Source organism: Elgaria multicarinata, chromosome 5, assembly GCF_023053635.1.
Source record: "Elgaria multicarinata webbii isolate HBS135686 ecotype San Diego chromosome 5, rElgMul1.1.pri, whole genome shotgun sequence".
NCBI lineage: Eukaryota > Metazoa > Chordata > Lepidosauria > Squamata > Anguidae > Elgaria > Elgaria multicarinata.
In genome coordinates, this window is record NC_086175.1 from 58,752,969 (window position 1) to 59,041,326 (window position 288,358).

At 40.2% G+C, this 288,358-nt stretch overlaps 4 protein-coding genes and 1 non-coding gene across 11 annotated transcripts; 2 read left to right on the forward strand and 3 right to left on the reverse strand.

Annotated features, from left to right (window-relative positions):
• The first annotated feature begins 4,049 nt into the window (after positions 1-4,049).
• On the forward strand, positions 4,050-187,637 carry CNKSR2 (connector enhancer of kinase suppressor of Ras 2). 4 transcript variants are annotated; one of them, XM_063126460.1, is made up of 22 exons: positions 4,050-4,158; positions 40,560-40,723; positions 56,125-56,327; positions 57,981-58,068; positions 69,497-69,538; positions 76,742-76,861; positions 87,067-87,126; positions 92,506-92,574; positions 109,875-110,021; positions 124,003-124,136; positions 129,172-129,383; positions 133,665-133,754; positions 134,371-134,585; positions 141,475-141,523; positions 142,115-142,287; positions 144,241-144,314; positions 145,356-145,427; positions 149,772-149,839; positions 152,943-153,043; positions 157,025-157,556; positions 186,176-186,372; positions 187,236-187,637. In XM_063126460.1, the coding sequence occupies exons 1-22, from the start codon at positions 4,095-4,097 to the stop codon at positions 187,449-187,451; spliced, it is 3,090 nt and encodes a 1,029-aa protein (XP_062982530.1). In that variant the 5' UTR covers positions 4,050-4,094; the 3' UTR covers positions 187,452-187,637. The 4 variants fall into 4 exon arrangements, with proteins under 4 accessions (XP_062982530.1, XP_062982532.1, XP_062982534.1 ...); XM_063126462.1 differs by lacking the exon at positions 109,875-110,021; XM_063126464.1 differs by lacking the exons at positions 186,176-186,372; positions 187,236-187,637 and adding an exon at positions 176,401-177,266.
• A 4,909-nt stretch (positions 187,638-192,546) lies between these two features.
• On the reverse strand, positions 192,547-195,173 carry KLHL34 (kelch like family member 34). The gene has a single exon (XM_063127535.1). The coding sequence runs from the start codon at positions 194,576-194,578 to the stop codon at positions 192,788-192,790; it is 1,791 nt and encodes a 596-aa protein (XP_062983605.1). The 5' UTR covers positions 194,579-195,173; the 3' UTR covers positions 192,547-192,787.
• A 2,182-nt stretch (positions 195,174-197,355) lies between these two features.
• On the reverse strand, positions 197,356-197,462 carry LOC134399838 (U6 spliceosomal RNA). The gene has a single exon (XR_010025534.1). It is a non-coding gene; the product is annotated as a U6 spliceosomal RNA (small nuclear RNA).
• Positions 197,463-208,604: 11,142 nt separating this feature from the next.
• SMPX (small muscle protein X-linked) lies at positions 208,605-248,135 on the reverse strand. Of its 3 annotated transcripts, none has more exons than XM_063126466.1 (5): positions 247,976-248,135; positions 244,813-244,872; positions 237,916-237,999; positions 233,104-233,265; positions 208,605-208,723 (listed from the first exon to the last, which is right to left on the reverse strand). In XM_063126466.1, the coding sequence occupies exons 2-4, from the start codon at positions 244,849-244,851 to the stop codon at positions 233,128-233,130; spliced, it is 261 nt and encodes an 86-aa protein (XP_062982536.1). In that variant the 5' UTR covers positions 244,852-244,872; positions 247,976-248,135; the 3' UTR covers positions 208,605-208,723; positions 233,104-233,127. The 3 variants fall into 3 exon arrangements, with proteins under 3 accessions (XP_062982536.1, XP_062982535.1, XP_062982537.1); XM_063126465.1 differs by having other exon boundaries at positions 247,924-248,135; XM_063126467.1 differs by lacking the exon at positions 247,976-248,135 and adding an exon at positions 245,627-245,713.
• A 5,281-nt stretch (positions 248,136-253,416) lies between these two features.
• On the forward strand, positions 253,417-278,723 carry MBTPS2 (membrane bound transcription factor peptidase, site 2). Of its 2 annotated transcripts, XM_063126468.1 has the most exons (12): positions 253,417-253,474; positions 254,709-255,009; positions 258,642-258,790; positions 259,203-259,341; positions 261,105-261,208; positions 262,459-262,586; positions 265,632-265,750; positions 268,761-268,941; positions 270,384-270,478; positions 273,440-273,635; positions 274,985-275,060; positions 276,383-278,723. In XM_063126468.1, the coding sequence occupies exons 2-12, from the start codon at positions 254,935-254,937 to the stop codon at positions 276,603-276,605; spliced, it is 1,485 nt and encodes a 494-aa protein (XP_062982538.1). In that variant the 5' UTR covers positions 253,417-253,474; positions 254,709-254,934; the 3' UTR covers positions 276,606-278,723. The 2 variants fall into 2 exon arrangements, with proteins under 2 accessions (XP_062982538.1, XP_062982539.1); XM_063126469.1 differs by lacking the exons at positions 253,417-253,474; positions 254,709-255,009 and adding an exon at positions 254,235-254,283.
• Positions 278,724-288,358: the final 9,635 nt, after the last annotated feature.

Below are 288,358 nucleotides of genomic sequence, written 5' to 3' on the forward strand. Positions count from 1 at the left end.
TAGCAAGACCCTGTCACTATATTGGAGAACTGTATGTCTGAAAGCTTCTCAGTGTAAAAAAAAAAAAGGTCATGTAGAAAGCTAGCAAATATGTCTAACAGACTAGCAGCATAATCTTATACAACTGCTTTTAAATTATATATTGTTTTAACTTGGTTCATGGTTTAATTTTTTAACTGTGCATATTTGTTTTATACTGTATGCTTTTATCTGTACGCCGCTCTGAGATCTTAATGATATAGGGTGGGATATAAATGTTTTAAATAAATAAATATCTACTCAGAAGTAAGTCCCAGTGAGTTCAGTGATGCTTACTATCAAGTGTTCAAGATTGCAGCCTATTTGTTGCTCTTGTTATTTGCATGGGAGATCATTTGCAGGGAAATCTTCACATTTGAACGATCCTCTACTTGCATTACAAAGTGGTACCATCCAGGCAGGATATATGGTATGCTTTTCAGAATACTTGAATTGTTTTCAACTTTTACATTTATTCCAGAGATACAGAAAGCATTCTTATATCTTGAGTCTAAAAGTGCACCCAGTGAAGGGTTTTTGTTGTGTGATATGCAAGTATTGTGTAATCTACATCAATGCAGGGTGGGCAGAGAGGGGGAGACTACATCACTGTTTGTATACTTCTGAAGCTGCTTTTTTAATACAAAAAGTGATTGAAGGGGTGCAAACATTTACATATTTACTTTGGATGAAATCTCTCACCATCCATTTTTTAAGATTGGTGAATTTGCACTCAGGCATCATATCCTTCAGTTGCCTTGGTAATTTCATCTGCTAATTTAATTCAGCAGAAATGAAATTTGGTTACTTCCCAATTCTGTCTCAAGGTTATTTCCACTTTTCCAATAAGCATATACACATTATTTATTTATTTTATATATATATCACCTTTCCTCCAAGGAGCTCAAGATATTGAACATGTTCCTTCCTAGGTTATCCCCTCAGCAAACCTATGAGGTACATTAGACTGAGAGAAAGTGATCAGGTTTGGACAACACACCATGGCTCATCCTGTCATGAGAACCTGGCGAGCATGGGTTATGTGAGTGTTGTTTAACCTTTGTATAACCCAGGCTTGCCAGGTTTGCAGAGCATGACAATCCCTAAGTGAGGGTTGCATATTTAAAATGGCAGGCGCACATGCTGCAGCCACACCATGGATTAAATAAATCAGTCAGCTGCTGTGTTGTGTGAACAGCCCCAATGACTGACCCACAGTCACCCTGTGAGTTTCATAGTTTTACGAGGATTTGAACCTAGGTCTCCCCAGTCCTAGTCCAACAGTCTAATCTATTCACCACACTGGCTAAATAACAGAACAGAAGGAAATGTTCCAGTTATTTCCTTGGGCCTATATTAAGGATTAACATGCTGGTAGAACAGTGCTAATTCTTTTACAGATGCTGGTCCTAATCCAGCTTATTTTATAAGCCATTTTATTTATTTATTTAGATACTTATTATGAGCCTGGTTTCTATTCTCAAGAAATACAGAAGAGTTAAAATACATAAAACAAAAGCATATATTAACAATGCAGCCATAAGTCCGATGGAAATGCAATGTGACAACTTCACTGCTACTAATTAAAGGTTTATTGCTTCCAATGGGGTGTGCAGCACAATCCCCTGCATGTTCACTGAGAAGTTCCACTGAATCGCAGCCTGAACCCACAGAATCGCAGCCTTAGTCATATGAACTTTCTGGTGTATTTACATTCTGGTGCTTATGAAACTCTGATTCTGAATGATGGTAACAAAATGTAATTCGTAATCCCAGGAGATATGCTCTTTTTGGCTTTGACTGTAAAGGTCATCTTGAGCTTCTTAATATATGGAGCTCAAAGTAGCTGTTTTCTGATGCCCTTTCTAAACATGCCTCTGTGCCACATGTGAGTAAACAGGAATATTAATCACCATGCTAAATTGGGAGGTTAGAGAAATATCAGATATAAATCTCACTCTAATCATCCTTACATTTATACATGGTCTTTCATGGAGCCTAAGTTTATCAATGGCAAACAGTCATGATGGCTGTTTATTATATCCAGTATCGGAGACCAGTTGCTGGGGAATATAAGGAGGAGGGTGTGACCTACGGGTGGGCTTCCCTTAGGCATCTGGTTGGCCAAAGTGTGAACAGAATGCTGGACTAGTCTGATGCAGCAAGGCTCTTCTTATGTTCTTAAGGCCCTCCACCGCTCTGTTCTAATACTTATTTCACCCTTTTTGCTTCTGTTCTTTATCTAAGCTATTGGGCCTTATTTACTCTCCCAGCGGTCATACTCTTGCGTCTCATTGTCGCATCTCCCTCTTGTTCTTGCCACGGCCTTGCAACTTACTTCTGCAAATCTTTCTTCAACTTACATAACCTTCTTGCTACCCCAAGCTACCTTTAGCTACTACCAGTTCACTCTTCAGTACCTTATCCTTGTTTGTGCTTGAACAAACCCCGTATATTCTCCCATCACCTTTGATCCTATGTGACCACTAATGGTAGTTAATTTCACTTAAGTCAATGAGCCTTAACTTCCACTGAAATGCATTCATGACCAGGAGCTTCGCTTCTCATGAAACCTGTAGGGTTCTCCAGCAGCAATGTAATGCAGTGATCTACACAGCACCTTGGAACTAAGGATAGCAGTAGGCGACCCTGTCCAGAAAGATGACCTGCCCAAAAGGAAGCTCTCAGTAATAGAGGCAAAAAGATGAGACTCCTTGCAGTTTTAAAGGCAACATGCATTTGGCCATCCATCACATCCTGAACACGCAGCAGGCAAAGAAGAAAACAGCCTTTCCTTTGAAGACCCATTTGCTCCTGCAGTCTCTCTGAAGGATGATCTAAAGGACTTGAAATAGAATATATATATATATATATATATATATATATATATATATATATATATATATTTCCTGAATGAGGGCATTTCTCAGAAATTCCCTCCCCGGCCCACATAGAAAAGCATAAAAGGAACACAGCCCAGCGGCCCCCCCCCCATTAATACATGCATCATCACTGCCTGGTAATTCCCTCCTCCTTTCTTTTCCCCAGAGAAGAGCTTTAAAGTCGTTGGAAAACTGGGATAAGTAGGCGCCCGGCTCTGTCCAATGCAACCAAGCAGGTGCTGTACCTACCGCCCCTGCCTTTCCACCAGAAACCTTCACTCTCCGCCCCCTCCGATAACAGGGAGGGAAGAAGGGGGGCCTTCCCTTTCTCTCCCTCTGACTGACTCCATGGCAGCCCGGGCAAAGCATTTCTGGACGTTTGCGCCTCGCTCTGCCCTTTGAATCCCCTGCTTGCAAATCCCACAGGCGACCCCCTCCCCAGGGCGCCCAGGGGGCTGCTCGGCTCCAGATATTTTCGGCTCTAATCCTCGTCATTTCCGCCAGGGCGAGAAAGGTGGGGGTTTGCGTGTGAGTGGTGGTGGTAAAGAGGAGGACGAGACGAGCGTGGGGGTGGGGGGCTCGAGAGAAAACGCGCGACAAGCGTGGAGCAGCTCCGGGAGGGAAAGCTGGTGGAGGAAGAAGAGTTTGGGGAACAGGCAGTGAAAGAAGGACGAGAACGAGGAGAGGCGACGACTTGGGCGCGAGACTGCAGCTCCGCCGCCGCCCGGTGAAGCCCGCGCGACCCTTCGGCGCCCTCAGCAGCGTCGGGGAGCGTCGCGAGCATCCTGGGGCAGCAAGAGCCGCCGCTGGTTCTTGCCCGCAGCTCAGAGGGGGAGGCCGACCGGCAGGAGAGGCGTCGGAGCGTGCGGCAGGCAGCCCTGCTCTCCCGCTCCCAGTGAGGCGGCGACACGAACTGAAAGCCCCCCGGGGACACGCGCGCCCGCGCACGCACGGGGACACGCGCGCAGGCGGGGCGAGGAGAGGAGAGGAGAGCAGCCGCGAGAGGAAGGCGAGGAGGCTTTGGGAGAGCGGCGCTCCCTCCTCTCGCCGCCGCTTCAGCCTTTAACCGGCAGAAGCGGCATTCAAAACCCCGCCGCGGCTCCCAGAGGCCAGCCGGAGGACTCCCGTTCTTTCTTTCTTTCTCCCCCCCCCCCTTCGCTCTTTCCGGCTTTCCTGCCGCGCAAAGTTTCTCCCATGGCGCTTATTATGGAACCTGTCAGTAAGTGGACCCCGAGCCAAGTGGTGGACTGGATGAAAGGTAAAGAGCGAGCCCAGAAACGAGGGAGGAGGCGTGGGGGGCTGTGTGTGTGTGTGTGTGCCTATTGCTTAAGGAACGGTGATGATGATGATGATGATGATTCCCCCTCGCGGCTCCCCTCACATGTTCCGTGTTTGGTCTCGTTTCATTCGGCCGTGGGATAGAGATGCCTGTTGGTATTCGAGACAGTATGCCTATGTACACCAGTTGCTGCGGAATATTGGCGGGTGTGTGTGTGTGCTGCTGTTGTACTCCTGTCCTGCTTGTGGGTCAACAGCTGGTGCTGAACTAGATGGACGCTGGGGCCATAGCTAGACCTAAGGTTTATCCCTGGATCGTCCAGGGGTCAAACCTGTTCACCTAGGTTCCACACAGGGGATCCAGTGCTCAGGCAGGGGCGAACCCTGGATGATCCCAGGATAAACCTCAGGTCTAGCTGTGGCCTGGGTCTGATCCAGCATGGCCCTTTTTATGTTCTTACGTACAAGCAGCTCGGACGGGGGCACCACGACTCCCTCCAGCGGACTGGCTTGGATCGGGCACTGCCTCGATATTCTCCCTCTCCGTATCTCCTCAAGTGTCCCTGGGCGCCGCTGGCAGGTGCTCGTGCTGCTCCCGTCGCCATGGGAAAGGCACACGGAGGCAGGCAAGGCGAGCCGAGCCTCTCCTCCACCTCCTCCCCACCCCCGTGCGGAGGGGCTTCTCCGGCTGCTGCAGACTACCGAGGAAGGGGGCCTCCAACGCAGCGCTGTGTGTGGACGCCCAGTCCTGGTTGCCTCGTAGGCAATGCAGTTGTCCGGGCAGGCGCTGCCCCTCTTCTTCCTGCTGTTCGTTTATCTCATTCGTGCAGAGTCAGAACTACTGATTCCTCCGCCGCTGCCGCCCTACTTAGTCAGTGATCTCTTGGTCTTTATCAACTTTTAGCCAGGACAGAGGAAAATGATTGAAAGCAATGGGGTTCAATCGTGTAGTGATTGAAAGCAATGGGGTTGAAAGGGATGATGATGATGATGATGATGATGATTCATTATTATTTTATCAAAAGAAAAGCAATAATCCTGTGAACCTTTGCATGATGCCTTGAAGCTGTAGCAGGAGGAAGGTGGGTGGGTGGGTCGGAACCCAGAAGGCCAAGAGGCCAAAGAGAGTTGTGTAGAGGAATGCTCAAGCAATCCTTGCCATGGGGGTGAGGCTGAAGTGGGCAGAATGACAAGGGAGATAATGGAGACCAGGTGCCAAGATGCAGCAGTGCCTCTGGAGGAGAGGGACTGAAATGGCAGTATGTCACTCTATTTGGGGAGCAGCGGATCTGGTGTCAGCTTGACCTGGCAAGGGAAAGAGCAGCTGGAACAAGAGCCCTGCATGGGTGTGAGAACCTGGGAAGCTATTCTGGTGGGCTGGAGGAGATATGGGGCTGAAAGGGAAACCCCCTCACATGTCTTGAGAATCTGCCATCCTGGAGGGAGAGAGTGAAATGATGTCATATTTCTGGTGGGGGGAGGGAGACTATGGAGAAAGTGAACATAGGGAGTGACAGTCTGGTGCCCGATGGGATCGTGCACACTGTGACTTGTACTCTCTTGAATCTTCCGCTTGTTACCCTTGAAGCCAGGCTGTCATCTTGGTGCACCTGTACTCCCAAGGGGTGCCAGGCTGTCATTTCATCCTACTTCACAGCAGCAGCTGAGCTGCTAGGGCACCCACTCTCAGCAGCTGTCTTTTTGTCGTTCCTTTGTAGCTCTTTCAGCCCCACTGGCATGCCTTCTACTTCTCTTCTGGCTGGCATGCAATTTCTTTTAATGTCTGTTTTGGTCTACTTGCTTTTATCTTTCACTTCTAGCACTTGCCATGTCACTCCATTTCCCCCTGGTTTTATTACGTCCATCAGAAACAGAGTTTCTCTGAGGAAATGGGCTTTGGTTATTAGAACTGCTAATGTGGGTTGTAACCATACGGAAAATAGATGTTTTGTTAAAGACATTCATGACAGAATTAGGAAACTGTGCTTCTGCCCCTGCTCTGCATCCAGTTGCTGCTTCACTGAAACAGCTGAAGCGCATCTGTGGAAACACACCAATGAGCACAGACAACCCGCTACTGCGCAACATGCTTAGGCTTGCACTGTAAGCCTTACAAAGGTACTTCATCCTCTACCCCTTGTAATTTTTTGAAGGGTAGTGGTGGAATAGATTGTCAGTATGGTGCGCTGGGTAGCCAGGGAGAGCAACCTGTTTTCTCCCCTGTCCCCCACCCCTTTCTGATGCTTGCTTTGGTCAGCAATGGCATTTGAAAAATCTTTCAGTAGTGTTTATTTGCCTGTTTTGGTCAGCACCCCTGTAACAAGCAGTATCTTGCTTTATTGTATTTTGCTTTTTCACTATTAGTAGCATAGAGTCTGGGGTATGCTTCAGAAAAAAAAATAGGCATATTTAAGTTGTATTGTCTTCAGTGGGAGATTTACAGAGTGATTTGGTACAAGTTGACTCCCAAGAAAATGTGGTTAGGATTACATCCCTAAGTATGTGTTTAATTCTGGCCCATTGAGAATAGTGCAGTTTAAAAGTGATTAACTTTGGGTGAACGGACATTGGAGAGATCTCATTAGACATGATAATATAATTTATATAGCTTTTTGTTGGTGTGTTGTGATAACAGATGAAATTGCAACATTTCTGTGAGAGTGGTAATTAGTATAACTGTTTAAATTAGAGTTGCATGCTATAGGAAATGCTGCAATATTTTTAAATTAGTTGCCCTTTTTATCATTTAAGTTAAATGTATACATTTAACTTTTGGTCTTTAAAAACATAATTACCAGGACTGCAATTTTACAAGCTATTGCAATCTTTGATTTCTATGAGATTTACTTATGGGTAATTCTGAGCATGATTTCAGCCCAAGAAAGGCAACTTCATTTCTCTTTCTCAAATGGAAATTTTAGGTGGTTTACATAAGAAAAATAGCCATCTGTAAAAATAAATAAATCATCAGCATCCTAAACAATTGTCTCGTTAGATATAGTATTGGTTTAACTACATGCTTTCGTTTTTTAAAAATGTTTTCTGAAGGCTCCAAGATTGGATAGCTATTATAAGAGGACAACTGTGTGTGTATGTTTAGTCAGGAGCATTTTCATCCCGTGTGAGTTTCATAACAAGGCACGTCTATTTTGTGGCTGGATGAAGCATTGGTAATCAATAGTTCATTGTGAAATGTGTTACACAAATATGAAATGATGCCTGCCGAGTACCCTAGGTGCTAGCATGAGGCTTTAAACATAAATTCCTCTGATTTTAAGATGCGTTGTTCACATTGGCATTGCTCTAGACTATATTTATCTTTCTTCCATCTGTTTGCCTCCCCAGTGTTAAAAATATCTTTCAATAACATTGTGAACATATGAAGGCAGGTTGTAGGAAAGGCTTCCATTTATTAGAGATAACTCCAGCTTTGGTATTTATTTTGTAGAAGCCCAATAATAAAAGCTAGAATTCTCTGATCCTAGCAGTAATTGAAGCTTGAATAAATCCAGCTAGTATCATGTATATATAAAGCCAGGACAATTGGATGACTGTGATTTATTAACAACTGCTACATTGTGGGAGTTATTCTCAGACTTCTTTACCCTGCTAATGCACGACAATTTCATCATCCTTAACATTTGAGACACATACTCTTAGTTTATTTATTTATTTTATTTATTTATTACGTTTCTATACCACCTAATAGCTGAAGCTCTCTGGGTGGTTCACAAAAATTAAAACTATTCTTATTTCACTCTTGTATGCTCATCTATAAATACTTATGTAAGCCTGTTTAATAATGCATGTTTATTAGCCAAGTGCAAGGTTCTTTGTTTTCACAGACATAAAAATATTAAACCAGCGCAATCATTTAACAAACAGCTACAACAAGAGTTATTGAACTAGACAGAATGTGTTAATATTATTGTAATACTTATAAACATGGAGGCTGCAGTACAGCATTTGTTGAGCTTGTCTTATTGAAATCAATGAAATTTTAGTTTGTTACAACTAACATGTCCCATTGACTGCAGTACAATTTAAGCATCATCAATTTATTCTGGATAGAGGCCTGAATATTTGACTAATAAAGCACAGATTATAAGCATTTCTGACTAGTTCCCACAATTTCTGTTTGCTATGTTTCCAAAATAAAATCAATCAGTTTTTTTCTTTGCATGCCTTACACATTTTGATAGATATGAGGAGAGAAGATAATACTGGTCTCAGCGATTAACTCATGTGCATGAATGAGCTTTCAATAGTATTGACTTCACTGTCTTTTATCATCAGATCCTGTTTCTATAAATACTGTTGTAAATAGTACTTGCTCATTAGGAGACACATTCAGCCAAAACTAAATGAGCATTATTCTTGCATAGAACATGTAACCATTTTAAATAGTAAATAATGTGGTTTGTTTGTTATTTATTTCATTACATTTCCATACCACCCAACAGCCAAAGCTCTCTGGGCAGTTCACAACAGTTAAAACTACAAAATACAGCAACATGATAAAACATAATCTAAAATGTTTAAAAGTTAGGGCTACAGTATAAAACCAGAGTAAAAACCACCAGAACTGTAAAGATCTAAAAATACAACAATAGATATAAAACAATAAAACTGGAAGAACTTTAAATACCAGGGAGAATAAAAAGGTCTTCACCTGGCACCGAAAAGATCACAATGTAGGTGCTAGGCAAGCCTCTATGGGAAGCTCATTCCACAACTAGGGTGCCACAACTGAAAAGGCCCTCTTCTTAGCAGCCATCCACCTTATTTCATTTGGTGGAGGCACTTGGAGGAGGATCTCTGAGATGATCTTAAGGTTTGGGAAGGTATATATGGGAGGAGACAGTATTTAGGTAATCTGGCCCCAAGATGTTTAGGGCTGTGAAAGTTAATGACAGCACTTTGTATTGGGCCTAGAAGCCAGTGCGGAACACAAAAGTACTGGTGTAATATGTTCATATCACCCAGTCCCTGTTAATTACAGTAATCCAGGTGAGAGTTACCAGAGCATGGATAACTGTGGGTAGGCTAACTCTGTCCAGATAAGGACATAGTTGGTATATTGGCTTAAGCTGTTAAAAGGGTGCTCTGTGCCAATGAATTAATCTGTGCATCCAGTGACGATGCTGGATCCAAGAGCAACCTGAAAATATAAACTTCATTGTTTAGGGGGAGTGAAACCCACTCCAGAACAGATTAAACATCACTTATCTGGGTAGATGAACCACCCACCAACATTACCTCCATCTTGTCTGGATTGAGTCTCAGTTTATGGGCCCTCATCCAGTCCTTTACTTCATCCACACACTGATCAGAGCATCCATTTCTGAAGGAGCTGCTTGGAATGTTTAAAAACATAATGCAACCAGAAGGGGGATTTCAGTTCTTGTAGGGTGAAGAACAAATATAAAGAGGAAAGAGGAAATGAAGTGGATGCTCCATATATTTTAGGAATTGATCTCTCCCCATTATGTGCTTTCTTATAAAGCACAACCTTTCTAAGATTTTCAGTCTTTTGTTTTACTTTCTTCTCCACTGGCAGTTATTATTCTCTCCTATGTAGTGAAGAGCAATGCTCTCCTTTTTGTATGCACTTCTGTAATGTTTCCTTCCACTCTAAGGTAGCATAAGGCTTTGTCTGCCAGTATATCTAATTCTGTGTAACTACTCAGCCTTCCTCAACCTGGTACCCCCCAAGTTCCAGCATTTCTAACCATTGGCTATGCTTGATTGGGCTGGTGGTAATTGAAGTCCAAAACATCTGGAGTGCACCAAGTAGGGGAAGGCTGAGGTAGTTAAATTTGGTTGAGAGAGGCTCACACCTGTGAGCGCCACTCATCAGTGAGTTTACATTGGGCTTCAAAATATAACATAATTCTGGGCAAACCATCGATGCTGTACAGCTTTCCAATCATGAAGTTGTTATAAAATGGACTATTAAAATCTCAAAAGCTTACTTATATCTATTCTGATTAAATTTATTATTCAGCAATGTACAATCATTTGAATTCTTACAGGATAATGTGCTGTGAAACACTTTAGTATTTTAAAATGTCACATATAGATACCTAAGAACAAAATATTATTTTGTGGCATTGTCTGCTGTGACATCTCCTGAGTGTGTCTTACAGGCCTTACCAGATAAAGGCTGCGTTCGGACAACACAATAGTCAAATATGGGTTAATAGTAAACTCCATAGTTGATTATCGAGGGGGTACTTCCCCACATGACATGGTTATAATCAACTGTGGTGTGTTTAAGGCCAGCATCGAGTTGACTATTAGTCAATGGTGTGTTTGATTGACACATCCCCCACCCTCTCTCACCCTCAGTCCTCCTGCTGGTATCCCATCAGCCATTGCAAGTTCTGCCAGCTGGAACTAGAGCAGCCGCCACCACTTTGGTTGCTCTTGCCAGGGGGACTCTGTAGTCGCCAAAGATAACCCAACTGAGTGCACCAAAATAGTCAACGGTGTCCGACACACAACATGATGACCAACGGTTGTTCAGATAATCAACTGCACAGCGTTGGTTATTTACATTGGTTATTTTGGCCAAATAACCAACCATGGTGTGAAAAAGTCCCGACAGATGACACAATTACCAACTGTTGTCTATTTAACCCACTATTGTCTATTTAACCCACCGTTGGTTATCATGTCACCCGAACCCAGTCAAAGAGGACTATCTAGGCTGTGGCCAAGAACTTTCTGGAGCCTGAGAAAGTGTTGGGAGAACTAGAGCCCAGGGCCCCCGTGGCTCTAGCAAGCAGAGGAAGTTCCAGGAAAACATTTAATCTTCCCAGGTTCCCAAGGCTTCCAGATTTCAGCTGGGTGAATCTGTGTTGTTAAAGATGGGTAAAGTTCAAGATTATGTGGGATTTACTCTGGGGTTTTTACTAGAACCCTGAAGTTCACCAGCTAGAGCCACATTCAAAATAGTCACTGGGATGGAGCCAGATGCAGAATGGTGGTTAAGAAGGAAGACCTAATTACCTAAGGTACCCTGTGAACTTTACAATAGGATGATTTGCATACACAAGTAAAAAAAATCTGTATCTAATTTAGTACAGATCAGAGATTCTAACAGCTTAACCACCCAGAGATCTACTTGGAGTTCCCAATCGAGTTTATGCCCAACCCTCTTCCTCCAATCTATCAGGAAGAACCTCACCCTACTCCATCACTAACTGGAACTGGCTATGTGGAAGAATACACCTGCATTTCCTAGCCTGTGTGTGTAAGGGCTCAAGCACCTATATCTCAATAAGTACATCTAGCCAGCTATTTAGAATTGTATCCAGTTGGTGTCATTCCGTGGACAGAATGCTGTTTGATCCAGCAGAGGCTTCAATCAATGCATGGGAGGCAATTTTCAACAATTCCCCCTCCCTCTGTAATTTCTTCCACACTCTGATTCCATGCCCCATCAAAAACTGCTCTGGAGGGTTGGGAGAATCTTGGGAGCAGCATGGGAGCTAGAATGGAGGTGGGCATGCACCATGTCCCACATCATTTGTGAGGAGCTCCATAGTAGGCTATCAGTCGTGGCTTGAAGCTGGTTTGCAAACATATTTTGTGATTTGCTGTTATGTCTGAATTCACAAACCACTGACAAGCTGTAGTCAAGAGCCTTTGACTCAAGTGGCTATTGAATCATGTTGTTTAGTGCTGAGCGCTAAGCGCATAGAAAATTAAAGTGGAGAAGCAGCTCTAAGCCACTGTTTTCCTGCTTTATATCTAGTGATCAAACAATAACGTGGGTCCTTAGTTAAGGGTTAGCGCAAGTCATGGTTTGGTATTATATCTGAATTGAACCACAATACATACAATTGTTAACATTTATTATATAACATAAACAAGACATAAACAAATACAATTCTTTAGGGTGCAATCCTGTTCATGTTTCATCTGAAAAAAGTCCTACGACTCCCAGTATCTCCAGCCAGCATGGGGAATGCTAAGAGTTGCAGGACTTTTTACAGCTGTTTAATTGCTTAATTACTATGGCTGATTATGTTATAGTACAGTATAATGTAGTTTTGGGCACAGTTTTCAATCATCCATATAGCATAATGGGTGGGTGGGTGGGAATCAAGTAAAGTTCCTGCTGAACTGGACTGAAATCATGTTGTACCCTACCAAGTATTTATTACTACTTTTGATTTGTAGGAAGCAATGACCCTAGACCACAGCTTTGTGGCAACTCATCTGTAGGTTGATAGTTCTAGGGAGAAAGGGGAGTGAAAGCATTTCTAGGAGAGAGTCGTTAATTGATTACTTGCACCCCTGGAACATAGATTGCCTACTTTTAAGAATGGAATTATTCTCCCCAGAATCAAGTAAACCAAGTAGTCTTAACTCCACAAATCATTGTGAATTCATCAGCCTAGTGTTCCTGTTTTTGCGTTAGCTTTCAGATCAGTCCAATTTCTTTTGTTATGCTTTGATCTTTCGTTTATTATAATTCTGGCTGAGCGTTTTCTGCTGGAAAAGTGGAACTGTTACTAATGGAACCGAAGGAACATACAACTTGCTTCTGTCAGCAGTAAGCTAAGAATCTATTGCAAAACAACCATGTTTTGAAATTGAAAGCCTTTAGTTACACATAGAGTTAAAATATGGAATTTCTGCCGCTTTACTTCCTGTAGATGAATTATACAAATAGCTTTTATTGTTATTGTACATGAACATTAAAATACTGATACATTGGGTTCCTGATACTCTCTGTATCTGTGCCCCAGATTTCCTTACATCATTTACAATGTAAATATAGTTTATGAGTAAACTTAACATGTTTCTAGTACATTCTTGTGACTTTAATACTACCATGTAATTTCTAATAGCTTCTGTTGCGGTTGTTAAGTCACAAGAGCCTTTTTGGGGGGGGAGCTAAAAATCTCCAGGTATGGGAGTTGGGGAGGTTGCCTGTTCTGGATAGGGTTGCACTCCCCCAGATAGAACAGGTATGCAGTTTTGAAGTGTTCCTGGATTCCTCACTGCCATTAGAAGCCCAAGTGATTTCTGTAGCGAGGAACGCCTATTACCAGCTTCAATTGGCATGTAACTGTGCTCTTTCCTGGACAGGTAAAGCCTGGCTACTTTAGTCCATGCACTGGTAACCTTGATTTAGATTACTGTAATGCACTTTATGTAGGGCTACTCTTGTGCTTTGTCTAGAAGCTTCAGCAAGTGCAGTATGTGGCAGCCAGGATGCTAAATGGGGCGCCTGACCATACACATATTACACTAGTGATGAAGCAACTGCACAAGCTACCCACTGTATTATCTACCAAGCCAAGTTCAAGGCATTGCTGCTGCTGGATGGTGGCCAATAAACTGCAACTGAATTCTGGCAAGGCAAGCTGGAAGCCCTGTGGGTGAGTGGTTCCCGAGTCCAGAGATAGGCTCAATGTTCGTTCTGAATAGGGTTGCACTCCCTCTGAAAGATCAGGTTCGTAGTTCGGGGGATACTTTTAGATCCTTCACTGTCTCTGGAGGCCCAAGTGGCCCCAGTGGCTTGGAGTGCCTTTTACCAGCTTTGCCTGGTTCACCAGCTATGGCCTCTCCTGGCCATAGCATGGCCACAGTGGTACAGGTATTAGTAACCTCAAGGCTGGATTACTGCGATGTGTTGTATGTGGGGCTGCTCTTAAAGCTGCTCTGGAAACTGGAGCTAGTGCAGAATGCAACAGCTCTGCTGTTATCAGGAGTTCCCTCTTTTCAGCATGCAGCTTCTTTGCTGAAGGAACTGCATTGGATGTTTATTTGCTAGTGGGCGAGGTTTACAGTTCTAGTACTAGTGTACAAAGCCTTAAAAAGCTTGGGACCAGGATACCTGAGAAAGTACCTTCTCCCTTACCAACCTGCCTGGTCAGTGACATCATCTAAGGGCATGTTCCTGGTGGTTCCACATGGACCTTTGGTCTGATTGGAGTCCACCAGGAGTAGTACCTTCAGTGTGGTGCCCCCCTTCCTATGGAATTCCCTGCCTTTGGAGGGCAGGCAGGCGCCAACATTGTATTGTTTCGAGCTCCTGCTGAAAACATTGTTGTGTCAGGAAGCTTTCTCTGAAAGACCAGCTGCGGTTTTATCAGAATTTTGTTCTTTCAAAATGTAATTTTTAATATGGTGTTTTTATTCAGTTTTTATTTTTAATAATTTTTATTTGTTGTTCACCGCTCTGAAATCTTTGGATACAGAGCAGTATATAAATACTGCAAATAAAATAAATAAATATTAAAATAAATATAAAGCCCTGAACTACTTGGGACCAGATTACTAGGCAGATTGCCTAAGATCATCAGAGGAGACCTTGATGGCTGTCCTGTGATCTGTAGATCACATGGACATTCTCCATGGTGGTGCCCACCATATGGTATTCGGGAGGCACCAACTGTGATCTGTTTTAGACTCTCTGTTTACCCAGGTCTCCTTTTATTTATTGTGCTGCCCAGCTTGAGTGTTACTTGTTGTGTTTTTAGTTTTGGTTTAAAATATTTTAACTGATGAGTATTTAAATTTAATATGATGTATTCTAATGGCTGATTTTGGAAACTCTTTTGAGTTTTTTGGGGGGCATTATGGTAAGTGGTATATAAATCTATGAGATAAATAAATACAACAAAAAGTTACAGACTATGCTTAAGAGGTAGTAGGGCTGTGCTCAGCCCCCTGCGACTCGCCTCGAAGGCTGTTTCAAATGGCCCTGATTTGACTTGGAGTGCTTTGGGGCTTGGCCGTCTCACTTCGGCACTGAATCCAAAGTGACATTCATCTCCCTGAAACAGGTTAGCTTTCCGGCTTCCTAGGAAAACTGGGTGCAAGGCTGACAAGGGTCCATTGGACTCCCCACTCCCCGTTCCCTTCTCCCCCTCCCCCTTCTCTCCAAACCCAGAGCTGCTGCCAGGACCTATCTTGCCATGCATTCTCCTCCCTGAAAGCCAATCTGTGATTTCAAGGTAAGATTATAGGATCTCCCTTTTTAATAGATCTGTGGTTGAAAACTAGGGGAAACAGTCCTTTATGGCCACTTTAGCTTGCAGCCATAGATCTATTTAAAAAAGAGAGCTGCCGTGATCTTACCTTTAAATTGTGGCTCGGCTCTCAGGAAGAAGGATGCATGGCAAGGTAAGTCGCAGCGGTGGCTCTGGGTTTGGAGAGGGAGGAGGGAGTGGGGCATGGGGAGTCCAATGGATCCTGTTTGGAGGAGGAAACATGGCAAGGTAAGGCCCTGGGTTGATGGCAGGAGGTGACCAGGAAGGAAGAAGAGGGCAGGAAGGGGGAGGAATGTGAGTGCACGGGTTTTCTTGTGCGGGTAGGGGGAGCGGCCCACCACTGCTCTGAATCAGTCCGAGGCATCCCATGGGGTCTCAGGTGCTTCGGGCCAAATGCAGTGTGACTTACTTTCAGGCTGCTCTGGGAGGGTGTTTTGGCAGAAGAAAGGGGTTAAATGCTGCAAACAAACATAGATAGGATTAGGCTGCTGGTGATTTTCATTTTCAGGATTATAGCTTTATTATTTGGCCAGGGCTTTACTGTTAACAGGGGAAATTATTGTGGTTGTAATACATTTGTTGAAGTTTTTTTTTTGTTCAGCCATGTTGTATTGTTTCTAAAACATTTGTTGGCATAACTATGATCTAGGAACATGTTTTGTCAAGAGACAATCCGAACAGTTCAGTGCAGTTCTAATTTCGATTCTGAAAGTCTGTCGGTGTAATCCAAGATAACAATTCTGTAATTACTTTCTATCTCACATTTCTGTGACAGACTCCTTGGATGATCAAGGTTTAATTGGAAGCGATACTATATGGAACAGACCCCTTGAGTGAGCTGATGAAAAGAGAAAGTAAGCAGCACAGGGAGCTTGTGATCATTATGCAGAAGTAGGTAGAGTTCTGATTTCAGTCCGTTCACCAACCAAAGCGTGAAGGATGACAGTGAGTGAAGTAAGAGTGCCAAAATACCCTGATATTATTTCCCTAGAAGAGAAACTAATCTGTGGTAACTACTTTGCACTAGTAACCTCTGTAACAGTATTATTCATAATAATAGTAGTAAATAAATGCCTTAGCTGCCTTTCAAGTCCATTGTCTTCCCCATGTGGTATTTATATGGCACTGGGACTTGCTTACCCTTTCCAAATAATGTGTCATAGAAAGTGTCCTTGTTAACATGTTCCAGAGGCTTAGCCGTGTTAGTCTGTTGCAGAAAAAAACTACAAAAAGTCTTGTGGCACTTTAATAACTAAGAAATATATTCTAGCATAAGCTTTTGTATACACTGTCCACTTCTCCAGTTGCATTATCATAAACTATTTTTTTATTTCCTTGTATAATGGTCAGGTAGTGTTCTGCTGGAATGCCAACAGATGTTGGGGGCCTGGTAAACTTTATGGGGAATTGGGCCCTCTTGTCCCGGCCTCACCCATAGTGTATTGGCAAGATCCCAAGTTTCCAGCCATGTGTGAAACAAGATGAGCCAAATGTACAAACTGCAATCCCTATGCATTTACCTGGAAGTAAGCCCCACTGAACACTAAGGCCTTAGCTAGACCTAAGGTTTATCCTGGGATCATCCTGGGGTCATCCCTGTTCATGTAAATGACACACAGGTTATTCCGGGAGCAGGCAGGGATGACCCCAGGATAAACGTTAGGTTTAGCTAAGGCCTAAGTAAACATGCATAGGGTTCATGCTACTATATTCTCATCTACTCCCCCTCCCTATTTGTAAGATTCTTTCCAATTTGCCTTGTTGCAGTGGTTTCAATACACTCTCTTTCCCCCAAGATAGGGCAGTATTGTCCCACATTTTGAAAGGGCAGATACTTTAAAAGCATTTGTTGGATATTTATTTTCCTCCCTGTCTCCCATCCACAATTACATGCTTTACAACTGCTACTACATAACATTCCTGATATGTTAGAATAAAACAATAATAACAAAATGTGTCCAAATGTGATAAATAGGACATCTGTAACCAAAATCAAGAACTCTTTTCAAAGGCACTTATACATGACCCAAAAAGTGAGTTTGCATGACCAAAAGAGAGGATATAAATGTGCACATGCCAGTTTATATTTATAGATGCAAGATTAGAAATAATTGCTAGAATTTAAATGTATAAAAATGTAATAAAATAAAATAAAATAAATAAATAATAAATGTCAGAGAAGGCTGAAATTTACTGTAGTTGCAAAAGCAGCCATTTCTGCTTCCATTCAGCATCCCTGGAAAGGAAATAGAAATTTCCTTTCAATTAGTGCAGCCGGCAGCTGCAACAGCAGAGCTTAGCTGTGGGCTTGGGGTTCAGATTTTCTGGGGATGGGGTTATGGGTTGTGGTGGACTAGGGGCCCTGGCAAGCAGCAGCAGCTTATGGCTAGGGGCTAGTGGGTGAGAAAAAATAGCAAACAGTTAAAGAATGCTCACATTATTGAGTGTGAGACTACTGCTGCAAATAGGGAAAGGGGAGCAGGGTGCTATGGAATCTTCGCTAATCTTCAGGGATGGGATGAGAGAGAGAGAGAGAGAGAGAGAGAGAGAGAGAAGCTGTAGCTGAAGCCCTGTGGGCTGGATGGGTTGGCCTGGTGGGCCAAATTTGGCCCACTTGCCAAGGGTTCCCCTGCCTTACAAGCAGCATTAGCTGTAATGCGAATTATAGCTAACTCTTAACAAGCAGCAATAGCTATAATTTTTTTAAAAGTACATTTATGGAACTTTCCCACATAAAATATTATTATAGGATGTGGAGAAACTAAATACTTTCCTTTTTTTCTTTTTTAAGGAAAAGTATAATTCCTACCTTATGTGTACCAGAGGTGCAACATGGTTGTGGCAAGAACATATTATTAGCCAAAGAGAAGAATGTCTGCAGTTTCTTTTCTTGCCATACCTTACAACTGCTTCTATTAGCATTCTTTTTCTAGACTTAAGCGCTGTTGATGATCTTACTTGTTAAACTGAACTTAATAATAAAAAAGTGAGTGTGGAGGCTTTATAGGGGGTGGGGAACCTCCCATCAGTCCCAGTCAGCATGGCCAATGGTCTAGGATAATGGGAGTTGTAGTCCAAGAGCATCTCGATAGCGACAGGCTTTGCACCCATGCTTTAAGGGATGGTTACAGAAGTTTCAGTGAAGGGTATGTGGGCAGCATTAGTGACAGAGAGTGCTAAGCAGTGGGACAGATGGATGAGAAGCCTATAATAATCTGGGTTGAAACTTTTGTTTGTTTTTAAAATGTGTATTTATATTCATAATATAATAAGAGATTGTAATATTGGTCCATTCATACTTCGAACACCGTCGGTTTTACATATGACATAATTTCAACGTGATACAGAACAGCATCAGAGAACTAACCTAGCTTTCTCACTAGTCAAATTCCATGGTGTGATCAGAAGTCATTCCAGAAGTCATCACATCCTGTCTGAGTTCTCCCTACTGGTATATACAATAAAGTCTTTTTCATATGGCTTAAAACTTTCTGGTTTGGTTTGTCCTTTTGAGAGATGAAGTTAGTGGGTTAACTTTTCCATTATCACTACCCTCTGCGTTAAATCTGAACAGGGTATGTTAATGCATAGGAAGGGGGAAACAGTTACATATGTCCCATTGTGTGGTATCGCCATCCCCTCTGTTTCTGACCTTGCCACATTGAATGGCAAGGTTTGAAGTGTTCTGCTTGTGTTAGCTTGATCATGAGTTGAATTCTTTGCTTGACTGGAGACAAGATTGAGAACTGAAGTGTAGCCATACACGTACTCTGGATTTTAGGAAAGCTGATTTTAATAAACTCAGAACTATGCTAAGTAAGGTCCCATGGCAAGTGAGCCTAATGAGAAAAGGAGTGCAAGATGGGTGGGAGTATTTTAAAAAGGAAATTTTAAAGGCACAATTACAAACAATTCCAACAAGGAAAAAAAATAGAAGACAACAGAAGAAACCAATATGGCTCCACAAAAAGCTTAGAGATGACCTGAAAACAAAAAAGGATACATATAGGAAGTGGAAGGAAGGCCAGGCTACAAAAGAAGAGTACAGACAGGAGGCACAGAAGTGACGAAACGGCGTCAGGAAGGCTAAAGCTGAGAATGAGCTGAGATTAGCGAGGGATGCTAAAAGCAATAAAAAGGCCTTCTTCAGATATGTGAGTAGTAAAAGAGGAAAGAAATGGTGGTTCAACTGCTTAGTGAGGATGGCAAATTGATAACAGATGACAAAGAAAAGGCTGAAGTGCTCAGTTCCTACTTTGGCTCAGTCTTCTCCCAAAAGCGGGTTTATGACCCCCTGGAAAAAGTGAAGCAGAAGTTGAGGGGGCAGGATTGAAGTTTGAGATTGATAAACAAATGGTCAAGGAACACCTACTTTCTTTGAATGAGTTCAGTTCTCCAGGGCCCGATGAACTGCATCCTAGAGTAATGAAGGAGCTAGCGGAAGAACTCTCAAAACCTTTGTCTATTATCTTTGCAAAATCATGGAAGACGGGTGAGGTGCCGGACAACTGGAGGAGGGCTAACGTTGTCCCTATCTTCAAAAAGGGCAAAAAGGAGGAAACTGGGAACTACAGACCAGTCAGTCTGACATCCATCCCTGGGAAAATTCTGGAGCAGATTATAAAGAAGTCAATCTGTAAACACCTTGAAAACAATGCAGTGGTTACTAGAAGCCAACATGGATTTGTCAGGAACAAATCCTGTCAGACTAATTTGATCTCATTTTTTGATAAGGTAACCTCCCTTGTGGACTGTGGGAATGCTGTGGACGTCATATATCTTGACTTCAGCAAAACGTTTGACAAAGTGCCCCATGATATTCTGATTAACAAACTAGCTAAAAGTGGGCTAGATGGAACAACTATTAGGTGGATTCACAGTTGGCTACAGAATCGGACTCAAAGAGTGCTTATCAACGGTACCTTCTCAAACTGGGGGGAGGTAACGAGTGGGGTACCGCAGGGCTCAGTCCTGGGCCCAGTGCTCTTCAACATTTTTATTAATGATTTGGACGAGGAGGTGCAGGGAACGCTTATCAAATTTGCAGATGACACAAAATTGGGTGGGATAGCTAATATCCTGGGAGACAGAAATAAACTTCAAAGTGATCTTGATAGGCTGGAGTGCTGGGCTGAAAACAACAGAATGAAATTTAATAGGGTTAATTACCAAGTTCTACATCTAGGAAATAAGAAACCAAATGCACAATTACAAGATGGGGGCTACTTGGCTCAGCAATACTACAAACGAGAAGGATCTTGGAATTGTTGTAGATCGCAAGCCAACAGTGCGATATGGCTGCAAGAAAGGCAAATGCTATTTTGGGCTGCATTAATAGAAGAATAGTTTTCAAATCGCATGAGGTACTGGTTCCTCTCTATTCAGCCCTGGTTAGGCCTCATCTAGAGTATTGCGTCCAGTTCTGGGCATCACAATTCAAGAAGGACGCAGACAAGCTGGAGCGTGTTCAGAGGAGGGCAACCAGGATGATCAGGGGTCTGGAAACAAAGCCCTATGAAGAGAGACTGAAAGAACTGGGCATGTTTAGCCTGGAGAAGGGAAGATTGAGGGGAGACATGATAGCACTCTTCAAATACTTAAAAGGTTGTCACACAGAGGAGGGCCAGGATCTCTTCTCGATCCTCTCAGAGTGCAGGACACGGAATAATGGGCTCAAGTTACAGGAAGTCAGATTCCGGCTGGACATCAGGAAAAACTTCCTTACTGTTAGTGCAGTACGACAATGGAACCAATTACCTAGGGAGGTTGTGGGCTCTCCCACACTAGAGGCATTCAAGAGGCAGCTGGACAACCATCTGTCAAGTATGCTGTAGGGTGGATTCCTGCATTGAGCAGGGGGTTGGACTCGATGGCCTTGTAGGCCCCTTCCAACTCTGCTATTCTATGATTCTATGAAGGGTGGGCCAGCCTGCACTGGAATGTAGGGGTGGGACCAGCATGTGTAGCCCCATTGTGCCCTCCTCATGCATTTATGTAGCTTTGTAAACTGCCCAAAGAGCTTCAGCTATGGGGTGGTATATAAATGTATTAAATAAATAAAATAATAATAATAATAATAATAATAATAATAATAATAATAATAATAATAATAATAATAATTTATGTTCCTTTTTTGGGTGAAACACCTGAACAAAACTCCTATGGCAGCAAATTCTGTGAGTTAATTCAATATTGTGTGCAGAAGTACTTACTTTTGTCTGTTCTCAATCAACTGCTGATCCATTTTGTTGGATGACCTATATTCTAGCATTATGTGAGAAAGAGAAAAGTGTCTCTTTCTACTTTCTGCACCTCACGGGCAAATGTATAACCTCTATCCTGTTCCCCGTTAGGGTTCTTCTTCTTAATTAAAAAGCTCCAAATGCTTTAGCCTTTCTTCATAGGGAAAGAACTTCAAGCCATTTTGTACATCCTTTCCTGAAGCTTTTACAACAAAGTATTCCAAATATAGTTGCTCTATAGATTTATATAAAAGGCATTATGATACTGCCAGTTGTATTTTCAATCTATTTCCTAATAAATCTTAGCATGTTATTTCTTTTTTTCACCACTGATACACAGTGAACTGATATTATCACTGAGTTATCTAGCACAAATCCAAGTTTTTTTTCTTTTTCTGCAGTCATAGCTGGTTCAAATCCTATAAGCATTCATATGAAGCTTGGATTTTTTGCTCCAATACGCATCACTTTACACTTACTTGCACTGAGTCCTTTTGGAACTCTTCACAGCACACTTGGGTTTTCATGGTCCTGAATAATTTGGTGCCATTGGCAAACTGCATGTTTTTATTTATTCAGTTTCTTCCTCTGCCCACCCCCCCCCCGGTTTTTAAAATATCTACTTTAACCATATTGTTTTCTCAAGGTTCAGGATGAGCTGTATATCTTTTTTTAAGCAGATATGGGCTTTGAATAGACAATTTAATGTTTTGTTTTGCTTATGCCTATGCCTTAAGGATACTTTATTTCAATGTATAGACTGTCCTTCTCAAAGGGTTGATGTTTAGGGAATATTTAGAGGTGGGGGAATCACCCGTGTAACGGCCAGTTAAAAACAAACTAAGGTTGCAATGGTATGCATATTTAGATAGGGTGACCATATTTTGGAAACCAAAAAGGAGGACAACATGATCGGCCCCCAGGGGGCGTGTCCAGCACTAAGAGGCGTGCCCACCCGAACATAGCCTTGGTCACATGTCTGATTTTACAGCACACATTTAAGACAAATCTGTTCTACATAACATCTTAATGTTAAAATCACTGAAATAAAGAACAAGTGAGAGATTCAATGTATCTGAAATTAACTTCACTCACTCCTACTTTTGTAGGTTTTGCTGTACTTTGAAGCTTTTGCTATACTCTGTGTGTTACATCCTCCCCTTCCCTCAAATATATTTTCTGACTGTATCTTCACTCATTGCAAGCTGCTGTTGTTGTTAACAGGGTTTGTTACTGGCCGGCCGGATGGCTGGCTTTTTTTAATTTCAATTTTTTTTAAAAAAGCTTGTGTATAATTGCCACAAGTTTCTCTACTCTAACATTAGGGTGGGTGTTGTGGCAGTGAACACGACTTTGGCCATTCACACTTCTCACTTATATACATTAGCTTTTCAAGGCTTGTGTGTTGGCACCATTTCACACATCCAGACTTTGAACTCCTGTCTACTTCCTGCACAAACATGCAACTCTGAGACCCTCTTCCTAATGCCCTGCGTTTCATGCAAGCACCATGGGGCCAAGTTACATATGTGTCTGGGTTGTCTGTGCAGCCTCTGTTGTCTCTCACTCTAAGTCATTGCAGACAAACCAAAGCCTCCAGCCTCCAACAATCTCTCTCTCTCTCTCTCTCCCCACCCCCCAAAGTCTCCCACTGGTCCAGCTAGGCTGTACACTTGTGGCTTGGGATATTGCTTCTTGCAGGTTATTGCTTGGTCATGTCTGGTGACTCTTACTACTACATCATCATCATCATCATCATCATCATCATCATTATTATTATTATTATTATTATATCCCGTCTTTTGCCCAATACTTTAAAAACCTCTGTCACCAGCCGCCTCCACCTCCTCTCTTCCTGCACAATTTTGATGCACTTTTAAAACATTCTGCGTGGCAAGCCAGCCTCAGGGCCAAGCTACAGGTGCATCTGGGTTGCCTTCAGCCTCTCTCTGCCTTATGTCAGCCTGCCAACATTTCCAGCCTCAAATAATCCCCCCCCCCCGGCTCTCTCTGCCAATGGTCCAGCCAGGCTGTGCACTTGTACCCTGTGGCTGGGGGTAGGGCAACAGCTTATAGCTTGGTTGCATCTGGTGACTTGTTTTTTTAAAAAAAACTCCACCGCCAGCCGCCTCTGCCTGCACCAAAATTGGACTCTGAGACACTCTTAAAAAGGTTCTGTGTGGTACAGCAGCCTCTCAGGGCTCAGTTACAGCCATCTTTGAGAGCCTCTCTCTCGACTGGCACCTTACTGTTGTCATGAGAGTTTTTCTCTAAAGATGACCCTTCATCGCCCATGATGTGGAAATTTGAGAAAAAGGCCTCTGGCCCATTCTGTTTTGCTCTGTGGGCGGCTTTGACTGACCTCTCCTTTCCCACATTTTGATTTGTGGATGCTTTGCCCCTGCTGAGCTCCAGGTACCCGACTGCACACCAAATCTGCAACAGGAAAGGTGCCCTGCTTGCCCAGGACTTCTTACCTAAAGACTGGAGATCCCCTTAATGCCAAGGGCTGAAACTGCTCAATGTGCAACACCCCAAAGAGGAGGTTTGACAACCTGAGTTTGAAGGATATGGTTCCAGCATTTTACAAAAACAATAATTTTAAAACTTTGAACTTTTAAAAAAATCCTAAAAAAAATTGGATTAACAGAGCTGATTCAAACTTGGCATGGCTAAATCTCTCCTTAAGAGCTATCATGGGGCCAACTTTTAGCCCTTTATCTTTAAAAATTTCATTTTAATTTTTTTTTAAAAAAACCTCAAACTTCAAAGAAGTCCCAGAACTCAATGGATGAACAGATCTGTTTCAAACTTGGCATAAATAAATTCCTTGTTAAGAGCAATCATGGTGCCAAGTTTCATCTCTTTATCTTTTAAAATAACATTTTTTTAAAAAAGATTAAATCCTCAAATTTTAAAAAATCCCTAAAAATTAATGGATGAACGGATCTGTTTCAAATTTGGTATGGCAAAAGCTCTACCTAAAAGCTGTCATGGTACCAAGTTTCATCTCTTTATCTTTAAAAATGACGATTTTAAAAATAATTTTAAAACCTCAATTTAAAAAAAATTCTTAAAAAATCAATGGATGAATGCGTCTGTTTCAAATTCGGTATGACTAAAGCCCTACCTACGAGCTACCATTGTGCCAAGTTTCATGTATTTATCTTTAAAAATGACAGAGTTATAAGCATTTTTGTTAATTCCCATTAGAGCTGCTCATTGGCTGGGGAAGATTGGAAAAATCCAGATTTCCTCTCCCCCTCCTGGATTTGTCATGAAAAACCCGGACAAATCCGTGCAAATCCGGTCATATGGTCAACCTAATTTAGACAGAAAAAGGTCCTACACTTCTTAATTCTCCTCAGCCAGGATTGTTCCGAGAGCAGCTTAATAAAATGTGTTTAAACTCTGTTGTATAACCTCTTCCTGCCCCAAGGTGGCCAAAATGTAAGGTTTCTACATGATGCTTGGGCCTTCCATGAGCCTTGAGAAGTAGAGAGTTCCATAGCTATGGGACAGTTCTCACTATAACCTTTTTATGTAAGCCTAAAAGTTTGGTAATGTTTTCAGTTTTAACAGTAAACAATAGTAGTTAATAGCTCTTACTTGGCAATCTGATAAGGGAGCAAAAGGTAGTGTGTTATTCATACTGTTGTTTAATGTGTGTATTTGTATGGGTGAGAGAAACACTTATGGATAAACAAACAATTATCCTGGTTGTGCTTTTTGTACTGTATTTTGTATTTGTGCTTTTAACCTGTTGGTTGTTTTATTATGGTTTTAATTTTTGTGAACCGCCCAGAGAGCTTCGGCTATTGGGCGGTATAAAAATGTAATAAATAAATAAAATAAAATAAATAAATTATATAGACTAATAACAACCCCATTTTTCTGAATTCTCATCTTTATCCCCCCCCCATTTTTTATTGTGAATATTAACAAAACAGAGCCAAAAATAAACAACGAAAAAGAAAAACAAAGATCCTTATGTAGCCGAAATGGCTTAGGGGAACGTCAAGTTTTGCAGAAGTACAAAACATCTTTAGAAAAAAAATAACTTAAGTCCAGTGAGGACTGAGCAGGCTCAATGGGCATGGGGTACTAAGGGACCCTTGTGCTGGGAGAAGACAGAAAATTGGGGGCGGGGGGCAGGAGGAAGAATAGAATAGAGTCCTTAAAACACCTTTTTATTACCCCATGCATATTCCTGCTTTTTGATCTTTGCAGTGTTTTCTCTCTAGTGCTGGTTTTACTTTTGATTTTATTATGTGCTATATTATTTTTCCCCACTGCTAGTTTTATCTTGTGCTGTTTCATTGTCATTGTTTTACTGCTTATGTTTTGAATTTATCTGTACATTGCCCAGTGTTATTGGGTGGGTGATCTAAAATGTAAGAAATAAAATAAAAAATAGTAAATCCTGAATAGGACTCCATGCTGCTGCAACTTTGTTTGCAGGTCCTACTTGTAATATAATACTTATTCAAAAATTGGAATTTGCTGAAAGATTTTGGACACAAATTTTCAGAAAAGAGTCTCCAGGTCAACCTTTCCTAACCTGGTGCCTTCCATGATGGCTGGGGATGCTAGGAGTTGTAGTCCAACATGTCTGGTAGGTACCAGTTTGGGGAAAGCTTCTCTAGGCCAAGACAATACAGGCTGCATTACTGCTAACTGTGCTAGTAAAACCATTAATTATTACACATGGCTAGTTCATGGCTTGATACAGACATTACATTTCCAGTCTCCTAACTGTTTCTAATGTACAGAAAGTAAAGGCTTAGATTCTCCTCTTATATCTGGCACTCTCTCTCTTTAATTCTAAGGCCTAATCTACACCTGCCATTTATTCCGGGGTGGTCACGAGGTCATCCCTGAGTGTCCAAATGACACACAGCAGATCCCATGGTGAACCGGGGACGAGCACTCAGTTTTCCCGGGATAGCTGGGACTGCTTTTCCCCCATTTTTTTCCACTGTCTTGGGACCATCCTGAGCTCCGCAGGTGGTGCGGCTCTCCCTCCCTCTCGGGGTCCTTCCTCCCTGCAAATAGCAAGGCTCAGAAAAAGGGGTGGGGGGGAGTCCATGGGCATCGGGGGGTGAGGGGGAGAGCTTTTTCACCATCTTTGGGATGGTGCTTGGCATCTTCCAGTTTTTTTTAAAAAAATCTCACCTTTGCATAGGATCATGCCTGCACAATTGCCTCCTATTTTTTAAAAAACAACAACATGTCACCCTGGACCGTCCCTCTTTACTTCTGGGACAACTTGCTGGCGTGTGGCCCCTGAGGAACGATCCTGGAAGTGCAAAACTCTGTGATCGTCCCTTCCCACTCTCCAAAAGGCTGCATGTGTAGATGAGACCTAAATCTGACAATAGTATATATGCTGCATATAAATCATTATTGACATTCAGTAAATAATACCTTTTGAATAAAAAAGTGAGGAAGTCTAAAAGAATCCATCAGTTCCACAAGCAGTGGGCCTGAAATGTTGGCCTTCCACTCGAAGAATAACCGTATAACCATTATTATTATTATTTATTTATTTATTTATTTATATAGCACCATCAATGTACATGGTGCTGTACAGATTACACAGTAAATAGCAAGACCCTGCCGCATAGGCTTACAATCTAATAAAGTTGTAGTAAACAATAAGGAGGGAAAGAGAATGCAAACAGTCACAGGGAAGTGTAAACAGGCACTAGGTAGGGTGAAGCTAAACAGTATAGAGTCAGAACAAACTCAATATTTCAGGAGCACTTATATTGCATCCTTTAATAGGCTTAGCTGGCCTCCAGTGGGAAAAGACATGAGTGGGTGCCATGCCATATATACTTTGCATGCCCAAGATCCTAGGTTCAACCTGATTGCTGCTTGAGATGCTGAAGAACTGGTGTTGAATAAGTGAGTTCAGATCATATGCAAGTATGGGTTTGTTTTTAAAGTATCTTTGAATTCTCCACACCATTCACAGCACCTTTCTTTGTGATAAGATCTGTTGTATCTTCAAAACAATTCTGTGACATGTGTCACTATTTCCAACTAGCTGAAGGATCTATGTATTTGGCATCTGATTCATACATTATTTTTTATTTACTTTTTTACAACAACAAAAAAGATATTTGCAACAGCTATGTTTAAAGAGCAATCCTACGGCCTCAGACAGTGTGAGTAAAGGGGGCATAAGATACTATGGAGTTCCGTTTGAGGCTGTAGAGAGCTATGTCCTTGGAGGGGGAAACCCATGTTCAGAAAGCTCTGTGGTGGCATCTCTCCTGAGATTGGTCTCACTACCTTGAATAAGATTGGGAAGGGAGGAAAGGGGGCATGCCGGTGGCTTGGGTGTGGAGGGCACAAGAGAGCACATGGATCCAACAGGTTGGTGTGCTCAGAGGGTCATTTAGCTCAAAATACAACCAAGGAAGACAGAGAGGCTGTATAAGCCCTGGTGCTTCTCCTGCCATGCCTGACCCTTACTTCTGAGAAGACACTGATGATTCCACTAAGGAAATATCTGTGCTAGAGAAAGCAGGCCACCATTTTATTTTCAACATTCTAATCTATCTGATGCAGGAGGGAGGGGGAGAGCGACGCTACTGAGCATGTGTTGTGCTATCCCTGAAGAAGTCCTCTGAATTCATTCTAATAGGATGAATAAATATTAATTAAAAATCAACTGAAGGGAATTTTTAAAAAAGCCATTCCACCAACTACAATAAAAGAGAATGAAGAGACCACAATTGGATTAATAGGTAAGGGGCTGAATACTCCAAATTTCTTGGATAAAAAAAATCACCAGCCTAAATTATCAGAACCATTTTGATTCAGAAAGGTGTTTTTTTCTTTTGTACTTTAAACTACCCTCCATCGTTTACCAATCCCCTTGAAAATTTCAGGGTATGTAAAACCAGCATTTCTTTCTGCCACATGTAAATTTCAGGAAGATTGGTGAAACATTTTTGATTTTATGAATGTTAGAATGACCACCCCCCATTTAATCCTTTATAACGGTAGAATGCTTTATCTATTCTCTGACCTTAACTACAGGGACACTGCTGTGTCCCTGTAAATAATAATTGGCATTAAAGCTTAGGAGAAAAGGAAAGGGGAAGGTTCACACATCATAATAACCCAGGGTTCCTTCCTTATGCACAACATGCTCCTAAGCACTGCCTAATTGCACCTGCTGCAAATGGGAGTGGCTAAACAAACCACAAACCTTCTGTCCGTGGTCTATTTAGTATGACATCTGGCTTTCTCTCCTCTGAGAGAGGATCAACCCAACAACAAACCATGAGTTATTTTTCTGGCCTGTTGTGGAGAGACAAGCCAGAGGTCTGGGATTGCACATCATGCTAAACAAAACACAGACCAGAGGTGATTGGGCAGCATTAAAAGCACACTGCCCTGGATTATTGTAACATGCAAACCAGGACAAGGAGTCCTGATTTGACGCAAAGAAGTGCTTTATATAATGGGTATGGTTTTGTTATTGTTTCCATTATTAAAATCTTGCAAACCTTATACAACCATTCATACTCCAAATGCTAACTACTAGATTTCCAGCGCATGATCATAATAAATCTTGCTGCTGTTAATACATTTAATTCTAATTCTACATCTTTATATAGAAGAATGGAACTTTTCTGTAGCTAGATTGGTTTTTGGAATGTGCCAATATCTCATAGCCTTATATAGGAGATATTTTTCTACTGGGTATTATTACATTTCTTACTGCCGCATAGCCAAAGCTCTCTGGGGTGGTTTACGTAAGATTAAAACAATTAAAAACAATACACAAAATTTAAAACCATAAAAACATACAGTATACACAAAAACACACATCTAAAACTGTCAACAGTACCTAAAAACAGATCCGAAATTTGTTAAGATCATCACATATTACTAAATACCTGGCAAAAGAGAAAGGTCTTGACCTTGCACCAAAAAGATAGCAATGTTGGCACCAGGTGGGCCAGGAAGACCATTTCACGATTGAGGAGCCACCACAGAGAAGGCCCTCTCCCTTGTTGCTGTCTTCCAAGCCTCCCTTGGAGTTGGTATCCAGAGGAGGACCTTAGATGCTCAAGCATAGTATACAGGTAGGTTCATGTTGGGAAAGGCATTCCTTCAGGTATTGTGGTCCTGAGCCGTGTAAGACTTTGTAGGTTAGAACCAGCACCTTATACAAGTACAAATGTTCTTCATTTTCCCTATTTAGTTCTTTACTGATTTCCCTAGAATTTTGTGTAGTCTATAGAAGGGATGTTATCATAGATTTGCACACATTGTGCAAATAGTATAATAACTTTTTCACCTACCCCTTCTTAGGGTAGCTTTCAATGTGTTAACAATATGTTCGAGAAGAATCTTTTGTGCTGTAGAAGAAGTCTTAAATACGATTTCCTGCTGTTAAGGCTCATTGTGATAAGTGAATTACTGATTTGCTGAAGGAAGCAATTATAACACTTGGTACATCTTTATGAATTAAAATTCCAACATTGTTCACAAACATGAATTTCTTCCTGGGAGTTTTAAAATGTTCACTTCATTTGAAATCAATCTTGCCATATTACAAACACTTTAAAATAAGATTCATGTATACGCACCAATTAATATGTTCCAAATAATTCTTGGTTATTTAGAAAGAATCAGTACTAAGTTACTTATTCACTGAAATCTAGGAAATTAACATAACTAGTGGCTTGAACTGTTTGAAGCATGTTTTTTAGCCTCTGAAATGCTACAGTCTAATAGTTTCATTTAACATTTGGTGTTTGTACAGTGATTCTAAATGAAAATGGAATGATCAAACTAAATGCTTTTAGAATGTTTCCAACATAATAGTATGTGTAAAATTCTTGATTTTTCTCATAAACTTTCACCCCCTTATTAAGTGAGAGAGGGATGGGCAGATTAAGGACTGAGATCCATTGATAAGTAGCTAGACGTGAAAGATTGTTTGCACAGCTGCATCTTGGAAATTACCAAGCCATTAAACAACTTAGTGGAGAAAAATGAATAGAGACTTTTGTTAGTTTTAACCCTGCATTTGCTAGACAGTGCTTGGCCTGTTACAAAGTCATCGCACATGCTGCTGGTTCAAAGCCCTTAACCTTATTTTCCCATTACATTCAGAAATAATTTATTGTCTGTGCCCTCATTACAAAGCAACTGCTTCATGGAACAAAGCGAAATTCTCTACCAGTGATACACTGCAACTATGACATGGTACTATAAATCTATCATATTAAAGTCATACTAGTTTTAACGTAAAGCCAAGAACTATTTGCCCTACATAGATGTACATTACAATAGATGAAATTGGACTTCAGGGCAGCAGTTAAAACCTGAGCATCAAAAGAACTTTAAGGTTTAGTAAAAACATTGAATTGTTAGAGTGGTATTCATTTATGGCACTAACTTAGAAACATTCTTCGAAAAGACAGTTACTACTTTTGTAGCAGGCATTTAACACTTGCTTGTAGAACAGATGTCTGAGAATTTAATACATGTCTCAAGTATCAAGTTCTGATGAATGAAAATGGGCTCTGAACTAAAAATATAGGTAGGTTGCTTTATTCAGCACATATGCAAAATGGAATCTCATAAACTATGGTCACAGTTTACTGTCTTCTTAAGCTGGTGTATCCCTGCTTTTTTTACTTCCATTCTTCTAAAGTGTCTCTACAGTACACATTATTTAGAAAGGTCTCTGTGAGAAACCTCTGCATGTTGTCACCACCCTAATTTATTTTATTTTATTTTATTTATTTATTACATTTTTATACCGCCCAATAGCTGAAGCTGTCTGGGCGGTTCACAAAAATTAAAAACATAATAAAACAACCAACAGTCTAAAAACACAAATACAAAATACAGTATAAAAAGTACAACCAGGATAAAACCATGCAGCAGAAATTGATATAAGATTAAAATACAGAATTAGAACAGTAAAATTTAAATTTAAGTTAAAATTAAGTGTTAAAATATTGAGAGAATAAAAAGGTCTTCAGCTAGTGACGAAAGGAGTGCAGTGTAGGTGCCAGGCAGACCTCTCTGGGGAGCTCATTCCACAGCCAGGGTGCCACAACAGAGAAAGCCCTCCTCCTAGTAGCCACCTGCCTCCCTTCCTTTGACAGGGGCTCACAGAGAAGGGCCTCTGTGGATGATCTTAAGGTTCGGGCAGGTACATATGAGAGGAGGCGTTCCTTCAAATAACCTGGACCCAAACCATTTAGAGCTTTGAATGTTAATACCAGCACTTTGAAGCGGACCTGGAACTGGACTGGCAGCCAATAAAGTTGTAAAAGGACTATTTATTATTATTATTATTTATTTATTTATATAGCACCATCAATGTACATGGTGCTGTACAGATTACACAGTAAATAGCAAGACCCTCGCCGGCCAGTCCCTATTAGTAAACGGGCTGCCCTGTTTTGTACCAGCTGAAGCTTCCGGACCGTTTTCAAAGGCAGCCCCACGTATAACGCATTGCAGTAATCCAAACGAGAGGTTATCAGAGCATGGATAACTGTAGCTAGGCTATCTCTGTCCAGATAAGGGCGCAGTTGGTATATCAACCTAAGCTGATAAAAGGTGCTCTTTGCCACTGAGTTCACCTGTGCCTCAAGTGACAGTTCTGGATCCAAGAGCACCTCCAGACTACAGACCTGATCCTATAGGGAGAGTGAAACCCTGTCCAGGACAGGGCAAACATCACCTCGCCGGACAGATGAACCATCCACTAACAGTACCTCTGTCTTGTCTGGATTGAGTCTCAGTTTATTAGCCCTCATCCAGTCCATTACTGTGCCCAGGCACTGGTTCAGAACAGCCACTGCCTCACCTGGGTTTGATGAAAAGGAAATGTAGAGCTGGGTATCATCCGCATATTGATGACACCTCAGCCCACATCTCCGGATAACCTCCCCCAGCGGCTTCATGTATATGTTAAACAGCATAGGGGATAAGATAGAGCCCTGTGGAACCCCATGTCTTAGGAGCCACAGCAAAGAGCAATAATCCCCCAGCACCACCTTCTGGAATCAGCCATCCAAGAAGGAGCGGAACCACTGCAACGCAGTACCTCCAACTCCCAGCTCAGACAACCTATCCAGAAGGATACCATGGTCGATGGTATCGAAAACCGCTGAGAGGTCCAGGAGAACCAACAGGGTCGCACTCCCCCTGTCTCTCTCCCGGCAAAGGTCATCCTACAGGGCGACCAAGGCAGTTTCCGTTCCAAAACCATTCTATTTCCATTTCCTAACATAAAACACTGGTAGATATGCCTCACTTTCTAATCACATGGGGCATTTCCATAGCCACATCACACTCCATAGAGAGGTCTGATCCTGGTGTGGAAATCCTACCTGCTTGACTGCTCATGCCTTCAGGACAGTAACCCTCACAATAGCTGGATTGTAGTGTACGTACTTTGCAAGAATAAGTCCCTGGAATATTTAGTTCAGTGGACTTCATTTTGGGAAAGTTAGCCTTTTATATCTTAGAGTGCGCCTGCCAGGCAAAGTAGACAATATCTGGCTAGATGGGCCAATAGTTTGACTGTTATCAGGAATGGCATCAGCATTCATCATCCTCAGACATTGCAGGGCTCCAGTTTCCTAGCTGCTCCCACCTCTGATGTTTGCCCTTGGCCCTGCTTTTCTGTATCCATTTGGATCCACCATTTAAATTTCCTACAGAGTCTTGGAGCACCACTATGGCCCACTGGGGTCTATCATTTAATTTTTCCTAAATGCTTCGAGTGATGCTATCTAAGAGGCACCCCGGATAATTGAATAGAAATTTAAATGGCAGCTACTGCTAAATTTAAAGGACTTTTGCACACCTTTGCACACTGCCAGGTAAACTTACCCAAAAGGGTGTTATGCTGTAGGTCCCTTCGAGCCTTGAATCAGTACTGCTCAATGTAAATGACATTTTATTTGTACTATGCCCATTTTGTTGCACGGGGGAATTTTCGGTTTGCATTGAAAAATATTCTGATGACCTAGAACAGGAGTGGCAATTTGTGGCCCTCCAGCTGTTTTGGCCTACAAACCCATCATCTCTCACTACTGACTATGCTGGCTAAAGTTGATAAGGAGCTATAGGCCAAAACATCTGGAGGGTCACAAATTGCCCACATCTGTCATAGATCTAATTTAGCATCTTTATTTTACTTATATTTAGTAGATAACAAAGCTTTAAAAATACCCCTGTTAATTATTTGTCCAAATGCACCTCAAGTATTTGACCTGAAATTTTTTTGAGGGGGGAATTAAAAATTAAATAACTTAATGTGATTGAAAAGTTGTATTATATAGAAATTTTTATTGGAAGGCTTGTAAACATTTAAAGACAACACTTTCCTTACACTGTTTAAATTTAATAAGAAAACCAAAGATATTGAAAACTGTTAATACACTAAATTGATTTTAGCAACTCAGAGAAGTCTGCATGATTATGCTGAGAAGCACTCTTCTATTTCAACAGCATTCAACTCATTTGTTGTTGGGGCACCTTCAGTTTTGCTGTCACTATTTATTAGTTCCATTTACTCTGACTATGCATTTCAATGATATATATGTCTCCCAGGGATAATTGCCTAAAAAATATTAATTAGAACTTTGAAACTGCCAAGTAGTTTCAATATTTCAAATACAATACAATATTGTACTTGCAATTGGCATACATTTAATTTGTATTAATGAACTTATAAAATGGAAAATTTCCCATGGAAAAATAAAGCACTGGAAATTGTTATGTTTTGGAAATTGTCCACTCCACATCACTGAATTCATTCCAAGGCTATGATACCGTCTAATACGGTAAGAACACAGAACTGGACAAAAGTATGCAGGATATATTTGTGATTTTTCTCACTTTGGTTAGGAAAGCATTTTTACCATTTCACCTTGAGCATCTGTGACCAACTGAATAAATGGATTCCCCCCACCCCCTGGCTCAAAGTCTGTCTGCAGATTGGGTTTGGGAAGGAATTACCTACTTTGGTTAGATGGACATTGTGGGTTTTTCTGCTTTCCTCTGATGGATTTAATTTTAATTTTTTTTTTGGGGGGGGCATTTTGTGGTCTTTTTGTTGCATATCCCTGTCTATTTGCAGCACATAAACTGTATTTGCAGTAGTGCTGAGCTGAAATGGAGGAAGCGTCATTCCACAAAGCCATAAAAGCCCCACCTTCCCAATTCTGTGGAACTTCTGATAATGTGTGAACGGGGTAAAAGTGTTCACTTCCTTTAAAGTGGCAGTTGACATTAAAGGAAGCAACCTCCACATTTTGCACAATCTTGTCTCCTCTTGACAAAGTGTACTTCCAAAATTTAAGAGAATATGTTCACCTAAGTAGAGTGTTTAATGAATATTTTCAAATTACTTGTAAAGCAACATTTAAGAAGCTTCTTTGCATAGTATGCCAGAAAGGCTTATGGTATCAAATGACATGCCACTTAGAATCATACGGCATGTCTACACCTGCCAGATATCCCAGGGTTGTCTCTAGGTCATCCCTGTGCATTCATATAATGCACAGGGTATCCCGGGGGCAACCCAGGATGACCAGGGACTTTCCCCGGGATATCTGAGACTGCAGATTTCCTGATATTTCCACGGTCCTGGGACCATCCCAAGGAGCATGGGTGGTGTGGCTGCCACTCCCAGGTCATCCCTTCCCCATGAGTAGCAGGGCTGGGCACAGAGCTGCAAGGAGAGGCTCTGCGCCCATGCCCCCCCTTTCACTTTTTTTGCTGTGCGACTGGCTCCTCTTAATAAATAAATAAATGGCAGCCACGACATCCCTCTTCCCTTCTGGGATGTTGCATGACCATCTAGACTCTGGAGGAGGATTGCGGAATCAGGTAAGTCTGCGATCCTCCCCCCTCCCTCCTGCTATACCCTTAGGTGTAGAGATACCCATAGATTTTTAGAATTGTGGAGTTGGAAGGGACCACAAGGATCAGCTAGTCCAACCCTCTGCAATGTGCAGGAAAACCAATTAAACCATCCATGAGAGGTGGCTGCCCCCAGCCTCTTCTTAAAAACCTCCAGAGATAGAAAACCCACAATCTCTGTAGGTAGACTTGTACAGATCTTACTGTCAGGAAGTTCTTCTTTTTATTTAATTGAAATCTAGATAGCTATAATTTATTTCAAGTCCTAATTTCTGTGGCAATGGAAAATAGTTCTTAATCTTCTGTGTGGCACCCTTTTATGAACCTAAACGCTGCTAACATGTCTTCCCTCAGTCTTCTTTTCTTCAGACTGAACATCCCAAGTTTCTTCAGCCTGTCCTCATTGGGCATGTCCTCAAGTCTCTGTATCAGCTTTGTTGTCCTCCTCTGAACCTGTTCTAACCTGCCAATGTCCTACTGGAAATGCAGTGCCCAGAACTGTGCACAATACTCTAGGTGCTGTCTCACTGGTGTCGAGTAGAGAGGAATAAGGACTTCACAGGATACAATGCTTCTTCTAATGCAGGACTGTGTTAGCCCTTCTATCTTGCACTGCTGACTTGTTTTAGCTTGCTGTCGATGACCACACCCAAATTCTTCTCTGATGTAGTGCTTCCAAGCCATGAATCCCCTATCTTGTAAGTGTACCCTACATTTTTCTTCTCTAAGCGTAATGCCTTACATTTCTCCTTGTTAAAGGACATCTTGTTCCTCTCAGCCAAATCTTCCAATCTGTCCAAATCAGATTGCTGACTCATTCTGTCATAATGAGTGTTGGCAAGACCTCTCAGTTTTGTGTCATCTGCAAATTTGATATGAAGCTCATCAATCCCATTATCCTGATCATTAATAAAAATGTTAAATAATACTGGCCCCGAGACAGAACCTGTGGTACTCCACTGGTTACTGATGTCCAACTCAATTTAGAGTCATTAATGCTGATTCTTTGAGTGCAGTTAGCCAGCCAGTTGTGGACTCACCTTTCTGTAGTGCCATCAAAGCCCAACTTCAACAGCTTGTCAATTGGTCTATTCAGATAACATGCTAAGCCATGGCTAGTCTGCTAACTCTTTTGCAGCAAATGGTTAGTGAGCATGTTTAAGCTATATGGTTATGTAGCTACCATGGCTAGGAATGGTTCACCTGACACATTAAGTCATGGTTCACATGACACTCTAAGCAATAATGTTTAGCTCAAAATTCTTAACAACCTTGGCTTAGCGTGTTGTCTGAACAGGGTCAATGAGAATGACATGTGGAACTGTGTCAAAAGCTTTGCTGAAATTGAAGTAGATTATGTCCACAGTATTCTCCTGTCAAAGAAGGAGACAAGATTTGTCTCACATGATCTATGTTTTTACAAAGCCATGCTCACACTTAGCAATCACAGCATTGTTTTCCAGATGCTTACAAATGGCCTGCTTTATTTCCTGCTCTAACATCTTTCCAGGGATTGATGTTAGGCTCACTGGTTGATAATTAATGGAATCCTCTTTTTTCCTTTCTTGAAGAGGGGACTACATTTGCTCTTCAGTGCTCTGGCACTTCCCCAGTTCTTCAGGACTCCTCAAAGATAATTGACAGAGGTCCTGCCAGCATTTCAGCCAGTTCCTTCAGTATTCTAGGGTGTATTTCATCAGAGCCCGGGGACTTGAAGGCATTAAAATTGGCCAGATGTTCCTGGACCACATTCTTAGTGATCTGCACCCTCCCCTGTTGTGTTCGCTCACAGTGTATTCCACTCAACCCATCATTTCCTTTGGATGTAACGAGAGAGGCAAAATATGAGTTGAGTTCCTCTGCTTTCTCTTGGTCGTCTGCTCAGATTTCTCCATTTGGTGTAAGCAGTGAGCTTACCACCTCTGTTGTTTTCCTTGCTGTTGATGTATTTTTTCCTTCTTGTTTTTATTCATTATATGCCTATTTTGATTATATTATTTTACTTCCTTGCACTTCATTCTTTAAAAGTTACTTTCATTCTAAGGGTTCTAAAAGCTTGATACTGTGGGACACAGGTATGAAACTTGGAACCCTTCAAATGTTTTGGGCTACAAATCCAATCAGCGCCAGCTAGCATGGCCAATAGTCAGGAATTATAGGAGGTTACCAGGTTGCCTATCCCTGCTTTCCATATTTGATTATGTAACAGTTTGCCATTAAGACTCATTTGCTTCTTTTTGAGCACATCAGCATTCTAATATACACAGCTCACAGCTTTAGGAGAAAAAACAGAACACTTATTATTGTAGTAAACTTAGATTTGTGAGGTTCACCTGAAAAGCTGCATTTAAATATCTTAAATAAAATAAATAAGTAAATAAATAGTATTATACCTGAGCCTCAATTTTAACATATTTGTTTTCTACTAAGAAAAAAGTATAGTAAAATAAAATCTTTCATACATATAAATGGATTTGAATCCATTAATTTTAGAACATTTTCAGCAATTTAATTCCTATTACTAGATGCACATATACTAAAACATTTGAAATGTCTGTGGTGGCAAAGCATAATTTATCTTTTTAATTCTATTTCTTTGACTATTTTTTTAGACTAAATGAAAACGTAACAAAGAATAATAAATTGACAAATTACACATTGCCTCAAAATCGCATAGATCTTTCCTTGATCCCAGCTACATCTTGAATGTTAGAAGTTAATAAAACCACAAAAATGCACATTTGTCCTTAACTGTACTGTTAGAGGGCCCCATTAATATAGGCAATGAATTGGTTCCATTTTAAAAATGTCAGGTATAGCACCGTCTTTATGATGTTTTATCTGATTCACTGATGCAAGTTTAATATTCGTCCAGAGCTGGAACTCTAAAGAGCAGTGAGAAGTATAGAGCATATTAAGACTTCATGTAAACTGTAGAAGAAAATGTCTTGGGAAAAATGAAAAAAAAAAGGAAGCTTTTTTTTTTTTTGGCAATGTAGACTACATCAGATCAGGACTTTATACTGATCAGGACTGTAGCAGGGGACAAAGGGTTAAGCCTTCAACCACACCTTGTCAGTGTCCCAATCCTGACTCACACACACACACACGTATTCTATTTCTTGACCTGCTTGTAGGCTTCCCACAGACATCTGGTTGGCCGCTGTGAAAACAGAACGCTGGTGGACAAGATAGAACTTTGATCTGATCCAGCAGGGCTCATGTTTTTATTTCATTTTTTAGAAAGTCATTCATATGATTGTGTATAATATATAGTAGAGTCCTTGATCATATGTGATTTAGTCAGAGGTAGATGCCACTGATACAGGATGTTTTCTTACTAGCTTTGATCTAGTTTAATTTATGTGGGCATTTACTTTGTCCAAATACTGTTCTAGTGCTCCAGGTTAGTGAGTAGTATCAGCTTCTTATCTGGATCTCTCTTCCTTTCTGTATTACAACATGAAGATTTAGTTAAGGTTTGTGATGCCATTATTTAGTTTGTGATGCCATTATTTTAGAGTAGTTTGAATTGTTTTTAAGTAATTGTTCAAAATTCTCTACCCTTCCTTATTGATAATGTATGAGCACACTGAAATATGGTACTCATCTTTTATTGATGAATACCAATAAAATAACAATACTTCATCTATCCTGGCCAAAATACCATGATACAAATTTGAAGAATAAAAAGATTTAATATGCTCCATTGTGTCCCACGTCTCTACACACATCTGAACCCTGTTTTTGAGGAGGTAGCTGTTCTGGAACATGAATGATGGGGGGAATTTCAATCTGGTGTGAGGGGGACACCTCTTTTGCCCTATCACTATTCTACTTGAGAACAGGCTGCAATTATCTGGTAGAGCTAGTCTACAAACTAGCACATTTTACCAAATCTACAGGTGCATTCATGAGTACATAGAAATATAGGAAGCTATCTTATACTGAAGGCCAATTCGCGCAACATAACCTGGGCCGTTGTCGGTTATTTAACCCATGATGACCTATGGCGTATATCGTGTGTGTGGCCACTATTTTGAATATGCAATCCCTGGTCATGTGAACCCAGCTACCATAGGTTAAACAATTAGTTTACTAACTGAAGGTTATATGAAGGCTGTTTAACTGTCAAATAACCCACAGTGGCTTTCACATATTCAAAACATCAGCCACATGTGCCCAGCACACACTGCTGCTTAGTGTGGGTTAGCTAGGTCATGATAACCTGCTGTGTTATGCAAATTGGGTCAGAGTCAGACCATTGGTCCATCTAGCCAGTATAGACAAACACTGACTGACAGAGGCTCTCTGGGATCTCAGGAAGGATTCTTTCCTAGCCGTACCTGGAGATGCAATGATTGAACCTGGGACCTACTGTAATTAAAGCATGTGCTATACCACTTAGCTACTTTGTTCAAACTAGAGAAATGTCCTTGCAAGCTACCCAGGAATGAGGGAGAAACAACTTTTCCATAAAGAGGGCTTTTGCGAAATAAAAGGTAAATTGCCTGGCAAATTACTGAAGGATACTCCAAACGGTAGAGAGACTGGAGAGAGAAAGGGGGGAGATTAAAAGTGGGAAAGTGGGTGTTTTGATCAATCCCAGTTTGCTGAGAAGCATGTCAGAATGAGATGAGATGGAAATTCTCAGTGGCAGTGTGAATTGAAGGGGAACTGGCATTCCAAGGCTATGGCAAGGCTTTACCAGTAGAATAGTGGTGTGCAAGTGTGTAAAAACAGGCACCAAACCAGGCCCCTTAGGAACAAATTAGGCAGAATATCTACCTGCTGGGCTATTCTCAGAGTGCTCAAATGTCCAGAAAAATGTGTGTAGCGAGTGCCTAACATAGATTTTCTGGAAAAGAGACTGTTGCTTTGGGGTTATTCTAGGGTTATGCAAGGACCTGGATTTTCTGGAGAAGATATGGTTGCATTAGCGTTATGTGAGGGTTGTTTAACTCTCGCATAACCCACGACACCCAGGTTCACATGACACGGCATGCATCTGCCACGACTTCCATATTCAAAATGGTGGCCAGCGCATGGTGTGAAGCCCCATGGTTAATTAACCCTTGGTGGCTTAGTGTTACGGGCAAATCAGGTCAGCGTCTAATTTAGGTTATAAGTGTCTTACTTTGCACACAACATATCAGATTTTCTTCCCTTCACAACTGTTCTTTTTGTTTTTGTTCTAGGTCTTGATGACTGCCTGCAGCAGTATATCAAGAATTTTGAGAGAGAGAAGATTGGTGGTGACCAACTACTGCGTATCACGCACCAAGAACTGGAGGATCTTGGAGTTACTCGAATTGGTCATCAAGAACTTATCTTGGAAGCTGTTGACTTACTCTGTGCATTGGTAAACTTCTTTGGGATAGATGGGAGGGACCGGGAATTTTTCTGAAATAAAAGGTTTCATTATCAAGGTAAAAATGAATTGCAACACAAACAGTTGGAAAGCCAGGAATTTTAAACCTGGTCGGTCACATATAATTACTGTTACCGCTCTTGAAACAACGTCTGTCATCAAGCTGGAAACAAGTGCTTATTTGGTACAAACAGCTGGAAATGATTGCTTGCTTCATAGGTCCTCTGTATGCCCTTTTCTTGCTGCAAACAAGATGCCTTTGTCTCAAATTATATTGTAGGGCACGTTTTCTCATCCAGGAAGGAGCAACCTATTTTCTACTGGCAACTAGGGGCTGCCTATATGGCGGTGGGTTGCTGCCACAATAAGCAAAACACTGCACTTTTGCTGTGTTGGGGTGGCAGTGGCTAATCCAGATGCAGCAGCAAAAGTGTGGGTTTCTGGTCACCAGGCCCACCCCCTGCCCTTTGCCCAAGCAGATGGCAATCAATCAAGGGTCGCCATCCACCCTGCCACACCTCTGCTGTGACTCTGAAGCAAGAATAGATGGCAGGTGCACCGTACTCACCTCGCTTCGGAGAAAAAAGTCAGGGTAACTCTGACTTTTTTGCTTTGCAGCTCTGTGGGAAAGCCCCGTGATGGCTGCAGGGTAGCTGCTGCATTGTATAATCGATGCAGCGTCACCACGCAGCCACCCTGGGTCTTTCAGTGTATATAGATAGTCCCCCACATTCCCTTGGAAGTACTCCCTTGTGGGCTGCATATCAGCAGTGTGCATGGCCAGAGCTGGCAGTGTGCAGGACCAGAACCATCCCCACACTCTTCCTTCCTTCCTTCCTTCTTCCCCCTGTCCTCTTAAGATCATCACTACTTCACATTGTTTCTATCTTAAGAATTCTCTTAATTCTCTTAATACATTCTTAAGAATATAAGAAAGAAAGAGAGAGTGGGGTTGGGGGTCGAGATGATGTTAAGAACATCACTATCCCACACTGTTTCTCTCTCACACACGTAGGTGCACACAGATACACACACGTTCTCAGTCACGCTGTGTTCCTTTCTACACCTGTCTTTTCCCCTGGGATCATCCCTGAGTCCAAATGGGATCCTGGGAGCAGGCAGGGATGATCCCTCCATTTTCCCAGGATAACCAAGATCTAGGTTACCCCGGTTCTACTCGCAGTCCTGGGATGATCCCAAGGAATGTGGGCGGTGTGGGCACCTGTCCCGGCTTCTTCCCTCCTCCCCCTGAGTAGTGGGAGTCAGCAGAGGGAAGGAGTCAGGCCAGGGGGAGTCTAGGGACATCGGAGCGGGGGGGGGGAGCAGGGTTGGGGCTTTTTGTTTGTTTGTTTGTTTGTTTGTTTTACTTACTTTTCACTGGAGCGCAAGTGTGCTCGAGCTCCTGGTTTTTGTTTTTTAAAAGGGCGGGCGCTACGGGCACGGCATCCTTCTTCCCTTCCAGGATGTTATGCTTCTGTTTAAATGCCCAGGGACGATCCTGGAAGCAGGAAACTCCAGAATCATCCCCCCTCTCCCTCCGAAGGCCCTTAGGTGTAGAAAGGGCGTGTTTGTGAGTGGATGGATAGTGGTGGCGCAGTCTGTTACAATCAGCCCCATTCATCCATTCTTTTTCTCTTTCATTCACATACATCCACTTGCCATACATTCACACACATTCCTCATTCCCCATGCACCCATTCACAACCAGATACACATACACCATCTCCACCACCTGCATCCATCGATCTGCACTCTCTCTCTCTCTCTCTCTCTCCTGATTGACCCTCCCCCCCCCAAGAAAAGGGAGATGTTTGAAAGCATAATTCTAGCTGGATTAGTGAATTTAAAGCGTTGTTACCCCCACTTGGGCAGGGATGCCTTTTGAAAATGTGGATCTAGCTGGATCCACAGTTTCAAAGTCCTCAGCTCTCCTTGTTCAGGCAGGACTCTCTTCCCATCCTGGCAAGAGTGCCTTTTGAAACAACAGATCTGATGGTATCTGCACTTGCACAGTGCTCAGCACTCCCTGCCTTTTTAGGGAGAGGGCTGCCCCTTCCCAGCTGGGCAGAGATTGAAGGGGCGGAGCCACCAGAGATGCTATTAGCGCTGAGTCACTGCTTCTGGTTTAATCCATGATAGCCCTTTGAACTCATGATCTGCTTCCTTCCATATGCTTTATCATATGATTAAGAGTTTTACCATGTTAAAACATTCAGAAACACAAACTTTACCCAAAAAATTGACCAAAGGAGTGGTACAATGTTGATAATAATGTAGGTGCATTGGAAATCTGCAAATAAGGCATTGTTCTGTCATTATTCCGAAATCTTCATCCTTAGTTTCCTGTGTTAGGTGTTATGTTATTTTTAGTGGTTTGAATGCCATGAATGTTATCTAAATTAGATATCTGCTGTTTATCATGTCCCTTTAATTTTGTTTGTAGTGTTACCAGGGTACATGTTAATCGAAGAGACTGGTTCAGCACCATGACCATTGATCCGCCTTATCGCCCAAAGCTTGGTATCAGTGCCAACATGGCTTAATCTCTATTTCAGGGAAGCAGAAGTGACATAATCTGGCCAGTGGAGGGCCTGATGAATTGCCCCCCACCAGGCCTTCTGCTGGCCAGATGATGTCTGTTAGCTATAGCCACATGCACTAAAGTCATAGCTTCCCTGCCCAGTTTGCCTTTCTCCATGCTGAGAAAGGCTGGGAGCAGCTGGCCGTGTTGCGCACCTCCCTTGTTGAGCGCCTCTTGCAATTCCCATTTCTCCATCCCATTGCCATGTGAGTCCCTGGCTTCCTGTGGTGCTTGTCATTCTGATGGTGTGTGAGCAGACATGGTCAGCAATGGGAGGAGTTGCTCCTCCCAGTACTGCTTGAGTTTGGCATCTCCTCTGTGTGCATTTCACCACGCCATTGAGGTCAGCTGGTGGAATGCGCCACTTACATCTGCCACTTGCATCCCCAAACCCCGAACCCTGGAGGAACCCAAGGAGGCTCCATGGGTCGGATGCAACTGGAGGTTCTGCATCCTTGCTCTTTATGAAGCCACTGCCAGTTGTAATCTAGTGTCATGAATCTGCTGATGGCACTGAGCTCTATTTCTCTAAATGCCAAGAAATACCTATCTAAACCAGTGTCTTAAAGGTATTAACAAATGGATGTTAAGAACACTGAATCCATACAACATGCTCTTTGGGGAGTGGTTGTACTGCTTTTCTTGTAGAGTTACTAAGTCTGAGCAAATTTAGAAACTTGGGTTTTTCCTAGACCCCAAGATTCTAAGTTCTTGCTTTTGTTGTTGTTGTTGAAAAACAAATAATGCCACTGGCCAGGAGTGCCTTTTTATCTCACACTTGTCATGAACAGTAAGCCTGGTAAATATTGGTGTCTGTAAATTGTACCCCAGTAACCTGGAAATTACTTCCAAGTGGTTTGTAGCACATTCCACCATAGCATGAATCTAGCCCTTAAAATAAGAATGACTTTTAAAAAACCCACTGAACATAGCTGTCAGTTGTTTAATAATACTTTCTGGCCAGAAGCTTCCTGCAGATCTTTTTGCAAAGAACATTGCTGCTTTCTGCACTGAATTAAAACTCAATAAATTAAGATAAGGAGGATGCATTGGTGTGTGTGTCTGTGTGTGAGTGCTCTGTAAGGGGTTTTCTCTTTATTTATATTTATACGTTTCTTGTCCCATTGCTGAGTCATAGAGAAAAGTGTGAATTGCAGCAGAACATACAAGTGCCACATGTTTTCCAAGTCTGGTATTTTGTTTTGTTTTAAAGTGTTTTTTTTAATGAATGTCTGGCAGGCTGGTAAATTCTTTGAAGGCTACTAAATTTTGTAAAAAAAATTGCAAGGTTGATCAGCCTTTATCATGTTAAATGGCTAAGCACAGCTATGTTGTGGTCACACTTTTTGTAGACTTGCAGGGTGTTTTCATCAGCTGTTGTACAGGCACCAACCTTTTTTTTATAGCAGGGGGATTTTGCTACGTTTATCCACATTGTAACTGCAATACTTAGTTCTAGGGATGGGGTGAGTATTTGAAAAGGAAGTGCTTGAAAATGCAAGCCCCGCTCCCATTCAATTCTAGAAGTGAAAATCCCGTACCTTAGTTTGTGAAGGGACAAGGGTAATCTGTATCAGAAGGGAGCTCATCTCACTAGTAGCTGGGCTTGGCTACTAATATCCTGGCCACTTGGCTGCTAAACTTGAACTAATGCTTCTGAGCATAGTCAGAAACATTTCCTATGAAGATCATAATTGCTATTGCAAGAACCACCTTCCACTGGTAGACAGGCAGAACATAATAATAGGTCTGCCTGGGTAGTGAGATGACCTCCCTTCTGTTGATGGTTATCCTCCCACATCTTTGCAACCAAAGGAAAGGGTTTGGGCTCCTCCTTTTATTTTGCTTGTGATGTAGTTGGAGGGGGGGTGGGGAAACCATTGGGTCTTGCCAGCATCCCTTTTGAGAATTTGCAAATGGCCCCAGATTTTTATAAATGCATAATAAAGACATTAATATTTTTGGGACAGTTTTCGCTAGTGTGAAATTGCGCTGTTATAACCCATTTCATTCATGTATATACATGACTGAATAATATACCAATCGTTTGATGAGCATTGCTGAATGGTTGGACAGAGATTCGCTGAATAAATAAGAATGTGCAACTGAAATATGTTTCAGCCTCCACTTAAACATATCGGCTTGAAATCATGGCTGATGATACAGAAGTTATTTCTGTGGCATTTGATCTATGGGGATTGAATCATATATGCAAGCCATCACTTGAAACGTGCCTATGTGAACTTACCTTAAGGAGAGTATCGGTTACAGGTGGGCCCTGGCTTGTCAGTGCTCAAGTTTTGGATTTATGCCAGCATGTAGAGATTCTTAATGTTATAATCCTGAAACTCACAAGGAATGCAGTATGGAAAGGTGCAAAATGTAGTAAAAGACCAAGTCACTTGGAGAGGGCTTCTTGCCTTGTAATGTGGTGACATTATTAAATACATAATTTAAAATAAGTCTGAGTGTCTTGGATTCCATTATAACTTCCCATTCCTTTTGTGGGAACAAAGTATTTCTGTTGGACAATAGGATTAATCCCTAAAGGTTTAAATTGTTAGTTTACAGATCAGTGGTCTTCAACTGGTCGGTCGTGACCCAAAAGTGGGTCAAAAAGTGGGTCATGAGATCAGTCCAGATAGGTTGTGTCAAAGCTGTTGCTGCCATGTTGGGCAATTGTGAAAATGGGTCCCCTGTTGCATGTTGGGAGTTTGAGGTGGGTCTCGGGTCTGTTCCAGTTGAAGGACCATTGTTTTAGACTGTAATATAAAAATTCAAATGCTGCCCAGAAATATATATTATATTTCCATCCGTTTTCTACTGATACTATTTACTAAATCAAAATAAAACTTGTATATTAAAAATCTAACACTCCTCACAAGTTAGGTTCAAAGAATTTGGATTTTTAACTTCTCTTCCTTCTAGAGCAGAACCAATAGCAGCAGCACTCAGCTAATTGCCTGTGTGGGTTTTATGTATTATCAAGGCTGCCTGAGCCTTATTACCTGCTGTTGCTTCACTTCATAGATGTTTATAACTAGAACCTTGTGCTTTGAAAAAAATATTCTCATCCTTTGTACATTTAGTAAAGCAATGTGAATATTATATTTTTATATTGTCACGTTGCTTATGGCTTTCAGGTTAGCCTCTTAACATTATAACTGCAAGAGAGTAAAATAATTATTCTGCAGTTAATAATAGTGCTGTGGTTGCCTGAAAATTCAGTAAAATAATATGCTAACATCATATTAGAAGAAATATACAGAAGTTGGATAAATGGATATCTCAGCTCATTCCACAGATACCTATGTTGAAATTATAGAAGCTATGGTGGCAAGAATTAAGTAACGTAGCCATATGGTCACCTATTTTAATTCTTTAAAAGCATCAGTGACCTTGAACTCACATTTGCTTGCTGGGGAGACACCTATATATATTTAGGAACCTGACAGTACAATGTACACCAACCTCATAAATTTGAGTTTTCAATACAGAGAAAGCAGAAGCAGTGTTGATTTCTAGTCAATACTACATTTAGGTTGATCTTTGTATCCTTAGCAGGATGCAGTCAATCACTTCAATTATAGATTAAAAAACAAATGACACAACAGATACAAGTTTAAATTGTTTAGTTAGATGTTTTGGCTTCTACTTTCATCAATATTGGTTATTAATAGAGAGTTGTTGAGATTTCAAAACGGGCACTGTAAACAAAAATAATAGTACTAAGAGGAAAAGGATGGAGGAAATTCTCAGGAAGATTACGTGTTTGATAAGACATATGCTGCAAGGAAGATTGTAAAAAGAATTAAAAGCACAGATAAAAGTGTTTGTATTATTCTCTCCACGTTAAGGATATGCAGACTGATCACTCTTTAGATTCCATGTCCTTACTTTGGAGGATAATACATAACCTTTTACATGCTCTTGTTATTTTTAAACTTCTATTTTGATTTTTAAAATTTACATTATATTAAAATTAACTTTAAATTCTTACATCAAATTATCACCTTGGTCCACAACGTTCATTTTGAAATGCAACAGATCATGGATTAAAACTCTGGATTATTTCTCCCACAACAACCCAGAGTTCCAGGTTCATACGTCATGCTGAACAACCCAGGAATGGGGCTGTTGTTTAACAAAGTTGAATGCAAAGCTGAAGTAGCAAGCAGGCCAGAAGCAGCATATTCACTTATTCTTGGGCAGCCCAAATTAACTATGGATTGTTTAACCCATAGTTAATCATTACTTGCAAACTCGGTCAATATGTGTGCATATATCAGGAAACGACTTGAGACACTGACTAGAGCAGGGGTTAGCAATGTGGCACCCACTCCATTGACTTAAATAGAGCTGGAAAAATTGGTACCCTGTCAAACAAATAGCTTGGGGGTGTGGGTGGAGTGGAAATCCAGAGAAAGGGGTGCTCTCAACATTTTATCTACCATGGCAATTTGTGTTGTGCTTGGGACACTGTTTCAAAATATCAAATGTGCCTGCATGCCGAAAAGGTTGCCTACCTCTTGTCTAGTGGATACTATGGGACTTTTATACTAGGTAAGATTAAAAGATTTAAAAAAATCTGAAACCAGAGATAGCATATATAAATCAGTCATTAAATTAATTGAGGCTATGATCAACATATTCAGGGACATATAACCTGACAGACTGATCTGCAGGACACCAAATGTAAGGTAATTATAGTTTAGCCAATTCAATCCTGGTTAAAGGCAGAAGATACAGCTTCACTTGTGTTAAAATTGCGTTAAATTTTCTAACTTAGAATTTTTACTTTAACCAGCTCTAATCTTCAAACTATTGGATAGGATCCAACAGGGACCTGCTGGTGGTGGTGAGCACCACCAGTTCCTGGTGTGCGTACAGACCCTAATGTCGGTGGCGGTGATGTAGTGCTTCTGAGAGCAACCTCCCAATGACCAGAAACACAAGTTTCTCAGAGGGTCACCTCGCTGCCAGTGGGTAGATCTCTGTTGGTTCCTATCCATGCTGACCTTGAGGTTAGAAGTCAAATTTCTGGAGATTAAAATATTCACCCACTGATATTGTGATGCCATTTTTAATTTCCAGTTCATGACCATTCTTTTATGCAGAGACTGTATTTGTTCCATGTTAAACCAGGGGTAGACAATGTGGCCTTCCAGATATTTTGGCCTGCAACTCCAATGATCCATCACCATTGGCTTTGCTGGCTAGGGATGGTGGGAACTGTAAAACAAAGTATCTGGAGGACCACAAGTTGCCTATCCCTGTTGTGTATTGTAGAAAGTCACTGTTGGCAAGTGACAGCACAAGGGAAAATGTGCAAACATATGAACTGTTGACAGTGTTCCTGGTATTTGGACCTATAGTAGTGTGTAGATACTATTAAAATATATACATATTATTATAATAGAATTTTAATTGATTGTGTGACAGTTGATGGGGCTTGTGACAACTGGATAGTTATGATTTAGCTCCAGTTAATTTTCTGTTTTAAAAGCATAGTTACCTTGGTACACATACACACAACATAACAGCACATTGTATCAGGAGTGACATGTGTATGGATTGTGGCATAAAGTGAGCAGCAAAGTGACACTTTATATTTAAGGCTTCTTATTCTTTAACATCAATCCAGAAATATACTCATTAGCTTTCCAAGGATGAGTTCCCCTCACACCCTTTATGAAAAAGAAGGCACAGTAGCACACATTACGTGACCTGAGCTCTCGCTTGTGCTGAGGTTCAGAGCTGATAAGAAACAGCAGGAGGCTATCTTAGCACTTCCATTCCCTAGCAAAAATGAGGAAAATCCCTGCCTCTCCCATCAAGTCCTCTGCACATGCTAGAAACCAATTTGTGTACCCCTGCAAGTCTGCTGAAGACTGTGAAGGATTTAAGCAAGGAATACAGACATTCCATCAAGCTGAGAGGGCAGATCTGCCCAAGATAGTATTCCCCCTCCCCCTAAAGTTACAGGATCTGAGGTAGTAAGTATTTGCAATTTTTCTGAGCTGTCTGCATTTGTGACATGTGGTGAGTATTACTCCCAGTGAGTAATGAAAGCAGCAGAAAAGTGACTTTTTCTGTCTTAATGTCAGAACAGGGAGAGGAGAGCTAAAGCATAACATTGTCACAGCCCCAGAGCTGTCAATTGCCATACACCACAACTGTCTTGCAGCCCACCAACATCTCAGTAATCTCACAGATATGGCAGGCAGAAATGACATATAATAAACAAGGTTTGTTGTATGACTTAAGAAATAGGTACACATAGGGAACTTCTGCCAAGCTAATGAATTGTGAACAAGTATAATGAAGACAGACTCACAGAGAAGAATCTAGTTTAGTTATTTATTTATTACATTTCTATACTGCCCAATAGCCGGAGCTCTCTGGGTGGTTCACAAAACCGGTTACGGTTATACGTTCTTTGTTTCCAGTCACTATCGCAGAGGTGGGCTAAAACATCTGGAGGGCCACAAGTTGCCCACCCTGGCACTACAGCTTGATGGAGATTTGTTTTTGGTTTTTTGGGCACAGATGTATGTGTCTTTCACTGTTACAGGAGAAGCAAAATTCAATATACTTGCTATCATGCAACCAATACATTTATTCTTTAAAAATCTTCAATGTTTATTTTAAACACAATGCAATCCAGTGCAATGCAAGGATCTACTTTCCTTCTCTTCATTCAGAAATGAGCTCTGTACATTTTAGTGGGGAAGAGACTTGTGTAAAAGAGTTCATAGTTCAGAGCTTTGTTGTACACTTGTACCCCAATATAGCAATCTGTTGCAGACATGAAATTTTCTTTAATTATTTTTTTAAAGGGGCACAAGCCTCTTTAGTTCAGGTGAAAAACAGGCTTTGCCATTATAAGAATCAAAATTTTACTGTTTATAAAAATTACCCCGGTTGAGGCAATAACTTGAAGCCTATTATTATTATCATCATCATCATCATCATCATCATCATCATCATCGTCATCATCATCATCCCACCTTTTCCCCAGTACTTGGACTCAAGGCAGTTTGCAAGATTAAAACATGTACTAGTATTCATGATCTTCCTGATGAGTTCCACAATTGTGCAGTTTCAAACCAACCTTATAAATATTGCCACACGTGCAGCAAGTTAAAAAGTGCTGAAAATTGACACATTTGTACTCCAAGCTGTGGTTTGGCATATCACATCTGTGTTTTTTCATGTGCTGGTAAACCCTACTTATGTATGTTACTAAGGCTTGTCGAGGTGGTGTGCCTTCCATTGGCGAAATTCTGAGCTGCAGTTCAAATGTACTATGGTTTTATGGAAGTGAGGCAGGTGGCTACTAGGAGGAGGGCTTTCTCCGCTGTGGCACCCCGGCTGTGGAATGAGCCCCCCAGAGAGGTCCGTCTGGCACCTACACTGTACTCCTTTCATCGCCAGCTGAAGATTTTTTTATTCTCTCAGTATTTTAACACTTAATTTTAACTTAAATTTAAATTTTACTGTTATAACTCTGTATTTTAATCTTATATCAATTTTTGCTGCGTGGTTTTATCCTGGTTGTGCTTTTTATACTGTATTTTGTATTTGTGTTTTTAAACTGTTGGTTGTTTTATTATGGTTTTAATTTTTGTGAACCGCCTAGAGAGCTTCGGCTATTGGGCGGTATAAAAATGTAATAAATAAATAAAAATAAATAAATAAATTTCTGCCCCATCAGTGTCTGTGGCAGCAATTACTGCCAAAGCTATGTTGGGTATGTTCAGTTTCAGTCTGAAGCTAGAATACTAACAGTACTCCAACGTTTTCTATTGGAATTCTGTTATGTCTATGTGCCATGACTATTCCTTTAGTTATGAAATTTGACTTCAAAAGGGAAGACTACATATTGCTACACAGATTGGGACCCTAACATGAGGTGGTAGGAAGACTTTAAGCCTTTGCCCTCACTGCTGTGGTCCCAATCCAAATCAGGCCCCCTGTGCCACCAATTTACATTGCCAAAATGGCATCCAGTGATAAGGGAAATTGCAGGCATAGGCAAAGAGCAAGCATAGGCCGCTCCCCACAGCTCTAGGATCCTGATCCATATGAGCTTATTTTTGAGTTAAAACAACAACAACATCCTAGCTACATCTTTAAAGTAACATGCACTTTGATTTTCTGAGAATTTGGGCTGGGGATAGAATGCACAGGTGTGGGGAGAAGGACCCAGGGCCTTACACCACCTTTCTGAAAGCAGAAACTAAATGCAACACAGATCCCTATTCTAACTTTCTGTGTGGTTGTCAGATTCGGCTTCCCACTAGGGGTGTGCACGGACCCCCCGATCCTCTTCGCGCCCGATCCGCCCCGCCTCAATCCACTTGGGGGCCACTCCGCTCCGCTGCGGAGCTCTGGCTCCGAATCGGAGCTCTGCAGTGGCGGGGAGTGGCATCAGGTAAGGCCTCCTCCCCCTTACCTGTGTCCCGGTTGAGCCGCGGGCTCTAGTGAAGCTGGGATGGGCCGCGACGGACACAGGTAAGACCCCCCTCCCCCTTGCCCCCTTACCTGGCTCTGCTGCCGTCGCTACACGGGCGGCGGCGGCAGGGCTGGGTAAACCCCCCTCCCTCCTCTCCCTTACCTGCGTCCGTCCGCGGTCCCGCGGCTGCTTCAACTGAGCCCGAGGACTCAACCAGGAAGACTAGGCTGCAGTTGCGGCCTAGTCTTCCTGTTTGAGTCCTTGGGCTCAGTTGAAGCAGCTGCGGAACCGCGGACGGACGCAGGTAAGACCCCCCTCCCCCTTGCTCCCTTACCTGGCTCTGCCGCCGTCGCCACATGGGCAGCAGCGACAGTGGCCAGGCCAAGTAAACCCCACTTACCTTTTTTGCGGAGCTCTGGATCGAGGCGAAGGATCCGCCTTCACCTCGATATGCTCCGCAACGCTCCGTGGCTCCCCCAATCCTCTTCGCCTCCACCTTAAGGGGAAGCGAAGCCCCCCCGATCCGCTCCTGCTTCTCCGGTCCGAGGAGAAGTGGAGCACATCCCTACTTCCCACAACAATAACAACTACATGCACGTTCAGTAGGGGTGTGCAAAGTGAGTCTTCTCTGCCTTGAAATCACAGCTCCATTGAGATGATTCTCTGCCCCGATTTCAGAGTAGTTCCCTTTACTCTGCCCCATTGAATTACCTGTCGGAGAACTGCCCGTTTTCAGATAACCGCTCTAGTCCATGGAAATTAATCAAATGCTTATAGCTCCCTCATTTTTAAAGATAAAGAGATGAAACATGGCACGGTAATAGCTCTTAAGAAGGTCTTTAGACATGCCAAATTTGGAACAAACCCCTTCAAGCTTTGATTTTTTAGGATTTTTTTAAAAGTTTGTGGTTTTAAAAGTATTTTTTTAAAAACAAACAAACAAACCAGTCATTTTTAAAGATAAAGAGTTGAAACTTAGCGTGATGTTAGCTCTTAAGTAGGCATGCCACGTTTGTAGCAGATCCATTCATGCCTTCATTTTTTAGGATTTTTTAAATTTCCCCCCTCAAACCATTATTCCCCTTAACCCCCCCCCCCTTTAATCCACCCCTGCATATTTATGGAGGGAGCTTTTATCCTTTACTTTGCGGATGCAGAGCTTGACTGCTGGTGGTGGAAGTTTCTACTACAGCCTTCTCCAACCTGGTGTCCTCCAGATCTATTGGACAGAGCCCCTCCCCGCCCCCCGCTGCTCTGGAAGCCCAGCCAGGCATAGCAGTAATAGTTTAACTGAAATAAAGAGCCTGTATGACTCAGGTTTAGAAGGTTACTCACTCATGTTGCCAGCCAGCCCAGCAGTACTTTCCCTGTGGATGATTGACTTCTATGAATCTGAGCAGAAACGCGCTCCCTTCCCCCCCGCCCCCCAGCCAGAACCAGCAGCCAGTTAGTGTTTCCAACTCCGCTGAACACTGCGATTGGAGGAGACCATGGTCACGGACAGTGCTGTGGCAATTCCTAATTGGTTAGCCACAGATATCAATATCAAAGCTACTCCTCACTCCACTCAGCATCTTCCAAATATGGAGATATTCAATTCAGACACACCCACACAGCATTGATGCCTGAAAAGCAGTTGGATAATTTTGGAGATGTTAGAAGCGCCGATTGGGCATGTCTCCTTTCTGAAATTAATCGATGGGTTTTGAAGAGGTCAATCTCTGCTCTGGAAGATTGAATGCTCCGCGGATGTTCACGGTTACCAGATAATTCCAGGGCAGAGAGCACACCCCTAATGTTTAGAGTAACAGAAATTGCTTTCTTACATCAGATTTCTAACAGAGGCACTTCACCTGAGTCCCAGGATCAGAGTTCTTTGTGAGCCCAAACTCAAATAAACTCAGATAATCCAAATGACTCAGAAACAGGGTCTTAAACTCCTGTGGTATATTTCAAGAGAGGGTCCCAAGACACAGGATTCAAGGCATGTAATAGTTCATGTTTCAAGAATAGTCCATCAAAGTGAGTGTCCAGGATCAGTGTCATAGTACCTTCAAACCTCTTTTGCCTGCACACCAGCTTTTGTGCAGGGACTCTGTGACTAGATTCCTCACTTGTCAATCCTGGCCTAGAAGAAAAAATAGCCTGGAGTTGAAAATTCTGCCTGACTGGTTGTTTTTCCTCTCATCTTTTCAGTCTTGGGCACACCCCTTCTTTGGCCGAGTCTGCCTCCTGACCTCTTATCAAAGAATGTTCCAGGGGCTGAGGTGACTTGGGGGTTTCTCCCCAGGCTAGCTTTGGCTGATGAGGAGGAAGAGTTGTCTCCTGACTCTCACTGCAGTCTACTGTGAAACCAAGCAGAGATGAATTCCCAACACCCTGACGATCCAAAACTTGACAAGACCCTAAATCTGATTCTTCTATCTCTGAATCAGACTCTTTCTCTGAGACTGCAGCTTTAGGGAAAGACATGACAGTGGTGGGAAAAGGACCTGCAAGTATGCTAGTTAAGATGGTTGTGAGGATCTAGCTCTAATATCATTCTCATCATTTGTAAGCTCTACATGTGAGGAAGGGAAGCAAGGATGAGCTTGCTAGCCCCACTCCCCCCTCATGATTCTCATTGCTTTCTACTAGTTGAGGCTGACTGTCTGCAGAGGACAGCTTCCTTATCTGTGGAAGTTCTCCCTGAGATTTTAGAATCCTGGTTCTTGAAATGAAATCATCATTAACATTAGTTAAGTGTTTATAACCCAATTTATTATAAAGGTAAATCAATTTACTTTTATTTCATTTGTTTTCAAAGAAACAATATAAGTAAATCAATTCAAATAAAAACATTTTTTTAAAAGACCACAAAACATAAAACACACATTTCTTGTCTGCATGTAGAGTTCTTTAGCCAGCAAGGATTGTCCTTCTTACCTGAGGAATCTTAGTTCTGGATTGTGCACCGTAGGTGTGCACAGAGCTGACTTATCTATTGAAGTGAATGAGGCCTTTGCTAGACCTACCGCATATTCCAGGACGGAGGAGGGGTGATCTCGCATTGTGAATAATGCGAGATCCTGCCCTCGTTTACACGTCAGGCGAGATGACCTCAACAAGAGAGCCGTTTCACCCGCCATTATTATTTTTTTACTTTTAAAGGGCTGGCTGTGCACGAGTGCATGAGCCAGTAAAGGTAGGGTTTTTTTTTTTAAAAAAATGATTTCCCCAGTGCTGCGCCCCATGCACGGTTCCCGGCTCCGCGTGAGTAATCGCGTGGAGCCGGGAAAAGCTGCGGAAACGGGCCACATGCTTGCGGTCTCGGGCTCAGCTTGAGACCGCGGGAAAAAGCAGTGCCAAAAGGTAGGCCTATATCCGGGGGCCAGGGAGAGTTGATCCCTGCCTGAGCCCAGGATCCCATGTGCGTCATCTGGGCCGGATCTACACTACTGCTTTAAAGCGCTTTATAACAGTTATAAAGCACTTTAACTGCTTTAAAGCGCTATAAAACTGTTATAAAGCGCTTTAAAGCAATAGTGTAGATCTGGCCCTGGATGCACAGGAGCGATCCCGGGTATCAGCCCGGGATAACCGCTGGTCTAGAAAAGGCCTGAGCTAGCTCTGAATGTACTATGCAGTCCACATCAGCATCTAGATTAAGGTGATTTAATGTAGATAGATGTTCTGTAACAACATTAACATTAGTGTCCCTGTTTTTTTTAACTATATGCATAATAAGAATAATTCAAACTGAAAATATTTCCTTGGAATATTCAGAAACTGATACTCAGGGAAGATATGAATCAGACAAAACAGCATCAGCCCCACTCCATGTAACACAAAATGATTTTGTGGTTATAAATAGGCATGGTTTTACCTGTTACTGTAACTATGTCACGTGACTATACTCAGGTGCTAAAGGACAGGCTTTATCACCTGAGTATAAGAGAGACATTTTTTTTCCCTTCACAGTTAATAGTTACATTTTAGATTACATGAGACACAAGATCCACTTTCTTGTATTGAATGAGTGCCTCACATGTTAAGTCACACAGATGAAATGAAAGTGGTTCAATAGAGAGCTTAAACAATGGCATACAGCTGCACTACAGAAGAGAAATACATTTGTTCTTCCCTACCTTCCCCCCCCCCCTCCTTTCGGGCACTTATATCTTTTATAGTGTTCTTCTTTTGCTTAGTCCATAGATCTTTTTTGGAAACAAAATGTACAAGTAAATTTTAAAGTGAGAAATAGATGCATTGCTAATTGCCATGCGTGGTTAGGTTTTAAAGCATTCTTTTCTCCCAGTGCTTTCTATAAAGATGAAGAACTAACGTTCCTCCCCCGTTTTCTTTTAAATGCAGAACTATGGATTGGAAACTGAAAACTTAAAAACACTTTCTCACAAGCTAAATGCATCTGCCAAAAATCTCCAGAACTTTATCGCGGGAAGGAGGAGAAGTGGTCACTATGACGGGAGGACCAGCAGAAAATTACCAAACGATTTTCTTACCTCAGTGGTGGATCTGATTGGAGCAGCGAAAAGTCTCCTGGCTTGGCTGGACAGGTAAATCCTTTTAGGAGTTTTGTGGATGACTATTGCAGACGTCTGCATTAACACACACAGTCACATGCAAATGTTAGAATTTTATATTTAAATTCTAGCTGCAATTTAAATTAATCTGCTTTTAAAAAAAGAAAGAAAAAACTATCACTATATTAGTCTAGATCTCAATATTGGGACACGATAGAGCACACTGTAAATATGGTTGAAGTTTGAACACAAGTTCTCTGTCCTGAAAAGAAATGCCTCAGACTGTAGACAAAGGTCAGGATTAATTTAAGTCCCTATGGGTCTACTTTAAATAGAACAAATACTGAATACTACGCAATTGTTTGTTCAATCAACCCATCACATTTTAGAACAGCATTCCCCAACATGGTGCCCTCCAGATGTGTTGCACTGCACACACCCAATCAGCATGGCTGGCTAAGGGATTCTGGGAATTAGTCGAACACATCTGCAGGGCACCAGATTCGAGAGGCTGCTTTAGAATATATTTATTTAATTTATTAATTTCCCTCTATTTATTTATATGCAGCCTTTCAAGATACAAATCCCGCTAATGCAGCTTACAAATAACAAAAAGAACAAAATCACAATAAACAATATTAATCTTTTTTTTAAAGAAATATCAGGAACCTTCCTTCAGGGCAGTTGGCCCTTTGATGGTAGTGGTGGAGGAGAGAATATGAGGTTGTGCACACAGCATGACAACCCAGACTATGGGCTGAGTATGGTTTGTCATTGAATTGTGGGTTGTTGTTGTATTGTGTGAAACCAGCTGCACTAACAAACCATGGTTTGTTAACCCACAACCAACCAACAAAGAGAACCAATGTTTTGTTTGCTGTTAACTCTGGATTGTTCATGGTTAACAAACCATGGTTTGTTAGTGAAGCTGAGTTCATACAACTCAATAATCTACAATTCAGAAACAACCCATGCTCTGGGTTGCCATGTTGTCTGAAACAGGTCGATATGTCTTCATCTGTTATGAAGGAGCAAAATAATGATAGTAAACGGTATTTTGTTTGTTTCTTTATTATTTATTCCTTTAAAATGTTTCTATCCTACTTTTCAGTTTATAAATCCACAGGGCAGTTAACAATCACCAAACTCCTCCCCCATCAAAACAATAAAAATAAGCCAAATAAGCTTGAATCAGAAAGTACAGGGCAGAAGAAAAGGGAAGCATGCTTAGATTTTATGTTAGCAAAACTGCAGATGAATTCTAGGTGCTGCACTAGATACAGAGTTAACAGAAGGCAATTTCTTAATTCCGAGAGTTGGAGGCGAAGTCCCATTTTCAGGTGGTAGAAGTTAATTTTCCCCCAGTTTTAAAATCCTTCTCTTGCAGTATTCTTCAGAACACACAAAAATTGTAAGAAGCTGAGTTGTCCATTTGGAAAATTCAAAGGCCACAATAAGATCATACTGCTGTTAGGCCTAACCAGAATGTCAAAAAACACTATGAATAATACTATTAAGGAATAAGTTTCAGCAAAGACTGAGCATCGTAATCTGGTGTTGCAATTAAATTGTAATTAAATGCACATTATTAATTGTAATTAAATACACAATATTGTTGGTTTGTGTGTACTGAGTACTATAATAAAAAGATGGTTTTTATTTAAATATTCACCTCCTTTTTTCTAGATCACCTTTTGCTGCTGTGACAGATTATTCTGTAACAAGAAATAATGTCATACAACTCTGTCTAGAACTAACAACAATCGTACAGCAGGTATGAGACCTCTTACATCTCCTTTTTTATATATAAATTCCATGTGTAAAGATTTCAAAGACAGTTCTCCTTTATGGTCAAAACATTTATCTTCACCTAATGATGATGAAGAGGTCCACACTGCAACTTCCTACTTAGTAATTTTATTATACTTCATTTTATGTACTTTTCCTGCAGTGGAAAAAAAAATGATATTCACGATTACTCTCGACTGTTAGTGTACACCACCAGGCAGTTTTAACACTGGCATACTTGCATATAAGATGGCTTTGATCTATTAAAAGTGAGTGGGACTAAAATGGAGAAAAATCAGCTATACTGAAAGAAAATATAATTGCTTTGTCTTAATCTGTCTTTTGTTGGATCTCATTTTTACTAATATCCTTTTGGCAAGTATGAAAGATTGCTTTTGCACCTGTAAAGTTGGCACCTACTAAATTGGGATACATTTCCTACAGGAAATGTAGATTTATTTGAGCATGCATTTCTCTATATCTTTGTGGCCAAACGTAATTTTCCTTGTTTGGGGTTGTAATGTTTAAGTTAAATGCTGACTTTTTATTGTTTACATTTAGGAGTGAAGTGAGCTTAATTAGGAAGTTATTATACTGCATCGAAATTTGAACCTTGTTTTGAAGGTGTCAAGGGAGCAAACCTACTTTTTACCTTATAGCATTTGATATTTATTTATTTATTTTATTTAAAACATTTGTATCCTGCCCTATATTACTAGGATCTCAGGGTGGCATACAAACTTCGCCTGAAGCACTGCTTGTTGGATGAATACAGTGCTTCTTTGGAGAATGAAATAAAATGGTTCTTGCATTCGTATGTTTGAAAACATACATAAAGTGGTGATTGGGTTTGTTGTATGGATTGCTTTCATAATTAGGTCACTGTGTACATGAATAATATGGTGTTTCTGGACATTGGCTATATTTATTTGTAGTTGCATATTGACAAAATGAAACCCTTATTCAGGATTTGGATCTATCATACTTGCTGCAAATAATAGTTCAATAATAATACAATTTTTAGTAAGACATTATTCACATCTCCACTATTCTAAGTTTGGTATATCCACACGTGCAAGTTCTTACTAGTGTCTGTAGCTATTACTTTGTATTGCTTTTGTCTTAAGGATTTAATAAACCTTGTGTGCATCCTTCTTTAAACACATTTGGGGTGCAATCCTATACATATTTAGATAGAAATAAGTCCTACAGCTCCTAGCATCTCCAACCAGTGTGGCTGGCTGGGGCATGTATATCAAATCACAGAAACTTTTGTGAGAATGATGGGCAATTTGTTTTTATAGCCATACTTTGAGATTGGTTGTGAGTGAAGGAAGTGAAACAATATGGATTGAAAATCGGGTACATTTATTAAATCTGATCTGCAAAGGGGGATCTGGTCAATGTAATCGGGTGAAACATTCTTTACCTGCTGGATGTTGATTATAGAATCGGAACTGCCAGGTTTTCCCCATGTATTATTTATATGGATCATGTGGTTTTGTAGCCGCATTCTGAAGTACCAGATTGGTTGAATGTGAAAGTGTCAGTGAACCTTGAGCCATGCCGTTTCAGTCTGCTTCTTAAGATAGACACTTTGCAAAACATGATTCCCCCCCCCCGTCAAGTTCACCTGAGAAAAGTGTGGTGTAACTTCCTAACATAGCTTAAGATTATTATTATTTATTATTATTATTATTTATTTATATAGCACCATCAATGTACATGGTGCTGTACAGATTACACAGTAAATAGCAAGACCCTGCCGCATAGGCTTACAATCTAAGGATGAAGTATGAAGGATAGGGTTTGTGTGTGGGAGGCAGTAGATAGAGAAGGAGCCATTTCTGGATTTAATCTGTTGATTTTTCTAAACATCAAAAAAGCTTCCAGATTTTGTTTTTGTGAAGCAGAGCTCATCTTGACTTCACAATCTTGCTGATCGATTTACGCCAATCTGTTGATCAGGGCTTTGGGAACTTTAGAGTAGGGGAATTTCCTTTGAAATCCCTGCTGCTAGCCCAGCCCCCTTGCACATGCTGCTTTGGGTGAAGAGAAAAGGCTTTGGGTTTGCAATTTCTATACGTATTATTTGCAAAACAGCATGTACCAAAATCTGATTGGTTTCCACTTTTCTTTAAGCACTATGCATAGAACTGTTTGTCCTAAGTCTGTCTCCTTGGCAACAAGAGTTTTTTTCACAGGTTATATAATGAATTATGTGTACAGTCAAAATCTTTTCATAACGTTAGAGTTTGGATTTTTTTAAAAATTCCATTCCTACCAAAGTTAAGGCTTCCAGTAGGTGATTTGGCTCACAGTGCTTATTAGCGTGTTCTCATATTTCAGGTGAAAGAAGAATATTGCCCCAGGGGACAGCTGTGTGGGCATCTTTCACCTTCTTTCTAGAAGTTTCACCTGTCATTTTTGTAGCTCAGGCATTAGGCCTCCATCTTTAAATTTAGTGTAGGTGTGAGTGCTTTCAGTTCTTCTCCAGATATTTCTCTCATGTTTATTAGATAAAAGATATATTACAATTATTGTAGTGCATTTCTGTAGTTTCTCACTAATTTATTCCAATTTAAAGATGACTGGTGATAGCAGAGCATGGAGGAAGCTGGAAACAAGTGGTGACTAAGCACTGAAACAGCTAGCTGAGCAGGGTGTCAGAAAAGATACTCAGAAAGATACTCAGCCATATGACAAAATGACTTGGCTACAGTGGGATTTTTCTCTGAGTCAATGCTGAATTGGCGTTGACTTAGCCTGCAGGGTTCTACACTAAAAGTAGTATGGTAATGGGTAGAACAAAGAATTATATATGCCATTGGTCTTTCCCCTCTTCTTGCTGTAGATCGTATACTGCTTCTGAGGATTGTGAAATGATCCTTACCATACAGGTTTATATTTGCCTGTAACTGATGCTCATCAAGTGGCTCTCTGTGCAGTCACACATCCTTCCCGCTCTCCTGCTGTGATGCTCTCCTGTTACTGATCCATGGATGTCTTCATGGTTGTTTAGGAAGGAAAACAAGCTTCCCTTCTTCCTCAATATGAAGAGTGGGAGGTAAAACCTATAGGCAGCACCATGGTGGGGTGGGGTGGGCAGGGAACAAGGTACTTTATTTGCCCACCTCCTTTCTGTCATGCCGCTACTTGAGGAGTCCTCTTCAGAGGGAAGCCCAGGATGCCCTAGAAGTCAACGCCCCAGACAGGGACTGCCATTAGCCTCACAGAAGCTTGAGCCCTTGTGGGAGGTGGTTGCAGGGCCATCCCTGCCAGGAGAAAGAGACTCTGCCTCTGAGGCAGAAGTTGAGCAACCCACTGACTCCAGGGAGCGTTGTCACCTCAAGCGGCAGGATAATAGGGCTCTTGTGCGATGAAGTGCTCTCCTGAAGAGAAGGACTCCTCAGGAGAAAATTACTCCTCAGGAGTAAGGTTCTTCAGAAGGAGGCTTGATCGCACATGCTGAGCTCTGGGTAGGGTCCAGCAGGCTGTGGACTCAAAAGCCTGCATTAGCAAGCAGCCAGCTTGGAACAACTTTGGTCCACCCACCTTGCATCGTGTTTCCTGAACCGTGATTCTGCCTGATACCCTGTTTCTTGAGCGTTGGACTGCCTAAGGTCTCTGCTCTTGTACTATGTAATGTACTGACTGTTTACCTGTTTACCTGTGTTTTGACCTCTGTTCTTTGTGGCCACTCTTGTTGATGCCTGCTCCTCTTGTCTGCCTGCCCTCCTGTGCTCTGACCTCAGATTGGAATTTGACCACTGCTATTATAATCTGAACTGCAGTGAGAGTCTGTTACTGCCAGAATAGGACACTTTTTCCCAGTATCTTTTTGTCTGAAAAAAATTAATATGTGTGATAGCTCAACTCTTCCAGAATACACTTTGCCCCTTCAACTCATATTATTTCCTGGTGAAATCACTATTTGAGCAGAAGGGGAGAAAACCTTAACCTCAGCAGAGAGCTCTAGAAGTTTCTGCAGTTGGTCTGTGCATGCCTTTGATGGCACGGAGAGCCACTTAATCCATGACAAATACAATGAATGTCTCAATGAATACCAGTTTGTGGGGGTGAACGTCAAGAGTAAGAAGACACGACAATAAATAAGAGACGAGACAACTTTACAGCTGGATTTAAACAGGGCCACATTTATTATATGATTTGCAAGAGGGAATGAATCCTTACGGGCATCCAGTATGACTTGTTGCCAGGCCCCTGAAGTTGGGCGAGCCATTCGCGGCCCAAGGGTAGGTGCTGCATCTTTCACCTTCCCCCGGGCCTGCCCCTTGTGGGGTTGGGGAACCTTCCTTTGTCACGCCCTAACTCATGCCATCCAGCTCTGAGTGGGTGAGTAGAGTCGGCCCCAAAGGTAAGTCATATCTCCCAGGTAGGCCGTGGGGCTCGAAGCTGGGAGCCTCGGACTTACCAGTCACTGTGAACAGTGCCAAGTGAATGCTCACCATTCCCCCACCACTCTGGATGCCCGTACCTAGCGCCACAGAGAACATCAAGCAACTTGGTTAGATGCTCTCCCCCCAAACCTAGCTAAAATTATTTGGGTGAGTTCCCTCTGCAAATCTCTCAACAAAAGGTCATTACCTGCATCAGACAAATGCACACCGTCTTGCCTATATAGCTCCCTCCTACTTAACTGAATTTCAGGATGCCGAATGCTGAAATCCCCATGTTTGGCCAGTTCTCTGAAGATTGCCGTGTTTACCTTCTTCGGAGAGCCACTTAATGCATGTCAAATACAATGAATGTCTCAATGAATACCAGTTAAGTACCACACTGTTTATCTCCTTAGGTTGTCTGTTGATAAATATGTATCTAGAAGAGAAAGTCATACAGTAGTGTTGTAGTAACACAGTTGACAATGAAAATAAATTAGAGCAACATTGTGTACCTGCTGTGAAGTGGGGTATGGTAATTTTTGTAAGATCTCTATTAGCATATTTGTATTTGAAAAATAATGACATGGGCTTTTATGTTTTAGGCTTTTATGTCTTTGTGTAAAATTAATGTGGAGCGAGGGGAAACCCGATCATGTCCTTGCATGGGGGATACACTGAAAAATATAGGGCTCAACCTTTCTTTTTGTATACAGGACATATTGCTCTTGGGAGTCTTCTGCCTAGCCACCTTTGGCAATTGCTTGTGCTGGTTGCTGAGGTTTTCACAAATCAGCATTCCTGCTCCTACTGTCAAGCATAGAATCATAGAATAGCAGAGTTGGAAGGGGCCCACAAGGCCATCGAGTCCAACCCCATGCTCAATGCAGGAATCCACCCTAAAGCATCCCTGACAGATGGTTGTCCAGCTGCCTCTTGAAGTCCTCTAGTGTGGGAGAGCCCACAACCTCCCTAGGTAACAGATTCCATTGTTGTACTGCTCTAACAGTCAGGAAGTTTTTCCTGATGTCCAGCTGGAATCTGGCTTCCTTTATCTTAAGCCTGTGATTCCGTGTCCTGCACTCTGGTAGGATTGAGAAGAGATCCTGGCCCTCCTCTGTGTGACAACCTTTTAAGTTTTGAAGAGTGCTATCATGTCTCCCCTCAATCTTCTCTTCTCCAGGCTAAACATGCCCAGTTCTTTCAGTCTCTCTTCATAGGGCTTTGTTTCCAGACCCCTGATCATCCTGGTTGCCCTCCTCTGAACACGCTCCAGCTTGTCTGCGTCCTTCTTGAATTGTGGAGCCCAGAACTGGACGCAATACTCTAGATGAGGCCTAACCAGGGCCGAATAGAGAGGAACCAGTACCTCACGTGATTTGGAAGCTATACTTCTATTAATGCAGCCCCAAACAGCATTTGCCTTTCTTGCAGCCATATCACACTGTTGGCTCATATTCAGCTTGCGATCTACAACAATTCCAAGATCCTTCTCGTTTGTCGTATTGCTGAGCCAAGTATCCCCATCTTGTAACTGTATATTTGGTTTCTATTTCCCAAATGTAGAACTTGGCATTTATCTCTATTAAATTTCATTTTGTTGTTTTCAGCCCAGCACTCCAGTCTATCAAGATCACTTTGAAGTTTGTTTCTGTCTTTCGGGGTATTAGCTATCCCACCCAATTTTGTGTCATCTGCAAATTTGATAAGCGTTCCCTGCACCTCCTCGTCCAAATCATTAATAAAAATGTTGAAGAGCACTGGGCCCAGGACTGAGCCCTGTGGTACCCCACTCGTTGCCTCTCCCCAGTTTGAGAAGGTTCCATTGAGAAGTACTCTTTGAGTCCGATTCTGTAGCCAACTGAATCCACCTAATAGTTGTTCCATCTAGCCCACTTTTAGCTAGTTTGTTAATCAGAATATCATGGGGCACTTTGTCGAAAGCTTTGCTGAAGTGAAGATATATGACGTCCACAGCATTCCCACAGTCCACAAGGGAGGTTACCCTATCAAAAAATGAGATCAAATTAGTCTGACAGGACTTGTCCTTGACAAATCCATGTTGGCTTCTAGTAATCACCGCATTGATTTCAAGGTGTTTACAGATTGACTTCTTTATAATCTGCTCCAGAATTTTCCCAGGGATGGATGTCAGACTGACTGGTCTGTAGTTCCCAGGTTCCTCCTTTTTGCCCTTTTTGAAGATAGGGACAACGTTAGCATGTTCTTTGATAAGTGATCAAGGCTTTACTGGTTGGACCCAGTGACATCTTTACCAGGCATTAATAGAGTGCCCAGTGTTATACTTTTTTTAAAAAAACCTTTAAAACAGACACAGGGAATCTGAATTTCCTCAGAGCAGGAGCACTGGAAGAGAAGGCATGTTTAACACCTCCCCCCTGCTGTTTCCCCAATTGAATCACAGTCTTAAAGCTGTAGTTTGCTTTTTTATAATTAAAAATACAGATACAGCCATTACATTTGTATGCAGGTGCTTTCCCAATGACACACACACACAGAGAGACACGCTCACTACAAAGTCAAGTGTCAACTTTCCCCAGTGGAGGATACCCACATTACCTTCTAGCAGCTAGAGTAGCCTTCCCAATTTGATCCTCCCCCCCCCCCCCAAGATGTGTTGCACTACAACTGGTTTAGGAAGGCTGAGCTAGTCTCTAGTTGGATATACTAAGGAAGCAATGTAGCCTGTCATGGTTTCCTTGCATAATCTGGAATGTGACTCAACTGGTGAAGGAGGAGCTAGTGGGTTGGGTCTGGACCCTTTGGGCAGTATCCAGGGGGGCGCTGTGCTCCTGCTGATTGTGTTGCACCAGCGGGACTGACCACTTACACAAAGGGGGGTTAGCGGTTCTAAAAATAAACCCAGAAATTTTTGTTTCCAGATTGGGGCAGGTCAGTGAAACATCCAGACTGGGGCAGGTCAACGAGACTGAGAGCTCCACTGATCTGCCCCGTTCTGGGAATGAGCATTTCCACCAATTTCGGGTTGCTTTTAGAACTATCTCCTCCATTGAGCTAGCAGTTGGTCCTGCTGGCATAAAGGCATAATAGCCCTTTAGCTAGAATGAGTGTATAGCCGTGCCTGTCGGTTGCTGCTGTTGTGAGTAGAGCATACTTGGCTGTATACTCACACAGTTAGAAAAATGGTACACCTGTAGGAGCATTTTCTACAATGGTTGCATGTATACGAATATGCTAAAGGAGAAAGATTGGATATGCCTCCTGTATTTCTCTTATGTGTCTTATATTTGATTCTATATTGGGAATGATTTTTACCTTAAAACTTAAAAAAAAGCAGAAGAACATACATTTCCTAGTGCTATGGATATGTCACAAGACAGGCTTGAGAACTTGAGGCTAAAAGATGTTGAACTGGTTTGTTCAGATTTCTGGAGTCATATAGGAACTAATAGTGTTAAGATTACATTTCATAATTTATTTTTGTTTGGCACTGAGGAATGTACTTCAGTGTTTTGGCATCACGTATTCAAACTTAGCTATGTAACAATGATGTTTAGAAATGTTTTCTTTTGTTGAACGTAAAGCTTGGATTTTTTTTTTAATTCTTAAAATAGGCAGAGGTGGCAAACTAGTCTTAGCAGTTGCAAGTTCCTTAGAATTGCTTGTAAATAGAAACTATTAAGTCATTATTTGTGAACTGCCAAGAGACCCTTTGCTGTTGGGCAGTATCAAAATGAAATAAATAAATAAATAATCAGAAAACGTGATTAATAACATTATCAATGATCGTGTGTAAGCTTATTTAAGAAAGGGGTAAAATTACATTTAACTTGGCAACGATTTGCATTAAAAAAAGTTAATAAACATTTACAAAAATATGAAATGTGAGTGACAGAAAGACTGCCTGTTCCCTCTTTGCCCCCCCCCCCCCCGCGGTAGTGTCTGATTGGTTCAGATTGCTGCTACTCAAAACGTTAGTTTAAAACCTTTTCTTTTAAAATGCTGTGCCACAGGGCTTTCAGGCTGCCTTCACCAGCTTAAAAAAAGGAGGAGCGAGGGCTGGCCCCATAGCGTGGTGGTGGCAGGCATTGGGGTAATGTGCAAGTGGTGGCTGGGTGGTAGGCAACTGGCAATATGCAGAGGCCTACTGGAGTCTGATGTTGGCCCTGTGCACTTTCCTCCCCCATTCCACGTGACCCACCATTGTGTTAAGTATAATCTGAGAATTCAGTTCATTGTTTACTAAACAAAATTTCATTTGCAGACAAAATCCCAGGATGATGATAATCATCGTCATCATCATCATCATCATCATCATCATCATCATCATCTTACCCACCTCTCCACTTGGATCGAGGTGGGGAACAACAGTGAATATAAAAAACATTAAAAACTGATTAAAAACATAGCATACATGATTAAAACATCCTTAAAACTTCCTAAACACAGGTTTAAACATAAAAGTTATCATCAAGTGGCAATATCATAGCATACCACATTTCTCACAAGCGCTGGGAGTGTGACGATTCCACCCTAGATTTAAGGCACTACCTGTGGACACTTGTATTGGTTTTGAAGCTTCGTCGAAGCATCCATTCTGAATTATTTATGCTAGCAAAACGTGTAATTTTCTTCGAAGGTATGTAGTTCCCATGGTTACAAGCATCACAGTTTCTTAAACTGGCGAAAGTGAAACTGAAGCAGTTGTATTTAAATTGCTAAGATTTAATTCCCTTCAGTTGCATTATACTGCTTTTAAGAGTAGAAGAATTTGGAAATAAAAGGATTTTAACAATCTTTTTATATAATAAAACAATGAAGTTTAAATAATAAAGGTGAAAGTCCAAAAGAATTGTGAAGTGCTGACTGAGTTGAGGGCTGGAAGAATCTAGATATTTAGATCACAATCAAAAGGGGTGCCTTTCATAACATCTATTTCAAAGCAAGTACTGACCCAGTGCTTATCTTTGAGTATATATAATAAAGACCGGGGGAGAATAAAGGAAAGAGGTAACATATGTATGACAAGAATAGCTTAATCCTATGACTTGCTTTACTAGCATTTTTTTTAAAAAACACCTTAGGTATACTGCTAATGTTGCAAAGATATTAATTCATTGTTACAGGCAGATGTAACAGGCAGCTTTTCCATGTAGTGACAACCCAGGGTTTTTGCCATTCCTATGGCTTTGTGATAGGTCTCTATTAGCTGCATTCTTCCAGAAAGCTCTTTGTCCAGAAAACCCTAACAAATGATTCAACAGTACCTCTGAACTTTAGAGCTTGTGGCACTCTTCAGCAAAGGTGAAGAAATTATTTATTCACTTATTTATTGCATTTCCTTACTGTCTTTCTGGAACTAACCAGAAATTCAGAAAACAGAAATCATAAACAAATAAAGACATAGTAAAGTTAAAAACAACCTTAAAAACCATAAAAATAACAAGAAAGGAAAATTAAAAAGATCCATCTTGACCCCCTTCCTGAATGCAGAGAGAGTTCCTTCCAGTTATAAACATGTGTGGCTTCTTTCCCCATAGCATAAAGGAGTGAACTTGCTTAACCATCCTTTGTGAAGCTTTGTGGCCAGGTTAAAATGAGCAAATATTTCTTATCCTATGTGGGAAGTCACAATGCCTTCTAACAACAAAAACAGAATAGCAGTAGTTTGTAGTAAATATAAGGTTTTTCAAATAAAGTACAATTATTTGGGCTAATCTCATATTAAGTACCTAGATTAAGTTAAATTTTGTGCACTTGAAATATTTGGAGTGAAAATGAGTTGAAACAAAATATTCTGCGGTAATGGAGTTCTGGTTAGGGGAATAATCATGTCTTTGTTGCACATAGTTATGATGATGTGTGGGAGCAGTACAGCTTGGCGGTGGGTGATTTCATGTTCTTTTCTTTCCTTGTTCAGCTTGTTCATGGAAACATTAAGCAATGAATTTTGATTAACACAAAATGTGTGAGAGGGAGAGGAAATTTGGTAATTGTAGTGTTGAACTGTTCTCAAGAACTTTAACTGCTTAGACTGAAGTATTTAAAAGTGAAAAAGAAGTAACTATAAACACTACCACTTGCAGTAGTATGTTAGTTGAATATTTGCAGGACCATTTTAATGGAAACATGAAAAAGCTCAAAATAATGCTAGGTTGCATCCAGAGCTGCATGAGTGAAAGAAACCCCTCCCACCTAGCAAGCCACTCTTGAGGTGTGAAGACCCTCCTATTGAATCAATATTGTGTTGCATGTAAATCCATGCTTACAGTTCTTAGTGGATAACAAATATGGTTGTGAATACAGCTTTGGCAGCTGGTTTAGTTCTATTTCTTCTGCCAGAAAAAGTCAGACTAGACATGCTTTTATATAGCATACAAGTTTCCAGGACCAAATGGTCCTGAAATCCAGTGTCATGCATTCCAAGGAAATGGGAAAAATCTTGTTTCCATTTTATATTCTTTTCTGTTTAATTTGTCACTTGTTCCAGTTATTTAGAAAAGTTATTTCTTTTACATGAATAAATCAGTATGTAGGTGATGTGATTTGCACGACATGCCACTCTAAACCACAAGAAATGACCAGCAATCCCCGGTTGACGAACAATAAGGACATTGACAGCTTCGCCATAAATATTCAGAGATTAAACAATTTCAGAACAATCTACTCAAATGTTATGCCATTTTGTCAGAATTCAGAGGAAATGTTTTTATAAGACTGTGAATATAGAACTCACTGACTCAATTCGCATGATCAAAACAAGCCAGTCTGTGACTTCAACAAGCCATGGTGGGTTGTTATAAACTCTGGTGCAGTGCTGGGTATGATTTGCATAATCTGTGGCTTATCATGTCATCCGAACCTGGGTGGCATGGCATGTTCTAGGGTTATTTGAGGATTGTTTACACCATGGTGGCTTGTTTTGATCATGCTTATAAATTTAGCTATGTCCCTAAGACACTAAAAAGCAAACAGTTTTTCTAAAGTTATTTAATTTACTTAAATTAATCTCTGTTGATTTTGTATTTTTAGGACTGCACAGTATATGAAACAGAGAACAAAATACTTCACGTGGTGAGTAGTATTTGTATAATCATCATCATATATACTAGTAGCAAACTCAGTTCTCCAAGTAATAGTACTCCTTTGACAGAGCCTTGGTAAACTATTTACATTTTGTTACAGCTCTCTTCTTGGAGAACTGTTGAAAAAACAATTTTGGACAGCATACAGCAACATAATTTTTGACAGTTCTTACACATTGTGTCCTAAGCTAGACATGCTTTGCATGGGGTGACAAGCAACACCATGGGCTTTCTGGTGTGTGTGTGTGTGTGTGTGTGTGTGTGTGTGTGTGTGTTTCTAGGACCTTCACCAACTAATGTTCAAGAGCTTGCTTATTGGGGTCTAGTTTTGTAATTTGTATGGAGTACTCAAGGCATACACCTACCACTCTCTCTGGTTTTGATTGTGATATCCTATTTAAAGTTGTTCCAGAGGAGGACCTGTTGTTTCTTTATACTGGAGGTCTGAGGATCTTGGCCTTGGATTAGCATGATAATTTTTGTAGTGTCTCAGAAAGGTGGTTGTCTGAAGCCCTACTACTAGCCTATCCTGGGTGAGTTCCTTACTAAGTTCACTATATCCACAGTGCTAGATTAGGACATATAGGGCCATGATAAAGTTAGATGCTGAATCTTCTTGCTCTTGCTTGTGCTTTTGAAATCAGGCCCATTGAAAAATGATATTGCTGGTAAGAACTGTTTATCTAATTCTCCTTTTACTAATTTGAATTATTTCATCTGAGCTTCTGTGAGTCCCCTAGATAGGTTTATGTTTTTTGCTGCTGGGCTCATAGCATAAAAGGGTACTCTGGTTTGTCTTCTGGTTGTTTATCCAAGCCTAGGTCTGAGGAAATCTCTGAGATCTACTTATCCATAGAGGCCAGTGTTCATTATGCTGAAAATCCAATTCTGCAGGTGCTATTTGGAAGCATGATGAGGACAGGGTAGCCATGACTGCAGTTCAGAGTACTATAAGGTGGCTTGAACTCACCCTTAAGTTACTTGTAGGCCAGACTTCAGTTGCAGGCCTCTGTTGTATTAGATGGCTGGAGCTGTGCTATTTATTTATTCATTCATTTATTTATAATATTTATCTACCTTTCCTTATCCAAAGATTTTGGAGCGTTGAACAAATAGAATAAAAACAGAATAAAATGAGAATAAAATCATCACATAAAAATTACACTTTAACAGAACAAAGTACACATTGAATCACGGTTGGTCATTCCAGGAAAGCTTCTTGGAACAATGTTTTCAGGAGTCACTGAAAAGAATACAAAGTTGGTGCCTACCTGACCTCCAAAGGCAGGGAGTTCCATAGGGAGCGGTTCACCACACTGAAGGGTGTCCTCTTGGTGGATTCCATTCGGACCATAGGTCTGTGTGGAATCACAGGGAACATGCCCTCAGATGACCTTAGTGGCTGGGTAGATAGAAGGCGCTCCCATAGGTATCCTGGTCCCAAGTTGTTTAGAATTCTGTACACTAGTACCAAAATCTTAAACCTGTCCCGATAGTGAATAAGCAGCCATTGCAATTCTCTCAGCAAAGGAGTTACATGCTGAAAAGGGGAAATTCCCAACAGCAGCCGACCTGCTGCATTCTGTACTAGCTTCAGCTTCTGGATCAGCTATAAGGGCAACCTCACATAGAGCACACTGCAGCAATCCAGTCTTGAGGTTAATAATGCCTATACCACCATTGCCAAGCTATCCCTGTCTGGGAGAGGCTGTAGCTGGCAAGCAAGTCAAAGCTGATAAAAGGCACTCCGAGCTGCCATGGCCACTTGGGCCTCCAGTGACAATGATGGATCTAGGCGTACCCCCAAACTACGAACCTGATCTTTCTCCCAGACTCATGAACCACTCACCCACAGGGCTTCAGTTTCAGTTTATTGACCATCATCCAGCTATGAATAAACAATATCAGCAGGCTTACCAACAGGTCCTTCAGACTTGAATTTGGGTTTCCTTGTTTCTTTTTAGAAAGCTTGTTTTGTTTGCACAACAGTTAATCCTGGTCCAGTTAATCCTCACTTTGATACCCTGAGACACTTGACACTGTGGCTTAATCTACACCAAGCAGGATATTGGACCGTGAAAGCAGTATATAAAAGGCAGGAGCCACACCAAGCAGGATATAGTGTTATGAAAGCAGTGTATGGTATGTGTCAATGGACCCCAACAGTTGACACTGTTGGGGCCCACAGTTGGGGCCCATGTCTCCATATTACAAATCCCTGGAATAGCATTAAATCATTGTTTGTTCTCTTCAGATTCCATATGTAAGGAGAGAGTTATTCTGCACAAAAATGAATTAATTTTGTAAAATATCCAGCATTTCTGTAATACTTCCAAAGTTATCATAACTATGCTATGTGCTATCAGATGCTTGTTATACAAAATATTGAAACAGCCAGAGCAGAGTCAGTATACTGAAACAACTAGTTAAAGACGGAGGAAATTCATTCTGGCAGAGATGAAGAACAATTCTCCCTTGTAGGAGAGAAGTCAAGCAGTATAGAAAGAACATTTTATACACAGTTTTCTGTTTACTTGAGTTAAAGCTGGTTATCAAAAGTCTGCTGCATCTACTAGTACCTCATAACACTTGTCAGCCTTGAGTGGATTAAGAATTCACTGGACTTGGTGCTCAAATCAGCTTATTGTCAAAGCTGTAAAAGCAAAGTACTTATTACTAAGTAAATATCTGTTCTTGGGTCTTCATGAGCTTAAATCATGGATTTTTGCATGGAAGCAGGCGATCGCGTCTTAGGTTTCACATAATATTTACAACATATATAAAAGTTGTGCAGGAATTTAGCTGTAGGGATGTGGCCAATAAAGAGGAGGACCGTAGTTGTTACATGCAGTTCTTAACAATCTACATTTAAAAACAGTGCTGTCCAAATAGGAATGCAGATATATGAAAGAACAAGAGGTAAAATGTAGCATAAGGTAGGCTAACTGCTCACAGAATGGACAAAACTAAAATAAACCACCCAAGTAATCAGAACACCCAACCAATAGTAGTTCCAGAATTAGATTTCTGGTTGTTTCCCCCCACCCCCACTGACACGGGTTCAAAATCTCTGTGCCTCACCAGAATAAGAGGGCAGAAACAAGAAAGAGAGTGGAGTGTCATCGGCTAATGACACTTCAGCCCAGACCTCCAAATGACCTCAAACAGTGGCTTCATGAATTGTTGAAAAGCAGTACCTTGTGGTCATGGAGAGGAATAGTTCCCAGCCCCACTATCTGGGACCAACTTTTCCACCGCAAAAAAATCTCTCCCAGGGCCTTGCTAGACGAGGCCTTAGCGCGCTTTGAGGGCCGGTTTCCCTGCTGTGCGTGCACTTGATGCACAGGGGAATCCGGCCCCAGGCCGCACTAAAGCTTCCCTTAACGCGCCATAAGCAAAGTCGCTTATGGCGCACCTTTTCCGCAGCTCTGGCCTGAGGCCGGGGCTCCGGAACGTCTAGCGACTTCCGTGGCTTTTTGCGGCTACTCACTCGCGAGTATCCGCAAAAAGCCACGGACTGGGCACAGCGCTGAGTGCTGTGCCCATCGGGCCGGGGGGGGTCCCGGGGGGCGAAACGGGAGAGGGGGAGGGAGGGCTGGCACAGGGCAACAAGGGGGAGGGAGGGCTGGCACAAGGCGACGAGGGGGAGGGAGGGCTGGCACAGGGCGACAAGGGGGAGGGAGGGCTGGCATAGGGCGACGAGGGGGAGGGAGGGCTGGCACAGGGCGACGAGGGGGAGGGAGGGCTGGCACAAGGCGACGAGGGGGAGGGAGGGCTGGCACAAGGCGACGAGGGGGAGGGAGGGCTGGCACAGGGTGACGAGGGGAGGGAGGGCTGGCACAAGGCAACATGGGAGAGGGGAGGGAGGGCTGGCACAGGGCGACGAGGGGGAGGGAGGGCTGGCACAAGGCGACGAGGGGGAGGGAGGGCTGGCACAAGGCGACGAGGGGGAGGGAGGGCTGGCACAGGGTGACGAGGGGAGGGAGGGCTGGCACAAGGCAACATGGGAGAGGGGAGGGAGGGCTGGCACAGGGCGACGAGGGGGAGGGAGGGCTGGCACAAGGCAACATGGGAGAGGGGAGGGAGGGCTGGCACAGGGCGACACGGGAGAGGGAGGAGGAGGGAGGGCGGGGAAAGAGGGGGCAGGGGGCTTAATTTTTTTAAAAAACCTTGTCCGCAGTCTTCGGGGCGCACACGGCCCCTTTAACAAAACAAAAAAATGGCCGACGCAGGGCTTCCGTCGTCACTGCGCATCGGCCGTCTAGGAGGCGGGGCGGGGCGCGCTAAAGTTAACGCGCCGTCGCCCCGCCTCCCTGCCGGCTTATCCGGCAGGGTTTAGCAAGGCCCTCAGTCTTTATCCCAGCAAACTGGCCTAGAAGTATACCATGGTCAGTAGTATCAAATATTGCTGAGCTATCCAGGAGAATCGATGGAATCACATTTTCTCTGTACAACTCCAAGAGCAGGTCTAGGGTGGAAATCTTCAGTAAAGGGATTTTTTCCTTACTGTAAGAAACTTACATAGCGCTATTATGCAGTGGTACTTGGTTCTTGCTGCTGTGTGAACAGTTGGTAATAAGGGTGCGTGTCAGGTTATTTTGTACTGAATATAAGATAAAGGCAAAAGCCTGTAGAATTAGAACAGAACAGTTTTATATCCTTGAATAAAAGGAGAAACTCCTGCAGAAGTGCTGTGCAACAACATAAGAGATACTTTTTTTGGATGAAGTTTTCAGTCCCAATTAAGGAAAGTTGAGTTATCCCAGAACTTTTTTTTTTTTTTAAGGTGGGTGGGAAAGTTGCCTATATGTACATGCTTTGGGGTCTCTGTGATAAAACAGAAATTAGAACATCTGTTGATAAGAAATTCCAGCTATTCAGTCTTGTAGGAGACTGAAAAGACAAGAGATATTTGAGTTTACATATTAGCAGTCTTAAGTACATTAGCATTATGTACTTGGAGTGGTTGTTTCATCTTACTTTACTTATTTCACGTGAGACCCTACTTAAAAGCTCCCAACAAACAACCTTTGACAAAATAACATAAATCAATAAGCTGAGATGGACGTAACAGCCTTCTGTATTTGAGTTCTGAGATTGTATGGTGAACAATTTCTTGATAAAGCAAAGGCTTTAGGAAATAATATTCCGTATGCTCTACATTTGGCTTTGGATCCAATGTTCTGTGTTGTTGAATTAGAATCCATTGAACTATTGCCTCACCAGTTATGCAACAGTTTGTGTATGTTACAATGCAGTCTTAGCTAAAATCAGTATCTTATCTGCTAATATGGCTGCAAGAAATGAGAAAATATGTTTAAAGTTCAACAAAAGGGTCATACTTCCTTATTTACTCATCCTGCAATCCATTTGTCTAAATTAACTAAAAGTAAATGGGAATCCACCCACTCCTATTTGTCACCTTTGCATAGAGAATTAAGAATATTGGTCCTAATGGTAGGAAGTGTATTGTCATTAGCATTGACATTTAAAAATTTCCAGTTATCTGGTTTTCATGGGCAGAAACCAACTACTTTTCTGGGAGAAAATAAGGACCAGCCTAAAACTAGACTGAGACATCTCCTTGAAGGAGGAAGAGGAGGAATATCCCACTATTGGCCCATAGAACATAAGGAAAAGCAACTACCCTAAAAAGTGTCTAACCCTGGATACAAATTTCTTTACGTTTCTACTGATTCTGTTGATGGTCATAGTTCTGCAGAAGTAAAACAGCACAGATCTCACTATATTCTAGCATCTCTAGTGTAGTTGTTATTCCCAGAACTGTTTTCCTTCATGCAACCACAAACAGAACACTTTGATTCCTATTGTCATTACATTCTGCACACTGTGATAAGTAGGGTGCTGCAATATTTATATTTTATGAAGATGAGAAAAAAGTTTCAGTATTTGACTATCCTAGTTGCTACATGTTAAGAGTTGTGCAGAAAACATTCATGAGAGGGTTAAATGATACTCCTAAGTATGTCCTGGCTTACCTCATATTTAAATATATTCTATTTCTGTTATAATTTGTGAGCAATCTGGCTTGGTTTCAAATTAAGAGGTCTTTGGGATATATAGCATTTGCATGATTATGTTCTGTTTGGGCCATCATGAAAATGGGCTTCAAGTTAATTTTTCATACTTAAGCTATTCCTGTAAATGGATGGAACAGTGAAAGGAAGACATCTCTGCATCATTTTCATTTGAGAAGGGATGTTTTCCTTTGCAACATCTGTTCCTTGCAATATAGATTGGTTGTGAAAATTTGCTATTTAAGAACTTTGTAATGGGGCTTCTGCTTGCTAACCTAGGGGGGATCTACACTACTGCTTTAAAGCGCTTTAAAGCGCTTTATAACAGTTTGACAACTGTTGGGGCCCAGGACACACTGCATATACAGGTTTCAAAACGTTTTCAAAGTGCTTTAAAGCGCTTTAAAAGCAATAGTGTAGATCCCCCCCTACTATCTCAAAATCTCTGTAATAGATAGTAACCTTCTGCAATCTGTATGTTTATTTGTTTTTACATGTGCAGTTATATTGTATATATTCTGTTAGGAGTGGCATTTTAATGAAAGGAACCACTATTACTAGTTCATTGATTTCCCATCTTTACACAGTCAGTATTTACTATTAACAGTGTTTGTGATTCCCTAAACCAAAAGCCGCTACCGCTCCCCTCAGTATAAATAATGAGATTTCCTTACTTTGGTGACCATTTTGTTTTTAACAGTTACATGTGTTTTATGTCTAAGAGTACTGAGAAAGGCAATTAAATTTTTAGAAGCTCATAATATACACTCATACTGTGATATGAATTTTTGAATACTTTTCATCACGAGGATTATGAGATAGTGAGATATGAAAGATAGTGAGATATGAAAATGAAAATGTAAGTATTTGTGGATAGTACATTGCTATAGTAGCTCGTACCTGTTCTGTTCAAATTGACTGCACAGGAAAACCTGAAGGAAAATATAAGTTAGGATCAGTCTTTCTGAAGAAATGGAGGGGCCCTTAAGCCTTCTTTCCTTCTTACATGCTACCACTGTGAAAACAAGAACTAGTACAGACATGTTGGAGGTGTTGTATTTTTTAAGGTTATGCCTGATAACTATTCTCTATGTTATTACTTTTCAAGTTTCTTGGTTATTAATGGAAAATGTGCTTGCTTTTTTCTCCCCTAGTGTAAGACTCTATCCAGCGTCTGTGACCATATAATCTCACTCTCATCTGATCCTCTTGTGTCTCAATCTGCTCACCTGGAAGTGATCCAGCTAGCAAACATCAAACCAAGCGAAGGGCTGGTAAGATGTACGGAGTTAATCAAAACTGTCATCCAGGATAAAAGCAATGAATTCTCTGAATAAGACCTTTATTTGGCATCTTTTCTTATTTGGTCCTTTTCTTCATAGCTATGTTTTCCAGGCAGCTAGCTACAACACAATATTTCAGTAACCATCATATAAAATTCTTACTGAAATGTTGTAAATGTACCAGTTAAAAACTACCTCTTAGGCTGTAGCTAGACCTAAGGTTTATCCCAGGATCATCCCGGGTTCGTCCCTGCCTGAACGCTGGATGCCCTGTGTGGCACTTAGATGAACAGGTTTGACCCCAGGACAATCCTGGGATAAACCTTAGGTCTAGCTATGGCCTTAGTGTTCTTGTTTTTTGTATCCAAGAGTTGGTTCTCAGGTTTAAATTCTAGAATCAGGTTTGTGGTATTCTTGACTTATAATAGTTTTATGATTTATGGAAGACATTTTCTGTAAAGCTTGGAGAAGAGGTTAGTTCACTTGACCATGATCTTGAACACATTTGGAAGTAAGCTTAAAAACCTGTGTCCCGTTTTGTTTCCATAGTGGAATAAATTCAGGTGTTTACTCATGGAACAGAATCATCATATTCACTAAAGTTAGTGGGACTTGCTTCAGTGTTAATGTGTTCAGGATCTGGTTGTTAATTTTCATTGCATCTGATAACTAGCTACAAAGGAAGAGCTTACAGCTGGCCTAAATAGAAACCTTCCATATAGATTACATAATGTAGGACAGAATCCTGGTTAACTTATGTGAATTGTTTTTCTTATAAACAATGGTGCCAAATAGAAATAAATTTGTTTATCTGTTCTGGGTATATTGATAATGTTGTTGTTGTTGTTACTTTCCTCCAAAGGTTGGTGGTATAAATCCAATCAACTTGTTTGCAATGAATTATGCCTGTTTCCTGGATTCCTTACATATAACATATAACTTGATGCAACACTAAACATTTTATTTTAATGGATATTTTTCTGTGTCATTTAAAAGGTTTCTTTTAAGACTTGATACATTTAAATATTTTTCTAAATGTGTCTAGACTTGGTGCACTCAGCCCCGCCCTGCCCTGCCCTCCTACTGTACTGCTCTACAGTCCTTCATTCTTAATCTTGTATTTGCCAACATTGCATTTTCAAGGCCACTGTCTGATGTTTCTTCCATCTCATCTGTCATAACATCATCTAGCTGCAGTTGTTGTTCCTAACATGATTTCACTGGGTAGCCATAAACCTTTCCTAATTCAATTTTCCTTTAATAGTTTTCTTCTTCCAGAAGTGTCCTTTGAGAGGTGACCAAAACCATTTTCTTTAATTGTAAATTTATCTGTTTCAAGCCTCTGTTGTTTTCCTGCTGTTTGCCTGTTTAGATGGTGAGATTCTCAGTGCATGGAACTGGTTATTCGTTATTTGGTTGTACTGTGTATGGTTCAGTAATGCTATGTCTCTTAATTGGACTTTATGAACTATTACAGATCCAAGATGTGTTTACCCTTGTATTTTCAGATTTTTAATTAACTCCTTTGAATAAGCCATTTTTAACTCTATTTTGTAGACTGTTCCCTCTTTAGAGCAGGGTCTAGTGTTACTTATTTCCTGCTGAAACACATTATTTTGTGATTCTGTGAAGTAGTGAGTTGAATAATTATAAACTGTTTTCTAAACATATCATTGAAAAATGTTTCTTGAGTTTTGTTTATATAAACTGCTTGGTGTTTGCAATAAGCATTACTATAAAAGTGTGTTCTTCAAATCCTGCATGCTATTATGGATATTTCATGATTTTGAAATGGTATTCCAGAATTTCTTACAAAGGAAATGTAAGCAAAGGCTCTGTGTTATCAAAATTCCTATACAGTTTTGATTTATCTGAAAATTGTATGTATCATTTATAAGCTTACTGTTGCCAAAATGGAAATCATGGCAACAATAGGGAAATAAATTACAAAGAAGATAAAATAAAAAGAAGATACAGGCAACAAAGACAGATAAGCCAAGGTGAGAGTCATAACTGTTGGCAGTATGGGAACAAGAATAGAAATGAGAAATGAAGGAAAATAAAGGTTTCTTACAAATGTTTTTTTTTTTTAAGGAATGGTTGAATTATAGGTGGTAAAAATTATAGGTGGGAAAAGAAGGAAGAAGGCAGGAAATGAGTGAAATACTCATTTTTTTAATGGATGCATCTTAGATTTTTATCTTTTTATATCTGAAGTGCTCTATATATTTTTAATTCCTACAAACATTTTTGGGATGGTAGTCTTTATTAATTTAGTGTGCCATTTGCATTTTTTAAAATGTCACTGGATAATTTTGTACAATATGCATGCTACTGGGGATATGCTATGATAGTTGGCTAATGTATGAGGGATTCATAGGCTGTGTGCAAAGCCTGAGGTAAGATAGCCTGCAGAATTTTAAGAAGGAGGCAAGAAAAGTATTTAAAGTGCTAAAAAGCTTCCAGATTCATTAAACGTGATTAATTTGCAGAGGTTTTCCAGCTGGACAGAGATCTAAGAATTGGTTGGTGGGCCAGTAGGGCAGATTTTTCATTGACTGATTCAATTATAATTTGGTGTGTGTTTCTGCCATTTAGATTCTAGAAATATGAATTTAGCTGGCATGTTGTTATTGATTGAATTTGTTGCTTGCTGAGTTTCATGCGTGGGAAGAAACAAGGTTTTATTTTTTAAAAATTCCTATCTGCTTCATCAGAGCCTCTCTGTAGCAGGATCCAGGAGGTCCAAATGCCTGCAGGGGCCTAAATGAAGAGGCAGGCTGAATAGCCTTAATTACTATGTCCTTACTCCCATTAGGTCATGGAACCTGCCAAGAATCATTACATTACTTTTGTCTGAATTCAGTACTTACCAGCAACCCTATTTAGTTTTCAGTGTCATCCAGAGGGCTGGAATGTAGATGGAAAAGGCAGAAGTGGTTTCTGTCATGTTGATAAAACCTCGATTGGACTCTGAACACTCAAATCCAGGCAGGAATCTAAGTTAAATATTCTGAACAGAAAGAGAAAGATGGAATCAGTTCTGGGTTGGGTTCAGAAAAGGCTCTAAGGAAATACCAAGCAACCAAACTTCACTATTCTTTTGGACTTCCTGCTCAGAAGCACCATGACTAGATGGGCAAAATTGCCCGTCTACCGAAAATAAAGAGCGGCTGGGGCACAGAAGCAAGGATCGCCTTTGTGCTCTGCCTGCTGTGCATTGGATGCTCAGCAGTCTCCAATCTCCAAAGCTGCTGACTCTCTTCATAGGATTGTGCCCTTTATTCTATGTAAATAGCCTTGTCAGATTTATCAGCTTTTCTGTTTTTTGGTTTTTTTTAGTTAGTTAGTTGGTTTGTTTGTTTTACAATACACTTAACTTGGCTTGACAGATCTGGAGGTTTCTGTATGCGCTATTCGAAGTTTTGCTGCTGTTATTAAATTAGAAACCATTTCTACATTTCATTCTATTGCATTGTTTTATAGGCACCACACAACAATCTAAAGCATGACACATTCTTTCCAATTTCTTAAGTGTCAACTACCACCAAACCAGAAATTTAAAATGCTTCTGCTTTAAATTAGAGAGTATTAAAAACTTTGGACTAATTTGGATAGACCTGCATCCATAGGATTCTTAGAAGTTGAAGCCCCAAACCTTGGTTCCAGACATTTTAAATCTTTCATCATGTAAAGTGTAAAATTCCAAAAAAAAAAAAAGTTAGAAACTTTTTGATGAGCAGAATCCTTTAACAAAGTTCCAAACTTATTGTAATATCTTTTGGTCATTAACTACCTTCCCACTTTTTTTGGAAGGGGGTGGGGAACCTATTTGAAGAATCTGGAAATGATGGGTAGGTATTTACTAGCTTCTCAGCTAGTAAATCATATCCTATCCTGAGATATGATATAGAATTATTTTAACTAGTAAAATTGTGATGGGTTAGCTGTTTTAGTCTGTTTCCGGAAAAGTATCAACAAAGGCTGGTTTTGTCAATTTAAAAACTAACACTGTTATTCCAGGTGAAAGGAGGGGGGAATAAAGAGATGAGACAAATAAGTACGGTATCAAATTTGGGCCACATTTATTGAAGATCTGCAAAGGAAAACTGGGCGGGCCCTAATCTACGCCAGCAACTAGCTAGGTGTTTTGTACTGGATGAAGCATTCTATGCTTGGAGTGTGGTGTCTGGGTGATCACCACCCCCAGGCCTACCCCTTTTGGGGAGGGGAGGCCTTCCCGTTTCACTCCCTCCCCCGGGCCGTGAAACACCAGGTGGAGTGAGGTGAGTCGGCCTCACAGGTAACTCTTATCCCGGAAAAATAACAAAGACTGTTTTTGACACTTTAAAAACTAACACTGTTATTGTGACATAAACTTATTGTGACATGGACTAGAGCCCACTTCATTAGATGAAGTGTTATTTTCAGTTAGCAGTTATATAGGTATAGGTATAAAAAATATATACAGTCAAAGAGAAAATATATAGGGGGAAAAGGACTGTAACAGTTATGTTAAAGCTTAAAATAGCAGTCTTACTTTCCAGATCTACTTAGTGGAAGTGGCTATAATGGGAAAGAATTATTCCTCCTTGGGCAGAAGGGTCATATTTGCCCTGATTTGCCTGAAATAAACTTCATGCGTGTAGTTCTACTTCCTGCAGTACGTCTGCCAGTGGTAAAACCCAAAATAAAGCATGCCAGGAATGGGATAGAGAAAGCTTTCATTCCCTTGAAGATCAGAATCCTGAATTACTCCAGCATAGGTATCAATATGGCATAGGTATTTTCCTTCCTGTTTAAACCAACAGGAGGGAATTTTTTTAAAAAAAACTTCTGGAGGAGAAAAAAGGCAAGAGACAATGCCCCCACCCCCAAATCTCCTGCCCTGGCTAATATGGACCAGAAGGGCTTTAGGATGAGTGGACAACTTGTCACACACCCTGCTCACTTAGGATTGCTCTTAAATGTATATCAAATAAGCACAGTGACCATTCACAATGCAGTTTTGTCGTTAACACAAGCATCCTTTCTAAGCAAATGTCTGCTAATTTAATTAACATGTTTTTGACTGATTGTGTTCTCTATATAAAAATCTTCTAGCGGTGTTATCCTGTGCCTGTCTACTCAGATGTATCGATTCTGATTATTTATTTTATAGAATAGAAAGTTTAAAGTGGGATATCTGGCTCAATTTACTTTTCTACTTAACATTTATTTTGGAATGGAAAAAAATCTGAATATGAGAGAAACAAGACTGATATATTTGTCCATCTCTACTCCATATATTTTGAGAAAACTGATAAGCGTGAATTTAGATGTTCTCTATCCTGCAATAAGTATATACATTCTACTAATATGTAACAAAGTTTTTTCTTGAAGTATTTTATGTTGTGCATTTTGAAATATTTATTAAAAATGTCAAAATAGTGTATCTTTGGAATAAATGATTATCCTGTTCAGTTTTTTTAATTTACTGCTCTCACTTCAAATATGTTTCCCACGATTCCCTGCTCCCTCCCCAGTTAGCATTTGGGAAGCAAGATTTTATTTCACAATTTTTTCTTTTGCCTTTGTAGGCAAAGATCCAATACCATGCTTTAAAACATTCTACATACCAAATCACGTTTTATTGTGATATGAGAATGTTTGGTGATTGTAGAATGTTATTTAGACCAAAGATATTTCATAAAGTTGTTATTATACTTGTAAACAGTGGCTGAATTTGTGAATATCTGTTATTAAATCATGCAGTACCTATTCAAAATGCTTCTCAAACTAAATCACACCAGTTGCACATTCTCATTGTTATTTAAAGTTTGTTACGGCCAGCTGAAATGGATTATATTTTACTCTTTACATTGCATAACTTGATATTTGCTTCAAAATACTGAAAAATTATATTAAAGAAAGATGCACATGCATGCTTAGGAGGTAGCTAGGAAAATTGATTTAATTTTTTTCATAAATTCAAAATAAACCCCCAATTGTATACTATAAGATACTCTTTAGTTAGAAGGTCATCACAACACAATTACATGTAATATATCCTACACCATTCATAAGACCTTGACACATTTTGTGGAATAACTAGAATGAAGATTTTGTAACACAGACTGCTAAAAGGCAATCCTAGCAGCTTTTCATTGAGTCTACTTAAAATTGAATAACTTTTAACATGAAAATGATGATTATTCATACTTGTACTAGTAGCCCCTTGTGCAACCCTCCTCTCTCTCTCTCTCTCTCTCTCTCTCTCTCTCACACACACACACACACACACACACACACACACACACACACACACACAAAAACCATCCAGATTCAAAATCTCTTATTTAGCTGCAGTGTAACAATGGATTGTTTTTCAACTCAGGCCACCAGGGGTCAGACCACGTTCAGTGATTAGTAAGTAGAATGGAACAAAAAGCACACAAGTGAAAGAATGGTATTATTGGAGTATGGCTGGAACAAGACTGCTTTTTCTGGAGTGTAGTATTTGGCACAAGGCTGCCTCAAAACTGATACTTACATCTTCAAATAAAACAACTGACAGTTAGTTGCCTGGCAATAGCATCTACCATCTACAGCCTGAGCTGGCCACCTTACTTTCCATTTTAAGTCTAGCCCTACTTTAACACGGTAGTAAAATGTTTTCAGTAACACCAACAAAACCAATTACTGTAGAAAATACTGTTCATACGCTAATCAATAAGAGTTGTAGGGTTTATATTGCATATGACATTATAATTATTATTATTATTGGTATTATTATTATTACTTATTAGCCAAAGCTCTCTGGGCGGTTTACATAAGATTAAAACACTTAAAAACAATATACAAAATTTAAAACTACAATATATAACATACACAGAAACATACATTTAAAACAACTATAAACAAATCTAGCATCAGTAAAGCTCATTACATATTGCTAAATGCCTGGGAAAAGAGAAAAGTTTTAACCTGGCACCAAAAAGATATCAGTGGTGGTACCAGGTGGGCCTCTTCGGGGAGATCATTCCATAATTGGGGTGCCACCACAGAGAAGGCCCTCTCCCTTGTTGCCGTCCTCCAAGCTTCCCTTGGAGTAGGCACCACGAGATGGACCTTAGATTTTAATGTAGTATATGGGTAGGTTCATGTTGGGGAAGGTGTTCCATCAGGTATTGTGGTTCCGATCCATGTAAGGCTTTATAGGTTTAAACCAGCATCTTGAATCGGGCTTGGAAATGTACAGGCAGCCAATGCAAGCAGGCCAGAGTTGGTCTTATATGTTTGAACCTTTTGGTCCTTGAACCTTTTGGTCCTTGTTATTAATCTGGCCGCTGCATTTTGCACAAGCTGCAGCTTCTGAACCGTCTTCAAAGGCATTGCACTAATCTAACTTGGAGGTTACTAGAGCATAGGCAACTGAAGCCAGGTTATCCCTCTCCAGATAGGGGCATAGCTGGGCCACCCACCGAAGTTGGTAGAAGGCACTCTGTGCAACCGAGGCCACCTGAGCCTCAAGTGACAGAGATGGTTTATCTCCTCTTCAGCTGCCATCTCCAGTCCATTACCAAGCACCCTGTTGGAACTGCTATGCTTGTGTTGCATTTTGAACTGTGTTTCTCTTATCTCCCCATTTCAGGGAAGCTGCTTTGTAGGAAACCCTGCTCTGTGGCTTTGATTCCTTTTGCAGATGATAGAGAAAAGTTAAACAATTACAGCCCATCATATCTTCACAGGTTAAAGCTGGGTAGGGACATACGTATCTACTGGCCTTCAGGCTCTGTAAGATCTTGGGTGGGATAGCAAAGGAAAATGCAGCATCTGATTTTATCCTCATTGTGCTTTCATATTGGTATTTTATATCATGTTTTTTTTATACTGAATAGTTTTAATTTTTGTGAACTGCCCAGGGAGCTTTGGCTTTTGGGTGGTATAAAAATGCAATAAATAAATAAATAAACTTCCTTTCCCTTTTTTTATTATAGAGAGCTACTTTTGTTTATGCTTCTCTAAATTTTTGTTCTGTGGCCCCTGACTGTAAAAGAGGAAGGATGATATTTCAGATAGCTGCTCTGGAAAAGAAATAGGACTGTCATATTGATTTATTATTTGTAATTTATTTGGTAAAAGTATGTATATCCTGCCTTTTCGTTTCTCAAGAAACACTCAAGGCAAATAATAGCATAGACTAAAATAGAAATCAATAACAAGCATAATTTTTAGAACAATAAATAAAAATATTAAAAAGAGGCAAGGTAGCTGCTAAAAATAATCACAGCAAAACAAACGAGCAGCTCAGCACACAAAATGTCTATTGAAATTAATAGGTCTTCACGAGGCAGAGGGGAAAAAATTAAGGGGCAAAATGACCCTCCTGAGGCAGGGAGTTCCACAGTCTAGACTTGGTCACTGAGAAGGCCCTCTCCCACATCCCAACCATACTATGCTGCTGAAATCAGGACACAAAGAAGACTCTGTCCAGCAGATCTTAATATATTGACAAGTTCTTACAGGAGGAGGTAGTCATTTAGCTTCTGGTCCTAAGCCATTTATGACTTTAATCAGCATTTTGAACTGGACCTGTAAATGGGATTGCAAGGCAGTGAAGTTGTAACAAGGGAGCTGCATGCTTTCAAAAATGTTCTAGCTGCCTCATTCTGGACAGCTGAAGTTTCTGAACACTCTTCAAACCCAGAGTCAAGTGCAGAACTCCAGTCTTGGTATAACTAACACATGTGTCACTATTGCCAGACCTGCTTCCCACCAGCATTATTAAAATGAAGCAAGATGTCAGTAATAATAGTTCTAAAATGTGAATAATATAGAAGACTCTCAAAACTGAAGGAGAGTTTTGATCTGGAAAATACAGAGCGGGTTGTTGTCACAACTCTTGAGTGGGAAAGGATTAGCTACAATCTGCTTCAATAGCTATTCTAGGGGCTTATGTACATGTTACATTTGGTGTGCTGAAAGTTGCAAAGAATGGAATAAGATAAGGGTTTAGTTCCTCCTAGCAGAGCAACAGCTATTTGATTTTACTTAATCTGAACAGGTTTTGAATGTGATGAGCTACAAAGCATTTGAGACGTAGGTTATTTTTCAGCCAGTCATATGAAACATGTAGGTATTCTCATAAAAACATAGCTGAGGGGTTACTCTTAGCTGAGGTACTATTTTGAAAAATAAGTATATTTTATTTTTCTTTATGAACTTATTAAACTTCAGTACTGATCCATGGGTACCAATTGGTTATATATAAATTGCATATGTAGTTCTTCAATAAATAAAACCCTTTCATTTGCAAAATAATGTTTACATTTTCTAGAAATGTTCCCCTCCCCTCTGTTTGATCTAGTTAGCAAAGAGGAGGCTTACAAGTTCTGCTGTTTATGTAGTTGCTTTTTTAGTTCTACACTGGTGTCTTTTATAGTTCTCCATGGTGTACTCACCCTTTCTCTTTTCTGTATGCCTGTAATTTGATGAAAATGTATTTTAATATACTGTAATTTAAACCATCTGAATTTGTAGTAGTTACCTCACTGAGGTCCACCTATGATCAAGTTTTGATTAAGTTACACTGGGCTGGTTTCTGATATTTAGCATCTAGTATTTCTTGTATCTAACATTCTGCAGTTTGGTATGATCGATACAACTGGGAAATGCACGTGCTTTGATTCAGTGCAACTCTGGATTTGCCCTTTTGTAGTGGATTGTGCTTAATGTTTCTAACAAAATACGTATGGTTACCACTTATAAAAGAGAGACTCTTTGTATATATACATCTTGTAACTCCACACTCTGAGTCAGTGCATATGAAGCTGCAGCCATGTGAAAGCCCCTTTAAATCGCTCCTCTGAGACATGGTTCAATTGCAGTTCTTTCCCTGTTGATTGGGGACATTCTTCATATAATCACAAATCTAATCCAGATGATGAGCCATTGCACACACAGATGAATTGCATGTGGAGATAGTTGTCACAACTCTTGAAAGCAATTTACATCTTTTATGCATCAGTCCTGAGTGTTTCCTTCTGATAGAAACACTTTTTTTATTATTCAGAGTGGTATTCTACTGACGTGTATCAATGGTATCACTCAAACAATTGTTAGCAGATAGATTTTGGATAGATGAGAAGTATGTATTGGATGGCAAAACTTTGCAAAAACTTTAAAAATTATTTCCCATGATGTCTTTTTCTTAGGGTATGTACATTAAATCAACATATGATGGTCTTCATGTAATTACTGGAACAACAGAAAATGTAAGTATTGTTAATCACGTTTGCTGAGGTCTGGAACATTTTTTACCTTAACTTTGGATTATGACACCCCCTTTGCTTGCATATGTGTGTGATAACTGAAGAGGATCAAGAGCATGTTTGGGGGAAGAGGGGTTGCACGTGGGGAGAAGAGCTTGAAAGAGATTGTCTGAAACTGGTGAGAAAGCTTTAGTGTATTCTTGTAATGCATAAAAATTATTGACTTCATCCGAGGAAGGAAAAAGTGTCTTGCTGTCATGTTTTGTTGAGAATTAAAGATAAATGTTTAAGATTCTGTGCTGCGAGTTTTCTGATACAGTAAAACTCTTTCCCATCATAACAGATTTAATTTTTACTGGAAATAAAATAAAATAGCCTTTAAAACTAATAAGTAAATATTTCATCTAAGATCGCATGTAACTGATATAAATTTCCCCTTCCTTTGTTTCCGGTCAGAATTTATGATCTTTCAGAATGACCCCCAAAATAAATGTAATGCCGCAGTGCCACAACCCATGCACATTCATTGAACCCTAATGAGTGCCTAAGAAGAACTAGTCTCTCTATATCAGCCCCTGGATATATAGAAGCTTCTTTCAGGCGGGCAGAAGGTTTTGCCTCTGACAACTTCATTGGTGTGAAACTAGCATTTTAGAAGCATTCTTTACCTTCCACCAGAATATAGACACTATCTTCTTATGAAGGAAACCCAGGCTATTTAATTTTGGAGGTAACACAACAGAGGCACAGCACCTCTGAATACAGTAACTTAACAACCATTTTAGAAAGCTTTGACTATTGGTCTGTATAGAAATATAATAAACAAACAAACAAACAAACAAATTGTAACCACCATAGGGCTTTCTTCTTCCCATATTCCACTAGGAGGCAGATGGCCCCTCCTCCAAGTATTAACTTTCAACTTACTGACAGTATGGTTTACATATTCTTTACCATGATTAAATGACTGTAGCTGTGCATACGGATGTTTCCTACAGACATTCTACTGAATGTGTATAGGTCAGGAGCCTGCCTCTGCAATTTTATCACTTTTGTACATTTTTTAACATAATGGGTGCCTGAGAAGGGCCAATAACACACTCCATATTGTGTCTGTTTCAAAATGCACGCACACACACACACACACAAACTGTTTTTTCTAAAGTAGTAAATTCTTTAAAACAGAGTTTGTTGAAGCTTCTGGAAGGCACATCACAGTGACTGAAAATCTCTTCAGAAGTGTCCCTCCATATGACTTACATGACTGTCTAAATCCATGCAAGGTTAATTGAGTCCATAAGTGAGGTGTGTGTGTGTGTGTGTGTGTGTGTGTGTGTATGGAAGAGAATCACGCAAAACATTACCACCTTACTTGTTGTTTTGCTGAATCAATTTTTCCTGCCAAATCCATACAGTACTAATAAGACATCAGTATAGGTATTGATAAGTATGTTTTCATAGACCAATGTTATTGGTGTTTGATCTGTAGAGATTAGGGTCAAGCCAATTTTAAAAAGAAACATATTAATATATAATACAACTTGCCCTGTTTCATGAATATTCAGTAAATTCATTCAGAAATTAGTAAGTTTACATGTGGGAAAAATAAATGTATGTCCCCTCTAGTTTGGCCTTAATAGATGCCATTCTGAGATTCTACTGGTTGCAATAAAACAGGATTAGATGAAGTTATTCTGTTTGGGGCTATGAAAAAGCAATGTATCCTAAAATGTACATGCTTAATCAAAAAAAGGGTTACTTATGCCAAAATGTTTGAGTGCAGCGTTCTGTAGAAAAACAGGCAATACCAAAAGTTATGTTAGATAGTCTGGATTATCTCAACCTTGTATAATTCATTAGTGCTTTTCTCTATTACATACAGACTTCTCAGTTGCTGCATAGAAATTAGGATTTCTGTCAGGGGCTATAACCAACGCATGTTGTTAGATTTTAAGAGCAGTTGTAATCATATCAAGTCCTCAAACAACTTGAATCCAGTGGTGCTAATCTCAGGAAATTATTTACAATGTTGACAATGTGGGTCAGAAGTGTCCACTGTGTCTTTCCCCTTTTCTGGAACAAATTTTATACTTTTTAGGATGGTGGTGGTACTGCAGCATTTAGGTAAACTATCCATTTAATTAAATAAAAACTTTTTTCTGTTAAAAAGAGGATCATACATCAGAGTTTAAATATAATTATAATTATTTTAAAATAAAGTATTTCCAAAAGCTATGGGTGTCCGGTGCCATCTTTGAAGAGTTTTTCCTCTTCTTTACTGAAACAAGATGGAATGCCTCTTTACCTCTATTGTAATACTGACATGCATGATCTAAAAACCAAAAAGTGTGCTTGTTAGCTTAGAACTATTCATATGGAAATTTATTCACATTTAATTGACTAAAACTCATATAAATAGTTGTTTTAGATTTCTTTAATAATAGCCATACCATTTTGAGAAATAAGAGTGCAACTGTTTCCTTTAGTTGGATTCATTTCAATGGGATAGGGAAATGTTTCATTTCAAAAAAATAGATTTGCATCAGCAGTTAGTGCAGCCTACATTGCATTAATTTCAGTGAACTTATCCCAAATTAATGCAAAGTTTCCTCAGAAAGTAACAAATTCATCTATGTCATCTTGGATGTGAGTTCGCCTTTAATTTGAGATCTCATTCTGCGTACACAAACTTCTGTCCGTACATAATATCAAACTGCATCTTGGGAGCTGTACTTTGTAAACACGTAATGCATGCATCTTGGGAATTGTAATTTGTAATTCCATGTAATTGCAGTTATATGCACCACCATGTTATATACCCCTTCCTGATTGGTTGTTTTCACATGACCTTCCTAAGTAATGTTTACTTGCCATTGCCAGTCGGTATATGGTGGAGAGACAATAGTGCCGCCAAGTGACATCACATTTCCTCCTGAAAGAGAAGTGTTAAATCAATCAACTCAGCACATGAGCAAAAATGATATAGTTTAGATGCAGACTGTGCACACTCCAAAGCTCATAATCTATTCCAAACTTAATAATGAATTTATAAGGCAATGATCTACTTGCTACAAAGGTGAGCATTTTGAATACACGGGGTTTGACTAATTATGACTGATTATGAAATTCCACTGCATCACTACTTTCAATGAGCTTAATGTGAAGATGTTAGCACAAACTAATTCTTCTTTTGAAACAAGTAAGATCTGTTCGCTCAGTGTTTTGTATTATCAATGCATTTTTAGATATCGTCCAGCCTCCAAATTTTTTTTTTAAGGAGTAGGGTTAGATATAAACGCTTAGACGTCTTTATATTCTGGGTTTTCCATGGAAAGACATTATGGTGAAATGTGTATGTTCCCGGACTAGAACAAATACATTTTGGGATTACTTGAAAGAACTTGGGGCATTTTATGCACTCCATAGAGAAGTTTTGTTTTTTAAGTTGTACAATATTCTGTATCAGTGGTTTTCAGACCTGCCACATTCAGGGAACTATTTCCACATTGATTTATATACCAAAGGACTACTTCATATTTTCTATGGAATCCATGCTTTGTAGATGATTCAGAAACATTTTTGAGGGTGCCTTTTGAATTGAAATGGTGCTCATTGTGTCTGCCAGGAGGTTGTGCTCAACATTTCCCCTGTTTAATTGAAGGCAAGATCAGTATTGGCAGAAGAGCTGGTTTGGGGGCAGCTTGAAGGAATGGCTAAACACCACCATGCTTAGTTCTCAAACTCATAAGAATTTTGTGCTCATGCCTCTCTAGAGATTTTGTGGGAGACTGATTGGGTTTGTGGACTGTCCCCTTCCACACCACCCACAACAAGCAAAAAAAAAGGCTGTGACCATTAGCAGGATCACACAAAAGGCTTAGCTTGCGGAAGGGCCCCATGAAGTGCAGCATTAATGGCTAACTCTTATGTGCTGTATTTCCTGCTGGTGTATGATGGGGCTCTTAGTACAACCCACTGAGTCAATCTTTTAAATGACGTCTCAAGGCTGGGGACACTATTTGCATCATTACTTGCATTCACAATCTTCTCCAAAGAATCCTAGCATTCTTTGAAACACAACTTGAAAATCAGTGCTCTAAACAAAACATACACATGTAGAATGTTTTTCTCCAAGGTGATTTTAGAAATGATAAAGTATGTGTAGCACTGTCTTGACATATATCTTCATACGAATTGAGTTAGAGGATATTTTCTGAGCCAGAATTCAGTTGCATGAGTTCTGGAACATATGTACCAGTTCTTTGGGAGCTGAGATCTTTCTCCCCACTGAAGATTTCTCAATAAACAAAGTATCAGTGCCATTTTAAAATGGATTCTCCTGCTCTGGCTTTGTTTCTAATCAGGTTCCATTGTACATCCGAGTGGTTGCTAATTGCAATAATAAATATTTCCTTATACAAAAATATTACTATTATTTAGATCTTTTACTTGGATAGCTTAAGCGTGCAGGCAGAAGAAGCTAGGTTAAGTTCAATATTCAGACTAAAAGCTTGTTATATATGTTCAAATAAACGTACTAGAAACATTATTGTACCCACTGCCAATATACATAGTACATATATACAATATCCATAGTACTATGTGGCAGAATCCTAACTCGAGGACTGGTCAATTGTTATTTGAGATGCTATTAGACCTATGGCCACCAGAAGCTTTAAGCAAGCATAGGTTGTTGAAGAGGTCATTGCTCTATTGCAACAGTCAATGAGGTTTGCCAATTAAATCTATGCCTAATATAAAGGCATAGTATATTTCTACTTATGAGTGAGGATGCTTAATTTTGGAAATAATTAAAGCTATGGAAGAGAATTGTTAAAGCAGTTAACTTACATTACTACTACTACTACTGCTACTACTACTAATTTCATTTCTATACTCCCCCATAATAAAAATAATCTAAAAATATTAAAACAGAAATATTATAACAAAGTAAACATCAAAAAACAATTTAAATACACAATGTTTTTCCAAATAGACCTGTTCTAAAACAGCAGGCATAGATGCCTCATCATATACCATTATGTTCTGCTTGGCTGTTTTGAATAGTCACTGCTCCTATGCAGTATGATGGATGTTCCTAATTTCCTAAGGGGTTTGTGAACTCCAGGTCTATATATCTGTCTTTATTGACACTCTGATTTATTTAGATGAGAAGCTATGATATAGCTTAGTAGTCATATTTTGTATATTTTAACATTTCAAGATAAGAAAAAGAAATGCTAAAAAATATTTTACTTACCAAAAATATATAAATATAGAACTAACACAGTTTGCATAGATTAACAACTTTGCTCTTGCAAAAGGAGAGATGATAGCCAATAAGGATTGTATTCTTGATCATCTCTTTTATTTTAAATTCAGTCACCTGCAGATCGGTGTAAGAAAATCCATGCTGGAGATGAAGTGATTCAAGTTAACCACCAAACTGTGGTACGTACAATTGCATTCTCTATCACTTGAAGATGAAGGTGCACTAATGTATTAGCACATGATAAAAATGTATTATGTTTTTTTTAAAATAAATTAGTAGATTTGCATGACAGATTTTAAAATTTATTTAATATTTCTTATTTTTATATATTTTTAAAAAAGAAATAAGAGTAAAAGAAAAAAGTGTTGAAGCCTGACAAGTTCATGATATATACTAATAGGGAATTCAGGTGATTGAATATCAGTTTGGAATGAAAATGGAACCACCCAAAATAAGGTAGTTTTTATACTCAAAGGACTATCTACAGTAGGTACTCAAGCATGTAAATTTGAGAATTAAATATATATTCTTTAACAAAAAACCAAAATGGTCTTGTGAACATCCAAGATGTGTTTTAAGTTGAGAGAGAGAGAGAGAGAGAGAGAGAAGAGGGAATAACTTGTTTAAGCCCCTTACATTTTATAAGTGTTCTGAATTTGGGATGGGGTAGGGGATGCATGGCAGGAGGTTAAAACACTGCCCCTTCCTGAAATATACAGGGATGTTTTAGGGGGAAAGAAGAAAAAATAACACATTTTCCTTTTCCCATCTCTAGAAACAAACCTTATATAAAGCTCTAAAATGCTCATTTTGGGGATTCACAGCTATCCCTGAATTGTAACTCTAGCACTGTGTGGCCTTAGCTAGACCTAAGGATTATCCCAGGCAAATGGAAGGGTCATCCCTGTCTGCTCCTGAGATCCCCTGTGTGTCATTTGGATGCACAGGGATGATCCTGGGATGATCCCGGGATATAGGCCTGGTCCAGCTATGCCCAAAAGCTCACCAGGGTGTCCTTTTGCTTTTCTTCTACATGGCACTCACCTCCCATCCCCTGAACCCTAAACGGGACTACCAGTCTCATGTTCCAGCTGGCTGCAGCCCTGAATAGGACAACTCCTCTTCAGGGATGGGATATACTTCAACATCTGTTCCAGGACCCACACAACAAATTAATTGCACCGAGAAACTTCTCCTCAGGGAAAGGGCAATATCCATGTGCACATAAATAACTATATCTTCCATAGCCAAAATGGAAGCCTGAGCACATAGGGTGTGTCTCAGTTATTCCTGGTGAAACCATATTAGCTGCGGGGTTCCCGCCCCCTTTGGTCAGCCCAGAATGTTATCAGTATACATATTTGATATCATTTTTTTAATACAAGGCCTGCACACCAACAGTGTTTCAACGTAATTGACAAAAGACCATTTAATTTGTTTTTATTTTTTGTAACTAGCAACTTGGTTTACTAGAGCATGTGTTCTACAGTTATGCCCAGATTTAATGTATTATAATCTGAAGTGTGGTATAATAAAACTGAGTTTACAGGGTAGGAATTGCTACCTACGTGTGCTATTTGTTTTGAAACATAGGATGACAGATAAGAGCATTTTGTTTTTCATTCTACGTTGCCTGGGTGACAGGCTTTTGTTATTATTATTATTATTTATTTATTTATATAGCACCATCAATGTACATGGTGCTGTACAGAGTAAAACAATAAAATAGCAAAACCCTGCCGCATAGGCTTACATTCTAATAGAATCATAATAAAACAATAAGACGGGGAAGAGAATGCACCAAACAGGCACAGGGTGAGTAGTGCGTTTTGGCCCACTTGACCCTCACCGAGGTCCACAGGGCAACGCTCAAAAGGGCAGAGTTCAGCAGCAGACTGCTCCATAGCTCAGTGGTTAAATTTAGTTTGTTTCCAAGTGAAATTTAACAATTTTGTAGTAACTTTGGATGCCATTGTTTTGTTTTAAAAGAATTTTTAAAATATTTAGGGGTAGGACAGCGAGGGCCAAATGTGGTTAATGGACCACATGTTGCCCATCCCTGGCATAGACCCAAGAAAGGCAAGATAATAATGTCTAAATAAAAAGAATAGGTGGTTCAAACATCTTAATTTAGGAGAAGGATGAAATTATTCTGGGATTGCCCCCACTCCACTGCAACAGCCTATGTGAGAAAGGAGACTGTGCTACTATATGAAAAGTAAGGCACCACTGTAGGTGAGAAGCAGAGTAATGGAGAGACATTGGTTGGGGAAAGAAATTTCCTTCTGTGTGAGAGGCTGTTAGTTGGAAGATGTGACGTGTGCCACCCCCAATGTATACTGTAGAAGGGCTTCCTAGTGCTGGAACAAAATGACATATGGCCAGGAAACAAAGCCATACATAGCAGTCTCCCAAAAAGGAAACATACTTATTAAACTCATATTTGTACTATTCCTCTTCAATTAAGGTAATTGTGACTGGCACCAGGGCTTAGGCCTGATCATTAGATCCTCTCTGAATGTCTGTCCTCCAGAGATCTAACTGCCTAAGACCCAACTGCCAATGAGTGAAGTAACAGTGAGGGCTGTGTTCTCTCCCTGCCTTCCTGGATTCCGTAAAGGAGGAGGGTCTCCCGCCTGTCAGTCGGTTCTTAAAACCAATCTCCCAATGCCAGAGCACTTCATTACAGATGGATTTCCCTTGGGAAAGAAAAGAGGAACAGAGAAGAGAAGGTAGTTTCAGTTGTAGGTGGCAGTTGAACTTTTCTCTATCTATTTTTATGTCTAGTCTTGGTTCATCTCTATGGCAAATTATGCTCCTAGGGCATATCTGGTGTTTGTGACCATCAGAAACAAATTATTCTAATGCAAATCTAGAGCAAAATGGTGATGAGGAGAAGCATTAAGGGAATGGGCATGTAAGTAGGTAGCAAAATATATGTGACACAGGATATCCACAGATCTGTTATACAGGTTGTGGTTTGTTTGTTTGTTTGTTTTTTGAGCAGGCTAATAGCAACTTTGGGCTGGGGGATGCCAAGAAGATGACTTTGATGAGAACTATAGTATGGGGAAAGAAGAATAGGATATGGGGAAAGAGTTAAACGGTAGTGGAAAAGAAGGGTGGGAAAGCCCTGGTGTACTTGCAGATGCACTTTCCACTAGTAGACATTCAATCTAAGTGGATGACTCATCAGTGCTTCATGATATATGCTCCAATTAACACCTTCAAACACTGCCAATCCAATTAATTATTAAGTGTGTGCCAAAATCGTTTGTTCACAAATTCCATCACGCAACCCCACAAGCACATTTTAATTGGAAACAGAAGCTCTGAATTAAGTGACTTTATTTTTGGCATCTTAATAAGATAAAATATTCTATATTTCTATTCTTTACCATATGAGGAAAAACAGTATATTAGAAAGTACTTTGCACTGCTAATGTTTTAAGTTGGAGTGTTGTTCCTATTTCTGTAATGATGGACAAAATGGAGAAGGCTAAGAAAAATGTGGATTTTGGATTATTAGCAGGAAAGTTTGGGGCAACTGGCATGGCTGAATGTGAAAGGATACTTAGAGAAGTTGGGTTATACACATTTACCTGGGACTTAGTTTTTAATTAGTTCTAAATAGACATACTTTTATCAGATGGAAGATGCAATTCCCCAGACATCACAGCACCCTCAGCTATGCCAGCCTCCTGGCACAGGCAGAAGGTGCACCGAATCCTACAGATGTCAGGCATCCCTCAATATAGATTTGATTTCCTCTCACCACCCAGTGCTAACAACAGCAGTAATTTTGTGTGTCACGCAAGGAAGGAAAAACAAGCAGTCATACAGAAAGTTCATGCAGCAGGTAGTTCGCTCACTCAAGGAATACATAGGCTTCCCTGAAAGGAGGGATCAAGCTGGGGAGAGTGGAGAGAAGAGAACAATGCGGTGTTCTCCCTTTTTGTTGCCTGCATTTTCAACTTTATTTCAAGGTAATAGTTCATTGAAATCAATAAGAACAACAACAAAATGAAAATATTGCCAGGGAATAGAAGGGAGGAGCCGAGTTAGGCAACCTGACTCGGAAAGAGGAAGTGTGGGTTTGAGCTTGGGGAAAAGGTTGGTCAATTCAGCATTTTTGCATGCCTGGAAGCAACATTCATACTTGAGACAAAGGCAGATGGATGGGGGGAGAAGTTTCCAGGACACTCCGCAGAGCAACTTTCTAATAACTCAGCCACAGCAGCAGAGTGGAAGTACAATGTTCCCACAACAAAAAAGAGTTGTCTGTCTCAGTATAAGGCAGTTACTAGTCATGATGTCTCTATGCTACCTCCAGTATCAGAAGCAGTATGCCTATGTACATCAGTTGCTGGGGAACATGGTTGGGCAGATACCATTTCACTCATGTTCAGCTTATAGGTTTCCTATATGCAGTTGGCTGGACACTGTGAACAGAATGCTGGACTAGATGAACCCTTGGTCTGATCCAGCATGGCCCTTCTTATGTTCTTACGTCATCTAGCTCGGTATTGTCTCACTGGCACTGGCTCCCCAGGATTTCAGACAGGCCAATTTTTTCAGCCTTACCTGGAAATGCTGGGGATTGAACCTGGGCTTTTTGGCATAGAAAGCATGTGTTGTACCACTGAGCTAAAGTCCACTAGAAAAAGAGAGTAGCAGGTATCATTTACCCCATTACTGCATCTCCATGCTGGGTATGGCTTCACTGGTCACATAATGGCAGTGATGCAAAGCCCAGCTAGAACAAGAAGATTGACAATTTCACAGAGGAGCAGTGGTAACTGTTGTAGAACTCAGTTGTGGTCTGTATATACTGGAGAGAGGAACATCTCACCATTTATATCTGCTGGAAGTTTGCATGTGAGATGATGAATAGTAATGAGACAGAAGCTGCAACACATAGTATCTAGACCTAGAAGCCCAGTATTGGTTGGTGAGCGTGGTTAAGAGAGAGTGCTGCCAACCAAGTACTCTTCCCTTGCTCTCTTTCCAAATGAAGGCATTGAGACAATATTTAGTCATTCTCTGTACAGAGCTGCAGTGTAAATCTGCGTGTAGGTTTTGCTGTTTTTCCTATTCTGTGTGTCCAGGCTTTACTCCTCCAAGACAAAGGGCTCACAGTGGGCATTATTTGTGTGTGTGTGTGACTGGGGGGAGCAGTGGGGAGGCATTTGCTTCAATTGTACTCTGAAACATGGTTTCCTTCTATCCTTTGCATTCCTGTGTGGGCTGTTGTTCTTGCATACCTAGTTGGGGTAGTTGAGTAGAAATTGCTGTTGGATCTTTGGTGTTGGGGCTCCTGAGGCAAAAGACCTGAAACGGTTCTAAGAAGAGTTGTATTAACAATCTGCTCTTCCTACATGTCCGTTAACCATAGTTCACATCACTAAAGTTCCTCCTTATGTTATGTTCTCTGTGTGTGACAAAAGGGTAGGCATGTTGCCAAGTGCTCTGCCACCTTATGAGCTGCTTGTCTGGGGTTTATATACTGGTGTAGAAATGCTGTGGGAGTTGCAGGTTTACATATCGGTAGGGCACCAGGTTGGGGAAGGCTGATATATGTTATAGTTTGAGTAAGAATTAATTTTCATCCAGAAAAATAGCCTGATCACAAGGTATCAGAGGTTTAGTCCAACAATAAATGCAAAACTCCTGTGTAATTAGAGAGATCGCAGATTGTACATTACAGGAGACTCTTTTCTGAAGGAGATAGATGAATCAATGGATTGACTGGCTGATTTTTGTTAGCCTGCAATGATCAAAGAACATATATGGATTTTTCTTGCAATTCCAGAAATCCAAGTGAATGTATTGGAAGGTTTTATAGAAATAAAATTTCTATAAAAATAATAAATAATTATTTTATTTATTTATAGAAATAAATAAAATAATTTTCATGTACCACATTACTAAGAGAACTTCTGTGTAAAATTGAGGTACAGTGCTGCAGTAGTATGCAAATCTGTTGTAGGTAGTCTTACTGCATACTGTTTAATGATGGTATGTCATCCATGCTGTATACAAATTGATTACAACAGTTTTATGTTTCTGCAATCATATAGCTATAATTGGCTATGTATGCTATAATGATGCTGTATTTAATTCAGCAATCACTTTAATGTGAAATAATGCAATCTTTAAGGAAAGGGAATTGAAGAACAATATGAGGAAAGAATCAGTGGGTGTGCTGAATTCAATAGACTTTATTCTGCAAGTTGTATTTATTAAAACACTGCCCTCCACCACTCTATTTAATTAATAAAACACAATTCATGTTGTTTGTTGATGTACCTAAACAATGAAGTCAGAAAGATCTATTCAAACCTCATACTTTGATATTTGCCCTAAGAATTTTTTTTGAAAACACATTACTGTTGATGTTTGCTCAACTAGTCTTTCAGCTCCCTCTAGAAAGAGAACTGGAGAAGTTTAAGAAATCAGCAGCAGTTTGTTTAACTTTAGTGACAGAGAAAATAAGGTTCCTAATTAGGAATTCTGTGGTTTGAGTTGTAATCATAAGTTTGTTTCTCCAAGGCTCACAACTGACTCCTTGCCAGAATGAGAGTGATTAAAAGCTTTGGAAAAACTGTGAAAAATAGAGTAATGGTAATCCTTGCTGGAACCCTTCTAGAAGAGCTTTGGCTTGGGACATTCTCTCACACACTTCCAGTGAATTACTAAATGCTCTTCGTGGTTTCCTCACCTTCTGTACTACGCTGTAGCACTATTTAATACTGCCCCAAATTGCTTTGGTCTAGCATCAAACCCATTCCACAGTTGACATCAGCAATAGGTCACATTTCTAATGAAAGAGGAACATTTTAAAGGAATTTTCTAGGGGAGAAATATGGTAACATGAAATACCTGTAATGCAGAACAGAAGTGAGCATAAAGCTCCAGGCAGTTGTAATGCTGCTCCTCAAGGCTACTCCTGCTTTATCAGCGCATGGAGCTTTACAGTTGATTTGCTTTTACTAGACAATGAAGGATGAAAAATATATAAGAATGCATTCATGTACCATTCACAGCAGCTTCGTAGAACTGTTTGACACAACTCACAAGCTAGCAGAAATCAATGAAGGAATGTGTGAGAGTGTGTTTGTGGTTATTTCCATTTCTATATGAAATCATATAACAAAAGTGTGTGAACAAATGTTAAAAGTTTCTGATGAGGTTCACAAGCTGACTGAAGAGTTGAGGACAGTACACATGGAATTGTCTATTTATTTATTGTTACCTTAGAGGCCTTTCCACTATTGTTTTAGCTTTTCTTCAACACTTGTTTTGTCCATGCTGATGCAAAGTATTTGATGTTTCCTAGTCCCACTAAAACAGCTTTTTCTGTAGTCCAGTTCCTCAATAATTTTGTTGCTTGAAAAAAAAAATCCATGAAAGGTTTTCTTGCATGGAACAAACTCTTAAGTGTAGTTTAGATTTAAAATCCAGTCCTAAAAAGAAGTTTAAACCATGACAGTGCTAGCAGTAATTTGTCCCAGTTCTATTAAAACATCACTCTGTTTGGTAAGTAGAACAGAGGCACCCATTCATTTGGCCAAATTCCAGTAGCCTTAGTTTATGGAGAGACCCATTATTATAGCTCAGTCTACGCCAATCTTGTGCCCTCCAGACTTTTTGAACTTCCAACTCCCATCAGCCCCATCCAGCATGGCTAATGGTCAGCAGTGCTAGGAGCACTGCACTGGGGAAGGCTGTTATATGTCAACCAATACTTCCTCCCATTACATTAATGTTCTAAGTATTTAATGTATCTTTTTCTTTGCTGATAGTTTAAATCCTAAACTTTAAGACAATGCCTCAAAATTGATAAGACGGCCTAAGAATGGTAATTCACTTTATTGATCCAATTACCAACCCAATTACCAGCTAGCAGGAAGCATTCACAGTCAATTTGAAGCTGGGAACGGACTGCCCCTCCTCTCATCTATCTTAATAACCAGTTTGATTCTCTAAATGTAGGTAGTACTGCTAGAAGGTAAAAAATAGAATAAAAGAAAGAATACTAAATACATCACTCAGTCATCTGTCAAAAAAAGAAATGGACTGTATCCTTTCTCTGAGATCCACATAATTATTCAGACAAAGAGAAAAGGAAGAATCAACTCTCTGTAGGAGTAGACATTTCAAAAACAGTTGAATAATCTATGTGGGAGAGTGAGTTGAGTGTAAGAGAGAAACATACTAGCAGGCAAGAAAGAAAGCAGAAACAATGATTTTCCAGTATATGAGCCTTTCTACATTATTGTGTGCTCATGATGGCTCACTCACAGTAGTTTGTGGATGACAACGTCTAGGGCCTCTCCTATGTTTTGCAAGCATTATTACAGGTTTTGTTCTTAACGAGGAAATTCTGATTTTTTCTCAATAGCGTTATATAAACCTTGTGTAATTGTGCAATTCCGCTATACCATCTAGTGGCTGTATAATGTAACATAGAGAAAGACAATCTCTATGTTTCATTATGTGTAAAGGAGCCAATCTTAATCCTGCAAAGAATCAGAAAGCAGAAGCTTCATTAAAGGTGCGGGATAAAAGCCTCATGTAGAAATGTATTTTATTTTTAAGACAGGGTGTGGGATGCAGCGTGGCCAATATATAACAAGAAAGATCTGTAGTGAATTCTACATCTCTCAAGATACTTCATAGTGAGTACTAGTACTAAACAAGACAGTCCAACCTGTTGAAACATTCACAGTTGAATCCAGGCTAAGTTAGTTGAACTTAGTTCCCATTTAAATAAATGGAAATAAAGTTAAATTATGACTTCCTTCTTCCATTGATTTCAGTGGGACTTAAATTCAGTTAACATTGGCCTTAGCTAGACTGGGCTTTATCACGGGGTTAACCCCGGGATCGTCCCTGTGCGTCCACATGACGCACAGGGGATCCCAGGATCAGGGAGATATGATCCCTCCCTTGACCCGGGATAGAGCCCTCCCCTTTGGGTCCACTTTTTCTTCGGTCCCAGGCTGAGCCTGAGACCTCAGAACGTGTGGTTCATTGCCACAGTTTGACTTAGCTCCGCGTGATTACTCACGTGGAGCTGGGAGCCGCGCATGGGGCTCAGCACTCCTCAGGAGCGCTGCGCCCATTGGGGTTGGGAGGAAGCAGGGAAAATACATAATTTTTGAAAAAGAACTTACCTTCAGTGCAGAAGCGTTCGTGCGCTCCGTCCTCTTTAAAAATAATTTTTAAAATGGTGGGCATAATGCCTCTCTTCCTGAGGTCATCGTGCCTCACGTGTAAACGGAGGAGGGATCTTGCGTTAAACACAACGTGAGATCTTCCCTCCTCTGTCCTGGATTAAACGGTAGATCTAGCTAAGGGCATTTCAGTATATAGTTCAAATACAAAAAGACAACCTTTCATTCAAAGGGAAATTGTAATCTGAATTAATGTAACCCTTCTGTAAAAGCTTGAACCAAAATGCTTTCTCAGTAGCAGTTAGGGATTAACATAATGCAATGGGAATAAGATTTTACTGTTCCTACCTCACCAAAAGGCAGGGATGGGGAACATGTGGCCTTTGAGATGTTATTGAACATGTGGCCTTCCAAATGTTGTCATCGTTTCATTTATTACGTTTTTATACCACTCCATTGCCGCAGCTCTCTAGGTGGTTTACAAAAAATTTAAACACATTAAAAACACATTATACAAAATATAAAAAGAAAGGCATTTACATAAAACCGCAGACAACATATATCTAAAAACAATTTGTTAAACAATCAGCCAAGACAATCCAAGAACTGATTCATCCCTTACCGTTGGCTATGTTGGCTAGGTCTGATGGGTGTTGCCATCCAACAACATTTGGAAGGCTACATGTTCTCCACTCCTACCAAAAGGTATAAGTCCTTCTGAAGATGCACAAGACTTTGGACCTGTTCAGACGTCATACTAAGCAATAGTTAGGCTGCTAACCATTTTGCAGCAAACGGTTAGTGAGCACGTTTAAATCCTGGTTATGTAGCCATAGGAATGGTTCACACAACTTGCTAAGTCATGGTTCACATGACACACTGAGCCATAATGTTTAGCTCAAAATGCTTAAGCAGCTACAGTCATAACAACACTTACCCAATTCACTATCATAAATTCTGATCTGCTGAAGGGAGTACTGGAACTTCCAAGGGCCAAGATAGATGTAATAGGGAAGCAGTGTGATTTTTTTAAAAAATCCAGCTTGGGATGATTTTGAGCTACTGGACTTACTTCAGGAGTGTGTGCATGCATTTGCTCTTATTTTTCTATATATTTAGTAGTAAGTGTAGAATGCAGAAAGAAGAAAATAATTGATACCCTTTAAAAAAGAAAGATAGGAAATAATATTTCTTATCTGCAATGTAAAATGTTTTAAACAGAAGGCTTCTTTTGTTACGGAAGGAAGAAGGAGGTTATAAAGCTGAGAACAAAAATTGTGCAATTGGTTGAAGTCTTAATGTATCTGTTGGGACGTGACCTTTGAACCTAAGCTAAAAAATGAAAATCCTTCAGTGGTTTTGTAGGTGCTTTGACGTATGGCACAGATTTAAGCCCCTACACAAGGAGGAGGAACTTTGTTATAGTTTTTAAAAACAACTACAGGTTTGTCATTTTTGTTGTTTTAGCAATGAAATGGTAGGAGATAAAACTGAAATGAGATGTTATTGAAATGAGCATGTCATCTGAACAGGGTCACTGAAACACATCTAACGTAGGCTGGAATCAGAAGAGCTGTTTAGAATCCCAAGGAGACTTGCACTCTTTTCCAGAGGAATTTTTACTTCTTTCTTTGAACAGTTGAACACACTTTGTATCACAAACGGCTTTTTGAATTTCCTGACCATTTAAACATCTGTTTGCCATTTTTTATTAAACAACAACAGCCCAGCCACATGTCTTAAGCGCCTTTGGGCTCATGGGACTAATTTGAGATTCTTTGGATCTGGGTCATCATTCTCTGGATTATAGCCATAACACTTTTAAAATAGGGATTTTAAAAATATGTTGCAGTTCTACAGAACCTCTGTCATTAGGCCCACCTCAACAGGAGTGTCTGTTCCTGAGTGATTCTGTCTACTGCTATGGAAATTTCTAACAGGTGATTTGAGGGCATGAACTAATTTGAAGCATAATGACTTGAAAGTAAAAACCATTGATAGGGTTTCCAAATAAAGAAGTTTAGGATTGAAATGTTAAGTGCATAACTGTAATGGGCTTTGTACCTGAAAACCATTTTATTTTTATTATTATTATTTAAATAACTAATAGTTTTAGAAATAATTTACTGATCAGTTTAAATTATGATTCATATATAAGGCTCTTCCTACTCTAAGCATTTTTCACAATCATGCCTAAGAGGAGGATGAAATCTGTGGCTCTCTTCACCCTAAACTTCTGTGTCTCTGTCATTCCAGGCTCTGCCTCTTATCAACTGTAACGTGAGTAATGCATCCTGAGTCAGAGGTAACACCCACGTACTTCTTGGCAGAGTCAAACATTTGGGTCAGTAAAGCTTCCAGCAGAGGACCTTTTGCTATTAGAATATATTCACAAAATTGCCTTTTAATGTTGTAAATTAGCTAAGTTTTGAGTACTCCTTTTAATTTTTAAAATCAAATTGTTTTGATGAAACTTTTAAAGTGAGAGCCTTACTCATAGGAAGACTTCAGGGCTTTATGATTAATACACCCCCCCGGTTGCTTCAATATACATAATTTAGTGGTACTCCTGTGGGATTTAACTCAAAGAATGAAAGAAAAATTCATGTTAATTATATTGATTTTTCAAGCTCTGAAGCCAATGGAAAAATACTTGGTTTTGAGCAATAGACGTTTCAATAAATAGTGGATCAGACTTTAAGACAATAAATTGCACCAGTTGCATCTTATAATTGCCTGAGGCTGTAACCCTGTACACACTTACATAGGAGTAAGTACCATTGAATTCAGTGGGGCTTATTTCAGAGTAGATATGTATAGGATTTCACTATTATTTTTTGCTTCTGTTATTTAACAGCTCCTGAGACATATAACATGCTGTGTTTTCTACCATGCATTAAAATTTTAATTCTTAAAAAAGCAGTATGGTTTATTCTTTTAGTAGATAATGTATTGACGCAAAATCATTATTTATGTAAAATGTGATAGGATAAGCAATAGCTTCAACATTGTATTTACCTTGTAAATAGCTGCTAAGTATTATAGGTCCAGTCTAACCAGCTATCCATCGTAATCATGCATAGAATAAATAGAGCATGTTCTATTTTGGCTAAGAAGTAATATGTTTATAACTCAAGACTGAATTAAGACATTTGACAAAAGTGAATATTGTACTAAGCAAAAACAAAACACATCCAAATGCCATCAGCAACTCTGTGCTCCATTCTAGATTTCTTAGATATTTATGGTGATATAGTTATCAAAGATGTGCTCAATCTATACTTTTAGGAGCAGCAATAGTATAATATGTTTCTTGTGATAATTCTTCTGAAAAATGCTATCTAAAAACAAGTTAATTATCTTTAGTCATATATCTGCCATCGTCACTGTCGTGTTAATCTTGTAAATTAGCGGATTTGAATGGCTTTGGAGAAGACTTAGTTCACTGTGTAGTTTGTGTCATTTAAAAACACACACACCCCAGTTAAGATTCTGTCACGTTCTTGAACTGTTGTGATCTAAATACTAAGCAATGAGGAGGCACAGTGTGTAAAGGTCAGGAGCAGAGGACGATAAGGTCCAGCAAGAGAATTTAAGAAACCTCTGGAATACTGAGGCATTGCTAGAAGTTCTCAGACCTTGTGTAGAAAGTAGGGATGTAGCCGATTTTTTTGTTCCATCAGCCACTTATTGATGGAATCAGATTTTTTAAACCACAATTTTGTTCTGCTTGCGCTAATTCGCATTAGCACTATATTCTCATTAGCACAAGTGCACATTAGTGCAAATGTGCCAATTAGATAACATGGATTAGTACATTTGCAGCTGTGAATTAACACCCCACCCCCCAGTGAAAACCACTCTGCGGAAACCATGTGATAGAGAAGAAGCCAGTCAGCTGAGGAATTCACAGGTCAAGATCATAGAAATCTGAACTCTTTTGAATCCATTGTGGATATCTTTGACATCCACCCACTGGAAATCACCCACTGCTGATTTCCAAAAGAGATTTAAATATCTCCAAGCTACATAATTCAGGGAAAGCCTTGATTTCTGACCAAACATCAGATCTTGGGCAAAGCATCAGTTTTCTTAGAGGCAGCCCCTAAGCTGCTAAATGGCTATTTATCCATGTCTGATCTGACCGATAACCTCTGTACTGGGAGCTAGAGAACAATCTTGGAATGCTAGAGGAAGGTATTATTAGTGGTCTGCTACAAAAAAAATTGGTCTAGTTTCTGGTTTTCATATTGCATTGATATATGGTTCCTGCATTGTGAAGACTTCAATGCTTGCTGTCTTGTAGGTGGACCCATTAGCTTAGGGCTCAGTGGAGTTAGATAGGAGACATAGGCTGGTGGTAGAACATATCTTTGCATGCCAAGGGTCCCAGGTTCAATCCCTGGCAACTCCAATTAAAAGAAACAATAGAAGCTAATGGGAAATACTGCCTGAGTCCCTGGAGAGGATGCAGATAGACAGTTTGCCCTGGTATAAGGCAGCTACCTATGTTCGAGATATTCGGCAATGCCACTACTGTTTTGATGATTTGCAAATTGCTTGATGCCTTGATCCCTTTGCTCTGGTTCTTAGTCAAACCACTTAACACAACTGAAAGGATTTTCAAAACAGTAAATTTTGCAAGTCATAAGAGTTGTCCATAGACTTTTAAAAAACGAAAAGTGGTTAAACTCCATTACTACTCTATTAATAATCTCTAGCGGGTGTGCTTGCATAGTGTTATTTATTTTTGTTTTTTTTGCTGTATTCCGTATTAATAATAGCCAACTCTGAGATTTATGAGGTAGTTGAAAAATCAATAATTCCTGCCCATACTTACAGGCTGTAAAGATACATACACTTACATGGAAATTAAATCCCACTGAAATCAATAGGACTTTTATCCACATAAAATGTGTATAGGTGAAATCTTCCAAAAAGATAAGACACTTTGGGATCATGGAGAACAGAAAGCAAAGGAAAAAATCAAAATCAAAAGTGAGATTCTGAGCCAAAGGTGAATAAATTAGCCAGGAAAAGCATGAGAGAAAACGGCTTAGCTTTTATTTTCTTTATAAAGAAGCCATTAAAATACTTGATGGGCAGAATTCCATTGCAGAGTGTTGCAATAGAAACCAGAAAGTTATGAACAAAACCCAAGAACAGCGCATGAGTAAAGGAATGTACTTCAAATACGTTTTTTAAAAAATCACTGTGAGTGCATAGAGTATTTATTTCAAGGAAGAGAAAGGGAAGCCAACGCCTTTGCCAGTCTTTGGGTCATATCCTCTACGTCCGGTATTTGAAGTGGAATATCATGTTGTTTGACTTTAAAATACGTTTATGGGCACTGGGCATATTAACAGATCAACCTGTTTGCATGTTGTTCTGTTAACTTATTCCTTCAAAAGGTGAGCTGCACTAACCTGAGCCAAACTGAGACTTAGGCCCTTTCTACACCTAAGGATTATTCCAGGAAAATGGAGGAATCGTCCCTGTCTGCTCCTGGGATCCCCCGTGTGTTATTTGCATGCACAGGGATGACCCCGGGACAATCCCGGGATAAATGGCTAGTGTAGACATGCCCTATATGTAAAGAAACTTATTTCAAGATGTGTATGTATTTCACAAAGCAAAATTACGCTATACAGATGCAGTACCTTGTACTTACTGCGTTACTTTGATTTAAAAACAAAAAACAAAATCTATTTCTTAAGGCTGCAAAGATAGGTTTGAAAGCATGTTGGAAATCCTTAGTGAAATCTCAGAATCCAGAAAAGAAACTGAGAAGGATATCCTATGATCTGGAACATGGTTCCATGGCCCCAGATAGTTATTTGCGCCAACATCATGACTACCATAAGTAGAATTCATTATGAAAATAAGCGAATATTTGCTAAATTTGTAGAATTTATATATGTCCCATTTATGAATTCTTCTTGACCCAGAATTTAGGTTGTATTGCTGCAGAATTTTGAATTATTTTTAGTACAGGCTTCATGCAGTCTGCTTAAATCCCCTGCATAACTCTAAAAGTAATATTAATATCATAGTTTTGGTTAAATGATTCTGGAAGAAACGCAATACAGATTTTCACTAGTTTATATGGGTAAGAAAAATGTTCAAGGGCTGTCTGGGATGGAGATGCAGTTTTATGTTGGGACATAGTTCTCAATTTACTCTTGCAAAACCCTGCCTCTTTCTTTTAAATTTGTTTAAGTTTTGGGCACTAAAGAATTTTATATAAAATTTACTTTAGGATGGAGGTATGGTTTTCCATTATTTAGTTTATTTCATTTATATTTAAAACTAGTTGTGTGTCATTCTCATTAGATTACCTTGCTTGCATGTATTATTGAAGGTATTTGGGGGTTCAAAGAGGAAGCTTCACATTTTGTTGCTATGTAATTTGCTAAACAACAAAAAAGATAAATATGTTCTGTGATAGTGCCTCCATAGCAAGTACAAGAACACACATCCCAGTAATTTTCCAGTGGTCCTCACCCTGGCCACAGTAATTACTGCATCGATTTCAACCATACCATTTTGAGTTTCCATTCGCCCTTCTTCCCCCTCTCCCCACCTTCAATGTTCCTGGCGGTTGATTGTGAGCTTATTTCATTAGTATTGTGATAGGCACACAAAGGCAACTGGGGAGAAAGAAGGGAGGGCAAATTCATTGCCGTGTCTGCTTCACCTCCAGAATTGCTCTTGGTATGGAGAACAAACTAAACAAGCCATTTGTTTTTATTTCAAATGTTCATGCAGTTGTTAAATATAAGAGGATTGCTTACCTGCCACGAGTGAGCTGCCGTCAAAGCCTTGGAGGATGAGGAACCAAAACAGACCCCTCTGTATACTGGGGTCCCACCCTGTATTTAGCATAGTGGTTAATGGGATACTGAGAAACAACATCACTTTTCACTAGGCTGATGTCTTCAGGCAAAATGAAAAGTAACAGCTAGTGCTGTATGTGTGCATTCGGTAGTGTGGACAATTTAAAGCCTTTGGGTTGTTTTTTGTTTTCTGTTTTAAAGCGAAGGGTTTGGTCATATACATTAAGATGAATTAAATAAGTCTTTCCAGATGTGGTATTCACTGTGTAGCAACTGTAATGTTTTAGCATTAAACCAGAAGTGTAAGAAGCCTCCCTCTGAAAAAGCAAGTATCTTACTTATGACTGGAGCATCCTCAGACCAACATAGCAGATTTAGGTTGCATCAACTTACCTAGGAGTAAGCCCCATTGAATTCAGTGAGACTTAATATCTAAGTATACATTACAGGATTGCTCTGTTAGTCATAGAAACTCCATCACAGGTGCTGATAGTATGCTGCTGCAGGAATTTCCATTTTTGCTTGTGTGGATTATAGGGGACAAATGGAAAATCAGCACAATACATGTATCTTGGCATGTATGTACTATAGGGGGTCAAAAGGACATCCAATGCACATCAGCCTCTTTTAAAGCCTCCATGTGGATGGTTGTCAGACATATTAGCTGTTTCAGTCAATGATCCATTCCAGTTGAAAACATTTGTTCTGACATATCTGCCTCAATTGCCATCGTGATTTCTGGCACTGCTCTTGCATGCTTCAGTACTGTATACAAAATACTACATTATTTAATGTAATACTTTAAAATAATTGATATTAACTAATTGGCATTCATGCATGTATTTACTGAATGGATTTTGAAAATATTGGAACCATTTAGAATTGCATTAGGAAAGCATGGAGTATTTAAAATGTGCATCATCATTATTATTATTAGTAGTATTAGAACAGAATGTTTTAATTTTGCTTTTGTTTGCTTAATTTCTGAACTATCTGAAAGAGCAGTACTTGTTTAGTTAATTTTATAATATTATTGTATATGGTATGTGGAAGAGAAGAAATAGCATGCTTAATTGTAGAAGATAAGGACAGCATATGAAATGTGCAGCTAAAATATTAAACTGTAGGGCAGTCATTATTTATTTTTAGCCTATAAGCCTCTTTGGGGCACTTTTGATTTTTGTCTGTAACTAGTTACAAACAGCTCATTAACAGATCACATAAAAATTAAAATAATTGCCCAACTCTCTTAGAAGCTCTGTAAGCTTAAACGGCAGATAACCTATTTTAATGCATCCTGATAACACTGATTTTTAGATGGCATGATTCAGTGATGTAAAGTATGACATTTTAAAAAAATAATATTCTAAAACTTTGATGAACTAACTAATATTATTAAAAGGGGAAGATTACATTGTGAATATTGTACCTCAATTTTATTGTAATAATTTTGCTGGTTACCAGGTGGGGTGGCAGTTGAAAAATTTGGTGAATGCACTACGAGAGGATCCGAGTGGTGTTATCTTAACTTTGAAAAAGCGACCTCAGAGCATGCTTACCTCAGCACCAGCTTTACTGAAAAATATGAGATGGAAGCCCCTTGCTCTGCAGGTAATGATGCTTAATCATAAACCATACACCATCATTTTAGCTCTAGATTATCTCAGTGCTGCTTTATTGTGCTTCATTTCAGCAGCATATGTGGATTTAGTCTTGTATGCTTTGAAAATGGTATGTGAAATGATCTCTGCACATTGATTTTTAGAGCTCAATAAACTTTAAATCCCAACTTGTAAAATTGAAGCAATCTTCAATTCCATATATATGTCCTATTTTATTCAAATATCCTTTCTGATATGCAGAGGTTACTCTGCAGCATTAAGCAGGAAACAGAGAATGTGGCCCTTCTGTAGTAAAAATAAAAATGAATAGGCTGCCGTTTAACTCACATGCTTAGGACCTGCATTATCAAACTGGAATGACCCCATCTGGAGGGTAGAGTGTGATGCATTGATGCTTGAACAGAAAGGCTGAGTTCGGACAACACACTAATCTTTTTTGGGTGGGTGGGTGGAGCTAATCGGAGAGACATTGAAATCAATCATTGCTTAGCATGTCGTCTGAATTCAGCCAAACAGTGTCTAGAGTTTACATCCCAGGAGCCTGCATGCAGTCTCTCTCATTCCAGTCCTTCCCTCCCCCACCCACCCCCAAGCAGACTCCTGGCCCTAGTAGACCCAGAGCAAGAAGGTAAGAATGTTTGGTCAGGGAACCAGAGTGGGCAGTCAGTCAGCAGCTGACTGAGAAAGAAGCTGTATCAGTGCTCCTTCCTTGGGATCAATGTTAAAGCAGTAAGGTGGAAGCCACTCTTAATTTTGGAAGAGGAATTTCCTGCCTGTATCAAAAAAAAAAAAAAAAAAAAAAGGCAGCCATGTTGGCCTTAAGAAAAATTCCAAAATCCATGTATTGTATTACCTTTATTAGAGCAATTGAAATATCACACACACACACACACACAAATGTGCAAGCTTTCAAGATTTTGCCTGGATCAAGTTCCCTTTAACCTTCAGGCAAGCAGAAAGCAATAACCCTTCTTGAATATTAGTTTCTTGCAGCGCAGTGGGAATCTTTTCCCTCCCTCCCTTTGTATTCTGCAGAGATAGTGAGCCCAGGGTAAGTCCCCCCTCATTCATGCCATCACTGCGATTGTTACTGAACCCTCTGCCTGATTCTACAACTGTGCTCTGATTTGTACAAGCAGCAGCTTTTAAGACATGCCTCTCTGCACACACATACACTTTAAAGTAGACTTCAGCTATCAGAACTGCCACTGTATTGGACTCATTTATATAATCTAATGCTGGGTTCCATGTGTTAGTGGGTCATTGAGTGGGAGTGATGGAGGTAAAGGGAAGGCTAAAAGGGTTTCAAAAACCTTTCTTCATCCCAGTCCATAAATTCTCAAAGGCAAATATTGCCTGCTTGCTAAATGGACTGTCAGCATAGCATAGGAGAGACCCAGAACATAAAGTAAGTTTATGGAGGGTGCCAAGTCCAAATGGTTTGACAAATACTACCCTAAGCCTATTTCTATTCAGCATAGCAGTTAGCACACACACAGCACACACTTGCATAATTTTCTGCTGGTAAATAGGTCTTATGTTTTATGGACCTGCTTCTTAACTAGCCTTCTCCACGCCCTACTTGTTTTTCAATAAAGCTCCAGTTCTCCATTGTAATTTTAATTTTGCTTTTAAACATTGTTATAATAAACTGCAGCTATGCTAAGGATGCTAAATGATAAAAGCTTGCTGCTTTTAGATGAACTGAAATAAACTGGAACTCCAAAATTGCTGTGATGCATTTTTGATGTCATTTAAAAATGTCTGCAGATTTATTAACCACCTATTTCTTTTCAGTTGGGATTGAGGAGCATTGTTTTCTATGTTGAATATAATTTGGAAATAATTGTAGTCTTTCTGCATAAAAAACTAAAGACAAAATGGACATGTCACTAAATTTAACCCCTATTTCGTTAGCCTATAAACATGCCATTGAAAATGCATATTTATGACTATAGATATAGGCATAAGTATAGTCTTGCCATAAATATAAAAGCTAGGAATTATTTTGCAGGAGGGGATGAGATCCCAATGTTAATAACTGGATGTTTGTTGCTGGTGGTAGTGGGTGTTTTTTTTGACATATTATGGTTTTGTTGAATATTTATTCAAATTTTTAGGTTCTGATCTTGTATCAGTAGAAGCTTCTGTACTTTCAACAGAGTCATGTTAGAATGAATTAGACCAGTATTGCCACTGGATCTAATAGGCAGATAGTGAAGAAAACTAAAATACTTTTTATTCTATTCTATTTATATTACCTAGATGTATATACCTCTTTCCATAGAGTCATGAAAGCGGTGAACATACAGGCTCAATTCGGATAATATATTAGTCAAATGTGGACTGTTTAATCAAATGTTGATTAGTCCCCCATTGACTAACATTATTATTATTATTATTATTTATTTATATAGCACCATCAATGTACATGGTGCTGTACAGAGTAAAACAGTAAATAGCAAGGCCCTGCCGCATAGGCTTACAATCTAATAAAATCATAGTAAAACAATAAGGAGGGGAAGAGAATGCCAACAGGCACAGGGTAGGGTAAGCAGGCACAGGGTAGGGTAAAACTAACAGTAGAAAGTAACAGTAGAAGTCTGCACAACATCAAGTTTTAAAAGCTTTAGGAAAAAGAAAAGTTTTTAGTTGAGCTTTAAAAGCTGCGGTTGAACTTGTAGTTCTCAAATGTTCTGGAAGAGCGTTCCAGGCGTAAGGGGCAGCAGATGAAAATGGACGAAGCCGAGCAAGGGAAGTAGAGGCCCTTGGGCAGGCGAGAAACATGGCATCAGAGGAGCGAAGAGCACGAGCGGGGCAATAGTGTGAGATGAGAGAGGAGAGATAGGAAGGAGCTAGACCGTGAAAAGCTTTGAAGGTTAACAGGAGAAGTTTATATTGGATTCTGAAGTGAATTGGAAGCCAATGAAGAGATTTCAGAAGCGGAGTAACATGGTCAGAGCGGCGAGCCAAGAAGATGATCTTTGCGGCAGAGTGAACAGAAACCAACGGACTGATGTGAGAAGAAGGAAGGCCAGAGAGAAGAAGGTTGCAGTAGTCCAACCGTGAAATAACCAGTGCATGAACAAGCGTCTTGGCGGAAGAGACAGACAAAAATGATCGAATCCTGGCAATATTATACAGGAAAAATCGACAAGATTTAGCTACTGCCTCAATATGAGGAATAAAGGAGAGCGAGGAGTCGAATATAAAGCCAAGGCTATGAGCTTCCTTGACCGGAGTAAGCGTAACATCATTGACAGTAAGAGAGAATGAGAGATGAGGAGAAGGTTTAGGAGGAAAAACAAGCAATTCAGTCTTTGCCATGTTAAGTTTCAAGCGACGATGAAGCAGCCAAGCTGAGATATCTGAAAGACATGCCGAGATACGATCGTGAACATCAGGAGAAAGTTCCGGAGATGACAGATATAGTTGTGTATCATCGGCGTACAGATGATATTGGAGGCCATGAGATTGAATAAGCTTGCCCAAGGGCAACATGTATAAGGAAAACAACAACGGGCCAAGCACTGAACCTTGCGGAACCCCTACTGAAAGGGGAAAGGAGGAAGACGAGCTGCCATTAGTCAACACGCTGAAAGAGCGACCCGCTAGATAGGAGGCAAACCAGTATATAACATGAAAACATTATTTATTAAATATATATCTAAAGTAGTAAACATGCTATTATGCAATCCTGTAGTGCCTGCAGTATGTTGAGATAATAATCACTTCACTTAGAAGTACAGCCAGGATATAGTAGAAATGCAAGATACACTTCTCCTAATTCAGAGTTGAATATAACTTACACTGCATACATTTTGACTAATGGCAGAGCTATTTCCATAGTCATGGTGCAACCATGGTATGCTACGTTTGGATAGTTAAAAGTGAGAATCAATGGAATTCAGGTAATAGGCCTAATTCCCCATTTTTAAATTATAACAATTTATATGATCAGTAACATTAAAAAAAAACCAAGTCTTTCAACACAGATGTTGAAGCAGAGATGCCAAGCACAGATAAGACTCTTCAACAAATCAATAAAAATCCCCACACTCCGGTTCATAAATTTATAGACATGAATGTGCTTTTGAAAACTTTTGGTGTGACGAGATGCACCAGGCTACTGCAGCTATATACTGATGAAGGTTTTCAGTTGTTACGTTGTATTTTATATCATGGTTTTATACTGTTGTTTTATACTTTGAATGGTTTTAATTTTTGTGACCTGCCCAGAGAACTTCGGCTATTGGGTGGTTTAGAAATGCAATAAATAAACAGTCCATCCCCCCTCTCCCCCACTTATTACTTTAACATTTTTCTTTTCTTTTTTAGAATTCAGTGTCACTGTTTATAAACAAATGATTTTGGAGTCGCTTTTTCAACTACAATAAGGTTACACTTAAAGAGAATTTGCTTGAATGTGCCAGGGAGTTAACACTTGTCAAAGCAACCCAAAATGAGCAGAAATGCTTGTTTCTGGAATTTGGGAAGTCAGTGGAGCTTGCAGAAGGGAGCTCCACTGACATCTCCCAATCTGGAAAAAAACCATTTCCACTCATTTCTATGGTTCCTTTATGAAGCACTGACTTCCCATTTTGCAAGCAGTGGGTCCTGCTGGTGCAACACAATCAGCTGGAGATCAGTAGACCCATTAGATACTGCTCTTTGGGATTAGGGAAAGCCTTGCATTCAAATAGAGCACAGCTCACTCTGGACTCTAAGGGGTTGGGCCAGGGGTAGGCAATGACGTGCCCACAGGCTGCATTGTGCCCCAGATACCTTTCTTGGTGCCCAACTAATTTTCTTACGAACAAAAATAGGTGGGTTGAAAACTGTGGGTTGAAAGCAGTTGCTTAGTGTAACTCAAACTCCACCTTTGCCTTCTGGCCAAAGTACTTGTCTTTTCGCACAACTCCAATAGCAGCCATTTTGTGGTGGTGCTGAGGATAGTTTCTCAAATTGTCAAATGTGCCCTCAGACCAAAAAGGTGGCCTACCTCTGCTCTAGGGGGGTCAGTTGTATTACAAAAGCACAGGGCATATGGTGCCAGCAAAGGTAGAGGCCTCAGAGAGAGCAGGTGTACTGAACCCTTTTGATGATTCACATCCATCACTCCTAACAATTAAGCAAGACCAGCTGTACCATTAAGCAGAGGGAGGCAGCCGCTTTAGGCAGCTGATTTTGAGTGTCATGAACAAACAACAAACTGTTAGAGATTCAGTTTCTTATATTTTTAGTGCCACAGTGGGGGAAAGGTGTTTGTTTGTGTGTGTGTGTTTGCCTCAGGTGGCAAAATAACTTGGTTGGCTTTAGATACTATGCATTTTAACTGGGGAGGGGCATTTACTGCTCTGCCTTAAGCACCAAAATGTCTTGGGCCAAACGTTTAGATCCTCCAGGTCCTTCTCCTGTCTGATTTTTATCCCTCCACCACCTTCCCTCAACCTTTGACACTGCCTAATCTCCAGTTTTCCATCTTCAGGTGTGTCTGTTGTTGCTATATGGCACTTTATTCTACTGGCTTTCCCTGGGTCCCCATGCCTGTCCGTATCTTCTGGTTCTGAGGAGACTTTTCATTTATCTCCTTCTGCTTTCTCCTTGAAACTGAGCATCACAATGAGAGAGCAGAAACCAGATAAGAAAACTGCCACAGTGACAAAGCATGTTCAATCAAGTTTCTGAACCTCAGGTTCAAAAGAGTCATTTATTGGGTTGGGTCTCAGACCACATTTCTGCCTTGTACTCAGCCTTTGGGGCAGGTTACTTGTTTGCCATGCCTGCCATGGCAGTTGCTTTTTGAAACTCAGACCCCACCTTTGCCTTCTGGCCAAAGTACTTGTCTTTTCGCACACCTCCAATAGCAGCCATTTGTGGTGGTGCCCACAACAGTTACTCACATTGCCAAATGTGCTCATGGCTAGGCTGACCATATGAAAAGGAGGACAGGGCTCCTGTATCTTTAACAGTTGTGATGAAGAGGGAATTTCAGCAGGTGTCGTTTGTATGCATCCAGCACCTGGTGAAATTCCCTCTTTGTTACAATACTTAAAGCTGCAGGAGCCCTGCCCTCTTTTGTATCTAGTCAGTCTAGTATAGCTCCTGCAGCTTTAAGTGTTGTGATGAAGAGGGAATTTCCCCAGGTGCTGCATGTATACAATGACATTGGCTGAAATTCCCTCTTGATCACAACTGTTAAAGATACAGGTGCCCTGTCCTCCTTTCCATATGGCCACCCTACTCATGGCCACAAAGGTTTGCCTACCCCTGGGATAAGACTTCAACATGCAAAACATCTCAGGCTTTCACAGTCCTTTCCCTACCTGTTAGGCGAAGAGAATGTGAAAGCCTGAGAATTTTTTGTTAGGTTGGGATTTGACCCCAAAATATAACAATCACTTTTGTAAGCAGACAAAGTAAATAAATATTTCTGTTTCCTAAACAGTACTTTAAGCCAGTTATGGCAAGCCCAAAGTACAGGACAGTCACTTATACTACATAGAATGTTTGAATACAGACTTGGGATTCATTATGCAGAATAAGCTTAACTAGTTTCTGTATAGCATACTACCAGATGTGATGAAACTAGTAGCCCAATAGTCTTTACTGGGAAGCATAATTGCATAGGGCTTGTTCATTTTAGGGTCGGTCCTTGGTACAAAGAAATATAATTAATTGAAAGAAGTTCCACTGAAATCAACGGGACTTCCAAGTAAGCATGGTTAGATTTGGGCTATAAAAGTAGTTGAAGATTATTTTTGGAAAATTGTGGATTGTCATGGCGTTCTCACTCTCAAGTATTTTTCTAATGTGAGTTCCTAAATTGTTTTTGCATTTTAAAATATAGTATGTTCGTTAAAATGGAAATTTCAGGACTGATGCATTCTTATTCTCAAAATAATTATTGTTCCATATCCTTTCCAGTGACATAATGCTTTGATTTTATTTTCTATTGCTTTGGAAATCATAATGTTTATTTTATATGGTTTCTATTCTCTCTCAAAACTACAGCCATAAAGAAATCTCTGTATTTTCTTATTTTTTGTCCTTTCACTTCACATTTTACTAGAAGATGGATTTGCTATTAGAGAATGTGCTAATCTGTCCTCTTGCAAATTTTAAAAGGTGCTTTGTTAATCTATATAATGCTCTTTCAACAGACCATGAAGACTGAAGGAAAATATAAGAGCCCTGAATATTAATTGTTTTTATAAGATTTCCATTTATGTAAGCGAACACTGGTGTCATTCTAAATGGGCAATAGTCTTTTGAAGGTTTTTCCCTAATTATCCTTTTGATTCCAGTTTATAATTTGTCCCTATAGCCATGAATCAATGCTACATTTCCTGTTTAGAACTGTTTCAACTGATCTGTGACTACTATGTTTTTGCTGAGGTGCCACTTTTAAATCACACGAACAATCTGAGAACCTTAAAGAATAAATACGTTTTTTTCCCCATTAAATGATTCTCAACTTAGATTTTTGTTGTCAATCCCATTCCATTTTTTTAGATAAACATTTTGGCCTGGTTCTCCTGTAACAGTGGCAAATAGTGAGTTAATTAACCAAAAATTTGTTGTAGCGCATGCTGGCCATGTTCCACAGTTTTTTTCATATTAATCTTCAGTCGGGCCAATTGGAGGTTGTTATGTGGCATCTGAACCCAGACACTATAGGTTAATCATGGGTGAAACAATCCAAAATTAACCTACAGTTAGTAGGTAGGTTAACTGGGATGTTTCATCCATAATTAACCTATAGTGTCTGGGTTTGGATGTCACGTAGCAAACTCTGATTGGCCTGATCAGAGACTGAATATGCAAAATGACCACAGAACGTGTGTGGCATTACTTAACACATGATATACTTTGTGCCAACAAGCCATTATGAGCATACAAAACTTTTGTTACCTAAACAGGTCCTGCTATCCTAAGTGGCCGCTATAATAGGGCTAAAACTAGGGCTATTTTGGGGCATGTCTAGACCTCCCAGCTTTCCAGGAGGGAGGGGGAGGATCTTGCAGTCTCGGGATCATCCCGAGACCATGGGAAAAACGTGACTAAAGGGTAGGGTGATATCCTGGGGCAAGGGAGCGATCATCCCTCCATGCTCCTGGGATCCCCTGTGTGTCATGTGGACACACAGGGACAATGCCGGGACAATCCCCAGGATATCACCCCGTCTAGCTATGCCCATAGTTGCAATCTTATTCTCAATCAGCAAAAACAATATCAAACAATAGCCGTAGGAGCAAAAGGAAAGATTCCTTTACCAGGAATTGGGGGGTAATGAAGCAGAAAGGGAAACAGTTTGAATACAAGTGGTGGAAAATAGAATGTGAATCTGACTGAACAGAAGTAAACATTCGTTATCGAGCTTTCTATGTGGCAATGGTATCCAGAAAGATTATACTTCTTTGTTACAAAGTGATATGAATGCATTTTCAGAGCCTCCCTGAGAATATTTTTCTAAACACTTTGAAGATAAAATTACTTGAATCTGCTGCAACTTAGACACCACTTTTTTTGCAGCTCAGATATGACTGTCTAGTCCTGTTTTGTGGGATGAGTTTCAGTTCTTGCAGCATGAGAATATGGACAAGGTGCTTGGGGAAATTAACCCTACAATATGCCTCCTTGATCCTTGCTCTTCTTTGCTTATAACATCTAATAGAAGGCAATTGAATGGGTGGGTCTTAGCTTCCAGAATGGTAATAACTTTGGACCAGTCACCAAGATCCATTCCAGTCACCAGCATGCTTATCCTGGTGGGTGAGACTAATTATGTAGATCCATTTAATTCTATCTTCAGGCCTGGTTTTGTCGGTGATGTGCTTATTTTCCCTGACCTTTCAGCAGTTTTCAGTACAATCAACGATAGTATCCTTCTGGTATCGTATCAGGGACACTCCTACCTGGAGGCCCAATTACAGAGGGTTGTGCTCAGTCCCTTAGAATTTAAGCTGTTCGGTTTTCACTTCTCTCCTGTAGTTTTTAACATGGGAGTAAAAAAAAAATGAATACATTTTAGATTCAAAATGGAAGCTTCATGGCTAGAACTTTGACTTTTCATACTACATAGAAATCTCTTAACCACACAGCCTCAGACTATAGTCTCCCAGGGGGTCAGTCTGTCTGCCTTCTTTCTGCCCCCACCTCCTGCACAGCACCCACTCCTGAGTCACAGCAGCTATATGGACAATCAGAAGGAGTGGTACATGGACCGACGATCTTATTCTAGTAACTGTCGGACATAATCATGTATCATGATGCCTTTCATTTTGCTCCCGTCTCAACAAGCCACATTATCCCCATGTTCATTAGCTCGTTGCCAGTGCCTGCTGATTACTTTCTCCCACACATCTTGCACCTCTCTCAGTAAGAGAGTGGGCGCCCCCCCTGCTCAGCTGCCCAATCAGCAGCTTTAAAAGGAATTAGTCTCTGAGTTGCCAGCATGGCAACCATAGACGAAAAAATCATGGTGAGTGGGATAAACAGAGTATTGACTGGAACAGGCAGGACCCGTGATTAGGTAACGACGATTAAATTATTGTCAGGAATTGCAATGGAACTCTGTTTTCACCCCAGTGGTTATTCTGGTCCTTGTCCTGTGGTGCTGATCCTTCAGGAAGAATGAGTCCTGAGTATTTAGCTAACATTACCAGTGAAGTGAAGTGCCTGGTATAGAAGCAGAAGTGGCTATGTTCCCTGCTGGGAGCCTTCCTGCATGTGAAGCTTGGTAGCAAACAGTGCCCCACTTTCTGCAACCTGCATATTTATCTTTATGTAGGACACACTGCTACAACCCATAGAATAATGGAGGTTTCTTGAGGTTTTACATGTTTACTACATGTTGCAGGGGGGTAAGGATAAGATACCCTGTGCCTAATAGTGTTTGAGGACTTGGGATATCTTGGGGTGCTCCAAGTGCAAAATAGAAGATGTTTGCTTATTCATTTCAGGTACTGTGTCATTTTATATTTTGTTGTAGCGGTAGAGTTGAGCTTCCTAGAGTCCTGAAGTGGGTACCTGTAAGAGAAGGCAATTATTAGCAATGTACGTTTGTTGTAAGCCTTGGCTATTTCTGCAAAAAGGTCTTTTACCATTGCACCACATCTTCAAGATCTCTCTTGGTCTCTATAAGTTCTATGGGCATAAAAACAGAGTGGCATAGCTCCATGCCTTCAAACATAAGATCTCTGTTGTGCCATGATTGGCAGCTTAATTGGTTGGAATCTGTCCCTCAGTACAGACTGGGGAAGTGGAGTGATAAGGCCATTAACACGAATGGGAGTGTTTTTAACTTGTGCCATTTCTTTGCATGCATAATGTTATGCCATTGTTGAGGGCAGGAACAAATCCTGAGCAAGCACAGTGCTCTTCTTAAGCTTTTGATGGTTCCTGTCAGTGTAATTATTGCTTCTGCATGCTGTGTTGCCCTTGCACAAGAGCTATCCTAATTCTGCTCAGTAGATAGGATAGGAAAGCTCTGTTGAACATAATTAGCTGTTTCATGAAGGAAACTGTGTGTAATAATATAGAACTTTCTGAGAATTTTCCATCTTTGAATGGATTCTTACAATCTTTTATACTGAGGCTTATTATTGAACAGCTTCTCTATTTCTGTTTCTCTTAGTTGCAAGTTAAAATGATTACATAAGCAGATGTAGCTTTACAATAGTATTCAGTTTAATAAATTTCATGTGTTACTTTTTAATTATCATGATGAAGTAGAAAATTAATTTGTTAATCTAACTAGCCCAAATATTTGCATACCTACAGCAGTGCTGTGTGTATGCTTAGATGTGTGTATTGCCTATAGTGCAAATTATCAGTGGTTTCCATAACCAACTTTAATGCAATTTGAGACAGCTCAAACACCTGTTTTCCAGGTGTGTCAGCCTAAGTTTAAAGTTTTCGTTTAAGCCAGAAAAAAACATGCATTTAACAGGCAAATTAGTTTGGGCTAGTTTTGTGTCACTTAGTATAAATATATGCTAGATACAAAACTGACCTTTTTAATCACAAAAGAATGATAACTATTTTATAGTACAATCCTATATGTGTCTGCTCAGAAGTAAACTCCATTGAGTTCAAGGAAATTTACTTTCAGCTACGTATGTATTGGATTTCAGCCTCAAGTACTTTTTAAAAATGAAAACTTACGTTTTTCCTACCCATACTTACCAGGAGGTAAGTCCCATTGAACTCAGGTAGTTGGTTCTGAGTCATGCATAGGATAATGCTGTTTGTGATTTAAAATATTAGTTGGAAACTGCATGAGATTCATGTTTTTAATTGCATGAATTAAGCTTTGCAATATCTGAAATATTATTTATAAAGTGTCTTGCCATTTTCAAGAAAAGAATGTATTTCTCTAAAAACTCTACTCTGAATGATAATGCCCTGCTGGAATTCAACTATTCATGCAACTTTATCTCATTTAATATATGATGCTACCTACTATTTTTGATACCAGCTTGGAATGTTGCATCCATAACCAAGAGGACTCGAGAATGAATTATTTGATAAATGCATCTGATGGCAGTAACTACAGAAAGGACCAGCTGATTGCAGTTGGCTTAAGGCTGTTAATGTAAGCATTTTGAGGATCATACTGATATGTACAAGTTTTAACATATTTTAGAATTGCATGAGTTGGCAAGTTATAGTCAGGCAGTCTCCTGTCAGATCTCCATCTTTTTTTCATTAATGTACTACTGGTTTGGGGTGTTCATGTCTTGACGTATAAGCAGTGGCAGTTGAGGAGAACCTCATCCCCTTGAACCCCGAAGTCTTCCTAAAAAGGTTGCTCAAGTGATTGTTCAGTTCTATATGTCATTAAAATCCCTCAGATTTCAAAATTCTTGGAAAGCCATATTTTATCTGTTCTGTTTTGTAATTACAAGCCACCATTTTGCCTTCTCAAGGAAATGAGCATGTCACATTTCAATCTGCATTTGAATGATGAAAGAGAAGCCTTATTCATGAAGATAAAAACAAAGGAAATATATGAAGTATGTTAAAATGATGATTTACAATCAAGAAATGAAATAATGTGTCATTTTTCTGCCAATGTTCTAGCACCTTTGAAGTGATGCTATCAACCTGGACTACTGCAGGACAGCCATAAACTGTCCTTCGATGTTTATTGAAAATTACTTCTGTATGAGAAACTGTAATTATGTTTGTCTCCGAATTTCCGTGGTGATTATCTGTCTGCTAATTATATGCCTTTCAGTTAAAAATATTAGGACTCAAGGGGAAATTTGATGCTTTTGGTGGAAAAGTTCCTTTCCTTCCACTTATCAGAATTGAACCTATGCTGTTCTATTTGTGTATTGTTTTGGACCCAGAATAATGTATTCTATTTTAATAGGTACTGCAAACATCTCTTTCCTTAGGTCAGATTTCCAGAATTGGGAGAGAACTCTAATTTCTCCTTCAGATTCTGAATCTATGTCCATTTTTAATGTTCATGTTGATGTATATCTATTCCATTTCTTTGTGTGTGTCTCCATTACATTACATTCCACTATATGTTCAAGCTTATCTTACAAGATAATGCAAACCTCATATTTTTATAGCTCTGGGAAACCAGTTTATCAGTCAATGTACATGATTAATATTTATATAATGAGACTTGTTTATTTTTTACAGAAAAGTATCAATGGCCTGTTAAAATATATTTATATTGTTAGTTCTTATACAGCAGCCTTCCCCAACCTGGTGCCCTCCAAATGTGTTGGACTAAAATTCCCATAATTCCTAATGTGATGGACAGGATGGAGTTGTAATTTCACGAGGTTGGGGAAGGATAATCAATCTATGCTCTCTATCCCTAAAACCTGGATTCATAATGTTCCTGTTGAGAATCCCAACATGAAATACCTGTGCTCTTATGCACCTACCATAGGCTACTATAGTAACATAGCTGTGATTTCTGCTGTGGATACAACTCTTAAGTTGTTTTTAAATGTAAAGGCATTTTCTTAAAAATTCATTGTTCTAGTATGGATTATTTGGCAAATATAAAATTGATACCTGCTTACTTTTACAATTCCAGTTAGACTAAAAAAATGAGTTAACTAACCTGGAAATGCAAATTATCGTGTATTACAACAATAGGGAATTACTAGTATTTTCCCCAAAAGCAAGCACTGTAACAGTTTAGCTATCTGATCCAGGATATAGGATGTAAAATGTGATGATAACAAAATAAGTGTGATTGTGGAAGGAAACTCAGTAAAAACTTTCAAGAGACTAATTTGTGTGATTTCTATTAAGGTTGGAACCAAAGTAAGTGATGTTGGAAATGTATCCAGAGAGGAAGATGTTCCAATTCACTCCCTGTTGCAACATATTTTAAAGGATGAAGTGCATTTGCTATAGCTCAGGAAATTTGCAAAATATAGACACTTAAATAATTGAGGAACAGGGAGCACTTAAAATGTGCCTCGTGAAGTCCTCCAGAGAGAGTTGCAGCTTACCTAACATTTGCTAAGCTATTTTGCATTATTTCTAGTTCTAGGAAAAGATCAAGGCTGCCATTCCACCACCATCCCAGTACCTCTTTTATTACATTAGTGAGATTCATGCGGAATGAGATCATGTGAAGAGATCCAGGGCAACCAGGCTTGAAGCATAGCCAAAGTAGCACATCTGGACACTTAAACAGATGATGAGTTGGGATGTAAAATGGGTAGAAAAGGATGTAATTAGGACAAAATGTCAGTTTCACAACAGGGTTCAGTTTCTTAGATAACAGCATGCGTAACTCTTCTGGTTGCTAATTGAAAATTACTGTTATCCACCTACCTAAAAAAGAGGTCAAATTTGATGCAAAACAAATATTTTTTCAGTACATGTAACATGTAGGATTAATTTACAGGGATAATAAAAACATAAAAGGGGTATTTGGTGATAACCAGGTAGGCATTTAAATCTTTTTATTTTGTTTTAACCAGCCTCTTGTACCTAGAAGTCCTACAAGCAGCGTGGCAACACCATCCAGTACGATCAGCACACCTACCAAGAGAGACAGTTCAGCCCTCCAGGACCTCTACATACCTCCTCCTCCAGCAGAACCTTATATTCCCAGGTGAATTGGCCATTCTGATCATTTGAAGTCATAAGAAACTGCAACATTCCATCCCTAGGAGAGAGAGAGAGTTGTGAATCTTTATTACCATGCTGTGAACATGGCAATATAAAAGAGGTCTCAATAATTCATTGGTCATGGAAGACCTACAAACCACAAGGCACCCACCTACAGACGTGACAGATTCTGAGGCTATATTGAGTCACACAGGGGAAAGTAGTGAGATCAGAAAAAGAAATCACACATCCATTTTCTGTGGCACTGTTTTCTCCACTTCGTATTTTGCAAACATATGCAGAAAATGATGCTTCAGAGCCACATATGTGGGTATCACAGTATTTTCTTGTTACTGGATAGAGTCATACGGTCCAGACCAGTCATTCTGTTTAGAATTCTGCTGCTTCATTTAGTTCTGCCACTTCAAATTATAGTAGCCATTCTTTCTGTAAATAATATATTTGTGTTTTCAAAATGCATGTGGTCTGTTTTTGCTTTTGTTTCCCTTGCAATTGGAAAGGTGGTGATGGTCTGTGTTGAAAACCATGGAGAAGAAACAAGCCAGACCATCTACTTAGTAGGTTTCAGTGTAGCTGTATAGAGCTGAAATGGAAAGGATGAAGTATCATCAGAAGAAATGTTTTAAAACTGTATACTTGGTTAATAGAAATGTAGATGAAGCAGCCAGAGTTGTTCTGCCTTTTTTTAAAAAAAATTGTAGGGTTTCCAATTGTTTCAGTTGGAAAGCCAATATTTGACCAATGGATTCTACAACCAGACAGTTGGATTAAATCAAGCAAGTGTCTTGATCAATCTGTATAGAAAAAGGAAAATTTGATATTATGCCTGCAGTTTTCAAGCTGTTAGTATCATTTAACAATCTCACAGCTCTTCCATTTCGTGCTTCCAGATAATGGGAGGCCAGAAAACAAAATGCCTAGACCCAAAACATAAGTGTAAAGTGTATGAGAATGGTGCTCCCTGTCAATAGCGCCTAGAATGGATTGCCTCATCATAGTTTCCAACCTCTGCAGGATTGATTCATTTCATTTGTATCCTCCCATTCCTCCAAGAAATCAGAACACTTTGCAGCTTATCCATCAAAATACTGGACATGCCAATTCTGATTACCTTCTCATCAGGTGCCTTCAGGATATTCTCCATCATTTAAAGTGAGGAAAGAACCCCACTTGATGCTGGAGTGTCCGTGTAAATTATGTAATGCTATGTAATTCTTACTTCCAAAGCCTTTCAGGTGTAGCATTGCTGCCTTGGAAATACGAGGTCAGTTTGGGGGTGCCACAAGTGCTATACTCAAGTCTCCCCTTCTTATGTATGGAGATGGTGGTTTATTGTATTTCTGTTGCTGGCAAAATTGCCTTCCCTTATCTATGGGATGCAGCAGAAGCTGCATAGCACATGCACACAGGAGTTTGTCCAGGATTCCACCAAGCCTCCTTGCTTTCAAAACTCGCCCTAAAGGTGGGACTTGGTGTGGCTGAACTCGGCTTAAGTCTCAGACACAGTTACATTCATTCTTCCCTTCATTCTTGACTAATAAGTATGTTGTGACAGTTTAGAAAGATTTTTACCAAATGGTCTATCCCCTACACTCAGAGACCACCTTAGTCTTGGATAGCTAGACAAATCTTTGCTAACCCCACAATATCATGTTATTTTATTTATTTTATTTTATTTATTTATTACATTTCTATACCGCCCAATAGCCGGAGCTCTCTGGGCGGTTCACAAAAATTAAAAACATTCAAAGTATAAAACAACAGTAAAAAACCATAGTATAAAATACAATATAAAAGCTCAACCAGATAAAAACAGCAGCAATGCAAAATTACAAATTTAAAACACCAAGTTAAAATTTATTTATAGACTGTTAAAATGCTGGGAGAATAAAAAGGTCTTCACTTGGCTTCTAAAAGCATATAATGTAGGTGCCAAGCGAACCTCCTTAGGGAGCTCTTTCCACAGCCGGGGTGCCACAGCAGAGAAGGCCCTCCTCCTGGTAGCCACCTGCCTCACTTCCTCACTTCCGCGGAGAAGGACCCCTGAGGATGACCTTAGGATCCAGGCAGGTACATATGGGAGGAGGCGTTCCTTCAGATAACCTGGCCCCAAGCCGTTTAGGGCTTTAAATGTTAATACCAGCACTTTGAATCGGGCCCGGACCTGGACTGGCAGCCAATGAAGTTGGAAAAGGACTGGCGTAATGTGGTCTCGTTGGCCAGTCCCTGTTAGTAAACATGCTGCCCTGTTTTGTACCAGTTGAAGTTTCTGGACCGTTTTCAAAGGCAGCCCCACGTATAACGCATTGCAGTAATCCAAACGAGAGGTTATCAGAGCATGGATAACTGTAGCTAGGCTATCTCTGTCCAGATAAGGGCGCAGCTGGTATATCAGCCTAAGCTGATAAAAGGTGCTCTTTGCCACTTAGTTCACCTGTGCCTCAAGTGACCGTTCTGGATCCAAGAGCACCCCCAAACTACGGGCCCGATCTTTCAGGGGGAGTGCAACTCCGTCCAGGACAGGGCAAACATCACTTCGCTGGACAGATGAACCACCCACTAACAGTACCTCCGTCTTGTCTGGATTGGGTTTCAGTTTGTTAGCCCTCATCCAGTCCATTATCGTGCCCAGGCACTGGTGCAGAACAGCCACTGCCTCACCTGGGTTTGATGAAAAGGAAATGTAGAGCTGGGTATCATCCGCATATTGATGACACCTCAGTCCACATCTCCGGATAACCTCCCCCAGCGGCTTCATGTATATGTTAAACAGCATAGGGGATAAGATAGAGCCCTGTGGAACCCCATAGCTTAGGAGCCATGGCACAGAGCAATAATCCTCCAGCACCACCTTCTGGAATCGGCCATCCAAGTAGGAGCGGAACCACTGCAATGCAGTACCTTCAACTCCCAGCTCAGACAACCTATCCAGAAGGATACCATGGTCAATGGTATCAAAGGCCACTGAAAGGTCCAGGAGAACCAACAGGGTCGCACTCCCCCTGTCTCTCTCCCGACAGAGGTCATCCCACAGGGCGACCAAGGCAGTTTCCGTTCCAAAACCAGGCCTGAAACCCAATTGAAATGGATCTACATAATCCGTTTCATTCAAGAGTGCCTGGAGTTGTCCTGCAACCACCCGCTCAAGCACCTTGCCCAGGAAGAGGATATTAGCCACCGGCCTGTAGTTGTTAACATCCTCCGGGTCCAGGTTAGGCTTCTTCAGGAGTGGTCTAATTGCCGCCTCTTTTAAAGAGGCCGGCACCACTCCCTCTCTCAAGGAGGCATTTACAACCTCCTAGACCCAGCCAGCGATCCCCTCCTTATTTGATGTAATGAGCCACGAGGGACAAGGGTCAAGCACACAGGTAGTTGACTGGACTTGGCCAAGCACCTTGTCCACATCCTCGAGGCTCAATAACTGAAACTCATCCAATAAAACTGAACTGGAGGCGCTCTGACGCCTCTACTAGTGGAGCTGCATTAAGTGTGGTGTCCAATTCATAATGAATCTGAGCGACTTTATCTTCAAAGTGCCGTGAAAACTCGTCACAGCATGCTACCAAGGGTTCAACTATCTCACGCCCTGGCCCAGAGTGTAACAGGCCACGAACCACTCAGAAAAGCTCCGCCAGATGACACTGAGAAGATGCAATGCTGGTGGGAAAGAACTGTCTCTTTGCCACCCTCACCGCCACAGAGTAGGCTCGATAGTGAGCTCTAACCTCTGTTCGATCAGACCCAGCACGAGTTTTCCTCCACCTGCGATCTAGCCGTCTCCCCTCTTGCTTCATTGCCCTCAGCTCAGGTGTATACCAAGGAGCTGACCGGGCTCTGCTCAGAGGGAGAGGGCGCTTGGGCGTGATCATTTCAACCGCCCGAGTCATCTCTGCATTCCACAGAGCAACCTGGGCTTCGACAGGGGCACCAGCCATACCAGCAGGAAAATCCCCCAGAGCCCTCTGGAATCCAACAGAGTCTTTTAGCCTCCGGGGGCGGACCATTTTAATAGGCCCCCCACCCTTGCAGAGGGGAAAGGCCGCCGAGAGTCTAAACCTCAATAGAAAGTGATTTGACCATGACAAGTTAATTCCCCCACTTTCAGATCACCATCCTCCTGCCCAGTTGAGAAAACCAAGTCAAGTGTGTGTCCCTTTGCATGTGTTGGGCCGATGACAAGTTGAGACAGCCCCATGGTTGTCATGGTGGCCATGAAGTCCTGAGCCACCCCGGCGGATACAGGAGCCTCAGCATGGAAGTTGAGATCCCCCAGAACCATCATCCACCTAAACCATCTAAAATCATCATTTTAGGAGGCAAATGATAGCTGACACAGGAAATTAGAGTTGCACGCCATGCCTGTAACATTTTTTTCAAAAGCAATCCATTAAACATTCCAATCGGTCATCTTAACCATAAGCAATCTTAAGTATCCTAAGAGACCAAGCTCCCAAGCATACTTACATTCACACATGCTGCGGTTGGCCAAACCTAAGCGAAGTTGCAAGCTTTTCAATGGGTCTTTAAAGTTCATCTCCTAACCAAATATGTTCTGGTCATAAGAGTACATGAGGAAGCAATTCTTGGAAACAGAAAATAAAAAAACAAAACTTTTTTATTCTCCCAGCATTTTAACAGTCTATAAATAAATTTTAACTTGGTGTTTTAAATTTGTAATTTTGCATTGCTGCTGTTTTTATCTGGTTGAGCTTTTATATTGTATTTTATATTATGGTTTTATACTGTTGTTTTATACTTTGAATAGTTTTAATTTTTGTGAACCGCCCAGAGAGCTCTGGCTATTGGGCGATATAGAAATGCAATAAATAAATAAATAAATAAAATATTAGTTAAGAGTTAAAATGAGAACCAAATGATAGTCTGTTCTGTACCTTTCCTGAGATTTACTGTATTTGATGTGAATTAGTGGGGATATGCAATAATTGCATATTAATCTAGTTCAAGGTGAACAATATTTATCATCCCCTTTTATGCATCTGAATATTTTTTCCTTTAAGGGATGAGAAGGGGAATCTACCATGTGATGATATTGGAAGGCACCTAGTGGGAAAGCCAGTACATAAGGGATCTGAATCTCCAAATTCATTTCTTGACCAAGAATATCGAAAGCGTTTTAATGTGGTTGAAGAAGATGCTGTTTTGTACTGTTATGAATATGAAAAAGGAAGAACAAGTAGCTCTGGAAGGAGAGAGAGCACTCCAACCTATGGTACGTTACTCATTTATAGAGAAAACGTGGACTTTCCTGATTGTTTCAGCTTACGTATTTCAGCTCCAAAATGTACAAAATTTGGCTGTGTCCATGAAAGTTTGCTTACCACTTCTTTCTTCTCACCTTTTCCTGTGCTTCAATATATTATGTGCTTTATTAAACCCAGTCCTGGCTGCAGAAAGATAAGCTTATTCAGGCTATGCTGAACTGGCCTGGGACACTCTGATGTCCCAGGCACCCTTTAAGAACTGCGGTCAACTTTGTACTTATGGAGACCTTGGGAATTCCCCAAGGATGTGAAGTTGTCCATTTTGTGGGTGGGTGGTGCTGTTATGACTACATAATTATCAACACTCAACCCGGAACATTGATAACAGGGGGAAGGATATTGCCTCTGAACATGGATGTTCTATTTCCCACTTACTTATTCATTTTAGAAACATTTATGCTGCCTTTTAAAACGAAAACCTTTTCCCAAGATGACTCTCAGGAAACAGACTATTTCTTTCAGCCCAAAACTCTCTAAGATGGTAGATTTTCATTTATTTATTTTTGCTTCTATCTCTTCATATCATTTACTGTTTTAAAAAGCTGTATGTCCCTGACTCCAGGACTGTCAGATTCTTAACCTGCTGTTGGTGGTTATGCCATGGGTCTATAATTATTGTATAATGTTTTATTGTGTCATAGTAGACTCTAACTTGTAAGACATTGTCTTGGCTGAAAATGTCATGCTACATAAATCCTTCTGAATTTGCCTGAAAATTGGCTGGGGAATGCTGGGAGTTTTAGGACTTATTTCTGTCTAAACGTGCATAAGATTGCAACATTACAGTACTATATTTAAGTAGGCATTAATTCAGTAAAAGCTTAGTTTTGTTTTTTGTTTTTTTCTCTTCAAGTGCTCCACATTTTAAACTAAAAGAAACTTCAAAGCTGAAAGACTTAAGATCATATCAGTTGTAGTACATTATCTTTCTTACTGTCCCTGACTTTGAAATATGAATCCTACAGAGACTGAGGCCTTTGCAAGACCTACCGCATATTCCTGAATGGAGGAGGGGTGATCTCGCGTTGTGAATAACGCGAGATACCACCCTTGTTTACATGTCAGGCGCGGCGACCTCTGGAGGAGAGCCGTCGCGCCTGCCTTTTTTTTTTAAAGGAATGCAGCGCATGAACGCTTGTGCGCCAAGGTAAGGGTGTTGTTGTGTGTGTTTTTTTTTTAAAAAATGGGTTTCCCCGCTCCCCCCACCTTAGCCCCGATGGGTGCAGCTCCTGGCTCCGTGAAAACGGGCCACATGCTTGCGGTCTCAGGCTCAGTCCGGTACAGAGGGAAAAAGCAGGCTTGAAGGGGTAGGCTATATCCTGGGGCAAGGGAGGGTTGATCCCTGCCTGAGCCTGGGATCCCTTGTGTGTCATCTGGATGCATAGGGAGGATCCCGAATATCACCCCAGGATATAGCCTGATCGAGCAGAGGCCTTAGAGTGCAGGAGCACTGTTCCTGGTCAGTTGCCAATTTGTCACCTGTGAGATGGATAAATAATTTTGACAGCTTTTATTTGCCCACTTCACAACGAGGAAGCTATGGATGGTTAATTACACTATATGGTCCTTCAGCTCTGTAAAAACAACAACAGTGGAACTTTTTTTCTTCTTCCTTTTTGCAAGGAAAGTTTTGAGCAGATGTTATTTTTAATGCGCAGTTTTTCAAGTGCAATTTTTAAATCCAAACTACTGTCAGTTAGAAAAGGAAGTAAGGACTTGTATCCAGACTTTGTCATACATAAAGTAGACCCATTAAAATCAATGGGACTTAAGTCATGGCTAACTTAAATTCCATTTATGTTAGTGGGACTACTGTAACTATTTCTAAACTTGGATCCAACCCATGGTCTGCGGTCATATTTTTATCACCTAAAAGGGATTCCAATATCCCATCTCAGCTGTGTTTGTTTCTTGTTAGATTTTAGATCTAAGCTGCTTCCCTGTCTTTCAGTCCCATCTTGAATGTTCAGACCTGATTTTCTCAATTTGTTTCCTGTTCTATAATATGACCTTAGCCCTTTCTATTTGCTAATGGTGGGGGTGTCTTGATGACCGCATTGGCTCCGCAAGCCCTCAAAACCCCGTGGTTTCACTCCTGTGGGGTTGCGCCATCTTATCCCCACTTGCAGGAGCGAGCATGGGGTTTCTATTGATCATCATGGGGGGAGGATCATCTCCCTTGCTCAGCGGGAAGGTGGCCGCAGTGGTTGATAGAGTGAGGAGAAAAAGCATGTCGACTTCTCTAAGCTGCTGCTACTGGGGTAGAGCAGGGTTGGGGGAGAAGGGGCGAGGAAGGGAGAGATCAGTGGAGGCGTGAAGTGATTCTGCTGCCAACTCCAGCATCCCATTTGGAGGAGAAGGTGCCAGCTATGGAAGACAGAAAGAAAGAATAGGAAGGGAATGGTGTGTTTGTGTGAGGTCTCTACCTTGAGAGAACCATCTCTTTTCTAACCCATGCTGCCATCGTCCCTTCCCCAGCCTCTGGTGGGGTGGTGGTGGCAGAGGGAAACCAGCAACTTCTCATCTTTTGAGAAAGGGAAAGAAGCAGGAAATCAGCTGCTCTTCTTTGCCCTCTTTGCTGTCTCGCCCATAGGGTCGTTCCAGCGGCCATTTAGCCCACCAGAATGCCCCAGTGACCAGGTGAATGGCAATCAATCAGGTTGCCATTTGCCCAGCCACACCTCAGCCATGACTCCGGAGCGCAGCGACAGACGGCAATGCGCCATCTTCGCTGCACTCCAGACAAAAAAGTCGTAGTAAATCCCCAAATTTCATAGAATCATAGAATCGCAGAGTTGGAAGGGGCCTACAAGACCATCGAGTCCAACCCCCTGCTCAATGCAGGAATCCACCCTAAAGCATCCCCAACAGATGCTTGTCCAGCTGCCTCTTGAAGGCCTCTAGTGTGGGCCTCTTCTTTATTTCGGAGCTTTAGGGGGAAACCCTGGGATGGTTCCGCAGTGGCTTCTATGTCATATAAACAACACACCGCCACTGCGGAGCCACCCTTGGGCTTTCTGCACATATAGACAGCCCCAGTGTCTTTGTTAACGATGTTTCCCTCTTAGAGGAGACAAAATCACTGCATTAAATTAAGAGGATCACCTCCATAGTGATCACATACCGTATGTCAAAAGACAAAATATTGTTTTATGGTAGATAGTTTAGCAATCAGGACTTTAAAGTCAGCAATTCTTATTATTTCCCAAATCTTACAACATTCTACAAGAGAAGGATTTATTCCATGGGACTTTTAAAAAGCCAAATGCTTAATTTTTGCAGTATAGTTTCCATGTCCCATTGATGCAGAGAACAAAGGGGCTGTGGAACTGGCCATGTTAGCTAGCAGTACAGGGAGAGATAATATACAGAAATGAATAGACCGCTGGGAAAAATTAAGAAATTTCCTAGAGCTATTTGAAAAAACAAGCCTGCATTCCTATACAGATTTATATGGGGAGTAAGTCCCACTGAACTTGGTGGGGTTGACTACTAAGTAGACCTGTTGACATATATAGGATTGCACTGACAGTATGCAAGATAGTGGACAAGACGTTGGTCATTTATGATTATTTTCTTTGGTGTTTTGTTTTGCCCTTTTGCTCCCTCCCCTCTTCCGTTTGTGTTGCTTTGTGTGGGGGGGGGCTCGTTGTTGTTGTTGTTTTTCTTTATATTATCATCATAGAAGAAAATGGTGTCTGAGTGAGATAAGAATAGGACAGCAGACAAACAGAAATGGCAACGTATTGGAGCGTTTTCAGTATGGTTATAAAAAAACACCCATACAAATAAAATTTTAATTTATTTGATTTGTACCCTGCCGTTCCACCAAGAAATTGGCACTCAGTTTTAAAAAGCATAATTAGCTTTCATGCTTACACGTTATAATGTGTTGCAAACTGAGGTCCTTTGTTTCTATTCTTGGCATTGGTAAAACCAAATTTTCTGTTATGAATGCTGTGTTTTGAGCATGTGAAAATGACTTTTAGTGGGGCTAATCGTTTTGTGTTAGCCCCATCATGAGTTTTGGGTGGATATATTGCCATATGGGCAGATGTCATTATCATCATGTTGTGGTTCAGACTCTTACATGAAAACTTTGTCATGGAAAAGCACCCAGGATAAATTGTTTTCTTAGGTAACTTCAGATGAAGAACGTATACATGAAGAATGTATGCAACATTTTACAAGTATTTTGAAATAAAACCTTGTGATCTATTTTGTTGCAGGCAAGCTAAGACCCATATCTATGCCAGTAGAATATAACTGGGTAGGGGATTATGAAGATCCCACCAAGACGAAAAGAGATAGTAGGAGAGGTAAGTGACCTCAGACGCAAATCATACACTGTATTATATTTTAATATATCTTTATAAAAATCATGACATGCACATTTTCATTAATTATTTCACTTATCCACAAAACATGAACACCATAAAACATTCCTCATCTACAAGACATGACCTATTCTTTTTAAAAGATGCAGTGTAAACTAACTCAGCAAACACTAGTTTTCAGATCAGGACAAGTTAGTGGAGCCGTCTTCTGTGAGCTCCACTGACGTGGCCCCTTCCAGAAACAAGCCATTGTGTTCATTTCAAGTTATTTTTTAAAAAGCCAAAGCCTCATTGCACAAGCAGTGGGTCCTGTGAGTGCACCGGCACAATAAGATACTAGGAATCAGCTGTTGTATGCACATTTTTGTATAAACTACAATTGTATTAACTGTTGTATAAACTACAATTTGTGATAAAATCATGAAAAAATCAAGACATTGGATTTCAGAGACCTGTCAGTATACTTTTGTACTTTAATCCAGACACAGTTGCTTAACAAGATGCGGTTTGAAGACAAAGCAATGAGTGTTGTGCCACTGATTTCATCAAGTTTGCATTGAACTGATTTTGCACTATATCCATTCCAATTCTTTTCTAGAAAATTCATTACTTCGATACATGAGCAATGAGAAAATAGCTCAAGAAGATTACATGTTTCAAAGGAACAGCAAAAAGGACACAGGCAAAAAGTCCAAAAAGAAAGGAGATAAGAGCAACAGTCCTAGCCATTACTCTCTGCTTCCCAGTTTACAAATGGACTCACTAAGGCAAGACAGCATGAGCACACCTGGGCCTGAAACATCATTGTATCACGTAAGTAAAATGGCAAACTACTTTGTGATATGCTGCTGCTGCTGTTGAATGGCTGGCACATGACCATATGGGCATGGGTAGACGAGGGGGGTGGAGGGCGACGATCTCGCGATTTTATGATTGCGAGATCGTCGCCCTCGTCTACACACAGCGTGTGACATCCCAGGGAGGAGAGGACATCATGGCCGCCGTTTTGTTTTGTTTTTTGAATCCGAGAAGAGCGCAGGAGCGCTCCTGCAAAAAACGTAAGTTTAAAAAACAAACAAAAAACACCCTCACTCCCCCCACCCCACCCCTGATGGGCACAGAGCTCCTGAGGAGCTCCATGCCCTGGTCCCGCACATGCTTGGGTTACTCGCAAGGAACCGGGACAAAACCACGACGGCGGGCCACACGTTCCACGGTCTTGGGATCATCCCGAGACTGTGGAAAAATTAGAACTAAACTGTAGAGTGATATCCCAGGCCAAGGGAAGGATCGTCCCTCCCTGCTCATGGGATGCCCTGTTTGTCATGTGGACGGACAGGGATGATTTGGGCGATCACCAGGATATCGCCCCATCTAGCCATGCCCTGTGTCATTTCTAATTTTTTCCAGTTTGATCTTCTCTTCTCTTACAGATACCAGTATGCTGTTGGAAATAACATTTATTATGATTTAAGTTTATTATAAGCCTGTAATATATGAAGCAAAGGCACCTGCCAATTCTACATAAGCTGCATTGCCCTTCTGTAGTGGGGAGGAGGAGGAGGAGGATAAGCTAGGAAAGCTGTTGTATGCACATTTTTATTTACAAACTCAGTTACATTAAAATGGAATTCAAAATCTACAAGTTGAAAGTATCTGTTGATTCATATGAAAAGAAGATGCTGTTGATTAGAGTAACCTTATGTAATAGACCCCTTAAAAGGTAGCGGAACGTGTTCAGATTGAATCTTGCAACTAATTACATTCGTATAAATTCCATTGGCTTCAGTAACTACTACTATATGATTAGTTAATATAATCCCAGCTTTTATTTTGAATTGATGTTAATGAAATTGGATAATTACTTTTAAAAGAACACTAGACCTTGAATATTCTTCAAAGTGAGTAGATCCTATCACTCTCTCTAGTGTCATAATCCAGCTATTTTCCTTTTTTTAAAGTGACAGAACAAACAGATAATTAATAAACAGGAGCTTCTGCCCATGGCCCAGTTTCTCTGGCCTTGAAGTGTTGTCAAAGCAGATGATTCTCCACTGAGGCCTATTGGAAAGCAATGACCTGCTTTAACTCTAGCAAATTCATTTTATTGCTTCCTTTGATACTAGTACCTGGGTGACTGAGGTTTTAATAAAGTGTTATAATAATACAGTGCATGGTACACATTAATAATGGAATTATTATGACTGTAAATATTTTTCTTTTATTCTAATGATGAATTGATTCATGTATAGTTGTGGGGAATTTCACCTTTCTGATAGAATAACTTTACTGTCACATTTTTGCATAATACAGAATGAGGCTATAATCTGTCATTAGAGTCATCCAGGATGAATGAACAAACAATTGCATTTCTCTTTGTGAAGGCTGTTAGCCTGTGTATACAATGCAAAGTGTAAGCCGCTCCGAGAGCCTTTTTTGGCTGAGGAGCGGGGTATAAGTATGATAAAATAAATAAAGCAACGTAAATGTTTTTTTCATATCTTTATCAATGACATCCTTTTAAGACTTGGATTTCAAGTTTATCTGTGGATTTGATATCTTATGGATCTTGGTGCAGTTTCTGCACTAAAAACTACTTTATAAACAACATTTTACATTAGTAGTATCTTTAAATAAATGGAAATTGCCATCTGCTTAGATTCCAAAGTTTTATTGACAACATAAGCTGTCATGAAATGTCCTGTAAATACAATTATTGCGTAGACAGTTTTTGCTCTGTTGCATAAGATAAATAAGATAAATTAATAGGATCTGATCGTGGTTTCATAGAATCATAGAATAGCAGAGCCGGAAGGGGCCTACAAGGCCATCGAGTCCAACCCCCCTGCTCAATGCAGGAATCCATACCGTAGTTATAAGAAGTTATAAGTTATAGTTATAAGAAGTAAGCAATAATTAAAGCACAGTTTTCCGAATCAGACTTTATGGAAAACAGATTTAACCAAGTGAAATAGAAATGCCGTAGCCAGGTGTGTAAGGGGAAGAGCAAGGAAGGACCACGCAGACATACACATTGTTCACAGTCTAATAAGCCATAGTTTATTAAACTGACTTTGTTACATCTAAATTGGACCTGGAAGACATGCTGGGAAGGGAGATAAAGAATTTGGAAATTGTCTCGTAGTGCAGTAGCATGAAACTGCTGCATGTGCTATATTGCAATAGACTTATTATGTCTGAATCAGGCCTATAAGGACTTGCTGTGGGGATGGGCATAAGCAATTGGGAGATTCTCCTCCATAATATATGGCATGAAAATGCTGAGATCTGGTGATAGCACTATAGCTGCCTATGCATGCTTACTTAGATGTCATTGCTCTTTCTTCTAAGAAAGCAGGCATAGGCAGCAGAATCCTGTGGCATCTAATGAAGAAGTCTTAGCCTGAGAAATATCATGATACAATATACATTTTACCCTTATTGTTGTGATAGGGACATTCTTTTCTTTCCCCCCTTGTATTTTTCTTTGTAGTTTCCTTGTGTTCAGCCAATATAGTTAAGGTCCCAAGCCAAAATGAAGATTCTGTACAGAGATATTGTTCCCTTCCATACTCAGCACAGAATGTTTTGTGGTGGTGTGAAGAATATAAGAACTAAAGAGTCCATACAGTGGTCATCCAGCTGTTGGTCAGGGACCCACAAGTAGGACATGAATGAACACACAACCCTCACCCAAGTTCCCCAGCAGCTGGTGTACAAAGGCTCACTGCCTCTGCTATTGGAAGTAGCATATAGCTATCAGGACTAGTACCCATTGATAGCCTTCTTTTCCAGGAATTATCTAATCCCCTTTTAAAGCCATCCAAATTGGTAGCCATCATCACACCTTGTAGTAGCTAATTCCATAGTTTAACTATGTGCTGTGTGAAGAAGTCCTTCCTTTTATCTGTGCTGAAACTCTCGCCAATCAATTTCATGGGATAACCTTGGGTGCTAGTATTTTGAGAGAGGAGGAAAAATGTCTCTCTATCCATATTCTCCACACCTTGCATAATTTTGTACACCTCTATCATGTCTCCCCTTAGCCTCCTTTTTCCAAGCTAAACAGTCCCAGTTGTTGTAACTTTCCCTCATAGAGGAGATGCTCCAGCCCCTTGATTATTTTAGTTTAACTAAGTGAAAGTAATTTTTAAAGAAATAATTCTGGTCTCAGTAGAAGTGGCTGCGGCAGGTTCTTCCATAAATGTGATGGTACTATAGTTACAGTTGAAATGATCTACCCAAAGAAGGTTTTATTATCAAGTGGCCTATAAATAATGCAGGTAAAAAAGTTAATTAATTAAGTAAAATTGTAATGCCATGAAACATGCCATAATTCACTTTCTATGTTACCTGCAATTCTCCTTTCACACTTCTCCAGCATTTTTATTCTAGAAATCAGGCAATTTCTAATATTTCGTTAAATCCTTTCTTTCCTATTTATATGTTTCAAAAAGAAAGTGAGTTCCACTGAACTCATTCAAACATACTTTTGAGTAACATGATTAGTTTGGCACTCTGACTTTGACAAAAGTTGTCACTGCTTTCCAAACAGAAAAGAAGGAAGAGGAGAAAGTACATGGAGGAAAACATTATCTTCGAGTGTACTTTTACAAATAATTAACTGAGAGGGCTAATGAGATTTGGAAGTTGCAGTGTGTGTATGTAGCAGTGCGCACATGGAAAATTATTACATACTTTTTCATAATTGGTCCAGAAATACCTCATTAACTTGTTGATGAAGCATTAGTGCTCATCAGTCCATCAAGTGAAAGCACCCATTAGAATAGTGAACACCGAAAGGTCAAAAGAGGTCTTCTTTTAATATTGAGCAACACAATCCTTATATTCATTAAACTTGCTTTTGATATAATAATTTGTCTTCTTGAACAAAACCAATAATTGCAGAACTCTCCAAAATACAGTAAAGCAGATTTTAAGTAGGTGTTTAAGTTCTTAAAGCTTGTTATCATCCCATTGCAACATATGTTGCTTGGCATCTTTTCCAATTTCTTGAAGTCCCAATAGTGCTATCATCCAAATATCCTGGCTAACTCTGTATACACACACTCAACTCACTCACTCACTCTCACACACACATACTTCTGCAATTCCTTTTGCTTGTTGGCTCTTCTCCTAAAGCTACTAGTTGCTATGGGGATACATTCATATAGAAAAATACTGCAAACTGTCTATCACAGTGTCAGTCATGGTCTTGACATTCTCTGCCAGTTATCTTCTCCGAGCTCCACTGTATCCATAGGTTTCTCAAATGATGTTATCTGGTAGTGCCATTAAACCACCCAGGGAATTTAGAGGTAGTCATGGGGTCTCCCAAAGAGCTTCCATTCCGATGGCTAGGGCCAAAACCAAGTTGAGAACCTACTGTGTCATGAAGGCAGTCTCCAATATACTTAAACAGACCCTGTTTAGAGACATCTAATCTTTGGCAGCTATCTCTATCTTAGGACTGTGGGCTAGAGAGTTATCTTACCTCGGTAATTTTACATTTGTTTAGGAGAATAGTATTATATGTATGTTGTAATACTAGGAAACTTCAACTAGGGCAGTCCAAAGAGTGAAAAGGAGATTAGTATGCATATATTCACCTAGGCCGTAGCTAGACCTAAGTTTTATCCCAGGATCATCCCGGGTTCGTCCCTGCCTGAGCACTGGATGCCCTGTGTGGCACTTAGATGAACAGGTTTGACCCCAGGACAATCCTGGGATAAACCTTAGGTCTAGCTACGGTCCTAGTCTGAAACATTTGGGGTAGGATCCAACAGGACCTACCACTGGCAGCAAGCACCGCTGGTCCCAGTTCGTGCAGTAATGTAGCGCTTCCGGGGACTGGAAATGCACGTTTCTGGAAAAATTGTGGTTTTGGACATTTGGGGGCTTGCCGCTCAAAGCGTTATATTACCACTGCCAACTGAAGGGATCATGTGTGTGCTGCCACTGCTGAGGCTGGCCACGCATGTAGAATTACATGGGTCTAAATGCACACAGATATGAGTTTAAAATTATTGTACCTGCAGCCTCTATTGATTAAAAAAATGAGCTGTATCAGCATCAGTACTTAGGGAGTATTGGTCATGTAAAGGTAATTCCAGCAGCCTTTCTCATCGTTCATTATGAGATTATGATAATGCAGCTGATGGATCTGGAAAGAGTATAAGAAAGCACTCTGTGACCTAAACTAATCACAATATGATGAACCTAGTCCAAGTGGGAGAGTTTGGCCCAGCTCCCAAATTTATAAGCACCTTCAAGCAGGAGACCTATCAATGAGCCTCCTTAACCAACAAGACTAATAGAGGCTACCTGATGGTTTGCTTTGCCTTCTCCTAGGTGCTTATCCTGCTCTCCTCTGTCCACCTCACCACTCATCCATCTCTATTCCACACCTCTTGATGGTCTGTGTCCTTGCACTACCTTAGCATTATCTATGAATTCCAAGAGGCATGCTTTTCCACTTTGTGTTAGACACCCAAAGAAGTCAAAAGCAGTGTTCTACCAGCATTCCAAAATCTAGCAAGAATGAATGTCCACTTCTGGGTTTCCCTAGTTTATTGTTTACTGTTATGACCCTGCATCCAATCCTTGTGCTTGGGGCAGATATGGTAATTAGACCAACAGAATGTTAGTGATGTTATGCAGAAATTTGAATGTTGTTGTTTTCTATAGACTCAGAAGAAAACACACTTATAGTATTAATACAACATACATAGGGGTTTTAGTTGCCTTTGGGGGTCTTTGCTTCACTTTAGTAAGAATATAAGAAGAGCCATGCTGGATCAGACCAAAGGTCTATCTAGTCCAGCACTCTGTTCACACAGTAGCCAACCAGCTGTCGACCAGGGACCCACAAGCAGAACATGAGTGCAACAGCACCTTCCCACACATGTTCCCCAGCAACTGGTGTATATAAGCTTACTGTCTCTGATACTGGAGTAGCAGCTAGCCATCAGGATTAGTAGCCATTGATAGCCTTCGCCTCTAGAGATTTGTCCAATCCCATTTTAAAGCCATCCAAATTCGTTTCCATCACTACATCCTGTGGTAGCGAATTCCATAGTTTAACTATGCGCTGTGTGAAGAAGTACATCCTTTTATCTGTCCTGAATCTCCCACCAATCAGCTTCATGGGATGACCCTGGGATCTAGTATTATGGGAGAGGGAGAAAAATGTCTCCCTATCCACATTCTCCACACTGTGCATAATTTTGTATGCCTCGATCAGGTCTCCTCTTAGCCTCCTTTTTTCCAAGCTTAAACAATCCCAGCTCTTGTAACTTTCCTTCGTAGGAGAGATACTCCAGCCCCTTTATTATTTTAGTTGCCCTTTTATGTGCTTTTTCCAGCTCTACAATATCTTTCTTTAGGTGTCTGACCAGAAGTGTATATAATATTCTGAGTGTGCTTGCATCATAGATATGTCATTTTCATCGAGCTGTCCACCACAATCCCAAGATCTCTTTCTTGGTCGGTCACCGCCAGCTCCAGTCCCAACAGGTTATACTTGAAGGTGGGATTTTTTAGCCCAACATGCCAGTACTTCCTAGTAATCTCTGATGTTACAATAAACAACTCTTAGCAAAGGGGTTTTGCCAGCTATGCTACTATCCTGTGTGTTTTTGGCATAAATTATTATGTATTGCAGAGAATGGCATACATTAACCAAATGATTTTGTTTTTCCAGACATTTCAACAATCCTCTCTGCAGCACAAGTCGAAAAAGAAGAGCAAAGGTAAATATTATGTAAAATGGTTTCTAAAGATAATTTTAAGCCAATAATTTTAAGATAATTTTGTCTCCATATGGTTGAAAGATGGCAATTCTAAAACAAATGGAAACTTTACAGTTTCTCATTGCTTGTTATCTAATATAGAGAGCTTCGGCTATTGGGCGGTATAAAAATGTAATAAATAAATAAATAAATAAATATTTAAAAAGTAGTATTTTCTCTTGTGTTCCTTCATTGTCTATATGGTCTAATCTTGCTTTCCCCAATCTGGTGCCCTCCAGATGTTTCAGAAAACATCTCCCAGGTGTTTGACCATGCTGGCTGGAGCTGATGGGAGTCCAAAATATCTGGAGGGCACCAGGTTGGGGAAGGCTGGTCTAATCTAAGTCAGTAGGCATTATATGTCCTTAACAGGCTTTAACTAAACTTGCAATTAGTGCAGTAAACTATGACTCAATCATAGCTACTTATCCATTGAACTGGGATGAAATTCTACCATGACCGAAATCTGGGTCAGAACAATGGGTTCCAGGTCAAGGTGGAAGCATTATGTGGTTAACATATGTCTTCTCCGAAACATTTTTTTATTCTCAGGTCTTGCACCAAGTAAGAGTAAAAGGCGGATTTCTTGTAAAGATCTTGGTCGTGGAGACTGTGAGGGCTGGCTCTGGAAAAAGAAAGATGCCAAGAGTTATTTCTCACAAAAATGGAAAAAATACTGGTTTGTTCTAAAGGAAACTTCTCTGTACTGGTATATCAATGAGGAGGTAAGAAAGTGACATGCTTATTGCTCTTCTTGCAGAGGGCTGTGATTGGGCCTGATTACTGTGACCACACCCCAAAGTTGTGATCATACAAAGATAAAAATGCTCTTCTGGATCAGGCCAAAGACCTATGTAGTCCAGCTTTCTCTTCACACAGTGGCCAATCAGATGCTCCAATGGGAAGCCAACAAGCAGGACATGAATGCAATAGCATCTTCCTAGCCATGTTCCCTAGCAACTGGTATCTTATGTGTAGAAGAGAACAAAGCATAACTGACAAGATTTGCTTTGTTTGTTACACATGTGGGGTTTTGTTTGTTTTTTTGAGCTAGGGAGACAAACCGGTATTTAAAATGAACATCAACTTTTCTCTTTAGCATCGGAAACTACTACAGCAAAAACTATAAATGAAGCTGGCAGTCTGCATAGCCCTATCCTATGTATTTATTAAATTAGTCCTTCCAAATTATGTAGAATATGAGCAACGTATGTCTTCCTCTTGTTCAGGAGAAAGGTAGTCTGTTTATACTAAAACATACCAGCCTGAACAATTCTGTTGAGTGGTATTAACAAATGCTGTGGTCGTGATTCAAAAGCCATGCACTCTCATGAATTCCCCATTCTCTTTATGCGAGTGTAATGCTCTATGCACTGATATCCCATTGCATGCCCCAACAATTTCCTTTGCATACAAGATAATATGAAGCCTGTTCATACCCAGGGTTCTGAGTCTGTATTGTATTGACTCAATCTCTGATACTGATTGGCTAAGTAGGAGTGATGATTTAGGGCTCGTCTACACCTACGAGCCTTCCGGGAGGGAGTGGGGAGGATCCTGGGCTTTACAGCTTCCGGGATCGTCCTCCTGCGTGCACATGCCCGCGCGTCATCCCGGCAATCAAGAGGGACGTTGTTGGCTCCATCCCCCTCCCCAAGAAGCAGAGTGCAATTGCACTCCACTGTAAGTATTTTTTAAAAAAAACACACACAAAACCTTGAAATTGCTTCCTATGCCATCCCCGATGGGCACGGACTGCCCCCATGCAGCTCTGTGCCCATTTCCAGAGCCCTGCTGCTCGCAGGGTAGAAGGGACAACCCGTGATCATGTGCCACACCAGCTGTGGCCCTTAGGGTGTCCCGGGACTGCAGAAAAACCAGGTAATCCACAGTCCCAGTTATCGCGGGGAAAGTCTGGTTGTCCCTGCTTGCCCCCGGAGTACCCTGTGCAAAGAGCCCCAGGAGATTGGTCAAGAGAATGGATAACTAAAGGAAGTAACATACAGTTGGCAGTAGCTTAAAATTACGATCATGTGAAGACTATGGATTGTTGAGATACATAGTTGAAGAAAGGGGAAAAAGCATGTTCAGGGCAAAAGTGCACATAGGCCTTACACAACTCTTGGAAGAAAGGGCATGAACAGTCAAGGCGGGTGTGGGGAGACAAGGGGGTATAGAATGCTATATCTAGACTCTAGTGGGACAATTTTGTCAATTCTGCTGTTATTGCAACATTGATACTTGGCAATCCTAAGGGCCAAGAAGCAATGGGGTGGCAGTGGCAGGGTGGTGGTGCATTTCACATAATGTTCTGAAGTAACTAGTCAGTTCTTTTGGCTGCAGGATTCTATTGGGTTTTGGCACAAATTGCACTGTGCTTTTAACAATATGCATCATAATATCCTGAGCACAAAATTGCATTTTTAAGAGTGACTTACTTATACATGTACTGCCGAAGCTCTATGAATGGCCCCAAAAGAGATATGATTGAACTACGAGTTGTCCTTGAAACAACCTTTCTGGCAAGAGGTTTCCATTGGTATTTGTTGATGTTTAATGAGGTTACAAATAGAGGAATTGTTATCCTTTGAAAAGAGATAGTAAGTATATTTATGTTTGCTTGCTTTTTGCTTGGCTGCTCTTGTTGTTCTCAGTCTTTACTCTATTCATTTTCATAGGATGAAAAAGCAGAGGGATTCATCAGCCTACCAGAATTTAAAATTGATAGAGCTAGTGAATGTCGCAAGAAGTAGTAAGTATTAGAAATAATATTTAGAAATAGATGAACTACAAAGGTTTAAACAAATGTTCTTTTAACTGACTGTATTTTGATAATACATTTTAATTGTCAATCTGTGATATACAAAAGTTCAATTTTATTAAACGGCCCGGGTCCTCATTTCAGAAAAATATAAATGGTAGGATAATTAAGATTTTCATATGGGCATCCAGCCAACCTTTATGTTGAGCTCAGTGCCTGTTTAGTTAATAGAGGACTGTGGCAATGTAACACCCTGAGATTTAGAACTAAATCTGAAGCTTCTGTGCTTGACAGTATTTTTATATTTGGTTGAGAGGGAAAGGGTCTCTGAAATTTCCCATTACTATCTATAATTTCATGATTATAAGCTCATCAGTTTTCAGTTTATCAGCTCATCAAAAATTAAACTCACCTGTTTTTTCCCATTCAACTGTTAGGTTTTAAAACTAAAAGTAATACCAGAGGCACTGTAGGAAATAGTATTACATTCAGAAACTTTTACAACACATTTACCTGCCAGACACGATTGCACCAATGAATAAATGCCTTCATACTTAACAAAAATGTATTTGTGACTCAAGCTTGATCTGTCTCTGTGTTCATGCTGAAATATAGCTGTCATTTTTTCTTTTTAGTTAGGCTGCGATCCTATATGCACATACTTAGAAGCCACAGTAATATTGTATACATGTCTACTCAGAAGTAAGACCTACTGAGTTCAATGGGATTTCCTTCCAGGTATGTGTAAGCAGGACTGACAATTCAGTCCCACCAAACTCATTTGGGCTTAATTCTGAATAGACTTTATAGGGTTGCACTCTAAGAGATACATAATGTGATTCTCATACAAGTACAGTATAATTATAAACTAAACTGTCCATAAAAATGGAAATGCTATTAATTTCAGAGTTGACTCAAAGGAGATTTTTAAAAATGAGCTGTTGAGTTATTTTAATACTGGAAAAGTACAGGGTTTGTTTTACATACTACCACATTTTACTCATGGTCCTTTGTGATATGTTTCCCTCTCAGTGCATTCAAGGCCTGCCATCCTAAGATCAAAAGCTTTTACTTTGCTGCTGAGCATCTAGATGACATGAACAGGTATTGATTTAGTCCTTATAAAGAGTTATCCTTGGATTTTAAAAATTATTTTTTAAATTTGTTTTATATCCCACCTTTCTTCTATTGTAGAATTCAAGGCAACATGCTAAGCAATCTATAAGGCTCACTTCAAGAGCCAATCCTGAAGTCAATGAAAATATATCAGACATTTCTCCGTTTCATTCCAAGAATGCTATATTGTATCATAAACATGTGTAAAACCAATGTGCGTGTGTGCGTGCACGCACACACACTGACTCTGGTCCAGCAAGGATCAGTTTGTGTGTATGGATTACTCCCTCTGCAAGGACAGGAAGCTACTATTGTGGTGGATGAGCGTGTCTACAATGCTCTCTATTTCTCTCCTGCCCAGTTCTGGATTTGTTCCAGTGATACATGTGCAGCGTAGTAAGTTGCTGCCTTCATGGATCTCTTCTGTGCTCCCTTCCCAATTGCCAAAGTCTAGAAAGTCACTTACCACCCTCTCTTCACACCAGTCCTCTCTTGGAAGGAAGGAAGGAAGGAAGGAAGGAAGGAAGGAAGGAAGAGAATTTTCTTCATTAAGATGCAGAAATGAAATATAGCACAGCTAGGTTTCACCCAAAAGGGCAAAAACTAATAATTTGGGGACTTTGTTCTGTCATAATAATTGTAGTTATTGGGATGTGGTTTGGCAGCAAAAGGTTGTTTAAAAGATTCCAATCCTCTCAGATTTTTAAGACTGACCAGACATTTTGGAACGTAATATATTTTGATGTTCGTAAACACGGAAGTACTCTTTAAGGCAAATTAATCAGGGGTAGTCTTTCTGCTGTTTCAGTTATCAAGCTTTTCTTCAAAAATAGTTATGATTTCTTACTGTATATCTGTGTACACTGCATATATTTTCTCAAATGTTTAACCACAGAAAGGCTTAAATACACTGGATGTGCACAGTATACAACTGACTTGTAAATATGTTACTTTCTGTAATAGGGTTCAATTAGTGTTATTTACAGTGAATATCGAAGCCTTGATTAAAAACATAGACATCCTAAGCGTAGCAACTCTGGCACATATACTGGGACTCTATTATCTGAGTTTATGCACATATACAGCATGAACAGTGACTGTCCTGTTCTCTTCAGTACTGGGAATGCTCCATGTGCATAATGAAGGCGGGTGCACAGTACATTCTCTGGCACTGAAAAGAACAATGTCTGTATCGGAGCTCTGCAGAGATTATGTTGAGTGCATCAGTACAGTATGTTCTAGTGCAGTCATAGCAACCTGTCAATATACTGTCTTCCAATGGCTGCATTTTCCCTATGGTAACCAGATTAGGTTTCCAAAAATTAAGAAATGTGGGGAATGATCTTGCAGCAAAATTAACCCAATACCTTATATGCCTTCGGACTCATTATTTTTCAAAATATGTCTGTTATTGTTGTGAATTACCATAATTAGATGTTAGTATAATTGCATCCATTAAAGACTGTAATATAGAGATGTTTTGATATTTAGCAGTATATACGCAAGCATTGTTAATAAACAGAAAGCTCAGCTCATTTCTTAATCTTAGAAACCAAAAGTCCCCCTTCTTTCCATCTTTCCACTTTTAGAATCCAGTATCAGAATTTGCAACTATTCCTTTTATTTAAAAATATTTGTAGAAGAGCCAGGACAAGGATAAATTTGAGACAAGACTGTCTCAAAACTGTTCCCCATGCCACTGCCGTCCTATGAACTAACTAAAAAAAAGTGCATATTAGCATGTGCCCAGAAATCACATCTGGAATTATGGAAAAGAGGGCAAATCAGCTTTGCCAACCTGGTTTAAGCACCCGTTCTTCTCACTTGGGTAAGAAACTATTGGTGGGACTGGACTGAATGGCAAGCTAGACTCCTACCTACTCACAATGTGGCAAGTGCCAAGCTTTGAAAAGGAAACAGCCAATCCGGAGAGAGAGGCAGGTAATAAATGAATAATTTGATGATGATGATGATGATAGTTCTTTTGTCCATATGGTACTATCAGTTGCCCAATACAGACAACCAACATATCAGATCCAGGACAAATAAAAGGAAGTACTTCTTCACACAGCGCATAGTCAAATTATGGAACTCACTACCACAAGATGCAGTGATGGCCACCAATTTGGATGGCTTTAAAAGGGGGGTTGTATAAATTCCTGGAGGTGAAGGCTATCAATGCCTGCTAGCCCTGATGGTTGTGTGCCATCTCCAGTATTCAAGGCAGTAAGTCTGTGTTCACTAGTTGCTGGGGAACATGGGTGGGAGGGTGCTGTTGCACCATTCTCCTGCCTTGTTGGTCCCTGCCCGATGGCTGGTTGGCCACTGTGTGAACAGAGTGCTGGACAAGATGGACCCTTGGTCTGATCCAGCAGGGCCCTTCTTATGTTATGTTCAGATAGTAAGGTCTTCTACCATAGTTCTGTTTGGTTATCTACATGAAAGTACATGGCATGTGTTTCCCTGCCATACATTTAATGTGTGGTGAAGTCAGGGACCTTTATCAAGTGGTTAAATGTCTCTGCCTTTATCACAAAGTCAATTTGTCATCTTGATACAGGCAGCTATGATTTCAGTTTTGAGCAGAAGAACAGCTTGGTCTCCCATTGAGATCAATGGAATTGAAAGTGAATGACAATTCATAACAAAATAATTTCCATTCTAACAAACATAAAATGAAATGAAGGTTTTAAGAATTGGTTCACAAAACAACAATTCTTCTTGCATAATGCAAACCCCTAACAGTTCATGTTTTATTGTAGTATCTGTTTAAGCCTGATTTATGCCTTCCCCTTCATGAGGATAAACCCTGTAGTTTAAACAAAATATTCCAAGTTTGCTTCTTTCCTTGTAGAAAGAGCCCATAATAGTTTTGTTCTAATGGCTACAAAAATGACAGTGCTCAGCTGTTGTAAATAAATGCTTGTTTATCTGTTAACTTTCTCCTCTGACATCTAAATCTATTACAAATGTGGTAGTATATCTGTTTAGTCTTAGCTTCACCCTTACTAGAAATAAGGCTCATTGGAAATAGTGGGGCTTACATTTGGGTAACACGCTATGATTATGCTGTTAAGAGTAGTAATCTTGCAGAAGAAGCTCTTCTCTTCTTATGGTAAAGTAGTACATAGATCACATATTTGAACTCAACAGTCAGAAGAGAGTACCATGTTTTGTTTGTATGCCATTATCAGTTGCATGGTTACCACCTATTGTCAAACCTTGGAAGCCTGTTTGGAAACAATAAATAGGTGTCACATATGTACAATGTCAAAGGAAAATTATCATACATAGTTCCTTGGAAAGAGATTATTAGCAGAGACATCATCCCACCAAGCTACAAAACATGTTGCTTTTTCAGACCATAGCTAGACCTAAGGTTTATCCCTGGATCGTCCAGGGGTCAAACCTGTTCATCTAGGTAACACACAGGGGATCCAGTGCTCAGGCAGGGGCGAACCCTGGATGATCCCAGGATAAACCTTAGGTCTAGCTGTGGCCTCAGTCAGACTAATTTTGTTGAATTACAGTCTGTATCATTGCTAGTTTGGCAGACATTAGTTCAGCGATCCTGACAACTCTGTATTAGGAAAATAGCTCCAGCTTTACCAAGGTGAAGCTGTCATGTTGTCAGAAGTCTAGGGGACTGGGAATCTGATTTAGTGTGAGCTTTCGGATAATGAATATGATAACAACCCATAGGTTAAGAAAAACAATTCCTACAGGCACTTTATCTCTCACAATGACAGCATTTTGGTAATAAAAGAATAGTCTTCTTTAATTCATGCTGCTTACAGAGGTTAGAGCTTTTAATGTAGAAAGATTATTTTCATGCCTGTGCTTCTTTGGTGCACACAAAGTTTTCCTATCTCTTTGTTAAAATTTTAAAATTAAGAGGAGCATAATTGAAACCACTCTGTATTTAGGGAGTGAACCTTTCCCTGCTGGTATGACAAATAAGGGTTTAAATATATTGCCTAAATCTTTGGAAGATAGGATTTGTTTCTGAGAAATCAAAACAGCAGGAATATATCATTGTGGTGACATATCTGTGAGTAACAGATTTAATAGAGCTTTGAATATCTAAACAGGCTCCATTTTTAAGGATTTTTAGCATCCTTGTTCAAGGTTTTCATAATCTTTTATGTCAAAATATTTTTACAAGAAAATTTAAGTTAACTGAAGACCTGATGAATAAAACTACCAAAGAACATAGCTCTTTGCTGTCTTAGTCTTGTCCAGAAACTTTATATATTTTAATAAAAAATAACATACAAAGACCTGTAATTTCCTAAATTAGTGTCAGTGATCTATTTTAAAATATTATTTCAGGTGGTTAAACAGAATTAATATGCTTGCTGCTGGGTATGCAGAAAGAGAGAGGATCAAACAAGAACAAGGTATGGGTCAGTTACTCTGGCTACTTCACTTTACCTCCGTACTTCAAGTGAGCCATTGGCTTTTTTCTGTGGATTCCAGTACCATTTTTTCCTTATTTAACAACATCCTTTCAGATATAGAAACTGTTGTTCTTATGCTGTGCTTTATTCAAGGGCATATGAACTCTTTATAAATATCTGGTGCATGCTTGATTCCACAATGAGGAAGGAAGAATTTAATTTGTTGATAAATAAAAAAAAATGTGTAAATCACATTAGTTTAAATCTAAATCCTATGCATGTTTAGGATGCATAACAACACTAATCTGAGTTGTAGTACTTTTTCTGTCTAAACATACCTAGGCTTGCGTCCTTAATTTACTTAACTTTTGAAAATAACTAACCTAAGGAGTTACTGCAGTATAAAAAAATCTGACACTAAAATCAGGCAAAGGTATCATCAGTAAAGCATACTGGGAAATGTGACAGATCAGTAAAGCTTTGTTTAGTATATTGTACTATTCAGTAGTGCTGCTTTCCCCCCACCAATCCAGCATATGGCTTTTTATTATTTAAACAAGAAATTCCTTGTAATGGGTTTTAAGAAGCAAAATGGAATAAATTGGACGGTGTTAAGACTATTGGACACATTTTCCTCCCTAAACAGAAATTATCTGCAAGGAGGAAGTTTATCTGCATGTGTGAAAAAACTGCAATAATTATGCTTCTGAGGGGCATGTATATACTTCATTTTCAGTTGACACTGCTTCCAACCATTCAGAACACAGTCTGAGAGAAAGTGTGGTATAGCAGTTAGAGTGTTAGACTGGGACTTGGGAGATCAGCCATGAAGCTCATTGAGTGACTTTGGGCCAGTCCCTGACTCTCAGCCTATCCTACCTCACAGAGTTGTTGTGAGGGTAAAATGGAGAGGAGGAGGACTACGTAAGCCACCTTGGGTTCTTTTGCAAGAGGAAAAAAGGTGGGATATGAATGTAATAATAAACAAATGAGCATCTTTCCCCCCAGCCTTTTCTTAACAGAAATGTAGTAGAGAACATGTTAAGTCTTTTTATGTGAAGACCGCAATCATTTGAATGATTAAGGATTAGAAAGCTTTCTGTTTGGGCATCCAGAGATGATATAGGTCCCTTGGCTATCATCCCTGTAAATTGAAGTTCCTAAAGAAGCTGAATTTGAAGCACACTGCAAATTTATGATATTTTACCAAAATTGATTATCACATGATTCATGGATAGGTATTCCTACAATGACTTATACAAGTGCTTTCATTTAGACATAGACAGAACCACCTATTTCCTTTGTGATGACAATTTATTCAGCTACACCAAAACTGCTGAGTGGATCACAAAACTCCCCACCCCCCCAAACTCTAATATCGTCTTCTAAGGCCTTGTCCACACCAGCCGTTTATTCCAAATTAATATCGCTGTTATCCCTACTGGGCCACATGATGTTCACTTACTCCCATAGTGATCTCGGGACGACCTCTCAGTTTTCCCGGGATATCACTGACTGGATTTGTAGCTTCTTTTATGGCTCTCTCACTACAATCCCGAAGTCCGTGGCTGGTGTGCCCCCCCCTTCGAGAAACTGTTGCTGTTCAGTGCGAGCTCCTGGCACAGTGAACAGCCAATCCGCTGTCAGGGGAGTGTGTATGGGCATCAGCATGTTTCATCGCCCAGTGTTTCTTTCTTTTTTACACAAACATCGATGCACAACTTCAACACAGTATCTATCCCCCCTCCATTGTTGTCTATATGTGCTGGTGCGCATCTCAGAGGAGGTATTTAAAAAAAATTCTATGCCCCATACCCATCTGTCCAGTCCCGCCCACTTCTCCCGATACCCATTCAGAACTGCTGTCTCACATCTTCCCGCAATGGCTACCCTTTACTTGTGGGAAACCTCCCTCGCATGTGCCTCGTGAGCCATGATCCTGGAGGTGGGAAACTTCGCAATTATCCCTCCTCCTTTGCAAAAGGGCTGTAGGTGTAGATTAGCCCTAGGATAAAATAAACTATTACAGGCTCAAGGAAGTCAATTTCCCTGCCTAGCTATTCTCTATTTTCTTTTCTTTTTTAATGGACACTTTCAATATTCCATGACTCAACTGCTCCCAGCAGTCTAGTCTCAAATAGTCTGCCTGATAAATTCCTTTTTCTCTGTGTAAAAATAGAAATGAGAGCAGGCCATAAAAAACAATGGAGAGTCCAGGATTTTAGCATAGCTATGTTTGAGCAACAGTGTGTCTTTTCCCCACAAACAGAAGGTAGAACGCAACATAGGAGTTCAAGTCTTTGGCATCCACTTTGAACTTGGAAGTTCCCTCTCTAGACAACAAAAAGAATTACTCTAATATTTACTAATCTCTCTGCTGTCAACATATTCTGTTGAGGTTCTGGAAAGTCACAGGTTCTAGAAGGTTATAGAACATTTTTTGTTTTGTTTTTCATTTTTTTATTTTTATTTACAAACTTGCATATACTTCTGTATCCTAAGCATGCATATCTTAAAAAATAAGACATATCTTTTGATGGCTCCATTTCATTTTCAGTTTGATAGACACTGCAGTCTGCCATGCTTGTGTGATTGTGGAAAATGAATGATGAGGAAAACTTTGTTTTCTGCAATTCACACTTCTGGATGCAATCTGGGAATGCCCTGTTCTTGGGTTATTGTGATGTCCGAATCCAGTAATTCATGGTTGTTTAGGAATTTCACAACCCAGAGTTAATCCATGGTTTGTTGTTGGGTTAACTCTGGGTTATTTAACCTCTAAGCAACCCATAATTTCCAAGTTTGGATGTCACAATAACAACTTAGGAATTTCTGTTACCTGTGAACCAGGTCACTGTTCAGTGAGGCTTACTTCCAAGTAGGTTTACATAGGATTGTAGCCTAATTATCTAGATTAACTAGTAAATAGATTCCATTGGGATTTATAGTCTAATAATGTAAAAGGAATGCTAGATTAATTTTACAAATCTGTATCCATTATTTATGACTCTGTATAGGTTTCTTTATGTGTTGACACTTGTTATGTGAACGTATGATCCAAATTAATGCAAAGTTTTCATTTTTTAAAATATGTATTGTTTAGATTACTGGAGTGAAAGTGATAAGGAAGAAGTGGACACACCATCAACGCCCAAACAAGATAGCCCACCTCCACCATATGACACATACCCACGACCTCCTTCGGTAAGTGCTAATCTATAGCTTTCATTAGCCCCTAGCTGTCCACATAAAGCTAGTTTAGAAGTATTTTTAGAAGTGGGAGCTCCTGCAACAGCCTCCATACATTCCAAGGGATTTTGCATGGGAGCACATTTTGATGGATTACAACCAAAGCATCCTCTGTATATGGTTGACATTAGATGAATCATGTTTGTACATATTGTGTGATGCATGTAGTACTAAATAGGCTTAACCCCACTCCACAGAGCAACAACCGTGAGAAGCATAGAACTTTAGGTGAATCTAATATAAAATGAAGTGTCTTCCTGTTTTCATTAAAACAAATACTTTCCGTTAAAATAGTAGAATAGCTGCTTTATTAAAAACATGTGTTAAATAATGAAGTCTTTATTAGAATATCCTAGGAAGAACAAATTTAATTTGCACATTGCAATTACAAGTTGAAGCCAAGCTAAGCAGACAGCATTCCTAACTTAGCCACATGCACTATGTTTCCCAGGAAACCTTCAAATGAAAATAAATTCTGTGCTTCTTTTATTATTTATTTGAAACATTTTTACCATGCTCTTCAACTGAAAGGGCATGCAGACAGCTTACATTTGATCAGTAAAACCAAGACTGTCCCTATCTAGGGACTTACAACCTGAAAGACACACGAGAACATAACATCTTCTCCGCCACCATTGTGTCTGCACATAGTTGCCCAGCAGAGTTTTTTTGGGTGGTGAGAGGAGGTGGATCCCTCTGTGAACCATATGTGTGACGCTTTGCAGATAAAATTGATCGTTTCCCTACTGACCTGGATGCCATAGTTGATACAGATCTGTTGGATGGAACTTTGGCTCCTGTTTGTCCAATTATGATGGATATTTTTCAGTTTGTACAGCCCAAGGATGTGAACAGGATCATTGGAGAAGTGAGGTCTACCACTTGTATGCTGGACTTTTTCCCTTCCTGGTTTATAAAAGCAGCCGGATGGGACTGGCTGAGTGGGTAAGGGTAGTGGTGAATGCCTCTTTATGGCAAAGTGTGGTTTTATCTTGACTAAAGGAGATGGTGGTATGACCTTCATTTTTTTAAAAAAAAAACGTCTCTGAAACCTGCTGTATTGGATAATTTCCAGACAGTCTCTAATGTTCCATTTTGGGGCAAGGTGCTGGAGCATGTGATGGCTTCTCAGCTCCAGGGATTTCTGGATGATGCAGATTATCTAGATCAATTTCAATCTGAATTATCTAGATCTGTTTCAGTCTGGCCTGGTTATGGGACAGAGACTGCTTTGGTTACCTTGGTGGATCATCTATGATGGGTACTGGACAGCTGGTGTGTGTCCCTGTTTTGCTGGATTATTTCTTTCCGAGGCAATTGTCTGAGAAAGGACTGGGAGGGACTATTATACAGTGGCTCTGGTCCTTCTTGGAGGGGGGATCTCAGAAGCTTGTTTTGGAGACTCCTGTTCGACACCATGGCTATTGACCTCCGGCATTCCTCTGAGTTCCATCTTACCCTCATACTATTTACCATATACATGAAACCTCTGGGAGAGATTGTCTGGAGTTTGAGGGTTTGTCCTTCTGCTGGCAGGCAAAGTCCACTTTATTCATGTGGGCCTTTGAGGTGTAAGTGAGTCTGTTGAGCTGGATGCTTTTTACTCTCTTATTGTTTTGTTTTTATTTGTGTTTTAATGCATTTATTATTGTTTTTATCAAGTTTTATTTGTGATTGTAAGCCACCTCGAGTGCCATTTTTGGTAGAAAGCCAGTGTACAAATCAAATGAATAAATAAGAAGAGCCATGCTGAATCCAACCAAAGTCTTATCTAGTCCAGGATTTAGTTCACATGCTGGACAGCCAGATGCCTTTGGGAAGCCCAGTAGCAGAAAATGGATGCAACAGCTCCCTCCAGCTTGTGTTCCTCAGCAGCTGGCACTGAGAGTTACACTGCCTCATATACTGGAGGTAATAGTTAGCCATTATGACAAATAGCCATGGATAGAGGGCGAGAGTCCCATTTTAAAGCTATCCAAGTTGATGGCCATCAGTGCATCTTGTGGTAGTGAATTCCATAATTTAACCATGTACTATGTGAAAAACATTCCCTTTTATCTGTCATAAATCTCTTTCATATAACCCTGAGTCCTAGTATTATGAGAATACTCCCCCTGCACAATTTGATACACCTTTATCATGTATTCCCCTTACTCACCTTTCTTCTAAGCTAAAAAAAGCAAACATTGTAACCTTTCCTCATAAGGTAGTTGCTGTAGCTCTTTAATAATTTTGGTTGCCCCTTTCTGCATCTTTTCCATCCCTACAGTGTCTTTTATGAGGTACAGTGACCAGAACTGGATATAGTATTCCAAGTGTGGCTACACCATTCATTTGTATAAAGGCTTTATGATATTGGCATTTTTATTATTATTCCTTTCTTAATGATCACCAACATAGAATTTGTCTTTTTCACAGCAGCCAGACACTGGGTCAACATTTTCATCATGCTCTCCTCCACCACCCCAAAATCTCTTTCTTAGTCAGTCAGCACTGCAGTTGGGATCCCATCATTATATATGTGAAGTTAAGATTTTTTGCCCCTATGTGCATCACTTTTCACTTGCTTCCATTGAACCTTATTTGCCAATTTAATGTCTATTCTGCCAGTTTGCAGCTCTTTGCTATACTTTTCTTTTGTTTTAACCAGATCAAAATAATTTGAGAGAACTTGGCCACCTGACTGCTCACCCCTAATTCCAGATCATTTATGAAGAAGCTAAAAAACACAGGTCCTGATACAGATCCTTGGGGGACCCCACTATTAACATAATTCTGTTGCAAGAAATGCCCTCTTCTGCGCTCGGCTTGCCTGCGCGTGGGAGGCCTGGGAGCCCAGCGGCGCCAGTTGGGGGATAAGGGCGAGGCCGACCCTCCTCACTCGCTCAGAGCCCAACGGCATGGGTGGGGTGACACCAGAAAGCTCTCTACCCCAAGGGGGGTAAGCCTGTGAGGTGGTGAAGTGATAAGCACCACTTCACGGGCTGTGAATGGTTCGCCTGATCCTATACAATGGCCTGAGGCTTGGCCAAACAATGATGCCTGCTTAGGCCTTCACTTTTCTTGCAGATCTTAAAAAATGTGGCCCATATTTAATACCATTTACTTGTCTCGTCTCGTTATTTCTCACCCTACACCTCCGCAACTGACCATTTATTCTAATTCTCTGCTTACAGAACCAGTTAAGGATACATTGGAGGACTATTCCTCTTATCCCAATATAGCTAAGTGTTAGTGAAGGACTAATCAAAAACATTTTAAAAGTTCATGTACACAGTGTTTACCAGATCACCACTTTCCACATGTTTGTTGACATGACTTACAGAAACCTTATTGTTCCTTTCCCCCACCAGACTTGTCCATATGATTCATAATTTTAATGTTTTCTATCAGATTACCAATAACAGAAGTTAAGCTAACAGCTAGTTATTTCCTCAATGCCTCCAGATCTCTTTTAAATAATTGGCATTACATTCCAGTCCTTAGTACAGATGCCAGTTTTAGGGACATATTACATATTTTTGTTTGAAGACCAGCAATTTTATATTTGAGTTCTTTGAGAACTCTCAGATGAATGTAATCTGAACCCAGTGACTTGTGGGTTATTGATATTTTTCAATGTATCAATAAGATCCAGTACATCATCTTTTGTCACCACTTGTCATCTTTTGCCTCAGTTCCTCAGACTTCGTTCCTGAAAATACTTGTTCAGGCATGTTTATCTTGCCCTACATCTTCTGTAGTGAAGCTCATTTATAGTTTTATACTTTGATGGTATTTTGTTGGCTTTAAGAATTTGTGAATTAAGAAGGTGGGAAATAATTAAGTAAATAATAATATGTATATATCTGATAGCTGTAGCACATATATACCTTTATATGTTACAAACCTATCTTTATCACTGATCTGAAGCCAGAATTTATAATTCTGTTGCAGATGAGCTGCGCAAGTCCTTTTGTGGAAGCAAAGCATAGCCGTCTCTCATCCACTGAAACTTCCCAGTCACAATCATCACATGAGGAGTTCCGTCAGGAGCCAGTGGGGAGCACTACTGAATCTCCCATCCGCAAAACAGCTAGTCAGCGACGTTCTTGGCAGGATTTAATAGAGACACCTCTGACAAGCTCAGGACTGCACTATCTTCAGACTCTACCACTTGAGGACTCGGTTTTCTCTGACTCTGCTGTTATCTCTCCAGAACACAGGCGGCAATCAACTCTTCCTACTCAAAAGTGCCATCTACAGGATCACTATGGCCCTTTCCCCTTAGTAGAGGGTGAGAGAATGCAAGTCCTAAATGGGAATGGGGGAAAGCCCCGCAGTTATACTCTGCCACGAGATAGTGGGTTCAACCATTGCTGCCACACACTTTCTGTCAGTACCTCCAGCCATCAAGAAGAAGTCTCACAGAAAGAGCAAGAGGAAGAAGAAGAAGGGCAAATAGAAGCAGAAAATCAAGAAGATGAAAGTAAGCGCTATTTATTTTCTGATCATGAAAAAATTAAGTAGAAATAAATTGCATGTAGAAAAGTAAAATTATTTAAGTTTATGGCTTTTAAACTTACCTTGTTTTTTACATAGTAGAAATAATTACTTTTATTAGCTTTTGACCAATCAACTTTTTATGCATGTTAGAGCAAATTTTGGAACAACTTCATCTGCAGAATTATTGTTCATGTTTATTATTGGACATTATTATTATTATTATTATTATTATTATTATTATTATTATATTACATTTCCTCCATTGCTAGTATGCTTATGTCTTGGGCACTAGTTTCTTTCACAATTGTGAATTCCTTGTTTTATTATTGCTTTATGTTTGTGTAGTTCCTGAAACTTTGGACATCAAATAGTTTAGTTTATGGTAAATATGAAATATATTTTCTTGCACTGGGGCTCTTGTACTCTAAGTGTTCTAGTACTGCTTGTTTAGGTTACATGAATGGGTGCTAAGAACCAGGCCAATACATTTTACTTCCCCAATCTGAAAGATGAACCCCTTGCAACAATTTACAGCCGTGTTAGAAAGGATGCTGATGTGCAGGTCTTGGATTGTATGCTGCTTTACTGGCGTTCTTAAAAATACCGTTGCAGCTATATGGGCTCCTTGTGCAATCAGGCTGGCCCTGGAGATATTACTAAAGTCCGACACAGATCAATTGCTAATTTAAAAATCAATATGTAATGTAACATTTTCCACTAACATTGCACCATTTTGCATACTGTGAACCTAGTAAAGTAATTGGGTGAAAAATATAAACATATCAAATGCGGAGTATAGAAGTTGAAACCTCAGTTTCTTGTTACTATGGATACCAGTGTTCTATTCACTTTATTGGTACTGTCTTTTACAGTGTATGAACATATCAGTTGGGTTGCCACATTTGTACTGCTCTGCCCTTGTGTCATTAACAGCATCCTTCCATACTGAAATTAAGCAGATGGAGTTTTTCCTGGCATGGACATATGGTCTGGAAGGCTTCCCCTGTTTAATGTTTGCATGTCAAGATGCTGTTAAAGGCACAGGAAAAGAACCAGTAAACACAGTGGTAACAGCATTCATCATCCAGATATTATAATGATATCTCTTTAAAATGTGAAGTGGCCTTTTATTAGTCAAAATGCATACATCGTATATGAAGCAAGGCTTGATGAGAGATGGTAGCCATGCACATTGATTTCACATCTTTTACTGCTTCTTTGTTCATTTCCCTGAACAGTGGCAAAATCCAAACTGACCAGATTTTTTTAAAGAGCCAAGAGGGAAAGTTAATGGCGGGGGTGGATGGGGGAGTATATGCTGAATTGGTAGATACATGGATGGATGGATGGATGGATGGATAGATAGAGAGACAGACAGACAGACAGATAGATTCCTGCCTCACAGAGCTGAGCTGAAATTCGACTTCATACTGCTACAACCACTTTTATTTATCATGTGAATGAGTAGTGACAGCAATATACTTGGGAATATAAGAGGTACTTTTCTGGCATAACACACACATTTTTTATAAGTTATTTAAAATAAGTTCCTTTGTCTCTAGATTTCAGGCAGAACATGTCACATTCTTTAGCCACTTCTCACTTAGTAGAAACTAAGGAAACAAAATAGTATAGTTCCATTTCTATTCTACCGAGTTTTGAAAGGCAGTACTACAAGAAAAAAACAAAAACAAAAAACAGAGCATTGGTGAAAAACACTGAAGTCAAGAGTTAAAACTGGCCAAAACCTTGCCTTAACAACTACTCATTATGTAGAGAATTATGGTGCCCTATTATTTGGCAGGGTAAATATGGTAAATAGGAGGTGCACATCTCCAAATGCTCAATGACTTCTATCAGATAGCCACAATGTGTTTCATCTCCCTGGTTCATGTGCACTACATTTTTGGTGATACGTGTGGAAAGATGTGAAATCTTAATGTGTATTCTGTGGCAAACAGCAGTGTTCCTGCATTAGATTATTAACTGTGCAGTGGCTTTTATGAAGCGACTTAGAACAATCATTGAGAGAGATACCTTATATATCAGAACTGAAGATACTAAATATTTTAGCTTGAAAAGTCTTGTTAGTCATTTGGCAAATGTTGCATAAGTCTTAATATATCTCTATAACTAAAAAAGGGGGGCTACTTGATTGTCCAACATATAAAAAGATAGTACCACCCAAGTTGTTCATTCTCCCCCCCCCCCCGGACATTCTGGATAGGATAAACTTTGAAGATATAGTTCATTTGAGTTCTCTGCACTAGATAGAATATATCATAGTTTTTGTTCTGGCTACTTGGTTAGTTCTTTGAATCTTCAGCAGGCAGGCAGAAGGACCATTAACGTGTTATATTCCTCTCAGTGGAACTCTTCATTGTAATAAATATACATGTATCTTGTGCTATCTTGGATGTCCAAAGCTATAAAAAAATGCCAGGAAATGTATCATCTGAGAAATACACCTGTAAGTATGTTCAGTGAGTGGCTGAAAGTAGACTACTACTGCACCAAAAAATTCTGATCTGTAAACAGCATGCATATTGCTTATAAATCATCTTCATTTCTTTTTTAAAAAATGTATCTAGTATAACTTGAAATGTGTTCTTATTAAGAGAACTAGTGCACAGTATGAAAATTAAGTTAGAAAAACACTAGTGACTGTTGTATGCACGCATATATTTTACGTTTGGTTACATTCAGAATTTGTTTATAGTCCCTAGTATAAGTTCTCTTCAAAAAGTCAGACTGCTACACATGTTAGACTGGTTCTTACTGCTTTCATTTGCTTTTCTGTTATCAGACATTAGTAGCTGTTACCAGCTATTTTGATAGCTTAAACTGATCAGTATCCGAAAACACAAGTACTCTCAATTTGAGTAAACATCTCCTCCAAGTTTATCATTATTCCAGATATTCTAATTTAATTCCAGTTCTTCACTAAAGCAACAGTTCAACCAGTTTCAACCAGCTGTGAACCATTTAGTACAGATTAATGCCATTCATTCCTAATGTTTGCATCCCAACTTCTAAAAAATTAATATAATTATAAATATTTAACTTGAGAATTTATTTTAATTTTAAACATTTTATTTTCACACATTTAAACACTAGAACTGTTGGTCATATTTAACATAATAATTTTCATTTCAGATTATGCTTTTTGCTTAGAGTTGCATTGCAGGAACAGCAAATATGGTATTATATAACTGAGTCAGTTCAGCTTTAATTTTAGTGGCTTCTAAATAAGTAAGGAAGACTTATGTTCAGTCTCACTGAGCTGAGGTTTGTTGTTCAAAAAATCCGGGCCAAGGCTGAAACTTTTGAACTTCTGGCCTCAGCTAGACCTAACGTTTACACCAGGATCGTCCCTGCCTGCTCCCAGGATATCCTGTGTGTCATTTACATGAACAGGGATGACCCCAGGACAATCCCGGGATAAACCTTAGGTCTAGCTAAGGCCTCAGTTCTCAATGCCTACGTTCTACATAATAAGAGTACCCTTGTGCGCCAGTGGAGCAAAAATAGCTGTATTGAGGCACATTGTATACATGGAGCAAAATATGCTTCAGAATTTAATTTGTGAAAACGGTATCATAGAGCTAAGCAGAAGGTCAATTGGTTGGGATGAAAACTTGACATAGTTCATGGATAGAGACGAGGCAGAATCTCATTCAGTTCACATTCCAATGAGCCTTCCTGAATCAATATACAAAATAGAATGTAGTTATTTTTCGCTATTTGTACATCTCAGAATTTTGCAATGCAGTCCTCCAAATGAAAAATATACATACAGTTATGTGTATATTAGGGGAAAGTGGTTACAAAATGCCTATATTAGGAGGAAATTGCACAGAATAATGTGTGCATTAGGGAAAAGAATGCACAAAACAGCATTGCATTATGGAAAAATGATTGCAAAAGTTGCATATTAGGCAAGCTGATTGAAGGAGATATGCATTCTCTCCATTTTCCTGTAGTATGTTCCTGGATCCTCTGCAGCCTAACAAAGTATCTTGGGCCTAAATGAATTTCCTTGTATACTTGTAGCTATCCAGCTAGTACCTAGAAATTAATCACCTCAGTCATTCTATGACTTAACCATCTGTGGTGACTTTTTCAGGAATGCAGTTTCTTGTTATTGGCCATAAGTTTAATCTTGAAATCCATTGTTTGTTTTGACATCTGTTTGTAAATAATACAGTGTTAATGTTTATTTATTTATTTATTTATTTTATTTAAAAGTACCAAGTAAAACCAGCAGCAGTTAAAGCCCTGGGAAAACCTGTGTGAAAACCTGTGTTTTTAGGAGCTGTTTAAAATATGTTACAGTTTCTGCCTCACAAACTGCAGAGGGTTGGTTTTCCAGAGGGGCGGTACCACCACAGAGAAGGCCCACCGTCGAAGTTCTTCATGGCAACATTCTGTTTATTTTGGAATGACCTGCAAGATCTCCTCTGAAGATGTTAAATGTCACTTGGATATATTTAAGGGAAGGTGGTCTGTTATGTATCCAAGATCTTTAGAGGGTTCATATTGTATGTGGCTCTGTAGCTAATAAGCAGCTATACGGGGATATGTTGGTGAGGGACAAGGCCAATCATTACTTCATGCCATTTCAATGAGAACAGAGCAAAATCAGCATCCGCTTGGAATATCCATCCACCTGTGGGACAACAGATAGGTAGGAAAGACTTTTTCAGGAAAAGTGTAGGGCCACAACTCGAACTAGATGGAAGAATGACTAAACACCAGACTAGAATGTAGCTGTGATAGATATTCTGTGGTAAATATTCTCCTATAGGAATACACATTATTTAACATATATATTAAGGTTCTCAAGATAAACTTGTTGGTAAATTAAGTGCAGTGTCATTAGCATAGAGATTATATCAAATAACTTTTTCACAGATCCAAGAACAGAGATATCTGTATTTAAGACATGGGTAGACAACTGGATTAATGGGAACAGATTGAACTTAATCCATATTCAATAAACAAAAAACCTACGGTTTACAAAACAATGTTAAAGGCTCTACAGTTTTCAGCCAAACTCCAAAAAGCAGGGAAATTGGGAGTTAAGGCTCACAGGCCTATAACGGCCACATCCTTCCTAAGGAGGCAGAAAGTGCCAGTGAAATTCTCATTCTCCCAAAGCAGATATAAACCATGAGGACAGGATGGAGAATATGCAGAGGTGACTATGGGGTTGTGGAAAACTGATGACGAACAATTTAGGGCCACCTACTTCTCTTTTTTTGTTTAGAGCAGCCCTTCCCCAACCTGGTGCCCTCCAAAGGTGTTGGACTACAACTCCCATCATTGCAAGTCAGTATGTCCCATGGTCAGGAAGCTGGGACAGCAGGATAGGGAACGCTGTTCTATATCTTTACCAAATACAGGGGCTGCGCAATATTTTTTTTCTCACATCTCGCATTGAGCAGCACAATTGATAACAGAAGGGGCACTATTTATTGGAGATGTAGAACCAGAGCAAGGGCTGGCACTTTCAGCTTTTGGTAAATACCCTGCCCTTCAAAGAACCAATGTTTTTTCCTTAAAATGTGTTCATACAAAATATACTGTTCACTCCCCACAATCCCTCCACAATACATCATCTCATCAGAGTGACAGAGGAGCAGAAAAGGATTAGTTTGGGTGTCTTGAACTCCTTTCAGATGAGATTAGTTTGCAATCCTGTACCACTTGGGGGGAAGCCCTAGGAAACTCAGTGGCACTGGCTTCTGAGAAGACATGTATAGGATCCAAGTATAAACCATCCTTCTCCAGCCTAGTACTCTCCAGATGTGTTGCGCTGCAACTCCCATGTTATGGTGAGGACAAAAACCATTTTCATCAATAGTTTTTAAAATAATCCTTCCTTACACATGAGTCTATTAGGTGGTAGCTCTGCCTTTGATCTCACACTGCTGAACATGTAAGAAAAATCCTCTGCGGTCACAGCATTCGCAGCATTCTTGATCACTGTCCATGCTGACAGAGACTTTTATGAGTTGAATGCCAAAACATCTAGAGATCTACATTTTGCCTGCCCTTGCTCTAGAACAGCATTCCCCGATTTATTTATTTATTTATTTATTACATTTTTATACCGCACAATAGCCGAAGCTCTCTGGGCGGTTCACAAAAATTAAAACCATCATAAAACAACCAACAGGTTAAAAACACAAATACAAAATACAGTATAAAAAGCACAACCAGGATAAAACCACGCAGCAAAATTGATATAAGGTTAAAATACAGAGTTAAAACAGTATAATTTAAATTTAAGTTAAAATTAAGTGTTAAAATACTGAGTGAATAAAAAGGTCTTCAGCTGGCGACGAAAGGAGTACAATGTAGGCGCCAGGCGGACCTCTCTGGGGAGCTCATTCCACAACCGGGGTGCCACAGCGGAGAAAGCCCTCCTCCTAGTAGCCACCTGCCTCACTTCATTTGGCAGGGGCTCACAGAGAAGGGCCCCTGTAGATGATCTTAAGGTCCGGGTAGGCACATATGGGAGGAGGCGTTCCTTCAAATAACCTGGCCCCAAACCGTTTAGGGCTTTAAATGTCAATACCAGCACTTTGAATCGGGCCCGGACCTGGACTGGCAGCCAATGAAGTTGTAAAAGGACTGGTGTGATGTGATCTCGCCAGCCAGTCCCTGTTAATAAACGGGCTGCCCTGTTTTGTACCAGCTGAAGCTTCCGGACCATTTTCAAAGGCAGCCCCACGTATAACGCATTGCAGTAATCCAAACAAGAGGTTATCAGAGCATGGGTAACTGTAGCTAGGCTATCACTGTCCAGATAAGGGCGCAGTTGGTATATCAGCCTAAGCTGATAAAAGGTGCTCTTTGCCACTGAGTTCACCTGTGCCTCAAGTGACAGTTCTGGATCGACCCCCAAACTACGGACCCGATCCTTTAGGGAGAGTGCAACTCCGTCCAGGACAGGGCAAACATCACCTCGCCGGTCAGTTTTCCAGAACTCCACAGTCACCTCTCCACATGTTTGAGAGTACAAGTCGCAGCATTCCTGTCCATGGGACATACTGACTTGCAATGATGGGATTTGTAGTCCAACACCTTTGGAGGGGACCGGGTTGGAGAAGGGCTTCTCTAAACCACCCAGAGAGCTCTGGCTATTGGGCAGTATAGAAATGTAATTAATTAATAAATAAATAAACAAAAAAAGAAGTAGGTAGCCCTAAGTTGTTCGTCATCAGTTTTCCACAACCCCACAGTCACCTCTGCATATCCTATTCTACATCCTGTCCTCATGGTTTATATCTGCTTTGGGAGAATGAGAATTTCACTGGCACTTTCTGCCTCCTTAGGGAGGATGTGGCGTTATAGGCCTGTGAGCCTTAACTCCCAATTTCCCTGCTTTTTGGAGTTTGGTTGAAAACTGTAGAGCCTTTAACATTGTTTTGTAAACCGTAGGTTTTTTGTTTATTGAATTTCATGGTTTTGTGTAACGGATGACCACACAGGAAAGCCATATAAATGTATGGGATGTGGGGAAAGCTTCAGCTGTAGTGGGACCTTGAGTAGACATCAAAGAACCCACACAGGGGAGAAAAAAATATTTTTAAAATAATTTCCCAATTTACACTATTTTAAAAATTTAAATTATGACACTATAGTGTAACTATTTTAAAAATTACACTAAAATTTATAATTTTTACTATATTGACATTAAAGAATCCACTTAAACCAAGGATCAGAGTATCTAGCATTTTTCATATAACTGCTTGATAACCCACATATCACATAACTTCCAGATGGAAGGCATCACCAAATGTTGCTTCCTTGCTCGTATTTTCTTGCTATGTCAATAACTGGAGATCATTGTTAACACACATGTAGGTATTTATTGCAGAGCTTTGGCAATGGGGCGGTATATCAATGTAATTAATAAATACACCCAGGCTATAGGGCCGTATATAAATGTAATTCTTTATGCCCCCCCTTCCCGGCTTTCCCTCAGCCTACACTACCTCACAGGGTTGTTGTGAGGATAAAATGAAGAGGAGGATGAAGAGGACTACATGCCCTGGACTACTGCAACTACTGAGGGGCATTGAATTCTATGATTCTGTGAATCTAAGTCTACAGCAACTGGAGGGTGCCAGGTTGTAGCAAAAACTAGGTCCCTTAACCATTTCTCTGGTGTGAAGTAATGTTTTGGGTATAAGATTCATGGATATACATTTTAGAAAACGTTTTCCTTTCATACAAACATAAAGCAGCAGATTTAGCTTATAAGAAGCAGCTACACAGGGGGGGGAAAATATTTTCTATGTACAACCAAAACTATTCACCTTCCTTAACACCAAAACCTTCCTTCACACTAAAGATTTTTTTTTAAGAGACCTATATCTGTGTTCAAATTCAAAATACACACACACAAACACACACACAAATCTATAAAAGAAAGCTTAAAATGTAGTTCAGCACCTTTTAAAGAAACACACACTACCTGAGGAAGTTTAAACTCATGGCAGATAGGCCAGGGTTAACCTCTCATTCCTAGTTTCAAAATATTTCTTTCCATAAAGTTTAAACTTTAAGAGGCTTGGGTGAGGAACTGCCACCCCAAAGGAAAGTTTGCCATATATTCTTTACTTTGAATTAAGAAGGATGCACCAGCACTTCAAACACACACACACACACACACACACACACACACACCCCTCCCTCTTCACAATCACAGACACACAACAAAGTCAATCAAACCCCTACCTAAGCCAGCCAGGTTTTCTTTTTCCTTGGAGGCCAGGGAAGGGCCTCCCTCCAAGCAAGGCAGATCGTTTCTCTCTCCCTCCCTGGCCTCCACAGCACTGTGGGGAAGGAGAGGGTCCAGACAGGGCCTTGGCTTATCTGCAGAAGGAAATGGCTCCTAAATGAGCTAGGCGACTATCTTATTTCAGCCAGGCAGCCATCTTATTTCCAACATTCCAATCTATTTGAGACAGGAGGAAGGGGGGAGAGCGACGCTACTGAGCATGCTCCATTTAGGAGTTATGAGTCTATGCTCACTTTAATGGGGCAAAGAAATGTTCATTAAAAACCAATGGAAGCAGATTTTGAAAAAAGAAAAGCCATTCCACCAACTAGAAGGACAGGGGGACAAGATCCCACCACTGGTTTGAAGGGTAAGGGTCCCAATTCGGAGCTTTTAGTGAGCAAAAAAATCGTCGCCACCCGGAAATAGAAAGCCATTTTGAGCCAGAGAGGTTTTCCCCATTTTGGTACTTTGAACTGCCATCCTGCCCTCAATATTTCACAAATCTTGAAATGCGCAGGGTATGTAAAACCAGTGTTTCTTTCTGGCAGGTCTCCGTTTCAGAAAGATTGGTGAAACATTTTCCATTTTATGAACATCAGAATGACCCAAGCCCAATTTCGGCCTTAACATGGTGGAATGCTCTTTTCACTGATCGCCTATAACACAGGGAAACATTCCCATGTTTCCCTGTAATAAGATGACAGGGGACATTGCAGCAAGGAGGGGCTTCCCACTGTGATTTGCATGCCCCATTTGATCAGGTTCACAGGAATACCCTTGGAGTCAGCTTTGCTACTGACTTCTCAGACAATAGTGGCTAGGAAGGCTTTTTCTTAACTACATTTGAATCAATGCAGCTTTTCTAGATTGAAAAAGGCCTTTCATCTATTCTCGATGCCCTTATAACTGCAAAACTTGACTACTTCAATGCCAAGTAGTGAAGGTATGATAAAAAGGTTGGGACCATACTTAAGTATTGGCCTGTTAAAACTCTTATCTGAAGGATTTAATTGTGGAAATTACAGCTTAATGAGCGTTATGTGAGTCTGTCCTTGAAGAGTGTTCGGATTCTGTAGTTAACCAGAACAAAGTTTCATTTGCTTAACTACTATGATAAAGTAGTTCTATCTGGCAACTTCTATGAAGCATATTCTGTTAAATGTATTGCTTGATATGGGAACTGAATCCACGACATTTACTGCATTTTTTTTAAGAAAAAAGTTTCATAGGATAGCAGTACTTTCTGTTTATCTTCATCATAATAATCACCATCATAGGAATGTATTCCTGAATTCTAGAAGTTGTGACTCCAAATTTGCCATGTAATAGTCAACAAGCAGTATTCACATCTCCCCTTTGGGGCAAAGCTATTTCCTTTACTGACCTAGGTAGAAGAAATCAAGGTAGGCATTTTGTTGTCAGTACTTAAGTTTGAGCATTTACCCCTTTAATTTTATTATGAAAAGCACAACCTTGTTTCCTATCTATGTTGCCATGGCAACTTGTTAGGTAGCAGTTGTTGCTGGGTTTCAGCCTTTATCATTTGTTGAATTCTGAGGCAAACACTTCGCCCTGCTTGGTTTTGCAGTGAACTATGAAATGTTCTTCTTCCTGTCCTTCCCACTGACTTTCTCATCACCAAGGTGACGGTGTCTGCCCACACAATTGAGATCTGAAATCAGCAGCTTAAAGTAGAATTGTTCAGTGCCTTCCGGATTCTGAGATGTTTTCTGTGGTAACAGTGTGCTGTTACACACACACACACACACACACACACACACACACACACACACAGAGAGAGAGATTGATCTATCTATATATGTATTACTACTCTCATCTTTAGGTATTCCTGTTGTATAATCAAGGCCCGTTGGAGAATAATTGAGAAAGTTAAATACCTATGTAGTACATTTTTTCTGAAGCACTTTAAATCTTGTATCTGAATTATTCTTTCTTATTCACTAGTCCCTTTACGCAAGTTTCATATTAGGGTAATTGATACTGGATAAAAGAAAGTCCTGTTTAAACTGTAAATTTCTAAAATATAAAAAATGTGATGGGCTTGGATATGTGAGATCCAGGTTCAAGAGTCAGCCAAGCCATGGACTTACTGAGCAGCATTGAGCAATTCCTTATTGCCTTCTGTCTAATGGGAATTATGGGGACTTCCTCACAGGGTTGATATGTGAAGAAAATAAAGAAATCTCCGAAGGTTTAGGCTTATGGGTACAATCTAAAAAAAATAACATTTCAGAATATAGCAAATGTCATAGAAGGGGATCAAAATTTTAAATTAAAATATTTGTTTATTTCTTTTGTTGCTATGCTGGGATATGAATCCTGATTTTATAAGAGAAAAGTTGAAGGTATTGGTTAATCAATCCTAAACCTTTGGAACTAGAGTGCTTCCAACAAGAAGAGCAATAATAATAATAATAATAATAATAATAATAATAATAATAATAATAATAATAATTTGTTACCCGCCTCTCCCTCTGGATCGAGGCGGGGTACAACACAAATGCCATAAAATACATATAATTGATTAAAACATTTAAAACTAATACATTTTTAAAAGCAGCACAGTATTAAAAGGCATCCTAAAATTCAACTGGGTTTGGCCTGCCGGAAGAGATCAGTCTTTATAGCTTTCTTAAAATCTGGAAGACTGTTAAATTGATTAATCTCTCCTGGCAGGTCATTCCATAATCTGGGAGCAGCAGAAGAAAAGGTCCTCTGGGTAATAGTTGTCAGCCTTGTTTTTGTTGACTGGAGTAAATTCTTTCCAGAGGACCTGAGTGTGCGGGGCGGATTGTACGGGAGAAGGCAATCCTGCAGGTAGCCTGGACCCAAACCATGTAGGGCTTTAAAGGTGATAACCAACACTTTATACTTTCCCCGGAAACTAATTGGCAGCCAGTGAAGAGATTTTAAAACTGGTGTAATGTGGTCACCCCTAGGTGTACCGGTAACCAGCCTGGCAGTCATATTTTGAAGTTTCCAGGCTAGGCACAAAGGTAGCCCTATGTAGAGTGCATTGCAGAAGTCGAGCCTCAAAGTTACCAGCACATGCACTACTGTCTTTAGGTCTTCCGACTCTAGGAAGGGGCACAGCTGGCCTTCAGGCAGGACTAGGAAGCATCCAGATGCCTTCATAGCTAGTTTTCATTCAAAACAGATGGAATGTCTGGTACTGCACACACCACTTTCTGACACTAAACACAAGAAAATGATGCAGGTTTATAAAGAACATGGCAATGTAAGACCATGTCATTTCTATGGAATGTCTTGAGGTGTATGTGCTTTCAGGTACTGATGCTGGAAACCTAGATGTATAAGCATGTTGGGAGGGTATAGTACCACTCTCCTGCTTCATTAGGAAATTATCTAGTTAAGTGAACTCATCCCATTCCATTTTCTGTGCAACATTTCAAAGCATAACTTCTGAAACAAAATAGTACATGTTTTTCATATGAAGGAAATTCATCAGCATATATCAGTTGTGAAGACTTCTAGAATGTTCTCACCCCATCTCATGGCTTCCAATCACAATTGCTGTTCCATCTTTTCAAAAGTTATTCATTCCTGGAAGTCACTTGTATGTTGTTCTCACTTAACAGAATAGAATGCCTGGTTAATTATTTTGTTGTTGTTGTTCTGCTCTATGGCATGGGGGCAGAATATTTTATAAAAATAATTATAAGAACAGACCTTTATCAAATCCCAACTCAGATCTCACTAGATCCAGCACATCCGTGAAACCAGGAGGAGCCCTATACTGCCTGCAGAGACACAAAACAACCAGCTCCTAGGAGGGAAAGAATCTGAGGAGGGAAGTAGTCCATGGATTGGAAAAAGAAAGGGGAACAAAGAGATGGGGAGAGAACGGACCATAGATGGTGCAAAAATGCTGTAGTTATTAAGTGCCTACAGATGGGATAGTGTTCAAAAATAAAATCATAGGACCTCCCCATACCTTTACAATCTAAAGCAGGGATAGACAGTCCAGTACTCTCCAGATATTTTGACAGCAACTTGCATAACCCCTGATTATTAGCCATGCTGGCTGGGGCTAATGGGAATTGTAATCCAAAACTCCTGGAAGGTAATAAGTTGCCTATGCCTCATCTAAATATATGATATGAAAGGAGTGGAAGGAGACAGATGGGGGCAGCAAGATCATGAGAGAAAAGTTTTAGCAGGTTCAGGAGTGGAATCATTAGAATTATCTTTAATAGAATAAGGCACGAAAGATTTTGCTTTGCCATGGTGAATAGGCTAAAAATGAGAATGCAGTGTCTTTGTTTTGCTTTTCTATTTCTTTGTTTATACACGTAATTACATAACCAGAAGAATTGTACATTAAAAATAATATAGCCATTCCTTTTCACATATACAACTCTGAAATGATAGCAAAGCTGTTGGTGGTTCTATCTTTATGCAAGGCTGTAATACACTGGGGATCTCATGGCATCTTCATCACTTGACTCCTGTAATAAGAGCCAGTGTCCTAATGAAATCCCTGTATAGTTCTGATTTTCTCTAATTACACTGGTGAGTGTAGCATATTGTGTGTTTAGTATCCAGATGCTTTCCTAATAGCCTGAAATCAGAGGATTTTTCTTACCACTCTGCACAGCAATCAAGGTCTAAAATTGGGGGTTTGAGAAATGTTTAATAGGCATGCTTATGTAAGAACACTAGCACAAACCTAATTTGCACAAAAATCTGAAAGCAACAATCACTCAATAGATATCTATCAAGAGCTCAACATTTTGCCATTTCAGGGTGCAATCCTATGCATGTTTAGATGGACAAAAGTCCTTTTTTCTTTTATAAGATGCATAGGATTGTGTCTTTAATTGTTTAAAATTTATTAAATTGGTTATAAGTCTAATGCTGGAATGAACAAATAGTAAACCACCAGATTGAGTGTGAGTACTCATAATGGAATTATGTCACTGCTTTAAAATTGATATTTGTTTCGCATTTAAGGCAAACAAATTGCAATCTGATAACTAATCGTGTTATGATATATATTACAAACACATTGTAGTTTTGATGGTCCATTGAAAATGTTTTATTAGTTGGCAACGTGTCTTGTGCATCTGTGTTTGCACCATGGTTGATTTTGTATATAAAAATTAATAAGTTCAGAATAGGAGATTATGATTTTTATTCATCTGGAATGTTTAGGCAAGAATGTTCCGGCAGGTTAATCATTCTGAAACCACAAAGAAAGAGTTGGGTGGCTTTTGTACATGAATTGCCAAATTGAAAGGAAGAATTATCCAACAGCAAGGCAATCTAATTATGTTAAACTTTGTTTTCTGTTCTGTGTCTAACAATGTTAAGCACCAGAGGGCAAACACGGTAAAAGCTTGGATCCGTAGGTGCTCTTTGTGCAAACAAAAAGCACTTCTGCTGATGCAAATTGCCCCTCTTGATGTCTGCTGATTTCCCACCCACCCTCCCTCTGTAGTCTTTATACACTAGATCTCCCCAGCCTACCTCCTGGACTCTGGAACCACTCACCCACAGGCCTTCCATCTTGCTGGGACTCAGGTTCAGTTTATTCCCCCTCATCCAGCCCATCACTGAGTTTAGGCACTGATCCAGGACTTGCACAGCCTCACCTAATTCAGATGTCACAGGGAGACAGAGCTGCGTGTCATCAGGATACTGATGGCATTTGGATTCACATCTCCTATTGAATGGTCCCAGCAGATTCATATAGATTTTAAACAACACTGGGGACAAGATGGTACTCTGCAGAACCCTGTAGCCCAATTGCCAAGGAATAGTCACCCAATGTTACTCTCTGAAATTGGCCCTGTAACACTTATCACTCCATGGAAGCCCCCAGTCATACCCCCTCAGCATGCTTTTATTAGCTTGTGGTCAGTCATACTGCTGTGAGCACCTTGTCCACTTCATCAGGCATCATTTAATCATTATAAGGAGAAATCCACATCATGAAATCCTGTTCTTTTTTTATAGAAGATCTTTAATTATATCAATCATTGTAATGTTTTATATTAATTTTTATATAGCATTAATGTCAGCTTCTCTCAAAAGTGACAAGATACATGCAATCCTGTGCATGTTTCCTCAAAAGTAAGTCCTGTTAAGTTTAGTGAGGCTTAAGTCCGAGTAAGAGTTAGCATTTGAGGCTGCACAGGACTGCAGCCTCAAATGCTAACTCTGGGAGTGGGGGGCAGGTAACATTCCCATGACATGCACATTTACTTCTACTTTCCAAATGTATTCGTGTTGTCACTTACCTCTCTTGCTGGCCCCTGAATGTTTCAGTTCTGATTCTCATCTCTTTCTGAATCTGATAGTGTTACCTTGCTTAACCTTTGCTGCAATCAAGACAAGAAACCCTAGCATCATTCTTCAAACACTTTGCTTTCATTATGTGACAAGGAGCCAGTTGTTGTCCTCATAACACTTTGCTTTTTTAGCCCCTGTACAAATTAAACTGCTGCTGTGGCTGCTGTGAATCAGTACTATCTGGCATATACTCTTTTCTGTGCCTTGAGTATTTTAGCAGGGGTGGGGGAGAAAGAAAGACATGGGAAGTTTCCCCAATAAAACATTCAGAGTATTAGCAGTGTTTGTTGTAGCACAAATTAAATCATTGTGGTACATGTTTTGTGAGCCAGGGATCATTTTGCCAGATGCATGGTTACTTGTATACATATGTATGCTCTGAGTTATAGAGGTATGGGGAGGGGAGTTTTTTTGGGTTTTTTTACAAAGTGAGGACCAAATATCAGGCAATGCAATAGTGGCAGCACAGTAGGAGTAGTAGATACTACTAAAGCACCATGCAGAACACAAATGAGAGTTAGTGTGATGTAGTGACTGTAGTTTTGGACTGGGAGTTGGGAGATCTAGGTTCTAATCTCCACTATGCCATGGAAGCTCACTGGGTGACTTTGGGGCAGTCACAGACTCCCAGCCCAACCTACGTTATAGGGTTGTGGTTGTTGTGAGGATAAAAATGGAGAGGAAAAGGGTTATGTATGCCACTTTGGGTTCCTTGGACAAGAAAAGGCAGGATATAAATGCAATAAATAAATAAATACAGAATCCGATTAGTGAAGAGATTATCTATGTCTAACTAACTGATAATTCATCATACCAAAATTAATAGTATAAATAAATACCAACACCAGGTTTATCACTTTCTCCAGTGAACTAGGAATTCCTATAATCCATTAAACCCAAATTCACGGCATCAAATTTGCTAGTGAATTCTAATTCAGCAGCTTCATTTTCTTAAAAAAATGTTCTTCACTGGTTTCGGAATGTTACAAATTTTGAAAATGTATGTGTGTTCATTTATTTTCTCACACAGAGGTTGATCACCTTGGGCTATGTAAATGGCAGAAGAGCATTATTGAAAGATGGTGGCATTTAGTTAGTTACAATATGTATGTACTGCTCCATATCTAAAATAGATTCCAGATGGTGCACATGGGAATAAAACAGTAAAAAGAAAGAAGATTTAAAACAGCAAATTTAAATTGTTCAATTTAAAACAAAGGACCAATAAAAACAGTGGCTGGTCAGTTGTGAACCGCCCAGAGAGCTTCGGCTATTGGGCAGTATAAAAATGTAATAAATAAATAAATAGCTAGACCTAAGGTTTATCCCTGGATCGTCCAGGGGTCAGACCTGTTCACCTAGGTGACACACAGGGGATCCAGTGCTCAGGCAGGGGCGAACCCTGGATGATCCTAGGATAAACCTTAGGTCTAGCTGCGGCCTATATTAAGGTCTTCCAAAGAGGTTCTTTTAGACATGTCCCTACTGACTGAAGCAGAAGGACTATACTATCTAGACCCTTCCATGGTAATGGCATGGAAGGGTCTAGATATTTGAATTTAATAGATTTTTAACCACTCAGCATCATATTAATAAGTAGTCTATTCATTAAATAAATACAAGCCCCATGTTATCATGGTAATTTTAATACCATTGAGATTATAACAATTATTTATTCCAAAATGTTGATGTTATGTTAACATGGCATTGTTTTGTTTGTTTGTTTGTCTGATATCAACAGTAGGCTGCAGAAATATACTTGTCATTCCGTCAATGTTATTGGATATAACCATAGGTTCTTACAGTTTTATATATTTAGCAGGCATATGTAATCTGTTCAGAACTCAATTGTGAATTCCTGTACCTATTTACCTGTGAGTAAGCCCAATTTAACTCAGTGGGACATGCTTTTGAGCAGGCATGAAGATACAAAATGTCTATATAATAATATTTAAAAAAAAATAGAGATGGTGGCTGGAATGTATGCAAATAAGCTTAGGCCTGCAAGTTTACCCAGTCAGATCGAGGAGGAACAAATAATTCCTTTGGGTAACTTTAGTCTTTGATCCATTTCCTTTATTTTCCTCTTCCTGCACTTCTATCATGTAAGGGTCTCCTTTTCTCAGTAGGTGGCTGAAACTTCCACAACTATAACATTTCTCCTTAACCTAATGTTTATTTTTCAATTTTCTTCTTGGAAAGTACACAACCTTTTAGCCTTGAAAATTTACACACATAACTATACAGCTGCACATTTATTACATAATTACAGTAATTCTAAGGTGCTCCAACTTTTGCAAAGTCATAGAAGTGTTCCAGTCATCTATAAGCAAGGAACAACTCTAGTGAAACTTGAGTTTGACATTTGTGGATCGAGTTGCAAGGTCTTAATCTACAAATAGTGAAAGGCTCCTTGCTAAATGGCTCTCCAGTTTTATTATTATTAGTATTAGTATTAGTATTAGTATTAGTATTAGTATTATTTATTTATTTATAGAGCACCATCAATGTACATGGTGCTGGTTTTGTCTCCTTTAGCAAGCAAATCCCCTAGCTGAGGGTGGTTTGAAGGGACCACTGGAGAAGTGAAGCACCAAGTGCCACAGCAGCATATTCATTCAGTGCTTCAGTACGTTTTTAGTCGATGTAATATTCTACAGAATGGTTTATTAAATATTGTAACATACTCCAGTTCTTCTAATGCTAATACAACTTACTTTTTATCTTTAATTTCCTATACTTTTCTTCCTTAAGAGCACAGCAAGTTGCCTGTGTTTTATTTTCTGCTACTTTAAGGACTTCCATTAGCCTCAGGTGTAAGGGTAATTGCAAGTTTTGGCCCCTTGTAAGACTTACAGATGTTCCAGATGGTTGGGGCAGCAACTCCCAGCATTCCTGACCATTGGCTTATGGGAGTTGTAGTCTAAAACGGCTGGGAGGCACCAGGTTGGGGAAGGCTGCCATAATAAATTTGTCACAAGGCTTTTCGTTGTTGTTTTTCACAAGTATACAAAGCCAATATTTAGTCAGGTTTAGCATTCAGCTGATACGAAGTTTTTTAAAAAAAACATATACATTTCAAGTTTATTATAATGGCAAAATTCATACATACAATTGCACTAGATCCGCCACTGAAGGAATAAACATGAATTAGACTGCCCTTTTCTGTGGCACTGATTAGTAGATGGGTATGTGGTATGTTAGTTGTTTAATGCTGAGAAGGTTGGGTGCTTTAGTCAAAAACAAATTTTCCCATTTCCTCAGTAACCTTTTGTAAAATATTAAATAGGAAAATCCTAGCTGTTAATTGTATTAAAAATAAATATATGTTGGTTATCACTTTATTTGGTTTGATTGTATCATTGTTGTTATAGCTTTAATGCAAATTGAAAATCCCGAACTGCATCCTGCTAATTATGTTTTCTTCCATCAGAGACTGAAATTTCTAGTCTCATTGCAGAAAGATGCTATGGTTTTTGGTTCATTTGTTTGTTTGGTTGTTGTTTTTGGAGCATGTGTGCATGCAGATAAAGAACACTGTGGAGCTAACACCATATGAAAATCTTGCCATATGTGCTTTTCTCTTTTATCAAGATTGCATGATTGTGTTACTAATACAGTTACTAATATGATATAGAAATTACAGGCCACCACAGTTCTTTCATCATATTGTATCACTGCTTTATCGTATCAGGCTAAAGCACTGCGAGAGTTGATAGAACCTCCCCATGCCAACTCGGATCCACTTCTCTTGGCACTGAACAGATTGGACTCAGAGATTGATAAACTATTGGTTAGAGAATTTAGATCGGAGAGAATTGGCACGACGGAGACTCCTCTTCAGCCTCTTGCAAGCAACCTCTAATGTCCTGCATTCAGAAAGCCAATCAATTCTTCTTGAATAACTTTGATGTTTATAAGCGAGAACTGACTTTAAGATATAGACAACCAAATGCCTGGGTAAAGGGCTCCAGGAAAGTCTTACAAGGGGCAAAGCTTTTGCCAGACCTATTGCTTTTATTTTGAAGAATGCATCCTTTCTACAGAGGGACTAGGCACAATATCAGACCCAGGCTACATGGAATACAGTTGCAGAAAATACTGCCACCAACTTGGGAGAAACAGAAAGGGAAGAGGGTCATGGCAGGGGAAGGGTTATGATGACATTCAGGTGTGTTCTGCAGTCTTCAAGGAAGGAAAGAGGGATCAGCTATATGGTAAATATAAAATGTGATTTTGAAAATGGACTTCCGTTACTTCCATCCAGACAAAGTGGAAAAAAGCTAATATCATTACTTTTCACATTAGTCAAGGAAGGTAATTTGCTGTATAATACAAATTAAATGTGTTCTGTCAAGTCCAAGCACACAGACTGTTGCAAGACTTGCAGCCCAATCCTAACTGTGCTTACTTAGGAGCAAATCCTATTACTTTCAGTGGAGTTTAGGCTCAAACTATACATGATGGTAGGAGACCCATTTGTTTGAATCCAGGTCTGTGCCGAAAATGTGCACAAAGGACGTGGGAGGATCCAATTTTTAAAACGAAAGGCTCATGTATGTGGGGGTGGCTAAGCCCTTCCTTCACGTGCTCTGAACCTTCCTGTGGTGTGTCTCCCCGCCCTACCCCCAAGAGCTTTTCTTCTAAGCCAAACTCAAAATGCCAGAAGTCAGCTCAGTGCAGAGAAAAATGTGTGAGAAAAAGAGGCTTTGGGGAGTTTAGCGGTGTACATGTGGAAGTTTCAATTCCGCTGCTCTAAACACAGAACTCTCCCTCTATGCTATCCCCATGATCGGAGCAGACCCTGGTTTAAACAAAGATGCCTACCACTGTCAAGTACTTTTAAGTAAGTATGTTTAGGATTGAAACAGAGTTTGTGGATTGGTTTATCATGATCTACCAGATGATACACAGATACTGATTTTATGACCATGAAGATGATGCCTCACAATGGAGTGTTTCAAACTCTGCAGATCGAAATCTTCAATTTCTCCTTACCTTCTAGGATTTAAATGTAAGTGATGTTGCCTTGCAGCATAGGCATAAAGTATTCTCTGTAAATCATTCAGGATCCATAGGAGGCAGTTCTGGGGCCAAGATTTTATCTGACTGTCTCTCCCTAAGTAGATTAAGATACTGTCTATCATTATGTATTGGGACTCCTATGGATCATTGTTTGCCTGTATCTCTGTGATTGGATGTGGATTTTCTTTCTATTTTTGGCTAAGGGTGTACTGTAATGTCAATGCTAATTTCTTGATATTTCATACTATCCTATGAAGAGAGAATTTTAAAATGTATTTTGAAATGTTTTATTTCTGTCAGGTCCATGTATGGTATTGCATTCTGTTAATACCAATAAAATATAAAGAGTTATTTATATACAAATGCATATATTTTCCTTTTTATAGAGAAACAGGTTGTTTTTTGGTTGGTTTTACAAGTGAATAAAGTGCAGCATCTGCTTATCAGGAGTAAGAAAATCCTAGCAGCTTTAATATGCATTTAAAAATAATAATTAAAGCTGTAGTCAAACCAGTGGGAAATTCATTACAATGCATGTAATTACTGGACCTGGCATGGGTCTATTTAAAACAATGAATACAATTTCAGCATCTATAATTTTTCATGAGTACAAATCTAATAGACTTGTTTTGTTAAAATATATTCTTGATTATTTGCTTATTTTTTAAAAGAATAAAACAATAGCCTTTGGGCATGATTCATTCGAAGTTAAATACTTTCAGACCTATAGATTTAAATAGGAGAGTTCAGTGCAGGCCTAAATCTCTCCTGTTGAAATCAATGGGATTTAAAAGTAATTAAAATTAGCTGGATTGAGCTGTTTGTTCATGGAATTCTTTCTGTTGGATAAAGATACAACCTCACCATGTTTTTTTAATGTTCTGAAAAATCACTTTCTAATGTAATTTACTACTGTTTTAGTACTTAGCAAACTCAAAAACAAAAAATAACTTTATGTTCGATTCCTGGTGAAGTATCTTTTTCAGGTTCAATAAATCATAAGGATTTTGCAATCTGAAAGATTTATCACTCAATCCTAGCTGAAATGGCCCAAAACCTTTATGATCTATCATTAAATTCTGTAATTAAATAGAAGTGAAATGTTTTACAAATTAATTAAGGAGCTAAAAGTGAAGATTAGAATTTAAAATATCTTGACTACCATTTTCGGTCTTCAGTGATGGCTCATTTGCTACACTTTGCCAAAGGCTCAAAGGAACTAATAAACATATTGGCAACATCATGCATTCAAATTTCAGGACATTCCCCCCACCAAAAATAGGGTATCGAATGACCATTCCCATTTTATAGGGATAATCAGAAGGGTGGCAATTAGCAGCCCATGACATTAATTGCACAGAGCTTTGTCAAACTATATTACAAAAAATAAAGTTTGTAAACTTGCAGTCATATTTTCTTAATGCAAACCATTTTTTTTTACAAAGGAAACAAGTTATTTTTAAAGTATTGCTTGTGGTGTTTTGGAACAATGCTGATACAACCTGATATAACCCAAGTTGCGTAGCCCACGGTGGAAAGCAATAGGAAGCTCTTTATGCACAGCTTATACACAGTGACCTGGTTTGCGCAATCACCATGGCTAAAACAAGATACAATGGCTTGTTTAAGCCACAGTGCGTGCTGGGTGCCATTTTCCTAATTGCCCACCAAGGCACAGTTTATTGTGTTGACTGAACTCGACCGCATAGCTTGTTGGAGAAGGAAACAACCTTGAAATAACTCAGCAGCACTATCACTAATGTATTAATCCATTCATTTCTATGGAAGCTGTTGACCTATGAAACTCACTAATGCAAAGCAGAATGCAACGTATTTAGTTTTGTTTTAAAATGATGAAGTCTGGTAATCATCAGTAGCTATGGTCCTGATTAAAAGTACTCCTTCATCTGAACATAGACCTAGAATTCAAGCTACATGGAAGAGTATCACACTCTTCCATGCTTTTATGTGTCTCACTGAGATATCTGTCTGCCATTGCTAATGTAAGAAACTCAGCTACCATGGCAATAGTAAAAGCAAAATATTTGACACAGTAGAACTGTTTGCTGCTCTAACATATTGGAGTTTTAGGTTATTTATTGTAAAATATGTAAAATAAGAGTGCAGATTTGTTAGCCTCCTTATGTAGAGCAAGAAGCTTTCATGGTTATGTAAATCCCTATATTGTAGTTGCCATGGTGATTAAGATAATGTCTTGGATCCTTTTCACTCTGTGAGTGGAAGTAGCTTCCATTCTCAAAGGAGAGTTGCTGTCATGGAAAGACCACTTCCTTGAACACAACTCTTACGTTAATGGAGCAGTTAGGATTTAAACCAGTACATATGTGACACTCTCAAGCTGTGAAATACAGTGTTCTTGGGAGAAAGTTGTATGCTGGTTGTGTTCTGTATTCAGAGATGAATACTCTATGCTATAAAGCTTGGAAGACACCTGTTGCTAGAATTTAACTTGAAGCTAATATAGCATTAGCTTCAAGTTAATATAACACCTCCACCATTTGTTATTTAACCTGTTGCACAGCCTTGTATGCTATAACCTCATTTCACACCATAGATATTTTGCTAAAGGACCAGTCATCAAGTGTCATATGTGGTAGACTTTTCCCCGCTAAGGGCAGGATTATCCATTTTGAAGCATATTTCCCATCTGATGGAAGAGAATGAAAAAAATCCCATTAATTGCTTACTATGATACTATCCCCTGTAAACATTAGAGTAATATTGCATGACCTTGTTTCTAAAATGAAGAAGACTAAAACCAAATCTGTCTAACAAATAAAGTTGTGTCTAATATTGGAGTACTTCAGCTTATAAAATGATTGCAACGGCTTTGTTATACACCACCCCCAAACCCCATGAAATAAACCATCTAATCTATTTTCTTGTATAATGCTTAAATCAAATGAGGCAGAACACAAGTTGTTTTATTCACTTTCTGCTGATTTTATGTTGATTTTATTTATATTATTTTTCTCTTTTCTTTGCACTTCTTGTCAATAGCAACCCCTTATGATCTTCAGGTAAGAAGCTTGTTGGATGTTTCTTCCCTTTGATATGAACAAGGATGTATCTGGTGTAAATCAGAACGTACCTCTCACAAACAAAAGGTCTTTTACCTATGAAGCTTAAAAATGACTGTTAACCAAGGCCTTAGCTAGACCTAAGGTTTATCCCGGGATCGTCCCGGGGTCACCCCTGCCTGCTCCCGGGATCCTCTGTGTGTCATTTACATGAACAGGGATGACCCCGGGATGATCCCGGGATAAACCTTAGGTCTAGCTAAGGCCCAAGTCTGATTTTAAACAGCTCAATCAATTGCATACTCCAAAACCTCTGTTATTGTAACTTTGAAAGATCATTTAGGAAATGCTTGGTTGTTCTGCAAAAGAATAATTCACAATTTAGAACTAGTCATTGTTATTAAAAAATAGCTCTAGTAGCTTCATCCTGAAATTTGAGAATATGGAATACTATTATTCAGTTCAAAATTGTTCAAAAAAGAAAAAAAAGGTCTAACTAATTTTAAGATACATAGGGTTGGATCCAACCCATTGATATTTATTTCAGGGGGTCAAATAATTGAAGAATTGTATTGTAATTTTGCTGTCGGGAGGGTTGTTAACAATCTAATTTTCCTCCTAAGCACAGCAAGCTACAGAACAAAATGTGTATTCATTTGATATAAGGCTGTCTGATCCACTCTGTAGTAGACAGATTTTGTATAAGTTGTTCAGATAGTGGCTTTACTTCCCTCATCATATACTACCAATATATTTAGGGTCTCCAAAGGCAAGAGAGACTGACTTTTTGTCCTCCCTGTTTAAACTAAACATGATGTTAATCATCAAGATTAGAACAACCGAGAGGAAGGGTTGCTGCAGCCCCAATGAAAATTGATTCCTTGGAGAAAAATGGAATGCCCTGGAGCCTAATGTATTCTCAGGGATTCCTGAGGGCTCTGGCAGATTTTCTAGTCTGGATTCTTCTACAGAATGCAGCCAGTAATACTCAAGCACTTAACAAGATTGCACCAAGCGCTCTCCACTGCTGAGCAAAACCCATGCAGCTCCTTGAAATGACTGTTTTGTCCCTAAGTTGAAGACAGTGAAGCAAATTGGGGGATGGCTAGAATGCATGTAGAGAAGGACTCATGACGAGTCCAGTCAAACAGTTAAGCCTACTCTGTGATGGTGATGGTGGCAAAGAAGCACTTTTTTCACACCACTGTTGTGTCTTTTCGGTGTCATGCGGTGGAGCTTTTGTGAGTGGTTCAAAACCTTCTGCAATCTCACCCGAAAAGGGAGATACGGTGGAACACGCTGTTAAATACACTTTAATAATAAAATGGTCCACATCCACCATGATATCGATTCCGCAGTTATGGTAGTTCAAGCAGTGGAAGTGTGGAGGCATTGTCTAGTAGTGGAAGTGTGGAGGTTTTATTGATTGTTGAGGTATGGTGATGTGGACAAGTCTGGCCAACCACCTGTATGCTCAACCATTGCCCTTCTTGGCTTATTACATCTTGGGGGGGGGGGGAGGTGTCCAAGTGGGTCAAGACAGTGGTAAATGCCTCTTTGAAAGAAGAATGATATCAGTTTCTTTAAAAGAAGCTATAAAATGATCACTTCCTGAGAAACCTAACCTGAACCTAGAAGAAATAGCTGTATACCAGCGTCTAACAGTCCTGTCCTGCACAAGTTGCTCAGGTGGATAATTGCCAGCCAACTCCAGGCACTCATGGATGAAACTCATATTTGTGATCCATTTTATTCACTTTTCAGTCCTGGTTTTGGAACTATGGGATAATGTTAGCCAAAATAAAAACAGGGGCAGTGGCCCTTTTGATTCTCTTGACCTCACAGTGGCTTTGAATACCATCAACCATGGTAACTTTCTGGATAGTTTCCGGTGGTTCTGCTCCTACCTGAATGGCTAATTTGAGAAGGTGGTATTGGGGCATACTTCTGCATCCCTGGTAATTGTGCTTTGGGATTTTACAGGGTTCTCTTCTTTCTCCCGTGCTTTTTACCAGCTACATGAGACCACTGGGTAAAGTCATCCAGAGATGTGTGGATGACATCCAGCTCTATCTCTTCATCAAAGCCAGCTGAAATGTTAAGTGTGCTAAATCAGTGCCAGACAAAGGCCAATAAAGTGAGCTTCATAGTATTCTCACTAGGGATACAAGTGGCCTCTGTGGCTCAGAATGCCTTCTATCAGCTTAGGCAGATACATTAACTGTGACCCTTCTTTAGCCAAGATAGCCTTACTTCAGTTATCAATGCTATGGTAACTTCCTATTTGGATTACCTCAATGTTTTGTACATGAGGCTTCCTTTGAAAACAGTACAGAAACCTCAAGTAACAATTCCAATTATTCTGGGATAGGGATACAAAATCATTAACTGGGACTGGATGAATTGAGCATATTATGTCAGTGCCTAATCTGCACCAGCTTCTAGTCCATTTCCAAGTCCAATTCAATGTGCTGGTGTTAATTTTTAAATCCTTAGTGGCTTGGGGCTAGATTATTTGAAGGTCACCTCTTCCCACATGTACCTGTCCAGATCATCTTCAGAGGCCCTTATCCAGATAAGGCCAAGGGAGGCACAGCAGGTGTCTATTGGGGAAAGGGTCTTTTCAGTGGTGGTATCCAGGCTTTGCAATGATTTCCTCTAAAAAGGCTCCTCTGGCACCTACTCTGTGAAGACCTTTTTATCTTCCCAGGAGTTTTGAATCTTTTAAAATCTGCTCAGTTTTTTTGGGGGTGATTTGAGAGACTTGTTTTATTGAATTTGTTCTGTGCTTGAGTTTTTTGTTCCGGTTTGTATCCTTTTTCTTACGGCTATAGTTGTATTTCAACATTTCTTTCATTATTGTAAGCTGAGCACAGGACCTTGCTATAGAGAGACATATAAATATTTTAAGGGAGTAGGTAAAAATAAATGAAATTAAAAAGAAAATTGCAAACACACCCAAAACAGCTCTTTGCTCTGGGGAGACGCTTCCTTTGATGCCAATGGAAACTTCCATCCTAGTGTTAATAGCAACTTTTGCAGGGAAATTTTGCAATATCCTTTCCTTCCATACCACAGTCCCAATCCACACAAACACACCTTCTATTTATAGTGGGGGGGGGGTTAAAAGCAATACGTGGTTGTTAGCCTGGGTTTAGGTATGGTATGGCTGCTGGGGTGGGCATGAAGAACACCTACTCTTCAGTATTTACCAGGCCATTGCAGGAAAAGATTGTTAGAAAAGGGAAATATCAGTTCAAATTAATGTTGCCCCTGTCATTTTCAGTTCAGTTCAAATTCAGTCCCTCTTAGCATTAGTATACCGAAATATCTTCTCTCATCTCAAACTCGGGGGCAAAAATGGACAGGAAAAAATTCTAGATTCTGGAAAAGAATCTGAGTCCAGTCCAAAATGTTTTGGAAAGAGATCCTTCCTTAGTGGTATCCAACAACAATTCTCAAATACAAGTGTGTAGTGGTGTGTTTTCAGGTTTCGTGTTTGCCCAAACTCAAAGCTATTTCTATTTCCTTTTCAAGTTATAACATAACATTCTGAAGGGTTAGGCTCAAAATCAAAACCTCCATTGCCAGTTCCTGCATTTAATCTTTGTCACATTAAGACATGACCAATCACAGAATCTAGATTGGGGATCTGCAAAGAAAGTGGGGGGAAATACCTTTGGGGTTTTGAGGACAGCAGCATTTGTTACCCGATGTGTCTTCTTCTGTGCCATCAACACTGTCTTCTTTTTCCTTCTCTTCTGCAAGGACTAAAGAGCCCAGAATAATACTCCCTTTGTTCAGACCATCCCTATCAGTTTTGGTGAGGACAGAAAACACTAAACAAAACCTGAGGTTTGGACGCAATTTTCTGTGCTCCCCACCCTCACCTCCACCACCACCACCCCACACACTTCACCCTTTCATGATTAGTACCTCTCAACCAAATCCGCAAAGTTGGCACAAACACTTTGCCTGTCCATGAAGTGTGTATTGATGCAAAGGTAATATAAGACAGTTGCCTCAGTGACTGGGCCTTACTGAAGAACAACCTGGCATGGAAAATTACATCATGCATTTGTGTGCTTTATCTCAACAGTTCTTATAACAACTCTGTGAGGTAGACCAGTATTAATATTCCCATATGGCAGTTGAAGAGCTGAGACTAAAAAAAATGTAGTTTGGCTAGGGCCATTGCAGGATTTCATAGCTGAGGGGAAATTTTAACCAGGAACATCCCAGCTCATAGCCTCAAGCCAAAGTGAGAAAGCAAACTGCATTCAAGTCCCAATGCCTTATCCCATTTTTTGAGGGAACCAATCCAAAATTATAAAGATGTCCTCAGGACAGACATGCTGACAAATTCTGAGATACTGTTAATTGTGAATGTAGTAAGTACATTTAATTGTCATGGTGGTGTTATTTTTTAAAGAAATTTGATGTTGAATGCAGTCAAATCAAGAACAAAAAGATGTGTTTATCTGCCTCATCTCCATTATTTATATATTTTTTCTTGTTACTATAATAAATGTGTTCTGATTGGAAAGAAGAAACCATTCTTGACTTGCATTATGTTGATTGAGGCACATATGCTACCTGAAGCCCCAGGCTATGTATCCAGAGCTCCAGCAGCTATGCATTTCCAGTTTCATGTTCAGAAAGGAATGTACACAAACAATTGCCCATTCTTTTCAGCTCAAAAAGTTTTGTGCACCAGGAGCTGTGTGTGATAAAAGCTTGGTGCCCCCAAGACAGTGCAAGATCAGGATGAAAGGCTTACATCACAATCCTATGCATGTTTACTCAGTCATGAATCCCACTGGGTTCAATCAAGCTTACTTTCAAGTAAGTGGTTTTAGGATTGCCACCTCCACAAGCTATTTTTTGAAGCACTCACAGGTCATCTATTATATCATCTCACCAAGCACAATTTACAATGGAAAGATCTTTTAAACACCATTTTGGCAGCCTCTCTTACTCCATGGAATTTACAGTGCAATTCTGTGCATGTTTACTCAGAAGCAAGTCCCACTGTGTTTAGTGGAACTTCGCTCCAGATAGGTGTGTGTATAGGAGTGCAGGTTTAAAGAGCTACGCTGCCCCTGACGTTCAATATTGTATAGACTATTGGTAAATACACATGCTGAGAACATGATGCAGGTGGCCACAACATCCCACTATTTACACTACATTTACATGTAGCAAAATGCATGCATGCATGATGATTTCCCATTTGAAGGTCTATACACAGGTCTTATACTTTTCCCTACAGGAAAATGGTTGCAGTATGGTACAGTTTTAATGTATTTGAATCGTTAAGATAACTTTTCTCTTGACTTAGGCTTGCCTGATTCAGTCTGATTTTTGAAAGCTATGTAGTTCATTTTTCTCTCTGTCTTGCAGCTGAAATTGTAGAAGAAAAGCCTGCTGATTCCTTGCAAGATTTGTTCCGGTCTTTGGAACTAGCTAGTTTGTCCCCTTTAGGAGACCGGCAAATTTCAACCAAGATGGAGTACAAGAAGTATTTTATTAAAAGATGCAGTGATCCAGTAGTCAATGAAAAATTGCACCAGCTACGAATTCTGAAAAGCACTTTAAAGGTAAGTTAATGAGGAGCAGTCAAATCTTACCAAAGTGTTGGACTATCAAGGGATTTGTTGCACATATGAGAGACATAGACAGAAATAGGAAAATAAGCAAAGGTGATTCAAAGAAACAAGAGTAAACATTTATTTCCCAGCATGAAAAACCACACTTATCATGGTTCCAGGTTTGATTTGTTCCACGAACACTTAATCAGCTGCTGTTCTATCCAGCTGTAAATGATGACATGCTCTGCAAGACACCCAATGCCACACATATTCAGATATTGGCAGATTGCTTTGCATACTTCAGAACCTGAAATGATTTTGTCTGGGTTCCAAGGTTTCTAATAGCAGGGCAACATTCACTTGTGGCTTGTTTTCTTCTTGGGTTATTCCTTTTAAAGCCACACACACACACACACACACACACACACACACACACACACACACACATCATATTAGAAAAGCTATTTGACTGATAGTCCAAAATCATATTCCACATGAAGTTGGTTATCATTAATTTAGAACAAACATGCATAGCATACCAGAGTTGTTGTTTTTTAGTCAAACAGCTGGGAAATTCCCACTGGTCTTCTAAAGCAATTGTTCAATAATAATAATAATAATAATAATAACAACAACAACAACAACAACAACAACAACAACTTTATTTCTTACCTGCCTCTCCATTTTGATCAAGGTGGGGAACAACAGTAAGTATAAAATACATAAAGGCATCACAGAAAAAGCATCACAGAATGCAATGGTATCTGTCATTATTAACAAATAGATGGGATGCTAAGGACACAAGATAACCTGAGTTTCCAGGTGAGTGCTTGGTTCCTCTTTTGCAATGAGATCCTTTTGTTTTCTTCCAGGCCAGAGAAGAAGAAGTAGCCATCATAGATAAAGTTCTGGATAATCCGGACTTGACATCTAAAGACTTCCAAGACTGGAAACAAATGTACCTTGATCTCTTCCTGGATAGTTCTCAGAACAACTCCGTAGAGGACCTTGTAAATGACTCTGATGAAGTTGATGCACTTCTAGACTCTTTAGCACATACTCATTCCTATATTGAAACACATGTATAAAAAGAAAAACTTCATATTTTGTTTTTGCCCTTTTGCGGCACTCCAGACCTTTATTCAAGTGCACAGAGTAGCTTTTATATCAACTTACAGGATATCTATTTTAATGTTTCTGATATGAGTAAAGTACAATTTCCATGGTCATCATTTGAATAGAAACTTACATACTTTTTACGCTGCTGATGCTTATGTTTACAAACATTGGCTATGATCCAAAGAAGGAATATAGTTTCATGGGACATTTAGTTTGAAATTGGTGCTGCCACAACTCTCAACTGCTAAAAAAACTACTTTTTAAACCGAAGACAAACACACATATTGCTTCTTTGGATTGTGACCATTGTCTTGAAAATAATAATAATAATAATATATTTTGAAGGATTACATTGATTTATCAAGGGAAAGTTGTCATAAAAGCAGTGTTTTACTACTGAAGGTCAACATGTTTCCTATTTTAATAGTATATAACTGTTGTAATGAGTTAAATTTTCAAAGTGCAGCTTTTGTTTTGGCCAGTGTGACAATAAAACTTTTTTATATTTGGGGGGATATTTTAGGTATTTTCATAAATTGCAGAAAAGGTATAATGCTGTGATTAGAATTGCATTTTAAAGAATAGAGTCAGGGACTTAGAAAAGACTGGACTTCCATAATCTTGGGTATAAAAGGTCAGAGCTTCATTTTTCAGTCTTTTGAAGGATAATTAATAGACAATCTATAGCACAGAATAAATACGAGGACAAAGGGCTCTTTTTGTTTTGGCTTTGGCACAGATCTTTAAAGCTGTATGACTAAACTATATATTATTGCCCCTTTGTTGGGAACTTCTTATTATTATATATATTTTCTTTTTAATTTTAACCAAAAGGTCACATCCAGTAATTTTTAAAAAGTCAATATTTTTAATGTTTTGGATATGTCCACTCAAAAAGGTTCATGCTTTGAACTCTGAAAACTCTGACAAATGAGGGCGGACCGGAGTGGATGAGTTTACTAATCTAGGGGGGTCCATTTTGTATGTGGAGGAAAGCTATCAGTAAAGTGCACAGGTTTAACACAACAATCTGAAAAGACACCATGTTCATGCACACATGCCATGAATATTCTGGATTTTTTAATTGGGTTCCCAGGGAATAACTTTACATATTTAAAATTCTAAATAGGTTTTTGAGTCAATGGGACTTTCAGGTCTCGAAAATCAGCTCCAAATTGAACCATAACTATTTGCAAGCCATGTGAAGCTGTTGAACATGTGAACCCAAGTAGCAAGATTGTAACTAGCAGTGCTTCAACACTAGTCTTTCCCTTAATTATTGACATCATTCATTCATTCATTCCTGAGTGTCAAATAGGATACTACCCAATATTTCCCCCAAACAGTTGCATTCTTGTTTATCCCTGCTGTCATCCCTACCACCAGCAGCACCTTTTTTCAAGTGCTGATTTGCAGCTCTTCTTTGACTTTCCAATGCAATTGCAGCACTGACCTTTAAGGTGTGATCTGACAGTGAAATTGTTATTTGGAAGTGTGGCTTGTGACGTGCTTGATCATAGTGCATAATCCCACCTCTCTCCATTAGCTGGCGAACTCTCCCAGTACCTGTTCTCAAAGGCCGTCCTTTGCTCTGGAACACCTGGAGCTGAAACTGTAGCCAGTTCAGCTGGTTTCGGGGTGGGGTGGGAGAGAGAATGAGGCTGGAGTGCAACGATAAAGAGACAAAGCATGATCAATGTCAATGTTTTATCTATAGCTATCTATATAGTATAGTATAGTACATGCACTGGCTAGCATGCTTTGGGGGTTGGTGAATGCAAAATGGACATGGCTTTTCCCCTCTATAACCTCTGCTACTCTTTCAAGGCAAAGATGAGATGAAATTGACAAGCTACTTGTCCAGTTTGTCTCATTTTGGCTTCTCCCTCCACAGAGCAGCAGCAGCAACAATGATGTGAGCGCTCTTATGGGGAAAGGTGAATGTCCTTCTCCAGCAGTGACTGGTCCAAATTCTTGTAAAGGAGAAAATAACAGCAACAGCAATGGTTGTGGGGAAGGGTGGGTGGGAAATGGTGCTTACAATTGCAGTGGGAAGGTGTGGGTTGTGTTTTTTTTTTTGAAGTTTCCCAGTTGCACTAGCACTCTGTTTAAAAAGGGAGAGGAGGGGTGAAGTTTCCCCAGCACAACTAAACCCTTACAAAGAAGGTGATCAGTGGCATAGAGACAATGTATCGCACAAGTCGTCTTCAATCAGAATGGCCTTTGCGTAACCAGAGTAAAAATCATGTTGTTGTCTGATGGAATTCAAGGCGGTAAAGTTCAGTCTGGATGTTTGCAGAGCATTCTGCAGTACCCACCCACCATGATGTCATGTTGTAGGGGGCTGGCTGTCTTTTTTTACAGACCCTGCATGCCACAGAATTAGTCTCGAGATGCTCCGTTTAATATGGCCAATCTCTCAGTAAGTGCAGAAGCTGAAATATTTGTGATGGACTTTTCTGTGCCTGGTTAGGGATGTAAGAGGCAAATTCTAAATTGTACATCAGCACTTTGATTTTTGTCATGACTGGGCCTGACAAAAATGACCACGTGTCTTCTTAATGCTTTTCTGCACATGTGAGGAGTTTAGATATGAGTTGATAAATACCTAAATGAAGGGGGTAAGTCTTTTTAAATGATTTTTTCTAAGAGGTTGTATTCTCTCAACTAGCTTCCAGCTATAGCCTGTTTAGCTCAGTGAATGTACTTTTAAACTTTTATGAGCACTAATATTTTTCTGCTCTTGGGACTAAAATAAGGATCAAAGTATTGTTTGTTTCTTTTCAACTGCGTTTTGGATTGCAAGTGTCTTGCAAACTTTGCACAATTGTACAGGAGAGTGGCCTTCTTGCAGCTAATTTTACGTAAATCTGTATTCAGTTGAGCCTGAACTGACAAATCATGCATTAAGATTTGTAAGGAATTCCAGGTCCAGTAAAATGTTTATATCATCTACAGGAATTTGTTTGTATAAACAATTTCTTGACTGCATGACTTGTTTGTTGTCATTTGTGATATTTTGTATATTTCTCATATAAAAATGCTTGACCTAAAATGAATATTGATATTTGGTCCAAACCTTGATTTTAGATTCTTCTTGGGTCTCTCTCTCTCTCTCTCTCTCTCTCTCTCTCTCTCTCTCCATTTGATAAACATATAATGCAAACCAAGTAGTTAATTCCAAGGAAAAAAAATGGTCAAAATCAAGCTACACCAGCACAAGAAAGGATTGCTTAATAGTTTCAGAAGTATTTTCCTGTCGTATCTGTAGCAGGCTTCTTTAGTTTGTGTATTGTTCCATAACCTCCATGCAATTAGGAAGCTCAGAATACTGTGCCTGCAAATGCAGCAAACTTACAGGCAGGAATTTCTCTGGATAAAAAGGGTAAGATGGAGGGGGTGTAATTTGGGCTAGGCAATACACAAGTTCCATTGCATCTCTTTAGTTCATATACTTTCTCCAATGCATAAAGTCCTTCCATTTGGGGCGGGGGGATCAAGTAAGTAGATACGCACTTAAGCCAATTGCTCATGTGTATATTTAGTTCAGTGTACACTTGCTGAGAAGCTAAAATTGCTCAAGGCTCCCCAGAGCATGTACATTGGGAAGGTGTGACCAACTTCAGCTTCCACACACCTGTGCTTCACACACTTGTGAATAGGCTAAAATACACACCCATGTGATTGTCTGACATGGTGCACTATTTGACTGACTGACTGACCCTGCCACACTGTCCCACAGGACTCAAGCGTTGGCTCACATCACGGAATAAAATACAATAAAACTGCAGTGGAATTCAGAATCATAATCAACAACAACAACAACCAAAAACCCCCACCATGATTCAAGATCCTAAACATTAGAAAAAACAGCATATCCGTAACAGATAAACGTAGAAATTCCTTGAATTAAAAAACAACTTAAAGATTTTAAAAAAACCTTCATGTTTCCTCTGAAGTGTTTTCCATGTAGAAAAGTATAACATAAAGCAGCGGACCTGGGAGTCTTTAGATTTGTTGAAGAAATGGGTGGCTGCACAGGAAATTGACTTTGGAATGAGCGTACCATATCTATCCAGCAGGCTGTGCCAACAGTGGACAGGATGAGGCCCTGCCAGCAAATTCTCTGGATTCTTCTGTCAGGCAGTTTGCACAATGATCACCTGTTACTATGCAACAGTTATTCTGCCTTTTTATGATCTTGTTGAAGACAGCATTATGACTCTCAAGGATAACATTCAATATTCATCTTGCAAGATTGTCTGGCTTAAAATGATGCTGTTGTATGCCTTGTGCTGCCTTTGTTTAACCCTAAATGAAGTGCTTCCGCACATCCCTTTTATATGACATTTCAGACAAAAGGGGGATAGATAGCCTGTAAAATGAGTTTAACAATAATTTAAAAATTATAAATCCATATCTATAATTATAAATTAAATAGACATTCAGATTTCACACTTTGAAATCCAATACCTTATCTGTCAATGGGTGCGGTCTAAAACTATAACACTTATAACCATTGTACTCTGGGAATATTGCAAAAAGAATTGAAAGAGCAAATTGTCCCTACCTCTATATGCATAGGCAGTTTTTATAAGTGTGCTGTAGCATCATGGGAATAAACATTTTCGCATTAGCATATCCAGGAGGGTACAGAATACAGGATATTCTGGCTTGAATAGCTGTAATATAAGACACTATTCTTGCGTGTTCCACTCAACCTTATAATAATTTGACATGCTGACAATTTTTTGCCTTAATTTTACAGTTAATATTACTATAATGAATAAACAAGCCCCATTTCATAGCAGGCTCACTTCCCAAAAGTTCAAAACAGGAGATGCATTTCTTAGGGGCAAAGCCTTTAATGACATCTCCATCCTTGCCCCATATCCATTTTAAATCAACCCTCTAACACTGTAGTGCAAACTTTTAAAATAGACATATTTTATAGATGGGCCAGAGCTAATAAACAGGAATAGTTTCCCCCTCAATTTAATTCCTGTATCAAATACATTTTTTTAAAAAAAAGAATTATCAAAATGCTTTTATATGCTTCTTCTCCAATCAGGCATTCATTCCTAATTATCAATGCAGTCAAAACAATTGTACTAATATATAGCTCTAAATGGCAACACATTCTTGAACTTTACCCATGCAGTTTTGCATGTGTTTGCATTATCATAAAATTCAAGGCTATTTGTTGTTTTACAACATTACTTCTTAACATTAGAGTAAGATTAAGTTTTCAATCCTTAGAAATCCTGAAGATGTTAAGTCCTGAATTAACCTTGTGGATCAAGTCTCAATGAGGTGCAACTTCAACAGTTGGTCTCTTTTGCTGTTGGATGTCTTTAGCTTCTACTAATTCTGAAAGCTGTAGCACTGCACACTGCAATCCATGCCAAGGCAATGAAGCTTTGCAGATGTCTTCCCAACAGTCATTGTCAATATCATAGCCCACCACATCCTGAGTTGGAATCTCCTGGGAGTCTTGCCATTTCTTCCCCCCAATGAGAAGGGCAGTTTCCTCCACTACCGCTAAACCATAACTAAATCGATCATAAACCAATGGCCTTAAACGAGTCCACTGATTCTGGTCAGGATTGTATTTTTCAATTTCAGAGAATGGTTCATAAAGCCCTAAAAATGTAAAGATGGTATCTCTGATTGTGGCCATCTGATGCCCAAACCGAGCAATGCTCATCGGGGCTTGCTTTCCCCATTGCCCTTCTAGTGTGCCCAAAGCATACAGATCCTTACTTGTGTTACTTTGATCCAGACGTTTGCCACCTGATATATAAATGACGTTCTTGCAAACAGTGCCAGCGTGACCATGCATTTTGCATGGCAAACCTTGAACTTTTGTCCATGTGTCTCGGCTAATGTTGTAGACTTCAACAGATGAATGCATTGATCCATTCTCACCTTGCCCACCAATTGCAATGATCATGTTTTCTAGGACACAACAAGAAAATTGACATCTTTTTTCCAACATCCCTGTAGTTTGTATCCACTTGTTAAACCTGGGATCGTAGCGATGGACTTTGTTTGTAACTGTTGAAGTGGGGCTTTTAGGATCACTTTGCAAATCTTCTATTTCTCCACCAAGCACATACAGAAAGTTTCCAACAGTACACACACAGTGATTTTGGATCTTGTCTTGCACCTGAGTTAAAATTTGCCATTTGTGATTATAAACATCAAAAGCCACCACATCCTTGGTGGGCCCTTCATTTGCAATCATACCTCCAAGCAGGATAATCCGTGTCTTCTGATTTCTCAAGGTGCTGTACTTATCCTGCAGGATAGGCTGCCTAAAGGTAAGTGAATGGTAGTTTATTGCTTTGATAATTAAGCATTTTATGGGGGCTGTTAGAGGCACTTCTGGCTGTGTGTAGGCTTTCCTCAGATCTTCCACTGGAATAAGACCATATCTTACATGTTCCAGGAGGCTAGTTGTATGTGTTAACCTCAGATTATCATACTTCAGCCACTTTAGTAACAGTTCCAGCAAATTCGATTCTTTCACCATGGGCACATCAGGAGATTCTGCTACTGCCTTCAATGACTGGAAGTTCAATTCCAGCAGTCCTGCAAAATCCAGGTCCAAGAGTTTCCAGAGATTCATAATGAGAAATTTTTGTGTAGCTGATAAAGCATCTGGAAGATAGAATTTTGTGGCAACGTTGGCAGAGAAGCAGCAGTTCTCCAGTGTAAGATGGTTGGCTAGATACTGGCTGCACAAGCCAATGGCCTCAGTCACTTGTAAGTAAGTGGCAGCTTCCAAAGTGTCTTCCAAACTGGCAAACGACAAAGGCAACCAGGATGTATAAATGAAATCCAGCACATGTTGCAAACCAGTGGCTGAGATGACTTGCAGGTGAATGATGGCAGCCTTGGATTCTTTGGTATAGCTCTTGAACATGGCCCTGAAGTAATCACTGGAACAAGCCAACAAAGACTTGTGAGCTGGGAACTCATTTTCTTTCACCTTCAGCAAAATGTCACATAGCAAGCCTTCAGCTCGGAGGGTTTGGTACTGAGACAGCACAGATTTACAATGTCCTTTGCAGTAAGACAGAAAGTAAGCCATTGCACAGAATAAACGGCTTTAAAGCACTTGTTGCCAATGAAAAGAGATGGAAAAAACCTGCAAGTGTGTGCTACGTCAACCATGCAAGTAAATCTTTGAAGGATGACCATCAGCTCCTTCAACTGGTAACAAAGAGACCACTTAATAATTTCACATCCCTCTTCAACTGAGCATCCTGCTAGTACACTGCCTCATGCATTCATTCATAAAGCTGATTCTAGTAACATTCTTCAGACACTCATTTCTCTCACCTTCATTTCCTGCTTAAAGATAGATGGTCCGCAGGAGAGGACTTTCCTGTCCAGTATCGGGTGACAGGTACGAGAGCTAGGTGGCATTAAGTGATGTTTTGTCAGCTCAAATGTCTCGTGGCTTTTCTTTCTCTTTAGGGTGACTAAACATGCCTTCTGTGGCTGCCGGTGAGAAGGAACGAGAGCTGGTTTTTGCTGCAGCTTTTGCCCGAGCTCTGTACTTCACTCTTAGACAAGTTTAGCTCTTATTCCCCCAGGGCCAACAAGCCACGTATGGTGATCTCCGCTTGTAGGAAGTCTGGGCTGAAAATCCAATCAGCACCTACAGATTAGAGCAGGAGGACTTTGTGAACATGTAGACCTTTAGCCTGGGAGTAGAAAGACAAGCAAAACACTAGGATTAGTCAGAGGTTTAATTTGACATGCATTTTGGAGCCCTTTGCTAGATACGATATCACCATAACTCACAGTGACCAGAATAGAATGCAGACACAAGCCCCCTTGTCATAGCTGTCCAAGTAATGGGAGAGAGGGAGCGAGCAGGGCGGTGGGAGTAAAGCAAGCATCTTACAAGGACTGCAAGCCAAAGTATCTGACATTGAGTGACCGGGATGGAAATCATGCAGGCCACGCATTTCTTCGGAGGAGTGACAGAAATAGAACTGAAGTTGTGTCATACAAAGCGGGATCTGTTTGTTGTGGGATCTTGGCATAACTGACTTCCAACCTAGTAACAGGCCAGCTGGAGCTTCTTTGGCCAGTCCATCACAGTGGGAAGTTGGAATGGAAAAACAAATGTAGCGCAATTAAATGCAAGTAGGCAGTCATTATGGGTTATTATCACCAGGCTCTTGGGGCATCCAATTCCCCTGAAGGGCTAAAAGGTGCCACAAACATATTCATACCATAGTGGCTGACTTGCTTCTCAGCACCTTCTGCTGCACCTTTTTGACTGATACTCCTTTTCACAGCTCTCAAAAATACAGATGCATGAATAAGAAGGCTAACAGGAGACCTCATTCTTTGCAGGCATGAAAAGACCCTCGGAGAGAGAACCCTCCTCTGCCTTATGGGTAAGTTTCAGCTTCTGCTAGTACTGTTAAAGGTGAGTTATAGTTGATTGCATCATATATTTCAAGCAGGTAGTTTACAAAGTAACACAGTTGATCCTGCAAGGTGTTCACGTTTCCTGGGAGGATCTGTTCTACGTCTATGTATTTCAAATGTTTTTAAACAGGTGAAATATTTGTCATACACAGATGTGTACACCCCTTTCCTGATGTGCTCCTTCCTGGTGGCAAAGAAATCAAGACAAATGGCTGCAGTGTCTTGTCTATCAGAGCAGAAACAAACGTTTGGAGAGGTCATATGATTCAGCTGTTCTCGGACTGTATCATTTTTGATTGAGGAATTGCATGTTTAATGTTTCCCCCATATAAAAACTGCCTATGTATATAACATTTGTATGTTCGAGGAAAGAATTCTAGTGGCATACTGATTTTGTCTGTAGTAAGAGTTTATTTTGTGTGTGTGTTTTTAATATGGAAAAGCCACAAAATTCAAACATATAGTTTGACTCGGACGTGGTACTGGCCAGGAAGAACTTCATCATGCAGTATGTTTCTGTTCTTCCTCTATTTCTCTGGACTCATCCATTGCTTACTCATCCCTGCATCATCCATTGGTAATCTGTATGCATGAATCTCATAGTGGGCTAGCATAAGGCAGCTTTGGATGGTTGGTTGGTACTGCTTTGTCTTTGTAACTGAGTGTCCCTTCAGATATTTTCTGTTCTTCTATATATGTCACTGGACATCTCCCCAGAAATAGTTGCTTTGCTCAACAACGTTTTAACTTCTGATCATCCATGACCTGCTTTGGATGCCATTATTAGCACACTGAATACAGCCTATAAGCACTGCAGATGAACAATCTCATGCTCTTTTTCCACTTTGGCCACCTTCAAATACCCAATCTGTTGGATGGCTCTTGCTCAAAATGACACCTGCTGTCTGGAGCTGCATGTGGCCGCATGATATAGGCCAGGTGGCTTGTATTGGGTATATACACAGCACTGCTATTCCACATTGGGTTAGTCCACACCAGTGATATTTAGGGAGTCTCCCAAAAGGCTGGACTGCTGGCCCCAGCTTCATCAAGGCCATATAAATGTGTTGTCCTTCATAGAATTTATTTATTTATTTATTTATTTATTTATTTATTACATTTATATACCGCCCCATAGCCGAAGCTCTCTGGGCAGTTTACAAAAGTTTAAAACAGTGAACATTAAAAAGTATACAAAATTTAAAACCATCAAAAACATGAAAACAACAGTATAAAAGCAACGGTATCCATTTAAAAACAACAGGTCTGGGGTCCATTAAAAAAAAAAAACTTAGCGTTGTTAAATGCTGTTAAATGCCTGTGAGAAGAGAAAAGTCTTGACCTGGCACTGAAAAGATAACTATGTTGGCACCAGGTGAGACGCATTGGGGAGCCACCACTGAAAAGGCCCTCTCCCTTAAAAATATAGAACGTTTCACGAATTTGCGCGTCATCCTTGCACAGGGGCCATGTTAATCATCTCTGTATTGTTCCAATCTTAGTATATGTGCTGACGAAGCTAGCATAGAAGTGCTTGGGGGAACATCAGAATGTTCAAATATGTTTTTGGAACCTATTTCTCTATTCAGCTGCCAAGATGCCTTGGTGCTTACTCTCTTCCCCCATTCCTAGTCACAACAGAAACATACATGTATTGAAACCAGTGCAATTCATGTCAATCTGGTGTGGATTAGAGTTTAAATGACTGACCTCTTCAGAGCAGTTCATTCATAAAGCGCTCCTGAAGCCTATCAGATGCTCATTACATCTGATGTCTGCGACGGAAGGGTTTATTTCAGGTGAGTCCTAACCACAATTCCTCCTGGCTGACCCCATAAAATCCACAGCTACTAGAAGCAATTGCATGGCAGCATGCCACAGGAGTCCTGTATAAACGGCTCTTGGGATGCATCAGTACTGCATAAAAGAAAAGACCTGTGAGCAGTTTATGATCTGCTATCCGGGGGGAAATACTGAAGCATTTGCGTTTCCTCTGAGAAAATTGTGCACTGAAGACATCATACAAAGAGAAACAGTGCATTGAATTTTAAGTCAACAAGAGCTGTCTGCCTCATTTTAAGCAAATCTCTAGCACAGCCTTCCCTGACTGGGTAGTCTCCAGATGTGTTGACTACAGCACCCATCATTCCCAGCCAGCATGGCCATCTGGAGAGCACCAGGTTGGGGAAGGCTTGTCTAGCAACTGTCCTTTTTGCATTGGCTCCTCACTCTCACTCCCACTCTTTTTCCAGTTTTTTCCCCAGCTTCACCATCATCACCATCCTGATGACCGATCTAACTGAAGGTTTTCCTTGCCACTTGACTAAAATAAATGTTCCTCATTTTTAAAATGTATATGCACATACTTATGAAGGGGTCATCTCCCATAATGATGGTTCTCAAGACATTGAGTTGGATCCAGACTGACTCATTCTTGGAGTAGACCCATTGAAGTAAATGGGACTTAAGTAAGTCATGACTCAGAAAGACTCATTGATTTCAATGGATCTACTCCAAGTATGACTATGTCTAGATTCAATCCATTGTGTACAACAGGGTGGTCAACTTGTGTCCTTCCAGATGTTTTGGCCTACAACTCTGGTAATCACTCATCATTAGCTGTGCCGCCTAGGACTGATGAAAATGGTAGGCCAAAATATCTGGAGAGCCACAAGGTGACAGGGAGCAGCGGCTCACCATCACCCTGAGTTGGGCTGAGGTGCCCCAAAGTGCTTCAGACCGCCTTGGCCCAATCTGGTCCCAATCTGGGTTTTGGTCAAGGCAGACCGAATTGGCTTGCCTAGGCTCAGATTCAAGGTTCCAGCCCAAAGTTATAACCAGCCCTATTTCTGAAGAACTCAAATGCTTGCTCATTTTTGTGGAATTTTAGTTGGGCCTAATAAAAGTAAGTATTGCCCAACTATGGATTTTAGATTCCCCCACCCCTCATGGACCAGCACAGATATAATATTCTTTCTTTAATGTTAACAACGTTGTATTTTCTCCCTTATTTCTAGGTTAACTTTATTATTCCTAATCTACTCTCCTGCACTTATTTATTTACTACATTTTTATACCGCCCAATAGCCGAAGCTCTCTGGGTGGTTCACAAAAATTAAAACCATAATAAAACAACCAACAGGTTAAAAACACAAATACAAAATACAGTATCAAAAGCACAACCAGAATAAGCACTTCTTCTTTGTTATGGCCCAATGCTGATCCTACCTCCACCCCCAAAAATGGTTTTGGTTATTACAGCTTTTCTGGGTCAATACTCTTCATGCTTCAGGCAATGCCGTCCATCCAGTAGAGGCAAGATGCAGAGAAGTGGCTCAAGCAGATTCTAAACGGCACCTCACATCCAATGGGATGACCTCAACCAATTACCCTGTCAAAAAAGGAATTGTTGGCAGACATTGGGCAAGGTGAAAACTTACCCTGCGTATGTGAAAGGGCAGTTCTCTATGGGGGGCATATTCAAGATGTGACGTGATGCCTTAGCCCCCTGATTTAGAGCCAAAGTGTCCTAACCATGTTGGGTGCAATCCAATACACTCTACTGAATGCAGAGAGAACGTTTAAAGCCGAAGACAGCCCTTGAGGTCAAAAAGGCTTCCTTAGCTCTGTAATACAGAGACAACCGTTCAAGCCCTTTGCAGCTTGGGACAAGGATGCTTGATGGGAGGGCTTTTCCCCTCTAAACCTTTCCTCACTTTCGGATCTAGCAGTGACAATTCTTTGCAAGACAATTTATTACTGTCGAATCATTGGCAACAGCTACCGTAGCTGTTTCTGTTATAGCCATGAGAGTGTGGAATCATTTCCCACAGGCTCTCTGTATTTCCAGATCCAGGCTCTCTGTATTGAAGCAGGCCTTGAAAACCTGTTTATTGTAATTAGCTTTTGACTCCCCAATCAATGCTTGCCGCAGCTATTTGAAATGGTGTTTTCAGGCTCATTTCCCCAAAAGTACACAACAATTGTGTGCACTTTTGAAATGTACACGTTTTCCTCCCATTTCTTAACATTGGTTGTGGCCAAATTCTTGTCAGTTGTTGGCAGGTTGTTTCTGGAAGGCTACCTTAGGATATCCATTTTTGTACCATTGTATATTTGAGTTGATGTTGTTTATGCTGTTATATTTTGTTTTCTAGGCATATCTCTGAGTGCTTTTATCTCTGGACTGTTGTCCATGATAAAAAAAAAATAGAACAGAGAAGAACATAAATAACAAATAGAGCCATTGATTTCAGGGGGTTTAGGAATATATTACACCTGTTTTGGATGGCGTCCCCTGTGGGCCTTATAATTCATGGAGCAATAAGTCCAACTTTTCTACCATTCCCACTGATATTTTCAATCTGCATCAGTGATTATAGGAACACAATTAAGGCATGGGTGTTGTGTTGGTGTAGCAGTGTTGTGTTGGTGTAGCAGGAAAACATGTAAGGATCAAGCACACCTGCTAACAAGCCTGAGAATAGACTCCTCCTATGAGCTACTGCAGCATGCAAACTACAGGCGCTCAAGAGGTCCAAAACCCACTAACATTAGGGTGACCATATGGAAAGGAGGACAGGGCTCCTGTATCTTTAACAGTTGTATAGAAAAGGGAATTTCAGCAGGTGTCATTGGTATGCACGCAGCTCCTGGTGAAATTCCCTCTTCATCACAACAGTTACAGCTGCAGGAACCCTGCCCTCTTTTGTATCTGGTCAAGCTTGTTATTCTCAGGCTTGTTAGCAGGTGTGCTTGATCCTTACATGTTTTCCTGCTACACCAACAGAACACTGGTGTTGGGGGAAGAAATATCAGGTTGTTGTGGAAAGACATGGCAATGTGGATTATAGTAAAAAAAGAAATAAAAGAATTCTTACAATGCAACATGAAACAAAACCTTTTCCCAAAGATATTTTTGTGAACCGCCCAGAGAGCTTCGGCTATTGGGCGGTATAAAAATGTAATAAATAAATAAATAAATAAATAAATATTTGTTTTCAATTTTTCCACTTGGCATCAGATTTGTGCCCAAAGCACTCCCAAAGTATTATGTTTGGCATTAAGTGGAATAAAGGTTGCCTTTTTGCTGTTTAGCAACCAGAGAGGCACAACCTAAAGATATCTTATTAAAATCAATACATCAAGTCCTCGCAACCAGGTTTGTAAGTGCTGTAATTCATTAGTGAATTCTCTTGTTAGCATTATTGGGGTTTTCAGTATATTTGATTTCATTGTAAGTAGTTTCAACTAAGTTAGCTAAATGAAACCTTTAAGAAAGATTACCCCCACCCCCACCACCAAATAACCCCAGAGCAAAGGAACACACTCTCCCACACAGCCAGGCCCTACAAAGGAACCCTGGCATGCCTTCTAGGGCTGCCTAATTACACTCTTCAATCAAGGAGAAGGAAGCATTAACACCTGCAAGTGGCATAAGGCCACCATTTCTATTTTCCTTCTAGTTCTTTCTTAAATCAAAACTGTCATTAAATGATTTCAGCAGATCTTGTGTGCTGAACCTATTATTAGTGATTACAGGCAGTCACTTAGAAGCCAGAAGTGGGGAACACACAGGAACAAAGCAAGTATTAGGCCCTGTGTGCCTAGATGGGGTGGGGGTGTTTTTTGTGTGTGTCAACTTCCAGTGCATCCCATCTCTGCCAGACCCATGTCAATGGGGGATTAACTGGGTTGGATCCAGGATCTGCCTTCCACAAAAGGAAAGGGTCTACTTGAGGAAGGTCCCTCTGCCCATTTTTTTGAGATCACACACACACAGCAGCGCACCTCCTGAGTCCTTAACCTTTGTGTAGCATTTTCCAGGGTTTGATTAACTGTGGATTTTACAACCCACAAACAGCTTATAGTTTCCAGGTTCACAGGTCATGAAACAACCTCCGATCAAGTTGATCAGAGGTTGACTATACAAAGCAGCGGCAGCATGCACAAGTTTGGTCAACTGGATTCTTCTGAAGCCTAAAATTGCATTGGAAACAGCCCGTATGATTGTGAGTGTGTTTAATTTCCTTTGTGGATAAGTGAATGTTTGTTTTCAAAATGCAGAGGCCTCCATTTGCCCGTTGCTCTCCTCCTTATTATCCTTTTCAGAGAAGTCCTGCAACTCATTTATTAGACTTTCTTAACAGCTTCCATGAAAAGGAAAATTGTCTATGCAATGGTCTTTATCTAATCACTCCCTCCCATCACATTTGACATTAACATTATAAGGTCCATGAGATGCTAATGTATATATTTTGCTGAGATCTGTTTAATATAGGCATGCCTCATTATTCTAAAGGAAATGGGTTGTCTGAGCATTTTGATGTCTTTTTTTTAACCCTTGGGACAATCTCTAACCCTTGCTTGACCTTGGCTAAATCTTGGAACAGGCTCAAAGGATCAGACATTTTGGAGAAAGAAGTTGTAAATCTATTACAATAAGCCTTTTTTGCAGATCTGTGCAACTTGTGGCCCTCCAGATGCTCTTGAAATCCAACCTCGATTAGCCCCAGCCACTATGCCCAATGGGGGTGAGGGGAACTGTAGTCTAACAACATCTGGAAGTCCACAGGTCACTAACCCATGCTTTTGAGTGTGTACTGCTTTCAAAGCGCTTTCTCTGTGGTGGCACCCTGGTTGTGGAATACTCTCCCCTTGGAGGCCTGACTGGCACCAACTCTGGCATCATTTCAGCGCCAAGTTAAAACATGGTTTTTTAGTAAAGCCTTTGAAGACTAAAATTCTCCAAGGTTGCACATGGTTTTAATTGTTTTGATTTGTTTTGTTGCTTTTAAACTTTTCTACTACTTTTAGTTTGTTAATGATTTAACACATACAGTATTTAGCTGCATATATTTATAGTTTTACATTGTTCTGATTTTAATTGCATGCTGCCCTGAGATCCTAGGGATATAGGGTGGGATACAATTGTATTCTAAATAAAGGTCCAACACTCAAATAAGTTGAGAACCTCAGCTATAGAAGATTCCCAATGTTGCCATTTTGAGGAAAGCGCCGTCAGTGTTGTTCCACTGTTAGTGTCAGACCACATCAAAGAAAGAGTCCGAGAAAAGAATGAGAATACAATGATACCAATCTAGAGTTTGAGTCACTGAGGTATTATTTGGGCATGTGGGCCGCTTGCAGGAGCTCCCAAGTCACATGTGCTTCTGTGGCTATGTGACATTTAGAAGAGTTAAGTGACCTCAGGAGAGATTATTTGCTAGGTCAAACCTAGCCAGAAGAAAAAAAGAACAGCCTGCTTCAATTCATCTGCAGTAACCTTGAGCATTAAAAAGAAGGATGAGTGAATGAATGGGTATGCAACATGAGGGTGTCCAAAGCCAAGACAGTAATCACAGCTGCCGCGTCGATAACACTTAGAAAAATCAATCTTGCTTCGGTCGCCCCTTCTTCCTCCCACCAAATGCAAGAAAAATGAAATACTGGAGACAGGTGAGCTCACCTCAGATTAACTTGGAAAATATTTTCCTCCCCACAAAATAGGAAGAGTTGGGGTGATTTTTCGGAGCCAATTCAAGGGGCTTAGAAAAACTATTCATCCATTTTCCCATAGCGGTGGCGGAGTGAACCACTTTCAGCCCAAGGGCAGAACTCAGTTTTGGAGAAGCTCTCAGGGGAGAGTGCATTCCAGTGGGAGGCGGAGCTTAAGGCAAAAGGGGTGGGGTTAGAATCCCAGCATATTTTTGCCTCAAGCACTTACTGCCATTAACTAAGCCATGGGTGGATGGTGGGGCATTTCAACCCCTTAGAGTGGGGGATGACGACACACACATGAAAGCCAGGGAACCACCAAACAATTGGTCAATGGAAAGGGGGCGTGGCCATGGGAAGGGGGAGTGTCCATCTAGGGAACACCAGAGAACCAGGATTGGATCCCAGATAGGCTGGATTTGGCTGATGGGCCTGAGGTTCCTTTCTGATGCCATCTGACCCTGCAGGGAGTCAATGAGAAGGTTGGAGAGGGACCCAAAACTCTGCTAATGTCCTTCATTCCTCACTGTCAGGCTGTCGCTACTTTGCTGTGGATGGGGGTGGGGGGAATCCTTCAGAGGCCCCATCTGAGAATGAGGGAAGGAGGCCTAACCAGGTATTCAGCAGGGATAGATCCCCATCACCCCACCCCTTGAACTGAGTCCTGTAGCCATCCCACCTACCCCATTGAACCTAATGGAGTCCCATTTGTTTCTACAGGAGGGGGCATCTTGCTGGAGCCTCTGACATTTTATCAAGCCCCTGGCATTATTTTCTGAGCATGGCTCAGGAGAACTTCGCTAGCGTCTCTAGCAATCTTTTGCTGAATTCTCTTAGTGACAGACATCTTCTAAGGTAAACTTTGGGCGCTGCAGAGCTTGGCAGTGCATAATAGAGAAGAACTCAATTTAACTGTATTTCTCTGCTTATTTATCAAGTCATGTCTGATTATTGATTATAGATTAAAGTTCAGAAGTGGACAGAGTCAGAGATTAATTTCCCAGTTTGGAAATCCCTGAACCTGATGGAGCAGCCACATAATGTCTGTAGCCAAACACAGCCTCCACCTTTTCCTATCCCTTTAAGACCGTGAACGTCACTACTTTTCAGGAGGAGCCACGTTGGCTCCAAGTACCACCTCCAAGGCCACTTGAGGGCCTGTACATTGCATCACTGCAGCTAGACAATCATGTTGCCTCTTGGGCTTGTTCCCTGCCATAGCTAAGTGGCTCAATGCATCTGCATTCTCCTCTTCCCTCCTCATGCCAACTGCCTTACAGTTGACAAGCAGCAGGTCTCCTGACTCCCCATCCTCAAAGCCTTTTCGGGTAGCCCAGATCACAGCATCTGGCCCACTAAAACACACCACGAGGCAAATCTAGATATCCCCTGCTGAATGTGAGCAACTACTGCACACACACACACCAAGAGATGACCTTGAGGTGATTGGGAGCCGCTAGTGGCTCTTGGACCTTTCAGTGAAGAACTCGTCTCTACCCAGAAACTCTCTGCATCAATATCCAGGGGAGTGCAACAGCATCTTCTTCAAATCCACAGGAGATGTTTTCCCCTCTCTGATAGGAAAAAACAAGAGAAGATTGATCCTGCCTTGCTAGGCTGTTGGCAAGCGTTAGTGATCAAATTCCCCTCTGTGTAGGTGATGAATCTCAGGGACGCCAAGGAGAGATGGCTTGTCTTGATTGGTTCATCTGTCTTACCTGGCCACCCTTCTCTCTGCTTACACGTGAGAATCCAGAAATAAAAACAATGCATTTTCCAGTGTTCGTTGTTGCTTCCTGGGATGCATTGCTTGAATGTGGGGGTGCTGTTTTACATGAGAGATGAAGGTATTTCCCAAGTTATTAAGGTTGTCCTAGATATTATATAGTTCAGTTAATGTATTGTATTTGTATTGTATTTGATTAAAAAAAAAAGTTAATGAATACATATTTTCATTTCTTTCATCACAGCTTTGTATTTGTTTTAGTAGTGCTTCCTTAGCCCACAGAAGACAGAGGCCTACTTGCTGTGATTAAAGCTTTATTCAGAATGAAACAGGATCTGCTGAACTTACTGAGGCTCCGCCCTCATGACCTCTGTACTGGAGTTCATCTTCCAGTCTCTTTGCAGTCCCCTGATAGGATGGAACTGCAATCTATTCTAACAGTATTCCTCCCATTCTCTTGTACAGCTTTAAGTAAATCTGTCCCATTTAATTTGAAACTGAAAGTTGACTACATTTTCACTTAGCCACAGGTCAACTTGAAAATTCAAGTTCGAACAAAAACAGCGTGCTATGAAAAATGTATGATATGCTCTTAAATTATGAATTTGAGAAACAGCATGTAAAAAGTTACATGGTTAAATGGGGCCAAGTGGCTCCAAAATCTTGAGACAAATGGAAATACATCTGCAAATTCAGTATTAACATTGGGTGGCCAGGGGGAGGGTAAAAATTCTAACAGAAAACTATATTAAAATAATGTCTTGGTGTATTTTCCTAATAGGCTTCACAAGTTTATCAGTAATTACAGCACAGTATGTTGGCAATGTGATACTGAAGTCAGGACATCCCTTCCTCGTTCATCTTTGTGGCTGAAAATGGAAGGGCCGGCCCTATAATTAGGCGGATTGAACCATCAGTTTCAAGCACCTGAATTGGGCTGTCCAGAAAGGGCAGAAAATTATTATTTGCAATTGTTGTTGTTGCATTTTAACTGCCAGGAAGAAGAAATGGTGTACGTGAGGTTTTCTACCTTAGGTTCCGAAATAACTTGACCAGCCGTGGGCAGTATGCACCTGGGGTGGGCCTGGGGGCATTTGCTGCTCCATCTCAGGTAGGCAAATGTCTGGGATGGCCCTGTACAAAGCTATCAATGAAATATTGGGCTAAAGTGTAGAATTCAATCCTCTTCTCTTCCTGCTTGCACATACAGAAACTTTTAAGACAGAACAAGGAAGAATATAGTTCGTAGTTTCACAAATACCAATAAATCATGCTTTGTTGTGATCTGAAAGCATCAGCTGTTGTAGAAACCTCTTCTGCTTAGTATCAGGCAAATATTATATCACTCATATATTTTAAACTCTAGCTTGAATCTAAAGTTCCCACTGCTTGAGCAGAAGATGTTTCTGTCTGTGCAGTGGAAGGGACCAGTTTCCCTCTCCCTCTGCAGCCCTTCTCACCCTGTAAAAAGCTGTTCTGGGAGGTTTTCTGATCCTCTGGAATGTGGGAAGGGGCTGCAGTGGAGGGAGGGGGATTGACCGCCCCATACAAACAGCCCCATACACACAGAAGCCGGATCCATGGCATCTAGCCTATGTTTCTAGTTTCCTGACATGCAGTAGATGAAAGACAAATGTCTGCATTAAGTAAACATAACTGCTAGCTTGCTAGAATTATTGCAGAAGAATGTATTATTTCTGAATAGAATAAAGGACACAGAAGATCATTTTATCATAGATCATCAGTCAATGGTTGAAAGGTTCTGCATGCATTCATCAACTGAATGTGTTTTCTCCTCCAGAGAGGAAGTAATATAGACATAAAGCAGACTGGAGACTGTATGGGATTTCCCGTCAATCTGCATAATTTCATTAACAAGATACAAGCAGTTAGATATTAGTTATGTTGCAATCCTAAGCCTGCTTCTTTGGAGACCTACTGCCACCCACAGGATGTAATTCCAAGGTGATACAGACTTAGTTATGCTTAATGGAACAAGTGAACCATGACTAACTTAAGTCCCTTTGATTTCAATGGGTCCACTTGAAGCATAACTAAGTCTGGATTCAACCCAAGGAAATGTGCTTAGGGTGATCAATTGTTGTACACAAGGAACTCTGTGATCACACACTTATTGCTGCTCTTAGAAACAATGTTGATATCCTCTTTGCGATTAAGGACCTGTTCCTGAAATTGAAATTTGGAAGAACCTTCCTACTATTAGTAGTATCTGATATTGTCTAAATCCAAGCTATAAGAAGAGCCTTGGTCTACAGATGTCCACCTACAAATATTTCAGCTATCAAGCCTAACCTGATATGTTAATCAACAAATGGGTTTCTCACGTCTACAATAGTTTTCATGTTTGTTCCTTTCAGAGGACTTTAGTGGGTTTTCCCTGTTCTCCAAAGGAATAATTCCCCTTCAAAGGGTCTGCTTATGAACAGATAACGCTGCCTTAGCTTGAATCAGGCCATTGGTTCATCAAGCCCAGCACTGTCATCTTCCATTTGCAGCAGCTCTCCAAGGACTCAGGCAGAGGTCTTTTCCAGCTAGCCTGCCATCTAACTAGAACTGTCCTCATGCATGATTATTTGCACTAGAATTGCAAAGGGGATTCATCTTTGAATGTGTAGCCCAATTAATACCATGCGCAATATGAATAGATGACAAATGCAATCCGATGCATATCTGAATTGACCCAATGTAAACCTGTTGATCCAGAAAGTGATCCAGAGGAGAAGCTTGCTTCCATTTGTGGATATCTTTATCAGGGGGTTATGGCAGCCTTCCCCAACCTGGTACCCTCCAGATGTTTGGGATTTCAGCTTCCATCAGCCCTAGCTAGCATGATCAGGAGTGCTGAGAGTTGTAATCCAAAAGATCTGGAGGCAACAAGTTTGGGAAGACTGCATTATGGGTATTTTAAGGCAGGTAATTGATTAGCTAGTATATCATTTTATTAATTCTCATACAGGAGTGTGTGCTTTTAATTTCAGAAGAAACTTCTTCTAAGTTTAACTCCTTTCATTGTTTTACACAATTCCATACATTTCTTTTAGCTGTTGATGAATATAGAAAGTATAGTGGGCACTATCTGACCAAAGTTAAAGACATTTTGACAGGAAAAGTTTAAGCATGCACTTCACTTTCCTTTTGGCTGGAACATGCCCATTGTTTGTGATAATTAATTCTTTATCCACGTGCTATTATCTCTGTTATTATCATGCTCTTTGGATCAAATTCAAAAAAGAGAAAAATGAATATTTTTCTGAAAAAATTATTTATTTTAGTTTTACTTTTAAAATTATACTACATTTCCTTATATGATCAAATTTCCTTATATGATCAAATTTACTTTCTGGATATGTACACAAATGGTTTTGTGTTTTTATATCATTTGTACACTTTATATTAAGCAAAATAGATAACAAGAAAGTTGATATAAAGGTGTAAATATATTTTATGGAGGGTGCTTATAGTTATCATATAAATATATAAACTATTTCAATTAGCTTTCTTCAGTACAATCCATTTAGCTTCTCCATACGTGCCTTGACAGACCTGCAAAACAAAATCCAAATAAATTACATATTTGAAGAAAATATGTAACATTCTGAATGACAACATACTTTAATGCATAGAGATGAATTTCATGATGCACATTCCACTGTGCAACTGTTACTGTTATTCAGCGGTCACCTGTTTCATAAGATCCTCCTGAGAGTGGGAAGAAGATGGATCGAGACATCTGCCTTGTACCCAAACAAGAAGTTGCTATAAGGAGCTAACCCAACCAACACACTTGGATGAGGGTGCAGAGACCAACAAGAACAGTCACAGCAATCTGTCCATATGAATGGGAAGTGGTTAACATCACACACTGCACCCAGGCACATGTATGGTCTTGTTGTGCATGCCTACCTGTGGTTTGGAACCAATGAGTCTTGAAAACCAACCCACCACTGGCTCAATTTGCTACATATATTCTTTCCTTGAATTGTCTGCAGTGATTGTGTGAGAGCCAAGCTAGACGTGGCAGGAAACAAGGCCAACATCTATTTGCATGTTTGCCTCGTTCAGATTTGACATTCTTGTTGGGGCTGTTGCAAGCAGGAGTCCAACAATGTCTAGAGGGGCGCAGTTCCCCACCCCCGATCTATTCTAGGACTGGGAAACCTGAGAGGCAGGCAAAGTCTGTGTGAGCCGGGGACTGAATGGGAGCTGTGTGTGAATAAAGGTAGGTGTGTGTGTGTGTGTGTGTGTGTGTGTGTGTGTGTGTGTGTGAGAGAGAGAGAGAGAGAGAGAGAGAGAGAGAGAGAGAGAGAGAGAGAGAGAGAGAGAGAGAGATTGGCTCTGGACATGCATGTTGCATGCCAGCAGTGCCGGCTGCCCCCACCCACTTTAGGCGGAGTCCCCATCATCTGCCAGACTGAGCCCTCTGACGTGCTGGTCTGGAGCCAATTCAGCCTTTTGGCTGAAAAGATTCCTCATTCCAACCTACTGATCAATCAAGGGTGGAGTCTATGAACAGTCTCATACAAATCCCTGCCCTCCCTTCTGCATCGCAAATCCTCACGGCTCATTCAAAGGAGAGAAAGTTCCTTGCTGCCAATACTCTTTTTGACTGATGTGATCCTTGCTAATGGTTGAATCTGCACGTACAGCAATCATTCTTTGCTTCGCCCCAAGAGAACTGATGGCTAAGTGGGGGGGGGGGGGAGTGGAAAAAAATTCTCTGCTCTATTTCATACTTGCACAAACTGCAATCCAGAAAACCAAATGCAACCCACCAGACACACATGATGGCCGATGGTTCCACTCTTTTGCTGTTGGCCTGGAAGAGCAGAGAAACCAGGGCTTGCCAATGTGCAGGAAGATCACAATACATAACTGGTGGTAACTGTGTTGTGACTCCACATATGAACTGAAATGGCTATTACTCTCAAGTAGCACACAGAAAAGTGCAATGGTGATAATGCTCTCAACAAAACTTTTACATTTCTCCCTGGAATGGCAGTTTTCTGGCACTGGGAGCTATTTCTGACACAGACTCATCAGCTTGGATGGACACATTGTCTTCAGTTATTCATTTGTTTATTTTTTTCATTTTTTAATCTCGCTTTTTCTCCAAAGAGCTCACCAGGTTGCATTACACTGTACATAGTTCTCTTTCCACCCTCCCAGCTTTGATCCTCATAACGCCCCTGAGAGGTAGGTTTCACTGAGATAGATCAACTAACCCAAGATTACCCGGTGAACTTCATGAGTGAGTAGGGATTTGAACCTGGGTCTCTCTGGTCCAAGTCTGATACTCTAACTACTATGACACACTACTCTCTTACATTGAAGGTTGCACTGCTGGAAAGAAAGTATTAAACTTCTAAAGTTTGCTCAGGAGTTTTAGCATACACAAGTGTTACTTGCTTCCAATCTGAGTAATTACACTCTGCCTACACAAATTCTCCCTGCGGTTCCATTTGGAAATGTTCCTTAGCTGTTCTTCTCCTCAACAGTGAGCTTTTCTGAATACTGAGCTTTGCAGATGTGGGTGGATGAAATGACACTGAACCTTGTCCTCAGTTTTAAGTGCACAGCGCTTATTAGCTCAATACTGTACTCTTACTGTTAGGAACATCATGTGCCCCACAGTCAGTAAACTATTTTGATAACAATTAAACTAAAAGATGCCCGTGTGTGTGTGTGTGTGTGTGTGTGTGTGTGTGTGTGTGTGTGTATATATATATATATATATATATATATATTACAATACACACTCACTCTCACACACGGTACTTCTATGAATAAGTGTTTTAAATTGTTTTATATGCTAAAGGCTGCAATCCTATGCACCATTGCCTGGGTGTAAGTCCTTTGAGCTAAGAGGGACTTACCTCTGAGTAGACATGCATATATTTGCATTGTTAGCACTGTGATCTATTAATCAGGAACCCTATGGTCAAGCTGCATGCTATTGTATGTTAAATACATAGAGTTGGATCCAGGTTTGGTCATTCTTAGAGTAAAGCCATTTAAATCAGTCAGTTAAGGTGCTAGCCTGGATCCAACCCATACTGCTTCTGTTTTTCTTTTACTCAAATCTAAGTAATCCTGAGTCTGGAGCAGGATTGTAGTACATGAGGAGATGAAGTTTAATGCTCCCAGCCACAACCCCGTTGAAATCTGCCCTGCCCTATGCAGCAGCTAACAGGAATTTTAAAAACTCTTGTTTTTGTAAGAATGGTAACTGCTGTAATGGGAGTTTGCTTTCAGGGGAGTGACAGCTGGGGAAGGAAGGATTGAATCTCTCCTCCTTGTGCAATGCAGTTCCAATCCAGATCGGGGCATAAACAGACCTCTATGAAACATAATGTGTAGTTTGATCATTGATCAAGTAAACAGATACCACCCATGTCTCATTTTCTGATGAGTCCATTTTCCAGAAATATCTTTATTCTCTTATCTTTAGACGGAAAGGTGGCTTCTTTTAAATTATTTATTTATTTATGTATTTATATAGCACCATCAGTGTAAATGGTGCTGTACAGAGTTAAAATTCCCACTGGTTAAGAAGAGAATGGTCTTAGTTCCCAGTTATACAGTTTTTCATCTTCATCGTCACCACAATTAACTACAGCAGCACTGAATATTGCTGTCTAATTTTTCCTCCTTTGCTAGAACGTAATCTGGATAATAGCCTGAACTTCATTTTCTTTTAGATTATCTATATCCTGCCCCATTCATTTAAGTGGGTCTACTCTAATGTTGGATACAGCCCCTATTCATTTTATTGAGTATGGGCAGGAGATCTTATTGGTGGATTGTGTCCATTGCTGTTTTTTCTACACCACCTGCTTCATTAGGGGACAGAAATGGAATTCTATAATACAAGAAACTTTATGGATTTCCTCCAAATTTCTCATTTCACTCTCACTTCACAAGTCCTTGAAAAAGAAAGTATGGGAGAACTCCCTGTTGACATTTCATCATGGAAGTTTCAAAGTGTACCTCTTGGCCCTGGCCATGTGATCCCATTTACAGCTATGGAAGGAACAGTGACATGACTTGCAGAAATTGTGTGAAACTAAATAAGCATATCCAGTTTTTGAAAAATGCATCGTGAAGACTTGCTGGACACAGAGAATTCCCACTGTTGCTAAGTCCATAATGGGGGTATTAAAGATGGCAACGGTGTTCCCAGTATTTTATGGATTTCAACCAATGCCATTTGTGTAAATTAACCCTTGTAGCGCTAATGGGTATCAAGAATGTGAAACTTACAATTAGAAAATGGTTCATGACTCCCTACTCCCAAATTCACATTGCCCAAACAGAATTGGGCTGTACTGAAAGACCATCCATTATTTTATTATTTTGATTTTTATGAATACCATAATCTTGGGCTCATTAGTAAATTAGCATGTGCCTTTTATTCAAGTTTTTTTTTACATCCTGCTACTCCAAATCGAACAGCCTTGATTAAATTCTGGCCATTTATTCACATGGGTAACATTTCCCCCCTGCTGCAGGCTGCCTTTGTGTCGCTTCAGCTCTCCAATTCTAGACTCCTAAATGCAAAACTGTTTTAAAATTCAAGCTCTGACAGAGATCAATGAAAGGCTGGGAACTGAAGGGATAGGTTGCAGAAAGGCACATTAATAAACCTGCCATGTTAAGCTTCCTATGTCAAGGGGAACAGCCTTTCTCCCAGCAATACTTGGGTCATTTCCAGTCCCTAACAACTTTTCAACCAACTGCTATCACACTCTGTGTAATCTCTGGGCTGCTATGCATATTCATCTTCTGATGCTCCAACTCATTCAGCTGCCCTGGGTAATCCCATCCCAGAAATCTGCATACCCTTTCATGCTTCCAGGAAAGTATGACCTCCCCCAAAATTAGTTTAATAGATTGATTTGCTAGTGGCAATTGCAAAAAGATGAAAAGAAGCAAACACTAAAATCAGAAGAACATTCTCAAGCAGGGCGGCGTTCTCCAGCTATCACTGGAATCAGCTTTTAAAAAAGAAAAAGTAACATACATTGAAGTTTGAGGAAGAATTTGTTAAAAAAGAAAAGAAAGGAAAGAATATGCAGATCTAAATTTGGGCTGAAACTTCATCTGTCCGGTCCCATTTCAGAATTCATGCATACTGATTGCACCAACATTGGAAACATGGAGCAAAAGATAGATGGCTGGCTGTGTGTATCATGTAATTAATGATGGACATCAGTTTCATGCCAACAATGGATCAAATGTAGGTTATACTAGTGATCTTTAATATGCCACTTTCAAACACTTTGCCCTTGCAGCCTTACTCAACGCTTTTGCATACTATTACATTATTGATACTAGGCTAGAGCTCAGGTTACTTAAATATTTCTAGCTTAAAACAAGCAATTGTGTGCAATGTGCCCAAAGATACATGAAATATTTGCCACTCAACAAGTATCTAAGCCAGACACCATGTGATGTTTACTACTCAGCTGAACCCATTTATAGATGTATTACTCACCACTGTCCCAGTTAGTATACAGGTCTTATTTTTTTAAAAAAAGAAGTTACATTGCCCTTTATACAGTTTAGAGAAAGGTAGAGTGATGAGCAGTTGCTGAATTATACTCTTAAAGCATCTCTGTATGTTACCCTCTCGGTAACATGCAAGGTGCAATGCATTTGGATGGACATCAGCTTGCAATTAAATCAGTAATTGGACCATTTCAGTGAATGAGATAAGGATATGAGGTTTCACAGTGACAGCAGCAGCAGTGAGAAAGAACATGAAGGAAATGGGGGAGTTTTAGAGCATAGGTGGGGAATGGGTGGCCCTCCAGATGCTGAATTGCAACTCCCATCAGCCCCTGCCAGCATAGTTAATGTGGAGGGATAATAGGATTTGTAATCCAACAACATCTAGAGAGCCACATATTCCCCATCCTTGCTAAAGATGTTCATCAGACAAACATTTTGTTGCATGCTCGGTACTGCCCACTTACAGATGTGTGCACGTCCTTTAGATGATGTCCGCTTGCCACATGCCTCCTGCTTCTTCCGCTTGTTTTTCTGACACAAAATAGACCCCTTTTAATCTGACTTCTTTTTTTAAAATGGAATGTGCCAAGATCTCCTGCTATATGCAGGAAAAGTGAGTGATATAAATGGACCCTGAATAGGCCATGTGGTCTTTGTTTACTTCTTCTTTCCCCTTTGGGCAGAAGAGGAAGTAACCAGGATGATCAAGGGTCTGGAAACAAAGCCCTATGAAGAGAGACTGAAAGAACTGGGCATGTTTAGCCTGGAGAAGAGAAGATTGAGGGGAGACATGATAGCACTCTTCAAATACTTAAAAGGTTGTCACACAGAGGAGGGCCAGGATCTCTTCTCGATCCTCCCAGAGTGCAGGACACAGAATAACAGGCTCAAGTTAAAGGAAGCCAGATTCCAGCTGGACATCAGGAAAAACTTCCTGACTGTTAGAGCAGTGCGACAATGGAATCAGTTACCTAGGGAGGTTGTGGGCTCTCCCACACTAGAGGCCTTCAAGAGACAGCTGGACAAGCATCTGTCAGGGATGCTTTAGGGTGGATTCCTGCATTGAGCAGGGGGTTGGACTCGATGGCCTTGTAGGCCCCTTCCAACTCTGCTATTCTATGATTCTAATGAGGGACAAACATGGGGGTGGAGAAGCGATGTTAAGGAAACATAATTCTCCCCCCCCCATGTGATGACACAGGAAAAGCTTTTGTTCCCTGAGCATTTAGTTAACGCTTTCAATATATAAAATACTGGAGAAAAAAGAGGTAAAATAGCTGTGCAATGATCTACATGTCTACTCAGAAGTAAGTCTGCTGAGTTTAATGGAACATACTTCTAAGTATGAGATTGCAGCCCCAATTCAGTAAAGCAAGAAGGCAACAGAGCTAATGAAGTTTTAGAGATAGAAATGGCATGAAATTCTTGCGTTATTAATTAAAGCAGAGAAAGTTAGCATCTATCTATCCATCCATCCATCCATCCATTTCCCTCAAGCTATATCCATGGAAAGAAGCTTCTTGGAATGTTTCAGCCTCAGACTGCTTAGAAACAGCCGAATGTGGCACTGTAATCCTACTAATACCTTTTCACATTGATTTCAATGGGACTGATGAAAGACAGCAACTATTGCTGTATAGCAGGGTGAGGAGGGGCAAGCATTTGTGGGAAGGTTAAGTGAAATGTTTGGGGACATTGCTTTAATCGTATGGTTTACTTCATGGTGTATTGCTTCTTTTCAACTACTGAGATTAGTTGAGACCACCTTCCCATCGAAATGAATACTGATAGAGACAGCACTCAGTCAGAGTGCTAGTTCTGGTACTCAAAACAAACAGCACACCTTCAGATCAAAAATTCTGTGGCTATGCTCAGTGTCTTCTTTTTTTTAAGCCACTAGAATTGCTTACCAAAAAAATGGGTAGAATCAGGCTCTGTCATTTCTTGCTGATCCGCAATCACTACTTTTTATTACCATTTCATTCTTTATGCAGCTTTGAACTAGGCTGTGTAAAGATGGGTGAGCTAGTTGCTGATCCGTAGAAATGCAACATGAGCAGGTTCAGGCTGTTCCATTTCTGAAGCCCACAGAAAGCTCTTGCAATTATGGATCCTCTGGCTTCCTTTTGGGTGCCTGCTGTTCCTAAGCAACAGGCGTAGGTAGACCAAGGCTGAAAAGGAAAAGGAAGGCCCCTTTCCTGTTGCTGCAGCAAAGCTGCCCTACATTGGATTTAAAAAAGGACAAAAATAAACTGCAAAATGGTGCACAGAACAGAAGAGAAAAGTCCTCCAGGATGATTTGGAAAAAGATTAAATGCTGGGGGAAAAAGGCAAGTGCAATTAGGTGCCGTCCCTCTCCTACAACTGCAGCCAGGGATCTTCAGGAAGAGAGGTAGCAGGCCCTTCCGAGCAGGTGCAGAATGTGGCCCAGTTTGCTCTGCCATTTTCAGGACAAGTTGAGTCCTAACAGCTCCCAGCCTAAGTTTCTTCTTATTCAGAAGCACTATACAACCTGGTGCCCAGATCACCCAGTTTTGCACATTCTGTTAACTGTGACCAGGAGACTGGGAAAGCTCCACTGTTCTCTGCTTATTCCACCTTTCTCAGCCTTGCCTCTTATGTACTCTTGAAAAAGATACAATCATTGAAATGGAAGGGGTCTCAAAGGTCACCGGGTCCAAAGGTAAGCAGAAAGTAGATCAGGATTGACTGTTGGATAGCTCAATGATCAGCAGTAGATCTGCAAGGATTTCTGAGTCCCATTTGTTTAGCAGCAGCAAGATGACTCTCCTTCCCCCACACCTGCTTGCACTAAATCAATGAAGAAAATGTGGCGTTACCAAGAGTGTTTTTTTGTTGGGAAGGAGCTCCACTCAGTTCTAGTACTCAAATTCTTGGGTTCAGAATCTTTCAATTCTGCCTTTTGCACCAAAATATCTCAGGGGTTCTGGTAAAAAATAAAGTAGATCCTGCAAGCCTGAAGTCTCTTCACTCCCTCTCTAGTCCAACTCTATGCCAATGCAGAAAATAAACTGCTACAACATTTACTGACTAGGTTCAGACTTCACTTTCTTCTTGCATGCATTTTCTAAATCCTGAGCAAAAGATAGTCATGGATCATACTAGTACCACTAGGCAGCCTGGCCAGAATAGTGCTGGGATAGAGTGCCTTTCAGCCTTATCCTGACATACACAAGACGACACAAAAGAATTCCACATCATGCTTTGCTCCACATTGCGCTTTTGGATATGCGTACAATGCAGGTGGCAGGGAACAGCCCAGAATGAGTCAAGCACTAAGACTGATGTTGCCTAAACTCTTTTTTTCCCCAACAGACCAGACAGAGACAGGACAGAGAACAGGATCCCAGAAAGTGCTATTAACCCTGCACTCCTATTCACACTTTCCTGAGAGTAAGCCCCACTGAACATAGTTTACCTACATCCAAGTAAATACATTCACAGGATTGTGCTATAAGTTACCACTGAGGGGCTGACTATTAGCAATCTCTTCTTCACTGTGCTGGTTCCTTTCTGAACCTGATGAATGTATCAGTTCTCATTGATGTCACATTAGAATAAAGGTAAGTTTACATGTCATGAAGCCAGCCCTTGGTTGGCAGACTTCCCAGTGCTGATTAGGTTATGTGTAATATCAATAAACACAGGACATGACAGCTCTTGGGTTGCTGGCAGATGATTATATTCTCTCAGAAGTTTTACTTTGTGATGGATTGACCTCAGGATGCCTCAGTTTCTGGCTGTCCAAAAAGAGTTGAAACAATGGAAGGAGCTGACTTAAGGAAAATAATTAGTGAGGATCAGTTATCAAAACTCAGGAAAGGATTTTTGAGTCTCATACACAGGACATTGAACAATAGGGGTGGGGTAGGGTCATTCCAGTTGTAGTTACAGCTCTTCCAACGCAAATCAGGACATACCAGCATGCACATACTCTGTCAAAAATGACATGGAAAGATGAATGTGTGTGTGTATGTGTGTACACACATCTCAATATGACATTATACATTTCACCTTCATTTAAATGTGGTAAACAATGTGGAAAGAGGGGGGAATGAGAGAGAGCATTATGTTGCACTTACACTGTAAAGAATAAAGATTCCCCGAGTGATGAAATAAAAACAGCCACTATGCTCACCAATGCAGCTTAAGCAGTTCCACAGGTTTAGGCTGGCCAGTGACACTATGGATATCTCATAAGACCTCAAAAGAGACGGTCGAGGTTTCTTTCCTGAAGGGAAGTCTACACTGATGTCTACACTTACACAGATGCGAAAGTCTCTTTTTGTCTATCTATTTATTCCCAAAGCATTACCAGAATAAGCAATAGCCAAGAAAAGCACTGTGTTATCTTCACGTTGTTGGATAAGAGACAAGAACATATTGTGAATTTACATTATTAGGGAAAAGGAGAAAAAAAGAAAAAACAGGAAGGAAATAGGTTTCTGGTTGTCAAGGATACCCAGAAGGCCAAACTATGAAACAAGTTGAATAGTTTGATCTGCTTTAATTCTTAAATGAGAAAATGACTGCGATAATTTCTGAAAATGAATTTCCTAGAAGGAGCCCGAGCAGAAACGCATTGCGGCTGTCATCGCTCAGTAGAACTAAAAATAATAATTAAACCACAGGCTTTGAACAAAAGCCCAAATCAAAGTTACATCTAAAGGTTCTGGTCACACATACTTCATTAAAAACTGACTGCAAAGAAGCTTATACACTTTATTAAATAAATAGGGTTTGAGGGCCACCTTGAGGAACAAATGGTAACTGCAGCCCAGCAATGTCTACAGCTGAATTCAGCTGTGTATGTAAAGGAACATTTCATTGCATCAAGGAAAGAGATTTTATCCCATATACCAGCTCAAGTTCAAATTGGTTGTAAACACACACACACACACACACACTAGTGTTAAGCTCATTTAGTGCTCTGCACTCTTTCAGAAGAGATAAAATTGTATGCTTTGTTGGCACAATATTTCTGCTTCAAAACCATAGGGTCTAGATATTACTAGCACTGGTGATTCCACAGTATGAAAGGATAATTTTTCACACTATGAAATCAGAGATAGACTCAAATGCAGAAACTTACTTTACACAATCTCGGTGGGTTGTTGATCTACCAATGAAGGGGGAAAAAGAATGCGAGATGAAAAACTGCATGAATGGTGCAAACCTACCTGTAGGGTGACCATATGAAAAGGAGGACAGGGCTCCTGTATCTTTAACAGTTGCATAGAAAAGGGAATTTCAGCAGGTGTAATTTGTACATATGGAGAACCTGGTGAAATTCCCTCTTCATTACAACAGTTAAAGCTGCAGGTGCTCTGCCTTCTTTTAAATCTGGTCACTCTAGTATAGCTCCTGCAGCTTTAACTGTTGTGATGAAGAGGGAATTTCACCAGGTTCTCCATATATACAAATTACACCTGCTGAAATTCCTTTTTCTATGCAACTGTTAAAGATACAGGAGCCCTGTCCTCCTTTTCATATGGTCACCCTATATACCTGTCTACTCAAAAGTAAGCCACAGAGAGTTCAAACAAACTTATTCTCAAGGAAGAGTGTAGAGGAGTGCAGCCTGAACCTTCTCATGAATCTGAACATAACTGTACAACAGTGACATGCTTCATAATTTAAAGAAATCACTGCAACGTTTCCTAAACCAGGCAGTATCTCAAGTTCACAGCAACCACCAACTGGAAGACTCTCTGCAAAGTGGGAAGAAGAAAGAAAACTGGTAGGTGACCTCAGAAACTGGTGACGATGCACTTTTGTAAAAGATACACATTTGGAAAGACAATTTGATTTCCACGGATCAAGGATGGAATCCAGAACAAGCCTACCAGGCTCCAGCTGAACTCAGTCCATCAGACTGTTGGTATAAAAGAAGCCAGTTTGATTTCTATAGAACCCACTGGAAAGAATGGAGATAATTCAAATGCTTGTGCAGTCGACTGATGTTCCATGGACATAAATGTCACTGAATGGGAATGCAAAGGATTCACATCATGAAATGGCCGCAGATATTTGTCCATTAAAATGTATCCCCTTATCTATCTCGTACCATCGTTTGAATTGTTTTAGATTACTTTCCTTTTCTTCTTGTAGCTTTAATGTAGTCAGAATTGTGTATTTATATTTATAGACTTGGATCTTGAGGACTGTGATAAGAAGACAGCTTTCAGAAGGAGACATTCCCATTCCATCCTTACCCTGCAGCTCCATGAACCCTACAAAATGCCTCGCACAAGGGGCCTCTTCCTGATTTCCGGTCAATTCCCTCTCCTGCTCACTATACCCCATCGTGCCGCACTGTATGGGAGGGTCCTCTACCCTCTGGAAAGGCTCTTCAGATGTGCAGAAGAGAGAAGAAGGGATGTATGAGAAATTTGTTTTGGTTTGTTTTTGATCAGAATTTACCCAGTTTGCACTTTCTAGACCAAACAGACTCAGACATAAACTGTGGTCAAAATCTGTACATTTCCAAGCTTGCAATGTGATTCATAGACACCCCAGTCCCCCCCAAATGCATTCAATAACATAAATACCTTTGAAAAATGCACACAAAAACACTGCAATCAATGGGAGAAGAACACATTAATTTCAAAGATGTGCCCACATGAGGCATACATTTAGAAAAATACGTACAAAACTATGTGTGGAAAAACAAAGCTCACAATCTGATACAGACTAGAGTTGGAACAAGCTTAGAAGAGCCCTGCTGGATCAGACCAAAGGTCCATCTAGTCCAGCACTCTCTTCACACAGTGGCCAACCAGCCATCGGCCAGGGACCACCAAAGCAGGACATGGTGCAACGGCACCCTCCCACCCATGTTCCCCATCAACTGGTGCACACACACTTACTGCCTCAGATGCTGAAGGTAGCACATAACCATCGGGGCTAGTAGCCTAAAACCAGGCTTCCTAAACCAGGAACCATAACCTTCTACTCCAGAAATTTATCCAACCCCCTTTGAAAGCCATCCAAATTGATGGCCATCAAAAAGGAATTGAGAGTACTTTGGTGAGCTCAAGTTTTGCTAGTTCGCAGATCCCTAGAAAGGCAGACACAGAAAAGTCCCCTTCCAAAAGCTTCTTCCCACTCATGGTTCTCAGGATCCAAGCCTTTTCTATAATTGTTTGTATTTTAATCCCTATGGATAGTATTTTAGTTTGCTCCATCTTAGAGAAGTGCCCTGCTCATCCAGCCTTGAGGTTTAAAATAGCACCAGTTATGATATATTCCTTTTCTACATCAAGCTGGAGCTCTCTTGCTGTCGGGGATGCCTTTTCTGCCCTTTTATGTTCGTACAGTAAAAGCACTTTCCTATTTAGATTTTTTGGAGGCAGTATTAGAAATTTAAAAGTAAGTACAGATATAGGCAAGCTACTCCTCCTTCATACGTCTGTCTGGAAACAGGCTTTTCCTCCTAAGTGCACTTTCCGCCATTGTCATTGTTTGTGTGATGTGAAGAATTTTGTATGCCCAAGCTGGGCATAAAAGCAATTTGGAAAAATGTTTCCTCTTAGGCAAGAAATCTGAATAAAGATTGAACATAACCAGAAGCTGCAGGCCTGTTTTTACTTCTTATGAGGTGAATAACAGGCCTTTTCAAGGCAAAAGCATGATTAATATGCTTCTTCTGCCCCCTACCAGCCACTGCCCAAGAAGCAATAATGAATGTGGCTATTTTTTTTTTAACTCTCCTAGGCTGTTAGATGAGAAAAGGGACATGGCATCATACTGCTATGGAAAATTGGTCTCAGTTTTTATATAGGTCAAGAGATGTACTTATAAAATTGTTAATAGTTTTTAAATACAGAGGTAGATTCCCTTCCATGGAGGTTTTAAGTTGATCTATCCATAATTCAGATATATCAGACATTACTTGAAACTTTAAGGAAGTTAAGGTTCTTAGAGATATTCACTCTACATTACAGCAGGAAAAGGTTACCAATGTTTTTTCCTCTTTAAATTGGTTTCATTTTCAAGGGTGGGACAGTATATATTCAACTTGTGATGAAGGATATGGATTTTTAGAAAGAAAACTAGAAATGAATGCTATGGGAAAACATTATGCAACAAAGTTGAGCATGGGCTGAATGTGGGTTGTCATTGAACCGTGGATTGTTGTAGAACTGTAGGTTGTTGTTTTTTTCTGAATCCAGCTGTGATGACAAGCCATGGTTTGTTAACCATGAACAACCCACAGTTAACAACCCAAAACAAACCATGGGTTCTCTTCATGGGTTGTTTTTGGTTAACAAACCATGGTTTGTTAGTGTGGCTGGCTTGAGACAAAACAACAACCCAAGTTTCAACAACAACCCAAGTTTCAACAACAATATACACTCAACCCATACTCAACCCTGAGTATGTGTTCTTGTTATTGTGTTGTGTGAACCCAGTCAATGTTTTGTACAACAATTCTGAATGGGCTTTTTTTTTTCATGTGCAATATGATTGATTTCTTTAATTCAGGGATGGATAATGTTTTGGACTACAACTGCTGTGAGCCCCAGCAAGCATGGCCAATGGTGACAGATGATTAGAGTTGTAGTCCAAAACATCTTGAGGGCACCAGGCTGATTACCTATGGGATCTGAGCCTTTGTATCTATACGTACACAGACATTTTGGTTTGAATATTGCTAGGTTATATGCCCTAATAGTTTTATTTTAAAATAATAATAATAATAATAATAATAATAATAATAATAATAATAATAACAACAACAATGACTGCAAAGCTATGCACACATATACTTAGGAGTAAGTCCAACTGGCTCAGTAATCCTAATTATGTTTAGGGTTGTGATGTAAAAATATGAACAATCTAGTAAGTAAATGGTTAGACATCAAATGATATATATCAGGGAATCTATCTCTGAAATGATGAATAAGGCCTTGCTCACATAATGTATCAGTTGAAACCCAGATGTTCCTGCCCGGGGGGGGGGTGTCTTCAGGGCACGGGTTGGCACCATATTCTTCAATCCCCCCCCACACACATACTTTCCATCCCCCAGCATGGTGTTGGGTAATCCTGATGCCGAGGAGGGAGCGTGGGGTTTCGGAGCGGCCATCCGGGGACTGAAGCTGCCCCCACCCTTCCACCAGGCACTGCCCAGCCACGCCTCCGCTGCGACTCTGGAGTGAGGCGTTGGGGCAGTCTTGATGCTGTCTTGCATGTCTTCACATTGTTCCAGAGAAAAAAAGTCAAGGTAAGACCTCAACATTTGTGGGAGTGCAGCTTCGGCAGAAAGCCGCAGGGTAGGTGCGTGATTGCAGAGCCGCCGTATGATCGATGCCACGCCATAGCACTCCCACCCTGGGGCTTTCCAAGCCTTTAGACAGCCCCCCAGGTCTGACCTTGTCTATGGTGCAACCCAAAGGAACAGTGTACCCAGCCTACAGGTGGGTTCCTCAGCCCCTGGCATGAGTACTTGAGTCCCATGGAGAACATGGGGGCTTTTACTACAACACATGAAATGCAATCGCTCCAGCTAAAAAATCTCAAGTGAAAACAGATTATAAAGAATAAAACTACTTAAAGGAGTTTAAAGCAACACATTGAAAGAATAACTTTGACTGCTTTTGAGCACACGGCTGGGAAAACATAATTAGGTGGCCTCCTATCAAGTGACAGGAGGGGGGGGAATTACAAAAGGGAGTGAAGGGAGACAAAGTGTATGAGAAATAAATTAGCCCGATTACGGGGTTGAACCATGATATTTGAGATCACTTTGTCAGCTTAATTGGCTACAATTTATGCAGCCATATCAAATCTAACTGAGACGTTAATAGGGGAAAGAGTTGTGCTCCACATCCTCAGGAACAATTAGCCCTTCCATTTCGTGAAGGTATTTGGAAGACTCACAGTGCTGAAAAGCGTGTGCAATTTCTAAGGTTAATTATTTGCATTATTTATTATTACCTTCTCTTGATAGCTCCTGTTGCCATAATACCTCAAGCACAATTCTGCGGCTCAAACTGATCATACAATGCCCATGTGCAGAGAATTAGTAGCACTGTATAATATCCCCAGTCAGAGGTCTCTAATTATGTTCTCCTTGAAGTTTCCTGTGCATTGTACTCCCCCCACACACACCTCCCCTATCAAGTTCTTACAAAGAAATGAAAAGACTGATCTTTTAATTGAAGCAACAGGGACCTTTACATCAATGGAACTTGATCCTCTGGTGAACTGGCAGGATCTATGCGCTTTGCATCTATGTGGCACCTGGAATGAACTCTTCCATGGGAGCAGCAACAGCACAGCTCTGTTTGTGTGCAAAGAAGGATGTGCGGACCAGCAGGAAAGCAGGAAAAAATAGAGTCCACCAGACAAATCCAGGCCCGTTCAATGAGCAGAAGCAAAAGACGTTCATGCTCACCTGATATGGTTGTGAAGGTAAGAGAAGAGCTTTTAAAAATTAGCTAGGACTACCCAAGTTTATATCTATTACAGATTCTTTGGTTATTTAATGGTCTGCTCAGGAATGAGCGTGTTGGGATCATAACATGTAATGATAACATGCAAGGATTTTGCTATATATGAATTCCTCAGTGAGAAACTCATACTGTATATACAATCACTACATTATGATGCACCTGTAGCTTTCATATAGATTTCATGTGCTCAGCTGAAAGATTTGCAGGGAGAAGCTGAAAATCCCTCAACAGCTAGCAGGGAAAGAATAGGGGAATGCAGTTGCCCCATTCTACTCCAAAGAAAACAGATGCTGAATGGCTGTCTTGAGCTCTGGAAGGAGAGGAAACAGGAAGAGGAGATAGCTGTGGGTGCATATGAAAACCCAACTATACCTGTGGATGGATGCAGCCCATGGGTGGAAAACTGGAGTTAAGAGTACAGAAATGCAGTGTGCTGTTTTGGATAACACAGGCACAGGCTTTATATAATGCCTGTTTTTCTGGCTTTGGAGCACAGGTTGAATCCTAAAAATACAGAAAAGAGGCTGGGGAGGGGCAGAGGGAGCCATGGGAATTTCTCCCATTAGCTGGATGTCCATTTGTTTGACTTCCAGTTTTTGTAATTTTGATTCTTTGATCTTTTATGTCTTATAGATCATCAAGGTGGACGCACCATGCCACTGCTGGAGATGTGGCGTGGTCCTGTATTATAACTTGACTTCTGGACTTTGACTTTGGCTAACAGCATAATCAAACATGCAGAAAGCGGGGTTGGAACTGAAATTGATCTAATCTAATGCAAATAGAGCCAGATTAGTCTAACAGATAGAGGCTTGGTCTTGTACAGAGAAGACCTACATTCAAATCCTTGCTGTTGAGTGGGTCCCCAGTTCTTGACCTGGGTTCCTCATATATATAAAATGGGAATAATAGCCTACTTCAAAGGAACTTTTGTCAGAATTAGGAAGGCACTTAAAAAAACTATTACAGATATCTGATTAATTTATCTGACTCTTAATTATATCTTAATTCAGGCTCATTTTACCATAGGTTGATTTGTCTTTTTATGCCCAGGCTGATGAGTCCTGTAAACCAGACAGGAATCTGACAAGTTCCAAGGTGTTGAGATGCCACCTCTTCTGAGTTAGAGGTGGACCTGTGAGCATTCTCCTAATTCCACTTTTCTGGATATCTGTGGTATAGGGGAGTGGCACCACACTTGCTTGGGTGGACACGTGTCTCTATGCACATCTGCAGATGACTTCTCCAGGTTTATGGAATAAGTCCTTTCAGAACCCTAAGGGGCACCTCTTTGCACTGCAGCCCTCTGCAGGACACACTGCTATCAGTTTGGAAGAGCAGGCCAGAAACTAGCACGTTTTCCAAGATACATGGAGCACAGCATGCATCACTTTACAAAGTCTAGGCAGTGGAGTGTTCCTTGCAAGATAAATTAACAGGGAAAATAGAGAGAAGATTAGAGCTTTTCCAGAAGTAATAAAGTAAAACAAAAGTTAATTTATGTGTTAACTGTTGAAAGCTGTCCTAGGAAATGGGGGGATAGAGAAGGAATGAAAAGCAAGATGGTGACATGGAAAGAATCCCCATGATGATTCTTTGGTATTTGAGGGGGGGCGGAACTAAGGGTGGGTTGAAGGGGTATAAGCGGGCAAGAGAGTGTGTCTAATACTTTTCCTTCCTTGTGCCCTGTGTGAAACATAGGCTCTTTCAGATCCAAAAAGGCAGTAGAAAAGGTTTACCTCCTGCAAGGCTTTATTGGCTGGAGGGACCACTGGATGTGGGAGTACAGAAAAAGGGGCCCAGGGGGGCGGAGCCGGACGTTATGACGGGTAAGATCGCTGTGTGAATTCTCCCATCAGGGGGGATATGAAAAGCTTATTATCTCACTTAATGAGGCGTGGATTATAAATTAAAGTGTTGGATGATGCTTATGAGTGTTGAGTGAAGATGGAAATCCTGTTTTTTGTGAAAGAAATCACAGATTAAGGGGAGAAAATAGACTGTTCTTGGCTGTTTTCTGACTGTAAGCAGACGGAAGGAGGGGGGAGCAAGCAACTTGGAATGTTTGGAATGTTGCAGCTCTCCTGTTTTCCAGTCTGATAGAAGCTGATTTATATACCCCTAATCTGAGAGAGATGTTCTGGTAGTAAATTCACCCTTCTTAAGGAAGGAAAAAAAAGTATTTGAAACGGACTTGTTTGGATAAGAAGGGGGGAAGTGAAACGGGACTTTGACGAAACGTAAACATAATCCATGCCGTATATTAGAAAGAAAAAAACCCCGGGAAAGGCTGCTTGGCAAAGAGCACACCCTTCTAATCATAATTTGGCCCGTCTGGAGAAAGTGCCTGCCAGAAAAGAGTCACAATCTTCGGGTAGCGATTCAGCTTCAGGCTCAGACGAGTCGGTGAAGATGGCGGAAGGTTCTGGCAAGGCGCCAGCTTCTTCTGTTACAATGGATGAACTTAAAAAGCTGATTCTGGAAACCAAGGCTGCACTCAGCAAGCAGATCGCTGATAATGAAAAGAATGCAGAGGCACGGATGGGGGCGCTAGCGAACAGGCTGGCTGATAATGAGAAAGAGCTAAAGAAGGTTGGGGTTGAAGTTAAAGCTCTTGCAAAAAAACAGGATGTATTTGAAAAATGTTCTGAGGCAAAGTTAAATGCTCAAGATTCACAGCTGATTCAGCTTCAGGATGAGCTTCGACGTTGTAACATTCGCATCAAGCAATTTGCTGAAGAACCAGGAGAAGATTTGAGGAAAGTTGTATTGAAGTGGTTCAACGACATGATGCCTGATGCGGATATAAAGGACAGCGACTTGGAAAGAATCCACAGAGTGGGAGGAGTAAAGTATAAGGGATCATCTAGAGATTTGCTTGTGAAATTTGGCAGTTATTATAAGAAGGAGTTAGTAATGAAGAAGCTGAGAGCTATGGCTATGATTAAATATAAAGGCAAAGCAGTGCTAGTTTTCAACGATCTTTGTCAGCAAACACTCCAATGGAGGCGCAGCATCAAGCCAATAACTGAAATATTAATAAAAAATGTAGTGAGATATGCTTGGGGTTACCCGGTTTTTTTAAAGTTCTCCCATGCTGGGAATGATTATAGAGTAACCTCTCTGGAGCAAGGAAGGGAGCTGCTGAAGAGATTGGGGTTAATGAAGAATGGAAGTGTTGGAGCTGGGGAAGAGAATGGAGCAATGGCAGGAGCATCTGGGATGGGGTAAAGAGAAATGTTATGAGATAATTGATATGATAATTAATTAAATACAGAGATCGGGTCGTCATGGCGGGGCACCGCCTCCCCCCTCTCCCCTAATTGGGTGGCCGGAGTAATAGACTCGCGGGGATATGGGGAGGGGGAAAGTAGGGGGTGGGAGAGGGGGAGGGGGGTTATTAGGGAGGGAGGGAGGGAGACGATGGGGGGGTTAGGGTTTATTGTTATATTTGTTGTTGTATTTGTTTATGAGGTAGGAGGGGGGAGTATTATGTGTGGAATTTGTGTTTTTATGTAAGTAATTTTGAATTACTGAGCACGAGGGATCGGAAGAGATTTCAAAAGGGTGATTATGGATAAAAAGATAAAAGTATCAACACTCAATGTTAAAGGTTTGGGGGCAGTCGTGAAAAGGAAGAGAATAGAACAATTATTTAATAAAGAGGGATCAGATATTATAATGGTCCAAGAAACACATCAAGGCTCCGAGAATTCGAATATGATAAAATTAAGGTGGCTAGCCTATTATGAAAAGTCATTAGGGACATCTAAAAAAAATGGAGTGGCCACCTTGATTTCAAAAAAAAGTGGGTTCGTATTAGAAGAAGTAAAAAAGGACGATAAAGGCAGATATCTTATGTTAAAAGGTATAATTGAGGGAAAGGTTTATACTTTGATTAATGTTTATGCCCCAAATGAGAGGCATAGAGAGTTTTTTATAAAGTTGTTTAAAGAAATAGAAGAATTTAAGGAAGGATATGCTATATTAGCTGGGGATTTTAATATGGTTATGGATAATAAACGAGACAGGTCAAATCCCACTAAGGTTGAAAAGAGGAATAATATGACTATACTGAATAAATTGGTAAAAGAAAATGGTTATCTAGATTCGTGGCGTTTACTTAATGGGAATAGGCCTGGGTTCTCATATTTCTCCCCAGTTCATTATACATACTCCAGGATAGATTATATATTTGTTTCAAAAGATTTTGCAACGAAGATTTGTAAGATGGAAATAGGGGTAATAAAAGTAACTGATCATGCCTTGTTAAGTTTAGAATTTACAGTTAAGAAAGATTATAAAGAGGCATATAGTTGGAAGTTGAATACAAAGATATTGAAATATAATAAAGTAGTAGAGAAAATTCAGAAGGAACTGTCGGAGTCATGGGAAATAAATGAAAAAGGAGGAACAGCTGGGTCAGTCATTTGGGACACCATGAAGGCCGTAGTAAGAGGAATCTGTATTAGAGAAACCTGTACTTTAAAAAGACAACAACGGGTAGAGCAGGATAAGTTAGAGATAGAAATTAAAAATTTGGAGGAAAGATATTGGAGAGTTAAAGATAAATATAAATTAGTGGAAATACAAGCTAAGAAGAAACAATTAGAAAATTTAAATATAGAGGAGGTTCAAAAGAATTTATTGTATATGAAGAGGGAATATTTTGAAAATAGCAATAAGAACTCGAGGTTGCTCGCCAAGCTCACACAAAAAGAAAAAGGAAGGAATGGGATAGAAACGTTGAAAGATAGCCGAGGGAATTATTGTCATGCAATGAAAGCCAAAATAAAAATTTTTCAGGAATTTTATCAGGAATTGTATAAGGGTAAAGAAATTCAACAAGAAAAGGTGGAGGAGTATATTGGAAGGTTTATAAAGAAGGGAATAAAATTAGAATATAAGGAGTTAATGGAGTCAGTAATAACTCAAAGAGAAATTGAAGAGGTTATTGATAAGTTAAAAGTTGGTAAATCACCGGGAGCAGATGGATTGGGTCCAGAATACTATAAGGTCTTCAAAGATTACTTGGTTCCAAAATTAATGGAACTTTATAATAGGATATTATTAGGAGAGAAGATACCTGAATCATGGGAACATTCAGTGATAATTCTGATCCCAAAACCAGACAAAGATTTGACTAATCCCGATTCTTATAGACCTATTTCTTTAATAAATCAGGATGCCAAAATTTTTACATCTATTATGGCTAAACGGCTAAATAAATTTTTGGCAGAATATATAGGAGCAGATCAATGTGGGTTTGTGGTAGGAAGGCATATGCATAATTTAGTGGGTAGAGTTTTAAATGTAATAAATGTAATAAAAAAAGCAAATATTAAGGCAGGTATTATGGCATTGGATATTTTTAAAGCTTTTGATTGTGTGAGCTGGCAGGCACTAAAGAGTATTATAGATAAACTGGGATTTGGAAATAAATTTAAAAATGTAATAGAACAGTTATATTCCCAAAATACGGCGGTAGTGGTGGTAAATGACGGACTTACTGAAAAGATACGACTAGCCAGAGGAACAAGACAAGGATGTCCGCTCTCGCCGGTCCTGTTTGTAATGGTTATGGAAGTTTTGGCGAAGGCACTAAGGGAGGATGAAGAGTTAGAAGGAATTGGAGAGGTAAGGGAAATAAAGTTAAACATGTTCGCGGATGATACTTTATTGACCATTAAGAATCCATTAAGAAAATTAGAAAGAGTTAAATATCAGTTGAGGGAATTTGAGAAAATTACAGGGTTAAAAATAAATTGGTCTAAATCAGAGATGATGCTATTTAACTATACTAAGAAGGAAGAAAAGGATTTGGCACTTAAGGGAATGGAAGTGAAAGTCAAGGACGAGATTAAATACTTAGGAATTAAAATTACCAAAAATTTAGAAAATTTAGAAAGGGAAAATTTAACGAAGTTAAAGAAGGAGGTATTAGAGAAATTGGAGAAATATAAAAGATTAAATTTATCTTGGTTTGGGAGAATAGCTTTGATAAAAATGAAGATATTAGCTAAAATTAATTTTGTATTTAGGATGTTACCTATAAAAATATCAGAAACCGAGATAAAAAGTTGGCAAAATATTATTAATAAATATTGTAATGGAGAAAAGAGAGCAAGAGTGAATAAAAATAATTGGTACCTAAGCCAAAAAAAGGGGGGAATGGGTCTCCCAAACATAAAATTATATTACGTAGCAAATAGATTAAGACATGTTGTAGAAGCAATTATGGGAGTAGGAGATTTATATTGGATGGAAGAAAAAAACATAAGTAAGGTAGAGATGAATTTGGAGAATGTTTTTTTTAAAGATGGAGGAAGAAAGTGGGTTGGAAGTATAGATAATCCACTCCTGAGGACTCAATGGGAAATTTGGAGTAAATTTAAAGGGAAGCTGCTTCCGAGCAACTCTCCCTTAGCACCGATAATAATGTTAAAGAATTTCCCAGAGGATCTAAAGGGTAGATTGTGTAAAATATTAAAAGAAAAAAATAAAATAAAATTAAAGGATTGGTTAAGTGATATTAAAACAAGAGAGGATATGGAAAATTTGTTAAAGGAGAAGAAGCTATCGTGGTTAGAATATGGTCAATTAGAACAATGGAATAAAAAGTGGATTAAGGACAATAGAAAGTGTAGAAAGATGACGAGGTTTGAAGAATTAGTAGTAAGTAAGGAGAAAGGAAAAGGAGATAGTATAGTCTCAAAAGGATTAATGAGTGAAATATATAAAATATTGTTAGAGAAGGAGTTTAGAGAGAATACAGAGAAAATGGTTTGGGAATCAGATTTGAAGATACAGATAGGGCGACAGAGCTGGGAGGGACTATGGAAACAAAGAGTGTTGAGAAGTTTATCAGTAAGAATAAAGGAGAACTATTTTAAAATTTTATGGAGGTGGTACCTAACCCCGGTTAGATTGAATAAGATAAGTGATCAACATTCAGCGAATTGTTGGAGAGGTTGTGGGGAAAAAGGAACGTATTTACATATGTGGTGGCAATGCAAATATGTACAAAGATTATGGAAGATGGTGTTTTCAGAAATTGAAGAAATAGTGGGAATGAAAATAGAACAAACACCAAAAATAGCATTGCTGTCACTATTTGAAGAGATAAAGTGTGGAAAAGGAACTATAGAGCTGATATCGAGTTTGTTGGTAGCAGCACGGTTGATGGTAGCTAGGAACTGGAAGATCCAAGGGGAATATTCTATTGAAGAATGGTATAAAGAAGTATGGGATATAGCCATCAATGATAAATTGACATGTAACATTAAGTGGAGAAAAGGCATAACTAAAATAAATGAGTTCGAAGGAATTTGGAAACAGTTCCTAGTGTTTGTGTTTACTAAGGGAAGTGGGAAACCACCAGCAGAAGAAACGATTAGATTTTGGACTCAAGAATGATCCCGAGGTGGGGGGGTGCACTTTTATGTTAAGAGCGAAGATGTTATAGTTTGATAAGGTATATGTAATAGCTTTTGATATTGTACTCAACATTTATTCAAGATGTATGTAACAGATGTTTGATGTTATTTTTTTTTCTTATTGTGTTGTTTTAGTTATATTTGGTAATGTTTATCTATGTTTATATAGTGTTGAAAATGAATAAAAATTATAAAAAAAAGAAAAGAAAAAGGGGCCCTAAAGCAGCTGGGAGTCCAGAATCAGAGCGCCATCTCTCCAGCAGTTTAATGCACTCTCACCATTTCTGGTATCTGGTACTGCAGTGTGGGACTCACATGATGTCATCCCTGTCCTGCACCCATCTCACTTCTTTTCCTCTGCTTGTGTATTATTTTGGTGTGGGGAAAGTCTGGATTATTTTCCCTAAGCGGATTTAATGTGCCCTTAAGCCTCTGTGTATTGCTGTCCTCTGGCTTTTTCCTTTGTTGGGTGTGTGTGCTTTGAACGGAGTCTTGCTGACGAAAGGGGAGGGCAGGGCAGTTCTACTCCTCCAGCATGCTGTTGAATGGACTTTTTACTGCTCCAACCCCACCCTTATTGCCCACAGAAACGGAGCCCAGCCGATGAAAAGTTAAATCAGTAAATCGCTGGACAACAAAGTCAGAGTGGGGAGAGGAGAAGGAGCCCACGTCCCTGAGGACCCCAGCAGATCTCTATTTTTATGAACTGGAGATGCAAAGCTGTGCATTATCAAAGTAAAGGAAAACAGAACCTCCACAAATGCAAACAGGTTAAATTTTACATTGGTGGAGTATCAGGATAAAGGCTTAAGGGGAATATTTTAAAAATCCTAAAAATCAAGGCATGAACCGACTCAAACTTGGCATGACTAAAGCCCTCCGTAAGAGCTACCATGGTGCCAAGTTTCATCTCTTTATCTTTAAAAATTATGCAGATGCAACCCCTACCCCACACTCCTAGCCAGTATGACCATTGACCATAAATGGTGTAGATGGTTCTACCACCACCACCACCAGAGAGATACCAACTGCTCAAAGACCACCCACTGAGGTTCATAGATCTGAAGCTGGGTCCCCAAGTCCTAGTCCGATACACCAACCACGACACCACACTGGCATTTAGCCTGTAATCTTAGTGCTATCAGCACCCCTTGAACTTAAAATACTTGGTAGCTGAAGAGAACAAATATCCAAACTACTTTCTGCGAGTTACATTATCACCAGGATTACAGCAGCAATCGCAACAGCTACCAACCCAGAGAAAGAACCACCCTTCACACTCTTTATTCCTAATAAATTGATCATACATCCCCAATCCTAGTTAAGAATCTTGCAACTGTATTCTGAACTACTGGAAACATCTGAGCCACCCTTCCCCATTCTGGTATCCTCCAGATGGACTACAACTCCCACAATCCTCAGCCAGCATGGGCAGTCCCATGTATACATGTAATCTTTATTTGAATCAGCACTTGTGTGCTGACATGAACAATACCTTCTGCTTGCCTTTTCATTTCTGTTACTGTTCAGCTCTTGGGACAAATTTCAGCTCACTCTTTATGTTCTGGATCTCTGACAGGTTAACAGCTGGGCCTGGTAGCTTCTTGGCACCTGGGAGGTTCTTTTTCTTTTCCTCTTCTGATGGAGTAGGAAGACCCTAGGTGAAAAACAGTGCCCTCAAAATAATACAATGGGGAATCATTTTGTTCTTAAGTTGGGTGAAACATGTGACGGGTAACAGAGTTGACATTATCTAAGGGATGCCTGTTGAAAAATAAAAGAGTAGCTCTACCAGGTCTTGGAGATGATTTCCCAGTCTGGTACTCTGCTACATACAGTAATCAGATTACTTTTTGAGGAGCTTCAGCAACACTATGCATATAGATTACAAGTTCGGTTCTCGGCTGTTCACTGCTGACACTTGGTATTCAAGGTTTAGGAACACCCTAATTGTTAACGCAGGCACTCATCCATGCAGCACGAATGGGAACATGATCATGGTTTGGATCCAGGCTCTGCCTTCCATTGACAGAAAGGTTCTGCTCACAAAAGGTGCCTTCACTCAATTTTGGGGGAAACCCCTGTACCACAGCACACCCACTTCAGCAGGGTCCCCTGATCCTCTGGTTAGCATTTTCAGGGAGCTGCCATGGGGAATAAGAATGGGGAAGTCGACTTCCGCCAGCACAGCTGCATGCGCCTACATTTGGATCCCACCCCCAAATGACTAGGGGGCTGTCTATACACACCCATGGTGGCAGCCACCACGAGGCTTTCCTGCAAAGCTGTGCAGAAAAGAAGCTGGGTTCTTACACTGGCTTTTTTGGTGGGAGCAAAGTCACCCTGGCTCTTCCACTGTCTGACCTTGCTCTGTGGCCAATCCAGGAGGGTGGTCCTGGAGGAAGGCAACCGGCAATTGGTCACCTGAAACCAGGAAGAGGGCAGGGGGTGGCTCCAGTACCTGGATGACCGCCAGAAACCCTGTGCTCCCTCCTTGGGGTCAGGATTTGCTGACGCCACCCTGAGTAAGTAAAGCCGCAGGGTTGGAGGGGAAGGCGGCACCAACTCAGCGCTGTGAAGACAGCTCCCAACACTGATTCCTTTATTCCTGATTCCTTTTTTCCAGTGATCCCCCTTCCTGATTCTCTTATTCTGTAGACATCATTGAGGAGTTCCAGCCTCTGCTGCTTTTTTCACTTGCTGATAGACCTATTGCTTCTCCTCTCTGAGGGCAGCAAACAGAACATAAAGCACGATGGGCACCCATTTTAGTGATTAGCATGTTTGGCCCACAATAGGCCTGCTCAGCTAACATGCATGGAGGAAATGCAGGGAGAAATTTGGTGTTGAAGTAGACATGCTGCCACAATAGGTCTGTAAATTTGCTTCTCGTGATACTTATAAAGCACCACAAACACATTTAGGTGAAAGACACTTATCCTTTAGCTTTTCTACATGAGGCTTTAAACCCACAGCTGTATCAAGGCTTCTGTTTCAAGATTCTTTGTGGGATTAAGATTAGCTCCTTTAAAGATGTTTCCCCCCAGGGTTTTTCTTTTTCTGCCTTTCTATGTGTTCCATTGCCCTTCCACAAGGTGGCACTGTGGTACAGTGGAATTGCGCAAATATATGAGAGTTCTATAACACCATTTGAAAAAAATGTCAGACTTTGCTCATTAGGGAAAAATACGACAAAGGCCCTGGAGGATGACAACATCATGTAAAGGATCTACAAACTCCCCTGAGTGAGGAGGCAGAAGCACACAATAAAAGCCTTGTGTAAAAAAGCTCCTACTTTGTGGGAGGGGATGGATTATTTGCTACATAATACATTGTGGAGTGTTACAGCACATTAATAGAATCCTCTAGCATCACCCAAGAATAACCAAATTAACTGGAGAGTATTTTGCTTAAAATGTTTTTAAATGCTATAATTTTTTAAAGCATTTTTAAAGTAGACCTTCTCAAATAATTACTCTGTGACATCTAAAAATGCTATGAAATATAAATTAGTAATAGAGCATCCAGTACATAAGGATTTATACAAACTAAAATTAAACATACATAATACTACAGGTAGATCACAGGAATGATAGCATATCTTTATTTAAAATGAAATGAAAGATGTTCATTCTCCTTACATCATTGTATTGTATTGTATTCTTTTAAACATTTGCATTGTATTTTATATTTTTAACTGTACTATGACATTTCAGTCTTTTTAACTGTTTGCAGTCCACCCAGAAAACATTCATTATTTGGCAAATTCTACATGTAATAAAAAAATTTAATAAATAAATTTAGATTTATGAAAAAAAATCATTCTCCTCTTGTAATACAAAGTTTTTATAGCGTTGGATTAAGGGAAAAATAAAGGCATGTGTAAAATAATTCTGTATGATCACAGGCAGGGAGCCTATTTAAAACGACTCACTGAAATATGGTTCTATTTTGTAACTAGGTAGGTACATGAAACCATGATGTGAAACGGCTTGTGTGATGACTGTGCTATGATCTGGAAAGGTCCTACCCTGGACGTTCTTTTTTAAAGCTACTATTTAGTTTCAGAAGTGCATAAAGCATAGCTGCACACCTCACATTTTCTTCCAGTAAGTCTCATGTATCTGAAATTAGAATTTGGCTTGAAGTTTATAGAGTCAATTAGATGTCTGGTGGTGGTAAATTACTTCGTGCTATCAGATCTCGAGCTGAACAGACTGTGTTCTCATCTGAAATGTTCACACCTCCTACACAGTTTCCTTGCTTCTTGCCCTTTCACTCCGTTTCCATCTATATCCAAAGATCTACCTACATTGCAGCCCACTGAAATCTAATACATGTATACTCCAAGTACTCAAATTACATCATCTGTTTTTGGAGTGTTTGTAAAGCACCCTTTGATGATTAAACTGTAGAATCTTGTAAAGTTTTCAAGAAAGCAGCTGGCTATTGCTGTGTGGAGCAAAGGTTCAGCACCATGAAAATCCTAATCCGCTGTTATGGGTATTCCTGCTGTGAGTGCCTTAAAAGATGGGGAAGAGCATTATCCAGCCAAAGCTACAGTGACACCACAAAGCATCATGCTTACTAATCTTCTCTTGGAATTATGGGGATTTAGGGCATCTTTACATTAAGGGAAAATCATATTGCTTACTCAGGACGTTTGTGCTTCCTGCTTTTTGGCATGATTGTTATGGGCTGCATTACACAGGCGGAGAGGGGCGACCATGTGCTTTGAATTGAATACTTCCCCTCTGGTCAGTTCCATTGAGACAGGGCCATCTAGTGGCAGAAGATCACACTTTTCCAGTATGTTACCATGTTAAAAGTGGTTCTTTTCATGGCGGAATTTCCAATGGATACTGTGGGATATGTACTAGTCATGTAGAATAAATTGCTCATTTAGAAAAGCCCTTAATATGAGTTCACTTTGGCTGGATCATGCACTACCTAACACCTCCTTCCTTATTTAAATTAGGAATGGGCAACTTCTGCATTCTTGGAGTCCATTCTATTCTCAGGGCAGGAGCCTGGCAGTGGGGTGTGTATTGTCTTGGCAAATCCAGCATCTTTCAGGAATGCTTAGGCTCAATATTCAATCAATTCAGCACAACCTAGCAGTAAGGGCTTCATGCAGCCTTGCAAATAAGACCACAAAAGTTACAGGCCTGATTTTTTTTTTCTTTTTTACTAGCCTGCTGGAACCTGGCAGAGGATGGACCGAAAACTCCATTCCACCTGCCAGCAGCCTGATGTTTTTCTATGCTGGCACAGAGGATGGGTGGCGTGCTCCTTTCCTCTTCTACCTGCCCACTTATTTAACTTCGTGCAACTCCTTGGTGCCTCCAGCAAGTGCTTAAAGGCAAGACTAGCTGTGGAACGCATCGGGTATGCCTTAGGCTTCACATAGGAAACTAAAGAGAAATGTAACCCTGAACAGAAAAATATTTCTAACACCAAGGAGTTTAGAAAACAATTTTTCAATTATTTTACTATAGCTTGATTAAAATGTTGTAGTGTAGCCTGATAAAAGCGCAGACCTGGCTCTTGATCACCAGTTGGCTTTCTCTGGTACATAAAATGCAACCCACTCAATTGCTAGTAGCCACAGAAAGTAAAGCATACAGGTACCCATCTGAATGTAATTAGCAGCTCGGGATGGGAGATTTGGATTGGGGCTGTGGCATGGAGTGGCTGGCAGAACCCCTGATTCAAATTGGGGCTCTCTGTAGCTGCTTTTAGAAGACAATTACATCAGTTCTACAAGAGAGAGAGAGAGAGAGAGAGAGAGAGAGAGAGAGAGAGAGAGAGAGAGAGAGAGAGAGAGAGAGAGAATTATAGTACTGTTTCCTGATAGCTCAGGATTTCTCTCTGGCTTTTGGTTGCAATACCATCAGAGCTTGGGAAGGGGACACTCTTGAGCTGGAGCAAGGGTGAGGAACCTGTAGCCCTGCAGATGTTATTGAACTTTAAAACCATCAGCCCCAACCAGAATAGCTACTGGTCATGGATGATGGGAGTTTTAGTCCAACATCATTTGAAAGGTAATGGGATCCTCACCGCTGAGCTAGAAGGAGGGCCAAAGAAACATTTCAGTACTAGTTTTGCAACATTTTTTGCTGAACTTATGTTGCACCCATATGTGGATATTGTGGATATTGGCTAATCGTATCAGAATGGTAGGAACTGATTTTATACTGACTGATCATGATATGGTTTCCTAAGATAACGAGGAATGAAATTTCATCCAGCAGGGGAGGACTTAAACTTAAAGTGTCCTGCTCATGTAAACATATATTGCTCTTACCTCATCGGGTTCGGTAAATTCCTTTCTTTTAGGTGGCTGACCTGCTCCAGGTAAAAGAGCGCCCATGGGGATGTTGATGTTAGCCTGGAAATTAGAGATCATATCAAACAATCCTCAAAATATACAGCTGCTTATTCCACTGAAATCGGAGGGGTGGGTGGTGTTTCCGCTATCAGTAAAAATGAATTACTAAGTTCTGTTTCTCACCTCATCTATTAAAATAAGTGTGTGTGATTTTTAATTTATTTTCTTTCGAGCTGCATTCTGGGGACCGACACATTTTGGCCAACAATCTTCAAAATACAGCCTCTAGACTGTGTAGGGACTTAACTTGATGCAGGGTTTGCCCCTGGGGTGGATTTGGAGTAGAGGCAGGTCATCTACATGATGCAGCCGCCATTGCGAAGCCATCCGGGAGCAAACCCCAGAAACTCCACTTTAAAAAAGTCGGGCATTTACCCTGACTTTTTTGGTTGTGGAGCCAATGGTGCCCCCTGATTGGTCGCCATCGGCTGGGTTGGACAGCAGATGCCAGGAAGGAGCGCCAATTCGGGAGCCCGGGGCCTCGCGGCGCAGACCCGCCTCCAACAAGACGGGGGCTAGGTCTAATAACAGGCTTGCAACGGGGCCTTGTCCACATGAAGGCAGAGTTTGTTTGAACCTGAACATGGGGACCACTCAGCTTCAGAGGCAATTGTGTAAATTGTAGACAGTACTTGTGCACAGGTGCCAGTTTGTGCAAACAAAGTGAGCGAGGCCTAGCAGCCTGACAAGCAGCAGCAGCAGCACTCCCAGAGGAGCCTTTGGCAATCGGGAACAGGCTCGAGGCAGTCAGTGTTGCATGTTTAGATATAGAGCTAAATCTAATGTTACACAAGCAGACTTCTGCTCGCACAGGTGGAGTTTCCCTTCCAGTAAATGCCGGTGGCTCCTATTTTAATAAGGCAGTGAATCCACTTTGGATTCAGTCAGAACTCTAGTTGAGCTATCCAAGGTGCTGAATGGATTCGGTGGCATGGTTCAGCACTCTGAATAGCTCCTTTAGAGTTCTGATTGAATCCCAGAGCGGATTTACAGCCCCACTGAAATAGGAGCCCCCAGCCTCCCTTCGCTCCTCCCCATTGCACCCTCCCTGCATGCACCCCAAACCTGCTTTGCAGGATCCTACAAACCTTGGGAGCAGATTTGGGTGTGTGCAAGGGGCTCCAGGGGGGAGGGGGAATTTGATCTGACAGCAGTGCCCATGCCATACACCCCATTGGATATAACCCATATTTACATTTTACACTTGCCAAAGCATTTAAAAAATAAAACACATCTATAATGTATTCATTTCTTCAGTACAATAAATGGGTCATTTTAGGGTGGATGTATGCATGTTGATTTAGAAGCAAGTCCACATGAATTCAAAGCTCACCATAAGATTGCCACTTTAATTTTTCTTAAATTATTACTACTATTTCAAATTGAAAGGCATGATTTGACCAGAGAGGCAAGATTCCCATTGATTTCAATGAGAGAGATTTGAACCCTTGCTTAACTTCCCCACTGAAAACAGTTAAGCTTGGAAGTGCTTACATTTGGGTGGATCATGCCAAAAGTGTATTATCTAGAGAGGGAGAGTTCTCTTAAAAACAAAACAAAAACCAGCTCCCCAGCACACTCTTAGTATTACAACTGCATGACCAGTCCATACAGAAAAAGCAAACTGAATTCTATTCCAAGAAAATTCACTGTCTTCAGTTGGAATAGGTTATGCAAGTCACATAAACCTGTACATTTATATATGTACTTTCCATAATCTCTAATTCTACTTTCAAACTTCATGCTAAAAATAACAAGTTTTTGCTAAGGCAAATTTATGCATAATTGTGATGGAATTCCGTGCCTCTCACTAAATTGTTAATTGGGAATTCTTGATGGATAATTCCTATTAATGAATAGTAGCAAGGCTACAACCCTAATTAAGGTAATAGCACTGAGTTAAATTCCATGTTTAATGGACTTAAACAATTTATTTTGATGCATCTAAACCAATTGTTTATTAGAGCATAGTTATAACAGCATATTAATATTTTTCAAAATCTAGAGTCTTTACATTTATAGAATTTAGATTAAACCAAATGTAGATGGTTAAATATATATCACATTATTGCAAAATCCTTATTTGACTATTTGTATTAAAATAAGGCCCACTTTCTTTAATTGAATGATGCTTTGCATACTGCAATCTATAAATAAAAGTTGTTTTCTTCAGACAATGGAAGGATTTTTTTCCTGCTTGCTTTCAAGGGAGAAGCAGTCATCTTCCCCATGTGTGAGATATTTTGCCAACTCACAATAAATACCTCAGTGTGATAGGATATTAAGTACTGGGCTGGTTTGCATGATCAAAATAAATGATGGTGGCTTATTTAAATTGGGTGCATGCCGGGCGCAATTTCCCTAATGGATTTGCATGACCAAAATAAACCACTGTGGCTTATACTGATCGTACGAACCAGGTCAATGTATGAATCCATTTACTATCAGGAAACAAAATATTTTCTCTCTTTAAAAACAATACATAGTTGCAGCTATGTAATTTCATGCCCCTGATGGTGATACTGGATACCAAGCTCTTAGGCTGCAATCCAGAAAGGTGTGCGCGCGTGCACACACACACACACACACACACACAGGAGGGGGGGACGGGACTTCCACTACTCCATATGCCAATGTACAAACCTGGCACAACCTATGTGCACAGTTAGTTGTATAAAATAAGCTTCTAAATGGGGATCTTGATTTTCAAGATGTGGTTCTTGAGTAAGCTAGTTGCACAAGGGAAACAGTTTTGCATGCAGATCTGTAGTTCATGGATTCCCTCGTATCAAAGGTAACAATTTATTCTTTCCTTTGCTTTCCTTTCAAAGTCCCTCTTTCAAAATCCCTCATTCAAACAACTTCAATGTTTAATATCAAAAAGTTAGATTCTGCTATATTGGAGGTCTCCATTCTTCAATTGAAAGCCATTGAACTGAAACGCCATTGCTGATGAGAGAGTCTTGTGCACACACTTGACTTAAATTGTGCCCACAAAGAATCATCTGTTCAGAGCAGGGGTGGACAACTTGTGGGCTTCCTGATGATTTGGCCTATGCAAGCTATCAGCCTTAGCTTGCATAGCCAATAGTGAAGGATGATGGGAATTGTAAGGCAAAACATCTGGAGGACCACAAATTGCCCACCCCTGGATTACCATGTCTTGGAAAACAAATCCCTCAGCGGATTCTTCAAAATGCCTATTTCCTGATTTTATTTATTAGTTTATTCAGACATAACATGAAATCATGGTTTGTTTACTTAAACTATGGCTTATTTTAACATTTGAACAAAACCTTGCCCACAAACTGCACTTTCTTTGGAGATGACAACCCACGATCTGAAACTACAGTTTGAAGTTTGCAAACTACAGCTGGTGCTAACTATGGTTTGCTATGCTATCTTGAATTCACATACCATTGACAAACCACATTTGGAGCCAGAGCTCCACCTCAAGAAGCTCCTGGAGATGGGAGTGAACTTACAAAGCAGAGTCCTGAGCAGATGGGAAACCAGCTGCTCTAAATCATGGCTTGTTCACTGTATGTCTGGAAGTGCAAATTCTGGTATGGCTTCTTAACTATGCTTAGCACAAACCATAGTTTTGTATCACATCTAAACCCAGCCATTGGCCTAGTTTGGATTATCAAAGCTGGATTTAATAAACCAAGATATGCGTAAGCTTTTTATCTGTACACACAGCTTCTTCCAACTTCCATTCACAGCATGCAGCAAACTAGAAGGTCTCCAATTAACCATGGTTTAAGATCCTGGCTTTATCCAAACCTGACAATTATAGTTTCCCAGATTGGACAAAATAAGAAATGATAGCTAATTGGAGGCTTCCAGGTTTGATTACTGTACATTATGATGGGAGGAGGGAAGGGCTATGTGCTCAGGCCAAGTATCTTGGTTTATTAAGCCCAGATATTATCATCGAAATGTGGCTGTAGTATCCTATAACCCTTCCACTTTATATTCTTCCATAAAAATATTAATAATAAAGTTAGTTATATGTTCCTATTATCGGTAGCCCTAGTAAGTATAGTACTACATTTACTACATATTGGATTGGATCCAGGATTAATCATATTTAGAATAGACCCACTAAAATCAATTGGACTTAAATTAGTCATTATCAAACCAATCTGGACTATCGTGGTAGCGGTGGTGGGGTTAAGTTACTTTGGATCCAAACTTTCATAAATATCATGGTAGTGGTGGTGGGGTTAAGTTACTTTGGATCCAAACTTTCATAAATATCATGTTAGTGGTGGTGGGGTTAAGTTACTTTGGATCCAACTTTTCATAAATAGTGAAGATTGAAAGAGGTTTATTCAGCTTCAAAACATTGGCTTGGATCCAGAGTAAGCAGAACAGCCCTTGTAGGATGCTCCAGCTGGAGGAAGGGGCTACAGTGATTTTTCACTCCTTCCTCCTGCAGCCTCCTCTGTCACTCAGAAAGACCCTCTGGAAGGTCAGGGGACCTTTATGAATAGTGTGGGAGAAGGTGTGCAAGGCTTAAGGGAGAATCAGTGAAAATGCCTCTCTCCCCCTTCCTCCAGTAAGAGCCTGTGCTGGACCTCAGTCCCTTTTGTGTGAACCCTGCGCAAGCAGAAGAAGACATTTTGAGATTACCTCTGGTCAGTGGTTAGATTGGAAAAAAGGAGGTTAAGGGGAGACATGATAGAGGTGTACAAAATTATGCATGATGTGGAGAATGTGGATAGGGAGATATTTTTCTCTGTGTCTCATAATAGTAGAACCCGGGGTCATCCCATAATTGGTTGGGGGATTCAGGACAGATAAAAGGAAGTACTTCTTCACACAGTGCATAATTAAACTATGAAATTCACTACCACAAGATGTCATGATAGCCACTAATTTGGACGGCTTTAAAAAGGGGTGAGATAAAATCTTGGAGGAGAAGGCTATCAATGGCTTCTAGACCTGATGACTGTGTGCTACCTCCAATATCAGAGGCAGTAAGCCTATATACACCAGTTGCTGGGGAACATAGGTGGGAGGGTGCTGTTGCACTCCTGTCCTGCTTGTGGGTTTCTGGTCGACAGCTGATTGGCCATTGTCTGAACAAAATAGCAGACTACACAGACCCTTGATCTGATCCGGCAGGGCTTTTGTTATGTTCGTATGGCATGGTGGAGTCAGGGCTCTCAGGGAGAACGCCAGCTGTGCTTTATCTGCAGGGACACCAATGTCAGCTGCCACCCCCTGAGAATTCCCTGCTCCCTCTGAGCCTAGCTGCAACCTCATGATAGCTTGTGGTGGGAGGGGATGAATTTTCCCAGCAACAGTGAATGGAAATTAAGACCCGTTAGCTTTACAAATGATGAAAATGACTAGAACTGGTTTGTTGATAGGCATCAACCCAGCAGCCTGCAATTTTGGACTCTCCTTGGAGGTGCAGCTATGGGCCATGGTCATGATGAGTGCCTGCCATTAAAAATTTGCCACTACACAATCGCTGGTGAGTCAAAAGACAGCATACAAGGGTACAATCCTATCCAGATAGTTGGTAGCCTCCAAACACGAAGGTTGCTGAGTATCCAATGCAGGGAGGTAGGACAGCAGTGGTTCCACGCTCCAGCTGTCATATATTTCTGCTACATAGGTGATTTCACCCATCTAGCAGCAGTGCCTTGGAGGGAGAGGGAAGGAGGCTGGGCTACCCTATCTCCTCCCCTCCTCACCCCAGGAATGCCCCGTTCCCCTGTTTGCATGCTCCATTTTCTGAGCCCAGAGAAGTACCTGGAGCGGTTCTCTCCGTGCCAGCTACGAGGGGGGCAGGCAGTGTGGTTTCCTGTCTCTGAGCCAGGAAACTGAACTGTCCTATTCCCACACACACCAGATGCTGTCCAATAGGATTACTTTCCCCATGTAATAAATAAATACTATTCCTAGAGGGGAGGGGGGATAACAACAGAAGGCAGTAGAACTAAATTGATGTCTGTGGAACTAAACTGAAACAAACGCTAATACTTTAGATACAATTTTTCATGTACTGGTTCATCAACTCAGTTCCATAGGCTATTCAGTGCTGTGCAATGCATTCCTAAGCATGTCTGCTTGGAAGTAAGGCTCTCTGATTTTAATGGCATTCATTCCTCTACAAGTGTGCATAGGACTATAGCTAAAGCTCAATCCCACACATGTTTACTCAGATGTAAGTCATGTTGAATTCATTGGGGCTTACTTCTAGTTAAGTGGGTATAAGGTTGCAGCCTCAGACAATTACTGGAATGGGATAGCCTGTTCAAAAGAATGTGCAGAGTGTTTTTTTCTTCAAGTAACAACACTAACACTATAGATTTATATTTGTGATTAGTTTTCATTTGCCAAATTCATAATTGGGTTAGCTGTAAGCTAAAAAGAAGTCTAGTAATGAAAAGTGAATTTTGCTGGGGGATAAGAAGAAACAAACCATAATAGATGCATATATGTGAAGTCCATGCAGCCAAATGCATATAATTTTAAAAGAACTCAATTTGTTAAAACAACAACAACACTCATTGTCTGCATTGTGGGAAATTATATGAATTCTTTTGTGCTTAGCACAGCACAGAAAAAACCCATTCTAATTCATTTTTCTTCTCCTTCTTGATGCATATGTAAAATACATGGCTAATACGGAATCAAAATACATTTACTTCCATCACTAGCAAGTTTAAAGTAACTCCTAGTTAGCATTAAACACCATCCAAACTGTGATGTATGTGGTTTTATTCCCCACCACCACCACCAAAGCCAAAGAGTTCTTATTTATTAACAGTAATATAAAATACTGTCTCTTACCTGAATGCTTCTGACATTTGAAGCTGGCTGTTTTGACATTTTTGAAGAAGAGACTTATTCCTGCAAGCAACAACAGTTAAAAAAAAGAGCCTTTAAAGGCTACAATGACATTCTGAAAGCAGGGTTTGATTAACTACAATTTAACCCATGGTGCTTCTTGACAGGTATTTATTCATCATCCCAGATTGTCTTTCAGTCTCAGTTTCAGAGTTACTAAGGTACATCCACAGTGTACCGCAAGGAAATGAGAACATCTGAGCTTCCCTGGTGAATTTTTCATAGGCCAAAGATGAGATCGCTTTCGCAACACAATAGTAAATGAGACATTAAAGCTGCAATCCTATACCCACTTCTCTGGAAGCAAGCCCTATTGAACTTAATGGGACTTATTTCTGAGTAGATATGTATAGGATTGTGCTGCAAATGTTCCATCAAATGGGTACATATTCATGGGACCACTCAACATTTTTATTTATTATTTGATTCAAATTACAAAACAGAATCAAGAGATCTTTGTGTTTAGAAGTTGGCTTTTATTGATAAAACTGTAATTTACCCTATATAAAATCCCCCCCAAGCATTATACACTCCATGAACTTCAAAGAGAAGGGACCGCATCTTCCTCAAGAATAAAGGACAACTGCAGCCTGAAGCTGATAAAGGAAACACTTAAAGGCCTGATATGGTAATGTAGGTTGTTGAGACAGCAAAGACGAATTACTATTTAAAATCTCAGCAGCAACAACATTCCTCACAGACTGCACCACGTCCCCATTTTGCCTCATCCTCTCTAAACATGGACCCATATACGTACGCTTTTCCAGTTCCTTAGCTTAAATGTAGAACTAAAACAATTTAGTAAGAATAGCGTGCAGGACTGGACTGAGACGCCTCAAAAACAGTCCTTGATATAACTGTGCAGGATTACTTTTTGCAGAGGCAATCTTTCATTCGTGCCAGTTTGTGCTGACCTCATTACTGCCAGAGAAATCAGGACAACAGAATGCTGATGAGTAAAAATAGACAACCTTCTTGGGCTGCTTCCCTACTCTCCCTTCCCCTTTAGTCCAACTACTGGCTCTCATGTGTTTGGGAATAAAAATACAAAGGCCATTTTACGTTTCCATGCTTGACCACACAAACAGGAGGCTGACAGATGGATCCAAGTATATATGTATATATACATATTTCAGTGTTGCAGAAGCATATCCATCAGGGACGAGGTGGTGCTGCTGCCCTCTGACACCAGCATAAATAGTGAGTCGAGGAAACAGGGAAGAAAAGGAGCCTGCACTGTGCCAGATCAACCTTTGGGGCCATTAAGTCAGTGCAAGAGAGTGCACACACAGAGCCACTACAAGATTGCATAGCAATGACTTCCTCCATACCTTACACTATTTTATGGCCCCAAAGTGCAGCCTTCTCCATGCTGGCTGGGGACGATGGGAGGTGTAGTCCTACACATCCGGAAGGTGCTATGTTGGAGAAGTCTGGTTTAGCAGATCTGGCATGGAAGAAATTCCTGTTCTTCCCTTACTATCTGGAACAAGGTGACCCGATAGGCTCCAGTAGCAGGAAGCCAATCTTCCTACTTTTAAGCCCTTGTGACATAAAGCCTGAAAATATCTGGATGATATGGCACAATGTCTCCAGTCTTTCTTACTCATACCTGAATTTAGCTAGTTGTAATCCAACTCACTGCTGTTCACAAATATTTAAATACAATTTCTAACCATAGGTGTACGCAAAGGGTATGCTGGGTGTGCCCAGGCACACCCTAATATCTCAAGCAATAAGCACCAAATTGAGGGGGCCATTGAATTCGGATCCAGAGGGGGATCCACACGCAGCAGGAACGGCCCTCCAGCTGCTCTGCTGCCACACCAAAGAATCGCTGCCTCCGAGAGAGCACAATTGCTCCTGGCAGCAGGGATGAAAAGGTATTGCTTTGCCGAGAGCCTCTCTGCCAGGAGTAGGGCATCAGTGTCTACAGTGTTTAATAAACAAATTAAAAAATAAATAAAGTCCTTTATGACTGAGTATTCAACAAATGTTTGCCTTTAAAAAGAAATCCCTGGGTGCACATCCTAATGAAATGTGCTGCGCACACCTATGTTTCTAACTATGACGCCATAAAGTCTATTTCAAGCAGACTTTCAAGCATGCACACACCCGTCTCATGCCTTAGCTTTTCTTGCCTCTGCGTGCCATCACAGTTTGAAGGCGGGCAATGCTGCTATTGCTTCTTTTCGGTGCTATTTAGCATGCATTTTACTTCACGTGCAATTGTCCCTATCATTCTGAGCTGCCATAAGAAAGAGGAAGATTTTTTTAAAAAAAGGAAAGAGAGAGAGAGAAAAGCTGTGATCTTCTCTGCCTCATCTAAAAATAAATCCGGAGAGGGCTGCCGAAGGACAAGCACCTACTTGGCATCGAACAACTTCTTCAATTTGCTTTATATAAGTTGATATACACAAGGCGCTTCCAGAATTTCCATCTTCCTTAACGCTACCCTAAATGTAGTCAAAAAGGAACCAGGAATGCCATCCTTTTCTTCCTACTGTATGCATAAAACCTGGCATGAGTGTTATAGCAGAAAGCTGTACTATATTACCCCGTTAAAACCTAGATAGAAATTATACCACCGGGAACTGAGCTTGTGCTGGAAGCAGGAGAAGAAAACTCCATGTCAAAACTGAACTGCCCACAACACTATTAAAGTTCACCCTTAATTGTTCACTAGTATCAACAAATGTCTCAATTAAACTAGTTCAAGCAAACCCCAAGAAAAAGGAAACAAACAGTGCCTTGTGTTAGTTTTACCAACTATACAAAGTATGTTTCTATAGGAGCTGTGATGGCACCTAAATAGTATATTTTTGAAACTGCTAAGCCTCAGAACAACATTCTTAATTTCAAATAATTTAAAAACTCTTGATAGACTCTAACGCAGTTGCACAGCCTGTGTTAAGCATTACTAATCTGGAATAAAGAGATTAAAAAGCAGAGAATTGTAGCTCATTCATTCTCCTCCTAGTGAAATATGAAAGTGTTTTCCCAAGTCAACCTTTCACTTTTGACCAGTTTTCCCCTTACCATCTGATTATGTACCTGATTATTTATCTAAGAAAAGTTCCAACCCGTTAGGAGAGTGAATACATACACCTCCTTTTGACGCTGAGTGAGATGCCTTCTTCGGTCAGCTGAGATCTCCCGTGTGATCGTTTAAAGGTGGCTGAAATAGATGAAGTCCTTTGTGCCTGTGTGTACTATCGAGAGTACTTCCAGGGCTGGTGTAGAGCTGAGTTTAGAAGCCAAGTGTAAAGAGAATTCCTGTCATAGCTTACAGTTGTTCTTCCTAAATATAGAATCGGATTCATCCTGTAACTTCATTCCCTCCTAGTGAAAATCGGCTCAAGTATCAAGTAGAAAAGTGTTAGTGAACTCGCCTTCAGGTGATAGTTTGCTGTCACTTTCTCAGTTAGAAACTGCTGGAATTTTTTGAAGTTCTTAAACTGTTGATCTCACACTTTAGGTAGTGAATGAAAAAAACATGCAACACTTTCTTGATGTTGTCATACAAAACACTCTTCAAGCCAGTTGTTCCAGAAGTGTTCCATAGAAATCAGTGGGAAAACATAGTTTGGTGATTGCAAAGTGTGTGTGTGGGTCCAGCTGGACAATTCCTAGCACTACCAATCAAAAGAAGACATTGTGTAACTATTCCATCTTTCCCTCCTTAATGGATTTTCTGTGGTAAGAAAAGAAATGGAAGAAGCCATTGGAAAACATGGGAGGATTATTTAATTATTTGCTAAAGGCAGTATCCTGTGCCACTCACACACCTGCGGAACCCACTGCTAATACCACAGGGAGCTAGTGCTTCGTAGAAAGCAGAAAGTAACACTCATTTCTGTAACAGGGCAAGTCAGCAGTTTGGTGTCCTCTTTGCTGGTGATGCGAGCTCTCTTTTTTAGCAGTCGCTACGTGGCCACCCTTTGACTCTTGTGAGCTAAGGGAATCACATTAGTCCTTGGGGTCCTGTTGTGCCTTACACTACGTGTAGAGATTGATCAACTAATCGATCAACCAGCAGAAGATCAGACACATTCATGGAGAATGGGTGTATCAGTCTCCACTATGAGGGCAAAATTGAATCTCCACGTTTAGAGGCAATGAGTTCCACATGTTGGGGGATAAGTAACCGGAAGTGGCCGTCCCCTTCATGCTTGTGAACTTTCAGAGGTATGCTGGATTCTGGTCTAATCAATCAAGGCAATTCTTCCATTCTAAATTTTCGCAGTTGATTGAAAAGGTCAACAGATGCTGCTGCAGTGATTGTTGGCAAACAAACACAGCATTTCAGCTTAGACTGCCTTTAAATAACACTGAGATGACTGAAGTTTGGAAAAGTTTCTATGCCACGGGTAACTCTACCCCATCATCATCAACACCATGTTGTTGTTGTTGTTAATTGATTTTGGTTATTTATCTATAAAATTTATATCCTACTAATTTAATCATCATCCTCTATTCTGACCAGGATTAACTATGTATATATAATACCTTATTATAACCATGGGTTTCTGTAATGATATAATATGTAGTATGAATGGTTATTTCTGTAATTATAAATGATTTTATCTTCTAAAGCTACAGTCCTTTATCCTTTACCTGGCAATAAGCCCCACTGAAGTAAATGACTCAACATGTTCCTAAAGATGTCTTACCTGGCCATGCGTGCCTTAATTACATTTCGTTTGGACTCATATAACGTGCTTTATGTTGGGCTGCTGCTGAAAATTGTTCATGAAATTTAGTGGTCCAGAATGCTGGGGCCAGACAGTCGACTGGGGCTAGTTACAGGGAGCACAGGACTCCCTTTTTACAACACCTTCATTGTCTACTGGTCTGTTTACGAGTAGAATTCTGTGTTGGGCTGCTGGAGCCAGTGTGGTGTAGTGGCTAAAGTATTGGACTGAGAGTCGGGAGATCTGGGTTCTATTCCCCACTCAGCCATGGCAACCCACTGGGTGACTTTGGGCCAGTCACACACAATCAGCCCAACCTACCTCACAGGGTTGTTGTTCTGAGGATAAAATGGAGAGGAGGAGGACTATATAGGCCACCTTGGGTTCCTTGCAGGAAAAAAGGCGAGATATAAATGCAATAAATAAATAAATAAATAAATAAATTCAAAGAACTGGTTATGACCCATAAAGCCTTATACAGCTTGGGGCATGGCTCTTTGAAAGACTGCCTTCTCCATACGAGCCTACCTGGGTCTGGAGAGCTTCTGGAGAGCCTCGTCTTTTGAGACTGCTGCCTTCAGAGATCCATCTGATGGTGCGCCGAGGGAGGCCTTTTCCGGTGGCTGGTCTCAGGATGTGGAATGCCCTCCCAAGGGAGGCTAGGTTCACTCCTTCTCTGCTGTCTTTCCATCAGCAGGCAAGAAGACCCCTTCATTAAATAACTCTCTTTTAAATTTTTAATTCTGTAATTGTTATGTTTTTATTATATTTCACTTAACGTATTGTTTTATTGTTTTAATAACTTTTAATTGTGCCTGTAAGCCACCTTGAGTGCCCTTTTTGGTAGAAAGACATGTTACAAATTAAATAAAAAGAATAAAAAGAATAAATGACTCTTCTGAATAGACATTAATAGATTGTACTAGCACATGTCCAAAATACATATACTAACAACCACCTTCTTTTCTTTTGTGGTGCCTGAAGATTTCATTTCACCCTTAAAGAGATGTTATGTTTCATTGTGGGATGCAGGTTACGGCATACCCAAATTGCTTTCTATATTCAGCTGTTCACATAACCCTTATGCAGACCAGTTCCGAGTGTGTTATTTGTCGCATAGACTTCAGTGATATTTACTCCCTAGGAATCATGTTTACAACTGCAGCATTAACATAATTTCAAAGAGAAACAAACACATCTTGATAATGCCTCTAAATATTTCCCTACTGGCTAAAACTAAGACTTGAGTTGTGAAGGAGGAAACAAAAAAAGAAAGAGTAAACATCTAGCTCCCTAGAGCCACAAGGATTAAAGATAAAAGATATGAAAAACTTGGGAGAAAATATTCCACCTCCTTCCCAAGATTGGAATAAAAACAATAGTATTAAAATTGTTTGGAAAATGGTACTGTAATGAAGCACTTATGATTTGGTATTGCAATATTATTTATTAAATTAGTGAAAGGGATGATTTATGTACTTGGATATAGTTTTATATTGTATATTATCAATTTGCTAAACAGGCCATGTAAGATAACATTCGGATAGTGCGATCCTAAACAAGTTAATTCAGAAGCCTCCCTGAGCTCAGTGGACTAGCTTCCTGGAAAGTATGCTTACTATCACAGCTGTGTAGCTCAAGAGTTTGCATGTTTACTGAGTTCAATGGGACTTAATTTTAAATAGGCGAGCATAGGATTGCAGTGACAAAAGAGGGCAGGGCTCCTGCAGCTTTAACTGTTGTGGTGAAGAGGGACTGTTACCAGGTGCTCATGCAACTGTTAAAGATACAGGAGTCCTGTTCTCCTTTTCATACAATCACTCTAAGTCTTGTTCATCTTTCTGCGCTACCAATAGTGTTAATATTTCCTGGGTACTTCTCCTGGTTGGATAGAGGGAACCAATTAGGCATATTGGGTGTCTCTTTTACCTGTTGACTGAAGCTTGTGGGACAGTGAGGATAGCTTTCCTAAAGTGGAGGCAGATGTTCCTGAGGGCAGGTCACGTCACAAGGGATGGCAGCATCAGATAATCATAGAACCATAGAATAGTGGAGTTGGAAGGGGCCTATAAGGCCATCAGTCCAACCCCTTGCTCAATGCAGGAATCACACCCGGGGATAACCTGGCTTTAGTGGTCTATTCCCTGGTTTCCTCCATTCTATGTGGGCATGCCCTCGAAGACTGCTTGGAAGGTTCAGCTTTTGCAAAATGGGGCAGCCAGATTGATAATGGGTATCAGAAAGGTCTGAGCATATACCGTAATACCAATTCTGGTCACTTGCACAGTCTGCCTGTTTGTTTCTGAGCTCAATTCAAGGTGCTGGTTATCCTATAAAGCCTTACATGGCTCCGATTGTAAAACACTCTCTAGTGAGGACTGCCTGGCACCAAAACAGTTGTCCTTTTAGCACCAGGTTAAAGCTTTGCTCTACTCCCAGGCGTTTGACAGCATATGATACAGCTGTTTTATTGGGTATCAATATTTTATTGTAACTATTTTAGCTGTTTTAAATAGTTTTGGTTGTGTGTGTTCAGGATTTTATGCTATTTTTTTATTATGTTATATTCTGAGTTGTTTTTTCTGAGAAATGGGGGTATTGGGTGGCATCGAAATGAATTAAATAAAATGAAGTTTGGGAAATGTAGTTCAGCAAGAGAAACAAGACAAGACTTCAAATTGTAAATAATAGGATCACATAGCACCGTAAAACTACAATTCCCAGGACTCTGTGGGAGCAATATCCGGGTAAACCTGGAATGTTTATTTCTAATATTGACATGACGTTCGATTGGGACCTTCCAGTTGGACTGACGCTGTGTCAATCAGGCAGAAGGTTGTATTAGATTGCTATTACTATTACCAATCAGTGCCAGCGGTGGGCGGAAGAGACATCAGGGATCTTTTTGGATTCCCTTACTTTGACGGACATGACCATCATGTTAGGACAAAGTGAGCGGCTCAAAAAGTGTTCAACATCTCCAGGAACTCCACGAACTGCTCGGTTTAAAAGGTTAAAGACGCAATCCTGTGCACGTTTAGGCAGAAGAAAGGCCTACAACTCCCGGCATGCCCCAGGCAGCATTGGGAAAGCTGGGAGTTGTAGGATTTTTTTCCTGTCTAAACGTGCATAGGATTGCGTCCTAAGCGTTGCTTTAAAAACAAGCTCCCGTCTCCCTTATTGTAAGTCAAAGGGGCAACTTTTTCCCCATTCGTTGCTGCGCTCCCTTCACAGAATCCAATCTCAAAACCCAAGAATAGGCAGAGTGGATCTACATACCACACATGCGCACCCTATCATGCAGTATTGGTGACCATAGATGTTTTGCATGTCTCTTTAGAAAATTATAGATTAGAAATTGTAATTCAGGTTCTCTTTGCAGTACGTAGTCTCCTCACTCAAAAAATGAAAAAGAACCTGGTACTGTTTGTATGCTTTTAAAGTACCTCGTGACAGGCAGAAGTTCAACAGGTGGAAATGCAGATATGGCAAATGCTTCCTTTGATTAATACCGACATAGATTTACGAAGGCTCAAGTCGTCTATATTTTTTTAAAAAGTACAAAACAAACTACTTTTTTTTTTAAAGGAAGGTGCAGTGCGGGCTCTGAACTGGCCGTGTCGAAGGTTACACCTCTTAAATTTCTGCCTGTCACACACCGTTTAAAGCACCGTTTTAACGGTACACCTAAAATATTTGTTTTGTCTCTCCGGAAGCGAAATGTTGCTATTCTCTCACTTTTTTTTTTTTTTAAGAGTTCGGAAGGCTGAGTTTCCAAAAAGCTCATTTATTTTTTACTGTCCATTTCTGACAAATAGGAAAGAATAAAATCGTATGCTCAACGCTAAGTTTAACTTTTCCGAGGTCGGTCAAGTTTCCCATAGTTCAATCCTATACAGGTCTACTCAAACGTAAGCGCCATTAATTTCAATGGGTCTTACACACATGTAAATTGATATAGAATTACGGCTTCACACTTTTTTCCCTTAAAAAAGAGTGTTATTTCAGTGGCCATTTACACAGCAACAGTGTGTATGTCTACTCCAGAGTAAGCCCCATTGAGTTACATGGGACTTACTCCCGGGTAAGTGTATATTGGATTGCAGCCTAAGTAAATTAACTTTTTGGAATAGAAATCATGATTATTTCCAAAGCACTGCACCGAAGGAGCAACAAAACTGCTTGTTTTGTTTGAGGGGATCCCAATTGTTGCCGTACTTCTACTACTCTGTACAGCACCATGTACATTGATGGTGCTATATAAATAAATAAATAAATAAATTAATAATAATAATAATAATAATAATAATAATAATAATAATAATAATAATAATATTCTTGCTCCACTCCTAAGGCCGTAATCGAGAACCGGAACTGAGGGTTCTGAAGAACTTTAGGGTGTTTTTAAAAACCAAACAAAAAACAAATCTTATTCCCTTCAAAGATATGTTAAACACACACACACACCCCTCACTTCAGCTTTCTATTGGAATTCTCGAAACCCAAAGACGGACTGTTGGAAAGATTAAGCATCCGTGTAGAAAATTAAGCAAATTAAGCAACCCAGGTTGGAGTTCTTTCGAGGCAGTGCTTGGAAATAATTACCAGCTTTCCTTGGCTCTCCGGATTAACGTACTACCTCCCTCTCCATCACAGCTTCACTTTTAACATAGGGAACCTGTGATTTTAAAAGGCTACACAACAAGCAGAAGTTCAACAGGTATAGCCTCTGCACTGCTACATCTCTATAGTGGAGAGAGGTGTTACAACCAGACTTCAAGGGCACAGGAATCCTGAGCTCCACCTCCACCCCTTTCTTAAAAAACAAACAAAAAACACACAAACACAGTCAATAGGCTGTTCTTTACTAGGGATCGGAAGTGAACATGCTATGTTCAAAGTAGTGAAACAAACAAAAATTGCCTGTGAATAACACTCCTGTCATTTAATCTAGATAGGTAGAAATTCAACAGGCGGAGCCTTTTTTTGCAACACTACCGGGCCGGGGGGAAACGACCATTGTTTTGCACTTTTAAAATTATTATTTTTAATAGATAGTATTATTTCAATGCACTGCATAAAAAAAGAAGACGTCTGCTTTACTTGAGTGTTTTTCTGAATTCCGAAATATATCCAACCATACAGAAATGATTCTACCCAATGCAAAGGGAAACCGGAAGTCTTGGTTTAGTATCGAACGCTCAAGACGACATGATACGTTCCTTCCTGGTGCTACTTCCGGAAGTCTCCTTCACGACAAAGTTGGTGGGTAGCGGGTAGTTCCGTGCGGCATTTTGTTCCGGACTCGAAAGAAAACCTCTGGCTTGGCCTCTCTGGCGACGTTCGGTGTCATCCCCCCGCCCCCGCGACTATGATTCCGATGCCGGTCGTGGTCTGCGTGCTGGGGGGCTGGTGTGCCGTGTACCTCGCCGACACGGTCTTGAAGGTGAGAACGCGAGAGGCGGGCGCCCCTTCCCCCTCGGCTGCTTTAGAAGCAGCTAATTTGTTAGGAGTAGTAGTGAAGTTGCTGAGTGAGGGGAGGCGAGAAGATGCCGTTTGCGGGCAACAGAGACGATTAGCGCCCAAGGCACCGTCGTAGTATCCCCACAAATGGCCCCAAACACGCGTTCACTTCACCTTCATGCGCACGCTCTGTCACTAGGGGGCGTGTGACGCGGGACCTACTGAAAATAAAGGCGGGCGAGTCTGCCGTGTCCTTCGCTCCCACCCAGCGGACAGTCTTTCACAGCGGCAGGGCAGGTAGAAATCGACCAGGTGCAACCAACGCTGTTGCGGGGGGTGGCTGGCTGGGTAAAACAAGGATCCATGAAATCAAAAAGGGATCCTCACGATTTCATATGATTTTTAAAGAGGACATCCACAAAACCACCATCCAATCACAGAGCACACCTGCTTCCACCGACTGAACACAAAAATCACTGGTCTGCAACTTGTAAGCACCTCCACAGTGCAAAAATGTAGATTTGAGGCAGGGATCCTCATGATTTTTACATGGAAAATACCCATCTATCTCCATGGACTGAACCAGAAAAATCCGGGATCCACCACTTGTGGGCACAGCCATGGCGCATAAACATGGATCCAAGGCAGAGATCCTGTTGATTTCATATGATTTTTTACAGAGCAACCCTCCCAAACCACAAGCAAATTACAGAGCACATCTGCCTACATAGACTGTTTCAGATAAATTCGGGATCCACTACCTGTGGGTGTGGCCACGGCACACAAACATGGATCTTAGGCAGGGATCCTCGTGATTTTTACACAGAACATAAGAATAGCCATGATGGATCAGATCAAGGGTCCATCTAGTCTAGCACTCTGTTCACACAGTGGCCAATCAACTGTCGACCAGGGACCCACAAGCAGAACATGCGTGCAACAGCATGTTCCCACCCATGTTTCCCAGCAATTGGTGTACATAGGCATACTGCCTCTGATACTGGAGGTAGCCCATAGCCATCAGTACTAGCAGCCATTGATAGCCTTGACCTCTAGGAATGTATCCAACCACCTTTTAAAGCTGTCCAAATTGGTGGCTATCACTACATCTTGTGGTAGTGAATTCCATAGTTTATGCGCTGTTTGAAGATGTACTTCCATTTATCTGTCCTTAATTTCCCACCAATCAGCTTCATGGGATGACCCCAGGTTCTAGTATTATGGGAGAAGAGCAGGGCATTAGCATCTTGGTGGTCAGCCCTGTTCCCTCTTTAACCTGATGTGCACATAATAGATGCTGCATCTGCATGGGGCCTGTACATAAGCTTGATTTTGATTTGCGTAGTGTACAAAGTGCACACAATTTGCTACACATGTTGGGAGTCAAGGAGCATAGGTGTATACACGGACATGGCCCCCTGTGTCTGTATAGGGTGATGAAGTAGACACAATGGTATTCATGAGTAGAATTAATGTCAAGAAAATATATTATTTTCAAGAACAAATATTTAGTGTGCACTCTTAGACACCAGAACTTAAAATATTAATTATTTGGGACCTTGCAATAACCAAACAGTTATTGGGTTTTTTTTAACTTTTAAGAAATGTGTCTTGTCTTTTTTTGAACCCTGCCATGCATTTGTGTTGTCATCATCCCCACCCCCCCACCCCCCGGAAACAACCAACCCAGCTTGGGCCCAACAAACAAATTTCATTAAGTTGTATCTAGCATATGTTAGACACCACAGTGACCCCGTTCAGAAGACACTTTAAACCACGGCTTTAACCATGGTGCATAAAGCAAAAAGCCTTATTCGATGTGGTTAAAGCCATGGTTTAAGGTGTCTTCTGAACGGGCCCATTCTCTCTTGGGTCCCATTACATTCTCTGAAATACACAGAGGCATCTTCTGTGCCCGGCTTTCTCCCTGCAAATTCTGGGCTGCCGTCCCCCTGAGTCTTGCCAATGTCCTTTGAGCATTTTTGGAAGTGTTTGGACTGGATTGTGTGTGTGTGTGTGTGTTCAAGGTCAAGTTACCGAGGAGCAAGGAAATGGCTAGCACACTTATTTGGTGGGAATGAATTGTATTTTGCTGTGTATTTATTTGTTTTGCTATTGTTACCTGTAGCAGTAGCATAAGTGAATAAATAATTGGGAGCATGTAATTCTAGTTATATCTGGAAGGATAATCTTCCCAAATAAGATAAAAAAGATAGGGAGGGTATGACTCATAAAGAAAGTGAGGTTGTCCATGGATACAGTGATGCCCATAGGCACCATGTTCAAGACCGCAGCATTAGTTCAATTCTTTTTTGTTTCATGATATTACACAGAACCCATCTACTTCCAAATCTTTCTTGGTTGGCAAGTCCTTTTTCACTACCTTATATATTTCATCTTTTTATAGTTTTGGGGGGATTTTTTAAATATACATACAATTTGTGAACCGCCCAGAGAGCTCCGGCTATTGGGCGGTATAGAAATTTAATAAATAAATATAAATTTATATATCTTCCGTCGCCAGCTGAAGACCTTTTTATTTTCTTAGTATTTTAACACTAAATTTAAGCTTTGCTGTTTTAATTTCGTATTTTAATCTATATCAATTTCTGCTGTGTGGTTTTATCCTGGTTGTGCTTTTTACATTGTATTTACCCTTGCTCGCTTTAATGTGTTGCCATCAGCATTACTAGAAGGACGATTTAGTAAGATCCCGGTTAATGAATGGATATGTCCCTGTGGTTCTGGAGCAATAGAATTTGTTGAACATGTCATTTTGCATTGTAACATGTATGAGGAATGTAGAAAAAAGTTAATATCTCCTTTATTAACAGCCTTTTCTGGATATAGCCCCACAACGTTGGTATTAATTTGTTTAAGGGATGTGTCCTCCCATATTACTGAAAGGGTCTCTAAGTTTCTCATGACCTCAATGCAAACTAGAAAAATAACATTGCAATCCCTCTGAGAGAAGCAACTCACCAAGCTGTATTTTGTTTTTATGTTATTATTATTATTATTTATTTATATAGCACCATCAATGTACATGGTGCTGTACAGATAACACAGTAAAAAGCAAGACCCTGCCGCATAGGCTTACAATCTTTTATCTATCCTTTGTATGTTTCGGTGTTGATTTTGCTGGTCTGTGACCGTAATAAATAACAATGATGATGGTATTTGTGTTTTTAGACTGTTGGTTGTTTTATTATGCTTTTCATGGTTTTAATTTTTGTGAACCGCCCAGAGATCTTCAGCTATTGGGCAGTATAAAAATGTAATAAATAAATACATAGGCTTCAACCAAAGCAGACCAGCTATCCCTATAAGTATCCAGTTGAAGGTGGCGATTTCACTATCTTATATGCATTCCAGCAAAACAAATTGTGTGCAAGGGTATAATCTTTGTATGTATATATGTTGTTGCTTTTTATATGACCCAGAGTAGCCCACAGTTTTAGGATGAGAAAGTACAACAAAGCTAGGAAATGCAGCTACAGAGGGACAAACCATAACAAAAGAAAATGTGAAGCGCTGCAACAGAGGGTATTTGTGCAGTCGAAGCCCTAGCCTGAAATTCCTTCTATGTCACACTGTCTTTTCCTTCTCTTATAGTCGTCGTCTTCTCTGAAGGCATCTTACGAGGACTGGCTCACATCCTACGGTCTGACTGTCTCTCCATTTCATATGCGATGGCAGACAGCTCTTTTCAACCGCCTGTTCTACAATTGGGGAAGATGGAAGCCCAGATTTCTTTATCTATGGTATTGTTTCAGAGTTATAATTCAGGCGTGTGTGGGACAATTACTGGAAATTCTGCTGTATCCTGCTAATCAAAGTAGTTACCGCTCTGCGACTGATTGCTTACGTGACATTGTATAGCTAAATAGAATACCCTTTTGTTTTCGTCTTGAATAGTATTTTTTAAAGCATCATACAAAGAATGAATAGCCCTGGTGTGGGAAAATGAGGGGTGATGAAGCTTGGTAGATGGCGAATTTGCTGGCTGGGCTTGTTAAGCTGGTCTTGAGGTGATGTTGGCCTCTGATGCTGGGGATGGAACATAGGGTTTCAGTTTTCATGGGCTGCTTTCTTGGGGCTTGGCCCTTCCTCAGTTCTGAGTGGTCAGAATTTAGCAGTGCACTACCCATAATACGTTCTGCGTCTTTGTTTCAGGTTTAGCTGCGGGATGATTTTTGGCATAGCTGCTATGTTTGGTTCTGTTGTTCTCCTGGGCAAGACGCTGATGCATACACTCACGCAGATGCTCTCTGAAGCGCCTACAGGTCAGAATGATCAGATGCTGCAGGTTGTGGTGAGTTTTATGTCTGTACTAAGCAATGACTCCAGAGAAGGCAGCAGCTTCTCAACTATGACTTTCTTTGTTATCATTGTATTTATTTCTGCTTTACATGAAACATTACCTAGACTGCCTCTAAAAGGCTCAGGGGGGGGGGGTTTAAAGTAGCTCAAATCACAGTATAAATCAAATGTAGAACTAAAAACACCCCAGAAAAAACATCTCAAGCAAACAAAACTAAAGGCCACACTTGTCTAAAAAAATGTGGAGGATGGCAACAAGGGAGAGGGCCTTTTCAGTGGTGGCCCCCCAGTTATGGAATTATCTCCCTGATGAGGCTCGCCTGGTGCCAACATTGTTCTTTTTGGCACCAGGTCAAGAGCGTTCTCTTCTCCCAGGCATTTAACAGCATTTAACAACATATGCTAAGTTTGTTTGTTTTTGAATGGACCCCAGAACTGTTGTTGTTTAAAATGGATACTGTTTTATACTGTTGTTTTTATATATTTTTGATGGTTTAAAATTTTGTATACTTTTTTTAATGCCCACTGTTTTTAATTTTTGTAAACCACCCAGAGAGCTTCGGCTATGGGGTGGTATATAAATTTAATAAATAAATAAATAAAATATGTGTGTGTGCGCGCTTGTAGCTTTTACATACATGAATTTGTATGTAAAACAATAACCAATTGTTTTACAATTCATGTCTGTATGACATCAGCATGCTTCAGGACAATAAGTACTGAAAAAAAAGTGCTATGTTGTATATAAGCATGCCTGCTACTGGACATGTTTCACAGATTAAATATGATTTTCAGTGGCCTCATTGAATTTCCGCTTGGCCCAAGAACAGGATACTGTTGCATTTTTACAGGCAGGGCCTCCTCATATATGTTGGAGAGTAAACTTCCTTATCAAGGCATTCCATTTTGGGGATAGGCAACCTGATGCCCTCCAGATGTTTTGGACTACAACTTCCATCAGATCCAGCCAGCATAACCACTGGGATAATGAAAGTTGTATCTCAAAACATCTGGAGGGCGTCAGAGTATCAAATATTTAGGACTGCTCTCTCTGTCTCTCATTCCTGTCTCTTTGCAGAAGAAAGTATCAGCCTGCAGTCACCCATCCTCAAAGAAAAAAAAAAGGGCTTCTGTGAGATTGAAAAGGAAAAAGGGAATTTGTTGGCAAGCAGAGGAGTTGTGGGGGTGTGGGGAGGAATTTGCCTTCACATTTCTGTTGGTATTGAAAAGTGTAACTTCAAGGGTTATTTAATGTATTGGGGCTCAGTCCCCCACCTTTGCCTTGTACGCAGCCTTTTGGGCAGGTTTTCTGATTAGCCATACTACCCATGGCAGCCATTTTGTGGTGGTGCCCAGGACCAGTTTTTCAAATTGCCAAATCTGGCCCAGAAAGGTTGCCTATTAGTTACTTTCAACGTGTAATCCAATCATATCTATATCATATAAAGGAATAATAATTATTAATAGGAAAACAGTAAGGGGATTAAATTGCTTACATTTCCCACACATGTTCCATGCAGTTGCCATACACTGAACTCTACCCCAGTCCTTCACTATTTCCCAAACCAGTTATATTGAGCCTACTGGAATTTCCCTTTCCCTATACGAAAGTGAAGGGCTGCTCCCCCCTCCCCCCCCATGTCCCTTACTGTTCATGTGAAGTGGGTTCTAGACAGCTGTGTAACAGGATGCAGGTGGACCTGTCTTTGTGCGACTTTTTTCCTTCCCTGTCATTTGTTGTGTCTTTGGAAACAGGTGCCTGGGGTCAATCTTCCCATCAGCCAGCTCTCCTATTTCTTCACAGCAATCCTCATCAGTGGTGTTATACATGAAGTCGGCCATGGGGTGGCAGCCATTCGGTAATGCAATCCACTCTTTTTCTTACTTCGTCCTGAGAAAGCTTAATATGCCAGAAGATTTAATTACAGGTGAATATGATAGCGTGGGGGGTGGAAGAGAGAGAGAGAGAGAGAGAGAGAGATCTTAAAGAAAAAAAGAATTTAAGCAAGGAGTGATAGAGAACCTAAATTCTGAAAATTAGGTAGAGATGCACACAGTCATAATACATAGGCCTAGTTTACATGTAGCAACAGCCCAGGGTTAATTGCTGGGTTGTTTAGCCCCTAAATAATCCATTGGTCTGGGTTCGGACATCAGGCTCAACAATCTATCAAGGAACTTCTCATGGGTTGTATGATAAAGAGGAAGAGGCGGATGCGCTGCAGGCGGCATGCTTGCTCAAGCACGGCAACCCATAGTTTTTTAAATGGAAAGCTTGTCTTTCCATGCGGGAAAGGACTGTTGTATCACTCGCTACCTTGAGCATAAAATACTTTGGCGTTGCTAGCATCTGGATCAGGTTGGCTGTTTTCATACTTCGGCATGCTGAGCTCCCTGTTCTTTTTTCCAGTATGCAGACTCAGCTTTTTCCATCCTTCTCTTCTTGCATCTGCCTCATGTGTGCAGTCAGGGTATTTTATTTATTTATTTATTGCATTTCTGTACTGCCCAATAGCCAAAGCTTTTTGGACGGTTCACAAAAATTATGCTAATTATGAGTCATTGCCTTTCCCAAGTCTTTGGTGCAATGGGAGTAATGGATAGATGGGCATGCCTCTTTATGTTCTGACCAGCTGTGGAAGGAATTCTTATTATGTACATCAGCCTTCCCAAACCTGGTGCCCTCCAGATATGTTTGACTGCAACTTCTGCAATTCTGAACCAGCATGGTCAATGGATGTCTCTGGTTCAAATTTCTCCTCTGCTGTGAGCTCACTTGGTGGAGTTAGGCAGGCCACTCTCTCTCAATTGCCCCCATTTCTAATATGGACTGGCAATTCAGGGCTCTTGTAAAGATTGCAACTATCAGTTATAAGTAGGTAATGCGTATGAAATGCTTTGTACACTTGAACTTTCAGGCTGTGAGCAGGGGGAGAATTTGTGGATAAACACTTTTAATAAATAAAATAAATCTAGCTACTGTTTGTGTTTGTGATAGTATAGTAGTATACAAAATAATATTGCATACTAATTCATTCAAGTTGCTTTTACTTTATTATAAGCAATTGATTCTGGTGTTGCAAAACCTTTTTATTTCCTTTTCTTTTAGAGAGCAGGTTCGGTTCAATGGCTTTGGAATGTTTGTATTTATTGTTTATCCCGGGGCGTTTGTCGATCTGTTCACCACCCACTTGCAACTAATTTCTCCAATCCAGCAGCTAAGAATATTTTGTGCAGGTAAATAAGTTGTGAAACTTGGCCTACCCTTACCCAAATCCTGAATCCAGCTCTATTGCTTTTTAATTGTTAGCTTAGTAATTTTGGGCCTGTGAGAATGACTTAAGGTAAATGTTGATGTATATTTGATGATGTTGCAGAAATGTTGGGGAAATGCCAAAGCATGGGAGTTGGCTGTTTTCCCTCTTCTCCGTGGATCTCTACTTGAAGCTACTTGGTTTTTAGCTTTGTGGGTTTTTGCTCTCATTTAGTATTATCAGTGACTTAGGTCAGGGTCCTTTGGCTGGCATGTTGAGCACAAAAAGTGTATAAACTTTACTGGGAAAATTCAGTTTACAGGACAGAAGCTTGACCAGTATGACTGAGGGCGGGGGATTATCACCTTTTCACTTGTAAGGAGCAAATGAGAATGGTGTCTTTGCTGGCCATGTTTAAAAATAAACATAAAGTTTTAAATGTGTGATTATATTTTTGCAGTCACTGGGATATAGCTTTGCATAAATATACGTAGTACCAGTCAGTATGATCAGATTTAGTGATGAGGGATGTATGTGGAAGTCAAACCTTTTCTGACTACAAAGCTGTGGTAGGCTCTTCATATCCAGCCTTGGCTCACTCCCATTACAGATTGAGGGATTTGTGTGTAGCTGTAAGTTCTTGCCTGCACATCTTCCAGATGGAGAGGGGGAAGGAGGCTATGTCTCCCTCCCTTTCCCATGTATCATCTGTTTGATGGGGAGAAGCAGGACAGAGATCTAGGAGTGCTGCTTGTCTCATAAATATCTGGGTTAGAGATTAGAGATCTCTTTACTTGCACTCCTTCAAAGTTGTTTGTTAATGTTATCTACAGATTTATTACTTTTTAAAGTAACTGTCATATATTGGGGACCGTAATTGAGGCTTGCAAAGTTGTGTGGTGTGTGAGCAATGCCTGCACTGTCATTACTCTGCAGTTGCCACATCTTAGCACTACAAGAGCAATGGGTTTAGAAAGAGAGAAAGAGAGAGAGAGAGGAGGAATTATTGTAGAGCACAATCTATCTTGCTAATTGAAATAGACTGTTAAAAGCAAAACTGTGTGCTGGGATGACTTCAAATGGAAAATAAAATAGTTCAGCCACCCATTTAATTTGAGTCCTTGTTGTGAATATTTTTCCTATGAATGAGGAAGATTAGCGTTCTGGCTGAATTTATGTTCCAATTTAGTTTCAGCCAGATGTGATTTAAAATGCTCCAAGGAGAAGAATCTTTTATTATTATTATTATTAAAGCAAGCTAGTAATGGAAATGTAGACAAATCCTTAGCTACATAATTATAAACAGGCAAATTCAAACCCTCAAGGAAATCCCAAGAAATGAAAATGGTGACTGATGATGGAAAAATATATCCACTGCAAAAATCTGTCATTGTGTTTAGTTACTTTTGTTTCCTACAATAGCTTGTTAGTAGAAAAGTGAAACAAAATTATGTCTCCAAACATTAAATGTTTATATATAACGGTATGCTATAGTAACTCCAGAGGTTCTCTGCATTGACCTCGTACAACATGTGTCCACGGGAACTGGAATCTTGCGCCTTCCTTGAGACTTTTTAAAATTAAAATTATATCTGCAGAAAGAAACTACTAAGTAAAATTGTAGTAATGTAGAACACTGACTCCTTATATTAAGCTATTTTGCTTCAGCCATTTTAGCGCACGTACTTGGAAGCAAGATTAAAAGCCAGAAATCAATTGGTGGCTGGGGGAAAGGGGTGGGGCTAGTGGAACATCTGGGGCCTCTGGGTGGGCAGGATTTGGGCCCTGGGCCTGAAGTTCCCCATCCCTGAAATTTATTTTTATTATTTTATTTATTATTGCATTTATATCCCGCCTTTTTTCTCTCCAATGAACTGAAGGCGGCATACATCCTTTTCCTCCTCTCCATTTTATCCTCACAACAACAACCCTGTGAGGTGGGTTGGGCTGAGAGTCTGTGACTGGCCCAAAGTCACCCAGTGGGTTTCCATGGCTGAGTGGGGACTAGAACCCGGATCTCCCGACTCCCAGTCCAACACCTTAGCCACTACACCACACTGGCTCTGATAGCAGTTCTTGAGTGTGCAAAGCACTTCACAGATACTAATACATTATATTATAAAACCTTACAACACACAAATGCATAAACAGCCATGTAAGCTGGTTTATCGTTAACATTTCCATATTGCGGATCGGGACTGAGGCTAAAAGATAGTGGCTTTGACACCATGCTCACAGTGACTTCCCATCTCACACACTTGGCTCCAACTGCAAACCAGCTCTCAATGGGCTCAGTTTCCGAATCAATATATCTAGGACTGTGCAATGCATGCAATTTCTACATTTGTGTCTCATTTAGGGTTGGAATGGTTCTATCTGAAGGAAATAGCTAGGGCACACAAAACCAATGAAGCCTCCCCATTCAGAAGACACCTTAAACCACGGGTTTAACCACAGTTAATAAGGCTTTCTGGCTTAACCACCATGGTTAAAGCCATGGTTTAAGGTGTCTTCTGAACACAGCCCGGCTTTCCAGCTTAACCACCATGGTTAAAGCTCTGGTTTAAGGTGTCTTTTGAATGGGTCCAACGTTAATCCCCACTATTTTTTCTGTCCTTATATGATCCATTTTCAAGGATAATTCAACTCTGCTCTGTAGTCATTCAAATATTAATCTTACCCCTCAGAATATTTCATCACTTTCATGGATCATGCCTGTTACCATTGCCATGTTCACTCTTCATATTGGTGGCTGGATTTCTTCCCATTCCTTATTTATTCTTGGTACTGCTGTATTGTGCATTCAGTTATGCTACATTTACCTGGAAGTTCTCCCAGTACAACCCTATTTACAGTTGACAAGTTAATCTTAGACTTTAATTTTCTATTATGTCTCAAAGCAGAACTTGCATGGTTTATTCTTCTCTACTTAGCTGTTTTGTCATTTGTTGTAAAGTCAGACACCAGACCTAATGTATTAAGAGTCTTCTCTTTGCATAGATCGTGTTTTTGTCTTTCTGTTTTGTAGGAGTCTGGCATAACTTTGTGCTTGGGGTTGCAAGTCTTGTGGTTCTCTTCTTACTGCCGGCCATTCTTTTCCCCTTTTATTACACTGGCACAGGGGCACTTGTTATTGAAGTCGCAGAGGTAAGAGCCATGAATAAATCAGTGCTCAGGAAGCATAATCTGCAATCCACTCCTCTTGAAAAGTGCCCTCTGGCATGCTGGGGGATTGGTTCTTCAGAGGTAGTGGACACACTCATCCCCATTCAATACTGTCCCATAGGGCAGCTATACACAAACAATCATACCCTGACAATAGGGCATCCTTCTACTGGCTGCATTGTCTTCAAATATTTCCTTTAAAAAAATTATTTCTATGCCCCTGTGAGTTGTTTTATTTATTTTTATTTATTTATTTATTGCATTTCTGTACCGCCCAATAGCCGAAGCTCTCTGGGCGGTTTACAAAATTCTATCTTCACACCTGAAGCACCTCCTGTGATTCTACCACAATGGTTTCCTCTTCCTGTGTTTCCGGCTTCACAGGTGCATCCATCTCACCTAGCTGGTTCGGCATTCTTTTTTGTGTCCAAAGACCTGTGGGGTGTAGAAGGTGGTTTCATATTTACATCGGTATTGCCCTGTCATTCAGGAGATTTTACTGAAGTAGGATGCTACTTCCTAGGATGTGAAATGCTACATTATGTAGGCCATTGATATAGCCTACAATGGTGTTTGGCATTGCACGCGTGTGTACATATTCGATTTTTTCCTCTGTAACACAATCCTGCTCAATGAGTAGAGTATTGGTATGTATGAACCAAGGGGTTAATACAATAGTTTCTTTCACACTAATCAACACAGAATTGTACCGCACAATTTATTACTTTAAAAAATGACCCCACTGCAAGGAGAGAAATAGGTACACACTTGTTGGGTGCCTCTCCAACCAATAGGCAACAGGCTAAGTAGCTATTTTGCAAGAGGATACTGAAAAGCAGGGAAAGCCACCAACGGATTCATCATGTAAGTACCTTCAGACTTGCGCCACCTACATTGGCACATTTGTATGTGTGCTGCATTGTTCCTGTGCAGAGATAGAACGGACAGAAGCTAAGCAAAATCAAACAGTTTATTGCTTGGTAACAATGAACATTAAGCATACTTAGAAAATAACCTTTTTCGAGCAAACAACGCACATTGTCCCCGTTCAGAAGACACCTTAAACCACAGCTTTAACCACGGTGGTTAAGCCAGAAAGCCAGGCTGTGTTCAGAAGAAGCCTTAAACCATGGCTTTAACCATGGTTAATAAGGCTTTCTGGCGTAACCACCGTGGTTAAAGCTGTGGTTTAAGGTGTCTTCTGAACTCAGCCCGGCTTTCTGACTTAACCACCATGGTTAAAGCCATGGTTTAAGGTGTCTTCTGAATGGGGCTGTTGGTTAAGTAGCACCAGTCAGTAAAAGATTGCGTTAACCAAAGCCTGGACAACTATCCAAGACAAACCACTTAATTCACACATGCACAAGTGCATAGACAGAATGCTTTTTTTAAAAGGAAATATTTGGAGGCAGTGAAACCATTAGAAAGATGCCCAGTTGTTAGGGTATGACTACTCACTTAAGTGAGGTGTATGTCTGGCCTTAGAGTTTAGGAAAAAATCCCTATAGTAACTAGCAAGACCTGCTGTGAATGGGAGCTGCAAAAAGTGGGTGGACCCTAGATCACTTTTAAAGCCACATCCTGGGGACTCGGGGAAGTGGGGATTCTTAGGGCACTCCCAGGGGTTGGGGCAAAGCTTTGAATCCTGGGAATCACTTGAGTACATGGGTGATTTTGAGCACTTCCTCCACCTGCTAAAGATCACTGACTTAGCCAGGGCATACCCAAGGCTTAAGGTGTTGCCCTGATAATAGGGGATCTTCCCCTTCCATCCCACCCCTCCCTGACCCAGCAGCAGCAGCAGCTTGTTTTCCTAGAAAAGTGCACACCACCATGTGTTCCCCACTGAATTGGATTAACCGCTTCTGCTTACACAGCTGTCAAACCAAAGCAGTTAGTGCATCTGGGAGCAAAAAAAAAGGGGGGGGTCAGGCATTCTGAAAAAGAGTGGCTGGGGACTCAGGCAATTGGGGATTCTTAGCAGGGCACCCCTAAGAGTCCAGGCAACCCTTTGAGCCCTGGGGATAACTCTGCTAAAGGTGAGATCTACACCCTGTTTCCCCATCTGTCAACTGTCCAAGGCTGCCAAACCAGCCTCTATACAGTCTAGCCTTGCTTGTAACCTTGTATGTTGGACAGTTGACAAGTGGGGAAACATACACAGACGAGTCCAGCCAAGGCCAGCCTCTACGTTTTGGATAGCTGTAGTTGCCCAATTGCACAACTGTGAATAACTGATCTAAATTATTTATAAGAATGTGGGACCATTTGCACAAATTCCACGGAGCTGGGAAAAATGGGGATCCTGGCTCTGTTTTTACACCAAAAATGAGAAGGGTTTTTTGTTTTTGTTTTAAAGGGCTTATTTATTTATTTATTTATTTATTTATTAAATTTCTATACTGCCCAATAGCCGGAGCTCTCTGGGCGGTTCACAAAAATCCAACCATGTTCGGAGTGGGGAAGGGTTTTTTGGTGGCAGACAAAGTTCTGCCCCAAAGTCTGTTACGACTGAGTGGGGGAACAGAACCAAAACACACAATGTGGATTGTACTCTTGATCGTCTGAAGGGTGCATGAACCACGTGAAACAACCCACACTGCATAGCTTGTTGGCCAGAGTGGGTTAGCGTGTCATCTGAATGCACCTATTAACTTGTGGTTGGAATTTTGCTTTCTTTGAAATTATTATTATTAACATTCATTATGGTTAGTTTCAAAGAAAGCAAAATTCAAACCATAGTCAATGGATGCTCCAGACAACGCAACAAATCACTGTTAAGTGAAAGCTTCTGAGTTCCTCCTCCTGGCCGTGCAGTGGAGAGGGGGAGCAAGTGAGCCTTGAGGCTCGCTGCAGCTTGTGCCTGCTTGTTCACATCATGCTCAGTTATGGTTTAACATCCTGTGTGAATATGGCTTATACAAAAGGATCCAGGCCCTTTTCAGGATAGAGTGCCCATGTGTTTCTCAGCTCAATTTTTTCTTGTTTTTAGGACTCTCCCGCTAATGGGCCTAAAGGCCTTTTTGTCGGTGATCTTGTCACCAGTCTGCAAGACTGCTCAGTTCATAATGTGGAGGACTGGAATTCCTGCCTAGGAAAGATTTCTCTGAAGCCACAAACAGGCTACTGCATAAAGACATCAGTACTTCAACAGCTAAGTTTCCCATCTAGAGGTATAATTGTTTCTACACAGTAGATGATTATATCTTTACTATTATTTTAAAGATCGTGGAAGCAGTGACTATGGAAGAGCCAGCACACTTGCTTTCTCCTTTACGGCCCTGACATTCCACAGTTTAAACAACCTGTGGGTTGTCCTGACATGCAAAGTAAGCCTTAGTGTAATTATTGAGAGTCTTGAACAATGTCTTTCTTCTTGCTACATGCTCTTTCTTAATTACAGTATAGAGGTAGACAGAGTGTTCCCGGCCTAGCCTTAAACTGACCAGCACTGCTGTTTGATATCAAAGAATCTGTAAAGCTTTTTGCATATTATTTCAATGTGTTACTCGGTTCACCTGAGTGGGATCACCCAGGATGGGGCTAGGAAACCCCCTTTTTTTAAAAAAATAAATAAATCTTGTTAACACAATCAGTTGGAAAAAAATGGACAGAGCAGTTTACTCTGGAAAACTACAGGTTGGTGTCAGTTTTGTCACTCTGTAGTGCATTTAATGTAATCTCTCATTTTCTAAATGTAAGATACTAAGACTCGAATCTGGAAGCAGTCAGGAAGCCTGAATAGGAAGATGGAACTGTTACACGTCATAGCAACACTACCTCCCTAGCCCTGTAGCCTATGCTGGTGCTAAATGGAGCATTTTTATTTTAATTTGTGAAAAATTGATACGTTTTAATGTTATTATGCCATATTTACCTACTGTTGTAAATCATAAAAGCGCTCATTGGATTAATCTATTATCAACATCTGATTCTATTTAATGTGCATTGATAAACATGGTTTGAATTAGCAGTGACTACATCTACATCTTTCTCACTAACTGGGTCTCAAACTAGCTTAATGGTGCAATCTTATGCATGTTTAGACAGCAAAATGTCCTACAGCTCACAGCATTCCTCAGCCAGCGTGGGGATTTTGCATAGGACTATGATTTAACTGTATTGTTTGCCCTTCGGAATTATAATTTTGTATAAGTATTGGAATTCTCCCTTTTCAGGTCTTCAAGCTAGCTTAGAATAGCACCTCCTAAAGCTCTTGTAGGGACTGAATCATTTTAGAATACAGAGATTGGCTTCAAGAGTGTCAGCAAGGGCTCAAGCTAGTAAGTTTTAAATGAGGTTAGTGCAATTTGTGACTAATCCAACCTAAAAATAGGTCTTAGTACCCTTGACAGCCAAGTTTCTCTTGGCATTCCAACTAAGTTATTCATTCCTCTAGGCAAAATACAGATTTACAAAGGTGTATGGGAGAGATAGCTGCACTCTGTAATGATGGCAACATTTGTAGCTATATCAAGCTGACACACGGAACTGTGACTTTTTTTTGTTTTGGTTTTGAGGGGGAGCGCTAGCGGCGTGTTCTTTGCTTCAAGAATTGCAAATTGAGCACGTTGTGATCTCTGAAAATCTAATCACAAGTTTCATTCCTTTTCAGGTTTTAGAAGACTTGACGGTACTGTGGAATGTTGTAGCAATAATAGCCTCACAGATGTCTGTTTTTCATACAGTAATAATCTGAACAGTCACCAGGTAAATTATTTATGCAAGCTGTCAGACTTGAGCAGCACAAATGTGTATGTTTAGCATACAGCACAAGTTTTGTTTTAACGCTTGGTTTCAGACTTTTAAAATGTATTTGAAGTATTAATGGCACAGTCTGTGAACTTGAGAGACTGAAGCAATAAACCTAAACGCCTGAGAAAGACAGGTCAAATTCTCAGCTCCACATTTTTAGCCAGGGGATGTTCTCCCTCCCACTGTCCCCTGGGTTGCTCTGACTACCTGCATCAAGAAAGGCCGGTATGTATGTTAGGCGGTGCTGGTCAGAGGCATTTTGGGTGCGCCTCACCAGCATTGCCCAAGCGGCTACTGTCTCCGCTGGCCTTTCCCGAGGAAGATCTGTGGAGTGGTGGGGAGAGAGAGAGAGAGGCACAACTACCATTTTTGGCTTGACCAGTAAAACCAGACAAAAATTGTGGACCTCTGATCGCATTTTTAAAAAAAATTGAGTTGGTACAATACATGGGAAAACCAAACATCACTGTATTATTTATTGGTGTGGTCCTGAGCCCTCTATGCACATGGAGCTGCTGCCTCTAGCTATGGCAGATGGAGCTCCAGCAGCAAGTAGGGCGATGTATTCCACTGGGGCTGAGAGTCGTGAAGACCCTGCTTGCATGCATGAGGCTCCATCACTGCATAGTTAGCTCCAGTCTTGCACGGCTGTAGTGCATATAAATATTTGTCCCTTCAGCAGACAAATTCACAGTGTATACATAATTATTTGAAACCTTTCCTGCAACTGGAAATTGTACAATCACATTAACCCTTCATCAATAGCAAAAATGGCTGTAGTAATCAAATTATCCAAAACATTCCATACAACTAAACATTTGGTGAAAGTTTTTAAGCATAGCACCATTTGCAAGTTGTTGGTTTTTTTTTAAAAAAAACCGTTTTTGATAACTTCCTTTTCCCAATAAAACAAGTATAGCATTACAATAATATGAGTAGTGAATTGCTGGTAACAATAACAAATCTCACAGTCGTTTTACATACTACATGAGCAGCCTGTGTACAATTGCATTTCACAAATGTGTGAATTGGACAGCAAAACATTGTTGTTGCTGCAGTTTTTTGTCATTACATTGACCACAGAGATATCACCTTATCTTCTCTTAGTGTGGCAACCCGATAAATCTTGAGGCCGCTTCTCTTGATATCACAGGGTTTCATCAATTTTGGATCAAAATCTGCTAGGATGAGATCTCTTTCAGATTGTTCACACTACTGTGGGTTGTTCAGTTTTGAATCAATATCGGCATTTAAATATGCAATGCCCACTATATTTGGCAGCTTAGAAGAAGCTGAGGGAATGTGCGGGAACCTGTTGGAGCATGCCCAATGGGATGGTGGGGAGGGTTCTTGCCAGAATGCTCAGCTATAGGAATTTTCCCAGTCGAAGCTCTGGGCAGTTGCAGAGCCCATATGTGTGATGCATAGAGATCATGAAGAAGAACACACCATTAGCCACCATTTGCTTTTTAGATTTACTAGACTAATGAATGGACCCTTTTTTGCACTGCTTCAAATAGCCCTTAGTTTAATACAATGAAGCCTTCAAGTGAAGTTTTATTATTATACAAGCCACTTCCTCTTATGGGGTAGTGTACAAATGTTGTTAATTAATTTAAAAAATGTATGGAAGTTTAAGTAGAGATCACCTGTTCACAGGTGAACACAACATCTTTAGTCTTATTTTAATAATAAATGATGTCAAGCTTGGATTTGTTGTTTGAAATTGCTACATCTTTATGCACTGAAGAAAGGAGACTCATTTTCATTTCTTTAGTACATAACTAATAAGTGTCAAATCTTTTTGAAACTAAAAACATGCTGCTGTCAGGATTTATGGCCAAGGAACATTGGGGGAATTTCTAGCTTTGTTTGTTTTCAGCATGCCAACTAGAATCTGGCTTTTCTTAGCTAATTCTTTGACTAGTGACGAGTAACTAAGAACTTTAAACAGCATTTGGTGGGGGCACTTTTCCACCTTGTATGTTATGTAAATATCTTTTCAGTTGTCCCAATAAGGATAGAACTGAGCCCCAAAGCCATAAGAATACAGATCCCTCTCCCTCCCGAAATGCAGGACTCCCTCTCCCAAGCATGACTTGGCTATTCATTCCTCATCATGATTAAGAACTATCTAGAAAATGGAGACACAAGTCTTATGCTGTTGTGGTGTGTTTGACCTCGCCTGTCATCCGAAGGTTAATGATAGAAGACTGTGTATACCTATAGCTTAGAACAGAGCTGGGGAACTGCTTGCATCCCAAGGGCTGAATTCAATTTCAGAGAAGCTCTCAGGGGCTGGTCCATTGGGATGTGTGGCCAAAGGCAAAAGGATGTGTGGCCAAAGCCCCCCATACCAGCATAGTCTAGCTTACAGCTCTTATTGACAGTAACTAAGCCTCAGGAGAGACATTTCAACATTTTTGTTAGAATGGAGGAAAATTGCGCAAAAGCCAGGAAACTGACGAACAATTGATAGACAATCGACAGTCTGGGGAAAGGGGTGGAGCCAGGGCCAGGAGGTGTGTCTACACAGGGAGCCCCAGGAGGGCCCACGGACCTGAGGTTACCCATCCCTGGCATGCAGCAGCATTACCCAACCTAGCACCCTCCAGATAACTTGACTACAACTCTCATTGTCCCTAGCCAGCATAGCCAATTGTAAGGAATGATGGGAGTTGTAGGCCAGAACATCTGGAGAATATTGTAGCAAAAGTCCGGCTCAGAGCAAGTGTCAGTTTGTGGGATCGTACATATGCATGTCAGAATTAGAATGACTGGAACACAGCCTTTCCCATTCTCCATCTCACTTCTGTTTTACGAAGGGCAGCTTTCTGTTTTATAAAGACACACGTAGTAAAGTATGTCTGTGAATGTATAGAGTATTTCAATATTTATTCATAATGTTGTGCCCAGTATGCTTGTCTGCCAGCCCGGAAAGCTATTGAGGCTAGTCAACTTTGCCGAACTAATGCTGATTGCCGAAGGGACTTTGTTCCAAGCCTGTGTGTGACACCTTCTTTGGAAAATCAAACCAGGCTCATCCGGGTGAAGCATCCTCCTCAGGTTGATATGCTATTTGTTGGGCATCCACTGCATCTCCAGTATACAGGTGTGTGTGATTTGGTGAAGTTTTAAATAAAAATAGATTATTGAAGGAAATAACATTCATGGGACATGTTCTCAAGTTTGCTGATTAGGCTTCTCTTGAATTCAGCCAATTGTTCCTTCAACAATGCTAAAAACTGTGTGATGTGTTAGAGTCCAAACTGCTCTCTGCAGTGGCAGGAATAATAAAGTTCTATGTCACACAATGGCCGGTTCTCACTTACATTTTGAACTCAGATATGTGCATATTCAGTGGCAATATATACCCGTCAGTTATGAAAGCTTAGATGTAGAATCAGGTGCATGTCTCTTTTGAAAAAAACACATCTTGGATGTGACAACCTGGAAAATTAGAACCACTGGAAAATTAGAACCACCATTTTTTTAAAAAAAACTTTAAGGAGACATTGGCTTTTTTTTTTTAGCTTGCCTTTCATACTTGATTGGCAGATAATCTGTTTTATACTTGGATATGTGTAAACTGGTCATTGGTCCTAAGTAAAGCAGGAAAATGCTTAGAAGCTGCATTTCTCAAGTGTCTTAAAATATTACCATCAGATGTTTATATAAAATTTTCTTCACATCACACTTCTATTTGTTATCTATAGGCTAGCCCTTTTTAACATTCTTCTGTTGTTTATTTAAATCCTAATATTTTGGTAAAGTTTGACTCGGGGAAACTGAGCCCAAACTCTGACAGAAAATGGTATCCTTAATCAGACTTACTTGAACACTTAAAACATCAAAATTGAATCTTAAACTGTTTTCATAGCATACCTTTGGACTTAAAAACAAATCTCTTAAGGGCAGAGATAATTCTTTATCAGAACTCAATTACATCATCATTATCATCATCATCATAAGTTTCTTTTCATACTTTCTGGTCCTTACAGTTGCATCACACTTGTAGACATTCCTGCCTAACTTGAGAGGTAAAACTCCAGCATCATGTAGTTAGGAACGTTAGTGCAATGAGCAGTTGGAATCCATGTCCTGTTTGTTGCTGCCTCTTCTACTATCATAATCATGCCTGTGGTTCTTCAGATAAGAGTATCCCCCTGCACAGTCCATTCGCAGAGACTACAGTTACTCAACTGTAAAGTCACTCAGCTGTGAAGTAACCACAATCACATCATATGTTTAGATGTTTTCACAAAGTACAGACCATATAGCCAATAGCTGTTATTAAATAGTCTTAATAATACTTCAATGTCTTGACAATAGGGGGGGAGGGAAGCAAAAGTTGTATTTGCTACGAACGAATTATGAGAAATGAGTGGTGTTGGAATGCTCTTCACTTTCATAGCAAGTTTATAATCAACCCCCCCTGTTTTTTTTGTTTGTTTGTTTAAGTGAGTCTCAGCAGTTTTATCCCTCGACACAACTTCCTCAGCATAGACCTGCCTGTGGTAATGGAAACATTTTGCAAGTATCCTTTGATGTTTGTGTGGGCTTTTAGAGAAGACACTGTGAGTATCCCTAATGTATGAGAGGATCTCTGAGGACCACAACAATTTTGTGTTTTATTTTTTTAACAGCCTCTTGTTATCTAGATTGTGGAACTTGGCTGATTGCTGAGAGCCATCAGTTAAGGGGCTGCCTTGAGACGTGAGAAGAGTCCTGTAGTTCTTGTGCACTGCCATTTTTCTTCCCCTTGCTGTATATACTTAACTATGAATATACGTAACTACGTTTAAAAGCTGCAGTTTCAATATGCACTCAGCCAGTCACTCTAGCTGGTAAAGTGTATATTGAAATTGAAGCCTTAATAACATAGTTGGACATATTTATAGTTGTTCTTTAACCAGTGAGTTTCCATACAGTAAGGCTACATCTGTGGTGGACAGGCTTGCAATATTCCAACCACTACCAAGTACAGTGGACTCTTGTATCCATGCTACATACAGCTTAGGTGCGTAACTATTTATACCCGTTCACTTGCTTCATCGCATTTTGCAGATAAGCACAGTACTTTGAACAATATTAAAATTTTCCTGCATGCATTGGAATGTGTTTGGGCTATAAATACTGTGGCTGTCTGATAACTGCGCTTTTGATTATCATAACTGTGTTGTGGATTTACAAAAGGTGTGACCAGACCTTAGTTTTGGCTTGATTGTTTCCATCCCCATGTCAGAAGTGCACCCTGCTGTCTCTTCTAGGCAAATCTGAATAAAATGTATGCATACAAAAGTTTACTTAAATGTATGGCAAACTAGATGCAATGGAGCACATGTATATGAATAAAGCAGGAGTGTTTACATTTTTAAAAGCATGGGCCACGGAGGGGAGCGAATGCCTTACCTTACATCGAAAGATCATCATATGTGGTATAGTGTGGTGTAGTGGCTAGAATGTTGGACTGGGAGTCTGGAGATCCGGGTTCTAGTCCCCACTTGGACATGGAAGCTTACTGGGTGACTTTGGGCCAATCACAAACTCTTAGCCTAACCCACCTCACAGAGTTGTTGTGAGGATAGAAATGGATTGGAAGAGGATTATGTATGCCTCCCTGAGTTCCTTGGAGGAAAAAAGGGGGGTTATAAATGCAATCAATCAATCAATTGTGTGGCTGGGATTTTTGTTTTTTTATTTGCTCTGCTACGAGTCTAACACTAATGTGGAGAGTGCATACAATTCATGTTAACATAGTTGGAATACAGTGTTTTGGAAGTTTAGAATTTACCGCACTTTATTCATATGTTTTTAAAAGTATGCCCTTGTTCATGCCCCTTAACTAATTTTAATTAGATATCTAATTTCACTCTCTGGAGCACTGGCTGTAATTAATGCAGTCCCCTGCTTTGCTTTGGATGGTCAATGGATATTAAACTCTTTCCTGGAAGCTACTCTTAGCAAGCTGGTTGTCGAAAAACAAAACAGGGAGCTTGTTGGCTTCTTAATTTTGCTTGCTGGCAGCACACTTCTGGCTGCCAATGTGGCACTCGGACTCTGGGTTGTGACAGCACGGTAGCACATTAGCCAACGTTGACTTCTGATCATTTATATCCTAGCAAGAAAGATGACTCTCCTGTGAGTTGTAAGTAATTCAAGACTTGGTGATTATGAGCTAAAAGGACATTTCTAAACAAACAATATTTGTGAAAACTGCATTGAAAAATGATTAGAGTAAGACTTGGCTCATTTAGATTTCCAAACAGGATCATTATTCAGCATGGACAACTTGTGTATGGGGTGGGGCGGCAGGGAATTGCCATGTCCTTTTAATGCAGTGAACTGAATCTCTGTGACGCACCTCACCACTGTTCAACCCAGCAGAGTCGTTTTGCTCTTCATCTGGTCCTTTCCCAGTTTGGATTCCAAAACAATTGTCACCTGAGATAATTTCTATCCACAGATCGTGGGGGAAACGATGACAACATAAAAATGACATCAAGTATTAGTTGCATGTTTTAGTTTCACATATCTCTCACATTTTAGCTGGCTTGCCTCCAGTTTTATCATCCAGATGTCTAAAGGCTGCCAGCAGTTCCTAAAGTCTTTCTTGTGGTCCATGCAGTCACAGGCATCTCGTTTTTAGAGCCAGGGAGACACTTTAGCAGAAGGAAAAGTCATTAAAAGTTGGATGTGGCCTCCAGGCCATACTTACCCTACCTGTGATATCATTAAAAAGCTCTAGTATCTTTTGAGAAGTATTTGGGAAGCAGGCAAACAGCCCCCCGCCCCAGTCAACCACCCACCTCAAATCATATTGTTAAAGAATTATTTGTGTTGCATGTTTCGTTATGAAGTTAACTGTATGTTCAAATGACAACTTGAATTTCCCTGCAGTCTTCCACTGAAACAATACTGTATGAGACTTAGTAAAGTCTGGCAATGTACTGTGTATCTCCTTTCGGTGATTAAGAGGATGACTGCATTTTGCTTGTTCAAAGTTGAAACTTACACTTCACCTATACAGTAGGGTTGTTATTATGAATCCTATCAAAATGTGTCTTCGTTTGTGTATCTTTCCTTTTTTCACATTCCATGTAGATGCTGCTTAGGTCTCTGGTGTCTGTATTGTGTTTTGCTATGGTATTCTGTCTTACTAAATGAGTATGGTTAGGTGTCCTATATCATGACACTGATGTGCTCTTTGAGTGTTTCCCCAGCTGCATGGAAGCTGAGATATGGCTGCCATTTGGCTGGGAGAACTTTGAAATGGCCCCTTAGGCATGATTACAGGCTGCTCTTCCGAGTCTGGATTGTATCCAAAATGTGACCATTCTCTTGCTGTCTCTGTTTGAAATGAATTGATATGTTGACTACTCAAAATATCTTCAAAGTTGTTCCCCCCCCCCCCCCCAACATCCATTTATATTTGCATTTTAAAGTGTTTGTTTCATGCTGATCTTGGTCAAATCATCATCTGCCTAAAGCAAACACTTGATTCTACTCCAAGAAACGTAAAGTGTATGCTTATGCGTTATAATAATTGGTTATAAAGCTTCCTTGAATGTGTTATGGCATAGAAGCAGAATATAAATTTAAATATAAAATTAAAAAATAACCTGTGCTATTTCAAATTTATACTTCATTGTAAAAAAAATCTGTATCAGATGGAAAAGTGTTTGATATTCAGAGAGGCTGTACATAATTTAGTCTGAAATTCCTAAGCACACTTAATAGGGATTAAGCCTCATCGATCTCAATGGGGTAGTCAAGAATTTCTTTTGAGTAGACATGCTTAGGATTGCACTGCACAATTAATACTTATCTGGACTTTTAAGTGACAAATGTTACTGTTAAGTCTTCAAATGAACATAGAGCTAACACGTTTATTTCTATAGAATGATGTAATTGTGATGAATGCAACTATGTAAAGAATTAATGGAAAAGAAAATAATAACAATAAAATATAATTTAATGTTTTTTCCTGCACTAAGTTACAAAATAAACTTTTTGTTTAGTTGGAAGTACATCTCTACAAATGTTGTATACTGACTTTGCAAAACTGTTACTTATCTATGGACCATAATGTTGACAGTTTTATGGCTGGACAAATGGTCCAACAGGGTCAAACAATGGCACTTGGGAAGCCCATCTGCCTAGACCACAGTCCAGCACAGTGGTAGAAATGGTTTCAGTAGGCTTAGTATGTCTGAAGCCTCAGTTAGGACAATTAATTTATCAGCTTGGTCACAAGAACAAATTGCTCAACTTGGAATATGAAAAAGATTGTATTGTAGCAATGTTTGTCAGAAAATTATTCACCCTGAGCTGTGACTTAGATCACCTGTTCTCCTTGTGATTTCTACAATGAGCCAAAAGGCACAGTGTAGCTTTGTTAACTGTGAACCTTGAAACTTGGTATCCGGCATTGGGCCTGTGATAGGCTGTGTGTGTGTGTGTTGTCACTTGGCCCCCAATCTAAAACTTTTCCCCACCCCTGGTCTAATAAAAAAATGTAGCTTCAGATCCGGAAAGCACAAAAAGTGAACCTAGAGTAACAGATGGCACTTTTTGGAAAAGAAGTGCTAGTTCCTGCTACATCATCGGGCACTAATATTATATAGGAACCCCAACTAAATGTGTCATTATAAAGTAATAGGCGGTAGTACAAAGCTTGGACTCTATTTCACAAAACAGCACAAAAGTAGCCCAACACTTTGGTAAAGGTTTTGAGTGACTATAGCAGTGTTGGTTTTGTGGGGATGTTAGCTAGCAGTACTGATTGCATATATTAATACACACTAGTGGGGCTGGCACAAAATCTGGAGTTCATGGCACGAAACTAACACAAAATGTTTATATAGGTTTTGATGAAACCCCAAATGTCTGAGTTCATGGGTTACAGAGTTCCACAATATACAAAAGAACACATGTGCAAGCCCTGTTGGTATAAATGGAAGGTAGGCTGGGGAGATTGACTACACACTGCTAAAAAGTAATATTTGGGACCAGCTCTAACATAGCAATTGATGGTTAAAAATGTTTTATGTTTATTCTTGATAATGTTGTGACTTCTGGCCTGCTGGTTTAATAGCTTTTCTCTCCACAGTGAAGAAATAGACATATGAGTGATTGACCCTGAATTCTGATGATTTTTAGCATCTTAGGCTGCAATCCTGTGCCCATTTACCTGAGAATAAGCCCCATTGAACTGTGTAGAATTGTAATATAAATGGCAGATCAGGATGTTTTAAACACATTGTTAGTGCCTTAATTGCGCAATTACTTTCCTGTATAAAAACAAACAAAATGCTTGAACAATTTGAAGATGTGAGCTCAGGTTAGCGGTCATTTAGCAAAAACGCATGCAATGTTTAGCAACATATTATTCTAAAACTACTTACTTCTAATTGATAGAACTTATTTCAGCCAACTTATTTTTGGTTGTTTTTTAACTGGGCTGTTGAAGTTTCTTTCAAGGAGTTCCTTCTCTAGCAGTGCCTTAAGTATTAAGCTAAGAATATTCAGTTAGGTCTGTATAAGTTTTAAGGTAATTTTCAAGACACATTCCAATATTGACATAAATTACAGCTATTCCATTTTCGTGGTGGGGTTTCTGCCAAGTTGTTTTTGTTAAATGGTTAAAGGAGAAGATTTTAAAAAGAAAAGTCTAATAGTATTAGAGAAAATCAAATCAAATAAAAAAATCTTTATTTTGTTCTGCCATTTGTGATGGAGCTGCTGTTTTTAAACTTTCTTTCTTTGATTCTTTGAGGGTTTTGCAAACAAAGGACATTTTAAAATGGTGTCCCTGACTTCTCTCATAATCTCAGATATTTGACCTTGTAACTCACATAAAAGAAACTATGTCTGCTGTTGATAGAATGTAATTGTTCTCCTGGCCTCAAGCATTAACCAGCGATCCAAAGAAGTTTCAATAATTAACTAGTTTCACTAAAGCAGTTGACATACTTTGAATAATGCAAGATTTAAAACTGCTTTTCAAGCTTTGGAACTGTCCGTTCTATACATATCACTAAACTGAAGGAATTCAGGAAGGAAACATACTACTCTGCAATGAATGTGAAATACCAGAATTGAAATTAAACTGCATAAATGCTACGGATGCTATATGTGAAACTCGTCCTTCCTGTACTGTACCTTTGGGCATCTTTACAGCATGATCCTATGTTTGTCCATAGGATCAATGCTGTATGGGAAGTATGTTTGTCCATACTTCCCATAAAATTATGTGAATGAGGCATGGTGATTGCACACTCAAAACCTCCTCTGGAAGCACCCTGGTTTTGACAATAGTCTCATGATGGAGACATGACTCAAATCATGCCAATGGGGTTTACAAGAACATGACAAAAACTTAGATTTCTTAATTTATTTTAAAGGCTTGATGAGGATGTAGAGTTAAAATATTGTATTGTCTGGTTTCTGAGGGATAGCTGGACTAGATTTGAATATGGAGTCAGAGGCTATCAGGCTACAACAACCAGGGCTTAAATTACATTTCCACAGAATGCTGACACATATTAATCAAGGTAATTGATTAGTGTTCAATACTCTGTTTCTATATTGTTTCTCCCCTGCCCTAGGCAAGGACCATTCCCAGAGAAGTAGTTAAGAGAACAACTAAGTATAACCAGTTAAATGTGCAATCCCATTCCCTTTTGTGTTAAAATCTTGCTAAAGGCAGGATACGACTTTTGTGTGGACAGACCAGGTGAGTGAGAGACAATGTAAACAAAAATAACCTTAGAACCTGCTCCAGTTGGACCACTAATGGAAGAAGATAGTTCATCAGACATTAACTGACCTTTCAGAAAGAGCAGGAAAGCATGAGAGGCAGGTGAAGAAGACATCAGACCCTGTTTGACCTTGGACTGTTCCCTTGTCACTGCAGGGGCAACTGACAAAACTGAACTATGGGAAGGATTCTGAAGACTTATTATATATTGATAAAGCCATCATTGCCATTTTATTAATGTATATCTATTTTACTTGTAAGCAGGTTGGCCACTATGTGGACAGAATGGTGGATTAAATAAGGCCTTTGGTAGGATTCAAAATATTGTGTCTTATAGCTGGGATAGTGATGCTGATACTGATAATAATAATTATAATGACATTTTTTTTCATTTTAGCAAGATACTTGCAGTTGGTGACTCATCAGATATATATGTCCACAGAGTGATAGTTTTGACTCTCTTTCTGATAGTTCCATTAGGAAACTATTTGCCTGGATTAGGACAGATTTTAGTAAGTGGAATGTTAAAAAAAATAAAAATCTGCCTTTTTTTGATATGTTGAACTCCCTGCCTCAAGTACTTAGGTTATATTTTTAAGACCTCTCTTTCAACAAGCTTTTACCTCTGTTGATATTTAAATTAAGTATTTGTTGTTTGACTTCCTACAGTTTTCTTATGTTGTTTATAGTTGTTATACTGTGATAAATTGTGTGATTTTAAGGAGGTTGAATATGGTTTATTTCTTGGATACTGTTTGCTACTCTTCACACCTTTGTCAAGTGGAGGGAAAGTGGGATTTTTTAAAAATAAAAATAAATTTCCTAACAACCCAGTGCCTTTTGAACCCTAAAAAAGCTGCCTCTTAAGTTTTAGATGTAGATCCAGACCAGACAATACATCCTCTGAGAGCTTTCTTATTATTCAGAATGACTGCTAATAAATGTGGAAAATAAAATACTCAAGAATTTTGGCATGAGGCACATATCTGGTATTTTAGCCCCCTTGGCAAAAGACTGAAGTACAAACTTGTAGCTCATCTTGACAGGGAAAATAAATATTTGAGTAATAGTGTTTGTGCTACTAAGAATTTGCTCCATATAAATATATAAAGCTGCTTTCTACTGAGTCATCTAGCCATTCTATCTATTCTCCAAGGTCAAGGGCAGATATCTTTCCTGTCACCTACAACCTTTTTATCTGGAGATGCCATAGATTGAACTGCAACAAAAGTATTGTCTGTCTTCCTCCATGGTATAGTTGAACAAACTTTAAAAAATGATTTCACAAATGATCTACTCCAGCTAATATGTAGATACTTGTTCTGCAGTAAAAGCAGGCAGTCTTAAGCCAGTCTGTGAATATTGGTCTCATGGATTTCAATAAGACATACAATTAACTAGACAGATAAAGAACTCCTTTAATGGAAATAAAGCTGACACAGATGCAAATCTCAATATTTGCCTGTTTTATTATTTATATACTATCATCATTGTATCTGACACTACACAGAAACAACAAAAAGGCAGACCCTTGACCCTAAGGGCTTACAATCTAAATGTTGACATTTGGAAAAACAATAGAGAGAAGAGGAGGAAGGATTGGCAAAATCTAACAAACGGGGAGGGGAGAAATGGAATGGAAGATGAAATGGCTAGTGAGCCAATGCAGTAATGTTTTGGCATAAGAGCAAGAAGATGGGTGAATTAAGAGATCAGAAAACCATTAGGTCAGCTTTTCCAACATGGTGCCTTGCAGATGTGTTGGACTACAACTTCCAATAGCCAGATGCTGGGAGTTAATAGTCCAACACATCTGGGGGGCATCAGGTTAGGGGCTGCTGCTGTAGGTGGTAGAGTTGTGGGAGCAACACTCACAGCAGAGATGTACTGGGGAAGAATGGCAGAAAGACTGGGTGAGGTTTGGATAGCATTATAGATAAGAATTGTTTCAAATTTGATGTCCAGAAGTTGTTACTCATAGAATGGCAGGAATAAAGTCCAGTTGGCTTACCAGTTGCATTCAGATGTTCCCCACATCTTTTCTCAATTGCAACTTAAAATATTTTATGGGTTAATTCCATGACCATTTTACTGTTGAAGCATATATTTTTATTGTATTGTGATCCCAAGCCATGTAAGGCTTTATAGGTCAAAACCAGCACCTTGAATTCAGCTTGGAAACATACAAGCAGCCAGTGCAAGCGGGACAGAATCGGTCTAAAATGTTTGGGCTTTTTGGTCCCCATTATCAATCTGGTATCAATTGTGATATCATTGTGAATGGCTATTTATGCAATCAGTCCCCATGTATCTGTCCAGTTTTGCTATAGTTTATGAGTGTGTTTGTGTGTGTGTTTCTATTGAATCCTGATCCAGTGTTCTATAGCAGTGTGGTGTGGCTGTGTGTTTGGCAGTTTTGATTGGCATGAATGGAACCCATCCTATATTTTTTTTTCATGACAAGCTTGATGGATGACCAGGGACATAACAAGAGATAGTAGCTAGGCCTTAATGACCTGAAATCTTTCTCTAGCTTTGATGAGGTGATGCAATCACCCCCAACCTGGTAGTCTCCAGATGTGTTTGACTACAAACCCCATCACCCCCAGACACCATGGCTAGTCATGGTAACTGGGCATGATAGGAGTTGTAATCCGACACCTGGAGCTTGCTGAGTTGGAGGAAATTTCAGCATGAGTTTGGGAAGTAACAAGTAACAGTTGGAAACAGCTGCAGTATGAATTTGGACAGAGTTGGAGAGAACTGAGTTGGCAGAAAGTATAGCTGCTAGACTTCTAAAGCAGACAACAGTGCTAATCCTCTTGCATCAGGGTCCCAAGAAAAGAAACTGCACTCCCAAGATGCTACACTCTGCAGTTGCTCTCTTTGGGACCCTGATACAAGGAATAGTTCTGCTGTCTGCTTTAGGAGTTTGATTTGGAGCATTATATGCACAGACGAATAAACTAAGCAGTTCAGGAGCAGAACTATCATAAATCACCAGTGTTCTGGCCAATTCAAAGGAAACTGAACTGTAATGAATTCATCAGTGAGGGGTATAAGGAGAGGATCAAAAATGGCATAGAACTGGATGCTGGGATTATCGACTATCCCCATCTCCTGTGCCAAGACATCAGCCACCCTTAGTACTGCTACGCCAATATTGAGGAACAGGCCCAGCCCAATGTAGCATAGCAGTATCAGCTAAAGACTTCTGGGAAGTGCTAACTTCTGTGTGCAGATATACCAGGAATATTATCTGTTATTACACCAAACTTTGCTACCAAGGGGCATGATGGCACTACATAAGTATGCGGAAAATAATTTCTTCTGGGCCTTTTGCTGGTTTGTTCTGCTTTTGTTTCACTGAGGTCACTAACTTGAATTATTATAAGTGTCTGGTGATCACCAATAATAGCCAGATAAGTTGCTCTTATTCTAATGGATCGTACGGTGCCACATTAAAATTACTGATCGTTGCTTTCTCAAGATACCATGGAATACTTAATGATGGCCCCATGGAAAGAAGAAAAAGAAGAGCATGAATCAGGAAAATCATAAATGGTGGACTCCTATCAGAACAAAAAAGAGCCACATGAATGTAAACCACATAATGTAAACGTGGTTTACATTAATATATTTTAAAAAATAGAACAAAGCTGCAGACAAGACTATGATGCTGCCGCCATTCATGACTGACCTTGATTCCCCTTTTATTTTTATAGTTTTGTGTTTTTGTTTATTGTCTCAACTTTATTATGAGACCATGACATTATCGTCTGCAGTTAGAAAATCTCATTTTATTTCTGTGTCCTCAAGCCAAGCTGTAGTGAAAACACTAGGGATGGTAAGAAAACCTTTCCCTAAACACTCCTCCTTTGTAAAACAAACACCTTTCTCAAACACCTTTGCCTGGGACTCTAGCAAGGGAAAGGATGCCTCATTGCTCTTATAGGCCTGGTTACACTGAACAACCTACAGGTTGAACCTCAACTGAAATCTTCATTAGAACATGTAACTGATTTCAGGAGTCATTAATCCACAAAACAAATGTTCTGTTACGGTAGTCTTTCCAGAGAAGTAGATGTACAGCTGAATAATGTTTCTCTTCTAGCAGCCCCTCTGCTTGCCACTTCTGAGAGTGATTCAATGATGCTTGTTGCTATGAAATTCAAATTTGTTCCTTTATACAATTTTCCAGCACTGCTAATACATAATTTAGGCTGATACTGCCTCTATAGAGTTGAGCCAACTCCAAGTTCCCCCAACAGCTAAAACAGGAGGATGAGAATGTCTTCAGCATGCACTAGCTCTTACGGAGGAATCTAGGGGCAGATTTAATTCAGACCTTTTTTAAGAGTGCTCAGTTTCATTTATTACAACTTAATACAATTACATACTCTTTTTCAGCTGTACCCTTTGATCAGTGACTGATTTTTGTGCTGCTGTAATTTGTGTGCCAAGAACTATCTGAATTTACTTTATGGAATCCTCTTCCTTGTCTAAGACATCACTGGAATAGTGTACCTCTTGCCCTGTTCCCTATTAGTAGCAAAAAATAGATGGGAAAGGGTCACATTGCAGAAGGGCATTAAACCAATCTTTCATATTTACGCTAGCTCTTTTATTGTTTTCCATGCTCAAGCCAAAGTGAATGTTATGATCTATAAAGCTGCCTAGAAGAATCCAACATATGTCTTAGGTGTTCCATCAATGTGTCAGATCAAGCGTACGGTGTCAATGCTAGGGTGTTGATGGTTATTATTATTATTATTATTATTATTATTATTATTTATTTATTTATTTATTTATTTATTTATATAGCACCATCAATGTCGCTCCACTGAAGAATATTCTTCCAATGGAGGTGTTAAACATTTATAGAAAGGATTTCTGCTGAAAGATAGCACCCAAAGTACTGTGTGAAATTATCTTCCCAATGAGGCCTGCCTGGCACCAACATTGGTATCTTTTCAGCGCCAGGTTAAACTTCTCTTTTCCCAGGCATTTGCAATATGTGATGAGCTTAAGTAATCCTAGATTTGTTTTTAAAGCTCTTTATAGTTGTTTTAAATATACGTTTCTATGTATGTTGTATGATTTTGTAGTTTTAAATGTTGTAAATTGTTTCTAATTGTTAACCTGTGGTTGCGAGAGTTGGACCATAAGGAAAGCTGAGTGAAGGAAGATAGATGCTTTTGAACTGTGGTGTTGGAGGAAAATTCTGAGAGTGCTTTGGACTGCAAGAAAATCAAACCAGTCCATACTCCAGGAAATAAAGCCAGACTGCTCACTTGAGGGAATGGTATTAAAGGCAAAACTGAAGTACTTTGGACACATAATGAGATGACATGACACCCTGGAGAAGATGCTGATGCTAGGGAAAGTAGAAGGCAAAAGGAAGAGGGGCCGACCAAGGGCAAGATGGATGGATGATATTCTGGAGGTGACAGACTTGACCTTGGGGGAGCTAGGGGGGGCAACGGCTGACAGAAAACTCTTTCGTGAGCTGGTCCATGAAGTCACGAAGAGTCGGAAGCGACTAAACGAATAAACAACAACAAAGCCGCCCAGAGAGCTTTGGCTATGGGGCGGTATACAAATCAAAATCATCATCATCATCATCATCTAAAACCACAAACGTCAAACAAACAAGACCACGAGGCCAGAGGAGAAAAATGTGTAAGCAAACTAAAGCTGCTGTATTGTAATAACATCCGAAACTACACGTCTTCATGTGGTGCCAGACCTCTTTCCAAGTGGCATTTGGTAGGAAGGGTTGGGATGGTATGAGGGCTAGGTTCTTTTTTTAAAAAAAGGATTTTATATCTTATACTCCAGCAAACCTTGAGCCTTAAAAATGCTATAAATTTAAGTTTAAAACCCCAAACCGAGACACCTAATTTCATTGTCGCGCTTTATCTCTTGCCATAGTCTAAGTTTGAGTGTATGTAAACCAAAATGTAGCATTGACTACATTAATAAAGATGTCTCTTGACACACTTAAGCAGATGGTACTTCTCATGTGAAAACTTGCATTGTCAGAGCCATAACTAATAAGCAGAGACAGCGCATAGCAGAGACCACCTGTCTGCTATGAGCAGAGACTTGAAGCTTTTCTCTGGGTCACGGAGCACAATTGTATCTGCCTTTTACATTGTAACCTTAAAGTGATTTGCTCTGCTTCCGGAAATTATAAGTTATCTTAATATGTCTACAAAGTACATTTATATACAGTGCTGAAACGTTCAGCACTCTAATTAGGCTGTTACCGTAATTGTGCTTATAACAAGTTATAAGATCTAAAACGACTGACGCACTTCGTCATTCTAAAGGCCTATTAAATAAAAGGCTGCAGCCGTTAAGTGATGATCGGGTTAGGCTGGAGAGCATGTAAAAACTTGTCAGGCTTCTGGCATATTGATTATGCACAAAGGAACTTTCAACCTAACTGTCCTTAAACAATGCACTGCTGTCAAGTTTTCAGGGTGAACAGGTCGCAGAGGCCCAGGCCTGAGGCATTTCCACACTGAAAGCTTTTTATTTGAGTATCAAAGATCTTTCTTCGGCATATTCAAGACCTGCTGGCTGTACATCTTACCTTCAATCCCTGCCTCTTCACATGGCAGGTGTAGGATAAGGGTGCAAATAACCACAAATACCTGAAAAAGACGGGCATGGCATGACAACTAGAACCTAGGTTGCTGCAGAAATCAGGAAGAAACAAGTTGCTTCTACCTGGCTCCTAATTTTGGCACCTCTGGCTTAGGGGACTGCAGAGTGCATACTACAGATATCGGAAAGAACATTGTAGACACAAAGACCCTCATGCTAAACTCCACATTTATCAGTGATGGTGCTTCTAGGTCTGAGTTCAAGAAAGAACAAGAAACAAGGAAAGTCTCGCTCAGATTTTAAGAGAGCTGGGCTTTGAGGGCCAATAGGCTGCTCACCTGCCCACAGCCCAGACTGCTGCAAGGCCACCTTCGGTTGCTTGAGAGAAATCACACCATTGCGATGTTGCTAATTCTCTGTGCTTTGCAAACAATGTTGACTCACAACCCTACTGTGTT

Coding starts and splice junctions, on each gene's coding strand:
- SMPX (XM_063126466.1), bottom strand. CDS start 244,851: ATGTCAAAACAGCCAGCTTCAAATGTCAGAAGCATTCAG. Junction 238,000..244,812: donor CAAATGTCAGAAGCATTCAG/GTAAGAGACAGT, acceptor TCTAATTTCCAG/GCTAACATCAACATCCCCAT. Junction 233,266..237,915: donor AATTTACCGAACCCGATGAG/GTAAGAGCAATA, acceptor TTTTTCACCTAG/GGTCTTCCTACTCCATCAGA.
- KLHL34 (XM_063127535.1), bottom strand. CDS start 194,578: ATGGCTTACTTTCTGTCTTACTGCAAAGGACATTGTAAATCTGTGCTG.
- MBTPS2 (XM_063126468.1), top strand. CDS start 254,935: ATGATTCCGATGCCGGTCGTGGTCTGCGTGCTGGGGGGCTGGTGTGCC. Junction 261,209..262,458: donor CATGGGGTGGCAGCCATTCG/GTAATGCAATCC, acceptor CTTTTCTTTTAG/AGAGCAGGTTCGGTTCAATG. Junction 270,479..273,439: donor ATAATCTGAACAGTCACCAG/GTAAATTATTTA, acceptor TGTTGTGCCCAG/TATGCTTGTCTGCCAGCCCG.
- CNKSR2 (XM_063126460.1), top strand. CDS start 4,095: ATGGCGCTTATTATGGAACCTGTCAGTAAGTGGACCCCGAGCCAAGTG. Junction 56,328..57,980: donor CTCCTGGCTTGGCTGGACAG/GTAAATCCTTTT, acceptor CCTTTTTTCTAG/ATCACCTTTTGCTGCTGTGA. Junction 141,524..142,114: donor GTCGAAAAAGAAGAGCAAAG/GTAAATATTATG, acceptor TTTTATTCTCAG/GTCTTGCACCAAGTAAGAGT.